Genomic DNA, 288,358 nt, shown 5'->3' on the forward strand with positions numbered 1-288,358 from the left:
AGGGATGACCAGAGACTGCGAACAGCACAGGGATGACCAGAGACTGCGAACAGCACAGGGATGACCAGAGACTGCGAACAGCACAGGGATGACCAGAGACTGCGAACAGCACAGGAGATGACCAGAGACTGCGGACAGTACAGGGATGACCAGAGACTGCGGACAGTACAGGGATGGCCAGAGACTGCGGACAGTACAAGAGATGACTTCTGACCTATGGGGGGGGAGCGGGTACCTGAATTTGACAGGTACCCGCTCTTACTTCCGCGGAGTTGTTCTTTGATCTTACCTGTTCCTCTATCCAGCCGCGCGCTGTCTACCCGGCTTCTGTAGTGTGGGCGCTCGGCGGGCAGCCGGGTCCCAAGTGCGCATGCGCGAGAAGCGCTGCGCTTTGTGATTGGTCCGGCGGCTTCTGGGATCTGTCATGTGTCCCAGGTACCGCCTTACCATTCACAAAGAGCACCGCTTCTTGCGCATGCGCACTTGGGACCTGGCTGTCACGCACACTACAGAAGCCGCGAAGACAGAGCGCCGCTGGATAGAGGAACAGGTAAGGTCCCACTGCAGAGCTGAGCGGCCGGCCCGGTATTCTGACACGGCGGCGGTGGAAATACCGGACCAGCCGCTCCACATTTGCTCCATAAGACGCACTGACATTTTCCCCCCTTTTTTGGGGGAAAAAAGTGTATCTTATGGAGCGAAAAATACGGTATATTTTTAACTTCTTGCTATTAAACATGTCCAGTAAAAAATTTTAAAAATCAAATTTCGTCATAAATTTAGGCCAAAATGTATTCTGCTCCATGTCTTTGCTAAAAAAAATCCCAATACGTGTCAATTAATTGGTTTACATGAAAGTTATTTATTTTTTTCTACTAGTAATGGTACAATCCTCTTCTCTCTGGTGCCAGAATGTGGGCAGGCTGTCCTATGTCATCACATACGATGCAGATCCAGGGGTGGTTGGTGGTCTTACATTGTATGTGATGAATTTGGCAAGTGGTGACAATAACAGTCAGATCAGCAATAAGAGAAGCTTTGGGGGAACGATTGCAGCCAGGAGGAAGTCTGCGGGACCATAGAATAAAGTAAATACTATTCTAGTTTATATCATTCTTCAATAAATTGAGCACTTAAGTCTAGAATTATGCTACTTTAGAAAACTCTGGTTGGGCCACATCTTGAGTATGCCGTCCAATTCTGGTCACCAGTCCCCAGGAAGGATGAACTTGAACTGGAGAAAGTCCAGAGAAGGGCAACAAAGCTAACAAGGGAACTGGAGGATCTACAGTTGTGTCCAAAATTATTCAACCCCCACTGAAATTGAGTGTTTTGGCCAGTTTGACATTGCTTTTGATCATTCAGTCATCTTGCTTACATTTACATTAAAGAGGCACTTGTAGGTCAGACAAATATAACATAACAGTTATAATGAAATAACCACAAATGTCTTTTCTGTGCTCACAGCATTATCAGTTTTATTCAACCCCCAAGTGACATTCAATCTTAGTACTTAGTACAGCATCCTTTTACAGTTATAACAGCTTTTAAACGTGAAGCATAGCTTGACACAAGTGTCTTGCAGCGATCTACGGGTATCTTCGCCCATTCTTCATGGGCAAAGGCCTCCAGTTCAGTCACATTCTTAGGCTTGCGCACTGCAACTGCTTTCTTTAAGTCCCACCAGAGGTTCTCAATCGGATTTAAGTCTGGTGACTGCGATGGCCACTCCAAAATGTTCCAGCCTTTCCTCTGCAACCATGCTCTAGTGGACTTGGAGGTATGCTTGGGATCATTGTCCTGTTGAAAGGTCCAACGTCTCCCAAGCCTCAGGTGTGTGACGGACTGCATCACGTTTCCATCCAATATCTCCTGGTACTGAAGAGAATTCATGGTACCTTGCACACGCTGAAGCTTCCCTGTACCTGCAGAAGCAAAACAGCCCCAAAGCATGATTGACCCTCCACCATGCTTCACAGTAGGCAAGGTGTTCTTTTCATCATAGGCCTTGTTCTTCCTCCTCCAAACATAGCGTTGATCCATGGGCCCAAACAGTTCTAATTTTGTTTCATCAGTCCACAGAACACTATCCCACAACTTTTGTGGTTTGTCCACATGGCTTTTGGCATACTGCAGTCGACTCTTCTTATTCTTTGGAGACAGCAAGGGGGTACGCCTGGGAGTTCTGGCACGGAGGCCTTCATTACGCAGTGTGCGTCTTATTGTCTGGGCTGAAACTTCTGTACCCACATCTGACAAATCTTTTCTCAGTTCCTCAGCAGTCACACGGGGACTTCTCTCCACTCTACGCTTCAGGTAGCGCACAGCAGTCGAAGTCAGCATCTTCTTTCTGCCACGACCAGGTAGCGTTTCAACAGTGCCCTTTGCCTTGAATTTGCGAATGATGCTTCCTAAGGTGTCTCTTGGTATGTTTAACATCTTTGCAATCTTCTTATAGCCATTGCCCTTCCTGTGAAGAGAAATCACCTCTTCTCTTGTCTTCCTGGACCATTCTCTTGCCTTCACCATGTTTGTAACCACACCAGTAAATGTCTAGAAGGAGCTGAGTATCACAGTCATTTTAAAGCTGCCTAATTGGTGCTTATTATGCTTGATTGCTGCTCGGTGACATCCACAGGTGTTTTCAATACCTGATGGAAAGCACCTGTATGAACCTCTGTTCTTCAGAGTGGTAGTCTTTAAGGGGTTGAATAATTGTGGCAATGAAGAAACCACATAAGAACCATTTACTACTGTATTACATAAACAATTGATGTCATTTTAGTTGCATTTGGGTAGTTACAACGTCCTTGTAGGATTTGATTCTGAATACAATTCCAAATGTACACTATAGTCCCTAAACCCCTTTACAGCATTGGGGGTTGAATAATTTTGGACACAACTGTAAGTTATGAGGAACAACTCCATACATTAAAGTTATTCTCCCTGGTTAAGAGACACTTAAGAGAAGATATGATTGCAATATACAAATATCTTAATGGTGATTCTAGCATAGGGGGAAAACTATTCAATCTTAGGTCTCTTAAGAAGACATGCGGCCACTCAATGAAGTTGGACAAGAAGCGGTTTAACACTAAACTGCGTAAGGGGTTTTTCACTGTTAGAGTAGTAAGGATCTGGAACTCCCTTCCACAGTTGGAGGTGTCAACAAGGACTGTCAATAATTTTTTAGATGGGCATCTTAATGAACACAATATACAGGGGTATGGAAAATGGTAGTCACATAAACGCATACAGTACACACAGGTTGAACTGGATGGATTGGTGACTTTATTCAACCTTACCAATTATGTAACTATATAATTATATTCTTCACCTCCTTGAGAGGAGGTCATATTTTATATGTTTTAGCTCTGTCCAGAATCTGGCTGTAAAATCTACTTGATTGGACATTGATATAAACAGCCTTTAAAAGACAAACATCATTTATGAGAAGCCTTTTCTCCATTACACATGGTAAATAAAGGCCAGTGATGACTGGCAGCTGATTAGCATACAATCCTCTTACAGAGGACTAATAACTCCATTTGTTGCTGGTTTGGAGACTGCTCCTTTTACGGCATTTTAATTTTAATTAGAGTGAACAGACCTTGGAGATAATTGCTCCTAATTAGAGAGGTTGTCTGTTCATGGCTTCTACCGTTTAACTTCCTCTAAAAATCTGCAAAGTACACAATCTCCATTATGCCGAGTTAGCACCAGGCAGAGGTCCAAAGTGCCCTAAATTATGAAGTGTTTGGAGCTAAACAACTAAATGGCCAGCCAAATATAAACTTCTCTCTGGTGTAGGGCCCATTCACTCTAATGTGTGATTTTCACACCTTACCACATGTATTTATTTTTTTCAGGTATTTATATAACACTAACAATTTATGCAGAGCTTTACATATGTATTGTATGTTAACATTAGTCCTTGGCCTGAAGAAGCTTACAATCTAAGGTCCCTAACTCACATTCATACATACACATACTAGGGCTGATTTAGACAGGAGCCAATTAACCTACCAGCATGTCTTTGGAGCGTTGGAGGAAACCCAGAGTACACAGAGAAAACCTACACAGGCACAGGGAGAACATGCAAACTCCAAGCAGGTAGTGTCATGGTTGGGAATAAAACCATCAACCCTAGTGCTGCCATGTGGAAGTGCAAACAACTTAGTGCTGCCAAAACACTGAGAAATCCCATTTATATACACTATATTGCCAAAAGTATTGGGACACCCCTCCAAATTATTATTATTATTACATTGAGTTTATATAGCGCCAAAGGGTTTGCTCAGCGCTGTACAATAGGGGGGGGGGGACAATACATGGCACAGTACAACAATAACAAACAACGTACGAGGGGTAAGAGGGCCCTACTCTTTCAAGCTTACAATCTAGGAGGGAGGGGGTAATGGTACAGTAGGAAGTGGCTGTGGGGAATGAGGGGTGGGAGGAAAGAGGGAGAATGGCCGTTAGGTGAGGGTGGGGTAGGCTTCCCTGAAGAGATGGGTTTTGAGGGAGTGCCTGAATGTGAGGAGGGAAGGCGACAGTCTGATGGATTGGGGCAGTGAGTTCCAGAGGATGGGGGAGGACCTGGAGAAGTCTTGCAGTCGTGCATGGGAGGAGGAGACCAGGGAGCAGGATAGAAGGAGGTCCTGTGAGGAGCGAAGGGTACGGGTAGGGCGGTACTTGGGGATCAGGTTGGTGAGGTAGTCAGGGGCAGTGTTGTGAACGGCTTTGTAGGTCAGGGTTAGAAGTTTAAATTTGATGCGTTGGGCAATCGGGAGCCAGTGGAGGGAGAGGCAGAGGGGGGTGGCAGAGGTGGAGCGGGTGGTGAGGTGGATGAGTCTAGCCGCTGAGTTCAGGATGGTCTGGAGCGGGGAGAGCCTGCACTTGGGTAGGCCGGTGAGAAGAGAATTGCAGTAGTCGAGGCGTGAGATGATGAGGGAGTGTACTAGAAGTTTGGTGGTGTCAGGGATGAGGAAGGTACGTATCTTGGCAATGTTGCGGAGGTGGAGCCTGCATGTGTTTGTAAGTGATTTGACATGAGGTTGGAAGGAGAGGTTCGAGTCAAGAATGACGCCAAGGACTTTGGCTTGCGGGGCGGGAATGATAGTGGTGTTGTTGGTGATGATGGATAGGATGGGGGGGGGGTGTGGGCAGGGGGAAAGGCGAAAGGCGAGAAGCTCGGTTTTGGAGAGGTTGAGCTTGAGGAAATGTAGCGACATCCAGTCTGAGATGTCGTTTAGGAGGTGAGTGATGCGGGCGGAGATAGTGGGGGTGAGGAGAGGGGTGGAGAGGTAGATTTGGGTGTCGTCAGCGTAGAGGTGATTGTTGAAGCCGTGGGAGTGTATGAGTTTGCCCAGGGAGGAGGTGTAGATGGAGAAGAGAAGGGGTCCAAGGACAGAGCCTTGGGGGACCCCAACAGAGAGGGGGAGGGAGGGGGAGGTGGCACCATTGTAGGTGACGTTGAAGGAGCGTCGGGATAGGTAGGATGAAAACCAGGAGAGAGCGGTATCTCTGATGCCAAAGGAGAGTAGTTTATTAAGGAGGAGGGGGTGGTCAACTGTGTCGAAGGCCTCGGAGAAGGAGAAGGAGGACAGAGTAGTCGCCCTTGGCTTTGGCGTTTAGTAGGTCGTTAGTGATTTTGAGGAGGGCAGTTTCAGTGGAGTGTAGGGGATGGAAGCTGGACTGTAGTGGGTCAAGGTGGTTATTGTCAGTAAGGTGGGAGCTTAGGCGATCGTAGACTATGCGCTCAAGGAGCTTGGAGGTGAGTGGCAGCAGGGAGATGGGTCTGAGGTTGTTGGGGTCCGCGGGATCCAGGGAGGGCTTTTTGAGGATGGGGGTGATATGCGCGTGCTTTAGGGGGGAGGGGAATGCGCCAGTAGAGAGGGAGAGATTGAAGATGTGGGTGAGGGAGCGGATGAGGCAAGAGGGGGGTGACCGGAGGAGTTGAGAGGGGATAGGGTCCAGGGGGCAGGTAGTGAGGCAGGCTTCTCAGAGGACTTTGGCGACTTCCTCAGTAGTGACAGGGCTGAGGGAGTGCAGTGCAGGGGGGTTACGGTGGGCGGGGCCTTGGGAGAGGTGGTGTAACGGACCGCCTGAAAGCACCTCTATCAGTCCCCCAGTAGAGCCTCCCCAGAGTGCGGAGTCTAAGCACCGGAGCACTTGTTCACCAGGGCCCCTGATGGTGGGGATGGACTTGGAGCGCTCCGGTACCAGGTCGCAACTACCAGGTATCTCCAACAGGGGTAGAGGAGTCTGACAGGGGCTCCAGAGAGCTAGGAGTCTGATGTAAGGGAGCCTAGTGATCCCTGCGGGGTGGGTGGATGGATGAGCTAAATCAGAGTCATGCAGGCCGGGTCGGTAACTAGCGGATCGGTAAGGTACAAAACGGTAGGCAAAGGATAGTCGGGTCACACGCAGGGTCAATACCAGGAGGTCAGATCTAAACGGGAACATCCAGGAGCAGAGTCAGGCAAGCCAAAGGGTCAGGACAGGAGAAGGCAACAAGGTCAAAACAATCCAGATCAGAAGTACTCACACACAGGTAACAGGATACAAAGACCATTCGGCAACAAGTGTCTGCGCAGGGCTAGTTTAAATAGCCTGACCTGCACCTGACAGGCGTAGCCTGGGTCCCAGTGCCTGCCTAGTACTGTCCAGACGACGGGTGCGCCTGGGTCCTAGTGCCCTGCCACCTATACGTCTCGGCAGACACCTACGCATGTACCATGTCAAGAACCATGCGTCGCGATGGTTCCTGACAGGTGGGGGGCAGTGCGGTTGTGAGGGCAGAGGAGGGGGGAGATGAAGGGGTGAGGGGGGTGGGGAGGCAAGGTGGGGAGGTAGATTGCAGGTTGACAATGTCCTTACGGATAGCGTCAATCTTGTTGTGGAAATGGGTGGCAATCTCGTGGGCGGTGAGAGAGGTACTGAGTGGAGGGGGGGGGGGGGGAGAGCAGGGAGTTGAAGGTGGAGAAGAGTCGGTGAAGGCAGGAGGAGAGGGTGTTGATCAGGTTAACAAAGTAGGCCTGCTTGGTGGCGTGGAGGGACGAGGTGTAAGTGAGGAAGACAGATTTGTAAAGGGAGAATGCATGAGGGGACCTGGTTTTGCGCCACAGTCTCTCCAGTGCGCGACTGTGACGTTTGTCATTCTGCCATGGTTGAAGTGGTCTAGGTTTGATGATGCGTGTGGTTAGGGGTGCCAGAGAGTCTAGGGCAGCTGACAGTGAGTCATTGTACAAGGTGGTGGCTATGTCAGGACATGACAGTGAGAGGATGCTGTCGTGTAGGCGGTCGGTGGCCGAGTGGAGGGGGGCCAGGTTCAGGTTGCGGAGGTTGCGGCTGGTGATGGTTTGGCGTTTTTGAGGGGGGGGTTGGGGGAAGGGGAGATGGAGAACGTGATGAGGTGGTGGTCGGAGAGAGGGAAAGGGGTGTTAGAGAACTGCTTGAGGGTACAGAGGTGGGAGAAGACGAGGTCCAGGGTGTTCCCTCCGATGTGGGTGGAGGATTGAGTGTGCTGTGTGAGCGCGAAGGAGGAGGTTAGGTGGAGGAATTGGGAAGTAGCCGGGTTGTTGTCGTTGATAGGGATATTGAAGTCCCCGAGGATGATGGTCGGTAGCTCAGAGGAGAGGAAGAAGGGGAGCCAGGCGGCGAAGTTGTCCAGGAAGTGGGGTATGGACCCAGGAGGTCTGTAGATCACTGTGATCCTTAGGGGGGTGGGTGAGAAGAGTCGGATGCAGTGCGCCTCAAAGGAGGGGAAGGATAGAGAGGGTGGGTTAGGGAGGACCTGGAAGGTGCTCAGCATTGATAGGAGCAAGCCGACACCACCACCTTTGCGATCGCTCAGTCTTGGCAAATGGGTCCAGATGAGATCTCCATGGGTGAGTGCCGCAGGGGAAGTGGAGTCAGTGGCCTGTACCCAGGTTTCGGTGACTGCTAGGAGGTTGAGGGAGCGGGAGATGAAGAGGTCATGGATGGCGGTAAGCTTGTTGCAAACCGAACGGGCATTCAGGAGTGCAACCGAGAGAGGGGGGATAGATATGGGGAGGAGGGGTACATGTATGAGGTTGAGGGGATTGCGTCGGCTGGCGTGAGCAGGGGGGTCTCTAGGGGGGGGGGTGAGGTGGTAAGGGGTCAGGGTTCGGGGAGATGTCCCCAGCTGATATGAGAAGGAGGAGGGTGAGGAAGGTGGCATGGGAACGGGAGGTGTAGGAGCGTGTGGGTCTGAAAGTGGTGGCAAGTGGGTCAGTGGGGAAGTGGAGTAGCAGGAGGAGGTGGTGGGTGCCGTAGTGGGGAGAGGGGAGAAGTGAGGGGGCGATATAGAGCTGCTTAGCGGGGGTGGGTGGGTAGAGGGAGGCGGTTTTAGGGATGGAGGAGAGGAGGACGAGGAGGAGGAGCACGGGCGGCATGTTGGGGTGAGCGGGGTGCTGGAAAGGTCGGGGGAGGTGAAGGGGTGCTAGTCAGGGATGGCGAAGCAGAGTGTCCGAAACGCCGTGAGAGGTGAGGGGGTGCAGGTCAGGTATGGTGAAGCAGAGCATCTGTAGTGCTGTGGAGGAGTCTATTGCGTTCTTCTGTGAGGGGAGAGTGGAGGGCAGCAGGGTCAGCAGCAGGTTGGTAGTAGTCTGCGGGTGTAGTAGGTTGGTGCCCGTGGGTGCGGCGACACGTCATCAGTGGGTGCGGTGGTTCGGTGAGCGGAGGGGTCGTAGGGCGCGACATCTGGGGTGCTGGTAGGCACGGCGTCTGGTGATGCTGGCAGCTCGGAGACCGGAGAAGTTGAGGCCAGGTGTTGAGGGCTCGGCATCGGGAGGCGCTGTGGGTGCTGAAGGGCCCGGCGTCAGGAGAAGTTGAAGGGTCGTCGTCAGGAGGTGGTGTGGATCGACGTCTGGAGGTGGAGTAGGCTAGGCGTAGGCAGCTGTAGTAGGGCTCGGCGTCCGTGGACGAAGTGAGCCGGCGCAGGCGGATGTTGAGGGCCAGGCGCTGAGGACTCGGCGTCGGGAGGCGCTGATGGTGCTGAAGAGCCCGGCGTCAGGAGGTGTTGAAGGGCCTGGCGTCAGGAGGTGTAGAAGGGCCGTTGGCAGGAGGTGGTGAGGACTGACGTCTGGAGGTGGAGTGGGTTAGTCGCAGTCGGGCTCGGCGTCCGTGGGTGAGGTGAGCAGCGCAAGTGGATGTTGTGGGCCAGCGACTGGGGGTGCTAGGGGCCTTGCATCAGTGGGAGCGGTAAGGCCGCGTGGTAGGCTTGGCTCCGCCGAATTGGATAGGGTTTGGGCAGTTCGGTGGTAGGTGCCCGATAGGGGAGGCTTACCTTCTCGATGCAGGTGGCGGAGGTGCAGCGTCGTCCTGGAAAGGTCCCTGGTCTGGGCCGGCTGGTGCAGGGTGCTGGGCGGCCCGCAGGGTGCTGGGAGGCCCGAAGCAGCTCCCAGGCAGGGTCGCCGGGTGCGGGCAGCTGGGTGTTGGTCGCTGGGTGCCCCGTGGTGGCGGCTGGGTGGCGGCTGGGTGCCGGCGGCTGGACGCTGGCGGTCTGAGGTAGTCCCTGAGCCAGTAGGGAGGGCTCCAGGGAGACGTGCTGGGTGGTGAAGCAGTAGTACCGTGAGGCCGTGCCGGTTCCTGGTGGTCCGTGGTAGTCAGCGAGGACCCAGGGCTGATGGGGAGGGCCTTGGGGAGGCAGGCAGGTCGGCGGGAGCCGGTGGGCGGCTCCCGCCGACATTGGATTCATTGGATTCTGGTGTTCCAATCACCTCCATGGCCCCAGGTGTATAACATCAAGCACCTAGGCATGCAGACTGCTTCTACAAACATTTGTGAAAGAATGGGTCGCTCTCAGGAGCTCAGTAAAATCAAGTGTGGTACCGTGATAGGTTGCCACCTGTGCAATAAGTCCATCCGTGACATTTCCTGGCTACTAAATATTCCACACTCAACTGTTAGTGGTATTATAACAAAGTGAAAGAAACTGGGAACAACAGCAACTCAGCCACAAAGTGGTAGGCCATATAAAATGACAGAGCGGGGTCAGCGCATGCTGAAGCACACAGTACAAAGAAATCGGCAACTGTCTGTAGAATCAATACTGAAAGACCTCCAAACTTCATGTGGCCTTCAGATTAGCACAACAACAGTGTGTAGAGAGCTTCATGGAATGGGTTTCCATGGCCGAGCAGCTGAATCCAAGCCTTACATCACCCAGTGCAATGCAAGCCGTTGGATGCAGTGGTGTAAAGCACGCCGCCACTGGACTCTAGAGCAGTGGAGACGTGTTCTCTGGAGTGACGAATCTGGCAATCCGATGGATGCGTCTGGGTTTGGCTGTTGCCAGGAGAACGTTACTTGCCTGACTGCATTGTGCCAAGTTTAAAGTTTGGTGGAGGGGGGATTATGGTGTGGGGTTGTTTTTCAGGGGTGGGCTTGGCCCCTTATTTCCAGTGAAGGGAACTCTTAAGGCATCAGCATACCAAGACATTTTTGACAATTTCATGCTCCCAGCTTTGTGGGAACAGTTTGGGGATGGCCCCTCCCTGTTCCAACATGACTGCACACCAGTGCACAAAGCAAGGTCCATAAAGACATGGATGAGCGAGTTTGGGGTGGAGGAACTTGACTGGCCTGTACAGAGTCCTGACCTCAACCCGATAGAACACCTTTGGGATGAATTAGAGCAGACTGTGAGCCAGGCCTTCTCATCTGACATCAGTGCCTGACCTCACAAATGCGCTTCTGGAAGAATGGTCAAACCTTCCCATAGACACACTCCTAAACCTTGTGGACGGCCTTCCCAGAAGAGATGAAGCTGTTATAGCTGCAAAGGGCGGGGCCAACTCAATATTGAACCCTACGGACTAAGACTGGGATGCCATTAAAGTTAATGTGCGTGTAAAGGTAGGCGGCCCAATACTTTTGGCAATATAGTGTATCTGCACATTTATTTTATTTGGCATCATCATATGTGAACTATCTGTGTATCTGTGCTCTGTGGTTTGCTATAACTCTGCATCACACTGTAACTTTTTCTTTTATTATAACTTTATTAAAATGCAACAAAATTAAACTTTATTCAACTTTATGTAGTACAGTGCATTGCAGTGGGTTGTACTGTTCAGAAATGCATACAGGCTGCAGTTTTACACAGTGCACACCACCACACATATACAGTGTGAACAGGGCACATAGAAAACTATTGCTTTCTATTTGCTCCTGCATTGAGCCTGTGTTAATATATGCACATTGGTGTAGTTTACCGGATGTGGTGTAAATTAACCCTTAAAACTGTGGTTGTCGACTTTACATGGTATAGGGGGTCTCAGATGCACCCCTTATATCTCTAGAGGGCCGCATATAATATTTTTTTTATATGTAATGCTACAAAAAACTGTCCTAGACTGAAAACTTATTAGAAGAGATGGTCAGAGACAGCAGTAGCTGGAGACAGAAGGCATGCTGTAGAAGAGAGCCAGAAACTAGGGGCATGATACATGAGACTGCTAGGGAACACTGCTATTAAAGGGCCCCCTTGCAGTATAAGTCAATAATTCCACAATTGACTGCTGGGACTCAAGGACCACAATTCAAACACCAATTGTGCACCAAGGCCAGCATGTAAAAGGGGCTTGTGAATGGCTAGAATTGAGTGCCAAGAGCACAAGTCCCTGCCCCACTTCCTTTCCTGCTAGAACAGTGACCCTCCTACTTGAGGCTGCACCCTCCTCCATCTTGTGCCCACTCCATGCCAGAGGCCTCCTCCTGACATTCCCGTCCGCTAACATTTACATTCCCAAAGGAAGAAATGTCCACAGAAAGACAGGGATGCTGCACTTTACTGATGAAACCTGGAAGATAGCACAAACAGTCACATCACATCGACATATTATCTGGGGTCACTTGACAGTACATTGTCAATCACATTTAGTGGACAGTCCACAGTAGTCACATGTGAAAGCAGTACTTTTAGTAAGACGCCTTCTAAACAGTCTCTCTCCACCTGAGGTCATTAGTACTCATTGAGAAGGTATTGAGAAGGTATCTCTGCAGTCACCTCCTCCGTGGGTCACAGGACCCTCCAGGGGGGATAGCCTCACTCCATGGAACTCTTGGCCTGTCCTAAAAAGCCTTTTGCAACACGCCTCTGGTCCCTACCTTCATAAGGGTAAGGGCCAGCTCTTGAATGTGCAGGATTACCTCTCCCAGGCCTTTAGCCCTGTACAGGGCCTCCACTTGCTGGTTACATCTGCCGGAGGGTAGCATTTCTGGCTACCATGCTCCAACTGCCCTAGGGCTCCTCCCAACCTAGCTTATGACTGGGCACTGAATCACCAATGAAATCACTACAAGAGGGGAATAAAGAAAAGGGTGCTAGCACCTGATGACTGTGCTTTCTATAACCAGACACTGTTCTGGAACACCAGCTAGTGGCAGACTAGCTAACTGCACCTTCATGGAGAGAGTCCTGCTGGGAAAGCCTGGAAGGGTGACGTCACCCTTAGGCTCCTATGACCCATCTGTTGTCAGCACTCCCTCCTCTCCTCCTACAACCACCACTAGCCAACAGAGAGGAGCTGGTTCATACGCTTAGACCAGGGCAGGCCGAAAACTGGTAAGTATATACATCTTTACTACACAGGTTATATAGCATAGGTGTTGATGAGGAGAGGGGACATTTTTAAGATTACTTAGGTTTAGGCTAGAATTCTACTTTAAAGTGTTACTAAACCCAGGTCCCTGCATTCACTATATCTGGTCTCCCACAGTACACACAACATGGAAATGCAATTATTTTAGTACATATAAACTGCTAAATACCTTTTCTTACCAGCAGTTAGAGCAGTCTTGTGACTTCTATCAGTCTCCAGCAGAACACTGGTTAAAGCTTATAAAAGGAGTTTTCATTCTGCTCTAGGAGGATGCAGAACCCTGACCCTCTGTCTGGACAGTGCTGATTGGTCCTGTGCTGGTCACATTCACTCTCCCAAGAAAATAAAAACCCTCTCTAGCAATACACACCAAACTGAGCATGTGCAGAAAGGCTACGAATCAGTCTGTCTCATCAGGAGATAAGAGGGGGACACTGGAAGAAGGAGAGGATCAGAGAAGAGAGGATCAAACAGCCTTTTTCCTCAATGCAGAGGATTAACCCCTTAGGTTCCACAGTGATTATAACAAGCATGCTTTACTGTATATACAGACTGATTTTACTGTTGTGGGTTTAGTAACACTTTAAAGTAAAAAAACAGTCCTCAGATGTAGTGCAGGCCTGCTGAACATTGCTCGCCGATGTTTATATCCATATGCATGTGTACTGCAGTGGGTAGATGTAACTGCAGGGTGCAGACTATAGAGATGGATGGGAAAGCTGAGCTGGGCTGATAGCGGTTCTAACCCATCACCTCTCTATCCAAAGTACAACAAATTCAGGCTTCAGTTGGGCTTTATATGCATCTCCTAGAATGCATTGTACATGCAGAGCAGCATCTGAAGGGATGGAAGTCACTGGATGCTTTTAGATCACAGCATTGTGCATAGTTTATATAAAGCTTCACTGCCCCCTAGTGGACATAATGTATTATGCCTTCAGAGAATACTGATACTGTATGTGATTACAATTATCCTGGATTCTGGAATGTCTCTTGTCAAGGCAACCAGTACATATACTGCACATAGTAGCAGACTGCATTTCTAGCTTCATTGTGAGCTGCAACAGTACATATTTGCATTTTTTTTGCAATTTATGGGCTACAGTTTAGAAATCAACTAAAGCTAAGGCTCTCTTGCTGTATGGAACTGTAATGTGTGTAATAGGCCTTTGTAGTCAGAGACACAGAAGGAGGGAGTTCCAACAGGCTTCACAATGAATATCATTTTTATTCCAGAAGCATCCAAAAATAGTAGATAAGGTATACAGATCAAATTACATGGTTTTCCTGGAGCTCTGCTTCAAAGCATTATTCAACCCGAAAGCGAACATTTATTATATTGCAGCTTATCAATTCGCAGATGTGACGGTGTGTTTCTTTTATTTTTTTAGGCTATTTTCTATTTTCATCTGGTGATCCCACTGGCAAGTCTGTTGTTTTTCCAAAACAAAACAGAAGTACGTATTGGCGCAGGAGAGGTAGTAGTGGGTATGCGAACTGTAAAGAGTTTTTAGAGGCGTGTGAAAACATTTCAGTTATAGGAGAGCATGGTGGCTTCTCCGTACACCGGGGGGGGGGGGGGGGGGGAGCGGGAGGGTGCTGCGAGAAGTATATATAGTATATGGCAGTATAGGAAGGGTATCACAGCTTGAGTAGTTCAAAAGGTGGAGGAGTCTTGTAGTTCAGGTAGTGATGGGCAGGAAGGGGGGATATGGTGAGGAATAAAAATATGTATGTATATATATATATATATATATCTGCAATATAAACACTGACGTGAGGCCACACTCTCTAGAGTAAACCAGATCTCTGTGTGGAGAAAACAGAGGAGAGAGAGAGAGAGGTGCGCCAGACTAAGTGCAGTAAAAATGGTAACTGTTTATTGCACACAAGGTATTTAAAAACTCACAAGATGTGGGTAAAATTCAGGCATCAGGTTATAGATATAGGACGTCATCTAGAGTGGACATCTGGAGTGGATGACTGAGGTACCAGGGGCCAAAAGCTCCCTCAAAGGCTGGTGCTCTAGAGTGGATCTTAGTGGAGGAGCGAGGAAGGCAGACGATTGTCCTGGGAGTCGCAGTGCAGGGAAGGAACCGTGCTCTGGATGGGTGCTGCTAGCCTCTCACATCAGCGTGGGTAGGGTCATGTAGTAGAGCCAGCTTGAAGCGCATCCAAGATGGCCGCTGACTGGAAGTGAAGCCCCTTGTCTTGGAGAGTCCCGGGGCTGGTGGGAGCAGGGGGAAGCCATGCTTTGAGGGCCTGCTAGGATTGAGAGCCCGTGAGCGAGAAGACCTCCATTGATACAGGCACAGCATTTCCATCGGCCGTGCCTCACAGAGCATCGACTCCTCCAACCTCCCAACTTACGGTTCCAACAACAGGACAGGCTGACCAGATGCCCAGAGGACAAGGACAGGCGGGAGCACAGACATCCAGGGACTGCAGATTAGAGTAACGAGCACATCGCTCCTTTGCTCCAGAATGAGAGAACGGACCCTGCCCGCTGCTGTCATGCCAGGTACCAGGCATTACACACACCTACCCGCAGAAGGGGACTGGGACAGGGCTAGGGGTATCTCTCTCATCCTCCCTCCCTCTCTCTCCTCTCACACCCCACCTCTCTTACCCCCCCCTCTCTCTCTCTCTCACCTCAACCCCTCCACCACTGTCTCTCTCACCCCCCTCTCTCTTTCACCCCTCCCTTTCTCCCCTCTCACTCCCACTTCTCTCTCAACCCTCCCCTCCTCTCAAACTGTTGCAGACACCATTTTTTTGTTTTCTGTTATTTTGAAAGTGTAAATGATGGAAATAAAATCTAACTTTTGTTGACATATTATAAGAATGTCTATTCTGTAATTTGATGCCTTTTGGAGATTTTTCCATCTTTCCTTGGCTTCTTTATGCACATTAATACAAATTTTTAGCTGGGGTGCCCAAACTTTCGATCCCCACTGTATATATTCTCATATGATGTAAGGTATCCCATTATGCATACATAATTCTACAAAGGGCGTTCAAGTCAAACTGGGACTTTTAATTTTACAGGTATAAAAAGGGATGCTAACATGGCAGTACTACCTGCAGTGCTAAATGACAAGTGTGTCCTATAACTGATAGGCAACGCACATGTTGTGCGCCAGACCAGAGACCATTAATCAAGATGGCAGACAACAGTGTTAGTGAGAGCATGAAACAGCGCATGGTGATGAAGTTTCTTGTGAACAAAAGCATAAAACACGCAGATATCTACAGAAGACTTCAAGCACAGTGATGAGACGCTCAGCCACAGTAAGACATTTGAATCGTGTAAATGTTTCAAAGATGGCCCTATGTCCATCAGTGACTATCCCAGCTGAGGTGGTTCCCAGCCCACAGCAGTCATTCCTGTGAACATTCAGCACGTGGAATGCCTGATCCTGGATAACAGACAAATAACCTGTCCTGAAATTGCACAAAAGATGAATCCTCGGAGGTCAGCATTTCAGCACTGATGACGAAGTGAAGGAGGCTGTCTTAGGATAGTTCAGGTGTACTGACAAATCTTTCTGTGCCAAAGCTTTCCAGGCATTAGTTAAATGCTGGGATAAGTGTATAAATGTAGCAGGGGACTATGTAAAAAAATAAATGCAGTTTCCACTCCTTGAAATCTGTTCTTTTATTATATCAACTCAAAAGTTTCGGTTTGACTTGAACGCCCCTTGTACAAATGATAGGCAAGTCATTCTACAGTTGTTCAAACATGAGAGCCAGTTCAAACAAAATGTATCTCCTGGCCATATTTATCTCCAATCCCCCAGTGCACTAGATAGCACATTGCATATATTAACTACTAATACCCTGTTTCCCCTAAAATAAGACCTACCCCGAAAATAAAACCTAGTGCTATTTTTGGGAATTGCTAAAGTATAAGACCTACCCCGAAAATAAGACCTAGTTGTGATCAAGGCTTTTTTTTAGCAGAAACATGGCGGAATGCCATTCCGCCACCTCCAGCACTGGCCTTGCGCACACCCATATCTACTGTCTCTTATAAACACAGAAGCGCAGTTGAAGTGACAGCACCATCCGCTCCCATAGAACCTCCCTACCTCTGTACTCACTGTGGGACAGGGAAGGAATAGATAGCTGCTGGTGCAGTATGCAGTGTGTTTAGGGGTGGGGCATCTCCTCCTGCAGACTAATGCATGGAAGCTGATGCCCCGGGGGTGATCACCAGCCAGTGGGGAAGAGGTGGAGCAGTGAGTAAGTGCACTTGGTGCACTGTGTGGGAAGATAGGACCCGAAACAGGAGTTACTATAGAGAGGGGCTGTTGACAGCTGTGTTTTGCAAAGCTAGCTAACCATATGAGGGCAGTGGAGGGGGAGGGGGGGATGTGCAAAGGTGAGCTGCAGTGAGGTGTTGCAGAGGTAAATTGAGTCAGGTGAGTTGCAGACAGGGTGCATAGGTGAGCTGCGGCTGGGGGGGTGCAGCGGTTAGCTGAGTTGCAACCCACCTTTGCACCCCCCCGCCACAGCTCAGCACCCCCTTGCCACAGCTCACCTCTGCATCCCATGTCTGCAACTCATCCCTGCACCCTGTCTGAAACTCACCTGTCAAGTCACCCCTGCAACACCTGACTGCAGCTCACAACTGTCATCAACTGGCCCTCTCCATAGTAACCCTCATCCACAACTGCCTGCAGCTCACCTCTGCACCCCCTGTCCATACCTAGACATTTAAAAAATAAGACCTACCCCGAAAATAAGACCTAGTGTGATTTTTTGAGCCCAAAAAAATATAAGACAGTGTCTTATTTTCGGGGAAACACGGTAGCTTGTATACATCCTAAATCCTTGCTGGGGGGACTTAAAAAGATTTACTCACATTTATGATAAAGCTTCCACAGAGATCACTGCCACATGCTTCCCCAAACAAGCCCAGGCCATATTGGAGGTGGTTTACTACAAGAATTAGGAGGCCACAGATGACCTCTGTGTTAAATTAGCTAGCAACAGGACAGTTTTAGTCAGGGATAATAGGACTAACTAGTGTGTGCTTAACTTTTATTTTACTTATGGGGATAGAGGGTTGAATGTATGCGATATAAGGTGAGGTGGTTTAGGTGCACACTGTTCTTGCAGTTTTTTTTCCTCAAACAATGCAGCAGTATGCTGTGAATAAAAGGCAGCTTCAAGAAAAGATGGTCAATAAGTGAATGCTTTGCTATGAGCACCTCAAATAACAAAACAAACAAAACCCATCAAAACCCCCAAAACAGAAGCCCACTTTTTAGTAAAAGAAAGCCTTGCAGGGTGGCCTTGAAGCTATGGACAGGGCAATAGCAAAATGTGACTGCTGAATTAAAATTAACCACAAAATAAAATACAAAAAAGCTACCAATTTTAAGAAAAAACTGGCAAAGAGGTTGATTGCCAAGAGAGCTGGCAATCAAAATTAAATTACAGTTTCCTAACTGGCTGTAATCTCTTCCTAGACAGTTTGAAAGCTTCCCCTTGTACTACAGTTGTTATGTGTCCTCTTTTATAGTGAGATTGGAAGTATAACTAAAGGCAGTACATTTTTCAGTTTTGGACAAAGCAGAGGGCTTTGAACGACTTTCAGTTTTTTTTTTATTTCTGTCTGTGCCCCTTTTAGGGAGATTTGCCCTCTCTATTTGACCTGTTTACTTTAGAGTGAAAGTGAAGAAATAGCACCCAAACAATAATAGAGGGGAAATCTTTCAATAGGGACACTAGTTCTGGTGAATCCTGGTGACAATTCTTCACTTTCAAAGAATTTTTTCCCACCTTCTCTTTTGGCTATGAAGGGAAACCACCCCAATGGGACATAGATGGCAAAAATGACTGGGGATATAATCTTCCCTTACACTATCCAAAATAAAAAAAGTCTTGCCTTTAGCTTTACATCTACTTTAACTTAAAGCCCCCTTATTGGCCCTTCTAAACCCGCTGGCTGCAGTTCAACACTGATATAGGAAATAGGAAATTGACATAAATCTCCAGGATGGATTCAAACAGAAAAAACTGTGCTGTAGGAGAAAGCTATAATCACAGTTTTTCATTAACTCACTTCTTGTAAAGGTGACAACAAACACCAATCAGAAAACAAATTATGACCACCCAACATAATCTGCCGAGACAAAAGACTTCATTAGATCTCTGAAGGCATTTGTGATATCTGGTGCCAAGACATCAGTAGCAGATCCTTAAAGTCCTGTAAGGTGTAAGGTAGGGCCTCCATGGATTGGACTTCTTTTTCCAGCACATCCCACAAATTCTTGATTGGATTACGATCTGCAGAATTTGGAGACCAAGCCAATACCTCAAACTTGTTTTTGTGTTCTTCAGATCATTCTTGAATTCATCAGACCAGGCCATTATCTTCCATTGCTCTGTGGTCCAGTTCTGATGCTCACGTGCCCATTGTAGATGCTTTTGGCTGTGGACATTGGTCAGAATGGGCACCCTGGCTGGTCTGCAGCTACACAGCCCCATACACAACACATTGTGATGCACTGTGTGTTTTGACACCTTTTTTATCTGAACTAGCATTAGCTTTTGCAGATATTTGAGCTACAGTAGCTCTTTTAGTGGATCAGACTACACATCCCAGCCTTTCCTCCCTATGTGCATCAATGAGCCTTTTGCCCCCCATGATCCTGTTGCAGGTTCACCAGTTTTCCTTCCTTGGACCACTTTTTGTAAGTCGTGGTCACTGCAAACCAGGAACATCCAAAAAGAGCTGCAGTTTTGCACATGCTCTGACCCAGTCATCTAGCCATTACAATTTGGCCCTTGTCAAAGTCGCCCAATTCCTTCTGTATGTCCATTTTTCTGCTTTCAACACATCAATTTCAGGGATATAATGTTTACATGCTGCCTAATATATCCAATCTACTTTTACATGCCATTTGTAATGAGAAAATCAGTGTTATTCACTTTAACTGTCAGCAGAGAAAGTGATCAGACATTTCCCTAAAAAGGTTTTGCACAGCACTGAAATTCAAGAGAGGTTATTTCTCTATCCTGCTCTATCCAAAACAAAAAAAAAAAAAAAGAGTTTGGGCTGGAGTTACTCGTTAATGATTGACCAAATATAGGAAAAAAAGGACAAAGAAATAATAGGGTTTTCTACGTCTACGTTTCCATTTGTAGGTGTCTTCGGTTACCATGTTATAATTGGGCAAAACTTAACCCTACAAAAACCCATATTATTATCCATCACAGACAATGGCGTACACTTGAACACTGTATTTTACACCTCTGAAAATATATAAAATCCCTGTCTGAAAGTGAAAACCAAGATGGAGAAGGGGCTACAGCAAGGCTGGAGTTGAGCTTTATATTTGGTATATAAAGACATGCTTCCTTCATGTGTCATTGAAGCTGGACAATCTATATGCAGTATAAGCACCCAGCAGTTCTCATTTGGTTCGGTCCCCTGATGCTTGAACAAATCTATCCGTCAGACAGGGAACACTGAGGAATCAGGGAGAGACTGGTACGAATGTTATTATAAGCGGAGCACAATAGGGAGCATTTAGCATTCACTATGTTCATCACACTCTTTCTTCACCCTTACTCTATGATCTGGATTTAGTTATCAATTCTGTATTTGACATTGTCTGCAGTGGCAGAGATGGCAAATGATTTAGACTAGTGTAAAACACTTGATTGTTGTAAAGCTGACTACACACAAACAGCTTAAACTCCATGTAAACAGCTAAATTCACTGATAAAATACATACAGTATATGAGAATTACCTGCCAAAGGAGGTGTATTTCTGCCACCCAGTGCCTTGATTTACACAACTTGGCCCCACAGCACAGTTCTGGCAGAGCAGGAGACTTGATTTACTCTCTGCTGCAAGTATGTAACCCATAAAGGTCATGTCCCTCCCCAATCCTGTGACTGGACAGTGAATGGAGAAGCAGCAGGCAGATGAGCTCATCTCCACTCTGCCAAATCTTACCATCAGAATGCTCCCTTGTTCTACTTCTCTCACTGTAGGGATAGGCAAAACTGTTTTTTTTTAATCCTGTTTGAAATTTGAGAAACTTAAACTTTGTAGCTAATCCCATTGAAGACTAGTGGGAGGAATCTTGTCGCTAATTTTTGGTGATTTTCAAAGCTAATAGGCAGGCTATTGTCAAAAAAGGGTCATGGTGAGCTGGGAGATAATCAACAAAGTGAAAAAACTCCAAAATAATACAAAAATATTGCTCCCCGGGTAGAGGATCCTTTTAATTCAAACCTTGAGAGACATAGAAAGACACTAAATTACATGCTTAGGAAGTGTCTACATAGTGTTTTGATACAGACCAATTTTCACAGACAGTATCAGTGACATTGAATTCTTGCACTAAATATTTTGGATGTGTAATTCATTTTTTAAGCTCCACCCAAAAGGGGAAGTTCCACTTTAAAGTTTCCTCCCACCTCCTCTTCCCCAAGTGGCACTTTTTTTTTTTTTTTTTTTTAGGGGGGGGGGGGGGGGTCGGGTACCTGTTTTTAACAGATACCTGATTCCACTGCCACTCCGACCGCCTAGGCGATTGGAAGTGGAAGTTCTCCTACCCTCCCTCCCCGCAGTCTTCTAGGACACGACAGGTCACAGAAGACTGCAGGAACATACCAAATGTGCAGCGTGGTCCACAAGAGCTGTCATAGCTGGGTGAACACAGTTGAGATGCCAGGGACAGAAGACAGATGGAAGGGACGGCTCGGGTGTGCACATCGCTGAATCCTGGGACAGATGAGTGTCTGTTTATAAGATGTCAGCAGCTATAAATTTTTTTTGAAATGTCAGACAGAACACACAAACATTTCAAATCCACATTCCCCATCTCCCCCAGTTCCCTCATCCACAATTATTACCAATATATTCAAAATATAGACTTTGGGTATGTGTTTGGTAGAAATCCGTTAGCTTATGGACAGTACACAAGCACTGGAATAGGCAGTAAATAGAGCCAATGCAGGTTCTCTCTTGTAATAAAAATTAGAGTGTATTACCAGAGATATTGTTCAGTGGCTGGACAGTGTATAATCACCTTGGTTGGGACACAATATAAAAGGGAAGAGAAAATGCAAGCTTTATCCTGAAATATATATAACAGTGTATTATTTGTGAGAAAATAATCAAATATTGTACAGTGGCTGGACAGTATGTAAACAGATTGGTTACGCAGTAATAAAAGTGAAAGAGGTGAGACATGTTTTATCTTGAAAATTAGATGGAATTATTTGAGAGACAATAGCCACAAATATTGGACAGTAGCTGGACAGCAGTAGAGATCCAGTATGTAGTTCATTCCTTACACACAATCCTACTGCTGGCCACAGAGGATTGTCAAAAGTCTTCTACTACCCAGGCTCACTAAATCGTTTATTTCTTCATTGTGAGTGCAATATTATTGATCTTTTTAAATATAGTGTTTGTTTTAAAGGACAAAGGTAATTGCACCCTGTTTTCTCAGTTCACAGAGCATCCCTGTCTTGCTACAATAGGTTCTACGTGATTAGTGTAAAAAAAGAACCTCACTGGACTACAAATGTTGCCTTTAAACAGTAAAAACCCTTGGGAACCCTGAAGTGCATGTCAAACTGTTTATTTTTTTTTTTTAATTTAAGGCAGAACTTAGCCCTAAATTTAAAAACCTGAAAGCATGCTAACAGGGATTTTTTTTTGTCCAGGCTTTCAGTGGGGCCCAAAGGGCCTACAGGTATGATGATGAAATTTATGAACATTTTACAAAGTTGCACAATCTTTTAATAACTCCTGAGGTCCTTGACCGCATAGGTAACGTCCATGTTCAAAATGCTTTAGATTGTACTTTGAGCTGCACATGTGCAGCTCGGTGTACATTCTTGGCTCACTGCCAGGATGAATGAACTCCTGTGCACATGTGGGAATTAAGTAATCCTGGGCCTGACCAGTCAAGACAGCAGAGGACCCTGAACTCGAAGGAAGTCATAGAGACTTCCTCCTACTCCTCGACCTCTCCACGGCTTTTGTCACAGGTCGACCACCCCCTCCTCCTCAAAAAACTACACTCCCTTGGCCTCAGAGACTCCGTTCTCTCCTGGCTCTCGTCCTACCTTTCACAATGCTCCTTCAGCGTTACCTATAACGCTACCACCTCCCCCTCACTCCCCCTCTCTGTTGGGGTCCCTCAAGACTCTGTCCTCGGGCCCCTTCTCTTCTCCATCTACACCTCCTCCCTTGGCCAACTGATACACGCTCACGGCTTCAACTACCACCTCTATGCCGACGACACGCAAATCTCTCGACCTCTCGCCTCACCCCTTCAGTCTCCGCCCAAATCACTAGCCTACTGAACGACATATCAGATTGGATGTCGCTCCACTTCCTTAAACTGAACCTCTCCAAAACCGAGCTCCTAGTTTTCCCCCCAGCCCGTGCCCCCCCCCGACTTCTCCATCACGACCAACAATGCCACCATCAGTCCCACCCCGCAAGCCAGAGTACTTGGTGTCATTCTAGACTCCATCTGTCCTTCCAGCCCCAAGTCCAATTGCTAACAAACTCATGCAGACTCCACCTCCGCAACATCTCCAAAATACGCCCATTCCTAACCCCGGAAACTACTAAGCAACTCATCCACTCCCTCATCATATCACGACTCTAATACTGGAACTCCCTCCTCACTGGCTTGCCTCACCACTTGCTATCCCCGCTTCAGTCGATTCTGAATACGGCGGCCAGACTCATCCACCTTACCAACCGCTCTGTTTCCGCCACCCCCCTCTGCCAATCCCTCCACTGCCTTCCGATTGCCCAACAGATCAAATTCAAAATGCTAACACTGACGTACAAAGCTGTCCATAACTCTGCCCCAAACTACATCACCGACCTAATATCCAAATACCACCCAAAACGCACTCTCCACTCCTCACAAGACCTCCTTCTCTCTAATTCCCTGGTCTCCTTCTCCCATGCCTGCCTCCAGGACTTCTACAGGGCATCACCCATCCTATGGAACTCCCTACCCCAATCCATCAGACTATCACCTACCCTCCTCACCTTTAGGCGCACCCTGAAAACCCACCTCTTCAGGGAAGCCTACCCTGCCCTCTGCTAATTGCCGATCTCCTCCACTCTTCCTACCACTCCATCCCCCACAGCTATTCCTCCCGTACCACTATCCCCCCCCCCTCCTAGATTGTAAGCTCCAAGGATCAGGGCCCTCAAACCCCTCGTGTATCGCATTGTATTGTTATTGTACTGTCTCATGTATTGTCTCCCATTGTAATGTACAGCGCTGAGCGAACTGTTGGCGCTATGTAAATACTGTATAATAATAATAGAGCTGCTGGTGCCAGTAACGGAGGAAGCAGATGTATGGGCAGCTCAGTGCACATTGTTGGTATACCTCATAGCTGGGATGAATGTATTCCTGTGTACATGTGCTTGAATTCAGTTATCCCAGCCTGGCCAATCAAGATAGCTGAAGACTCTGAACAAACAAAAAGCTAGAGAAAAGATTTTGGCGCTGGTGAGGGAGTTTGCACAAGGGGAGGGGAGTACTGGAGGGTTTGGTTCACTTTAATAAAATAGAGACTGGTTGGCCATCAGGGCTGGCTCCCTCCCATTTACAGGAACTAAGAAAATGACAGGTCTATTAGCAACATTTAAATAGACACATTGTCCATTCAGGGCCATACCCGCCTATCTAAGCTCCAGTGTTCATCTACATCATTAGAATGATGTCCCTCTGGAAGCCCCACCCCAATAACCGTTTCATAAAAATGTATATTTTTAAGACTACAGAACTGGATTGAATGGTGATCTTGTGTCCTCTGTACACACACACATTCACTGGTAATTAACAAGCATATAGTGAAGTGTACAGAAGTGTATTTGCCATGACCAGATTGTTAACTTGGCCATACACTATGCAAATATTGGGTGTTTCCTGTGAACCAGCCAAAGTTTGTTTTGTGGATGGCCCCACTGACACCCTCCCATCTGACATCCTTCGATATTCCTTTTTACTAACTTTTGTCAAACTAAAAAAACAAACAAAAAAAAAAAAGTTTAACATGTTTTTCTTCAACTTAAATTTGAAGTGTTTTACCCATTTGTTGTCCACACATGAACACATGATTCAGCACTGCTAGCATACAGAATATCTTTTCTATAAAGCTGGGAGAATTTTTACATTCTGGAGCTGCCTCGTTCTTCCGTCCATTGTTCTAGACAGGCAGATTCATCTGCTGAGGAACATGGGAACTAAAGCAGATCATCTTAGGAAAAGAATGTTCAAAGAAAGTTAATATTTTTCCAATCATTAATGCTCAAACTGATGTTTGATTTTGACCACAAACTTTGACAGAGCAGGATAGAAATTCTCTCAAACTAGTGAATTTCTAACAGTTTATGTGGTTTTTGTTTGGTAAATCCCATTCATTCCAGGACCAAATGTTAAAACCAAACAAAAACTTTTGAATGACTGAGAATTTTCATATACATTTTCCTAAGAATTTCCATATGAAATTCTATCCATCCGTGGCCAGCTCACCACTCAGTGCTGCCTCCTTTTTTGCACTCAAAAGAGCAGATTTTTCTGAACAAGATCGGATAATCAAAAAAGAGAAAAGAATGGAGCTGCCTCCATTTTGCTGTGAAACCTACAATTGTTTTCTGAACAGTGACTTCATCCAAGCAGTTGCAGTAGCTGTCCTAGTATGTTCAAATTTTAGTAATCGTTGTTACAGCAATGGGTCTTCAAGCCAAACACCAGAAATTGTGAAGGACCCTCTGCACACTGGTATATACCCTTTCAAGCAGACTATGCAATAAATAGGGATATTTAGTTCACGCATATTGCAATACATGCTTAAGCTGGCCAACTGCGTCAAAGTAATCCCTCTATGGCCAGTCCTACTCTGCTCTGCCTACACAGATGCTACTGTGGACACAATGCTAGCATAGGGGAAAAGACACAATGGGGAGAGCTGGTATATACCAGTGTGCAGAGGGTCCTTCAGAATTTCTAGTGTTAATATGTGGTTACACCCCTTTAGCACCTGATGGATAAATGCATGCACTAGCTGTTGGGATTTGAGCAGAGGGATCTCTTGTTTGTTGTATTGTTGGGTCAGTAGCCAGACCTGAACCTTGTAGCTCTCCCCATTGTGTCTTTTCCCCTATGCTAGCATTGTGTCCACAGTAGCATTTGCGTAGGCAGAGCAGAGTAGGACTGGCCATAGAGGGATTACTTTGACGCAGTTGGCCAGCTTAAGCATGTATTGCAATATGTGTGAACTAAATATCCCTATTTATTGCATAGTCTGCTTGAAAGGGTATATACCAATGTGCAGAGGGTCCTTCAGAATTTCTAGTGTTAATATGTGCTTACACCCCTTGTGCTGCCTTGTATTACACAAGGCATTCTTTAGCATTCAGCAGTGTCTGTCCCCTTTAAGGTTAGGGACGTCCTGTCTGCTAACTTTGGAGGAAGTGACCTCATCTCTTCAGACTGAAGAAATTCTACTATGCAAGTAGATGTGGGATGCTGTTCTCTCTTCATATATGGGCTTGATTAGACCCCCAAAGTCTTTTTACTGCGCATTTACATTCATTCACATTTCATGTACTATGATCACGTTATCCGTAAAAGATCATCGGTTATCAATCATCGACTCTTTACTGTGTGGACATCAAAGGTTATACTGCCTGTAACCCTCTGTAACCCTTTCATAACTGCAGAGAAGGCAGGACAGTAAAAAGACTTACACGGTTACTTCAGAGCACATTGTGTGAAAACGCTACAGCAAGCCCCACAACACAGAAAAGACTCTTAACTGTTAATACAGCAGCACGTGTGTGTGAAATCCCCACAGCACAGCCAGTCTAAGGCATAGCAAAGTGAAACTAAGTCAGCTTCATGAAAGATATCACTAAATTAACCCTTCCTAAAATCTCGTGCAAACAGGAAGAAAATATGCACAGTACGCTAGAAACTAGGTCACAATGCAGCACGCCGAGAACTTATAACAAATCGGATCTGTCGTCATCCAAAGCAGAAACCGCCAGATCTAAGCGTTCAAGTTCCAGGCATTCAAACGTCACAGACCTATCGTCAGTCAGTGCTGGGGCAGCCAAGAGTAAGCATACAAGTTCCAGACATTCTAGCGTCACAAACTTGTCTTCAGTCAGCGCTATCGCCGCCAGGGCACAAGCCAAGGCCAAGGCCGCATGCGCCATGGCCTCCTATGCCATACAGGAAGCAGAGCTTATGAAAGAGCAAGGCTACCTAGATGAAGAGCAGCAGAAGAGTCAAGCTGAATTAAAAAAGAGACAAGCCGAAGGGGAAGCTGAAATGAAAAGGAGAGAAGCAGAAACGCTTAGGAGAAAAGCAGAAATGCTTAGGAGAAAGGCAGAAGTGCAAGCCTCTTTACACATACTTCAGCAACAGAAAATAGCTGCAGCAGCCATAGCTGAAGCCGAAGTTCTCGCGAGAGCTGCAGATATTCAGTTTGTAGAGAGCGATGTACTGGAAACCCTGATAACACCTCTCAGTACATTCCAACGCACCCGTGAGTATGTGCAATCACAAGCAACCCTGTACCCTGATAAACAGCCTAGTGATGCACCGAAACCATCAGGGACCCAGTTGGGAGCAGACAGCTTTGATGTTACGCATCACTACAAGACTGAACCTGAACCGCCACGTGATAAGTCAACCAATCACGGGCTCAGATACCAAACCGCCAACACGCTAAGAAACCAAGTAGATGGCGATATAACCTCTCCTCGTGCAAAACCAGATCTAGACTACAATAGAGGAAAGCAACCATCTGACCAAAATAGACTTAGTCAAATACCTCAACGAACCCATCAGTCACTATCAGCCAGTAGTCCCGCGTTTGTTCTGGGTACAAACGCACCTGACACAGCAAGGGTTACTGACGTGTCGAAATACCTGATGCGCCGTGAGATGGTGAGCACTGGTCTCTTGAAGTTTGACGATCGTCCTGAAAACTACTGGGCCTGGAGGTCATCCTTCCTAAGCAGCACCCAAAACTTAGAGCTGACAGACAGAGAGAAGCTCGACCTACTCGCTAAATACCTAGGACCAGAGTCCTCAGAGCAGGCCAAAAGAATCAGGTCAGTGCATGTCCATGATGCAACAGCAGGACTTGCGATGGTCTGGCAGAGAATGGAAGACTGCTATGGGTCACCTGAAGTAATTGAAGAAGCACTTTTAAAGAAAATTGAAACTTGCCCGAAAATGACAAACAAAGACAATCAGAAGCTGAGAGAGCTCGGAGACCTACTCCTAGAGATAGATGCAGCAAAGACTAGTGGAACTCTGCCAGGTCTCTTATACTTAGACACAGCACGTGGAGTAGAGCCCATAATCGAGAAGCTCCCTTTCAACCTGCAAGAAAGGTGGGTCTCTCAAGCATCCAGATACAAGAAAGACTATCGAGTTGCATTTCCACCGTTTGTCTTCCTTGCTGAATTCGTTGTAGACCAAGCTAAGACACGCAATGACCCAAGCTTCGCCTTCCTGAACAAGAGAGTTGCAAGCTCCCCAAGGACAGAGAAGCAGCTGCCAGTACACTACAAAGAACGCAGAGCAACAGTGTCTGTGCGGAAGACAGAAGTCCCGCCTGAGGCTGCAGCCAATCAGGAAGACAACACAAGCAAAGAAGTTGAGGATCCAGACAAACAGTGCCCAATACACAACAAGCCTCATCCACTAAGAAAATGTCGCAGTTTTAGAAGTAAGACATTAGAGGAGCGCAAGGCTTACCTTAAAGACAATCACATTTGTTTCAGATGCTGTGCCTCAATGCAACATCTTGCAAAAGACTGTAAGAGAGGAATACGGTGCACAGAATGCAACAATGACCGACATCTGTCAGCACTGCACCCAGGACCACCACCATGGAGATTAGAAGTTCCAGCAACTCAAGAAGATCATGGTGGGGAGCAAAAAGAAAGTGCAACACCAGCGATAACTTCAAAGTGCACTGAGATCTGTACAGAACCAGGACTCTCTAGATCATGCTCCAAGATATGCTTAGTAAAAGTGTATCCCAACGGTCTCAGAGAAAAGGCAGTGAAGATGTATACAGTCCTAGACGAACAAAGTAACAGGTCTCTAGCAAAGACAGAGTTCTTTGACCTCTTCGGTGACAAAGGAAGTTCAACTCCATACACCTTGAAGACATGTTCTGGAGTTATAGAGACATCAGGGAGAAGAGCAAACAACTACACCATCGAGTCATTAGATGGTAAGACGCAGCTGACTCTTCCTACCCTCATAGAATGTGACATGATACCAGATGACAGGTCAGAGATTCCCACACCTGAAGTGGCACGTCACTACCCTCATCTCGTGCGAATAGCAGACAAGATCCCAACACTCAACCCAGATGCTGCAATCGTCCTTCTACTAGGAAGAGACATACTGAGAGTGCACAAGGTCAAAGAACAATACAATGGGCCGCACAATGCACCATTTGCTCAACGTCTTGATCTTGGATGGGTTATCGTTGGAAATGTATGTCTGGACGGACTTCACAAACCCACAAAGGTGAATGTCTACAGAACAAATCTGCTGCAGAACGGTCACACATCATGTCTTTGCCCATGTAACAACAGCATGCAGATTAAAGAGAAACTATCTAACCCAACACATCCCCAGAACATTCAGAGGTGCCTGGAAGATACAGCCTCGGCTGAAGATTCAGATCAGCTAGGCCACAAAGTGTTTGAGAGAACTCAAGATGATGACAAACTAGCACCATCTGTTGAAGATAACCTCTTCCTTGAGATCATGGACAGAGAAGTCTTCAAAGACAAAGCAGGCAGTTGGGTAGCCCCACTACCATTCCGTACACCACGGCATCGTCTTCCCAACAACAGAGTGCAAGCAGAGAAACGCCTTGCGCTATTGCAGTGCACTCTTGAAAGAAAGCCAGACATGAAAGAACACTTCCAAGAATTCATGCGGAAAATCTTTGACAAAGATCAAGCTGAAAAAGCACCAGCACTGCATGAAACACAAGAACGCTGGTACTTGCCAATATTCGGAGTGTACCATCCTCAAAAACCAGGTCAGATACGTGTAGTATTTGATTCCAGTGCAAAGCATGAAGGTATTTCATTTAATGATGTACTTCTCAGCAGACCAGACCTGAACAACACACTTCTTGGAGTCCTTATCAGATTCCGAAGAGAACTTGTTGCAGTAACAGCAGATGTACAGCAGATGTTCTACTGCTTCCTTGTCCGTGAAGACCACAGAGACTACCTGAGGTTCCTATGGTATGAAGACAACGACCTAAACAAACGTATCAGAGTATAGAAAGAAAGTACATGTGTTTGGGAACAGTCCCTCACCAGCTGTCGCTATCTACAACTTGAGACGAGCAGCGCAGCAAGGTGACAGACACAACCCTGAAGCCAAACAATTTGTTATGAAAAACTTTTATGTAGACGATGGACTTGCTTCCTTCTCCAGTAGTGGAGAAGCCATTAACATTTTGAAAAGCACTAGAGACTTGCTAGCAGAATCTAACATAAGACTGCACAAAGTGGCTTCCAACAACAGCAAAGTCATGGAAGCATTCCCAGCAGAAGACCATGCAAAAGACCTCAAAGACTTAGATCTAGGTACAGATTCACCACCCCTTCAAAGAAGCTTAGGGCTTAGTTGGGACTTGAAGACTGACAGCTTCACCTTCCGAGTATCCAGGGAAGAGAAGCCTTTCGCAAAGCGAGGTGTCTTGTCTACGGTCAACAGTCTTTACGATCCCTTGGGGTTCGTAGCACCCATCACCATGCAAGGCAAAGCTCTTTTGAGAGAGATTACAACTGAGCTAGAACAAAGTGATTGGGACACACCTCTACCTGAAAAGAAAGAAATGCAGTGGAAGTTGTGGAAAGACTCTTTGCTGGAGCTTGAGCGATTTAGCATCCAAAGACCATACGTCTCTGTTTCTTTGTCTGTTACAAAACGAAGAGAGATACACGTGTTTTCAGATGCATCCACCGTGGCTATAGCAGCTGTAGCCTACCTTAGAGTCATAGACACTCAGGGACAAAGCCATGCAGGATTCATCTTGGGAAAGTCCAAACTGGCTCCAAGACCTGCTCACACAGTCCCACGCTTAGAACTTTGTGCTGCTGTCCTAGCTGTGGAGATAGCAGACTTACTCATTGCAGAACTGCACATCGAGATCCATGCAGTGAACTTCTACACAGACAGCAAGATTGTTTTAGGTTATATCCACAACGCTTCAAGAAGATTCTACACATACGTGTCAAACAGAGTAACACGTATCAGAAAGTGTACAAGTCCAGAACAGTGGCATCACATCAGTACAGACAAGAACCCTGCTGACCATGGGACTAGACTGGTACCAGCTGCTGTCCTCAAACAGACTAACTGGTTCACAGGTCCATCCTTCTTGACTGGACCAGAAACTGAAGAGACTGATCAGAAAGGAACTTTTCAGCTTGTAGAACCAGACCAAGACAAAGAGGTAAGACCTCTAGTTGCAGTTTACAAGACTCTAACCACCAGAGAAGGTCTTGGCTCATGTAGGTTCGAAAGGTTTTCCAGCTGGAAGTCACTCATCCGTGCCATAGGGAAACTCATCTGCTTGGCCAGATCCTTCAGCAAAACAGCCAGTGTTGACCAGGGTAACAATGACTATCTTGAGCGAGCCAATGTCACCATTATCAGATGTGTTCAGCAGGAAGCCTTCAAGGAAGAAATTCAAGGTCTTCTCAAGAAAGAAGAACTTTCTAAACACAGCCCGCTCAAAAAGTTGAACCCTGTCCTTGATGAAGATGGAGTGATGAGACTTGAAGGTCGTCTACCCGCAGCTGATATGACTATTCTAGAAAAACATCCCTTTGTCATACCCAAGAATCATCACGTTGCCGTTCTTCTGACAAGACATCACCACGAGCAAGTTGCACATCAAGGTCGCCACCTCACTGAAGGAGAAGTCCGCTCAGCTGGATTGTGGATCCTAGGAGGTAAAAGACTAGTCTCCAGCGTGATTAACAAATGTGTAACTTGCAAGAAAATCAGAGGAAAACTTGAAGTCCAGAAGATGTCAGACTTACCTCCAGACAGGCTGGCTTCAGATCCTCCATTCACAAATGTAGGCCTAGACGTTTTTGGTCCTTGGAACATTTCTTCTCGCAAGACCAGAGGAGGCAGTGCAGAGAGCAAACGCTGGGCTGTTCTTTTCTCGTGTATGAGTACCAGAGCAGTTCACATTGAGGTAATTGAGTCTCTATCTACCTCAAGCTTCATCAATGCCTTGAGAAGATTTTTCTCCATTCGAGGACCAGCAAAACAGATTCGTTCTGACTGTGGCACAAACTTTATTGGAGCCTGCAAGGAATTGAAGATCATTGCAACAGACTCAGAGACAAGTAACTATCTTCAAAACCAAAGATGCACTTGGATCTTCAATCCTCCTCATGCCTCACATATGGGAGGAGCTTGGGAGAGGATGATTGGAGTAGCTCGCCGCATTCTAGATGCAATGCTTCTAAAGATTGGATCTACTCGTCTCACACACGAAGTCCTAACCACGCTGATGGCTGAAGTCATGGCTATCATGAACGCCAGACCTTTGGTCCCAGTGTCTACTGACCCAGAGATGCCAACCGTCTTGACACCAGCAACGTTGCTGACCCAGAAGATGGAGATGGTGACAGCTCCCAACGGGGACTTTGATCTTAAAGACTTGTACACCAAGCAATGGAAACAAGTTCAAAGCCTTGCCGATCTCTTCTGGAAGAGATGGAGGCAGGAGTACCTGACGACCCTCCAACCACGCAACAAATGGCAAGCCGACAAGCCCAACTTACAAGTTGGAGATGTTGTTCTACTAAAAGACTCTCAGGCCCACAGGAACGAGTGGCCAATTGGACTCATTGTGGGGACTGATGCTAGTAGTGATAGCAGAGTCAGGAAAGTAGAGGTCAGAGTAGTAAAACGGGGCACCCCTAAGGTGTACCTTAGACCCATCACGGAAGTCGTTTTACTCCTTCCAAGAGTTTAATAGTGGCATATCATTATTATGCCAGGTGGGGAGTGTGCTGCCTTGTATTACACAAGGCATTCTTTAGCATTCAGCAGTGTCTGTCCCCTTTAAGGCCAGGGACGTCCTGTCTGCTAACTTGGGAGGAAGTGACCTCATCTCTTCAGACTGAAGAAATTCTACTATGCAAGTAGATGTGGGATGCTGTTCTCTCTTCATATATGGGCTTGATTAGACCCCCAAAGTCTTTTTACCGCGCATTTACATTCATTCACATTTCATGTACTATGATCACATGTTATCAGTAAAAGATCATCGGTTATCAATCATCGACTCTTTACTGTGTGGACATCAAAGGTTATACTGACTGTAACCCTCTGTAACCCTTTCATAACTGCAGAGAAGGCAGGACACCCCTTTAGCACCTGATGGATAAATGCATGCACTAGCTGTTGGGATTTGAGCACAGGGATCTCTTGTTTGTTCAAGCCAAACACCAGCGCCTTGTGATCATTATCACTTGACTATGAATAAATTACCAAAACACTGTCCTGTCATAGGAATTCTTCTCCTGCTATCCCCTCAGGGCGCAGAGCAGAGATGGCTGCACTATTGTAGTCAATTGTATAAATGAAATTCCTCTGGTCATGAAAGTACAAATTACCAGAGTCATAAAGGTTAGTGGAGATCCAGTATAAAATTTTACATGGCTGTGCTGGACAATATAACCAGGCATGATAAGGAACAACAGAAAAAAAAACAAACAAAAAAAAAACCCATTAACCACTAGCCTACAGGGCACTTATACCCCCTTCCTGCCCAGGCCAATTTCCAGCTTTCAGCGCTGTCACACTTTGAATGACAATTGCGCGGTCATGCAACACTGTACCCATATGAAATTTTTATCATTTTTTTGAGGCAGAGCTTTCTTTTGGTGGTATTTAATCACCTCTGGGATTTTTATTTTTTCTTAAACCAAAAACCACTGAAAATTTTGAAAAAAAAAAGTTTTTTCTTAGTTTTTGTTGCACTTATTTACAAAATTGTATTTTTTTATATGACGTCCTATCTGAACGAGAGAACCACCTTGCGCCAGTCATTGTACTATATGGCGGGCGGAAGGTGGTTAAATAAACCAAGAGAAAGACCAGTAGAGTCATCGTAATACAGATGGTATGTTTATTCCTCATTTGAGGTTAGTGGAGTCACATCTCATTCCTTTTGCTGCAATCTTTATCATGTAAAATCTAAGACAGCATCTCTTGATATTAAAGGCATATTTGTATTTTTTTTAAAATAACAAACATGTTATACTTACCTTCTCTGTTCAATTGTTCCTCATAGAGCTGCTCAGATCCTCCTCTTCTTGGGTCCCCCCGCCTGCGCTCTTGGATTTTCCCTCCTGCCTAATGCACCCATAGCTAATAGCTTGCTATAAGGTTCCCAAGCCGCTGCTCTGTCTATCCATTCAGACACAGAGCGTGGCTAGGTCCTGCCACCCGCTCTCTCCCCATTGGCTCACCAGCTGTCTCAGACCTCGGAGAGCCACTGCTCTTGTGCACATCACTGGATCGGGATCAGGCTCAGATAAGTATTGAAGGGGCCGCTTCACACAGAAGGTTTTTTACCTTCATGCATAAAATGCATGAAATTAAAGAAAAAAAAACCTTGAGCCTTTACAACCACATTTTTTATTTTTCAGCTTAGATATGCTTTAAATTGCAGCTAACCAGTCCTTAGATGTGGTCACTGTCTTTTTAGGTTTTCTCTTACATACTTCCTGTCCTCCAGTGACTTTAAACACCTTCCTCTCTTCTCATCCCCAATAAATATTGGGGATTTATTTTGTAGTTCAAAGAAGATAGCTGAGAAGGCTGATGATTGTAGTTATTACAAGGACAGTGGTGTACTAAGGAGGGGGTGAACTTACTAGGGGTGCTGCAGCCACCTGACATTAACTCTGTCGCCCAACATGTTGCCCATGGGCCGCTGGCTTTCTTCGTGAGACCTGCAGGCTTTTAGGCACCATGCAGAAAGTAGAGTGGCAGCAGGGTGCTGGGCGTTGGAACGATGTTGGTGTTCCTGCACCCAACACTGAATGAGAGAGTATGTATAGGCGGAGTTATCTCCACCTAGAGTAACAAGCAAAATCCAGGCCATACATGATGGATGTTGCTGTATTTTTGGGAGACTGGCACTGATCCTTCTGATCTCTGCAGTAAAGTCACTGCAGCTGCTGTTCATGCAGTCGTCTGTTCTACTGACCCCTGTCCTCTGGCTTGCTGACCTACCACCCTCTGACCTACTGCTCCCTGTCCTCTGCACTTTTGACCCCCTGTACACCACCCTGCTGACCCTTGTCCTCTGCCCTGCTGACTCTTTTCTTTGCTGACCCCTGTTCTCCCCCCCCCCCACTCAGCCATCCTTTGCTCTGCTGAACCCCTGTATACTACCCTGCTGACCTCTGTACTCTGCCCTGCAAACAACTGACCCCTGTACTCAGCCCTAGAATCTACTGATGCCAGTACATTGCTCTACATACTAATGAACCATGTGCACTGCCCTTACACTAACCAGAACTCAACCCAACCAGTCAGGCCAGAAATCAGAGCAGACAGCCAGCCCAGTATTGAAGCTAGCCAGGCCTGAAACTAGTTGAGCAAGTCAGCCTGCATCACCAGCTGTCCTGCCTTCATGATGGACTCCTGCATCAGACTTGCAACCAATTACCAAAAAATCGTAAATGAAAGTGAATGCCAAGTTTCTCACAGAAGCAAACCATTTAAGGTAGGCTACTTTTTTTTATTTTTACAGTGATATTTGTTTTATTATATTTTCTTTATGCCATCATTTCTTGTTAAAGGGGCCTTGCTAGTTGACTTAAAAGCGGAGCTCCACTAAAAAAGGGGAAGTTCCGCTTTAAGTAGTAGTCCCCCGCTCTCCATGACAAATTGTTACCTTTGGGGAGTGGGCAATTGGATGCAGAAGTTGTCCTCCCTGTAGTCTTCTGGGACAAATTCGTGTGCGGGGATAGCCTAGAAGCACCAATTACATGCAACTAGGGACAGGTGAGCAGTCCTATATGCAGACGGTTTGCAACTAGCACCACTCATTTGTCCCTAACTGCAGGTAATCACTTGCATGAGTAATCACTTCATTGATTTCTACAGGCTGGAGCGGCTGCAGCTGAATATAAACACCTATCCACATCAAAAATAGGCTGATCTGGGCAGGGTGAATAAGCACTGAAGTGTATGTCAAGAAAAAATTATATATATATATATATATATATTTTTTTTTTATTATTATTTTTTTTTTAACCTGTGAAGACATACTTCCTCAGTGTACAGCCCTGGCCAAAGGTTTTGAGAATTACATAAATATTAATTTACCAGCAAAAAAACACATGCAGTCATTTCATCACACAAAAAGGGATTCACAGGCAAGGATATGGCTACTACTAAGATTGCACCTAAATCAACCATTTATCGGATTAACAAGAGAGAGGTTCAATTGTTGTGAAAAAGGCTTCAGGGCGCCCAGGAAAGTCCAGCAGGCACCAGGACCGTCTCCTAAAGTTGATTCAGCTGCGGGATCGGATCACCACCAGTGCAGAGCTTGCACAGAAATGGCAGCAGGAAGGTGTGAGTGTATCGGCACGCACAGTGAGGTGAAGACTTTTGGAGGATGGCCTGGTGTCAAGAAGGGCAGCAAAGAAGCCACTTCTCTCCAGGAAAAACATCAGGGACAGACTGATATTCTACTAAAAAGGTACAGGGATTGGACTGCTGAGGGCTGGGGTAAAGTCCTTTTCTCTGATGAATCCCTTTCCAATTGTTTGGGGCATCCGGTAAAAACCTTGTCTGAAGAAGAAAAGGTGAGTGCTACCACCAGTTCTGTGTTATGCCAATAGTAAAGCATCCTGAAACCATTCATGTGTGGGGTTGCTTCTCAGCCAAGGGAGTGGGCTCTCTTACAATTTTGCCTAAGAACACAGTCATGAATAAAGAATGGTACAAAAGCATCCTCCTAGAGCAACTTCCCCCAACCATCCAAGAACAGTTTGGTGATGAACAATGCCATTTCCAGCATGATGGAGCACCTTGCCATAAGGCAAAAGTGATAGTCTTGAGAACGCCCTGTGGGTGGGGCGAAACGCGTTGACGTATTTCCGGTCGGATCCCCGAACGTTCTAAGTCATTTCCGGTGAGTGGAACGCACACCGAGGGATGTGTTCCAGGCGGTCATTTTTTTGACGAGCAAAGAAAGTTCGTAAGAAAGTTTGTTTGTTATGGAGGCTGTCATCCTGCTGTATACAAGGCTGTGAGTTCCTAGGAGCTGTGAAATTCGTATTTGTTACTCGAAAATTCGTATGATGTCCTTAAATAAATGCTGGTTTTTATCCTTTGAAATGTGAGTGGTTTGGCATGAATTAATTATAAAAGGGGCATAACAGTATCACACTATTAGTTTTTTTTCTCCCTGTTGGAACTTGGTGGTGTGGCGAGGAGACTATTGAAGAATCACCCATAGGTTTGAGGTGGAAAATAGAGGAGTCCTCAAAGGGGGTCCAGGAGCCCTAAATAATCCTGAAAGGTGTTTTACTCACCGATATCTGGTGAGTGCGGTTTATGTTGGTTTTTGGCACTGGTGGATGGTGGAAGAATTATTTGAAGCACTGAAGTTTATTATATTTATTAAGAAAGTTTTTTTAGATCACTGGACTTTTATATATATATTTTTTTAGATTTTTGTGTCACGGTATTGTGGTCACTTATTTTCATCACTGGACTTTGAAAATTATTTTATATTTATTTATTAATTGTGTTTTGCGCTGGTTTATATTGGAATATTTGTTTTGGTTTATATACCTATGCACAGCAGCATTTCACTTATAACTGTTTGTCAATAGATTGGTCCTGGGCGCTGTGGTTTTTTCTGATTTAAAAGTGATAACTAAGTGGCTCGAGGAACAAAACACTGAAATGTTGGATCCATGGCCGGGAAACTTCCCAGACCTTAATTCCATTCAGAATTTGTAGTCAATCCTCAAGAGGCGGGTGAACACAAAACCCCCCCCCACAAATTCTGAGACAAACTCCAAGCATTGATTATGCAAGAATGGGCTGCCATTAGTTAGGATGTTGCCCAGAAGTTGACTAACAAAATGCCAGGGAAAACTGCAGAGGTCTTGAAAAAAGACAACACTGCAAATATTGACTCTTTACATAAACTTAATGTAATTGTCAATAAAAGCCTTTGACACTTATGATATGCTTGTAATTATACTTCAGTATACCACAGTAACATCTGACAAAAAGATCTAAAAACACTAAAGAAGCAGACTTTGTGAAAATGGATATTTGTGTAATTCTCAAAACTTTTGGCGAGGGCTGTACTGAAAGCCAAACTGAAGCCAAAATGTTTTATTTCCTTTTGGATAGAGCAGGCTTGAGGTTTATAAAAAAAAAAAAAAGTCAGTTTTATTGCCATCTGTGCCTGAATTGATCAGAAAATGTCTGGTACCACTGGCAGCAGTCAGCATCCTCATACAAAGTAAACTATGAAAATTCCACTGAACCGGATTTTACAAGCGATTGATTGCTTCACTGTCGAGTACCTTTTTATAAGAAGTTTATAATAAAGTATGACATACTTGACAAGGACAACACGCTCTGTCCTTTTTTTTGTTCTGTTTACACAGCTCCACTGCCCAGAATGGCAAGGCCAGTGACCTGACTTTTTTCTACGGCAAATAAAGCATATGTCAGGGCAAAAAAAAAAAAAAAAAAAAAGAAAAACCCAAAAGCAGTACATCTGTGCAATATATACACATCTCCCCCTTTATCCTTTCAAAGACCTTGCAAGTACACATTAATATCTGTTGATCTGCCAGAAAAGGACACGGCTGCCAAGAGCTGTAGTGAGCTGACAAAACACAACATTTTTGTGGACTGAGTGGTGTCAGCCCTGCCAAGTTTTCTCTTATCAAGCTTCAAAGATCCACCCCCAATATCATCTCCACAATGCTAATCATTATGCAGTCTCATAACAAGGATTGAGAGGGCTATTTACAATGTATTATCTGTGAGACAACACAAGAAGTGAGAACAGGACAGCTCTGAATTTCTGGCAGGATCAATAAATGTCTGCCTAACTGAACAGAAATAAATGCTTTCATTGATATACACTGCTCCAAAAAATTAAAGTAACACTTTTTAATCAGAGTATCAGAGTATAGCATCAAGTCAGTTAACCTCCTGGGATATTGATCTGGTCAGTTAAGTAGCAGGAATGGTTGGGGGGGTAGATCCCTGACTCGCTGTCACTGGAAAAAAAAAAAAAAAGGTGGAACGTGTAACATGTTCCCAAAACTTGAAGTTGTTCTTTAAAAGCCTGCACATACAATGAGAACATATGGCTAAATGTACATCTATGATTAAAATATTTAATATAATTGAATGGGGAAGAACCTCAGGTTTTAATGATCTGTCGCCATTGAGGAGATTCTCCTCACTTCTCGTCACATGATCAGGACAGGAAATCTCTCCAAAGAAACACAAAGAGCTAAATAAATAAAGTATTTAAATATATAGTTTATAAATTAAAAAACAAACATTGTAAAAGCGTTACAGATTCCCTTTATGAATGAACACAAACACAGCTGTCGGCCAAATACAAAAGTGACTGCCAGCAAAACTGGACAGCACCGCCTGACGCAAACCCCTGAGCAAGGCTCAGGAGAATGGAATCTCTTTAAGGCTACTTTTACTAGTCACAATAATTTATTAGATTTTGTGCACGTTAGACGTTAATACAACAATTTGGAAAATAGAGAGCAGATTTATCTGGTCATTTTAAAGTTCCTGTTCTATATAAAAAAAAAAGTCCTATTTATATCTTCTATCGTCCCAGAGAATTCACCTTGTGTTTGGCATTATTTCCTCATACTGTTGCCAGTAGAATAATCCTGACCGTTGGCAGGGTGCGCTCAGTCCTTGTTCAGCCATCATGAAGTCCTAATGATAGCAGGACTGGGAGGAAGGCTCCCACCACCAGTGTCAGGCTCTCTAACAGTCCCAATCCTTGATGTCTGTATTCGGATGCCCCATTGTGTTGATTGTGTCCTCGACCACTGATCTCTGGTAGGACGTGAACAGTAGCAACATAGAGGAAAGTTCCAGCTGAAAAGAGCATGCCATGTCCTGTGGCGCTGAGTCGGTGCTGTGAGCTTCCCCCTGACTGAAGAACAAGAGAGAGAAATCAAACTAAAGTCAACAGTTTTTGATTGGACTATGGGAATTCCTGTAACCCCATCGGTTAATCCTTGTCTGAGACAACGAATCATATTCACAACTCTGATCAGTTTCTTTTTTCTTGCCCCATAAAGTAAGCAGCACTTTTTGTATCTGCTAGAGCTATTTTTTCCCTCATTATTTCATTCACTTAAAAGTGACAGGTCCTCTTGTATGAATCTCCCCACACCCACTTGTATCCACCTGCACAGCACTCCCCCAATGTTGTGTACCCAGTGTCTCTGAGACTGGGGGAGCATGTAATATCCCAGGATGCAGTACAAAGGTCCATTGTCAGTTGCAACACTATGATTTGAGCAGGAGCTTACACAAGGTTAGGCCTCTTGCTCCAATGAACACTGCAGCAGGGAGTGCAGTGAAGATGAGCATCAGCAGGTGTCTGCAATGAAACCAATTACTATTGTCCTGTCTGGGCACATTGATAGGTTTTTGTAAGCATTCAGCTAAGCATAGCATTCATATTTATAGCCCTGCTGGGTGATAGTTGTGCCCGAGGATGGTATGATCATGGATTCTGATAAGTGGGGCTGTGAAAACCAAATACTAAATACATTAATGCTTTTTATTTTCACCTTGAGCATTTCAAAATTTGTTCACTTAATTATCTATGTCAACCTATAGAACCATTAAAAGACATGCCAGAACAAAATCTGTTCCACCAAACGCTTGCCCCTCCACTTCAAGCATTGTAAAATTCAAAATAATATTAGTTGCAGTGGTGGTAAAAAGGTAGTTTTTTTTACCTTAATGCATTCTCTGCATTAGGGTAAAAAAAACAAAACACCTGTGCACATGATGCCTCTTAACCCCCTCTATACTGCCTGATCTTGATCCAGCACTGTGCACATTGCACAGAGCTGGTAAGTATGACATGTTTGTTATTTAAAAAAACATATATACAATTACTTTACATGTATAATAATCTCACCTCAGAATAGATCACACCCACACTCTCACCTTGTTTACATTGAGATATTGTATATAATAATAATAATAAGTGTATGTTTTTGTGTTGTAGTATATTTTATATAAATTATTTTAGAAATATATTATATATTTGTGTTTGTGATCAGCTTACCATTGTCAGAATTATGTACGTTGTAATGGCAAGTAGAGGTGCAGCAACTGAAAATGCCAGTAGGTGCTTCTGAATTTGTTTCTTCTCTAATCCTGCATGCATGAGGAACGAGACCAGACCAAACGCTGCTGGGGCCTAAGAAGAACAAAAAAGTGCTCAATATAAATTCTCACATTTTGGCTTTTTAATATTAGTTTAGAATTTTCCACCTGATAGTTTGAGGTCATGTCCTCGTTTTCTAGATCTTGAACCTGAACCTTATTCACACCCTTAATGTAGTTGAAGGTTTCAGTTATGCCCCCCTTTCCATTCTTTGGAAATGTAGTCCTTCTACCTTGCAGCATTGGGTATCTGGGTTTGAACCCCGGTCAGGACACTATTTGCTTGGGGTTTTTACATGTCTTCCCTGTGCTTGCATGGGCTTCCTTCCACGTTCCAAAGAGAACTTGGAAGGATAATTGACTACTGTCCAAAATTGGTTTTCGTATGTGTGTGTGTATGTGAGATAAAGACCTTAGATTTTAAGCTCCTCGAGCACAGAGACTCTTGTGAACACACAGTATGCAAAGGCGCTAGATTAATGGTGTGATACAAATGCTGTATTAATAATCAGAGAGAGACTGTCAGCTGCCTCAAATAAATCATTTGAAGGTCAGCTTGCACTTTGTTTCATGAGATGATTGAAAGCAAGAGAATTATACAAGAGGAAGAATCTTTAAAAGAATACATGCAAAGTGGTGCCAAGACAAAAAGCAAATAATCTGTTCTTCTCATGACTGGGCACTCGATTAATATTGATTTTAGGAATGCTCATGTGAATGTAGTCCAGTAACTCCCCAGAAAATCGAATTGCTCACAACCCAAAAGTTAAATAAGAAGAAAATCCTGAGAGGCAGGCATCCTTCACTTCTCTTATTGGAAGTGGTAAAGTATCCCTGAAACCTCTTTAGATGTTCTTGCTTTTTGCAGGAGACAGAGGGCTGTGAGCTCAAATATCTAGATGGATACCAGGGATGCTTTGTTGATATTGGAGGAAATCTCCAACAGCTTTGTCAGAGACCAGGAAACAAAAGAGGACTTAAACAAACATTTGTTGATTTCAGACAGCAAGATGAAGGAACAAGCTGAATGGTTATGCTTGCAAAATCCCCCGATTTGCCTTTGTGTGTTAGGAAAAGAAAATACGTAGGTATTCTTTAAACCTCTCTCACCTTATGCAGGATGACCGCAAAGAAAACAATGACTTGTACAGAGACCTGAGAAGATGCAACCGCGGCTCCAAGGGCAACTCCATCAGCTGTAGAGAACAGAGGCAAAACAGTTAGTTTAAAGCTGGTCAGATTTTCCCTGACCACATTTCTGTGTTCTTACAAGACTCTGGCAGTCGATTGGTTGGAGATGCATTTTCACTGACTGTATGTGAAGATCGGATAGAAATTATGTTACATTTGATAACCCGGAAAGATAATTTTAAAATTCATTTTAGGCCTGAACATTAATTAAAACCCCCAAACAGTATATATTTTGTAAAAGCAGAGATCCTGAGAATAAAATGTTGGCAGTTCCAATTTTCATGTCACACAATATTAACACAACAGTTTATAAAGTGAAAATTTTCATAAAAAAATACACTAAGGGTCATGTTAGTGCACATAAACACAATACATAACAATATTGTTTTGGTAAAAGAAGGTAAAATCCCTAATATATAGATATAATCAAAGAATGCAGGCGAGCGCTAAATACAAATATATAGCAGCAGCTAGCACTTAAGGTATAGGTAACAATTCCAACGTAAATATATATATAATCCCTGCTTACACCAAAAAACAAAAAAACAAACAAACAAACAAACAAACACATTATATAGACAATACCTGCTGAACTAACAGAAACCCAATGAGCTGCCAACTTCCTGTACTGAGCTGACAATACAGTTGCATTGATTTACTAAAGGAGTTGAGAATCTTTCAACAATAAATTGTAGGATTGTGTGACTATTCACAATCCTGTCCAAAATTCTCTCTATGTTTGACTACAAAAAACATCCCCTTCTCTATACTATAGGAGGTGTTTGGTAGCCCAGCAGAGGGTAACTGGACAGGGCTAATGCAGCTTGGAAATGTAATGCAGCAATCTGTTGTCAGCTCACTGCAGAGCTCACTGGGTTTCTGGCAGGATCTACAGTATTTTCCTGCACTTGGGTTTTTTTTTTGGAGGGAGCATAATATTGATAGATAGATATATATATATATATATATATATATATATATATATATATATATACACACACACACACATACATATATACACACACATACACACACACACACACACACACACACACACATATATATACACATACACACACACGCACTTCTCGGGAAAGTTAAAGGAACACTTTTTAATCAGAGTACAGCATCAAGTCATTAAACTCCTGGGATAGTGAGTCAGTTAAGTAGCAGAGGGGGTTGTTAATCAGTTTCAGCTGCTTTGGTGTTAATAAAATTAACAGGTGCACTAGATGGGCAACAATGAGACGACCCCCAAAACAGGAATTTTTTTAAACAGGTGGAGGCCACTGACATTTTTTCCCTACTCATGTTTTCTGACTGTTTTTCCTCTAGTTTTGCATTTGGCTAGGGTCAGTGTCACTACTGGTAGCATGAGGGGATACCTGGACCCTACAGAGGTTGCACAGACAGTCCAACTCCTCCAGGATGGCACATCAATATGTACCATTGCCAGAAGGTTTGTTGTGTCTCCCAGCATAGTCTCAAGAGCATGGAGGAGATTCCAGGAGACGGGCAGTTACTCTAGGAGAGCTGTACAGGGCCGTAGAAGGCCCTTAACCTGTCAGCAGGATCGGTATCTACTAAATGTAACCAATAGTTAAACTAATAAAAAAATACTCATACTCAGGAACCTAAACCCAAAGCTTATACATAGAAAACACAAAATAATCTTTTATAACTCAGGATTAAATTTGTTCCAACAGGGTTCCCAAAGGCAACTGGCCACTCCCTTGAACAATATGTTATTTCTAAAAAGTCTTAGTAAGCGTTTACATTTTTTGATTTTAGAAATACAAAATCAGCCCTTTCTTGCAGCAACCTACAGAGCTGGCTGGAACTGGCTACCACGGGAGGACCATTCCACTTCTTACAGCTCTACTGCGAAGAATCCTTTCCACGTGTGGGGGTTAAAGCAGAACTTCACCAAAAAAGGAAAGTTCCGCTCCCCCCCCCCCCCCCAAACACTCCTTGGGAGGAGCATGTACCTGTTATTGACAGGGACCCTCCCCCACTTGGATCACCTAGAAGATCCAAGTGGATGTCCCCCGCCCCCCCCTCCTTTTCCCACAGCCTTCTGTGACACGTCACAGGCCCACAATCCTAAAGGACCAGTCATAAAGCACAGCATGGCTTGCACATGCGTAGTGGGAAGCCGGCTGTGAAGCTGCAAGGAATCACAGCCCGCTTCCCACAGTTAACATGCCAGGGCCCCAAAGACCAGTGAAGAACCGTCCTGGGTGAGGATGGCACTGGATCACTGGACAGATGAGTGTGTGTTTATTAAAAGTCTGCAGCTACAGTTTATTAGCTGACTTTTAATATTTTTTAAATCTGGCTGAAGCTTCTCTAATACACTTTTCCTCTGGGTGCCGGTACTTATACACATTTACATTACATTCAGTAATCCTGTGTGAAACATTGCCTTTGTGCAGGAGCTTCCTGTAATAAAGACCGGTCACTGCTAGTCTCTCTCCTTGTGCAGGGTGACTGGTCTTTTATCCTCCCCTCCTGTAGTTTTATGCAGGTAACCAACAGTGGGTGAAATCTTCTGGGTCCTTCTCACAGCTCTGCTGTCTGGACAGGTTATGTTCTCCACATTTACAAGGTAATATCTGGGTCTGCAAAGGCATTTGGTGCACACTAACAGAATTTAAAACATTTGTGACTACTCAGGAATATATCTAAATCAAAATGATTTTGCCCAGTATTCATCTTTAACGTGCTCTTCATGCAGTACTGTGTTTTCACCGTACCATCCCCAATCATATAATTGTGCTGTAGGCCTGACAGGTGTCAGGTGTTCCTGGATAGTAATTTTTTAATTCCAGAATAATTACTTCTCAAGGGCCCAGCTTAGCTCTAGAAATAAACCTGCAGTCTGCCATTAATACTCTATGGGAGCCAAGCAGCCTACTGTTCTTTTGTCTGTTACTCTGTATATATATAATAAAACATTAGATGATCTCCGTTCTTGGGGAGAAAATTGAATGCTTCAGTGGTGAGGAATACTGGATAAAGAACACTCACACCTGAGGGAAATTTAGTGCCCGAACTTTAATATTTCATTAAGTGGAAATTAAAAATAAAACAAAGCAGTTGGATTCTTGAAACAGTTGCAAACCTTTGCATTGGTCCTACTTTCTTCAAGGATTATGTTAAAGTATATGTTTGGGTAAATAAAAAAAATACAAGCACATTTCCCATGTTTGACCTCTAGAAAAATGTAAGTAGAAAAAACTTTCTACTGATCTGCCAGAAATCTAGTGAGCTCTCCTGTAGCGAGTTGACAATTCTGCCTCTGTTGCACTGGAATCTCACACAAAAAGGAACCACAAACCTTTCCAGAGATAATGAGAAAAAACAGTGCAGCGCTAAAAAGTTGAAACAATAAATAACAACAATCGCCACCTCCACCAAGTGCACTCCACCGTGAGTGGGTGGAGTGCACTCGGTGGAGGTGGCGATTGTTGTTGTTGTGGTGAGGAGTCCCAGGCGCGCCCCCGACACCTCCCGTCTCTATACCACGCAGTACGGCCCCTGTGGCATCGCAGGACACCAGGCGACCTGTCCGGATCTAGGGAAGGAAGCCATTGACCAGAACACTCTGAGTGACAACCTCTATACAGAGAAGGAGATTCTACACCAGGCTGTACCTAAAGGAGACCTCTATATCTGATCAATGCGCATTAAGATTGCGCTTCCGGTGAGTGCGCATTCTTACCATTATTGTTGCTCTTCACTGGATCACCATTTTCTCACACTGGGATAAGATAGATGATACATCTGCTACCATTACTGATTTGGATTTGTTATCACCGGACACTGTCACTTTATCATTGCTTGCGACATTTATACCTTGGACATATGTTTTTATGTATTACTGGTATTTCTAGTTACCACGGGACTTTTTTATATCACTCAAGTTATTTCTTGTTTCAACTTTTTAGCGCTGCACTGTGTTTTTTCTTAGTATTATCAGCTGTGCCCAGTTTTCTTATGCTGGACTACAGAACACTCTCTCTCCTTATTTCCACAACATCAGGGACAGGAGTCCTGTATACCAAGCAGGGCTGACAACATTGACTGGAATTTTGATGCAGCAGTCTTGTCAGTAAAGGATTTAGGAGCTCTCTGGACATCTGGCAGATCAACAAGGATTTTATGTACTGGTAACATTTTTAAATGTTAAAACATGGGAAAACGTGTACTGCAGAGATGCACGGAACATGTTTTATTTTAATCTTGCCTAGACATATATTTTAAATTCTTGGCTCTATCAGAAGGCTCTCATTAGTATTGAACCAACTTTTCTCTTGTCCCCTTATATCATCCAAAAGTGATCTGTCATTCATCCTTGTAACCACCCCTTACCTTCATGTCCAAGACTTCTTTTGTTCTGCACCTTTACTCTGCAGCGCTCTTCCCTCACTCCACCGGGGATGCCTGTTGTTTATAAATGCTTAAAGCACTCCCCGACAACACACCTGTTCAGTAAAGCCTATCGTATGTTATAGCCATTTGTTATCATAGTCACTTTTCTCCTACTCAGCAAACTGCTTCATCCATTCTAACCAACCCATTTTTATCTTTGCCCAACCTGTAGTTAAGATTTAATACACAGTGCACAGGATTTCTGGAAGCCTATTACCTCTATAAAGAGAGAAGACAGCAGAGGCTGTTTATTTTTAGACACCCCATCTACTGCAAACTTAGAAGCAGCTGTATGGATATAGAGTGGGAGGAGTCACTGCTCTGGAGTGGGAGGAGTCACTGCTCCGATTCATTTACTTCTGTGTTTAAATTCCAGCTTGAGCTACTGAGACTTTTTTCAGATAAGGAGGTAAAGTGAAAAGGAGCCAGAACTTATACTAGTAGCTCCAAAAAAAAAAAATACAAAATATAAAAATGCAATATTTTACATCTACCTGACAAACTAAATGTAAAAAACAAAAACAAATAAACAAACACAATTTCCTTTTTTTAGCCTTCAACATGAACATTATTTCTGAACAGCAACACTTCCTGATAGAACAGGGGAGAGCTAAAACTGCTGTTAGGTGGAAAAATTAAAAAAACAAAACAAAAAAAAACCTGTGTCATTATGGGGAATTCCCCTAGCTTCCTGTCCCATAGACTCCACAGGAAGTGAGAGGATATCTTTTCAATTTGAGGAAAATCTCTCTCAGACAGTTGTTACAGGAACAAGTATACCCATGTTACAATTTTCCCTGTTTCTGTTCTAGTGGTGACTCAAAATGTTGGATTTATATTCACTTTCATTCTGGGTCACATATGCACAAGCACATCTGAAGTGGAATTTTAATTAAAAAAATGACATCCCTGATAGATCACTTTAGGCTGGCCCCTTCTGCAGGTATAGCCATGTAAGACACAAAAATGTTAAATTTACAAGGATAGTGTTTATCTCATCTCGCTGATATTCTCTCCTTTCTGCTTGCAGCACTATGAACGTCAGCCTTGTAAAGCTTCTGTCACCCTTCCTCTCTAGCTGAGCAAAGACATACAATCAAGGCTGGAAATGCACACATTTGAATTACAGAAAGTGACTTATAGGGGTTGATTTGCTAAAGGCAAATAGACTGTGCACTTTGCAAGTGCAGTTGCTCCAGAACTTAGTAAATGAAGGTGAGCTCTGCAAGCAAAAATGCTGCTCTTTTTATTTTCCTTACATGTGATTGGGTGTTCTCTTCAAAGGGAAACTTCACCTCATTTACTAAGCTCTACAGCAACAGCACAGTCTATTTGCCTTCAGCAAATCAACCCCTTATTTTTTGAGATCAAGGAGAGGGGGAGATTTTCCAATTAGGAAATGACTGCTCTGGCCTTCAACAAAATGGCAGCCTCCAAGCAAGAAGAAACAGGAGCAATGCTGGAGGTAATTTACAGCACACACTAATTTTGGTAGCATAATTATTAATGTGGAATGTATGTTCTTTTGTCAAAGAACGTTACCCATAACCATTTTGATAACAATTAAAGTACTGCTTTAAAGGGAGTGAATTTCCCTTAGGGCAGAGGTGTCAAACTGGCAGCCCTCCAGCTGTTGCTAAACTACAAGTCCCACCATGACTCTGCCTTTGGGAGTCATGCTTGTAACTGTAAGCCTTGCAATGCCTCATGGGACTTGTAGTTTGGCAACAGCTGGAGGTCCGCTAGTTTAACACCCCTGCCTTAGGGAAACACAGACAATAATAAAAACCTGACAGTGGTTCTATCCCCTCACCATTCCATTCAAATCTATTTTTTTTTTAAAGTTATACTTTATCCCCTTTCTGCTGGCTGTATGTATACATGTGGCATCATTGAAGTGGGTATTATTTCTTCCATATACTGTTTATATGTTGCTTTTTGTGCTGGGGCACCCTCAATCCTTGAAAGCTCTCGGTCACAGAGTGATGTTGAGGAGCCAGTAGGATGGGGTTCCAATCATGTGATCGCTGTGAGAGCCAAAACACAGTGATCACATGATCAGGTAGTCCATGAAATGCCTCCTTTACTTAGAGGGCCGTTGGGAAGGTGGTAGGAAGGGGTTAAGAAAAATAAGATGTACAAAACCCCTATACATTCCCTTGATGTATGTTTTTCAGCTGGAAGCCGCCCAACTGCAAATGACAACCAAAACACAAATGTACAAATGGAGCGTTTAGTTCTAACTGCCCCTATGTGACTTGCTTGGTGCAGAGTATTTATTGTTAGTATTCCAGACAGACAGCAGAACACTGCGCACAATTCTCCCAACACAATTACTCCTCGATTCCTTACTGCCAGCGGGCGGAGATAAGCATTACAAATCTGTGTATCAGGACACGTCTGAGCGTAATAAAACACCAGATCCGGCTCAGGGATAACAGAGACTGCTTTCACTACAGAATTAATCTGTTTTCAAAAAACATTCATTGAGATCAAGCTCAGATACGGCACTATTAGCACAGGCTAAGCTGTCCCCGGGCTGGATGCTGGATGGATGGGCTAGTTATATTTTCCAGGTAAAACCTCTTAACCAGAAAAAGCTATTGATCTGTGCTCAGTCAGTACATTGGTGGAAATGATTGGCTTAATTAGCAGCTGCTCATTAGATTACTAGACCCTGAAGATTATTATCAGGAGCAAGCAGCATGTCCCCTATGACAATAAGTTATTTTAAAAAATCAAATCCAGATAACAAGTAAAATCCAACAAGGGCAATGTGGTTTTAGTAAAGAAGTGTTAACTCCATTTACCTTACAGGGTAACTCCAATAAAAATATTTTCTTAAGGCCGTTTATAGATGGTTCGAATCTCGGCCAATTCAGCAGGAACTGGCCAAGATTCGAACCATGTATGGGCAGGCTGAATGTACCCAAGTTGATTAGTCGATTAACTTGGGTACAACCAGCCTGTCGAATTTTACATGTGATGGTTAGCGGCTAACGTAGCCGCTAGCAGTAATCACTGTGTTCTCCTCGCAGGGACGGCTCCGCACCCCCCGCTAGGAGAACAAAATGGCTCAATGGGAGGCATTTCCCACAGACAGTGTTGATGGAGGAATACATGCAATCCTTGATTGCAGGAATGAAAATCACTCCATCTAATTTATAGGAGCGCATGTTTATATGCGTGTTTGATGGTTGCTTTTAGGTTTATAAATGTTAGGAGTTTTTTCTACAATGTAATTTCAGTGTTTTGCAATGACAAAGTATTTATCTAATCTTATGTTTTGGATGCAGTGGTGATGGGTTACATTCTCTGTTGGGTTTTTATTGCTGTCTGAAGTCTTACTGGGTAGGTTTACTCCCACTTCTTGCCCTGGGCAGGGAATGAAGGAATATCTACAATGGGGGTACAGACAGAAATAAAAGAAAAGGGGGTTCTAGCTTTCCTCTACCAAAAGAAAGTGATATCTGTGGCATTGCCAGAGAGTTCTCTTCACTTCCTGTCCTGGAGTCAGTGTTGTCAGCAGGCAGGAAGTGAGAAAAAATCTGCAACAAGACAGCACGAACAGCAGAATAAATTTGGGCAGGTAGATATTTTTCCCGTAAAATGATGCATCTATATATATAGATATCAAAAATAATCATCTAAAAAGGGAAACAAAAAAAAGTTCAGGGTATCCCCAATATATTAAAATGGAACCTAACTGTATCTGAGCACCACAACCTAAAAATGCAATTTTTGCATTTTTAATATTCAAAGCAAATGCACCCATTCATCCATATCTCCATGCTTTTTTTTTTGCTGAGAAATCACTTTGAAAAACACCCCCCTAGCATGTCTAGTCACAGCCATTTTGAGTACAGGAAGATGAATTATGTAATGTTTCCTTGCTGGAATCCATCTGCCCTTAGCTCAGGAATGCAGGCACGGCGGTGTACTTAGCTGAAAAACCCCTTCCCCACCCCCCCTCCACATGAAAGAAAAAAATGCCCATGAAGAATCCTGGGATATATGACATCATTATGGCCTAGGCCAGGTACCTGGAATCAACTGAAAAAGTGTAAAAAGAAAGTTTTAAACAAGTCAATATAATATACCTCCTATTTACGAAGGCTAGCAGCATAACCAGTTGCCAACTACCTACAGTACATATTCTGTGATGTACCTGTACATTGCTTAGCAAACATAGGCACTGGAGCACCACTTTGATTGGCCGAGGGATCATGTGATCACAATGCAATCACATGATCACAATATCAACAAAGCTGTTATAAATTAATGTAATTTATAACAGCTGTGCTTCCTATAGTGATGCTATGACTGGTCCACAGCTATCACATGGTACCTGGGCTAATCGCAGCACCCCGTACCATGTAATAGCTGTGGACCAATCACAGCACCCAATAGTAATAACAGCTGTTATGAATATAACCCATTCATGACAATGCAAAACATTGCTGGCACAGTGATCATCATCCGTAGTAGCAAATAAAGTGTAAAAAAAAATCCCTGATCACCCAACCACAAAAAAAAAAAAATGTTTAAAAATTTGAATACAAAATTTTTATTTATTTTATGTACTGTCACCAGTTAGTATGCCTGATCGCCATTGTTGTCCCCAGGCCAGTAAGTGAGAGGAAATTTCCCCAACAAGACCTCAGAGGCAAAAGCAAAAACGCAATAGAGGTTCTAACCCATCACTGAATCCAAAAATAGTTTTGATGGTCCCTTTGGTTCCACATTGTGTATTGTTTGTGAGCAGCCTATACCTTGCAACACATGGAGGTCCCTGGTGTGTGCACATAGTCTTTTCTCTCTCCAGTCTACCAATACAAAGTGACATTTACCTGCAGCATGGATGACTAGACCCAGAGTGGCTGTGATGTTTGTTCCTGCAGACATTCCTGTCCTGGGGTCTGAAAGCAAAGCAAAGATTATTGTTATCAATATATAATAAAGTTTCAGGCTAGATCAGTCATATAACAATAGCCATATCAGCCCACATGCCTGCTAATGGGCCCGGAGGTGGAAAGGGACATATTAGGGGGCTGATGAAGCAATATAACCACTCGAGGACCGCCCTATAGCAGATATATGGCTACAGGATGATCCTCCTGTGCAAAATCACATAAATAAATGTGATTCTTCACTTTCGCCTAGGGAGTGTGCACGTGCATCGCTGGCGGGCTGCTTTGGCTCACAGCAGACACCAATCTGTAATCGGCAATGGACGTCCACAGGCACCCACCGATTGTTGGGCAGCGACAATGAATGGAGCGCTGCCTATGTAAACAAGGCAGTGTTCCGTTTAGACAGGGAGGAAGTGATGGATCTTGCATCCCTTCAAAGCAGGGAATAAGATCCACCACTTCCCTTAGTAAAAGCAGCACACAGTTTACACTAAAACACTAGCCAGGCACACAACCCTTTGATTGCCCTAGATGTTTAATCCCTTCCTACCCAGTGCTATTAGTACAGTGCCAGTACATTTTTTTCGCACTGGTCACTGTATTAGTGTCACTGGTTCCTACAAAGTGTCAGTTGGTGTCCGATAGTCCGCTGCAATATTGCAGTCCTGCTGTAAGTCGCTGATCACCGCCATTACTAATATTAAAAAAAAAAAAATTATATATATATATATATATATATATATATATATATATATATATATACACACACACACACACACACGTACATATATACACACACATACATATGTACATACACACACATATGTACATATACACACACATACATATGTACATACACACACATATGTACATATACACACACACACACACCATAGCTTGTAGACGCTATAACTTTTGCGCAAACCAATCAATGTACGCGTATTGGAATTTTTGTAGCCGAATACACATTGGGCTAAATTAATGAAGAAATTTGATTTTTTTTTTATTGGATATGTTTTATAGCAGAAAAGAAAATATTGGGTTTTTTTCAAAATTGTTGGCCATTTTTTGTTTATAGGCACACAAAAATAAAAAAAAGGCAGTGGTGATCAAATACCACCAAAAAAAGCTCTATGTGTAGGAAAAAAAAAAGACAAATTTTCTTTGGGTACAGTGTTGCATGACTGCGCAATTGTCAGTTAAAGAAACGTAATGCTGTATCGGAAAAAATTGCCTGGTCATGAAGGGGGTAAATCTTCCGGAGGACACCAGAGAATATCTGTGTGCATATGAAGAGAACACATATTCTGTACTGTATCTATCATTAAAATGTTTTTCACCTTTACAGAGAAAAAAAATGAAAAAAGTGAACCAACAAATACAGCCTGCCCATCCCTGCTGTACTTACTTTCAGGAATGCTAGACTGTCAGTGCCCATGTAGTCAGTCCAGTGGTCCATGGATTTAAAACCCCAGCTCTTCTTCCCTCCTCTCTCTGCAGTGCTGCTGGGATGGACCAGAGTGATTCACTGCGCAGGCACTGACCAATCAGCATTGCTCTGGCCCAGGGGCGGACTGACAACTAATGGGGCCTCCGGGCAATAGGGGGATCATGGGGCTCCTGTGTCCTTGCCCTAACTCAAAAAAGCCTATGAAAAAGGTACCAGGGGCATCTCATGGGGCTCCCTACTGACTCCGGGCCCTCGGGCAGTGCCCGAGTTTCCAAATGGTCAGTCTGCCCCTCCTCTGGCCCATCCTGGAAGCGCTGCATTTTTTTCTGTAAAGGTGAATTAACACTTAAAGGACAGCAGAGGTTGCTATTGATGCTGTTCCTGTACCACTGTGACATTTCTAATAAGCTGATGTCAGATGTTCAGGAGACTTCAGAATCATAGTCTCTAGTCACAGATCTCTTTTGAAGGCTGTGTAGTAAGGAGAACGTGTTTAACTGTCTTACTAGTGTAGACTTATTGTGCCCAGAGCTTCTGGTCATCCCAGCCATCACTGAAATAACCCTGTAGGACTTCCTTAGGCTGTAAAAATCCCAGAGTATCTCCTCAACTAAAAAAACTGACAAGATAAATGTTTGTGGTTTTTAAAAAAAATTAAAAAACACAACACAAGTTTAAAGACGTTTTAATCAAGGAATAGAATAACTGTGTGCGAGAGTACTAACAATTATGTCGTAACATAAAACAGAATGATGGTCATTATTATTGATACTGCAACTGGGGTTCTTTTTTTTTTTTTTACTGACTACTACTCCACCTCCTTCTGCACTTGCTTACTGTGGCAGTTGGAGGAGTTGGGGGCTTAGAATTTATACAGATGCTTCAAGATCTGAGATGCTGAAAAAGACTGGGGAGCTACTAAGGACAGAGGGGCTAGTCGGAACTTTAATGCTAAAAACGAATGCCCTGCAGTGATGCCCCCTCTTCCCTGATGTCTGTCCACAGTTCTGGTCCCTATTAGCTTACTGACAGCATACCTGCTGCCTGTCCTTTTTCAGACATGCTTTATATTAACCACTAGCCTACAGGGCACTTATACCCCCTTCCTGCCCAGGCCAATTTCCAGCTTTCAGCGCTGTCTCACTTTGAATGACTATTGCGCGGTCATACAACACTGTACCCATATGAAATTTTTATCATTTTTTTGTGACAAATATAGCTTTATTTTGGTGGAATTTAATCACCTCTGGGTTTAATTTTCTTAAACAAACCAAAAACCACTGAAAAAAAATGTTTTTTCTTAGTTTTTGTTATACAATTTTGTAAATAAGGGATTTTTCGCCTTCACTGATGTGCGCTAATGAGGCTGCACTGATGGGCACTGATAGGCTGCACTGATGGACACTGATAGGTGGCACTGATGGACACTGAGGAGGCACTGGTAGGTGGCACTGATGGGCATTGACAGGCATCACTGATGGGCACTGAAAGGCAGCACTGATATATGGCACTGATATATAGCACTGATAGGCGGCACTGACTGGCACTGATAGGCAGCACTGACTGGCACTGATAGGCAGCACTGATAGGTGACACTGAAAGGCAGCTCAGATGGGCACTGATATGTGGCATTGATGTGCACTGGTAGGCACTGATATGTGGCACTGATGAGCACTGACATAAGGCACTGATGGACACTGACAGGTGGCACTGCTGGGGCTACACTGATCATCAGGGCACACTGATCATCAGTGCCCTAATGATCAGTGTACATGTCCCCTCCGTGGAATGCCGATTATCGGCTCTCCTCTCCTCTCGAGCTGTCAGCTTGACAGCTCGAGAGGAGAGAAATGCCGATAACCAGCATTTCCCTGTTTACATGTAATCAGCTGTGATTGGACACAGCTGATCACATGACCGAGCCGACATCTTCGGCTCTTTCCGTGATCGGTGATCCGCTGTGTCCGAGGCACACAGCGCACCGCCGATCGCCGTGCTGCGCGCTCCCTGAGCCGCACATGCGCAGTGAGAATGGGATGACATCATATGACTTTCTCCCAGAACGAGAGAACCACCTTGCACCCGTCATATTACTATATGGTGGGCAGGAGGTGGTTAAAGTGGTTGTAGAGCCTCAAGGTTTTTTACCTGCATACATTCTAAGGTAAAAAAACCCTCTTTGTGCAGCAGTGACCCCAGCCCCCCAATACTTACCTGAGCCCTGTCGCGATCCAGTGATGTGAACGACAGCTTTGGCTGTCCCAGGTCTTTGCCTCCTTATTGGCCGAGACAGCAAGTGGAAGCCATTGGCTCCCGCTGCTGTCAATCACAGCCAGTCAGACAATGAGAGAGGAGGGGGGGCACACGGAGTAGCGGGTGCCCCCATAGAACCCGACAGAAAGGAGGAGCCAGGAGAGCCTGCAGGAGACCCGATAAGAGGAGTATCCAGGCTGCTCTGTGCAAAACTACTACACATAGCAGGCAAGTATGACATGTTTGCTATTTTCCCCCCAAAAAAGTAATCGCTTTAAAATGAATGACCATAGATGAAATAATTTGCCATAACACCCTTACATCATATATCCAAATATTAAGCTGATAAAAAAAATCTGCAACTCCAGCAGCACAGAAAAAAAAAAATTACACAATACACACCAATCTAACAAACATTCTGTAGAAATGATCAACCAGCGTTCGGCTTGTGCACCCCAAACATTGCATTGTGCAAAAAACTACCTTCAAGCAGCGGCGTCAATAGGGTTGGTGTCACCTTGTGCAGTAAAAAATAGTGTCCACCCCCCCCCCCCCCATACATTTTATGCTTGTCCCACAACCCTCTTCCCCCCATATTATAATTACCTCACACATCCTCATCTGTTACATATGATCTCTGTGCAATAACCCCCCCATTATAATTATCCTGCAACCTGTCCTATTAATAATACACTGGACCCCCCCCCCTCCCAAATGATACAGTGGGTATAGAAAAGAATCACTTTACAATAATCATATTTTGCTGAAATGTAAACATGCAGTTTTTGTTTTATCCAGCTGTATTTGTATAAGTGCAATTTATAACACCCAAGTGGAAGATATAACACCAACATGTAAGAATAACAAAAAAAAATAAAAAACAGAATCACTGATTTGGAAAAAGGATCACCCCTACAAATTACTTGTAATCTCAAATCAGGTGTAGTTAATCACCTTCTCAAAGCAATATGACTTTCAACTGTGATCAGCTGTGGTCATTTTGATTAGCTCAGCATGAAAAGAGCTTTCCTGGAGCATTTCAGTCCCTGGTAATGCAACTGAAGCAAACAACTATGGGTGGCAAGGCAAGGTCAAAAGATCTCCAGGATAAATTTGTGGACCGGCACAAGTCAGGAGATGGATACAAAAAAAAAATCTAAAGGTTTTATCAATGCCTAGAAGCACAGTGAAGCACAGTGAAGGTATTTGATAGAATACAGATCCTCCCTGGACATTGCTCCAAACTGGATCAAAGAGCCAGGAGGAAACTGGTCAGAGAGGCTACTCAGAGGCCTACAGCAACTCTGAAGCAGTTGCAGGAATTTATGACAAAGAGTGATCATTGTGTTCATGAGACAACAATATCACAAATTATCCACAAATGTGGCTTGTATGGAAGGGCTGCAAGAAAAAAGCTGCTCCTCAAGAAAGGCCACATGCAGTCACAACAGAGTTTGCCAAAACAAAATTGAAGATTCTGAGGCCACATGGAAAAAGGTGTTATGGTCAGATGAGACTAAAACTGAATTATTTGGCCCAACACTAAATGATATATCTGGCAGAAATCCAATACAGCTCACCATCCAAATAACTCCATTCCTACAGTACAGCATGGAGGTGGTAATATCCTGTTATGGGGGAGTTTCGCTGCAGCAGGGACTGGAGCATTTGTCATGATAGAAGGAAAAGTGAATGGGGCAAAATACCATCAAATTCTTAAACAAGGGTCATTGACCTTAAAAAGGTAGAGATCTACCTGAACAATATGGGAGAAGTCAAACATCACTGAACACAGTGTCTGATTTAAACCTCTAATTGCTGTACCACCGTGTCACAATCGCGTGCATTGCACGGTAATAATGGGTTTTAATTAGGTGGTGAGGAGGCAACCTATCCCTTCCTCACCACCTGTCAAACACACTTGGATCACTTTTCAGTGGAGCAGCAGTTGCCTGCTACACTTGTGATAGAGCCTTTAGTTGCATTTGGCAGGGGCATCCCTAGGGCTCCTTCACACATAAATTTGGGGGGGGGGGGTAAAACCCAGTGACTGAGTCACAGTTTTAATGCCTCCAATCCCAACCCCCTTTAGCTGCTGAGACAGCAGCCAAAAGGTGTACACATGCCGCAGCAGGAAGTAAACCCCCTGTTGCTTCTAGTGGCTGCTACTGCCTGGCAGTCGCAACCAATTCAAGTAAATGGGGAAACTCTGCAAGCTCTCCGCAACTGCATGATTCTGCAGGGTCCAGGGGGTTAAAGCAGGTGGTGAGAAAGCAACACAACGCTGCTTGCTTTAACTCCTTGTTTGCTGTACTGTATAAGGTTGCAGGGCACTTGCAGAGCGGCCTCATTTATTTGAATTGGTCAGTCTTGGCAGCTGCTACATCTACAAACCATGACAGGATGTATAACTCCTGCTACAGCTGCAACATATGTACACCCCTGGCCATTGAAGCTAAAGGGGGTGTGGTTGCGGCAGTGGTGGTATAAACACAACTTAACTATGGGGTTTTACCACCCAAACTGCAAATGTAAATGGACCCTTAGTGTTCTGAGCCCTCTATAAGGCTGCTTGCACACCGATGTGCTGCGGTTTACCTGCACCATGGGTGCAGCGCAGTGCATCTGTGACTTTCCTGGGTTAGCTGTGCTTTGCCATAGATTTCTGTTATATTCTACAGATGTGGAGCACTCTTGAAAGCGCACCAAAACTCCTGCATTCAGGTGTTTTAGTGAGCTTTCAGAAAGTGCACCAAATTTGCAGGGTATAATAGAAGTATATGGGTAATCGCAACAAACCCACAGGAAAGCTGCAGGTACACTGCACTGCACCCGTGGTGTGGGTAACCCACAGCACATCAGTGTGAAAGCAGCCCTATACTATTATACCCAGTGTATTGCTTCACACTGACCTGAAATCTCTTCTTTCCAGGTGCTGGCACCACTCTGGAGACCATTAGCCGGGATAAGAGGTGGAGTGCAGTTGGTATCACTCCTCATGAGACGGGAGCCAACACTACAGAGGAGACATCGGTTTATGTGGCTCTTGCTCCCTACTACAGATCCAACTTTACAAGTAATCTCTCTGCATTGAACTCTGTTTGATGCTCTGGGATGGCGGGTCAGCAAGCCCAGATTGCGATCTACCAGTCACTTGGCCGCAATCTACTAGAGAGATCACAATCTATTGGTTGCTGACTCCCGTTATTGAGGAAAATCTGCTGCCCTCTGCCAGAAAGTTGTCAACGAGAAGAACGTTTACCTTCGAACAAGACAATGACCCAAAGCACACAGTAAAAATGACCACACAGTGGTTGAAGGAGGAAAGATGAATGTCCTTGCATGGCCTAGTCAGAGCCCAGACTTAAACCCCACTGAAAATCTGTGGAATGACTTGAACACTTCAGTCCGCAAACGGTCATCATCAAATTTAACTGACCTGTTCTGCAGAAGAGTGGGCAAATATTGAAAAGTCTAGATGTGCAAAATTAGTAGAGAAATATCCCAAACAACTAAAGGCTGTAATTAAACATAGTTACATAGATAGTCTGGCTGCAAAAAGTCCACCTAGTTCAACTATGAAAAAAGGGGGGGGGGGGGGGGCGGTGATCCTTTTTCCAACTCAGTGACTCTGTGTATTTGAATTTTTTTTCTGACATGTTGGTGTTGTAGGTTTCACTTTGTTATTACAAGTTGCACAGTAAATACAGCTGGATAAACCAAAAACGGTCTGTCTTCATTTCAGGCTGCAAAGCAACAAAATGTGATTTTAAAGGGGGGGGGGGGGTGATTCTTTTCTATGCCCACTGTAACTACCCCACATTACATCTAATTACTTCACCATCATTTCATAGTTCCAAATACCCCACAATTCCCCCCCCCCCCATTAGGAAATACCCCAGAATTTTTCCTCATTACTACACTACATAACCCCCCCTATCATAAATCCCCCACTCAACTACTATAATTACCCCATGACCATGTAATTCCTCCCCACCCCATTATAATTACCCTACATTCCCCCGGCCTGTTATAATTGCCTCACAACACTACCCCTCCCCATTATAACACTCCTATATCCTCCCGTTACATATAATTCCCCTGCAGCCCCCTCCCCTTCAATTATATTTACCCTCCCCCCATACAATTAGAATTGTCCAGCAGCCCCATCAAATTATAATTCTCCCCCTTCTTTAATTATTATTCCCCTGCAGCGCCCCCTTTCAATTACAATTCTCCTGAAGCAATTTCCCCCCCCTTCAATTATATTTACTATTCTCCCACAATTATAATCTACCTACAGCCCCTCTTCAATTATGATTACCCTCCCCTACACAATTATAATTCCCCTGCAGCCCCCCCTTCAATTTTAATTTCCCTGCACCCAACAAATTCACAATGCATACAATTCCCCTGCACCCCCCTCCCCTAGGAGGATCTCTCACATCGCCTTCGACCGCCATCACTTCGCCTAGCTCTGGCTAGTAAACAACCGCCCATTACAGGACAACTCAATGATGACGTCATTAAGTGCAGGAGGAGGAGTGAGCCAGACATGCCCTACAATGGAGGGAGGGGAGGAGAGTCGGACAGAGAATTCCCATTTATGTCCTCCCTGCTCAGAGGTCATCGCCCCTCCTCCGGTGTTGTCACCGCATTCCAGTCATAGCCCAGAATACACCTACTTGATGGTGTTACCCCCCTGGCAAGTATCACCCGGGTGTGGTCCGCACCCCCAGAGCGATGCCACTGCCTTCAAGTGTATGAAACCTCTAAGGTGTCGTTTAGACTTGCATTTGGGGGCATTAAAAACATACCTATGGATTCAGTCAGAAATCTTGTGAAATATCAAATGGATGAAACTAAAATCTCAACACAAATGTTATCAGTTTTCCAGAGTTACGCCCCTCTGTGTAGTGGAGAGGAGGACAGAGAGAAGATGCAACAGCCTAAGATGCCAGTGCTGCTCCTCCATACAGTACAGCAAGTGAGCGCTGTCACTCTTAAGATAGGATGTGTGGCAGGATCATCAGGTGAAAATAAAGAAAATGAAAAAGAAAAAAAAAAAAATCATAAAAAGAAAAAAAATGAATGCAGCCACTACTCCTAAGGACTATAAAACTAATACTTTACATTTTGTTTTTTTTTCTCTTTACAAAAAAATATATACAGTTATCTTTAAAAAGGCAATGCTACTAAATATGTTTTGGATTACCTGCTGTACCACATCCAGTAACACACACACAGGAACAGCAGGAAGAAGGGTATTTCCCCTGACGGGTGTAATATGCCAACACAGCATGAGCTCGCAAGACAATTTGTTGACTTAAATGTTAATTGAAACCGATTTAGTGTTTATTCAGGATGCTGTCCAATCCTCAAGATCCTGGGTGGAGGACAGGTCCCAATCCCCAGCCAATAAGAGTGCTGGTTTAGAATTGCCAGGGAAATGCATAAAGCCCAACTCTGTCCAAAACAATTTTTTGCTTTCAGAGAGGGAAGATTGAACATCTGTCAGGCTTTTACTGCCATCTCTATCCTCATGGGAGAGGATGCATCTTACTTCATGTCCTGCCAATTTTTTGTTTTTATTACTTTAGATATGCTGTGTGATGCAAAAACATGACAAATATAATTTTACTGCAAAAGGTTGAAATTTCAGGTTAACTTGTTATTTTATCCTGCATTGGACGAAATCACAGGTTCTCTTTGTGTCACACTACTCACCATGATAAGAGCAGTAGCTTCCTATCTGGTCCACGATAAACATCAGAATGAATCCAGTGACCAGGAAGACCCCGATGAAGAAGTGCAGTGGGATAGAGGAAGCCACCTCTGTTACTTCCTCCTCTGTCACCGCAGCCTCTGTGACATTGACATTCTGGGCAACATTCAGGCATTTAGCTGGAGACTCTGCCAAACAGAAAGACAGACGAAATCAACGTGATTTACAAAACTGAGCACCCAAGAGTACCCGGCCCTGAGAAAAAGAACAAAATGGAGATGTCTAGTGTTAAAATGTTTAGAAAGACTCCATCAACTATGGCCAAAAGCATGTGGACACCTCTCCAAATAATTGCACTCAGGTGTTTCCGATGAAGGGTATTGTTAAAGTGGTTGTAAACCCAGATAACAAAAAGTAAACTGAACATTTTAGCCAACTCAGCAAAGCAGCACTGTGGCACAATGTGGCAGGGAAACAAGCAGCCTGTCATCGGTAGTCCTCCCCACTTTGCTACAGGAAAAAAAAAAAAAATTGCTGCCACACCCCCTCTTCTTTGATTGACAGACATGCAAAAGAGACTCATGCACGAGCATGGAGTGAAGAGAGCACATCTCCTGCTGCCTCAGCCTGCGTGGATGTCGTTTTAGTTTCAAGTGGTTGTAAACCTCATATACATTTCTCAAACACATGCATCATTTCATAGTTTAATAAAAATCCAAGGTGCTGTATTTTTACCTCTTTATTCATCTCTAAGCCTGTCACAGCTCTCTGAAAATCTCTGGTCCATGACATCACTGGCTCCACCTCCAAGCTGTACATACCACCTCCATGTGCGCACACTTCTAGCACAATACACCCTGCTAAGCCGACACTAGTGTGCGAATGTACAGCGGGGAGGTGGGGCCAGTGATGTCATGACTCCACCTCCTGAGCTCCAGTCCATAGATATGCCCACTGATCGGAGATTTTCAGAGAGCTGTGACAGGCTTAGGGGATGTAAATACAGAGGTAACAATACAGTGCTGTGAACTGGTACTGAACAAAGTATGAAGGTTTACAACCACGTATAGAAAAACATGTTAGACAACTGTACTGTTCCAAACTGGTGTCAAGGATTTGGGGAAGGCCCTTGTCTGTTCCAGAACGACTGCACTTAAAGGGGGAGATTTACTAAAACTGGAGCACTGTGGTGCAGCTGTGCATGGTAATCAATCAACTTCTAACTTCAGCTTCTTCAACTAAGCTATGGCAATAAAACCTGAAAGCTGATTGGTTACTATGCAGAGTTGCACCAGATTTTGCACGCTCCCGTTTTAGTAAATACCCCCAAAGCCAGCTTCATAAAAGACATGGCTTGGTGTGGAGGAACTTGAGTGTCCTGCACAGAGCCCTGACCTCACCCTGCTGTACGCTTATGAGATAAACTACAGTGCTGATTGTGAGCCACCAACATCAATACCTGACCTCAAATATGGGTACAAATTTCCACAGACACTATCCAAAATCTTGTGCAAAACCTTACCAGAAGAGTGGAAGGAGGGGCAGATCCATATTAGTGGACATGATTTGGGAACTGGATGTCCAAAAAGCTCATAAGTGTGAATGTCAGGTGTGCAGAAAACTTTGGGACAGAACTGTAACAGTTAGTTGTAGAAAAGACTCAGGTCACGAGCCTGGCTGTGCAAATCTCAGGATTGGATGCAGAAATATGCAAATTCTTAGCAGGAAAAAAAAAAGTATTACACACGCACATGATATAAAAAGCCTACACACCCCTGTTACAAATGTCAGGTTTCTGTGATGAAGAAAAAAAAAAAGACAAATATAAATCATTTCAGAAAATTTTCCACCTTTAATGTAACCTATAAACTGTACAACTCATTTGAACAACAAACTGAAATCTTTTAGGTGGAGGGAAGTAAGAATAGAAAACTAAAATAACATGGTTGCATAAGTGTGCACACCCTTAAACGAATACTTTGTTGAAGCACTTTTTGATTTTATTACAGCACTTTTTGGGATGGCAAATCTTGACTTGGCAATATTTGGCCACTCTTTCTTGCAAAAATGCTCCAAATCTGTCAGATTGCGAGGGCATCTCCTGTGCACAGCCCTCTTCAGATAACCCCACAGATTTTCGATCAGATTCAGGTCTGGGCTCTGGCTGGGCCATTCCAAAACTTTAATCTTCGTCTGGCGAAGCCATTCCTTTGTTGATTTGGATGTATGCTTTGGGTGGTTGTCATGCTGAAAGATGAAGTTCACCTTCATGTTCAGCTTTCTAGCAGAAGCCAATATTGACTGGTATTTGGAACTGTTCAAAATTCCCTCTACCTTGACTAAGTATCCAGTTCCAGCTGAAGAAAAACAGCCCAAAGCATGATGCTGCCACCACCATGCTTCACTGTGGGTATGGTGTTCTTTTGGTGATGTGCAGTGTTGTTTTTGCGCCAAACATATCTGTTGGAATTATGGCCAACAAATTCAACCTTGGTTTCATCAGACCAGAACACATGTCTCACATGCGTTTAGGAGACTTCAGATGTGTTTTTGCAGATGTGTTCTTGTGTTTTAGCCGGGCTCGGATGTTTTTCATTATAAGAAAAGGCTTCTGTCTTGCCACTCTACCCCATAGTCTACTCTAGACCAGTGTTTCTCAACCTTTTTTCAGTCAAGACACCCTTTAAAATTATGGACAGTCACCCCATTCTAAAATGAGAAAAACTATTCTAATAGTTTTATATTACGCAGCAACATCCACACATGTAGGACGCCCAACATTAGAGGGAATTTATTCTTCCAAAGCAATATACTTTTGCACACTGGTACTGACTAGTATTCCAATGTTTCTCTTCTCCCTCAGTTTTTATCCATCACTCATCACTAATGTGACCCCAACACTGATGGAAAAGGGCAGGGGGGGGTCAAACTAGGATGCTGTGCAGGCAACCAACATCCTCCTTATCAACTGATGATGTCATTGGTTGTCAGGACACACCATGTTTGGAGGTCAAATGGCACTGCACATCACCCCAAAAATTCCATATCAACAGTGATGTTTGGAGGTGAGAACATCATCATGTATTTCAGCATACGGTACTGGCAATCTGTATGTCACTGAAGGAAGGATGAATGGAAAAAATGTACAAAGAAATTATTGATCAAAATCTGCTGCCATCTACCAGGATGATGAAGATGAAACGAGGGTGGACATTTCAGCAAGACAAAGCCAAGGAAACTCTCAACTGCTTTCAAAGAAAGAACGTAAAGCTGTTAGAATGACCCAGCCAATCCCCTGACTTGAATCCAATAGAAAATCTATGGAGAGAACTAAAGATCAGAGTTCGCAGAAGAGGCCAACAGAACCTTGAAGATTTGAAGACTGTTTGTGTGGAACAATGGGTCAAAATCACACCTGAGCAATGCATGTGACTAGTTTCTCCCTACAGGAGGCATCTTGAATTTGTCATTACCAACAAAGAATTTTGTACGAAGTATTAAATAAATTTCAGTTAGCGTGTTCATTACTTTTTCACACACACACACACACACACTGTATTTAGTGATTTCTTGAATTTCAGCTTGAAGCCATTACCGGGGGAACGTGCATTCTGAAGAATGTCTGCTAACTAGCTGCTATGGGTTACTGCACTTTGTAAACTTCTGTTTGTTAAAATAAAGCTCTTTGGCTCTGAACGCACTAGAGAACAGACAAGGCTTGTCCTGGCTGTGACATCAAGAGTGATGGCTGGCTCATTACAGTCAAGTCACTTTGTCCGGGGACAACAAAGAAGTACCAGGGATTCCACTAACCTTTAGAAGATCCATCCAGCAGCTCAATCCCCTCTGGTATAATTATAGCCAGCGCTGTTCCACAGAGCAAACCGGCACCCAGAACACTTATAAACTGCAGCTTTTGCTGAAAGTAAAGAAATAAAGAAAGGAAAGGCAATTAGCTGAGCTGCAAACTTAAGCTGGCAATACACTAGTAGATTTGCAAATTAACATTTCTATGAAAATTCTCATCTGTATGATCGACAACCTCATGTATGATGTTTCAAAAGTACTTTTAAAAGAGATTTGCTTTTAACATTTGGAGTGGAAGGAGCTTTCCCAAACAAAAACTACATTCACTGATCATTAAAAAATAAAAATGTCATCCTGCTTCTTCGAACATTCTCGTCACCGGGGTCAAAAACGAACATCAACTTGGCCCCACTAATAATTAGAAAATCAAAATCTTAGAATGAAATTGTATTAATGTATGGCCAGCTTTAGGCATTGTGAATAAAATACAACATCCATTACTTCCAGGTGTTTTGGAACTAGTCCAGGGGGACTGTTACATTCCAACCTGGTCATAGATAATGATTTTTTTTTTTCAGCCAGCAGGCTGAAGGAAAGAAAAAATGCACAGATTCCTCTATCCAAAGAAGCAAAGTATCCCCCCACCCCCACCTGTCAGAATACACAAATCATTGGCTGCAGATGACAGGCTACACCTACTGACTGATAAAAGTCTTAACAGGAACAGCTACACATAAATTGAAATGTGCCCAGTCCCTGTTGAACCATCTGAATTTCAATCCATCTAGGCTCTGACTGACAAGTCGAGCAGGACCAAGTAAACAATGGAGATTTGTTTTGTGCCCCAAGGCCCCTGGGGAGCAAAGTCTATTCCTAAATTAAAGGGTCAGTTTATCCAAAAGTGATATTTCTGTTATAGGTGGGTCCTGATGGGGCAGGTTCAGACTCTGGCTTCTTAAAGAGGTTTTAAATAGTGCAAGGGAGATCTCCCTGCCAGAATTCTGCACTTAGTTTATGTCGTTCTGGAAGTGTCAGTGTTCCCGCCCACCTTTAGTGTGTTCCACCGCCTCCTGATACTTTCCTCATCACATAAAATAATTCCAGCAGGGATGGAGGTAATGCCTCATAAATGCCCTAGCTGGTATGCAGATTTGGGATCTCACCACTGGAGTCCCTGAGATATAATACTACTACGTATTTTAAAGTGTATTTAAAACAAAGAACAAAAATATTACATATTGCAGCTCACCAGTCCTTAGGTGTGGTGGCTACATTTTTTTCCCCTGGGTATTTCCCCCCTCTTTTTTCACCTGGTGATCTTGCCAGTAACACGTTCCTTGTCCTAGGGTGAAAACACTCACTTGCTGCACTAAGGAGAAGCAAAATTGTTACTCCGTGTCCGGAAGTGGGATAGGACTATAGAACACCTCCCATCCTCTCCATGCCAGAAAACGGGAGTGTTCTGTAGTCCACTGCTTGAGATTTAAAGTGGTGGTGAACTCGTGTGTGCCATTTTTATCTACAGGTAAGCTTATAATAAAGCTTACTAGTAAGCTCAATGAATATCTCCTAGACGTGCACCGTTTTAAAGATACCCGTGCCATTCCTTCAGAGCTGTGTGCCGTGCCACCTGTGCAGGAGTGACATTGCAGCTTAGCCAGTCAGGTGGCCGGAACCCGCAAACCTGGAAAGAAGACCTGGATGGAAGCTATGGTGACACCGCGGGAGGGCTTCATTTTAAGGCAAGTATTTCATAATGTGCTAGTATTATTATTATACAGTGTTTATATGGCGCCAAAAAGTTTGCTCAGCGCTGTACATTGTAGTGGGGGACAGTATATGGGACAATACAGTAACAAAACAATATACGAGAGGTTTGAGGGCCCTGCTCTTTCGAGCTTACAATCTGGAATGTGATGCATATTAGCACATTATATTACCTTTCAGGAGGAAATCTATTTTTTTTTTCATTTGGAGACTTTACTACCACTTTAAAAGTGGTTGTAAACCCAATGTTGGTGTAATGAAGAAGACTGCCATCCCTACATACCTTTGAGTGCTCTGAGTCTGCTCGCCTATTCAAAACATTGTTCTGTCATTCCCTTGTTTGTGATGTAGCCCTCTGAAGTTGTCCCTTTCTGTGGGCGTGGTGGCAGTCCAGAGCTTGGCGGTGTAGCAGTGACATCACCGGACTTCTCTCCCCCTCTTCACGCCCTCATCCCTGGCATAGTGGCGCACACAGCGGGAAAGCTAGTGCGTGCACGCTGACCCAATGTGTGCGCCCGGCTGTTACAATGCTGTAAATTTTTTAAATTCTTATTGTTAATGTTACAATAGGCTGTCAATCAAAGGAGAGGGAGCGTGAGGACACCATTCTATGACCTGTGATGGATTTGTTCAATGAGGGATAAAAAGGAAAACAGCAGAAGAATGCCTGGTCCTTTTCCAGGCAGACTGGGGGGTGGATGCATTGTCCTGCTGTGCAGATTACGGTACTGTGATTATCTAAATTTATATTTTCCGGGTTTACAACCACTTTAACTGCAGGAAAGCAGAGTGGTCCGCTCACTGCAGGAAGTTAGGAGCTCACTAGATTTGCAGGATCAACATATATTGTTGAAATTTAAAAAATATGTATAAGCAAAAACATAATACCTTAGAGGGAAAAAGGAGATAATTCATGCTGCATAGGGTTACTCAAGTATTAATATGAAGTTAAATAAGTATTAATATGAAGTTAAAGTATTAATCTGAAGTTAAATACATTTTGGCTAAAAAATAAATAAATATTTGTAAGGTTAAAGCGGAGTTCCACTCAAAAGCGGAAGCTCTGCTTATTTGCCCCCCCCCTCCACTGCTATATTTGGCACCTTTTGGGGGGAGGGGGGTGTGGGTACCTAGTTTTGACAGGTATCCACTCTCACGTCTGGCTCAGTTTGCTGCGGCAAAGTGAGCCGGAAGTTTGGCCCCCTCCTCCCTCCTGCAGTCTCCTGGGAACTTTCAAAGGTCCCAGAAGACTGCCGGACCAATTAGGAGGCGCAGCACAACTAGCGCATGCGCAGTGGGCACCAGGCTTTGCAGCTGCAAGCAGTCACAGCCTGGTGCCCACAGTTGATATGCCAGTGCCGTGGAGGAGAGAAGGGGAGAAGACACGGCGCAGGTGAGAACATCACTGGACTCCGTGACAGGTAAGTGTGTGTTTATTAAAAGTCAGCAGCTACAGTTTTTGTAGCTGCTGATGTTTAATAAACACAAAAACGTCTGGAACTCCACTTTAAGGGATGTCATCTGCAGATCACACCTTCATATCAATAAAAAAACAGTAAATACAATGTAACATAGTAAATACAATGTAACATGTTACACTGTGTTACTCAATGACACTTGCAGATTATCCACATTTTACACAGGACCGGCTGCTTCTGCTATGTAATATATGGCTATTCTCAGCTGTCATTTTGATTGCAGGAGAGTGACCACAGTGGGAGAAGAACTTAACATAGATGATACCCCCTAGAATCTTTCATCATGTTTTTTTAATGGCATATCTCCTATGTTTAAAATTCTCAGTAAATTAAAATAATCCTGTGCTATAAAGCCAAGATTTCCTTTGTACAGCAGGCAACAGTGCTTCTCCTACAATGACACCACATTTTACCTTCCACTTCCACTGTTAGAACCCTAGTAAAGTGTTTAACAGCAAGACCCATGTGAAATTAAAAAATGTGTGGTCACCGTTTTTGGTCAGCATATGATCACTGAAAAATGCATCTCCCACGAAGTAATAGCAATTCCCCCATTCTTTTCCTTCTTAAATATACAAAAGAGAACAAGTGTGGAATGAAGGTGACACAGAGGGGCACACAACTTTCAAAGTCTCCCATTGCAAATGCCAGTCAAGTCTCAGACCTCATAAAGGCAGAGAACATCGCTGCATATTTATGAATCGGTCCGATCTTTGTTCTACAAGAGCTTCTTTTATATTCTACACACTTTGATCATTCTCATTTGCAGCCATCACAATGACCATTTACAGCTCATCAGAAAGCAGACTTTGATGAATTTCAAAGATATTCAATTCTGGGCAATTGTATCATGTCCTTTCAAGCCTATGTGCAAAAGCTGGCCTTAGCGTCACATCCAATAATTAAAATGAGCTTTTAAAGACGTCATTGTTGCAGCAGAAATTCAGAATTGGCAGGCTGCCCAATATCCTGCTTTAGGTTTAGCCAAATCTTTTTCCAGGGGCTGGAATGTAGGGTTAGAATCACTTTGTTGCTTTTATTATACATTAAAAGGTGTATGTGAGCTCTAACCATGAGAGTATTCTATTTGTTCCCTTTTGGATCTGTTAAATATACCACTGACAGTGTTTTTATATCTGATTGACAGGTGCAAAAAAATACCCATCAGAAATCATGTCAGAAATTGAGCTGTCCTGTGTCTTGTGCACACTACCCATGTTATCTCAAGGAGCCTAAACAGCCCTCTTGGTTGTTATCTTTGGACTACAGAACAATTAGTCTCTTAGGGAGATGAGGATAGTGGAAGGAATTCTGCAGTTTAGGCAGTTGGGCAAGGTTGACACAATTTCTTGCGATTTCAGTTAAAAAAAAAAAAAAAAAACACGTTGCCAGCACACAGCAGGTAATTCGGTGCAGTGTAAATCTCTGGCAGGGTCTTTTCAGGGATAACACACAAAGAAATGTGCATGTATTGAGGAGATGTTTCCTTGAAGTTGTATGAATGATCTGCATTCATGGCAGCCCACAGCCATATAGCAAAGTGCAGATCATCCACAGGAACTGGGGCTCTGGTGCACATGCACACTAAACAGAGGACCATGCTGGAATGTTTTTCCTGCGAAGGCCATGTGGCACAGGGGAGGCTACACACTAAAGGACTTGAGAGCTGACATAAATATGAATAGATTAGTGTGATGGCTACCCTGAGGGTGGGGGAAGGGTAGGAATATATTTAAAGGACAACTTCAGTTGTGTTTTAAGGATGATCTCCAAGTAGAAAAGAAAAGAGATAAAGATTAAAAAGAGAGAGAATTTAGTTATATAAAACTTTCAGGACCCATTCAGACTACTGCCCTGTGGTAATGCACAAAGCGAAGTGTGTTGCGCTGCCATTATTGTGAATGGCACACCAACACACCTAGCCAGTGCACCACAATTATCCTGCGTATTAGTGCACAGCAGCACACAAATGTAAACCATCTGTGTGTTATGGCCTACTGCAGAGGCATAACTAGAACCTTCAGGGCCCCAGTGCAAGAAACCATAAAGAGCCCCCTGATCCCTGGCTGGGGCCCTTCCCACCAAACCCGGGGTGCTTTATTACAGTCCTGAAGTGGGACCCTTTAACAGTGGGACAATTCTACAGTGGGTCCCCTTCTTGGAGTCTTGGGGACCCACCCATGGTGGTGGATAGCCAGGGCCCAATCACAAGTGCAACCATTGTGACCCTGGTAGTTCCCCCACTGGTGTCTTTTTTTTTTTTTTTTTTACACAAATTTTATTTTTTATTTTTATTTACAAATACCTTACCTTTGAGAGAGAAAGGAGATTGACACAACCCTCAATCTCTATTTCTGCAGTCTCCGCTGCACAGAATGAACAGGAATAGCTCTGTCAGGAGCCAAATATCAGTACCAAGTGGCAGATAGGAGAGGGAAGATTGCAGAGCTGTAGGGACGGAGGGGGGCCAGGGGAGTACACAATGGCCCCGGGGTGCAGGGGTGGCAGCATATAGAGGAACCGATCCACCCCATTTTCCTCCTGCAGCCACTGAATGCCTATGGGAGGGAGAGGAAAAGAAGCCAGCTTTCAGCGTGCAGTTGCAGGAGGAAAATGGATGGGACCAATTCCTGTATATGCTGCTCCTCCTATGCATGTGTACAGGGTAGCCACACAGGCCTCCTAGAGCAAGGGGCTGTGTCACAATTGCGACCCTTGCAACCTCTGTAGTTATGTCACTGGTATGTTGCATTGTAAAAAGTGGGTTGCATTGGCAGCCCATTCATTTTGAATGGGCTGCCTTAACACAACATGTCAACTTGCATTCAGTAATGCACTGCAAAGCATCTTAATAAACTCATCAGAATCATCTGTCCTACAGATATTTGGGGCATCAGAGTGAGATTTTACAGGAGTGTTTTACTTTAACCTCTTGTGTCTATTCCTGATCTATGTGGGGGGAAAGACTATCTTGTTCTTGAATAATCTTCTGGCTTTGCTACTCCAATCTTTCTACTGATTGATAGTTTCACTGTAGTCTTTTAAAACGATTAAAAAGTTCTAAAAATGATTTAGATGGAGTGAAAAAGGTCTGATCTAGTAACCAATATCTAACCTAATTTAAACACATCTGAAAGAAAGATCACTTTGGCGATGCTATTCTATTCTTATTCCAGACACTTCAATAAATAAGGTGACGGGAGCTCACATCCACCAGTGCTGAACTCAACTCCCTGTAAAACTGAACACAAAGGTCACTCAAACTTACAGAAGTAGAATATGACGATGACACAGTACATTACTAACCCAATGAGTCAGCACTACACGTCTAGCACATGTCATTTACTACATGGGATCTCCATCTGTTTCCGCCTCTGAAAGTCTTTACATAGAACAAAAAGGAACTTGCATGGTGAGAAAGAAACTATTCTCTGCAAATCTGTGTTCTACTGCAGTCCCTTTCCTTAATCCCCCCCCCCCCCATTCCTAGCGGAGATGGATGAAGCATGCACAGCTCCCATAGAGCCTGGAATGCACGTGCGGGAGAAATTATGTCCCTAGATTACCACCTTTTGGTTCATGAAAAACCAAATTAATGGGGGAGGTATTGCGATGTGGTTAAACCAATGCAATTCTGTCATAGTCAGCATACAGAAACACAGCCAGGATTTCATTAACATTTTGATGGCCAAATTTTGTTGCTGTATCACGGAACTAGGTAGGCTGTAATAAGATGCTCATTTTATTTTGCAATAAATCCTTTTTATAAGGGACAAAGCACTAAGATTATGCTTCTAGTATACATTTTAGTAAGGTAAAGAAAAAAGAAAAAAGAAAAGAAGATTTTACAAAACACACACATGACAAATCATGAGTAGAACGGAGATGTCATCACTGCAGATTATAGGAGTTCATTCACACCAGCAGCACAAACCGCCACAATACAGTGGTGTGATTTGACTGCATAGCAATCAAGGCAAATTGCCTTGTCTTTGCTTTGGGACTGTGCTGGGCAAGGCGTCTGCAAATTGAGTGAACAAAGCCATAAAGCAACAGAAAAACTTAAATTCAGTGCTCAGCTGGCTTACAATTAAAACATAGCCACTTGCAATATGACATGTATATAGGCATCCAAAACATGCATCTTCTATAGTTTAGCAGTGCTCATGTCAATAAACCTAACCTTGTGCATCCACCACCATCAAGCCTCTAACCTAGGACAAGTATGCAGGCGAGGACAGGCAGAACTTCTTGCCGCAAGTGACTCAGAAAATACTTGAAAGTGGGCAAAAACAAAAACAACATATATAATGCAGTCTGTCAAAAGCATTAACACAGCAGTCTTTGTTTTTCTGAGGTCCTGTTCACATCTGTGCATTGTAAAACAAGAGAGCACAGATGTGAATAGTTACATAGGAGTTAAAGGGGTTTACATGTGCTTTTGCCATTCTGGGAAGGTGAGTTTTAGCATGGAGAAAGTGCACCGATGTGAAGAGGACCTGCATCCCCAGTTTTATTACACATTGATCCCATCAGTAAGTTTGTTAATTTTAAACTTCTTTCAAACAGACCAAGCTGTCCAGCTTAAAAGTGGCAGTTAGAGGGTTGAGACAAACAATTTACCATTGAAGGGGTGTTTACAATGGTCAGCTTTTACTCATACAGTGAAACCCTTCATGCCAAAAGGAAAAAAAAAAACAATTGCTGTAATTGCTTAAACAGGTTTTATCTGAAGTTTGGCTTTTTTTTGTCAAGTCCATCTTAATCTACTGGTCCATCTAACAAGACCCTCTCCACAGGTGGACAATGTTGCTTTTCAAGGATTGCTACAATGCTCCTCCTAAAACAGTGTTACCGGCAGGATTACCAGGTGAAAATAAAAAGAAAGGAGAAAAAATAAATAAAAAAATTAAAACTAATCCAGCCACCACATTTAAATGATGAATTCCAGGTATGGCAATTTTTACATGGCTATCAGCTTGGACCAATGTAAGTATGTACAGTTGTGTTCAAAATAATAGCAGTGTGTTGAAAAAAGTGAATAAAGCTCAAGATCCTTCTAATAAATTTTATTTCCATACACACAAATGCATTGGGAACACTACACATTCTATTCCAAATCAAAGCATGAAGAAAAATATATCAAATTTGTGTTGTTCCTCTAAAAAAATTGAAGAAAAGTGAATATTAGACTGTTCAAAAAAATAGCAGTGTTTGTATTCTTCTTTACAAACTCAAACATTCACTATATAAACTGAAAAATGTTTGAAGATTTTGCTTTCCTTAGAATCACTTAATGAATATTTGGTTGTATAAGCACTGTTTCTGAGAACTGCTGTACATCTGTGTTGCATGGAGTCAACCAACTTCTGGCACCTGTGATCAGGTATTCCAGCCCAGGATGATTGGACTACATTCCACAGTTCTTCTCTATTTCTTGCTTTTGCCTCAGAAACGGCATTTTTGATGTCACCCCACAAGTTTTCTATTGGATTAAGATCTGGGGATTGGGCTGGCCACTCCATAACGTCAATCTTGTTGGTCTGGAACCAAGATGTTGCAGGTTTACTGGTGTGTTTGGGGTCGTTGTCTTGTTGGAACACCCATTTCAAGGGCATTTCCTCTTCAGCATAAGGCAGCATGACCTCAAGTATTCTGATGTATTCAAACCGATCCATGATCCCTGGTATGCGATAAATAGGCCCAACACCATAGTATGAGAAACATCCCCATATCATGATGCTTGCACCACCATGCTTCACTGTCTTCACAGTGTACTGTGGCTTGAATTCAGTGTTTGGGGGTCGTCTGACAAACTGTCTCCGGCCACTAGACCCAAAAAGAACAATCTTACTTTCATCAGTCCACAAAATGTTGCGCCATTTCTCTTTAGGCCAGTCAATGTGCTCTTTGGCAGATTGTAACCTCTTCAGCACGTCTTTTTTTCAACAGTGGGATTTTGCGGGGGCTTCTTGCAGATAGCTTGGCTTCACATAGGCGTCTTCTAATTGTAACAGTACTCACAGGGAACTTTACATCTTCTTTGATCTTCCTGGAGCTGATTGTTGGCTGAGTCCTTGCCATTTTGGCTATTCTTCTATCCATTCGAATGGTAGTTTTTCGCTTTCTTCCACATCTTTCAGGTTTTGGTTGCCATTTTAAAGGATTTGCGATCATTTTAGCTAAGCAGCCTATCATTTTCTGCACTTCTTTATGTTTTCCTCTCTCCAATCAACTTTTTAATCAAGGTACGCTGTTCTTCTGAACAATGTCTGGAATGACCCATTTTCCTCAGAATTTCAGAGAGAAATGCACTGTAACTAGCATGTACAATATTTGCTGCCTTCCTTCCTTAAATAAGGGCAATAATTGCCACCTGTTTTTCAAAGAATGAATGACCTCACTAATAGAACTCCACACTGCTATTATTTTGAACATGCCCCTTTCAATTAGTGATTCAATTACACAGAATCAGCAGCATGCATGTCATGACTGTTGGGTCTGTTGGATTTCTATTACTCTACTACACCTGCTAGTAAATTATTTGCCATGTAGAAATATCATTTCTGCCAAAAACAGTGATTGATCACTGAAGTAAAACTCCAAATCCCAGGCTCAGTGGCTGTCCTGCTGCATTGTGAATACAGGTCACTCGTTCAGCAGAGGCACCATTCAGGGAACACTTTGCATTCTCAATGAGGCAAAGCATTCTCTAAATGGACAAGAAAAAGAGGGAGGGAGGTGACAGCACAATGTCCACCACATCCAATCACAGAACATTTTGCATTCATCGAGAAAACATTACCTGAATGGCACCCATGCTGAATGTGTAGCCTCCTGTGTTAACAGTGCTACTGCTCAGCAGGGGACCCGAAAACTAGTGGAGATTATTACAGTAGCAGTGCCTACTACTTTGATTTCAGCTTCCAGGGGAATCTCCCAGGTATGGCACACACATACCTACATTGGTCCAAGCTGGGCCAATATAGCGATGTAAAAATTGCCATACCTGGAATTCAGATTTAAAAAGACTGGCAAGCTGCAATATATTTAATTTTTGTTTTGGGTTGTAGATCTGCTTTAAGCAAGAGAATCAATATGACAGCCAAGCAACTAGCATTTTCCTAAGTAATCAACAGTTGCAGCCTTCGGGTTTCTCGCAAGACAAGTTTCCTTCAACTTGTAACACAGCTTTTTACAGGGCCAGGACTCCAGCATAGTGGTTAGACCAGTTTATCAGTAAAGAGTAATTGTTATTAAGGGATTTACGAAACAGCAGAGTGGAGGATTCGGGACCTGTGGTTGGGTGGAGATCATTTAGGAATACATGTGACCTGGACTGTTGAGGCGGCTCATACATATGCAGCTCATCTCAGCACCATACTTCTATGTACCTTCTGTTTTCTTTAGGGCTTATTCACACCAGGCGAGTGGAGCTGTATTTATCTACATAGGTCACTGCATGCTTAATGCAAGGCACAAAGACAACAAATTGTATTCTCACTTTACATGTGCGATTGTGTGCATTGCGTACAAACATAGCACAACTTTTCTGCAGTGCATGTCATTGCAAGTCACTGCAACACACTGCAATGCATAGAGCTGAATGAAGTGACAATTCAATTAGGTTAAAATGTAATATGGAGCATAACGCATGTAGGCTGGTGTGAATGAGCCAAGAGAGTCTTTCTGGAGAGCTTTGTGCCATCATATCTTTAGAAAATAGAACTTGCTGGGCAATATTAAAAAACAAATCTGTATTTCCCTTGTACCGACCCAGCGAGGATGCCCTTCCTCCCACCATGTGTTTTTTATTTTAGATTTATCTTTTCTTGATGTCTTCTGTCCAGTCACTTGACATTCTGGGTTTTCTTCCTCTTCTCCTGGTGGTGGGTACTCCTGAATAATGCACAGAGCTGCAATGTACTACTGAGAATACAGGGCAACACCTGGGGTAACAAGGGGGACAGAGAAATGAAACTCTACAATCTTCAGCTTGTCCTCAGTCTTCCATGTTGAATAATGTTGGGCTTCATTCACCCTGGAAGACTAAAGACAGCTAGTGGCAGAACACAGGTATTGCAGGGGCAGCCTTGACTAGGAGGCATGTACTGCAGCCTTTTTACTGCATATTTTTTTCTGGCAAAACGTCTATGAGAGCTTTTATAAAAATAAGCCTGTAATTAGGTTTTAAAGTGATTGTAAACCCTTACAGTGAAGTGACTGCCCTCAGGTGACACACAGAGATTAAAACAAATCCTCCTACATAAGTTGTACCTGTTTGTCTGCAGTCTTTTCTTCTCTATATCCAAAGTACAGAATTTATAAAGCTTGTCTGAGTTGTCAGAAAAAAGGGAGCTGAGATTACACACTGCAGAGATTAGTGAGGAGAGCTCTGTGTCAGGAATCCCCGCCGCGATGGGCTCGGCGCAGGCGCAGTGCACCGCCCTGTGTCAGAATGCGGGCACTGAGACCTGGCCGTCCGCAGCGAGGGAGTTCGCGCATGCGCAGTAGGGACCGCGCGCGCGGCACCAATGGCAGCGCAGGGCGGGATATTTAAATGGCCCTGAGCTGTCATTCAGTGCCTTCTGGTCTTTCCTTGTATCCTGTATCTGCGAACCTGTTCTAAGTAAGTTACTGACCCGGATTGTACCTGACCTTGTTGCCTTCTCCTGCCCAGACCCTTGCTTTGCCTGACCTCTCTCCTGTATGCCCCCGTTTGGATCTGACCTTCCGTTGCTGACCTGGCGTGTGACCCGACTACTCTCTGCCCGCTGCCTTGTACTGCTCCGTCCCCACTGTTACCGACCCGGCCCATTTGACCCTGCACTTGCTCAGCCATCCATCCCGACGGGATCACCCGACCTCCTCACATCAGGCTCTTCCCTGCGGGAGCCCCTGGCGAATACCGCTACCACTGACAGGCGCACTCAGTAGCCACGACCTGGTCTCGGGGTACTTCAAGTCCATCCCCACCATCAGGGGCTCTGGTGAACACGTACCCTGGGGCTTAGATACCGTGCGCTGGGACATCTGGCCAGTGGAGTGAAAGTGGTACCGCCTGGTGGTCCCTTACACTCTGAGAGTTGATTGAAGGGAAGGGACACACCCCCTTCAAAAAAGCATACAGTAACAGAGCTGAAGCTGTCAATTTGCTGGAGGCCCCTCCCCTGTCACCATTTTTCTCTTGATGTCAGGAAAACTTGTTAGGAGTTATACATGAAAAAATACAATTTTTGCAACCTGCAATACCTCGCCTGCAATAAAATAAAATACAGTACACTTACTTGCCTATTTGCAATCCTCTGTAAGCATGCACAGCTCAGTTTACATTCCAGCATGCTGCCTGCATTCCTGTGCAATCAAGATGCCTGAAGACCAGCACCCAGAAGAAGCCAGAGAGAAGATGCTGGCACCGGCAAGGGACTTTGGAACTAAGGTAAGTTTATTTTGCCTTTAGTTCCACTTTAGTCTCCTCCTGCCCACCATATTGGGAAATGACGGATGAGCAGGAGCTGTCTTGTTCGGGGAGGACGGCAGTCCTTTTCTCACGCTGAGGGTGCATGAGGACAGGAGAGCCAATAAGCAGCAAGCCTCAGAGGGGACATCTACACTGATAATCAGGGCACTGATCATCAGCGCTGTCTTTCAGTGCCCATCATTGCCGCCTATCAGCACCACCTTTCAGTGCCCATCAGTGATGCCTGTCAATGCCTATCAGTGCAGTCTATCAGTACCCATCAGTGCACATCAGTGAAGGAGAAAAATTACTTATTTACAAAATTTTATAAACAGAAACTAAGATAAATTTGCAGTCTTTTTTCATTTGTTTAGCAAAAAAAACCCTAGTGGTGATGAAATACCACTAAAAGAAAGCTCTGTCTTAAAATATGATAAAAATTTTGGTTTGGGTACAGTGTTGCATGACTGCGCAATAGTCAAAGTACGACAGCACTGAAAGCTGAAAATTGGCCTGGGCAGGAAGTGGGTGAAGGTGCCTGGTAGGCAAGTGGTTAATGACTAAATACAGTTTTACTTGTAGCATAGAGTTGCTCATTAACCCTTTCACTGCCATGGACATGAGTACTGCATCCATGGCAGCACGGCCCTGGAAACGGACTCCTTGTTGCTATAGTTGTTTGGAGTCTGTTTACATCTTATCAGCCAACTGTTGGCTAGTTCAAGTGGAAGTGATTCAGGCGGCTGTAAAGCTTTACAGCTACCCAAGGCAAAGGGAAGACATGACTAAAACCTTTAAATACCGGTGCATTAAAGGTGTGAATAAAGTTCAGGAGGGCAGTATTTTCAATATGAAGCTAGTGTATGCAATATATAAAATTGGGGCAGACGCAATGGACCACTTTGTTTTCCTGTCTGTGGTCACTCTTCTATGTTTCTATAAATCTAAGACACTTTCCAAGCCTATGTGACAGCACTGGTGCTTGTGACTGGCCAAGGACTAGCGCAGTCATACGGTAGGAATTGTAGTGGATCAAATGTTCCTCCACACAGACTATAAACCTGCTATTAATGAACCTTGAAAAGATTACTTCGACCAGGACAAAGCACCAGGCTCATTTTATTTGCTGTCCAACCACCTGCACATACTCAGCTTTCCTTTGCTACTCTACCACTCACACAGCCGGGAGCCAAGAAAATACCTGCTAACCTGTTGAGGTGGGCCATAAATCTGAACTCTACCAACATGGGCAAAGTTAGAGGTTCACTTTACAATAGAGACCCTAAACAGATTGTGCTTACTTTTCCTACCCTTAGCCCAGGTTCACACTGCTGCAAAATTGTCACGCAATGTGTTCAAAAAGCATGATAAATCGCATCCAATGATCAGCAAGGGAACCGTTCTAACTGATGGGATTCAAAAAGTAGCTCCTGCACTACTTTTATTGATTTCAGGTGAGACTTGCATAGACATCTGTGAATGAAGTCGCACCGCCATCAGACTTTGAAATCCTGCTACCTCAAATGAAGCTACATGATTTCAAAGTCAGATCCAGTGTGAATCGGGGCTAAAGATGCTCTATCATTCATAAGCACAGTGCTTATCATTATCAAACGATTTAACATGCAGATTTACCGCTCAGACCGTCTGCATTGTGGAGTTGCAGGGGGAGTGTCATGTGTTCCCTAATTTTTTGGGGGAAGAAGGTATATCTCAGGCGGTCTGCTGGCAGAGTGGCATAGCAGAGGAGATGCAGATAATACAAGTACAGGCTGCTTAACCGCTTCTCGTCCTCTATATTAATACTCCTCAGCACTACTCCCCCCAGCTAAGAATAGGTTAATAAGCATCCTAAGACGAAATGCCGGCTGCTTGTGTTGCGACAGCCCTTTATCCATTGGCTGTCCCATCAGATACAGCAAGTATTACTAGAACATCAATCATAAGGATAGCATGGCTGTGTTTAGAATTGAGATCAGAGCAGGGTTTCTAAAATTGTGTACCAAATAAAATCCCACCGTGTCCTTAAATAACAGTGCATACATTATTTCATTAGGTAAAGAGTAACTGTCAGGTTCACCAACACATACTGATCAGTGGCCTTTGGTCAGGAAAGGGTTAAAGTCTCTCCTGTAATATAAACCAGTGATTTTGCCCAGTATGAGCAAAGTACATAATTGCATCAACACAGCAGGCTGGAGATCTTTTCAACTCAACTTCAGTTTACTACATCAAATGTACTTATAGATGCACATGAACGGCCTCACCAGCGGGGACAAGGACAGCAATAAACAGCTGGCAGGGGCTCTATTCCTTCCCAACTCTAAGACTGAAATAAAAACTGTTTTGGATATACACTCTCTATAGGTCACCAAAACGTATTCTTCCACCTAGGAACTGAGACAGTGTATACCTCGGCACACATGCAAGGCTTATTCTGATTTGACCCTTTTTATTAAAATAAAGTAAGGGCCGGTTCACACCTGAATCGCACAGAAATGCAGTTCTGAGAACCTGCGCAATACTTAGGTGTCTCAGTGCAGTTCAATTTGATAGTTTATTTGAATAGGCTGAAATCACACTGGATCACACTTCAAGTAGTACATGTACTACTTTTCAAAAACACTGCATCAGATCACACGGTACTATGGTAACGTGCGATCCAGTACAGGCAAGTGCACTGCATTTGTGATCTGCGTTTGAAGTGCCATTATCAGTATATTGAAACTCGCAAGAGATCGCATACCCAGTGCATTTTGAACGTGGTGCAGGACTCAAAACGTGGGTTTCCCGCTCTGTGTTCTGACTGAACGAGCCTTAAAGTTGTGCTTCTTGTTAAAAAACAAAAGCAACTTGTCAACTTTTCTTGAGAAAAAAAAAAAACAAACACATTCCCCTCTGGGTGACCCATGCACACTTCAAGGATTTTAAACTTTGCTGTAGATTCCTACCTTCTGTTATGAAGAAATAACAGTTTGTGTCCAAAGTCTGTGCAAAGTAAATGTGATTGGGAGTGACTTTTTCCATTAGTGATCAGCTGCTGCGCTTGCAGGGTTCTAATGAGGAAAGTGGCAGGGCATGAATCTCTTACCTGATTAATCCTTTGAGAGTGACATTTTTGTTGCAGAGGATGCCCAAGATGTGATTTGTATCTTAGTGCAGACGTCTGGGGAAATAGTGAACCAAAGCGAACTGTCTGTCTGTATGGAGATATGGGTAGACAGCTCTCAGCAGTGTCTGCAGGAGCCTGACATTGCACCTGCAGACCACTGATCACTGGTGCAATACTCTGCAAGCTAAAGTGTGAAAGGTATTACAGGCTACAGCTATCAAGACTGCCGCAGAACTCCTGATACACAGCGCCACTTATTACACTAGCTTGACTGTCCATCTGACACCCTGGTGCTGTACAATGCTGGATACAAAAAAAAAAAAAAAAAAAAACCACACACACAACATAGCAGTGTTGTTCTACCAGCACTGCAAGGTTTAAAAAAGAATTCCAGGAAAAAAAAATTCCCATGTACTTGGGCTGTGCCTCGTTTTTGTCTAGGGTACTAGGGTAGAGGAGAAAGGAGATATACGTACCTAAACCGCCAATCTTCCCAGCTCAACACCAGTCCATGCCGTTCCTGCCCCCTCTCCATGGTTTAAACGGTCTTGTGCAATGGACTGTTATTGACGTCATCACACCCATAGATTGGCTCCGGACATGAGGACAGCAGGGACAGTCCACTGTTGGATGTGGGGGAGCAGAGTTTCCTGGGGGGTCACGTGAGTATAGCCTTTCTGTGCACCCCTGGACAACAACAAGCATTAAAACAGTTAACATTTTCTTCCCCTGTAATTCTGCTTTAAATGCTCATTATTTCTAGGGCTATCGGAAGAGGCTGTATTATTTACCGTATTTATTATTTACCGTATTCCCCGCTCAGGCTGACTCCAGCGATGTCCTCTTCTCTCTAGTGCTCTGGACTGTGAAGTTCCTTATCTATGAGCCATGCCTTGTACAGGGAGGGAGTTGAGAGCACCTTAGGGAGGCAGCAGAGCTGGAACAGTTGCATGGATGAAGGAAGCCTTCTGAAGATAGGAATAAGGCATTATTCCTTATCCCTGTACCCCAGCCTAGACCAACAAGCATTTAACCCTTGCAGTGGGGGGGGGGGGGGGTTGGAGCACTGCAAGAGCTTGTTTTTGTTTTTTTATTCAGTATGGTCACAAGCCATCGTTTCCTTTTTAAGCCCTTCAGCTGGAGTCTCTCTATTCGTGAAAACTCAAAACACACACAGCCAATAGATTAAGCATTGCTGTCTGTACAGTTCCCAGGCATGTCCCAATTTAGCAGTTTTGACTCTAGAAATAGGCTAAATATTTCCTCCTGTTGAACATGGGAGAGCAAAGAATTTCTCAAGGCATAATGTTGCAATGTTTCTAATAACTTCCAAGTCCCTTTTCCCTCAGACATTACCCTCTGGAAAAGGGTGAGAACGCGGCTTGTCTGAGACACGGGTAGACTGCAATGTCTCTGGACTAAACGGCGGCCTAGCTGAGCACTGTACAACGAGCCATACAAATCTAGATAGAGGAGCAGTGCCAGTAATCACACACGTGTGTCCCATGCCAGCACAGCACCAAATCCATGATAAACAACACAGGATTAGGGGATTGTGTAAGGCTCACCTATATAAACTGCTGCCTCTGTGTCTGCCATGAATGAATTTCCCTTGTTTATTGTTAATATGATATTTATACTTAAGGGAAGTACGGTATAAAGTATATTCAGATGGAACATAATGCAAGTTGAAAATGTACGTTTCAGACAATTTAGGATTTTAGTTGAGCTTTATTTTTACTATTAACACACAAAATGTGTGTGTGTTATAACTGATATGGAGGAAAAAAAAAAAGAAAAAAGGAGGACTGTTGGGTCCTGGAAACCAGGTGCTTTGTAAAGCTATGGGCAGGAAAAGCCCCCATTCCATTCCTTCCTCTTACTTGGTAGACAGACCTCATTATTAGGTCTCAGCTGTCCATTATATACTGTATGGGAGCTGACTGAGGCTCAGGCCTCTCTCTCTCTCTACTACTGGGTGAGTGCTGACAGAACACAGAAAAAAAAAAAAAGGCACAGGAGTTGTCAATTGGTTTTGGAAAACCCATTAGGTGGAAGCTTGTTAGTCAAAAACTGACATGAGTTGGTGGCTCAGACGAGCAAATATTTTGTTTGTTTTATGCTATGGACTTCGGCAATTTTCTTTCATTCCAGCACAGTTCTCATCAGCACAGTCAGTGCTATTGGGGGGGGGGCTTTACTGTACAAAGCTGAATAAAAGTGAAGGGCAATCCTGATTGGACTGTTCCTGGGTATCCCTGTTCTGTGCAGGGTTTCCCGCTGCCAATACCTGTTCCCCCTACTATAACACACATACATACATATATACCGTATATATTTTTATCTCCTAACAAATGCTCATTTTTTTACATGGTTTCCTTTTTATTTAAATTATTTTTATTAGTGTAAAAAAAAAATGTTAAATAGTATATGTTTAAATCTGTTCTCCAACTTTTATTGAACTTTAATTTGTGTGCACCAAGGTAGTCCAAATGAACCATTTATATTACTAACAGATGCAGCACTCACAGCTGCTGCATAACAACTGTATGTACCGACAGCTACAGTGCCTTGTAAAAGTATTCATACACCTTGAAGTTTTCCACATTTTGTCATGTTACAACCAAAAATGTAAATGTATTTTATTGGGATTTTATGTGATAGACCAACACAAAGTGGCATATAATTGTGAAGTGGAAGGAAAATGAAAAATATCTGAAAAGTGTGGTGTGCATTTGTATTCAGCCCCTCGGAGTCAATACTATGTAGAACCACCTTTCACTGCAATTACAGCTGAAAGTCATTTTGGGGATGTCTCTACCAGCTTTGCACATCTAGAGAGTGAACTTTTGCCTATTCTTTGCAAAATAGCTCAAGTTCTGTCAGATTGGATGGGAAGCGTCTGTGAACAGCAATTTTCAAAGTATTGCCACAGATTCTCAATTGGATTTAGGTCTGGACTGTGACTGGACCATTCTAACACATGAATATGTTTTGATCTAATCCATTCCACTGTAGCTCTGGCTGTATGTTTCGGGTCGTTTTCCTGCTGGAAGGTGAACCTCCTCCCCAGTCTCAAGTCTTTTGCAGACTCTAACAGGTTTTCTTCTACGATTGCCCTGTATTTGGCTCCATCCATCTTCCCATTAACTCTGACCAGCCTCGCTGTCCCTGCTGAAGAAAAGCATCCCCATAACATGATGCTGCCACCATGTTTCATGGTGGGCATGGTGTGTTCAGGGTGATGTGCAGTGTTAGTTTTTTGCCACACATAACGTTTTGCTTTTACACCATAAAGTTCAATGTTGGTCTCATCTGACCAGAGCACCTTCTTCCACATTTGCTGTGTCCCCCACATGGCTTATTGCAAACTGCAAACATGACTTATTATGGCTATTTTTCAACAATGGCTTTCTTCTTGCCACTCTTCCATAAAGGCCAGATTTGTGGAGTGCACGACCAATAGTTCTCCTGTGGACAGATTCTCCCACCTGAGCTGTGGATCTCTGCAGCTCCTCCAGAGTTACCATGGGCCTCTTGGCTGCTTCTCTGATGAATGCTCTCCTTGCCCGGCCTGTCAGTTTAGGTGGACGGCCATGTCTTGGTAGGTTTGCAGTTGTGCCATACTCTTTCAATTTTCAGATGATGGATTGAACAGTGCTCTGTGAGATCCCAAGGCTTGGGATGTTTTTTTTTATAACCTAACCCTACTTTAAACTTCTCCACAACTTTATCCCTGACCTGTCGTCTTCCTTGGCCTTCTTGATGCTGTTTGTTCCCTAATGTTCTCTAACAAACCTCTGAGGGCTTCACAGAACAGCTGTATTTATACGGAGATTAAATTGCGCACAGGTGAATTACTAATTAGGTGACTTTTGAAGGCAATTGGTTCCACTAGAATTTAGTTAGGAGCGTCAGAGTAAAGGGGGCTAAATACAAATGCACATCACACTTTTCAGATATTTTTGTAAAAAAATGTGGAAAACATTTATCATTTCCTTCCACTTCACGATTATGTGCCACCTTGTGTTGGTCTATCTGATATACTGTAAAATCCCAATAAAATACATTTACGTTTTTGGTTGTAACATGACAAAATGTGGAAAATTTCAAGGGGTATTACTTTTGCAAGGCACTGTACATACAGTATACAGAGCTGTGTTCCAGCAGTGGGATGGAACTTCCTTTCCCTCTCTCAGAACAAAAGTCAGGTCAGGCTGAGCCCTGCTCAGCCATTCATAGGAAGCTTTGTATTCTATGAATGAATACAAAGCTTCCTCTGATTGGCTGAGGTGAAGATTGTGACATCATCCGTCCGCCTCAGCCAATCAGAGGAAGCTTTGTATTGATTCTGTGGAATACAGCATTGTATACTGTATGTATGTATGTAGTTTATACAGGCTGAAGGCTAAATATCCGTTAGTAAATAGTTTCTTTGGATGCGTTTGGACCAAACTAACTAATTAAACTTCACTAAAGCAAAAAGATCAGCTTTAGATTTAATTTACATTTTTTGCTTCCAATTACCATGTTGGCCATATACATTACACATTCATTTAGAATAACCAAATCCATGTAATGCGAGAACCTAAACAATTCATTCAGTTTCCATCCTGCAATTAGAGAACACAGAAACGTTTGTTCATGTGAAAGGTCCTTCCATTAAAAAGTACCTGTTTTACAGTCTTGTATGATGGTGCATTTTACACTCATTATACGAGATGATGTCATTGAAACTTTTTTTTCTCTACACTGTACAATCACATTCTGTTTTATTTTATATAGTCCTCACATATTGGTGAATATGCAGCACATGCACACAAGTGTGAATTTGCCTGTTTAGGCCTCATGCACACTATATGCTCTTGATGTTTTCTTCTCTACAGGAGTTTAGCAGCAGCAAAAACACAGTAAAAAAACGTATTTTGAGCGCGATCTGGGAGTGGCTGTGGATCCGGAGGACTGGAATAAGGCCTGGTCACTCATAGCTAAATGCTCATTTAATATGACCACACTGGAGGCAGCCTATAAGGTATTGTTTCGTTGGTACTGGGTTTCGGCTCGGTTGGCCTGGGCTAACCCTGCCTGTAGTGATCAATGTTTTCGGGGTTGTGGCCATCGTGGTGATGTATTGCATATCTGGTGGTCATGCCCGAGACTGTTTTGTTTTTGGTCTTGTGTGTTTGGCCTCCTTTTCACCTTGTTCCATCTCTCCATACGCCGGGATACTCGGTATGCTTTGCTTCATTGCCCCATACCGGGCCTCTTGGCTCACCAGCAGAAGTTGGCTTCCTATCTGTTTTTATCGGCCACTAGAACAATTGCTCAGGCCTGGAAGAGTCTGTTTGTCCCTCTTCAGGGGGTGCGGGATCGTATGACCACTATGATGCTCAACGAACAGATGTCGAGTATCCACACCGACTCCCAACATAAATTTTTGAAACTATGGGAGCCGTGGTTGCAATATGCCTTTCCCTCACTCCCCTCGGCTAGTCTTGGGATGTAATGGCGTTCGGTATTGGCGCTCTTGGACCCCTGCTCTTTGCCCCCTTTTTTTTGCTTTTTCCTCCTCTTTCTTCCTTTTTCTCTCTCTGTTTTTGGTGTGACTGGACAGCTGCATTTAGTTGTTATAGTCAGTTACATTAATGTTTTGTAACTTATGTGCCATTGATAGCCCCTGCGTGGGTGTACCTTTCGCCCTGTTGGCGTTAGAGCACGTTTTTCCTTTTTTTTATTTTGCTTTTTTTTTTTTTATCTGTGCAATTGATAGCCCCTGTGTGGGCGTGTTTTATTGCCTCTGTTTTATACTGTTTAAAAAATTAATAAAAACTATTGAAATAGAAAAAACGTATTTTGTACTGGCGTTAATGTGTGCTAAGCACATTAGCGTGTGTCCCTGCGTCTAGTGATAATACATTCTATTGGCCATAGAATTCATTAACCAGCTCCCGTCCGGCCATTGTATATAAAGGGCTGGGCGGTGGCAGTGCAGGGGCAGGTGGCCGTTTGTAATGGCCTCCTGCTTGTGCATGCTCCCTGGGAGCGCGCAGCACCGCAATCCGGTGCCCGCTGTGCCCTCCAGACACAGTGGAACACCGATCGTCATGTGGGACCTCTATGCGAGGTCCCGATCATGTGATCACTAATTGGCCAATCAGTGATCACATGCAGAGTAGTAAGCAAGATGTCACTTCTGACATCATTGCTTACTACTTGTTATATCTGTGAATGATCACAGAGGTCACATGGTACAAGGCTATTCACAACAGCCTTGTACCATGTGACAAGCTGTGACCAATCACAGCTCATGCAGTAGTTCTCAATGGCTGCAAGAATGCAGCCAGAGAGAAGGAGAAATGAATGCTTTTACAGCCTTTATGGGTGTAAAAGCAATCAGTGTAAAAAAAAAAAAAATCTTGATCACCCCCCACAAGTAGTACAGTGTGACCATGGTGACACTGTACTGCTAGGGTGACAGTATGTTAAAAAAAATACTATAAAATAAAAATGTAAAAAATAAAGTTTAAAAATTATAGTTTTTGGTTATAAACTAATTTGGGTTATTTTTTTTTATATACTAAAAAGATAACGTAATAAATTTTGGCCAAGATTGAATTTGATTAAATATTATTTATTTACAAAATTTTATAAGAAAAACACTTTTTTTTTTCAACATTTTTGGACTTTTTCATTTACATAGCAAAAAAAATTAAAATCCCAGAAGTGAATAAATGCCACCAAAATAAAGCTTTTATGCTCAAAAGCTCCTCTCCAACACACACAAGTAATGGGTTTTTTCCTGCAAGTAAACTCCCCTGCCACTTAACTGCTGAAAACACCTACAGTGTGCATGGACATAGACTAAAATGGAGGGGAGTTAAAGCCGTATTAAAGTTAGTGAGCAAAGTAAAGAAATTGGCCCTCCTGCAAGTTTTAGCCATAATGTATTAGTATGCACTGCATACTAGTACATTATGACAGACTTACTGACAAACAGAGCTCTCAAGCACTCCTCAGTGGTTCCATGTTTGCCCAATTTTCCATCTGTGTTTTGTATTTTCAGCCACTTAAATGGCCGGGATAACGTCACTCCTGTGCATGCGAGTCACATCGCTGCAGCACCGAGAGCGGTCTGTAAATGTGGTCTGAGGCCGGGGGGACCTCTACAATCTCTTCTGTCTTAAAAACCCTGCCTGTCAGTGGTTTTTCTAATTCATTACTTCACTACCATTTTAACAGGCAGAGAAATAAAAAAAAGCTCAAACGCTGAAAGAAGCAGTTTCTTTGAGCTGCAGTGTGTATGAGGCCTTAAAGTGACAAGGTAGTGTTGAGAAGAAGACAGTTGTCTGTATTTGCTACAGTTACTGTATTTGCAAACAATGATCTTGCATACAAACACACACTATAGGTTCAATTGACAAAGACAACATGTTAGGATAAAGATCCTATGTTCAAAAAAAAATAAAACATACAATTGTTTTTAGCGGATTCCAATGAGATTTGAAAATAACAGTCACATGACACAGAATAAAGATCCTTATCCTCCTGTTACAGTTTTGTGAATTAGAATATGAAGGTTCACAATCTCTAGACATTTATTAATTTTCAACATAGAAAGACTGTTTAATGTAGAAACGGCCATTCCAGACTCCAAGTACAAGTGATGAGTGAGCTGCTGAGTCTTGTTTGCAGTCTGCAGCCAGCGTTCACAGCCAGCCTTATATGTGGGTTGGGTGGGCCTGTTTCCTCCACCATCTACACCAGTCACCTTTCCAACTGTCAAGGCAAATCTGAATGTCACTGGCGCCTTTGAAAAACTTTAAAAAAAAAAAAAAAAAAAAAAATCTGAACTCCAGGTATGGATTTTATTGCATAGTTACATTTGTCCAGCTTGAACTAATGTAAGTATACATATTCCATATGTATGGGACTGTGTGGAATGATTGCCGCTGTATTCCGGGTCCCATGCGGCTGACCTGCTGCATAGTAACCACAGGGGGTTTCTCACTTAGTAAGGGTACCATTCACAGAATGCCTTGTATTTTTCTCAACAAATATAAGTTGTTCTCTGATTGGACAAGGTGGAGAGGTGGGTGGTGATGTCATTCTCTATCTCAACCTTTCAGAGAACATTGATTGAATTGATTACAGTCATTGAAAAAAAAAAAATACATGGCGCTGTGAATGGCAGCTACTATGTAGGGTAGATGCTCAGCACAGGCCATGGAAGACAGCTGTGATCACTACAGCGATTCTCTGCTTCCACAGCAAGTAGGGCACATATATACTTGCATTCATTCCAGCTGAAGCAACTTTACCAGGAGTTCAGCTTTTGAAAGAAATCTGAAATGAAGGCTAGATGCTGCCACTGCTGATCTCTCCTTCTGAAAATAGTACTTTCCTGGCTGACATGCAGCATCAACAACCGTGATACCCTCTGGATCACTAACCTATATGCATGCATATCAGAAGTTGTAGATTTATATAGAGATGAAAAACTTCTCTACTGCTCATGTATTCTTAGTGTATGTATATTAGATCTAATATATATATATATATATATATATATATATATATTTTTTTTTTTTTTTTTTTATTTATTTTTTTTTTTTTTAACACTGGTGAAAAAAAATTAAAAGGAACACTTTGAAAACACATCAGATCTCAATGGGGAAAAATATCATGCTGGACATCTATATACTGATATGGACTGGGAATGTAAGGATGTCCCATCATTTGATGGAAATGAAAATCTCCTAGATTGTAAGCTCGAAAGAGCAGGGCCCTGTCACATGTTCTGTCCCCCTTTGTAATGTACAGCGCTGAGCGAACCATTGGCGCTTTATAAATACTGTATAATATAATAATGATCAACCTACAGAGGACTGAATTCAAAGACAAATATTGTGAATCGAAAGGAGCTACATATAAAATGTGCATATGCTTATAAGAGGCTTGTTTTACAACATGTTCCGTAGCCAAACCATAAAATTGTATGACACCTAAAGTAGGTGCTACATTCCCACTGCCTTTACAAAAATCATAAAAAAACAAAAAAACAAAACAAACAAAAACACAGAATCAATATAAGTCCGCAAGCGAATTTGGATTTAAAAAAAAATGTGACAGTCCTTTCAATTTTTCCAGGCTGTGACCCAAACAAGGAAAGTGACTTGTATCTTCACCACGTGCCAGCAAGCAATATGTAAATTGCTCACTCACCAGACCTTTTGACCCCAATAAAGGTGGTCAGATGTACTTTTTGGTCATATAAGGGACCATCCTCTCAGGAAACTACTCCACTCGAGCAGCTCTTCGTTTGTATGACCGTAAACTAGAGTATAGGGATTCCCAGCATGCCTCTGATACTTCTATGTTGTTCAATATGGGCTAATCCTTATGGAGATTAGGTGCCAGACCCCTGAATCTGACTTGGTATCATCTCCTGCAGTTTTTGTACACCAGGGCTCAGAGCGGGACTGGATGAAGAAGCACATATATATTTATTTATTATTTACTTATTTTTAACAAGGCTCAAAAAAAAACTTCAAGGAACACTTTGAAAACACATCAAATCTCAATGGGGAAAAAGTTAATGCTGGATATCTATACTGATATGGACTGGGTAATGTGATAGGAAGGTAAGGATGCCCCATCATTTAATGGAAATGAAAATGATCAACCTACAGAGGACTGAATTCAAAGACACCCCGAAAATCAAAGTGAAAAAATGATGCAGCAGGCTAGTCCATTTTGCTGAAATTTCATTGCAGAAACTCAAAATGGTACTCAGTAGTTTGGCCCCCACGTGCTTGTATGTATGCCTGACTACGTCAGGGCATGCTCCTAATGAGACGACGGATGGTGTCCTGGGGTATTTCCTCCCAGATCTGGACCAGGGCATCACTGAGCTCCTGGACAGTCTGAGGTACAACCTGAGTTTTGCACTCCTGAGATTCAGATTCAGCCAACTGCAGGCTAAAACCCTCTGTCGGTTGATGTCAGAGAATTGGTCCCGGCTCTGCAGGAAACCTGACAATGTCAGGATCCACTCAGATGCTGGCTCAGCCTCTCAGCGACCCACTGAGAGGCTGAGCCAGTGGCTCCTGCCTCTTCCCAGCCCAGTGCTCCATTGAGCACTGGAGGGGTAAAGCAGACAGCCAGAAACTGACAGTCATCACACTCTGCTCAGAGCAGACCCGAGAACTGAGCGTTCAGCAGTCTTTGGTCAATCCGTTCTCAGGGAATAGCCGGTGCAGGACAGATGCGGCAGTGAACTGATGTATCTCGCACTCATCTTTTAAGTTTATTTCCACTTTAAAATACTGCCGCACTGCTTTTACAGCAGAAATCTGGGCAAACATATTGATCATTACTGCTGTGAATAAAAAGTCAATGCCAACAATATGTATCACATGTTCAGAATCACCGCCCATTCTTCTCAAATCCGCCCTTTGATTCAGCCAGATATACATCTCACACTATACTTTCAGCCTGCTGTCACTCTCATACATGGACCCAATTGTGTTGTTTACCCCCTCCTCCTCTCCCCTCGCCCATTCAAAGAACGCCTTCTATTCTGTGAATGGATCATGGCCCATTTATTTAGAGGACCTGTTCACACCATGTTGTTGTGGTAAAGTACGCTTTAGGCCCCATGTATACATGGGACACTTCTGAACGATGGAAACTGATGGAAAATGTAGGTTAAAAAACATTGGTTTAGCTGCATTTGCATACCGCGTTTATGCACGTTTATGAGCGTTTGCGTTTAGAAGTGTTTTTTAAAGATGACCTCAGGAGACCTTCCCAAATGCCCGGAATGCACTGAAAAACAGTAAAAATTAACTATTTCAGATATTTTGAGAGAAATAGAAAGAGCAGAAGCAGAGAGAGCAGAATGTGTTGAGATTAGCTGTCTTTTTTTCTTTTTTGTGGTGTTAGGATGTGTTCCAGCTCATTTCTGTGCAGAAATTATTCCAGCAGTGTAACATTTTCTTTCATGAGAAACCTCAAAATATGGTGTACCAGGTCCATTTGAGTACTGGGAAAATGCTTTGCATGCATTTTTCATGATGAAAAAAGGCTCTGGACAGCATCTGGAAATGGAAGAGTTAAAATAATTTTCCAAACACAAATGCTTAACAACGTGGTTAGCGCCGTTTACACGCGTCTGGCATTTGAAACGCTGATAAAATCTACTCCTGAACGCAAGTTTGGTGCTTTCAAAAAAACGACTGTAAACTCAACTGCCTGTAAACAACTGTGTACATGGACACATAGGAAAACATTATGGCGAGTTTAGGGGCTGCTAAAAAAAAATGCAGAAAAGCTCCAAAACGTGAGTTTATCAGCTGCAGTCTACATGGAACCTTCCTGCAACATGCAGATGTGGAATCCCAACGCACCCTGCCGATGGATGCGTGCTGCCAGAAATGACTCGTGCACCTGCCACATTTTGTGCTGTGCTGCGCTGAATGGCCATTGGAAGCGCCCTTCACAATGAATGGCACATCACATTAATGCACATAAAGCAGACCTCCACCATAAAAGACATCTTGTGCTGCCCTGCCTCCTCCCCCCTCCTGCTCTAACCACATTTTTTTTTTGCAATTTTCTTTGTTAATTCTGCAGAGCAGTCCTTCTCACCTAGGCAAGATGTTCTTCCATCCCCCTGAATGGGCACAGATCTGTAACACATCTGTTCCTGAGAGAGCCCTGTGGCACATCTGCTGGTTTCCCATGCATACGCAAAGACTGGCAACAGGAATGTCGTGTGTGTGTGTGTGGCCAGGACCAGCCCTGTGGGGGCACCTACACATGCACAATAAAAGTGGCATTGGGGGGATGGCCAGAGCGGGACTGAAGTTCGACTTTAACACTGGTGCATGTTACCAGCATGGCATGGTGTGAACAGGTTCTGATTGGGCTGTTTCACGGTTCACCCACGCGCCACGCCCACAGCGACTGGCTAACCGAGGTGCGCACATGCGGCCGTGACTTGGGGTAAAAGGGAATAAGGAGGACTTAACGTTGAATATATTTACGTATATAAGACCGGCCGTGATACACTTTCACAGCCCGCACTACCTCTTGGCCACCACTAGAGGGAGACTCCACTCCAATCCAGCTGGCCGACCACACACAGGGGTAGACACAAATCTTACATACAATCTGGTGCACTAATTAGGGTTGAGGAGCAGTCTAGCAATTGGCCGACTTTTCTAGGACTCCTCCAGCTATCCTACAGCTAGAACCCGGTGTTAATCACTCTTCCACTGTCCACACACCCATACACACCACAAACGGTAGCTGTTACCTTTACAATCTGCACGCAATCTGCCAACACGCAGTGCAATTGCATACAGATTGGCAATGAGCTTGACCGAGCATATAAAGGCACTAAACTACAATCTAATCTCTCCGGAGATATGAGCCCGAGCTTAAGTACCCAGAAGTCACTTATTAATTTTAAAATTTAATATCCCGAAAGTGGGCAGTGCATAAATATGTTCAAAGTATAAAAAGTTACAGAAAATACAAAAAATACAAGAAGACACACAATTGGCTATTGACTATAAAAGAGAATAAAAAACAGAAATAAAACTTTTACCAAGATTTATCCTGCGACTGGAGCAAGTCAGAGAGAGTCCGCGATCCGTCAGTCAATAAGGACGGGCTCCATACGAATCACACCGTCCATATCTCAGGGTCCTCAAATTATGGGAATATGGACGTGGGCTGGACATGAGTTCTTGGCCAATTGACCCTGGGGGGTGTTCCTGTACCCGTCCACAGGATGTTCTGGGTGCTGAAATGCCCAAAGCCAATTGGACCAGGAACGGTTTGAATCACCAAGTCAGGGATTGAATTTCCAACTCCAGCGCATCAGTCCAATCATGACAGTACCAATCACTGTTCAGCTGTTGCGGTCCGGCACCACATAATCATTTGCTGCATTTTTCTGGCATTCTACCTAGGCCACAAATACGGTTTTTACATGCAGATGTAGCCTACAGAGTGTCCAATCATAAGGAAGTATTTTCATCTCTCTGCAACTAATATTTTAGCTTTTATGAGAGGTGAAATCTACTCCTTTGATCTTTGTATATTTGTCAGGGCTCCCCAGACACATCGGAGCCCCCCTGGTGTCATGAAGCCAAAACGCCTGCGTTCCTCTTTTAAACTTCAGGAAGGTGGCAAAGTCTGATTATAGACAAATCCTATTGGCACCCAGGTGTCACTTCCAGAGGAAGCTCTGTCCCTTCAGATGCTAATTGGTGGCCATCTGTCTCTGAATACCTATGACTGAATATTTCTTTAATGACAAGGAATGAACTAAATTTATGATTACATATTGCTACAGGTCACATCTCAGCTTCTCAAATCTGTACATTTATGTCACACGCTGGCTTAATGCAACACACAACATAACCCACTGCAAAGATATAAATGGGCCCTAAAGCCGCCCAACCAATAAAGGGCCCCTCCAAGGTACAAACCTTCCAGTTATATTCCCTATGGAGGCCATAGGATCCGGGAACCTCACCAACCCCCCCCTTCTCCTGGCACACAGAGGGTTAACCCTGACTGATATCATGTAACAAGTATGACCCTGTAACCCCCCCTCAGCACACAGAGTAGGATTGCCACCTCATCCCTTTAAAACAGAACACATAGTAATGACACAGGTTCTGGGGAGGATTAAGGTGGTAATAAAACTCACTTATCTGCATTAAATCAGCCTCAGGACCCGTGTACTTAATATGTGTTCGGGATTAGAGGGGTGAGGTGGCAACCCTAACACAGAGGGTTAACTCTGACACAATGTAACCAGTATGACTCTACAACCCCCCCTCCCCCCAGCACACAGAGGGTTAACCCTGACTGACACAATGTAACAAGTATAACCCAGCAACCCCCCTCCCCCAGCACACAGAGGGTTAACTCTGACTGACAATGTAACAAGTATAACCCTGTAACCCCCCTCCCCCAGCACACAGAGGGTTAACTCTGACTGATACAATGTAACAAGTATAACCCTGCAACCCCCCTCCCCCAGCACACAGAGGGTTAACTCTGACTGACAATGTAACAAGTATAACCCTGCAACCCCCCTCCCCCAGCACACAGAGGGTTAACCCTGACTGACAATGTAACAAGTATAACCCTGCAACCCCCCTCCCCCAGCACACAGAGGGTTAACTCTGACTGACAATGTAACAAGTATAACCCTGCAACCCCCCTCCCCCCCACACAGAGGGTTAACCCTGACTGATACAATGTAACATGCATACCTTGTCCCCCTGACTAATACAATATGACCCTATACCCCCCAGCCTACAGTTATCCCTGACTGATACAATGTAACCAGTGTGACCCTGCTACCCCCCCCCCCCCCCAGCACACAGAGTTATCCCTGACTGACACAATGTAACAAGCATACCTTGTCCCCCTGACTGATACAATATGACTCTGCACACCCCCCCCCCCCAGCACACAGAGGGTTAACCCTGACTGATACAATGTAACCAGTATGACTCTGCACCCCCCCCCCCTCAGCACGCAGAGGGTGACCCCTGACTGATACAATGTAACAAGTGTGACCCTGTTACCCCACCAGCACAAGGAGGGTGACCCCTGACTGACACAATGTAACCAGTGTGACCCTGTTACCCCCCGCACACAGTGTTATCCCTGACTGACACAATGTAACAATCACACCTTGTCCCCCTGACTGATACAATGTAACCAGTGTGACCCTGTTACCCCCCCCCCCCGCACACAGTGTTATCCCTGACTGACACAATGTAACAATCACACCTTGTCCCCCTGACTGATACAATGTGACTCTGCACCCCCCCAGCACACAGAGGGTTAACCCTGACTGATACAATGTAACCAGTGTGACCCTGTCACAGCCCCCCCCCAGCACACAGAGGGTGACCCCTGATTGACACAATGTATCCAGTATGCCCCCCTTCCCTCCTCACCTCGGACAGTCGCACGGCCAGGGGGATGAGCCCCAGGAGGAAGCAGCCCAGGAACATTCCCAGGGAGATGAGGAAGACGACGAGCAGGCCGTCCATGTCTGGTGGTGTGGTGGGGGTAGGAGGCGCAGAGTGCGGGCTCATGTCCCGGGGTGGGGGGGAGGCCGGGCAGCGCTCCGCTCCCTCATTCCTCCTCACACGTCTCTGGGCTCCCCGACCTCTCACTCAGGAGAACTTCTTCTATCGGCTGGGATCCTGGGACCGGCGCCACCTGCTGGACGCTTGTGGGAAGTGCAGGCAGCGCTGGACTGAACTGTCATGAAATGTCATCTGCAGACAGAGAGAGAGAGACGTGAGGAGTGAGCAGAACTAACCGCCAACATACTACGTACATGGGGGGGGGCACACCGACCAGTAACTCCAGTGTGTGGGGGGAATCCCGGGCCCTGTCATATATATACAGCAACAGAAGGAAGGTAACATTTAGTGACATGTATTCTCTCTTTGTATTGAAGTAGAACTTCCCACTGGGGAGATTTCCCTTAACTTCCTGTCTCTTAGCCAAAACAGGAAGTGAGAGGAAATCTCTGCAAATTAAGGAATTCCTGGGGGACCCCCACCCCGCCACCAGAACTAGTGTCCCCATTGGAAGACTGCCCCTCTATTACGTTTCTGGGGACAACCAAATTCTTTAGGCCCTGTTCATAACTATGCAGTTTACTTTTGATCCACTTCTGCGTTATGCACATGTGTTTTCTATGCTTTTTTCATACTTTTTAAAATTCTTTTTGCATTTTTTTATACTTTTTTGACAATTTGTTGTTGGGCAGATTAAAAATAACACCAAATGCATTAAAAAAAAACCCTCAACAATGCATCCAAGACACACTGCATGATTTTTCTGGAGCATCTCTGTTGAAGTCTGTTGAACCAAAAACGGAAAGTAGATTGTCAAAGGTGCGTAGCAAGAGGCATAGTGAGTTTTTTAAAGTTTTTTTTTATCACAAAGTTGTCATTTTAACAAGTTATTTCTCACACACAGTATAGGCATACTTAGAAATACACCCCAAAAACACATTCTAGTATGCCTTTCGAGTATGAAGATGCCACATGGGTGAAACTTTTTCACAACCTTGATGCATAGAGGGACCCAAAATCCAAGAAGCACTTTTGGGCTTTCGAGGAGCATAAATTATCCGTCTAATTTCATGACTACATATCACATTTGCAGAGGCCCTGGAGCACCAGAACAGTGGAAACACCCACAAAATGACCCCATTTTGGAAAGCCAACACTCCAAGGTATTTTCTAAATGGAATAGTGAGTCTTTTGAAAATGTAATTTTTTGCTACAAATTTTTGGAAAATGCAGGAAAAAATTAAAATGTATTTTTTATGCAAAGCTGCAAATTAATAAGATATTTCTAACACACATTTAAGGCATACTTAGAAGTACACCCCAAACACATTTCGCTGCTACTCCAGAGTATGGGGATACCACGTGTGTGAGACTTTTTCACAGCCTATCCATATAGAGGGGTCCATAATCCAAGGAGCACCTTCAGGCGTTCTAGGGGCATAAATTACACATCTAATTTTCTGACTAACTATCATCAGGGCTTTTTTTCAGTGGGAATGCAGGGGAACATAGTTCCGGCACCTCCAGCACTAAATGTATTAATGGCAAGGAGTGGTGGGGTGTACTGCAGGGTCCATTGATGCTGGCTGCTGGGGGGATCTTTTGTCACTGGAGGGAATATATATTTGTGGGGGGGTCTACTAGTTCTGGAGAGGTCTACTGTTGATAATGGGGGATCTATTGTTGGTGGTGGGTCTTATGTTGCTGTGTGGTCAGTTGTTGCTGGGAGGGATCTACCGTTGAAGGAGGGGTCTATTTTTGCTAGTTGCTGAAGGGGCTGGCTGATGCTGGCTGTGGGCAGATCTGTTGTTGTTGCCAGGGGTCTATTATTGCTGGGGATGTTATTTTGTTGCAGGTGGTTCATTGTTTTTGGGGGGGGGGTCTATTGTTTCTGGCTGCAGGGGATCAAAACACATTCTGCTACTCCTCCCGCGTATGGGGATACCACATGTGTGAGATGCTCAACTATTCACAGGCAGCTTTGTATTTACTGACTGAATACAGAGCTTTCTCTGATTGGCTCAGGTGGAGATTGTGACCTCATCCACCCATCTCTCTGTCAGGACCCAGGTCTGAACCTGCAACCTCTGCTTTGTCTTGCAGTGTCTATTCTTGCTGAGCCACCTGGAATGCTGGACAGCAGCTTGGACAATTTCCTGAACAACCTTGCCTTGAACCTTGTTTCTTCATTTGCTTTTCCTATGAACTTCCTGTTTTATGTCTTTGCACTTTCTGTTTTCCAGATTATTGTGCTCTCTCCAGACAACATCTCGCTCTTGTCACTCCTGCTGCTGTCTGTATCTCTTCTACCACTTGTTACCGACCTTTGGCTTTTTCCTTGAATACACTTCCGCTTGATCCCAACCGGCAGCCACTTGTTACTGACTACTCTATTGTTTGATCCCTACCTGCTTATATGCTATTGGCTTTCCTTCTGGTAGGGTGATCCTGAGGACCATGACCTGATACTAACATGCAGCAGAACCCATCTTTACCATCAGAATCTCTAGTGAAAACCAGTTAGTGCTTAGACCTCACACCTCAGGTGAGCCCAAGTCATCCGCCAGGGTGGCCTGCTTTTGTGCTGATCCAGCTGATTGGTGGGAGCCTCTCTACTGCCATAGGCTCTCTGAGCCTGACCCCTGTCCTTGACACTCTCCAAATCAGAAGAAGCTTTGTAAGCTATGCATTGTTTGAAAGGAAAAAAAAGTGTAAGAACAAAATGCACCCAAACCACCTCATTTTATATCACTCACATTCACAGCACCCCCATCTTTATGTATATAATAAAAGTTAGGCATAAATAAGTGTGGCCTATTAGGCCTTATTGAGACTGTCCTGTTGATTTCCAATTTTACACAGCTGTATACTCTGCAGTGCCTTGATTCTTGTAGTAAAGCCCCAGTCTGCTGTTTGTCTCTAGTAAATTTGGGCCTAGTCTCACCATTTAAAACTGACATGGACAATTTTATACTACTGTGTCACCTGTGTTGTAGTAAAACACTTGTACAAAAAATGGCCACTGCGACACATGTCGAACAACAAAAGAGAAAAATTCCCAGCTCAGTTTGCCAGCCAGCTTGCAAACAAACCAAATTAACCTAACAGTAAAACACTTGTCTGTAACCATTTTTTCTAGTACATTACAGTTATTATTAACGTCCTGCTGCTGGACAATTTTACATTGCTGTATCATCTGCAGTCTCTTAATTCTGAATGAGAACTTGATAGGAATAGGACAGCCGCAGGACAGTTTTGCATCAGAGAGAAGGACAGCCACACTAAAGTACTTGCCGATTTCTATCTGCCAGTGATGGTAGGCTGTTTGACAAAAATAAAGCATATGTAGCTAATAAAGCTAAATGAAAAAAATACTTTTTTTTTCACACTGAAATGAATCATATTGGGGTTCTGCTGCTGTATATAATTCAAGCTAACTGTAAAGTAAATCAATTCCGCAGCCAAATAAAAATTCATGGGGCCATGTAAACCTTACCTGACAAGGTCTCCCCAAAAGGGATGTGAAAGTTTGAAGACACCCTTGTGGGTGTGGCACCAAAATTGTGGGTGAGTGAGGCTTAACATTTGCGCCTGTGTACAATTTACAGGAGTTAGATGTATGTGTAATGTACATTGTGCAGGGTCAGATGTATGTGTAATGTACATTGTGCAGGGTCAGATGTATGTGTAATGTACATAGCACAGGGGTCAGATGTATGTGAATTGTACAAAGTGCAGGGGTCAGGTGTGTGTGATGTAATTAGTACAGGGGTCAGGTGTGTGTGATGTACATAGTACAGGGATCAGGTGTGTGTGATGTACATAGCACAGGGGTCAGGTGTGTGTGATGTACATAGCACAGGGATCAGGTGTGTGTGATGTACATAGCACAGGGATCAGGTGTGTGTGATGTACATAGTACAGGGGTCAGGTGTGTGTGTTGTACAAAGTGCAGGGGTCAGGTGTGTGTGATGTACATAGCACAGGGGTCAGGTGTGTGTGATGTACATAGCACAGGGGTCAGGTGTGTGTGTTGTACAAAGTGCAGGGGTCAGGTGTGTGTGATGTACATAGTACAGGGATCAGGTGTGTGTGATGTACATAGCACAGGGGTCAGGTGTGTGTGATGTACATAGCACAGGCATCAGGTGTGTGTGATGTACATAGTACAGGGGTCAGGTGTGTGTGTTGTACAAAGTGCAGGGGTCAGGTGTGTGTGATGTACATAGTACAGGGGTCAGGTGTGTGTGTTGTACAAAGTGCAGGGGTCAGGTGTGTGTGATGTACATAGTACAGGGGTCAAGTGTGTGTGTTGTACAAAGTGCAGGGGTCAGGTGTGTGTGATGTACAAAGTGCAGGGGTCAGGTGTGTGTGATGTACATAGCACAGGGGTCAGGTGTGTGTGATGTACATAGCACAGGGGTCAGGTGTGTGTGTTGTACAAAGTGCAGGGGTCAGGTGTGTGTGATGTACATAGCACAGGGGTCAGGTGTGTGTGATGTACATAGTACAGGGGTCAGGTGTGTGTGTTGTACAAAGTGCAAAGGTCAGGTGTGTGTGATGTACATAGCATATGGGTCAGGTGTGTGTGTTGTACAAAGTGCAAAGGTCAGGTGTGTGTGATGTAATTAGTACAGGGGTCAGGTGTGTGTGATGTACATAGTACAGGGATCAGGTGTGTGTGATGTACATAGCACAGGGGTCAGGTGTGTGTGATGTACATAGCACAGGGATCAGGTGTGTGTGATGTACATAGCACAGGGATCAGGTGTGTGTGATGTACATAGTACAGGGGTCAGGTGTGTGTGTTGTACAAAGTGCAGGGGTCAGGTGTGTGTGATGTACATAGCACAGGGGTCAGGTGTGTGTGATGTACATAGCACAGGGGTCAGGTGTGTGTGTTGTACAAAGTGCAGGGGTCAGGTGTGTGTGATGTACATAGTACAGGGATCAGGTGTGTGTGATGTACATAGCACAGGGGTCAGGTGTGTGTGATGTACATAGCACAGGCATCAGGTGTGTGTGATGTACATAGTACAGGGGTCAGGTGTGTGTGTTGTACAAAGTGCAGGGGTCAGGTGTGTGTGATGTACATAGTACAGGGGTCAGGTGTGTGTGTTGTACAAAGTGCAGGGGTCAGGTGTGTGTGATGTACATAGTACAGGGGTCAAGTGTGTGTGTTGTACAAAGTGCAGGGGTCAGGTGTGTGTGATGTACAAAGTGCAGGGGTCAGGTGTGTGTGATGTACATAGCACAGGGGTCAGGTGTGTGTGATGTACATAGCACAGGGGTCAGGTGTGTGTGTTGTACAAAGTGCAGGGGTCAGGTGTGTGTGATGTACATAGCACAGGGGTCAGGTGTGTGTGATGTACATAGTACAGGGGTCAGGTGTGTGTGTTGTACAAAGTGCAAAGGTCAGGTGTGTGTGATGTACATAGCATATGGGTCAGGTGTGTGTGTTGTACAAAGTGCAAAGGTCAGGTGTGTGTGATGTACATAGCACATGGGTCAGGTGTGTGTGTTGTACAAAGTGCAGGGGTCAGGTGTGTGTGATGTACATAGCACAGGGGTCAGGTGTGTGTGTTGTACAAAGTGCAGGGGTCAGGTGTGTGTGATGTACATAGCACATGGGTCAGGTGTGTGTGATGTACATAGCACAGGGGTCAGCTCAGCAGGGGGCCCAGGGAACTTTAAGTGCTGGCAGCCGTGGGCTACAGGAATACTTTGCCTGCAGGAATAAAGTCCTTTCTGACTTTCTCCCTGTACAAGAGGGTCTGCTCTATACCCCATCAGTGGCTCTTGAGCCACAGGAAAAGACTTTCTCCCCACTGCATTTTTTTTGTAATTTACATTGGTTTGCCAACCTTCAAAAAACATACCTTGCCTCTTTTTTGTTGTTTCATTATCTAGAGATCAAGTATTATGTGACATCATCTGCATATTTAAAAAAAGAGGACAGTTTAACTCTTACACCATTTGAATCCAGTTGTAAAGATAACTCACGCTACGTGGGACTGATCTGCCAATTATATAGCACTTTGACCACCAAGCAACCCCCAGAACCTTTATACAACATTAGTATATGGGAACAAGATTTATAACTGACCATGGGCCATGAACATTGGGATCAAATTTGGACTACCACTAAGTTCTGCTCCTGCAATGGGACTGCCTTTAAAGCTTACTGGAAAGTACTACTTTGGTGGTACATGTTACCCATTAGACTAGTAGTATTATCCCTGATGCTTCCTCGTTCTGCATTCATGGTTGTTTAGACATGGGCTCATTCATTCATACTTGGTGGACTTTCCCAGTGGCCCAGCATCTATTTTGGACTTGGCCAGTGGCCCAGTGAGTATACTACATCCTGAATACCATTCTTTGGACAACACTTCCAATGAAACCACTTGAAGCCCTCCTTAATCAGAAGCCTGAAGGAATATCTAAATTTCATTTTTTTCTCAAGACCCATGTTCTCACTGCCACAAAAGAGACAATAGCAAAACTTGGCTATCTAAGCATATATCAGCATCTGAGGTAAATTCTGAGTCCACCGGACTATACTTAATGAGAAATTGACAGCAAGGCGTCAGGGCAACATGGCCAAATCTCATTGAGTTTAAGAACCATGGTTTTCTCATTATCTCCCAGGAGACTTTGACCACCCCCCCCTTGCACACACTCCTCTCCCCCCCATCTCTCACACTTTCTCAGCCACCTCTTCTCTCATGTTTCCGTTTCTAATAATGTCTTGTCTGACTCATTCAGGTCAGTCATTACTGTTGTTGACAATCATAATGTAATTGATAACAGTTGTCCTTCCTTATTGGAGCATATTGTGATTCTATTGATAACACTGTATCCTCCATGCTATCCCTTTGTCATATCCGGCTCTGTAAGTAAGACTCACAACCATATAAAGCCACCAGTGTGCAGCACGTTTTTAAAACCCCAAAAAGTTTATTTAATATTACACTCACATTTGACAGTAGTAAATCTTACAGAAATGTGTAGCTGCAAACTTCAGCTAATATTGGACAGCATCTCCGGCATACTAGCGATGTTCCAGCTCTGACATTACCTGGCTCCTCCCCACGCGTATCGTCACAAGTCACGTGACTTCCCCCCTGAGGATACAGTGGCCATAAAGAGAGGCGGATTATCATCAGAGAGGATATACCTTACCCCTAGTAAGAGGGGAGATACCTGTGTGACCTGTCTATCCATATGGGTCAATACACGAAGGTGAGAGTCCATCTAAAAATCACGGATATTGCGATGGTGCACATTGTTTGAAAGATTTACAGAACCAGGATAGTGGGCTCACTCACCAGTAGGAAAACGCTTTTCACCAGTATTTCCTGATGAGACTTTATTGGACTATTACCTCTGCACTATATTGTCAAGTCACTGTTTCATTTTTTGCACATGTATATGTTTTATACAAACAATTTGGTTTTCACTAGACAGGATCAGGATGTAGCTTAAGCAGCGCAACACTATACACTGGTTTTGTACTAATAACAAGACTTGACCCCATAAACTTCAAGAGAATTCAAGAGAACTCAAAGTTCAGGTTCACTGAATTTCCAGTGAGACTTCCCGAACCCTTGAAGAATGTAACCTGGGCAGATGCACCAATCTTTACCCCTCACCTCTATGTAATGTTGAAAGGAAGAGGGGAGGGTGTTTTGTAGCCCTGTTCTGCTTCTGTTTTCCTAAAACAGTAGATTGAGTAATCGAGCGAGGACTATCCTCCTAAGACAGTACGTGTGTAACTGATAGAATTACCAGGTGAAAAAAAAAGAAATGAAAGCTTGAAAAAAAAAATGAAAGAAAATGAATGCGGCCAGCACACCAAAAAATGGTAAGCTAAAATATGTTAGTGTGTAGTTTTTTTGTTTGTTTGCTTTTGTATTCTGATTTACATTAGGAGAAGAAGAGAACATTCAGGTCACTTTGCCCTTCCAAACATGCATGTTGTTTGGTAGAACTGTATAGCTCTCAGGACTGGATGGACAAACATACAAATCCTTTGGCATGTAAAATATCTGCCATTTACTGCATGTATCTAATCTGTGTATTTAGTTATTTTCTTTATCTGAAATCATGGGAAGTATGACCAGAGTGACACCCAGGACTGCTGTTAGAAACCATGGGGCCCCATACAGCCAACTTGACAGGGCCCCCCTAAAAAAAAAAAACAGTTTACTATGCTTCAGTTATGAATGAACACAGTGATTGGTACCAATCACTCATTGTGTTCATTTAGGAAAGGAAGGACTGGTAAATGTGACATATTTACGGGACCCTTTCCCCACTTTCCATCCTGAATGAACCTATTGTGATGGTGGGAAAGAGAGGAGGAAAGCTGGCAGCACTCAGGGGGTGGGGGCACACAGGGGGCCCAGGCAGCATGGAGAAACGTATGGTGCACAAGAAGGGTGATGGGTGCAGTGGGGGGTTAATTACTGGAACAGATCCCCCATATGGCTCTTTCTGCAGCAGCTGAAATCCAGTTGGAGGGAGAGGAGAAGATGCCAGCTTTCAGCTGCTGCAGAGAGAACCATACAGGGGATCGGTTCCAGTAATTGCACCCCCGCCGTGCCGATCACCCTCCCTGCCCAATTTCAAATCACCCAGCTGCCTGGGGCCCCTCTCCTGGCCTGGACCCTGTACAGGAGGACTGGTGGTACTCCCTTATCCATGGCTCTGGTGACACCTTAGATGTTAGCAGCAGAAGGCTGACATTGGTAGTTTTTGTATCAGCGCTTCCGTGTCTTTGCCCTCTTAGTTCTCTATACACCCCTATAGAGAATCCACCAGAAGGCGCTTGCTAAGGTATCTCTGTACATTGTGTCCTTAGATGGGATCTCTAGAGGGAGATATGGGATCTAACACAGACTTAACATTAGTCAAGCTCAGTGTGTTACACAAGTGTCGGAGTTGGGGGGAATGGATAGACCAATAATTGTCACACTCCAGCCAAAAAAAAGGACAGGTCAGTTTTGTGTGAATCAATGAGCATCCATTATACCTTCCCTTCCAATACCTAAAGCCAGGTTTTCATATTAAAGTAATAATCCATTGTAATCAGATATATCACCACCAGTGGAGATGTTCTTCTAGCTGTGGATGCCCACAAGTCCGTGGTTGAAGGGAATTGGTTTATGTATTACAGCTGCAAATATTTACACAGACAAACCAACCATAACATATTCATTTTTTTACTGACTTTTATTAGGTATTTTTTTTATATACAGAAGAAATATTTTACATAAAGCAATACATTGGTCATTTTTTATATTTCTGATAAGGATTATAATTATTTATAATGAAGATAGTTCTTCTTCCAAAGACAATGCACAGTCACCGGTTCTGTGTATGTGTGTGGAGTTCTATTCATACCAGTGTAGCACAGAGCCACTGTAAGAGGGAAAACAAACAGTTATGTAAAATGAATGCATGGAGGTTTTGTATATATATTTTCTTTCTTATGGTCAGGACAAAGAAAGAGAAAAGAAAAACATTTTTTTCTTATATCTGCATGCATCCAGCAGGTAGTGCTTTAAAGTTTATCCAAAGTCAGAATTTTTCCATAGCTTTGGATATTACGTTCCCTGCTGATTGGGGAGCTCTCAGTAGGTGGTGTGTTGCACCTCTGCAGAGAGACCACTGCTTCCACACAGAGAACAAAGGTCCTTCTCTGCAGCATGCTGGCAGGGGACAGGGAATTCTATTCAATCTGTGACTTCTTTCTAAAGAAGAGCAACTGTAGGGCTATGCTTAAAGCGGAGCTAAAAAATAAAAGTCAGCAGCTACAGAAACTGTAGTTGCTGACTTTTTAAAACAGCCACTTACCTGTCCTTCGATCCAGCGGTGTACTCACCACAGCTGATTTCACCAGCCGTCCTCGCTCCCAGGCGCTGTCATCTTAAGTCTGGGCACCCGGCTGTGACAACTAGTTGCTTCACAGCCGGGTGTCCATTGCGCATGCGTGAGTAACTCTGCGCATTGTGAATGATCCCGTAGTCTTCTGGGACCTGTCACATCTCCCAGAAGACTACAGGAAGGGAGGGGGTAGGACAACTTCTGCTTCTGATTGTCTAGGTGATCGCAGCGGAAGTGGGTACCTGTCAAAATCTGGTACCCACCCCCCCCCCCACGCTCCCCAAAGGTGCAAAACTTCCCCCTTTGGGTGGAGAACTGCTCCATTACAACAAATGTCCAGTTGAGCTTTAAATGTTAATCTGTAAAACAGTCATATTTAAATAGTACATAAAAAGCATCACAACCTATTACATCCCTTCTAGATTGCAGATTTTATTATGGAGCCCCATATTCTAAATTGGAGAAAATTACCTCAGATAAGGACAAATTGATGCTTCCACTCTTGTCTGCATCCAGTATATCAAACATTTCTATAGAGAAAAAAAATATTTTTACTGCTATACTGTATTTCTACAATTACTATTCAGACAAAAGATTGGAATATGTAAGCTGACACTTGATTGGTTGCTATAGAGGCTAAGCTGATATCTTTTAATGGGGGCACATATTTAAGAGGGAATGTCCCCCTGACTTTGGAGTCACCATGACAGGAAGTGTAGGGAAATCTAATGGGACATATGACAGGGTTTTGATTTCTTCTGTACTATATCCAAAAGTGAAAAAAATATTTAGAGGTACACTTTACAGTGTGTATTTATAAAGCCATTTGCACAGCTCTTTTGCACATGTACATGAACATTTGTTCTGTACAAAAACAAATGTTATTAGGCTATTATCTCTCCAGATTGAATGTTTTTCATTCATACGAAATAGAGTGAATCAGGAAAATACTGTGTTATGGCCACTAGATGGAGCCAACAGTCATATTAAAGTAATATTAAACTCAAAACTAAAAATCTTAGATGTGATGGCTGCATTCGTTTTCTTTTTTAGGCTTCTTTTCCCCTCTGTTGTCATTTGGTAATCTGGCCAGTAACACACCTCCTGTATTAGAATGCACCCACCCTGGATGAAGGAGCACAGGGGGCACCTTTGGACATTATGGGGTTTATTTACTAAAGCTGGAGAGTCCAAAATCAGACTCCCTTCTGCATAGAAACCAATCAGCTTCTAACCTCAGCTTGTTCAATGAAGCTTTGGCAATGAAACCTGGAAGCTGATTGGTTTCTATGCAGAAGGGAGTCTGATTTTGGACTCTCCAGCTTTAGTAAATAAACCCCTATCAGTCTGGGGGGGAGGAACATGTTAGATGTACTAGCAAATTTAGATACACTAACAAATTGAAGCCAAATTACAGCTCACACTTTATAATCAGTTACAACAAACAGTTTTGTTCCTTTTGGGGTAAAAGATTTACATAATAAATAAAAGTTGATCATTGTAAGCACCCATCTCAGTGGTAAATTGCTTGCCTCAACCCTCTAACTGCAACATTTGCAGGATTGCTTGTCCTTTTGAAAAACAGACATACTGGCCAGATTACCACTTGAAAATATAGGAAAGTCTAAAAAGAAAAACTAATACAGCCATCACATCTAAGAATTGGTAATCCGCAATAAATAATATAATGTTTGCTTTTTTGTTTAATACCGCGTTAAATAAGTATTTACTGACTATGATCATCAACACCATCTGATGGCCATAATGCAGTTCGATGTGATTTGATATCCCCCAGTCACACAGAATGAATGTACATGCTTTTTCACAGGACAAACAGCTCTGAAATTTTTTATGAATATGCTGCTAAGAATTTTTTTAAGGATATGTAAGTGAATTAAATGGTGATCTAAATACCACAAAAGAATGGTACCTTTTAACGTGCCAAATTACTTTACAAACACATAAATCCTATCATAAAAGCCTTCAAATCACATAAAAGAGAATTTTAATGTCATACAAATACAAATGTATCATGAAGCCTTGTGGGTTCTGGTGGCCCAGAACCCTCTTTTATACCCCTATGATCTCTCTTTGGATGGATGTGAGTTTTTTTGGTTTATTGTATGTTTGGTTTATATTTAAATATTATTATTTTAAATATAATGTATTATTTATACACTGTATATCAAAGTATAATGTTTCAACAGTTGAAGCGTGTAATTGCAATACTCCTTTATATGTTGTCATGATGTGACCTTAAAAGTTCCTTTTATATATAAAAAATTATTTTGAGATCTTTAATATCTGCCAGGAATTCAGTTTAAAATATATTTTCACCTACATGACTATGTTTTATATTCATACATGCATGCATGTACCGGTCAAAAGATTAGTGTTTTATTTGTACTTGTATATACACAACAAAGAAGATAGGGGGCAGTATGAAGCAGTCTTTGAATCAGGTTGCAATACTCACTGAGCAAAGTTTCCAAGCGAATCAAACATGCTATAAAATCTTCAAAATTGATGGACAGCTCCTTGGAGACATATCGCTGTACAATGATCTCCTGCATCCTGATATTGAGGTTAAAACCTGCAAGTAAAAAAAAAAAATGTAACTGATGAAAATAAATTTGAAGTCCATCTTGTAGGGGTCATCAACACACAACATACAATAACATTCTCAGGTTCACATCACTACAGATGACTTCCGCTATGTACTCTACTGAGAAATGTTGAGATCATCCTACGTTGGGCCTCACATGTTGCAGCCAAGCAAAATACTTCCAATATTCAAATCTCACTTCTAAACAAGTGGCGTAGGTCTGTGACCAAACCCCCCAATGGGCGGAGCGAAACGCTTCAGCGGGCATGGCTGGAGTGACGGCTGAGGCCAGCTAGAACACATCGTTTTTGTCTGACTCCTGGGACTGGTATGAGCGGTGTCCACCCTTCCTCTCTTTATATCTGACATAGGCAAGATGCTATAGTGATTTAATATACAAAATTCCACGCAAGTTAAACCTGTGCTCCAGGAAAACAGTTAAACACATTTAAAGGCAGACATTTTAGCAGCCAAAGGATTTGTATTTCTGTCCATCCAGTCCTGAGATTTACACAGCTCTGTCACACATCATAGCCTTGCAGGTAGGCAAGAAGGCCTGATTTTCTGCTGCGATTCAATAACACTTAGGGCCACCATACTTGTTACAATCTGACTATTCACCTTTGTACAATCAACATTAGATTTAACAAAATTATATAATATGAGCAACTGCCTATTCTAACCAATCATTTTGTATCCAATCCTTTGCACTACATAGTTTTTGTTAGATCTAAAGGAGATTGTACAATCCGACAGGCTTTACATGTCACCTCCCAACCATCGGCCTGTGACTGGACAGTGAAAGGAGGAGTAGCAGAATGATGAAGTCATCTCTCTGTCACTCTGCTCTCTCCTCCTATCAGCATGACCCTTGTCAGTACATGAACTCTAAAGCACAATTTCCTGGCTCTTTGTGCTGCTTCTCCCTCTTTCATCATGAGTTCTGCTGTATGAAGACTGCAAGGGGGGAAAAGATACCAATAAAATGTAGGTGCTTGCATTCAGAAATACAATTGATGATGTATTAACCCCTTCCCACCCAACCTTGTCAATCCTCCAACTGGGCTATAATACCTGGGGGAGGGAAGGGCTGCCTAATCACGTGACCACTGTGATTGGCTGTCACAGTGATTACATGATTGAGTGCTGGTCCCATTGGCTCCTGATCATTGACAGTCTTTGACAGTTTGATCTCTATGTTGGGAGCGTACAATGATCAGGCTCTCAGCCCAGAAACCTGAGCCACCCATGGACCCATATGTGTGGCATGTGAGTGTTAAAGCCGCACCTCTTACCTGCAACACATACAGTATGTGTTATAAATAAAAGGCTGCAATAATGTGTAATATAAATATAAATCTGCCTGAAGTTCACTTTTGTCAGTTTTGGGTTCAGCAGAATTGAACAGAATAAGGCTTCTGTACAGCAATAGGCTCCCTCCTCGTCTGACCATACAGAATATTAGGAGTTCGGTCACCTGCAGTCTGCAAGGCATTTCTCATTTCATGGGCATCGATGGATCCTGAGTGATTGGTGTCCACTTCCAGGAAGATTTTCTATAGCAGGAATCATAAAGAAGAACACATAGTAATTACTGCTAGTAATATGGGCATTCCTGAATGTGAAAGCGGTATTAGACCCAAAACCAAAAATGTAATACATAGCAGCTTACCAATAATTAGATGTGGTGCCTGCCCTAGTTTTCTTTTTTAGGCTTTCCCTCCATTTTCACCTGGTCGAGTAGCATACCTCCTGTATTACAGTGCCCCCACTCTGGATGAAGGAGCACAGGGGGTTCCTTTGAACAGCAGAACTGTCAGTCTGGTGGGATGGGAGTGTTAGATGCACTAGCAGATCTTAGATACACTAACAAACTGAAGCCAAACTCCAGCTCACACTTTACAATTTGTTAGGCTTGGTTCACACATATGCAGTTTGCTTACTCCCTCCTTCATCAACATGCTAATGAGACTTTTAAATAAAACTTGTTTTCATGACATACCTTATATTAGACCCAGTGATGCCATCACTGGGTCTCTGTGCTTTTTATGCAATGCAGGCTGATCATGACTGGTTGGAGGGGTCAGAAAAGTACTGTATATACTGTAGCTTCCTGAAAACATTACAGCACCCTGCCCCAGTACTCCTCTCAAGCAGTGGGCTTGTGACAAAGGACTGGCCAATCTCATACCATACTGTCACTTACGTAACAATGCTGCTCTCAGCTGCACCCTGCACCAAGATTTTCCAGCTTGCGGGACCACAACTTAGGTACTAGCAGCCTGAGAACGATTGTCACTGGGTTAAGTTAATTAAGCAATCTTAAAGCTACCACCACCACTTTTGACTGACAAGGGGGAAACTCACAATCTTAGCAAGAACAAATATGAAAAATAAACGTCTGTACACACACTGTCACCCCAGACAGGTATAGTCAGAGACTTGTCATATACAGTAGCGCTCTTCAAGAGACAAGGTTCTTAGTTTGTATTTAAAGCCTTAGGGACAGTTTTGACACTTTTCAAAATAGAATTTAATGATAAAAAGGTCAAAATGGTGCAAATTAATTATTTACAGGAAAAAGATGTTCCAAGGAAACAAAGAGACAACAAAGCAACAGAATTATAAAGGAGTTGAAAATGAAGAATACTTGCAATGTCCTTGGTTTTAGCAGAATTCAGCCAATAAGCAAGGTGTCCTTGGCTCTCATAACTTGGCAGATGTTCCTTGGTTGATGGTACACAAGAGCCAACCAAAAGGTCTTGACATACCCTTTTTCTGTGGTATCAAAGGGGTGTTGACAGAGACCATCTGACCAATTTAAGGGGTGGGTGCTAGGAAGCCGCCAAGTTTATGATCAAGTCTCAAATACAGTATTCATGTTTATGAATACCTACTGTTTACAGGCTGCTACCATGCAGATTATTGTCCAGCATGAAATTAGCTTCAAATGGATTTATATAGGACAAGCCTTGGATATCTATTTCTCATAGGAGGGGTATAGAGGCCTCATCCACTCTGATACCTTCTAGCATAGGGGTGTTTGGATTCAAAATGCTACCCAATACTGATGAAGGTGACTTAGGGCTCGTTCACACTTGACTGTTTTACCAACTCTTGCCAAACGCCCCTATAGCGTTTGGAAAGCGTTGGTCTGGCGTTTGCGGAGCGGTTTTTAATGCTTGGCAAATGCTCCGGTTGCTAGACATTTGCCGAGCGTTAAAAACACCCCACAAACGCCTATAATTGAATGGTGTTACCGCTCCGCAAATGCCCCGCAAACGCACCGCAAACCCCGGCCGGGCGTTTGCGGAGCGGTACCATAGACTAGAATAGGAGGCTTCAACGCCCCCTGACTCGACCAGAGGCGTCCGTTTTGCCGCAACACTAACGCTCCCGTTTGGACAGCACTATGTGCTGCAATGTGCAGAATTGTCCTAGGCGTTTGGGAAGCGGTAAAAACGCTTCCCAAACACCTTTCTGCCGTCTGCACACAACGCTAGTGTGAACATAGCCTAAGTCTATATTCTGGCTGTGCTGTCATTTGTTCATGAGTTATGAAACATGCTGAAGTTTTGTCTTGGATGATATCAGAAATGTGTATTCCACAGACTTCAAACTAAGGTATTTATGACCCAAGGTCTGTTAGTTCTCTGGACTGCTCAAGCTTGTGAGGGTGACAGTTTATTAGGGTTTCCAGACTGACATTGTGGATTGGTCTGTCTGTGCTATCAATGGATTTATAAGAAAGTCCTGGCATCAGTTAATAGTTGTGTATTGTGCCAGATGACTTCCTGGGGGGATTTAAAGGAGACCACTGCTGCCATTCGGCCTCCATGTGTTACAAATTGTCATGGGTGAACTCCGAACAATATAGCGGACACACACAGCTATCCGTGTGCCTGGTACGTACAACCATTACCCTGTAACTTCCTGTGGGCTGAACTAAAAGATCAAACAATCTAAGCAGCTTTATCAGCTGTCTTCTGTGAACTAGAACACAACACCCCTCTATGCAGTGGCGATGAGGAGAGGGGGAGATTTCAGGAGAGCAGTCAAATGTGACAACACTGCTCATCAATACAGTGATACAGTACACTGGGTGAGTGTTGTCACCCTAGGACCAGGTGAAAATAAAGGGAAAAAAGCCTGCAAAAAGAAAATTAATGTAGCCATCACATCCAAGAATTGCTAAGCTTCAACATATAACATTTTTGATTTTGGGTATAGATACATGTTAAGCAGAAACACATTAACCAATCAGATTGTTTGATTGAGATCAGTAAAACGTCATTACTGATTGTCTGGCCTGGATTACAGCACTGCACTGTTTTCTTTTATTTAACTATATTTTTGCATCTATCTTCTGAAAAATTATTAAAATGTTTGCATATTGAAAAATAAAAAGGTTCCATTTCTGACAAATAATACCATATAAAATAACAGATCTTTACCATGTATTGATCCAGCTTCATGCAGAGGGTTTTATATTCTTCTGCACTCAAAGTCCCTGTATTGTCTACCTGTACAGTGTGTGGTTAAGGACTCTTCCAGACAGTGATAAAACAGCACAGGACATAGCCCCCATGCAGGATATAGGGCTGCCCTCCTTAGCTGGCTCAGCACAACATACAGCCTCAGTGCAGGGTATTGAGATGTGCTCCTACAGCTGGCCCAGCACAGCACAGAGCCCCAGTGCATGATATAGAGCTGTCCCCCTGCAGCTGTCCCAGCACAGCACAGAGCCCCAGTGCAGGATATAGAGCTGTCCCCATACAGCTGGCCCAGCACAGCACAGAGCCCCAGTGCAGGATATAGAGCTGTCCCCATACAGCTGGCCCAGCACAGCACAGAGCCCCAGTGCAGGATATAGAGCTGTCCCCATACAGCTGGCCCAGCACAGCACAGAGCCCCAGTGCAGGATATAGAGCTGTCCCCCTGCAGCTGTCCCAGCACAGCACAGAGCCCCAGTGCAGGATATAGAGCTGTCCCCATACAGCTGGCCCAGCACAGCACAGAGCCCCAGTGCAGGATATAGAGCTGTCCCCCTAAAGCTGGCCTAGCACAGCACAGAGCCCCAGTGCAGGATATAGAGCTGCGCTCCAACAGCTGGCCCAGCCCAGCACAGAGCCCCAGTGCAGTATATAGAGCAGTCCCCCTACAGCTGGCCCAGCACAGCACAGAGCCCCAGTGCAGGATATAGAGCTGTCACCCTAAAGCTGGCCTAGCACAGCACAGAGCCCCAGTGCAGGATATAGAGCTGCGCTCCAACAGCTGGCCCAGCACAGTACAGAGCCCAAGTGCAGGATATAGAGCAGTCCCCCTACAGCTGACCCAGCACAGCACAGAGCCCAAGTGCAGGATATAGAGCTGTCCCCCTAAAGCTGGCCTAGCACAGCACAGAGCCCCAGTGCAGGATATAGAGCTGCGCTCCAACAGCTGGCCCAGCACAGCACAGAGCCCCAGTGCAGGATATAGAGCAGTCCCCCTACAGCTGGCCCAGCACAGCACAGAGCCCCAGTGCAGGATATAGAGCTGTCACCCTAAAGCTGGCCTAGCACAGCACAGAGCCCCAGTGCAGGATATAGAGCTGCGCTCCAACAGCTGGCCCAGCACAGTACAGAGCCCAAGTGCAGGATATAGAGCAGTCCCCCTACAGCTGACCCAGCACAGCACAGAGCCCCAGTGCAGGATATAGAGCTGTCCCCCTAAAGCTGGCCCAGCAGAGCACTGAGCCCCAGTGCAGGATATAGAGCTGTCCCCCTTCAGCTGTCCCAGCACAGCACAGAGCCCCAGTGCAGGATATAGAGCTGTCCCCCTACAGCTGGCCCAGCACAGCACAGAGCCCCAGTGCAGGATATAGAGCTGTCCCCCTACAGCTGGCCCAGCACAGCACAGAGCCCCAGTGCAGGATATAGAGCTGTCCCCCTAAAGCTGGCCCAGCACATCACAGAGCCACAGTGCAGGATATAGAGCTGTCCCCCTAAAGCTGGCCTAGCACAGCACAGAGCCCAAGTGCAGGATATAGAGCTGCGCTCCAACAGCTGGCCCAGCACAGTACAGAGCCCCAGTGCAGGATATAGAGCAGTGCCCCAACAGCTAGCCCAGCACAGTAAGTTTCTATTAATTTTTGAAAGGATACATCCATTAGATTAATCATTTCTCTGCATGTCCTGAGGCCAAATCCATCAGATTTAATATCCGTATCTGTAAAGAGAAAAGTGACAAATTACATACTTTAAAATATAACTAAAATTTTATATTAAACAGCCCAATATCCCCTCTTGACCATTAGGGCTCGTTCACACTGGACTTTTTTTTCTAACTCTTGCCAAACGCCCCTATAGTGTTTGACAGGCATTAGACAGGCATTTGGGAAGCGTTTTTAACGCTCCTCAAACGCTCCCCAAATGCTCCCCAAACGCCCTATGCGCAGTTTTGTGGCATTCAATAGGCCTTTGCCAAGCATTAAAACCACACCATAAACTCCTATAATGAAGTTAAATGGTATTAATGCTCTGCAAACGCCTCGCAAGCGGCTTGCAACCGTGTCGCAACTGCACCGCAAACGCCTGCCAGGCGTTTGAGGAGCAGCACCATAGACTTGAATGGGAGGCTTCAACTCCTCCTGACTCGACATGAGGCGTCAGTTTTGCCTGCTTCAGTGTGAACAGCACTGTGTGCTGCCATGTGCAGAATTTTTGCATTAAAAATGCTTCCCAAATGCCTGTCTGACGCCTGCTGACAAACCTAGTATGAACGTAGCCTAAGTTGTGTACAGGTAATTGCAGACTTTGGATCAGATGTGGATCAGACGCAGGCTGTCTAATACTCACACCTTTGCAACCAGCAGCCTGTGCATTATACCCTTAATATGATCTATTATGATGGCTTCAATGAAAGGGTCACATCTTTCAGAAAAGAGACGGTTAAAACATATCTCACTCCAAGAACAGAAATGCAATATATTGCAGATTACCAGTCCTTAAATGTGATGGCTGAATTTGTTTCCTTTTTTTTTTTTCCTTTATTTTCATCTGGTTTGGAGAATAGAACACAGTCTGTCTTAGGCCCCATGTACACGGGACACTCCTGAATGATGGAAACTGACTGCTGGAAAACGTAGGTTAAAAAACGTCTGTTTAGCCGCGTTTGCAAAACACGTTTCTTGCGTTTAGAACCGTTTTGTAAAGATAAGCACATGAGAACCTCCCAAATGCCCAGAATGCACTGAAAAGTGGTATGTTATTAACTATTTCAGACTGTTTTAGAGAAATACAGAGAGTAGAAGCAGAGACAGCAGTATGTGTTGAGATTAGCCTAGGTGTGAGTTGCTCATTAACATTTCTTTTGTTTCCAAGGGTGGAAAAGGTGTCTGGTGGAGGGAGTCATTAAGGCCACCTGGCAGGGAATTTGAGCTGTGAATGGTCATTAACATATCTTTTGTTTCCAAGGGTGAGAGAGGTCTGAGGTGTGAATTGGTCATAACAATGTGTGACAAGCTTGGTAGGAACATCAGGTGTTCAGTGTTTTTTTGAGTACCTTGAACATGCTTTGCATGCATTTTTCATGATGAAAAAAAGCTCTGGACAGCATCGGGAACTGGAAGAGTTAAAAAAATTTCAAACACAAACGCTTATAAACACAATTTGCCGCATTTACAAGCATTTTGCATTTGAAATGCTGATAAAATCGACTGCTGATTGCAAGTTTTCTGCGTTCAAAAAAACGACTGTAAACTCAACTGCCTGTAAACGACTGTAAATGAAGATGTGTACATGGACACATAGGAAAACATTAGGGTGAGTTCAGGGCCTGCTGAAAAAAATGCTGAACAGCTCCTAAACGTGAGTTTATCAGCTGCAGTGTACATGAGCCCTGAGAGTGACAACGCTCACTTACTGCACTGTATCTATGAAGGAGTAGTGTTATCACCCTAGGACAAGACATGTGTTATGAATACAGAAGATTGAGCTCTAGCACACATAGGGTGAGTATGAGGTCTGTATTTGTAATGGAGTGTACCCTCTACTCTCTGAACGTATCGTGGCTAAGCAGTGGCATGACTACAATAATAATGACATTTTCTCTAATGTTTTTGGGTCTACCAGTAATTTTACATGCAGATCAGATCCAGGAACAAAAGTACATGAATTATGTAGTGATATCATTAAAGTGAACCTCTGGGCACAATTAAAAAATGTTATATATGATTCAGTCTTTCACTAACATCACAGCAGCAGTTTTTGTTTTATCTGTCTCCCATCCCATCCTGTAAGATAGTTTTATTACCTCTTGATCCTGCCAGTAGCCCCCTTATTTTTTATTTTTTTTCTTCCTGTGATAGGGTGACAACACTGTTAGCTCTGCAGTAAAATGGCACAACAGTATTGTCACCCTTTGGACAAGGTAGTAATATACCTGAAATGTAGCATGGAGATGGATATTTGTTCTTACTGACACTGTTATAGTGTACATTTGTTTGTGATAATTTGAGGATGCAATAAAAGAGATGGAAATAATTCAACTTTCAAAAAATTCCAATTCAGCAATTGTGACAGATTGTTCGCCAGAGGAATTTTCAACTTACATTTTGACAGCTTCTTGTTCAAAGCCCGACTCAGGTCTTCTATATTAAACTCCTCTCTCTGCTGCTGCAAACATGAGGAGAAACAATGTAACAAGCAGAAAAAAGTAATTATTTTCTTAATAACTATAATGCAGGCCATAGACAGGTCGAAAATCGGCCGATTTTTCGGCCGAAAAAGAAATCGGCTGATTTTCGCACCGTTAATGGGTTAATTGGTCGGCCGTTTTTTGGTCTTTGGCACATTTTTTTATCGGTGAAGGAAAAAAACTGGCCGATTTTGCCGATCGGCCGATTTTCCCATCAATGATGGGCAAATCGGCCGATCTTTTTACTGATAAAAAATCTGCGCATGAGCCGTGGCCTGCAAGAAGAAGAAAAAGAAGAATAAGAATTCCAGTCCGCTATTATATTTGACATGAAAAAGTATTGCGGTTGCAACAATGTATCTATTTGTATCTGAATAAAAACATCTGTATCTGAAATGGATACAAATAGATACATTGTTGCAACCGCAATACTTTTTCATGTCAAATATAATAGCGGAGCTCTCTGCAGGGACAGAAGTCATTAAATGCTGGCCGTAGACGGGACCAAAATCGGCCGATTTTTTTACCGTTGGTGGTAACGTCGGCCTATTGAACGACCAATTTTTCATTTTTTTTTTTTAAATTGCCGGTTTTCGACCCGTCTATGGCCTCCATTAGTCTCGATTCACACTACTGTGACCCGAAAGTTGCGTGATTTACAGTGCGACTTTGCCAGGTGCTTGAGTACTACTTTGATGCGACTTGATGTGACTTTGATTCAACTTTGAAGCGACTTTCAGGGAATGCCTGGGTAATCTTCCAGTAATGTCGGATCCAAATCACATCAATATAGATCAGGATCTGACTACGAGGCGACTTCCATTAAAGTTTATTGGCACAAGTCAAATAGAAGTCGCCTTGAAGTAGTACAGGAACCTTTTCTAAAGTCAGAAGACAGCTCTCATTGACTAACATGGGATTTCACATGTCATGCGATCTGGGGTCCGATCCTGAGCAGTGTGAACCGAGCCTAAAACCTGTAATGTGTCTAAAGTCAGAATGTTAGTTACCTCTTCATCTGATTCCTCTCTCCCGTTCTGAGGCTCCACTTCTGGGGCAGAATTTGATAAAGGCTTCACAAAATAAAGTATATTATTATTTGATTTTTATTTAAAGCAATTAGTTACTCTTTAGGATTGATAGATTTATACTTCTAGCATTAAAAATGTAACAGATAGATACTTCTAAAAACAAAGGCTTCATACACACTTGCGTTTTTTTTAGCTTCTAGAAGCTATTCTCAGCATTAATCTTTCTACTCCTTGACTAACATGGGATTTCACATGTCATGTGACTTGGGGTCCGATCCTGAGTAGCGGCAGTGTGAACCGAGCCTAAAACTTGTAATGTGTCTAAAGTCAGAATGTTAGTTACCTCTTCATGTGATTCCTCTCTCCCGTTCTTAGGCTCCACTTCTGGGGCAGAATTTGATAAAGGCTTCACAAAATAAAGTATATTATTATTTGATTTTTATTTAAAGTAATTAGTCACTCTTTAGAATTGATAGATTTATACTTCTAGCATTAAAAATGTAACAGATAGATACATCTAACAACAAAGGCTCCATGCACACTAGCGTTTTTTTAGCTCCTAGAAGTTATTCTCAGCATTAATCTTTCTGCTCCTAGAAGCTAAATAGTGTTATCCTATGTGTCCATGCACACTACTTAAGGCTGTTAGCATCTTTTGAGCTTCAGCATCTAGGAGCAGAAAAAATTGTTTTTGAGCTTTTTGGAGCATTTTTCCAGCAGAAAAAAAACGTTAAACGCTCCTAAATGCTACTAAAATGCTCCTAACAGCTTTTTTCTAGCTTTTTGTTCCTCAACATGTAATGTAAAAAAACCAGAAATATAAATGTAGCACCTCCCTGTGATCATGTATTCTGTGCACCAAAACTCATCATCAAATAAATAATATCCTAATTTTTAACAATTCAACAAGTTTTTCCTTAAGACAAAAACCACATATCATATAGTGTCCACAGTCCATAAATTGTGTGTATCTTCCTTCATAAAATTTCTGCTTTATTCTCTTCCCGTGATAAATGATCAACACCTCCTAAATAGTTGTGAACAAACACTCTGTGTATCCACCACCGTTCCAATACTGCACTCCCCTCCACTTTTTTGACCTGTCCTCTTACAGGTCAAAATCACTTGTGTCCCATTAATGGGAGTCCTTTAATCACCTTCTCTCCTCCTTCTAGACTTTCCTCAGTTGTAGTTCTCTATCCAGAGGTCACTTACTGGCAAACCTTTTTCGGATGACTGGCCCTTTAAAAGATGCGCTCCCCGTCATACTGTATGCTCAAGCATAAAGAAATTGTATCCCCATAGTGCAGTATGTAAATTAAAATGGATTTATTAAAGTAAAAAATGCACTCACATATGACAAATATTCCACAGTCATTAACATGTACATGTATAATTACTTCCGGTTCCGGCTCTCCCAGCGCCCTGACTCAGAGAAATTGATTTTCTAGAACAGTGAAATAAAGCGCTTGTTCTAGGAAATCATTTGTACTGTAAAAACGCTAATAAAACGCTAACGCTCCTAAATTCTTCTGAACACTGCTAAAAGGCTACCAAAATGCTACTAAAAAATTATATTACCAGCGTTTTTATCCAGCGTTTTTTTTAGCTTAGCAAAAAAAAATGCTACTGTGCATGGAGCCTTAAAGTGTATCTAAACCCAAAAATAAAACTGTAAGAGATAGATAGATAGATAGATAGATAGATAGATAGATAGATAGATAGATAGATAGATAGATAGTGTGGGAACTCGCTTCAAATGGTAGAGCTTTTTCAAAGCACACAGCAACTTGCTTTCTTTTTTAAGGCCTTTTTAGCCCACTTTTATTTAAAGAAAAAGTCCCATAAAGCTTCCCACGCAGGGGTATCCACCAACAAACAAATATTCAGCCTCCTGGCTTGTACACACAATTTTCCTCTGGCCTTCCACTTCAGGCTTACGTCCTTTTCCTGCAGACTCTTTCTAAATGGCTTTTTTGCACACAGCGAGCCTCTAGCACACAGCTACTCTGGCTTCCACCCAGGGGCGGACTGACAACTCATGGGGCCCCGGGCAATAGGGGATCATGGGTCCCCTGTGTCCTTGCCCAAACTCAAAAAAGCCTATGAAAAAGGTACCAGGGGCATCTCATGGGGCCCCCTACTGACCCTGGGCCCTTGGGCAGTGCCCGAGTTTCCAAATGGTCAGTCCGCCCCTGCTTCCTCCTCTCCTAGGTGAAGCCCTCCTGACTCCAAGGCAGAGACCTGCTGTCTGCCAGGGTGGAGACCTCCTGACTCCTGTCTTCCGGGGTGGAGCCCAGAATCATGGCCTGGCCTCCATGAAATAGCCTGCACACACCTGTGCAATCAGCGCGTTGGCTGCTCTCAAAACATGGACCCAGGATTGGAGATTTCATCCCTCCCAAATCTTTTAGAAATCTCCAGGCTACAGGTCCCAAAACAGGCTTTACAAACCAAAGAGGAAACTGATAAACCAGTTTCCTCTGCATTATGAGAACTGCCTGGAGCCCCTCAACTTGTATGGTTGAGAATCCTGGGTCACCACCATGATTTCCACCGTGGCAGGATACCACTGCCACAATAGATAGATAGATAGATAGATAGATAGATAGATAGATTGATAGATAGATAGATTAGATAGATAGATAGATAGATAGATAGATAGATAGATAGATAGATAGAGTAGATAGATAAGATTCTTCTAACAAACTTCCTATCCTAGGATGCTCCTCCATAAATACAGTGAGTGAGTGTGGTCACCCCATGACAGGAAGTTTGTTACTGGCAGGATTACCATAAAGAGTAATAAAGAGAAAAAGGGAAACTAATGCAGCTACCATATCTAAGGACTGGTAAACTGCTATAGGTTTTTGTGGTTTGAATATATTGTAAATGATAATGTGACAGATACACAGAGAAAAATACTAATGACTCAGAAAAGTGAGGAAGGGCATACAGGTAAATAGTTGGAGACTCATATATACAGTGGAGAATGAGTGAACAGCTTTGAATTTACCTCATAGATATTTGCTTCCACATTGCCAATTTCACTAAAACAAGTAAAATAAAATAAATTAAAAAAATTGTCACTGAATAAGGAAAGGACAGATTGCCTTTAAGATATACCTAGCTATCAAATGGAATTTCTAATTTCATACAGATTTGATGCAATGTGAAGTGAAAAGGCTAACATTTTGTAATTCATACAGTATGTTTGTGTCATGAGATACAACATGAATTGTACACAAGGGGACCCGTTAATTACTGTTATCTCCCCCAACTCCATCACTTATACTAAAGCTGGCTGGAGTGATATTCAGCTGGTCCAACAGGGACTGGCTGAATTTCCATCAGTAGGTGGCCTCCCCCATTTAACAGAAATTGATAAGTTAACCAAATTAACAAAGCACAGGCTCATCTTCATGCACTCTTTCTACTTACATCGCATTGGCTTTCTTTTCTGAGAAGACGCGAAGAAAGAAGTCAGCCTCTTCACTAGGACAGTAGGTGGTTGGGATGATCACATAGTTTCCAACAGGAAGCAGGAACCGATTGGACACTTCACGGTGATTTTTGTAAAAATCCAAACGGGCCACGTCTTTATTTTTTTTGAAGAAATCTTTTCCCAGCTGCAGATCTTTGAGACTCTGAAGACAATATGGAAGGATCAGATAAATGAGAAAGTGTCTCCTACGCCACTAAATATACTGATACTACTCAGCAGCCAGCACTAAAGGTGCCACAATCTCAACACCAACAGTATTCAGAAAAGTAAAGTGTAAAGCAGTGCGGCGCTTAAACCAAAAGAAAAATATTGCATCAAATTACATATTCTTATATTTTTCCCTTTCACCACCGTATATTATATAGCCCAGACAGCCATACCACATATAGAAAATAATAAATTATGGGCTGGTGGTATTATATACTTAAAGAACTTCTCATGCACTATGGTGACTTAAAACACAATAAAGTGAATAGTGTCCATGTGCATAAATTATCATGCAGGTGTGAACTGCAAGTGCTAATCCTCAGATTGAGGGTGCCCCCTCACCTTCCTGCCCAGGCCCCTAAGGACCAATGAGCCTTTTAGTATATAATGGATCTTTCCCCTGGAGTTGGATGGGTCCTTCAGATGGTTGGTCCTTCAGGAAATAGTGGTGGGACTCACCTCCTCTTGTCTCTTATCTCGGATCGTTGGTAGTACCGATAAATATCCCTCCCAAGTGGTCACCAGTAAGGCAAAAGAACTTACATTCTAATTAGATAAATAGTGCTCCACCCAGGATAGGCGTATATTCTGATGAAGTCACGTGTTCAAAGTGACATAACACGTAGATACGCCAGTGGGAGGAGCTTATACGACCGAACGTTCTGACGTCATATCCGGCGCGGGCGCCATCTTGGTGCTCCCTTGCCTGAATGCAGTACACCCTTTGAGTGGTGTGAAGGCCTGTTAGTAATGAATGAGCATGTGAGTCGATCTCTGTTTTTATTATTGATCTAATAAAGCGGTTTTACACTATGTAAGTTCTTTTGCCTTACTGGTGACCACTTGGGAGGGATATTTATCGGTACTACCAACGATCCGAGATAAGAGACAAGAGGAGGGGAGTCCCACCACTATTTCCTGAAGGACCAACCATCTGAAGGACCCATCCAACTCCAGGGGAAAGATCCATAATATACTAAAAGGCTCATTAGGGGCCTGGGCAGGAAGGTGAGGGGGCACTCCACCTACCTGAGGATTGGCACTTGCAGTTCACACCTGCATGATATTTTATGCACATGGGCACTATTCACTTTATTGTGTTTTAAGTCACCATAGTGCATGAGAAGTTCTTTAAGTATATAATACCACCAGCCTATAATTTATTATTTTCTATATGTGGTATGGCTGTCTGGGCTATATAATATACGGTGGTGAAAGGGAAAAATATAAGAATATGTAATTTGATGCAATATTTTTCTTTTGGTTTAAGCGCCGCACTGCTTTACACTTTACTTTTCTGAATATGGAAGGATCCCAATGAACTAAACTTAAAGAGCACCTGTCATATTAGCCAGAGTGATCTCATCTCAGGTGCCTCATAAACAAGCACTTTAGAGTCTGTCGAGTTATTTTTCTGTCTATGTTCTATCAGAGAGTTTTTCCTTCCTTCACTTCCTGTCCTAGAGATGCAGATATGATCTCTCCAAAGTGGGGCATATTCCCTCTTAGACAACTGTCATGACAACAGGGGTCTCCATTGGAAGATTTCTAATCACCGCCTGTTCTTTCGACAACTCAAAAAGTTCAGTTCTAGAGACAATGGTCATTCAGACCAGTTGAGAGAGTGGACCTTCCTAGCAGCGTGTCAGCAATAAAAACAAGCCAGGTGTTATAACCTTTCGCACCATCTAATACTAAAATGAAGCAAGTTTGGACTTTACATGCACGTTGCTTTGAACAAGTAGGTAAAGCCCTGTAAAATTAGTCCTCATTCACCTCGAGAGCTGTATGCATTGTGCAGTAATTGATCTTCAAAATAGTGACAATGAAATTTTAGCTCCTCTTCTTTTACTTTCTGTTGCACCAGAATCTTGGCAGACTTCCAGCCCTCTAATGTAAGCACACAGCAGGTGTTTCTAAACCAATATAAACTGACTGAAACCTGATTTTTGAGCATTGGGACAGTTTAAGACCTTGTTCACATGGGTGTATTTAAAGTGGTTGTAAAGCTAGAAGGTTTCTTTACCTAATACATTCTGTGCATTAATGTAAAAAACCTTTTGTGTGTTTGCTCTCACCCGAGCACCCCCCTCCCTCCCTCCATACTTACCTGAGCATGAGCTCAATCCAGCAATGTGCACAAGAGCAGTGGCTCTCTCTCCTCATTGGCTCAGATACAGCAGCAGGAGCCATTGGCTCCCTTCTTTGGTCCACTTTGGAGACCACTCACAGTGGTGGTCAATTGAAAGAAAGCCCTGTTTTACATTTAGATGGTCAGTGCCTTATGCTAAGTGTTGTTAATACTGAAATTTTGCAAGTACCATCACGCAGTATATGATCAATTCATCCTTTAAGGAACCCCAGGCATTCTGTGGAGGAACCCCAGGGTTTTACAGAACCCTGATTGAGAAAGGTGCTCTTACATTACATACAATCCACTGACTAGGCTTGCGGAGAGGGAAGTGTGGAACATAGACCAAAGGAGGGCAATTCCTTATACTCTTCATCCTCTTTTTTTTCTTACTCTATCTTGTTATTTCTCTTATTTTTTTTTTCTTTATTTTCTCTACTTTTCCATTGCTCTCTTAGCATTTACTTGCTGATTGATTATATTTGCTTGTGCATTTCTTGTTTGGAAGTTGGACTAATATAGTGGTACCCATTAACTGGACACCATGTGGGTGTCAAGAATTGGGGGGGTTTGTGTTTGCTCATTCTTTAATTGAATGTGTAGGCAGGAGCAGCCTGTTTTCTCCGATGTAGGTGGCACTCGATCCGAGTGGTACCACTACCCGGAGAGGAAATCCAAGGGAAAAACTGTTTCTCTATGGTTTCCTAGGTCAATGGAGCAGAGTTCCAGTTGGCTATGCTGCGGCCAGGTCACCCTTGGTGGCCATCTTGGGTCAACAGGGTCTATTTAAGTCCATGCACCCGAGATTTGGCACGCACTTTGCATGTGGCTAGTGCGCATGCAGAGAGATGCCACTTGTTAGGGAAAGTAATTAGCGGTAGGAAAGGTTCCTGATGAGGAAGGCTAGGCTAAAGACTTGATATCTTGGAAAGGAGCTTCCCCTCTTGGGATCGAACACCACTTCACCCTCTGAAGTATACGTTGTCGGCACCTCTCCTCAGCAACAACTGACTGTGCTGAGCTGTGAGTTATTTCCCTAGCTTTGCTCTCCTGCCTGGGTGTTTGTAATGTCGGTATTCTGTTCAATACAAATTCCAAGTTTTACTGCAACTGCACCTCCCCATAAATGAACTGTATATAGAGTATGGGCTTCAAGACTTTCAATTTATAATCGCCCTTCCTTTCTCAACCTCTGTACTGAGAGCCTACTTACATGAATGCCTGTGTCTTTATGTTATTTAAAACAATAAAACATATTGAAACAGAGAAAGGCTGCTCTTTACCATTTTACCATACCAAGTTGGACGGCATGTGCAAGGAGAGGTAAAAATGAATTTCATACCTGTTTAGGGACCTGAAAAAGATATAATAATAGAATTGTGTAACTATAATACAAATTACTATAATCAATAGCAACAATGATATCTACACATGATCAACTATCCAAGTGATATAATACATTACAAAGACATTAAAACATCCACTATACAAAATTATTATTAAAGCTGAATTTCAGGGACCACCTAAGTAAACAATACATTTTCTAAGATATTCCCAGTGATGTTGCAGATATCATTCTACATATCTAAAATTAATGAATAAAATTGCTCTCCCATGCTGGTTTACATTGGTTCTCCTAGCAAAAAAACTCCCACTGCAACACTATAATGGCAGCACTACATTACAGAACAGGCAAATATCCAACAGACAGGGATCACATTTCATGGCATTTTAGTGGTAGAGAATGCATAAGGGCTGTATAAAGAGAATTCTGGGCAGTTAAAGGGGTGTCCCTTTAACTGTATTAAGTTGCCCCTGACTCAGAGCTTCATGGCCACCCCAGTCCTCAGTTTGCTTCTCCAGTATGGTAACATCAGGCCTTCTCCTCTTGGCCTACAGGGGGCTGAACTCTGACTAGTATGTCAGCTGAAAGAAGACACAAGTGCAAGAGTGGTTAGCAAGACTGGAAATCTATAGAACTAATGTTCTTGTAGGGAAAAAAATTGAGTACAGTGTGGTATACCTTTTATATATACGCCACTCAAAGTCTGCAGAGACTGGGGATTGTATTGACTAGTAATAAGGTACCAGAGGCGTAGCGGGGGGGCAGGGTGGTTCATATGTACCCAGGCGCCAGGGTACAGGGGCGCCAAAATGAGGCTTACAACGTTACATTATAATAAATGAACAAGGGTAATAAATCGATCACAAGATCACTGCAGCGGCTGCAGCAGACGTGTCCTCTGATACGTCTGCCATCCACAGTGATGATGCTGCCTGCCAGCCACTGCAGCCAGCCGAGATACGGTTCTGTCTGCACATATTGAGCGTTGATAAAAAAAGTGGGCATATGTGACGAGTCTACGACAGTGACTGAGTGAGTCATGTAATATAGTTTCTATAAATTTGCTTCTTTAAATACAATGTTTCCTTAAAATTTAAATTGTTTTTCCTTATCCAATGTAATAGAAAAAATGTGATTAAACGGGGAGGGGAGCTGGGGTGCCAATTTTATAGTTCATCTACTGTAGTGCCTGAATTTTAGCTTTGCAATTATATCCAGTCTGATGTGGTGTTTTAAGCTGGGTATACATTATACAATTTTCTTGTACAATTTCCTTTAGATTTACCTTCAACGATGTAGTGCAAGGGCCTGCCTGATTGCATAGAAATTGAAATTGTTTAGGTTTGACCTTATATTATATGGTTTTGGTTAGTGGTGCACCGAAATGAAAATTCTTGGACCGAAACCGAAAATTCAGGATGCATTTGGCCGAAAACTGAAACCAAAATGGACATTTTTAAAAAATACATATTTTTTATTATATAATTGTATTATATTAAACTTTTTAAATTCATATCATGAATTTATTTTCAGCATCTTTCGGTCAATAGGTTGCAGTTTTTGCAACGCTTTTGTGTTAAAAAAAGGCAAAAGAAAAGCTCAAGAAAAATGCATCTCTTTAAGTTTAATGTATGTCTTCGCACTGGTCCATTGCGCTTCCCTTGAAGTATTAAAAATCCTGCTTGCTGCATTTTTGGTGCATATTTGGAGAGTTAAAAAAACACACCAAAAACGTGCCTCCCCATTGAGGTCTGGTTCACAACAATGTTTTTTTAGGGCTTTATGCAGAAGTGCACTACAATCCATTTAACATGGTTTCCTATGGGACACATTCACATCTTTTTTTGAGCTTCTGAATTTTTGGAAAAGGTCAGGCACTTTTTTAAGAGCAAAATGTTGAGTTTTTGGTTCAACAGGACAATGGAGACCCTGCAGAAAACGTGTGTAGTGCATTTTCACACATTTGCTGCATTTTTATGCATTTTGCGTTTTTAAATCTGGCCAGCAATAAGTTGGCCTTGAAAAAAACATTAAAAAAATGCATCAAAAAATGCTAAACACACTGCAAAATGGACAAAACACAAATTACATTGGTATGAACCAGGCCTGAAGTGCATTGAAAACGCAGCAAGGAGGTGTGTTGGTGCAAAATGGATGATCCCTTGGGGTAGAAGGGGTATATGGGGATATGGGGACATCTGACAGATCTCACTTCAAGGCAAGCCTCCTGTCGTCACGAAGAAGCAATCTCCAAAGCACATGCAAGGAAAAAATGGAGAGAGGCGCCACTGAGTGTAGCCTGTAAACATTTATTAAAAAGGCAACATAAATTGCACTCACATAGGAAGATAAAATACAGGCCTATCCGAAGTACAGTAATTGTGAATCCAGGACCAGTATATTCCTCGATATTAGGGGGAATCCTCTCCTTTCCTAAGTCCGGGGCCGGCTGAAGGATGTCAAAGGACCAGAACAGGAGCTGAGGCAGCGATGGCATGCAGATGGACCGCCTGTTTTGCCCTTTTAATCTGCCCAGCAACAAATTTGCCAAAAAAAATATTCAAAAAACGCTTCAAAAACGTGCATGCAAAAACACAAAATGCACTGCAAAACATGACCTATGAAAAACGCACGCTAAACATGGTAAAATCACTGCAAAATTGCTGTAAAATTCCAGGTAAAATTGTGTCAAAGTAGCAGGTAAAATCACGGTTAAATCGCACATTTTCAGCAGCCATTATCACCACCTTTTTTCCTGTCTACAAAACGCTGATTACAATATTTCCAGCCAATACATGTCGGCCACTGATATATCGGTGAATCACTAGTTTTAGTAAATCTAAAAGAAAATTGCACAAGAAGATTGAATAATGCATGGCCAGCTCTACTGTGCGTTACCGCACGTATTACCAAGCATTGCATTAAGGCAGCCTACTCATCTGAATGACTATACACCACAATGGACAACAGAACTAAAATCACAATGCAGATCCCCATATGCAGATGTGTTGGTTTAGTGAGTTGGGTGCCATCCAAAATGAATGGTACAAGAGTTGGCATGTGTTGTGGTAACTACTTTTACTGCGTGCTACTGCAAAGCGTAGATCTGAATGGGTACCAGATCATATATGCAATGATAAACCTCAGTAGATCCTGTCTTTTAAAAATGACACGTGCTTAAAACTGTATTTGTACAACATTAAGCTTCTCATTTTATATATAGTCAGCCAAAGCTTGTTGTTTACAGATTTCAATAGTTCAAGCTGAATTTAACACACTCAACTGAAGGAGTCAGGCCAATGACTCTTCCCCCTCTCTCCTCCCACTGTACAGCTTCATCTGAGGTTTCAATGAGAGATAGCCTGTCTGAAAGGAGATATAGTAACTGCTTCTTCCCCTTCCCTTTAGATAACCTAAAGTGCTTTGGGAATTCATTTCCATGATTTAAACGTTCATTCATAAAAGAAAGACTGTGTGTATAGTAAGCGTAAAACATCTGTTTAGGAATTTACCAACTTTAAACTGGTCCTAGACCGTTACAATTTCCTTGTAAAGCTGCTCTATGTGAGTTGAAAGCTGACAGCCCAGAATTACATGTAGAACTAACCTTGTATATGTAGTAGCCAATTCTTAACATGTTCCCTCCCTGTGGTTTCTTTCTCCGTTGCTCCTTCTGCATCAGACTGACCAGCACTGTACAGCGTGGCTCCCCACTCTCTGCTTTGCAATCCTCATCAGGGTCCTCCAGAGTGACCCGAAACTGTGGATTGGTCCAAAACGTCACTGTCAGAGAAAAATAAGAGAATAATTAGAAGAATGCTATAAAATATAGAATGGCTTAAAAGAAATTAATCAAAATTTCTTCAAAACTCAATCTTTTAATTCAACTATAGTAACAACTTGAAATCTTGCTTTATTCGAGTAGCCATGCACCAACTGCAGGCTGAAGTCAGGCTGTCACGGGAATGCTTGCTTGATAAGCTGAAGGTTGAGGAGTACTTATGTGAGCTTACAGGAGGAAAAGAAAGAACTAGGATCATCAATGGACAAATGGGCATTTGGTCACTTTTCTTGTACATTTTGCTTTTTGAAATTTTGAGCTAGATTTATTGGGCTTTGCAAACAATATTGTGGTGAGTAGGAAAAGGTTGTGAGAGGAATTTGTGATTCTTACAGTTGTCTCTGCATCCTCCAGCGGTCACTCCTGATGTCCACTTTCCATTAAATCTACTTAGACACCACTTATGTTTTTCATTACAACATACATTGTCCAGATTAAGGTGGCAGATTTCTACCCGATAGAATTCATCCAAGAAGGAAGAAAAAGGCATCCTGCAAAACACAAAAAATACTGACAGACTATATACAGAATATTTATTTAATTTTATGTTTCCTTCCAACTTTGTAGTGCAGTACAATGATAATGCTTTTCTTGCCTCTATAAAAGTCCATGGGTCATCTCAGGCTGCTAATGATTCATTAAAGTAGATGTAAATTGTATACCACAAAACATTATCACAGACTGTTTACATTTTTTTATCCTTTGTTGCATCTCAGAGATGCCGATCTCCTCCAGCCTCTTTCAGCTACATTGTGTATATGTTAACTTTACATCCTTGCTCTGGACTGTCCCCCTGATAGTGGTAACATTGGGCCATACCTAAGCAATATGTGTTGGCATGGCCGCATGCAGTCTCACCCAAAGATACATGTGACAGGGTGTCAATGTGCAGGGAAAATTTGTGGAGATCAATTTAAAAAAAGATTTTAAAAAGTTTAAATTTACAGGGGACCAAGTGCATGTAGCCCTTGATCCCATTGTGATCTATAGCCCCATTGTGCATTAAACATACTTTTTGATTCCGTTTGTGCTATAGCTACACCCCAGGCTGAAGCCCAATTTATGGGTTAGCCAAAGTTGAAGCTACAGCACAGCACTAGGCACTGCCTCCTCTCTAAGATTCTCATTGTAGACACAGGGAATTGTTTACTACTAATGGCATTTACTATTTGCAATTCCTGTACTCTGTGTCAATCATTACTGGTGGGGCTGGGTTATCTATCTGCTCATGCAGTGGATGTTTACTGACAACCAGGGGCGGACTGACCATTTGGAAACTCGTGCACTGCCCGAGGGCCCGGGGTCATTAGTGGGCCCCATGAGATGCCCCTGGTACCTTTTTCAAAGACTTTTTTGAGTTTGGGCAAGGACACAGGGGCCCCATGATCCCCCATTGCCCGGGGGCCCCATGAGTTGTCAGTCCACCCCTGCTGACAACTCACAGATAGATCACGCAGCCTCTCTAGTGCTAATTGGTCTTTTTCAAATGGCTTGTGTTATGAATGGAGATCACCCCTTTCCCCTGCTGTGCTGGATGACGGCACTTGACTCCAACATGTTCCAACTGCCAGAGACAAGTGCTGTCAATCAATTCTCATTAAGTATTCTTCACATTGTGACCATATGGAAGGACAGTACTGGGGGCATTTTATTTACCAAACTAGCCCATGAACGAAAGCACATATCAGAATGGGACCACGTGCCACGTGCTTTTCATGCTCCATGCACTTGGTCCCCTGGGGTAATTGGTAGTGATAATGATTTTTAAGAGAAGGTGATACTTTAAAACTTCTACGAGATTTTATTGATTGGGTTTAGATCTATTTTAGGCTTGCACAGAGAATGTATTAGTGTGCATAAAACAAGCATTTTATACACATTTTAGAGTCTGTAAATTAAATTTGATCATGAAACAGCAGGTGAACTTTTTGACGGTGCACTATATATTTTTCCTCAACTCACCAGGTCTCTCCATCATCACACTGTAGATTCAGCTGAGCTTTAACTTCTGGTTCAACGTCATTCCATTCTGGAGCACTGTAGGAGGTACAAATAATGAAAATTTCATTTGCTAAACTTGTTTAAACACAGAATACAGTATTAATCCATTTTACTTAAAGCAGAATTCCAATCAAAAAAAGGATCTATCGAGAGATTAAAAAAAAAAATTAAACTGAAATACTCGCCTTTAAAAAATAAATTTTTAAAGATTCAGGGAGCTGTGAAGTTCTGGCCTTTAAACATACAGGCCACCAGAAAATTTAGTATATTGGCCTTTTATTTACAAACTTTTTTTTTTAAAAGTGACATTGTGATGACAGCGTCACTTTAAAGGATAAGATCACCTTTTGTAACATGTTATATGCTACAACCATATTCAGGGTGTAACATGGTACAGATGCACTCCCCTCCCCCCTGTGTCCCCGTTTTGACTATGAGCAGGGATCTTCTACCCAAGCTCACTGTCAAAATCTAAAAAAACTGCCTGGTCTGCTCTTCCTGGTTGCATCATTTATTCACAGTGTTCTGTGAATCTAAAAACTACAAGTACCAACAGCCTTTGCAGCTGTTGGCTTGTAGTTCTCAATTCACTACAAGGGCGCTGTTGCGTACTCTAGGTAGTTCATTGAGCTTCTTGTTACAGTGAAACTGCCTGCCTATATTGGAGGTATGGGCAGACAGCTACACAGACAGTCTGCAGGACCGTGGCATTATACACACGATCTGCTGATTGTAGGTGCAATGCTTCACAAGCTCCAAACAAGAAAAATAATAAATGCATATTTTTTACCTGCAAAAAATGTGCATTTATTATTTTTTTCTTTTTAGAGATGAACCTATCTTTTAAAGCCAAACTCCATTAAAGGAATTGAGGGGATATTTCTCAAATATCTCAGGTCACAGACATAAAGAAAGGCCAAGAAAATGGATCATAATTACATCCAACCAAATTCAAGCTGGCTGTTCATGCTGTGACAAGGACATGCTTTTCAGCCCAATTCGACCCTAAATCAGGCTATTTACCACATTCTTTTGATCCATCCTCTTAGACCCTTATGAAGGCTGTGAAGTTTGATTCTTGAAACATGTTGGCTTTCTTGAACAATCTTCTACTTGATTTTTCATTGGAATAAACATGTATTGTCACTAGATGTGTATGCCGGAAATTTTCATTGCACATGCACTAGTTCATTGAAGAATTTATTTTCGTCATATTCGTTTTGTTGACCAGATTCGTTTTCGGAATTAGTTTTGTATCTTCTGTATTCATTTCTTATATTGGTTGGTCCGGGTGGATTCTAAAAATTTTCAGGAAGATTGCTATATTTTCAATATATTAACAAATCGGACTGATTCGAATCAGAAGGATTCTATATTTTTGGATGCTAGTCCAACCCATCAAGAGAAATGCCATGAGCTGATTGGACAATATCGACTGGCATCATGTACATCCAAATTAACAAAATTTGGATCCATTCATTATCTGAATTATAGAACGAATTAGAAAATTGAATTAATTTCCCCATGTGACATCATACAAATGAAACGGATGAAATTAATGCATTCGTTAATTTCGTTATTACTTTTTTCAGATTTGTTGACATTCATTACTATGTCTATTTGGAGATTTGCATACATCTGAATCTTTGAAAATGAAATTTTCATCTGAAAAACAGATCGTAACAAACCGAAATACACGTCTGCTTGGCACTTTTTTCATTGGGATTTTGATGCCCTCTGTGTCCCATTGGGGAAGCTTTCCCTCACTTTCTTTCCAGGGGGTGAATTTGGAGGCTGTGAAGCTTGACGCTCGAAGTGTGCTGAACATTTTGAACAAACTTCTACAACATTTTACATTAGAATGAATGTGTATCTTGACTTGGCACTTCGATCTCATGTCTTCCTTTTTGCATTGGGATTTTATTACCCTCTGTGTCCCATTGGGGGAGATCTCCCTCACTTTCTTTCCAGATGGTAGGTTTTAAAATAGACTTGAACTTGGCTGGCATCCATGGAAGTCTTTTATATTAAGAAACTTCAAAAAAGTATTAAAAAGTAAACTCAGACTGAGGAGCTGTGAATCTGGTTGGGGCTTGTGGATATTTTAAATATGTTTTATTCACTTTTTACATGTGGTTATTCAGCCTGATCCATCAAAATGTCACCACCAAGAGCTGCCTTTCTTTCCCGAAAGTCCGAAGTCAAACCTCCTCAGGAAAATATCAGCTAAAGTTTGAGAGTTTAAATCTGATTGCTGAAAAAAGTCTTTGTACTGAAATGGATTTGACTTATAAAGTCCACTCAAAAGTTCATGAAATGTAAATGAAAATATGGATGGGTGGTCCTGTATGTGAGATCCTTGTTTGATCATGTCAACTTACTATATCAAGTGGTGGACAGAGCACATGAACTAGGTGCGCTGCCCACATCAAGTGGATAGCGTGACAACATTAACTGAATAGACTGACCACATCATCTGGGTAGACAGACCACATCAACTCAATAGAACGTACTTATCACTCCATGCGCCATTCCACTCTTTAAAACCCCAGGGATTCCTCACTCGGACAAGCTGCACTTTGTTTCCACGATAGCTGACCTGAAGCACAAACCACAGCACATAAACTGGGACATTATATCTCTGAACCACATCTCACAAATCAGTGAACATGGCAGCTGCTGATTCTTTACCTCTTCAGCACCGGTCAGAGAATACGCGTGATTCTTCACAACATTGGTGCTCACAACTATTTCACCTGAACCAGCGTTCGATTTCTATTACAAAGAAAAAGTAGGATCATTATTAGATTTAAGGGGAACATGCAAAATTTTAATTTTTTTTAGGCTGAACTCCAACCTTGTATTCAGTCTCAGTACAGTTGCACAGGCTACTTTTCTTTAATGTAATTGCTTACTCTAATTTCACTGCAAGCTCTGAACTTCTTACAGTGTGCATTAGAAGTTGCAGCATGTCATTAACTGGCTAGAGGATACCCAGTATCCTCTAAGCTTTTTCACCAGCCCTACTGTAGCTATTCACAGGATTTTGGTTCTTTAAAGCATGGAGGACCAACATCACATTTGGGTGTTACCTAGGGCAGTTTGCATGCAAATACAGTTTGCCCACTCCTCTAGACTGACATCCACTTGTTAAGACTTTATATTGGCATAACTCCTCCCAAGAGCCAGCTCACTTCTTGCATCAGGACTGATGACTCTTGAGAGGAATACTGAGGCAGGGTGCTGTACAGTGCCCTGCTGCCTCTCCCACCAGCCATGATCTGACTGCAGAGCATAGAGAAGCATAGACACACAGGGATGACCAGGGGCGGACTTACAATTCATGGGGCCTCTGGGTAATAGGGGATCATGGGGCCCCTGTGTCCCCACCCACACCCACACCCAAAAAAAATTTGAAAAAGCCAATGAAAGGTACCAGGGGCATCTCATGGGACCCCCTACTGACCCCGGGCCCTCGGGCAGTGCCCGAGTGCTCGAATGGTCAGTCCGCCCCTGGGGATGACATCGCTGGGTCTAAAATCATATAAGTAATGAAAATGCAAAGGTTTTACAGGCGTACCTTGGTTTACGAATTTAATGCGTTCTCCGGGACGTTTCGTATTGTGAAAAATTTGTAAACCGAAACGCGTTTTCCTATAGGAATGCATTGAAAACCAATTAATCCATTCCAGAAGTCAGAAAAAAGTTTAAAAAAAGTCTTTTATCTGTTCAAAACTCTATAAAATGCACTTTAAAGGCATAAATACTCTACAGGGACATGTTTAAAAAGTTCCAGAAAATGATGCAAAAACCACTCCAACACCTCCACGCTCGACGCCACATGCTACCCACAGACTCCAGCATGCACGGGGCTGGCACTATAAACCTCCCAGGCGCAATTCATCCTGGGGAAACTTGCTTCTTATTGTGAAAAAAATTTGTAAATGCATTGAAAACCAATTAATCCATTCCGGAGGTCAAAAAAAAGTAAAAAAAATTCTTATCTGTTCAAGACTCTTTATAAAGTACACTTTAATGGCACAGGGCCTGCGCTATAAACCTTCCAGGTGCACTGCATCCTGGGGAAACTTGCTTCCTATTGTGAAAAAAATTAGTAAAACAAGGCATTATTTTCAATGGATTTTCATTCGTAAACCGAAAATTACGTTAACCGAGGCGTTCGTAAACCGAGGTACGCCTGTATTTAAAATTTGAATTGACATGTTATAGGAGGAGAAAGAAGGAACCGCAAAGGTAAAGCAAAATATAAATGGATTAAACTTCAGCTCCAACATTTTCAATGTACAGATTAAAGCTGGCTATACATGGATCCAGATTTGGCCAGTTCAGCAGGGAATGGCCACATTTTGCTCCATGTATGGGCAGGCTGGTTGTACACATATCCATCTATTAATTGACTTGTGTAACACCAGCCCGTCGGGTTTTTCCCTAATGATCAGTGCCACCAGCTATAGCTGGCAACACTGATCATTGTATTTTGATGGTGGGGAAGGCTCCCAGCCAACAGAATGCAGTATCACAGTGGGAAAGAGCCCCCTCATCCACATTGAATGTGTGGATGGGGGAATCGGATCATTTTTGCTTTGTACAACCCAATGGTTGAATGACAGTTATTTGTGTAAAATCTTTACAAATAAAAATTGAGAGCAGCAATTTTTGTATTTACTAAAACTGGAGAGTGCAAAATCTGGTGTAGTTCTGCATAGAAACCAATCAAATTCCAGGTGTTATTGTCAAAGCATAACTGAACATGTTGAAGTTAGAAGCTGATTGGCTGTCATGCACATCTGCACCAGATTTTGCACTAGTTTTAGTAAATCAGCCCCAGAGGACTTACATGATGCTAAGGGCTTAGCACTGTCTACAGCATCTGTACGGTATACTATGCTTTATAGACTTGTCTCTGCTAGGAGATTTTTTTTATCAACTATAGAATTATTTTTAAAGAAAAAAAGATGGGACTCACAGTGCTGCAGGTGACCAGGGACTTTGCTTTCAAGACATTACGAATGATCTGGAACAAATTGCTCGGTGCATTTTCAAAGTAATATAATTCACCAACACCTCCAGTGAAGTCTTCAAGAGCTTCCAAAGGTAAGCCGCCTTTTAGAGCTTCATAGGAGCCATTCAGCCTGTGTGATAAAACAAGAGGTAAATGGTGTCTATAACTATTCCATTACTGAAACAATATAACAGCAAAGAGCAGACTTTTGTGCAATTTCTTTCCTAGTGAAAATTGGTATATCAATTATGTTTCTGCTTAGAAACTGTTTAAATACATATATGTTAACCTGCCAACAAATGTAAAATTCTGTTCAGAAAGACTTGTGATTGACACACACTCTTATCCACTGCATAGCTAGAAAGGTGACACAGCAATTCACTGTCAAAGGTCTGAAGCTTTCTACGTCATCTGTTGGCCATAAACTAACACACTCCTCTGCTCCTCCATGTTTTCTGGCTGTTCTACACTTTTTGGGATGAATGGAATGAGTATACGGTGGATATAAAAAGTCTACACACCCGTTAAAATGTCAGGTTTTTGTGATGTAAAAAAATGGGACAAAGATAAATAATTTCAGAAGTTTTTCCACCTTTAATGTAACCTATAAACTATACAACTCAATTGAAAAACAAACTGAAATCTTTTAGGGGGGGAGGGGGTAAACATAAAAAACTAAAATAATGTGGTTGCATAAGTGTGTACACCCTCTTATAACTGATGATGTAGCTGTGTTTAGAATTAAGCATCACATTCAAAATCATGTGAAATAGGAGTTAGTACCAGGGGCGGACTGACCTTTTGGAAACTCGGGAACTGCCCGAGGGCCCGGGGTCTGTAGGGGGCCCCATGAGATGCCCTTGGTACCTTTTTCATAGGCTTTTTTGAGTTTGGGCAAGGACACAGGGGCCCCTTGATCCCCTATTGCCCGGGGGCCTCTTGAGTTGTCAGTCCGCCCCTGGTCAGTACACACCTGCCATCATTTAAAGTGCCTCGGATTAACCCCAAATAAAGTTCAGCTGTTCTAGTAGGTCTTTCCTGACATTTTCTTAGTCGCATCCTACAGCAAAAGCCATGGTCCGCAGAGAGCTTCCAAAGCATAAGAGTGATCTCAATCTGAAAAACAGTGTAGCGCTAGCTCATAAACGCAATATTCATGTACATATAAACATATCAAAAATATACAATAAAAATCCTTATAATTGTGACAGTGCAATCAATTATTGTGCTTGATTAAATGTGTTTGATATAGAATGTGCTCCAAAAAACCTTCAGCGCTCCACCATGAATAAGGATGGCTACTCACCATCTATGGAGGTGCCTGTATGAACTCTTTGCTGCCATCTGGATCCTTTTTGATGGAATTATTTTGCTTGGTTGACCTATATTAGTTTAGAGGTCCATGCTATGAGGTGAGCGGCCATCCTTATCCATAGGTGGAGGTGCACAGATTTCACGGTGGAGCGCTGAAGGTTTTTTGGAGCACATTCTATATCAAACACATTTAATCAAGCACATTTTATTGTGTATTTTTGATATGTTTACCAGACCTGAATCTGATCGAAAATCTGTGGGGTTATCTGAAGAGGGCTGTGCACAGGAGATGCCCTCGCAATCTGACAGATTTGGAGAATGTTTGCAAGAGAGAGTGGCCAAATATTGCCAAGTCAAGATGTGCCGTCCCAAAAAGTGCTGTAATAAAATCAAAAGGTGTTTCAACAAAGTATTTGTTTAATGGTGTGCACACTTATCCAACCATGTTATTTTATTTTGTTATTTTTACTTCCCTCCACCTAAAAGATTTCAGTTTGTTGTTCAACTGAGTTGTACAGTTTATAGGTACAGTATATATATCTACTACATGTTGAAATACATTTTTATTACAAAATATATGAAAAATATTTTTAAAAATACATTTCAAATATACTGTATGTCTTTAAAAATACAAATCTATTTTTTTTTAAATATATTCTTCGGATATTTTTTAACAAATAAATAAGTCATTTTAACATATATTTTTACATATATTTGTAAATGCCTTCCAAAAATGTAAATTTGTATTTTTAAAGACATACAGTATATTTGAAATGTATTTTTAAAAATATTTTTCATATATTTTGTAATAAAAACGCATTTTCAACATGCAGTGTATGTATGTATGTACAGTGGGGATCGAAAGTTTGGGCACCCCAGCTAAAAATTTGTATTAATGTGCATAAAGAAGCCAAGGAAAGATGGAAAAATCTCCAAAAGGCATCAAATTACAGATTAGACATTCTTATAATATGTCAACAAAAGTTAGATTTTATTTCCATCATTTACACTTTCAAAATAACAGAAAACAAAAAAATGGCGTCTGCAAAAGTTTGGGCACCCTGCAGAATTTATAGCATGCACTGCCTCCTTTGCAAAGCTGAGACCTGCCAGTGTCATGGATTGTTCTCAATCATCATCTGGGAAGACCAGGTGATGTCAAGCTCAAAGGTTTTAAATGCCCAGACTCATCTGACCTTGCCCCAACAATCAGCACCATGTGTTCTTCTAAGCAGTTGTCTAGAAAACTGAAACTGAAAATAGTTGATGCTCACAAAGCTGGAGAAGGCTATAAAAAGATAGCAAAGCGTTTTCAGATGTCAATATCCTCTGTTCGGAATGTAATTAAGAAATGGCAGTCATCAGGAACAGTGGAAGTTAAAGCAAGATCTGGAAGACCAAGAACAATATCAGACAGAACAGCTCGCAGGATTGTGAGAAAAACTAATCAAAACCCATGTTTGACTGCACGATCCCTCCAGAAAGATCTGGCAGACACTGCAGTTGTGGTACACTATTCCACTATAAAGAGATACTTGTACAAATATGGTCTTCATGGAAGAGTCATCAGAAGAAAACCTCTTCTACGTCCTCACCGCAAAAATCATCATTTGAACTTTGCAAATGAACATATAGACAAGCCTAATACATTTTGGAAACAAGTTCTGTGGACCGATGAGGTTAAAATTGAACTTTTTGGCCGGAATGAGCAAAGGCACGTTTGGAGAAGAAGGGGCACAGAATTTAATGAAAAGAACCTCTGTCCAACTGTTAAGCATGGGGTTGGATCAATCATGCTTTGGGGTTGTGTTGCAGCCAGTGGCACAGGGAACATCTCACGAGTAGAAGGAAAAATGGATTCAATAAAATTTCTGCAAATTTTGGATGGTAACTTGATGCCATCTGTGGAAAAGCTTAAGTTAAAGAGAGGATGGCTTCTACAAATGGATAATGATCCTAAACACACCTAAAAATCCACGGGGGATTACATCAAGAGGCGTAAACTGAAGGTTTTGCCATGGCCTTCACAATCTCCTGACCTCAACATAATTGAAAATCTATGGATAGACCTTAAAAGAGCAGTGCGTGACAGACAGCCCAGAAATCTCAAAGAACTGGAAGACTTTTGTAAGGAAGAATGGGCAAAGATACCTCAAACAAGAATTGAAAGACTCTTGGCTGGCTACAAAAAGCGTTTACAAGCTGTGATACTTGCCAAAGGGGGCAGTACAAGATATTAACTCTGCAGGGTGCCCAAACTTTTGCAGACGCCATTTTTTTGTTTTCTGTTATTTTGAAAGTGTAAATGATGGAAATAAAATCTAACTTTTGTTGACATATTATAAGAATGTCTAATCTGTAATTTGATGCCTTTTGGAGATTTTTCCATCTTTCCTTGGCTTCTTTATGCACATTAATACAAATTTGTAGCTGGGGTGCCCAAACTTTCGATCCCCACTGTATGTATATATGTGTGTATGTATATATATATATACATATATATATATATATATATATATATATATATATATATATATAAATATGTTGAATATGGCCAAAAGTATTTCAAATATATGGCAATATATTTGGGAAGAATATTTTTAAAGTATATTTCAAATATATTTTTCTTCCATGTGGGTAACCTAAGGAATAAAGGGTTTTTTTTTCTCATTGTCTCATTGGGGCCGGCACCTCATTTACTCGCTCAGCAGATGTGGTTTAAGAAAGCCCGACTCTCCCATTTCCTGACGAGCGCCCAATCAGTGCCCGTCACACTACAAGGTCTCTCCTCTCCCTGCTAGTCCCCGGGTGCGGTGCTAGAGAGAGGCAGGGAGGTGAGTTTGAGATAAACAGAGCAAAGTAAAACCTTATTTAATTATTGTTTTGGTTAAAATTATCTTTTTTTATCAGGACAAGTAGATTGTCACAAGGAAGAAGTAAATTGGGACCCTGATTTAGTCCCTTGGACAAGTAGTTATTTTAAAAAAAATTTCGACGCCCCTGATGTATACGTGCAAATATGCACAAACATGTAATATGCCAAACTTCCTTCATTAAAATAAAGCTAGAGGAATTTTTAAGCTTGTGTGCAAGTATTCTCAAAAGGGATATACAGCCCATCGTTGCGTTTTTTTTCTGCCAGGAATGCCTGATGTTTATACATCAGTGAGTGTTGTGAACATAGAACTGCAGCTCAAAAATGCCTGTTTTACAGGCATTTGATGTCTTTTTTCCTGCCTTTAAACACCCCTCCATGTTAGCCTATGTTTCCATACACGCATTTACAGGAGGTTAAAAAAATATCACTTGCACATTCAAGAGAGAAGTGTTTTGGCAAAAAAAACGCAAAAAAATGTGTAAACGCATGTAAATGCATCTAAACACATCAAGTTAATATTCTGGCCAATTAAATTAATAAACACCCGAGTGTTTGATGCACCTAAATGCATTTGCAAAAGCATGGTTTGGACGCATTTTTAAGCTGTTTTTCTCTTCCCCGCGGTGCATGGGGCCTTCATCAATCTCATTTTTGGCCAAGGTAGAAGTTACAGCTCAGGGGAGAATTTTATATGGTAATTTCCCTTATTGTGGGGCATCATATCACACTTACTTGGCGTAGGCTTTCTCCAGGAGGGCGCTCCAGAACTCACAGGCCACGGTTGACCTTACAAAGAGCAATTTCCCTTTCTTTGATGGCAGCCGGTCGTCCACCACAACATCCACCCACTGCCCGTACTGCCAGAACTGTGGGAAACAGATTATAAATTAGTATAGAGTTCAGTGAGTCATGGTTGTAGCTGAATTATGAAACTAATGCTGGGTTTAGTGATGCTCGCGAGGTGATTGGGTAGTTTCATTTAGTTTGTTTTTGTACCTGTTGATATAATTCCTTGTAAATATATGACCCTCTCCGATCCAAGTCTATTTCCATGCTATACTTATAATCTGGAATTATCCTTTGTGCTATCTGCCTGTTTTATTTTTATTTTATTACAGGTACTTATATAGCACCGCCAATTTACACAGCACTTTACATATATATTATACATTCACATCAGTCCCTAACCCTCAAGGGGCATACAATCTAAAGTCCCTAAGTTACATTCATACATACACATACAGTGAAGGAACTAAGTATTTGATCCCCTGCTGATTTTGAATGTTTGCCCACTCACAAAGAAATGATCAGTCTAAAAATCGAATGGTAGGTGTATTGTAACACTGAGAGACAGAATAGCAACAAAAAATTCAAAAGAAATGCATGTCTAACAAATTATGCACTGATTTACATGTTCATGAGGGAAATAAGTATTTGATCCCCTATCATTCAGCAGGATTTCTGGCTACCAGGTGTCTTTCATACAGGTAACAAACTGAGATTAGAAGCAGTCTCTTAAAGGGAGTCAATCAAACCATCAGATTCCAAACTCTCTACTATAGCAAAGACCAAAGAGCTGTCCAAGGATGTCAGGGACAAGATTGTAGACCTACACAAGACTGGACTGGGCTTCAAAACTAACGCCAAGCAGCTTGGTGAGAAGGTTACAACAGTTGGTGCAATGATTCGCAAATGGAAGAAACACAAAACAACTGTCAGTCTCCCCAGGACTGGTGCACCATGCAAGATCTCACCTCATGGAGTGTCAATGATCATGAGAACAGTGAGGAATCATCCAAGAACTACACATGAGGATCTTGTCAATGATCTCCAGGCAGCTGGGACTACAGTCACCAAGAAAACAATTGGTAACACATTACGCCGACAAGGATTGAAATCCTGCAGTACCAGTAAGGTCCCTCTGCTCAAGAAAGCACATGTCCAGGCCCATCTGAAGTTTGCCACTGAACATCTGAATGATGCAGAGGAGAACTGGTTGAAAGTGTTGTGGTCAGATTTGACCAAAATCGAGCTCTTTGGCATCAATTCAACTCATCGTGTTTGGAGGAGGAGGAATGCTGCCTTTGACCCCAAGAACACCATCCCAATGTCAAACATGGTGGTGGAAACATTCTGCTTTGGGGGTGTTTTTCTGCTAAGGGGACAGGGCAACTGCACCGCATCAAAGGGAAAATGGACGGGGCAATGTACCATCAAATCTTGGGTGAGAACCTTCTTCCCTCAGCCAGGGCATTGCAAATGGGTTGTGGATGGGTGTTCCAGCATGACAATGACACAAAACACACGGCCAAGGCAACAAAGGAGTGGCTCAAGTAAAAGCACATTAAGATCATGGAGTGGCCTAGCCAGTCTCCAGACCTTAATCCGATTGAAAATCTGTGGAGGGAGCTGAAAGTTCGAGTTGCAAAATGTCAGCCACCAAACCTTAATGACTTGGAGAGGATCTGCCAAGAGGAGTGGGCCAAAATCCCTCCTGAGATGTGTGCAAACCTGGTGACCAACTACAGCAAACGTGTGACCTCTGTAATTGCCAACAAGGGATTTGCCACCAACTACTAAGTCATGTTTTGTGATAGGGGATCTAATACTTATTTCCCTCATGAACATGCAAATTGGTGCATAATTTGTTAGACATGCATTTCTTTTGAATTTTTTGTTGCTATTCTGTCTCTCAGTGTTACAATACACCTACCATTCGATTTCTAGACTGATCATTTCTTTGTGAGTGGGCAAACATTCAAAATTAGCAGGGGATCAAATATTTAGTTCCTTCGCTGTTCTAGGGCCAATTTAGACAGGATCCAATTAACCTACCAGCATATCTTTTGGAGTGTGGGAGGAAACCCATGCAAGCAGAGGGAGAACATGCAAACTCCAGGCAGGTGGTGCAATGGTTGGGATTCGAACCAACGACCCCAGTACTGCCAGGAGGAAGTGGTAACCATTTAGCCACTGTGCTGCCCAGTTTTGATTAGATACCTTGAAATGTATGTCTATATGTTTTTAAAAATGTTGCAAGCATAGAAAAAAAAACAGAAATCCAGCGAGCACCCAACTTCCTGTTTGAGCTGACAACTCTGCATTTTCTGCACTGAAATATCAATAGTGTTGTCAGATGTGCAAAATCGTAATACACTACGAAAGCAGTTTATCACGATCTGCATAATCAAAGTAAATTAACCCACCCAGTCTGGAGCTATTTTGATATCCTCCCTTATAAATAAATAACACTAGCTCCTATTTCAACGTGCTGCAGATTTATCAAAGAAGAACTCTGAGATAGGCAAAAAAATCACCCGTTAGTACACCCTCCTACATTAAACAGTTAATAACATTTTGAAAATCCTTACCATTTAGGAGAAAAGTCTAATTGACTTTTCATGACCTCATCTCTGTAATTCAAAAGATAACAGCATCTGCTCTGCCAAAGAGGAGGCGTAACAGCCGGGATTACATCATATCCTCTCCTCTCTCTCTGCAGTAAAAGGAAACTACAGCTCCCATCAACCGCAGGCAATTGTAGTGAATGTGGGCGGGTACACTAGGCCTGTACATGCTGAATGTGTTAGGAGGTTGGGCTGAATTACATCACTGCTATCTGGAGAAAGAACTACAGAAGGGATGTGCCAAGACCAGTGGCTGGGAGAATAGGAGGCATAACAGCCACTGGTCTTACAAATAGGAAACCAAAGAGAATTAATGGTTTGATTTGAAAATGAATAGGCTATTTCAGAGCAACTACTGAGTGAACCAGAAGATGGAGGACATATTCAGTGAAGGTAGGAAATCCGCAACACAGACATATAAGGCAGTTTTTGCCTGGAGTTCTGCTATAAGGAACTCTCCTTTGTGTAATCAGATTGCCTGCTAAATTTATGAATGATAATAAAATGGTGGGTGTGGGTTTTTTTTTATTCCCCTACTTCACGAGGATGGGGGCAGATTTATGCTTTTTGGTATTTTTACATTTTTGTTATGATTTTATGAGTATTTATATACACTGAGTATTTATAGATGTAATTTATTTGTCAGAGTCGAGCATTATTCACTTGTATCTGGGTGTGGATTCTGAGAAAGGTGAGTAGATTGCAAAAGGCATGGATCAAAGATGCCATCAAAGGCCCTGATAACCATGTTGTGTGGCATGATGTAAGAGATGATGATTTTCAGTGAACCCTGATTTGATGGTTACACTTTATACATGTGGATTGCACTTTTTAACTTTTGTAATAAATTTTCATTATTTTTATGTGGTTATTGTCTCTATGAGTTACAAGCAAAGTCCTACATTTTTCTTCCGCTCTCTCCACTCCACTTATGTTTGGTGGACTGAGGGGTATATAGTATTACCTTAAGGGGTAACTCCAAGTCAAATTTTACACATCCTCTTCAACAAAAAATTCATTTGGTGAGATACTTACAAAGGGTTAATAACGTCTAAAAGAATGCATTGCAAAGTGCAGCAGCTGAATAATAATGAAATAGTCACTCCTGTTCAGATTTACTCTGCACGTTGTCATGAAAAAAAGAACAGCCTTTTCTTCAGAGCAGAAAGAAGTAGGAATTTGCAAAAAAAATTAGTTAAAATCCTTGCAGAGGGGATTTTTTTTCCCCAGCTAAAGTTGAGTTACTGTTTAACTGTTTCTTGACCGAAAGTACAACTCTCCAGTTCTCCCACATGCACTCCTCCCGCCCACCTTCACCAGGCGCGTTCTGTGACCACGGTGTCCTTTGGACACAGCTGATCACAGATCATGGTAAAGGGCCAATCAGAGCAGCCCTTTACCATGTGATCAGCTATGTCCAATCCAGGGGCGGACTGACAACTCTTGGGGCCCCCGGGCAATAGGGGATCATGGGGCCCCTGTGTCTTTGCCCAAACTCAAAAAATCCTATGAAAAAGGTACCAGGGGCATCTCATGGGGCCCCTATTGACCCTGGGCCCTCGGGCAGTGCCCAAGTTTCCAAATGGTCAGTCTGCCCCTGGTCCAATCACAGCTGGTCACATGTACACAGACATGCTGGTTATCAGCATTTCTTTCCTAACGCACTCTCTGTGTGAGGAAAGGAGAGCCGATAACTGGCCAGTCTGACACAGTGAGTACATTGTTTACCTTGATAATCAGGGCACTGATTATCAGTGACCTAATTATCAGTGCAGCACCATCAGTGTCCATTAGTGCAGGTTATCAGTAGCCATCAGTACAGGTTAACAGTGGCTATCAGAGCCACCCATCAGTGCAAATCAGTGCTGCCTCATCAGTGCAGCATCATAAGTGCCCATCAGTGTAGCTTATCAGTGCACATCAATGCTGCCTCATCAGTGCCCATCAGTGCAGCCTCATCAGTGCGCATCAGTGTATCCTCATCAGTGTAGCCTCATCAGTGCAGCCTCATCAGTGCCCATCAGTTCAGCCTCATCAGTGCCCATCAGTGTAGCCTCATCAGTGCAGCCTCATCAGTGCCCATCAGTGCAGCCTCATCAGTGCTCATCAGTGCCCATCAGTGCAGCCTCATCAGTGCCCATCAGTGCAGCCTCATCAGCACATATCAGTGAAGAAGAAAAACTAAGTATTTGCAAAATCATATAACAGAAACCTTTTTTTTTAATATTTTTTTTTCGTTTTGCAAAAAAAAAAAAACAGTGGTGGTTAAATATAACCAAAAGAAAGCAATGTCTCAAAAAAATTAAAAAATTTCATTTGGGTATAGTGCTGCATGACCACGCAATTGTCATTCAAAATGTGACAGCGCTGAAAGATGAAAGCTGGCCTGGGCAGGATGGGGGTGAAAGTGCCCGCTATTGAAGTGTATGTCTGGGCACAGTAAAAAAAAACAAAAAAACATTTATTACATCTCTGCAAAATATGCACATTTCCCCCATGTTTTGTACCTTTAAGAGCTTTGTAAGTACAGAAAATCTTCCAGTGAATACACAACTTCCTAACTGATCTGACAACACCGACTTTGCTGCACATAAATCTCAACCAGTGTTGTCAGCCCTGACCAGTTCTCTCCTGCTGGACTACAGAAACCCCACCCCCTACATTGATAAAATGAAGACGGAGATGGAGTGACCCTTTATACAGCCCAAACCGCACAGGGAAGGTCCTGCATAATGACAATATCTGTATATCTCTCTAGCCGCCTGCACAGCCTCACTGTTTTCACCACATAAACTCTTCCCAGCATTCTTGTAACGTGTCATAGCTGATATTTTCTGACATTTACTTTGCATTCCTAACATGTTACGCTCTTGTCTCCTACGTTAAACTAAACAATTCCACCTGCTTGTCTCAGCCCATCCCTTTATATTGCCCCTGCCTGACAGCCATGACACAAGAGACATCACTGCCATTAGTTACAATGAGCATGATAAAAATCCTACAATTACATAGGACACTCTGGGGAAATAAGGCTGCAATCACGCCTGAGCAATTTTTTTTGCTTGAAGCTTGTACCTCTAAAATGCTCAACAAGCCGAATCCCATTAATTATTTCAGTGGCCCCTGTTCACATAAGAGCGTTTTGTCACCTGAAGCAAAACGCCTGTCACTCCACAAAGTACATGAGATTCTATTTGGCAGAATACAAGTATTTTTGGCCCCATAGACTTCATTAGAAATGCCTGAAAATGCGTGACTTTTACCAGCATTTTGTTGTGCATTTTCGGCTCAAACAGCAGCTCTCCACCCCTAATTTCCTCCCCCTATTGCTTTCTGTTGGCTAAACAAAAATGCCTGAAGCTGTAAAATGCTTGTAATAGACTTCTAAAAACGCTCAAAAACTATAGAATAAAAACGCCAGTAAATCTCTATGCTCAGGTGTGAATGCAGCTGGTGTAAGGCTACAAGCACATAGGCATGTGCATTTTTGCTCCAAATATGCTGATAGAAATTGGCAGAAAAAATTCCTCTACTTGGGGTCAAAGGCAGCATTCCTCCTCCTCCAAACACTGTCAGTTGAGTTGATACCAAAGAGCTTTATTTTGGTCTCATCTGACCTCAACACTTTCAACCAGATGAGATTAGCAGCACTCCCTTTAAGAGACTGCTTCTAATCTCAGCTTGTTACCTGTATGAAAGACACCTGGTAGCCAGAAATCCTGCTGAATGATAGGGGATTAAATACTTAGTTCCCTCATGAACATGCAAATCAGAGCATCATTTGTTAGACATGCATTTCTTTTAAATTTTTTGTTCCTATTCTGTCTCTCAGTGTTACAATACACCTACCATTCGATTTTTAGACTGATCATTTCTTTGTGAGTGGGCAAACTTTCAAAATCAGCAGGTGATCAAATACTGTATATGTATGCATATTTACGTGGGTATGGCATTTAGAAGTGTTTGAGCATAAATTAAATTTGTTGGCTAGAATATTCATTTATTCTACCCGGTGGAATAAATTTAGGTGTATATGGGGGCTTAGGCCCTTACTCATTTTTGAACGCTGGTTAGGAGCTTTTGCTTTTTACGCCCCTGATCACTGCTTCATAATATGTCTGTTAATGACAAAATGTGCCTATGCACATCAGATAAACTAGAGCTGCTTTCAGAGGTGTAAAAAAAAAGCAGACACATTTAAAGATGGCATTTTTTCTACCCATGCGCATGAAGCCTTTAGGCTGGGTTCACACTGATACGGTGTGGAATTTGCAGCATTTCCTGTGCAAATTACGCACCGCATCAGAATCGCACCCTGTTCTTGCAAACCGCTGCAGGTGTGTATGTTAAGTTAATACCCCAAAATCGGCCTGCAAAACGCGGTGCGATGTGCAGAATCGGATCGCATAGGTGAGAATACCCATGCAATCCGATTCTAGTGCTGACACAAAAAAGGGTCCTGCACCTTTTTTGGTTTGGGTGCTGTGTGATTTGAGCCACACATAATGTATGGCTCCAATCACACTGCACACAAATCGCATGTGATTTACACAGGAATGCAGTGTGGTTTCTGTGTGAATCACATACAAAGTACTGCACCGCATTAGTGTGAACCTAGCCTTAAGTAGAACTGTAGGCAAAACTTTTATTTTCATTTTGAATATTAACTACCAACTTACTACATACATAGAGAGGAGAAAGCACACCGACTAGTAACTCCAGCCTGTAGGGATGAATTCCTGTCATATACCGTATTTTTCGCCGTATAAGACGCACTTTTTCTTCCCCAAAACTGGGGGGGGAAAGTTGGTGCGTCTTATACGACGAATAGAGAGAGAATCCGTGAGGCGCGGCCATGGCCGTAGGAAAGGCCGCGGCTTTGGCCTATCTCTGGAGCGGTCGGCCATCTTAGTACACCCAGCGGTGCGCGCTGACGTCATCACCCCCTCTGCTCGTGGATCAGCCCTGAAGACCGGAACGGCGCGGGAACACGGCGAGAGGAACACGCGGAGCAAAGGTAAGTGAATTGACACAATATGGGGAATGAATTACTATAGGGGGGATGAATTACTATAGGGGGGATGAATTACTATATGGGGGATGAATTACTATATGGGGGATGAATTACTATGGGGGATGAATTACTATATGGGGGATGAATTACTATATGGGGGATGAATTACTATGGGTGATGAATTACTATATGGGGGATGAATTACTATGGGGGATGAATTACTATGGGTGATGAATTACTATATGGGGGATGAATTACTATGGGGGATGAATTACTATATGGGGGATGAATTACTATGGGGGGTGAATTACTATATGGGGGATGAATTACTATGGGGGATGAATTACTATAGGGGGGATGAATTACTATATGGGGGATGAATTATTATATGGGGGATGAATTACTATATGTATTGGGTTCAGAATCTTTTTTTTCTAGATTTTCCTCCTTTAAAATTGGGTGCGTCTTATATTCCGGAGCGTCTTATATGGCGAAAAATACGGTATATACAGCAACAGAAGGAATGTAACATTATGAAATATACTCTCTCTGTATTAAAGTAGAACTATAGACACATTTTTTTTTATGTTGGATAGGCAGGGTTATAACCTCTGCAAGGTTTATCTTTTCCCTCTTTGTCCCACTGGGGAGATTTCCCTTCACTTCCTCCCCCATAGCCAAAACAGGACATGAGGAGAGATCCCTGCAAATTATAGGAATTTTCTCTGGGACCCCCCCTTCCCCCCCAGGTCACCAGAACTAGTGTCCCCATTGGAAGATTTCCCCTCTATTACTTTTCTGGGGACAACCCAACATTTTGGATTTTCTTTTACTTTCACTTTCTATGATAATGGTAAACAGGCCAAATAGAGGAGGGGGAATCTTCCTAACGAGGACAAAGTCCTAAGCCTTCTTCTCTCTGTCCAAAACAAAACAAAAAGTTTTGCCTTTAGTTATACTTTAAGCTGTCGGCAACTGAAATCCACTAATTAGTAATAATACTCACTCCAGACATATATCATGAAAAGAACAGAGGAGGAGACATGCCCCTCCGGAGGGAGTGACATCTTCCACATCTTACCACCTCTTCATTTCCTCTCACTGAGAATATCTAAGTAAGGTTGGCCATACATTATGCATTTTTCTTTCCTTGAACCATGGGTTGAAGGCAGGGGTGGACTGACAACTCATGGGGCCCCCGGGCAATAGGGGATAATGGGGCCCCAGTGTCCTTGCCCAAACTCAAAAAGGCCTATGAAAAAGGTACCAAGGGCACCTCATGGGGCCCCTTACTGACCCCGGGCCCTTGGACAGTGCCCGAGTTTCCAAATGGTCAGTCCTCCCCTGGTTGAAGGAAAGAAAATTGCTGGATTCCCCCCCCCCATCAACATTGTCAGTGTTAATGGGGGAATCCCTCCTGCTTCCTTATTATATTCTGACAGTGGTAGGTTTCCCTGCCGCCAGAATACAATAATCAGTATTGCTGGCTATAGCCAGTGGCAATGATTGTACGAAAGAGCTCAACAGGCTGGCTGTACTGAAGTCGATTGATAGACCGACTTGCATACAATCAGCCTGCCCATAGATGGATAGAAATTTGCTTGGTTCCTGCTGAATTTCCATCTGTATATGGCCAGCTTAAAGTGTTACTAAATCCACAACAGTAAAATCAGTCTGTATATGCAGTAAAGCGTGCTTGTTATACTCACTGTGGAACCTAAGGGGTTAATTCTCCACATTGTGCAAAATGCTGCTTGATCCTGACTTCTCTGATCCTCCCCTTCTTCCAGTGTCCCCCTCTTATCTCCTGATAGGAGATATCATGTGGAGACTCTCTGCACATGCTCAGTTTCCTGTGTGTTGCTAGAGAGGTGTTTTTTTTCTTGGGAGAGTGCATGTGATCTGCACAGGACCAATCAACACTATCCAGACAGAGGTCAGGAGTTCTGCATCCTCGTACAACAGAAAACTCCTCCTACAAGCTTTAACATGTGCTCAGCTGGACACTGATAGAAGTCACAAGACTGCTATATACTGCTGATGAGAAAAGGTATTTAGCAGTTCATATTTACTAAAATAATTGCACTTCCATGTTCTGTGTACTGTGGGAGACCAGATATAGTGAATGCAGGGTCCTGGGTTTAGTAATATTTTAAGAGTCACTCGTGAATTGCTACAGGTTAGGACTACTCCAAGATGTGAATAAGCCCCTCGCAGATCTAAAATTCTTCCCATAAAAAGACACATCCAGATTGATAGAAACCACTTAAAGGAAATATGGTGTCCCTTTCTAATCTGCTTTTATAAGGTGTAACAGTGTTACTGGAAATAATTGTTTATTTTAGATTCCTTAATTCCTCCTTTCACCTGGCCTGGAATTTTTTAATATAAATTGGCTGTTTTAAAGTGGGTGTAAACCCTCACATATACCCAGTGAAGTGACTGGCCTCAGGTGATACACAAGAGATGAAACCAGGGGCGGACTGACCATTTGGAAACTTGGGCACTGCCCGGGGGCCCGGGGTCAGTAGGGGGCCCCATGAGATGCCCCTGGTACCTTTTTCATAGGCTTTTTTGAGTTTGGGCAAGGACACAGGGGCCCCATGATCCCCTATTGCCTGGGGGCCCCATGAGTTGTCAGTCCACTCCTAGATGAAACACATCCTCCTGGATAAGTTGTACCTTTGTGTCTGTAGTAGTCTCTTCTCTACATCCATTCAAAGTCCTACATTTTTAGAGCTAGTCTAAGAGTTCAGAAAAAGGGGAGAGCTGAAGTTACACTCTCCAGAGCTCAGTGAGGGGAGCTCTGAGAGCTGATTGGAGGGAAGAGACCCCCCCCCTCCACACAGCACACAGGAACAGAGCTGAGGCTGTCAATCTGCTGGAGCTCCCTCCCCTGTCACCATTTTTCTCTTGGTGCCAGGAAAACTTGCCAGAAGTGATTAGTGCTGATAGCAGAGGAACAAGGCAGCAGACAGAAATGACACTTAGTGCTCTTCATTGAGACAAGTACACACTATATAGGGATACACTTTGTTCATATTTCATGTCTGAGGTTTACAACCACTTTAAGTCAATATGGGACTTCCAAAGCAGATAAAAATGGGACTTGGGAGTTACCTTGAAATGGAAGATTCCTGCATAGTTGTTGTCAAAGTTTTGATCTCCTGGAACCACGAGGTTCAAGCACTCTTCATTCAGAGTGAGAGATGCGATGGAGCAAAGAAACCAACAGTCACCTGTGAAAAACAACAAAACATTCTAAGCGTATAGATTGATAGACAAAGGCATTGTTGGGAGAAGAATATTGACTTGATTTTCTAATTCTTAGTGGGAACATATTGATGTTCAGACACTTGAAGGAGCAGGATCGAAATTTTTTCTCAAACAAATTAATTTCTAACAGTGTATGTAGTTTTTATTCAGAAAGTTCATTCATTCCAAAACCGTATGTTAAAACCAAACAAACCTTTTGAAGCACTTTCTAATGACGTTCCCCAAGTCATCGAATGTACTAAGAATTTTGAATATACGAACGTTGTAGCATGTTCCAGCTCCTGCTCCCTCTCTCCCCAATCCCCTCTCCCCGCACCCGGATCCTCTACCGGCACCTGCTGTCACTGTGAATAAACAGTGCGGCTGTTTAAATACAACACAGATTTCTGTGAATGATTACACTCCAAGTACTGTCTTGCATCGTTGCAGGCAGACTTGCAGTAGTGCGGGAGCACTGATGAGCTCTCTCATAGTCACCTGACATGCCCACATTCAAACAGAGAGTCCATACAGAAGTATGGGCTGAAAGCCAGAGGACATGCATTGTCTACAGGTGCCCACATTGCACCCATGATCTACTGATGATGGGTACAATGCTTTCCAGCTCCTGCAGGAAAAATTAATAAACGCACATTTCTTTTCTTCTGCTAAAATATGTGCATTTGTTATTTTTTTTTATAAAGGTGAACTTATTCTTTAACATGGAAAATATATCTGATCCTATGACTGTTTTAAATTCTATCTGAATCCAATAACAAAACTGTGATAATATGCAGTTTACCATTGCTTACATGTGGTGACTGCATTTGTTTTTTTTCAGACTAAGAGCATTTTCAGCAAGTACAGAAAATATCTATTGATTTTGCCAGAAATGCAGTGACCTTGTGAGCTCGACTGAATTTGCAGTTCAGATTTAGAATACTTTACTAATTCTGAAGGGAAATTATTATTAAACAAATTTATCTTGTAAATTACTAATCCCACCCATGTGACAACCATGGCTCCCTCCATCGATACAGTAGAGAAAAGAGTGTAGCCACCTTAGGACAGGAAGTGTGGTATTTGCAGGGTCACCAGGTGAAAAAAAAAAGGAAAAAGTCTGATAAAAGTTATGTAATGCAGCTGTCACAAATAAGGACAGGTAAGACACAGTGGGGGAGATTTACTAAGGCTAGGTTCACACCTATGAAGTTTGCATTTGATCCATTTCTGCAGTGCGTTTTGCGTTGCGGTTTGCATTTTTGCACATGAATTTTTTCCACGTTTTTGATGTGTTTTGCGGGTTTATTTTTAATTTGTTGTTGGGCAGATTAAAAACTCAAAACTAATCAAAAATGTGTAAAAAATGCATACAAAATGCACTACATGCTTTTCTGCAGTGTCTCCATTAAAGTCTATAGAACCAAAACCGCAACGTTTTGCATTTAAAAAAGTTCCTGACCCTTTCCAAAAACTGCACCAGGTGAAAACGTGGAGATGTGAATCTGTCCCATAGGAAATCATGTTAAATGGACTGGTGTGCATTTCCACAAAATGCAGCAGAAAACGCATAGGTGTGAACCTACACTAAACCTGGTTCACTCAGAATCTGATGCAGATGTACTGTACATGGTACCCAATCGGCTTCTAACCTCAGCTTGTCCAATTAAACTTTAGCAATAAAACCTGGAAGCTGATTAGAAGCACATGAGATTCTGAGTGAACCAGCTTTAGTAAATAAACTTCACTAGGGTTGATTTACTAAAGGCATATAGAATATGCACTCTGCAAAGTGCAGTTGTTCCAGAGCTTAGTAAATGAGGTGAAACTTCACTTTGCAAAGAATACCCAATCACATACAGGAAAAAAAAAAACAGCATTTTTGCTTGCACATGGCAGTGGTCTCCACACAGCAGCCCTTTGCTTGCTTTTATCTGGCCCTTGGGGCACTATTCCATCCACTGATACCAACAATGAGGCATAATTCCCCCCACTAACACCAACTAAGGATACGTTCACACTAGCCTTGTGTGCAGGCGGCAGAGAGGCGTTTGGGAAGCGTTTTTACCGCTTCCCAAACGCCTCTGCCAATTCTGCACATTACAGCACATGGTGCTGTTCTAACGGGAGCGTTTGCGTCGCGTCGCATTGCGTCGCGGCAAAACGGACGCCTCTGGACGAGTCAGGAGGCTTTGAAGCCTCCTATTCTCGTCTATGGTGCCGCTCCGCAAACGCCCGGCCGGCGTTTGCGGTGCGGTTGCGACGCGGTTGCGGGGCGTTTGCGGAGCGGTAACACCACTCAAACTGCATTATAGGCGTTTGTGGGGCGTTATTAACGCTCGGCAAACGCCTAGCAACCGCCGCTAAACCGTGCATGCGGCGTTTGCGGAGCGTTTGCCGAGCGTTAAAAAACGCTCCGCAAACGCCGGACCAACGCTTGCCAAACGCTATAGGGGCGTTTGGCAAGCGTTGGCAAAACAGCCTAGTGTGAACGAGCCCTTAGGAACACAAAACCTTCCAATGACACCAATGATGGGGCACAATTCCTCCCAATGGCACCAACGATGGGGCACGATTCCTCTAAATGGCACCAACGATGGGACACAATTCCTCCCAATGACACCAACGACAGGGCACAGTTCCTCTAACTGACACAAACAATGGGTTGCAATTCTTCCCACTGACACCAAAAATGGGGCACTATCCCTCCCACTGACACCAAAAATGGGGCACTATCCCTCCCACTGACACCAAAGATGGAGCATTGTCTATTCTCACTGACCTCGGGACATTTTCTACTCCCAATGGTCACAGTTCAGCCCCCCTAAAGTCTGAAGGACAGTAAAGTGGCCCTTTGTTTAGAAAGCTTAGAGACCCCTGCTCTAAGGAACACCAAATACCATTTGCTCAAACTGTTGCTACTCACCTAAAGATCCTTGTCGTACATCAGCTCGATTTGCACCCTCGTTAATAAATTGAGGGTTTTCCTTTATTTCCTAAGAGAGAACATAAAAATGTAGGTGTTACAGGATGCAACTCAAACATGATGCAACTAAAAGATTGGCTTTGCCCAACACCGAATGTTCTGTTTAGTTCTGGGTGGGTGCTATTGATTTAAAGAAGACCTTTCCTGAGAGGACCATGGAAGCTGGCACTGCAGGCTGCATATTCTGCAAATGCTTGTTCCCTGGCTGTCATAGTGATCCTTTGGGATCAGTCCTTTGAGTCTAATGACCCACAACAACTATATAAATGACTTTACTCAAACTTTCTTACCTGCCTATATGTTCCATGCCAGTAACTCATTAGGCCCCATTCACACTTTGGTGATTAGGAACCACAGGCAGCCCAAACACTATTCAATTCTTCCATGATTGATGAGTGACAAATCGCTTGGGAAGAACGGCAAATCACAGTGGTAAAATTGCACCTGGCTCAGGTCCAAAATTTGGTCCCTGAGCTACTTTACTGTGACAAATGTGCAAAGCGTGGCCGATTCAAATAAATGGGCTGTCCTATGCATGACACAAGGAATTGCGTGAGAATCCCCCGTGTAAAATCGCAAGCAGAAATGCAAATTCCCGCTATGTGCAGTGTGAATGGGGTCTTAAGGATGAACAGGACAGCCTGGCAGCTAGTGTTTTAGCCCCTTGGCACCGGCGCCTCTCAGGCCTTTAAGGGGTTTCAGATGCTGGGAGGTGGGGCGGGGTTTCTGATCTTGTGTCTGCCGTGATTGGCTGTCACAACGGTCACATTATTGGAAAGCTCTTGATCGCAAGTAGAGATCGGGAGCTTTCCGTTTGCCGCAGGTAACTGTGTCGGGAGCGCACACGGTGCACACTCTCGGCACAGTTCTGTTTATCATTAGGTACACATATACACCCGGCGGGAAGGAGATAAGAAAAGGATCAACATTGGCTTTTTCCTTATAACTTTTAGGAAATGTTTGCTTTTAATTGTATGTCAATCACAGCAAAATAAAAAAAATGAATTACATCACTGCAGTACCTGTGCATTTCCCCACATTTTATATATTTATTTGTTTGTTTATTTATTTATTCTCTTTAACTGACAATTGCGCAGTCATGCAACGCTGCACTCAAATGAAATTTATGTCCTTTTTTTCCCACAATTAGAGCTTTCTTTCGGTGGTATTTGATCACCTCTGCGGGTTTTTTTTTGCTCTATGAAAAAAAAGACTGCCAATTTTGAGAAAAAAAACTATATTTTTGACTTTTTGCTATTAAACATGTCCAGTAAAAAAATTTCAAAAATCAAATTTCATCATAAATTTAGACCAAAATGTATTCTGCTCCATGTCTTTGCTAAAACAAATCCCAATACGTGTAAATTAATTGGTTTACATTAAAGTTATATTGTCTACAATTGCCAGTATATATACTGGAATTTTTTTTCGTTATACTAGTAATGGCGACGATCAGCGACTTATAGCGGGACTGCGGCAGGCATTCTGACACTGGAGAGGAACTGACTTACTGTCACTGACATCCCCCAGTGACACCAATACAGCGATCAGTGCTAATAAAATAACTGACACTGTACTAATGACACTGGGCAGGAAGGAGTTAACATCTGGGGCGATCAAAGGGTTAACTGTGTGCTGTTTCACTGTGTGCTGTGTGTGTGTGCTTTACACTGTAAGCACACTGCTTTGCATGGCTCTGCTATGAAGAGCCATACAAAGCCGTGTGCAGGAGCTGGCAGGGGAGAGATTTGTATTGTTTACATACAGGTTTCTCCCCCATCCGTGATACACTGTGATCACTGGGTGATGCGAGTAGGGCGTGCGCCCCCTACCCAGAAATTAAAAATCACGTATATATACACATGACGTTGCACACCCCTGCCTCCCTGTAGCAGTATTTCTGCTATACGGCGGCAGGAATGTAGTTAAACACTCTGCTAGTAGAGGAAAATACTGTTTTTTGGCCCGAAATGCAGTATGCTCCCAAATTCCTGTTGTGGTCTAGTAGGTTGCTTTTTTTCTTTCAATTATTATTATTTATTTATTACAGGTACTTATATAGCACTGTCAGCGTATGCAGCACTTTACATATATATTGTACATTCATATCAATCCCTGAGGCTGGCCATACACTATACAATTTTCTGTCCAATTTCCTTTAGATTTACCTTCAACTATGTAGTACAAGGGCCTGCTTAATTGGATACAATTGAAAGTGTTGTTTAAGTTTGACCTCATATTATATGGTTTTTGGTAAATCTAAAGCAAAGTTCCCAAGAAAATTGTATAATGTATGACCAGCTTTACCCTCAAGGGGCATGCAATCTAAGGTCCCTAATTCACATTCATACATACACATACTAGGGCCAATTTAGACAGGATCCAAATAATCCACCAGCATGTCTTTGAACATGTCTGATTGCATTCCTGAAAGTTGAAAGTAGATGAAATTGCCTGAAAAGTGCTATGTCTAAGGGCAGTATAAGGCTTACCATACACGTAGCAATTTTCAGTTGATTTGACCCATTTTTAAGCCATCTGGATTGCAAATAAGTAATCGTTAGACACTAAGAAATCGATCACTCACAAGTTTAGTCCATCACTAGATTCCGGGTGATTGTGAAGTTGAAACTGAGCATCAAATTGATGGCTTTATTACAGTTTATTGGAAAATCCAATTGAAATGGAAATGAAATTAGCAATCAGAATTTTTCAAAACATTCTTTCAGGGCAATTCCAAAAATGTCAGCAAAAGGTGAATACAAAAATCTTCTTTATTGCATAGAGGAGTAAAAATATTCCATGGCAAACTTCATAGCTATGAACAGGGGCGGACTGACCATTTGGAAACTCGGGCACTGCCCGAAGGTCCGGAGTCAGTAGGGGGCCCCATGAGATGTCCCTGGTACCTTTTTCATAGGCTTTTTTGAGTTTGGGCAAGGACACAGGGGCCCCATGATCCCCTATTGCCCGGGGGCCCCATGAGTTGTCAGTCCACCCCTGGCTATGAATACGGTCTGTTTTTAGACTGAAACGCCTTAGTGTAAGTTTTCCATGGAATATTTTTACTCCTTTATGCAATAAAGAAGATTTTTGTATTCACCTGTTGCCGACATTTTTGGAATTGGACTTGTACTTATAAGCAGATGAATACTGCTAGTCGGGTTTGGTGAGCTTATATGTTTTAAGTCTAATATTATTATTATACAGGATTTATATAGCGCCGTCAGTTTGCGCAGCACTTTATAAAATGAAGGTAGACATTACAGTTACAATACAATTTGGTAGAAGAGGAAACCGAGGGCCCTGCTCGTTACATTTGACAGATAGTACCAACCCACTTCTGTTTCTTTCGGGGCAACTGCAATCCAATGAGTTTGCATTTGAAACCACTGTTTTATCATTACAATTGCCTTTCAATTTCAACAAAAAATGGGATTGAAGTTCTGTCATTCTATCAAATTGCCACATGCACGTCCCTTCAAAGCGGGACTAAACTCACAATTACTCATCTCTATTCCAGCAGTCCGATGCCCCTGAGATCCCACACCTGCCTGTTTATTTTTCAGGCTTTAGTTCCACAAAGAACAATGAAACCACAGGTAAGATATTAAAGTCTCACTTACCACAGGTCTTTTCCAGACTAGTCCTTGTACCTTTTCTGACTTTGGTCCCAGATCGTTGACACCCACAGAAGATTGATCAGCTGGAAAAGTTGGATCTTCAAATAGCTTTCCAGATGCCAGGCACTGTGCCCGCAGCTCCTCATAGTCCTGGTTCAAGTATTTCCCCGGGTTCTTATTGGTGCCAATGCCTAGGGCTGAAGACCTATCCCTGGCCAGCTGAGCAGCAATACTTGCCATGGTGTAGTTTCTCAGTACACTAATCTAAAGGCAAGAGAAGCTGCAGATTCAGTTTATATATAGAAAGAGAAAACTGAGTGTTAAAACCCTCAGGGCAACAGGAAGAAAAAAAGGCCGGACTCAGAGGGGAGGGCAATGCTCGGTGAGGTAGAGGAGGGTGTGTATTGGAGGATCTGAAAAACATTATCTCCCTAAAGAAAGTTACAAGTGTGTTTAGACCTCTGATAACACCAGAAAACACATTCAAAGTCATCATTATAATCCTTAGTCAGGGTAAAAAAATGGAAAATTATACTATTTATTAAAAAACGTAGAAAATAATAAATGCACAAAGAAATGTCATTAATAATGAACATAGATTTATTTGATAAGGAGCATTTCTGTCCCCAGCAGGTAAAAACAAATGTGAGGTTTTGTGTTTCTAAGGATTTGGCTGGCAGGGTAATAGATTGTGCAGTTAAAGATTCTGGTACTAGAAATCTAACAGTAGACAGCAGTGTATATCACGTTGTGTGCATTAACCACTTAAGCTCCGGAAGATTTTAACCCCTTCATGACCAGACCATTTTTTACTATTGAGCACTGTGCTACTTTAACTGGCAGTTGTGCGGTCATGCAACACTGTACCCAAATGAAATTTATATAATTTTTTTTCACACACAGAGCTTTCTTTTGGTGGTATTTGGTCACCAATGGGTTTTTTACATTTTTTATTATATAAATGAAAAAAGACCAAACATGTTGAAAAAAGAAAACCATATTCTTTACTTTCTGCTATAAAACATATCCAATAAAATGAAGAAAAAAAAATAAAATTTCTTCATAAATGTAGGCTAAATGTATTCTGTTACATGTCTTTGCAGGGGTGGGGAAATTTTTTAAAAAACTACTTGTCCAGGGACTAAGTCGGTGCCCCAATCTACTTCTCCCTCATGACAATCTACTTGTCCATATTGTAAAACGTTGAGCAAACTGTTGACACTATATAAATCCTGTATAATAATAATAATAGCAATAATAATAATAATTGTCCAGATAAAAAATTTTTTTTAACCAAACCGTATTTAAATTGGAGGTGATTTTAGGAATGTCTGGGGCTTTTAAAAACAAAAGGGGCTTTATGGCGACTCAAATGTGTAATAAATTTAACGTTGCGCTGTTTATCTCCTCTCCCCCCCCCCGCCTGTCTCCAGTACTGCACCCAGGGACTGGCAGGGAGGGGAGAGACCTTGCAGTGTAATGAGCACCGATTGGCTGCTCCTCAGGAAAGGGGAGTGTCCGGGTTATCCTTTATCCCTTTCGCTGACAGAGCCCTTTTTGTGTTTTTTACACAAGTTTAAAAAATCATTTTAGGCCTGAAGATTACATAAAACCCCCAAACATATATTTTCTGAAAGCAGAGATGCTAGAGAATAAAATAGTGGTAGTTCCAATTTTTTATGTTGCATGATATTACTGCAAATTTTCAGTAAAATATACAAGTAAGTTAATTTTAGGGCACAAAAAAAGCAATACATTTCCCTATTTTTTTGTCAAATATAAAAGATGAGGTTGCAGCAAGTAAATAGATATCCAACATGCCAAACATTAAATTTGTGTGTGCTCGTGAAATGGCGACAAACTTCAGTACCCTATATTTTCTATAGGCGGCACTTTTAAAGCCCCTTAAAGGTATAGTGTACGGAGGAGGTTTCATGCTAGAATTATTGCTCTTATTCTGGCGTGCACAGTGATATGTAATATGTGTATCTCAATTGTAGGTTAGGTGCCCCAGTGTGTGGTTTTGCGTTTCAATGTGCATATATGTGGGGGAGCCTCAGTTTTTTTTTTGGGGGGGGTGTAATGTTTTTGGGCGTAACTTTGATTTTTTTACAATTAAAAATCAATTAAATTTTTAATTGTAATGTGTTTGAGTGTAACTTTGATTTTTTTACAATTAAAAATCAATTACAATAATTTTTTTTACTTTTTGTTTTCATCACATAGGGGACAAAGTCCCCTATGGGATGATTTTTGGTAACAGGTTCTCTTTATTGAGACATCCAGGGTTCTAAAAGACCTCTCCTGTACTCCCCTGAATCGCACTGCATTACATTCTTTCCCGGCCTTGAGGGCGGAGAGGCTGGTACTGTCGCCCGAATCCTTCCACCTGACAGGTTAAAAAAAACTACCTGCTCGGTGCCCAGAACTTCATGTCCTGGGTGTCGGGCGATATAAATTCAACATCCCTGCTTTAGTAAAAAAAATCCCAATAATTGGTTTGTGTGAAAGCGTCTTCAAACAATGGTATATATATTGGAATTTTTGTTTATTTTTTTTATACTAATAATGGTGGTGATCAGTGACTTATAGTTGGACTGTGATAGTGTGGCAGGCAATCTGACATTAACTAACACTAGGTGGGAATTGACTGATACTGACATCTCCAATGACACTAATAATACTATATACTGTCACTGTACTAATGACATTGGCAGGAACGGTTTAACATTTAGGGGCATCTCTGCTTTACAAGGAGAAAAAAACAGCCACATCTCTGCTCTGTGTACAGAGCCCTGTGTTGTTAGTAAACACAGGCCTCTGTACTGTAATTTGCTAAGTCGATCAGCAGGTCACGGACATAAATCATTGGCCAAGACCCGCTGGTTGATTTGTGCTGTACCGAATAACAGCACCTGAAAGTGCTGGATCAAGTATATGTACGTGATCCAGCGCAGAGCGGCCGCCCTGCCACAGTATATTTACCTGGGCTGGGTCCACTAGGTGGTTAATGCTCCTAAATTAGGTAGCAAGCTTTTTGAGCTATCAGCTCTTATGTACAAAGCACTGTTAATTTAATTGACGAAAATATTTTCATCATAATTTTCATCAGTGCATGTTTTCAGTGACGAAAACTAAACGAAAATCAATTCGAATTTTCGTCAGTTGACAAAAACTATGAGGAAAATTAACTGAAATTTTCATCAACAAACGAAAATGGAACAAAAATATGAGGGAGGGACTTTTCTTGTAACGAAAGCAAAGAGAAATAAAAACGGAACAATGTTTGAAATTCTCAGACCAGACCGTCTGGCACCAACAACCATGCCACGTTCAAAGTTACTTAAATCCCCTTTCTTCCCCATTCCCAGTTTGAACTCCAGTAACTCATCCTCACCACATCTACATGCCTAAATTCATTGAGTTACTGCCATGTGATTGGCTGATTAGCAATTTGTGTTACCAAGCAATTGAACAGGTATACCTAATAAAGTGGACGGTGAGCATATAGTGAGTTTAGAAATTCTAGAGAAATGCTTAAATAATGCATTACAATGTAATTCAACACAGTGGTTAAATGGTTAGCACTTCCGCCTGGCAGTGCTAGGGTCATTGGCTTGAATCCCAACCATGGCACCACCTGCCTGGAGTTTGTATGTTCTCCCTGTGCCTGTGTGGGTTTCCTCCAGTTTCCTCTCACACTCCAAAAGACATGCTGGTAGGTTAACTGGATCCTGTCTAAATTGGCCCTAGTATGTGTATTTATGAATGTAGGTTAGGAACCTTAGATTGTACACCTGTTGAGGGTTAGGGACTGATGTGAATGTACAATATATATGTAAAGCACCATCTAAATTGATGGTGCTATAGAAGTACCTGTAATAACTAAACTCATTAAATGATTTTAAACTAAAACAATTCAGATGACTAAAATACAACTAAAACTAAAATGGCACTTTAAGTCCAAAGACTATGGCTAAAATTAAATGTGACGTCAAAATGAACACTGGTACATAGCTAACTCAGACTTTGTTGCCATTACAGAGACATGGTTTGCGGATTTAAATGACTTGGAACTAACTACACCAGGGTACACACTATGCAGGGAGGAAGAGTAAGAAAGACTGGAAGTGGAGTTGCCATATATGTCATAAATTATATAAAACTGACTGGAAGTGGAGTTGCCATATATGTCATAAATTATATAAAACTGACTGGAAGTGGAGTTGCCATATATGTCATAAATTGTATAAAACTAACAATTATTCAGAAAACAGATGGACTACTTGAAACCCTCTGGGTTCTCCTTCAAACCAGAGAGGATCTCCCCTTAGAATTGGTGTAGTATTTAGGCCCCCGGGATAGTTGAAGGATTATGATAACCTGTTGATTGACAAGATAACTCAAATGACAATGAAGGGAGAGGCTTCAATTATGGGTGACTTCAACGTGCCAGACATTATTATTATTATTATACAGGATTTATATAGCGCCAACAGTTTATGCAGTGCTCCACAATTTAAAAAAAGACAGTACAATTACAATACAAATGAAGACACATGGTTTAGGAGGGCCCTGGTTGTGTACGCTTACACTCTAAAAAGGAAGGGCAAGTATTACAAAGGTAATAACTGGGGATGAGTTGATGGGGAAAATAAAAGTTCAGTTATTAGTAGAAGTGTGATTCGTTTAGGTATGAATCAAAGTTCAGACAACAGTTTTGTTAGATGTATCCAAATTTCTGAATCACAATAGTATCGAATTTCATTGAATCCAAAATAAATTATAATGAAACAAATTATCCAAATTTCAAAAAAATTAATTGGAATTTGAATTCAAAATGGAAACATATTGCAATAAATACAGTAAGGCATAAATGTGAAATGAGATGATGATTCCTACTCAGGCTGCTTTATAGAATAGAAAAAAAATAGAGTAGAAAAGAATAGGATAAAACAGAATAGAATAAAACAGAACGGAATAGACTATATTAGAACACAATAGAAAATATAGGAATAGAATAGACTACAATATAATTTAATAGACTAGAATAAAAAATTATAGAATACAATAGAAAAGAATAGAGTAGAATAGAAAAAATTAAATAGAATAGAATAAAATAGAGAGAATATAGCCATCTTCTGAAATTTGAATTTCAAATCGTTTTGAAAATAACGAATATTCAAAACAAATCCGAATATACAAAATGAATTTTGAAAACAAATCATTCTGATATTGAATATGATGAAACAAAATTATTAACTTACCAAACAAATCTAAAATGAAACAAAACAAAATTTTCCATTGTGTGCATCTCTAATTATTAGGTTAAGGTGGGATAGGCTTCCCTTCCAATCACCTTCTGTACAACTGCACTGTTGGATTTTCCCTGCTTGATTAGTGCTGCAGGCTATAGACTGCAGCACTGATCGGTGTATTCTGTTGGCGTGGAAGTCTCTCTGCTGTCCAAATACAATAGCTTAGCAGGGAAGATTCCTACATTCAAGGTGGATGGAAGATTCCTACATTCGAGGTGGATGGAGGAAAGATTCCTACATTTGAGGTGGATGGAGGAAAGATATCTACATTTGAGGTGGATGGAGGGAAGATTCCTACATTCGAGATGAATGGAGCGAAGATTCCTACATTCGAGGTGGATGGAGGGAAGATTCCTATGTTTGAGGTGGATGGAGGAAAGATTCCTACTGTACATTTGAGGTGGATGGAGGAATCTTCCCTGCTAAGCTTTGCTCAGCCTGCTGGTTGAATGAAAAACCTAACTAATGTATGGGCTGCCTTAGTCCAGGGGTAATTGTTTTGCTTTTGAAAACCACAGGTTCATATACAAAGCCCCATTTTCTAAACTAGGTTGGTCCTTAGATGTGGTGGACACTTTTCAACTACTTTTATTACAACAGGAAAAACTTTTTTCCAAAACAAAGAGGAACAAGAAGCCTTTCATCCTCCTTAAGTGGCCGTTTTATCATTGACTACTGCAGGCTAGGCCGGAGCCTGTCTGTCATGTTTATTGGTGTTGTCATGTGGGATCTGTCTGGTGGCAGATGACAGGACGTGTTATTTTCTGTATTGTTAGTGTGTAGAATATGTGAAGGGCATGGGAGTATCATGTGACCGGCAGCAAAACATTTTATAGGGCCGGGGGTCACTTCAAAGAAAGTTACATGGTAGTAAAGATAAAAGAGTAGAGGAGGGGGTGACGGTCCTTGTAATGGCATGTACAGAATGCATGTGAAGGATATACAGGATATATGGTTGGAATCAGCTGTAGGCGATCTCTAATCCGTTATGCAATTCTCTTTACTGGAACAGCTTCCATCTCTACTTTCTGTGAAGGATTAGCCCATGTTTTGGACCCAAATTCTTCCTCCTACCTTTTTTCACCTCTGCTGACTCTATTCACTCCATTGCAGTGTGTCTGCATGTAGCGCAGGGGGTAGGCGGGTAATGGCGAACCTTTCCTCCATGTTGCCACATTTAACTATTTGGGCGCCAAGCCTGGGTCACATAAGAGGACTACCCCCAAGGTGGGTTCTTCTGGGCTACGCTAGGCACCTGTAATAGGGTAACTCTACTTCACACACATGGGGTACCTTTACTCTCGTGCTGTTTCATCAATGCCCTGAGACAAGGCTGATGTTGCTGTCAGGGAATACTCGACCTTAACCTCTTCGCGCCGTCCGCACGCAAATGTGTGGTCTCCCGGCATCTGGGCCTTGACACTGAGCGGCCGCACATTTGTGTGAAATTAAGAAAAACATATGTGCTGAGAGTGCGCGCCCTGCGTGCTCTCAGCACATATGTCCATTACTCATGGAAAGGTCCCAATTTCCTCTTTGGATTGGGACCTTTCCAGATCATGTGACCGCCATGACAGCGATTCACGGCGGTCACATGTCCCTAAAACCCCGCCCCACCTCCCGTCTTCTGAAACCTTTAAAGGGCCGGGAGGTACCGGCGCCAAGGGGTTAAGGCAGGCCTCTACTCTAAGAGATGAACGTACACTATGTACACTTGCACAACTGCTCTCCAGTTACTTTTGGGTCAACGTATAAATGTACATCTTTTCACTGTAGTTTTCAATTAGGCGGGCCGTGCCAAACACTTACCACAGCCTCCTGTCTAACGTTTCCCACTACCAGTTCCGGTGGCAACATGGAACCCCCGCCGTGCACATGACACGGAATCCAACCTGCACTTGACTTTAACTCTTGAACTTCTGTATCTCTGTACAGGATAGGGACCTCTGTAGTGCAATTCCTCTCCAGTTGCTATGGGAGACAGAATGTGGCGTACGGAATGCCAACAACATCTCCCTCGTGGCTAAAGGCAAGTCCACCTATAATAGGTACAAGTTTCCGACAGGCTGCTTGCTGACTGCACCTTCATTGCCCATGGCAACCATATGTATAACTTGCAGTAAGATGACTGTTTACATGCTGACCCTTCTTACCCCATGTGCTGGTGATCCAAACCTAAGACCATAGATGCCGGTTACTTGCATTACACTCCTCTAACCACTTCCCGCCCGGCCTATAGTAAAATGACGGCCAGGCGGGCCTCACATCGGTCCGGGAGGGCGTCATACGACATCCTCCGCGTCTGTTGACTTTTGCAAGTCAACAAACTAAGGCCCTCCTCACAATGGCATTTAAACAGAAGTTTTAGGTGCATTTTTATCTGTCCTCAAATTCCTAGCAAAGCAGTTTTCTGCTTTAAATCAGCACTGTGTGCTGTCAATATTATCAATTGCAGACTGCTTTACTAGGTATTGAGGAGAGTTAAAAACGCACCTAAAACTTCTGCTTTAAATGCCAGCGTGAACAGGGCCTTACTCCTTCCATTCAAGTCTGTGGTAACAGACCATAAATGTGATTGCACATGTTTGCAGCCCATTTGTGATGCGTTTGCTGCATATTAGGCCTTGTTCACAGCCAAAAGCCTTGTAACAGCCAAAAAAATCTAGTCATCTGGGGTGCATTTATAACTCACGTGTCTTAAACGCACAGCAAACTCAACTAACAACACACATTAACACTATAGGCACATTTGTTAAGCATCGGTATTTCGAGCAAGTGTGAACAAGGCCTTACTGGCCAGCTCACCAGGTTAAAAGAAAAGAAAGAAAGCCTAAAAAAGAAAAGTAATGCAGCCACCACATCTAAGAAATGGTAAGCTGCAATATAATAAATGTTTACTTTTGGGTTTGATACTGGTTTAATTGCTCTGTATGGCCAGCTGTAGGTCTCTTGTAGATACAGAATCTGTATATATGAATGTCATGTTGTTCTAGAAGTTAGGACCGTATTCTGTTCTTTGAAGATATTCTTTTGCTAGTATAAGCTCAAAATAGTCATGAGAAAAAGCATAAGTGTGTTCAGGAAGGAGGATTGGGAATGTTTGGCTGGGGGGCACACAACACCTGGTCCTATCATAGTAGGAATATGGGTCAAAGTGCACCACGCAAAGTGGACCGGGGGACCGCAATTATCAGACTGGGATCAAATGTATTCGATAAACATAAATCATTTTCTTCTTTGTAGATTAATCATACATAGAATAACCCTGATCCCCCTTTTCACACCTCAATCAGAAGGGGACCTCTAATCAGTGACTGCAGTTTGGATTGGGGTCAGTTAGTTATATAATGCCAAGCATCTGTAACTGATTTCAGGCCCCACTGTGTTAGAGGTCTAAATGGGGGAGTATCTCCACTCAGGGCAGCACCCCAATAAATCTTATTTGGACTGACACCGGGGGGGGGGGTGGCAATAAGAGTGGAGAAGAGGAAGAGGGGTGTTCTGTATATCTAACACACTTCTTGTTATAGGGTGACAATGTTGCTCTCTCCTACACAGTATGGTAAGAGAGCGTTGTCACCCTAGGACAGGAAGTGTGTCACTGGAAAAATCTTGGAAAATGCAGCTACCACATCTAAGGGCTGGCAAGCTGCAATACTATATATTATAATATTAGTTTTGTTCCACTTTGATTTACAATTTTGAGTAAAATGTAGTTTTGAATATTTTTTGTGCTCAAAATTAATTTTCTTCAATATCGCCAAGATTTGGGATGTAATAGTTTTACCTAGTGCAGCAACACCCACACATGTAGGACACGCAATGTTAGAGGGGATTTATTCTTCCAAAGCAAATACACTTTTGCACACTGGTATTGAATAATATTCCAATGTTTCTCTTCTCCCTCAATTTTTCTCTATCACTCAGCTAATTTGCACCCATTACTGACAGGGATGCCGTGCAGGCGACAAACATCCTCCATATCAACTGATGGCATCATTGGTTGTTAGGATGCTGGCGCTAGAAGGTTGTAATGGTGCACAATGAAAACCCGTGGCTTTGTGTAACTATAAGGTAGGCTTGATCCATCCGCTAGCTTCTATACAGTTCTTGGGCAATGTTTAGGCAGTTTGCCGAGGCATCCCTGAAGATACATCAAGGCACCCCAAGGTACCAGGGCACAGTGGTTTAGAAAGGCTGTTAGACCACCTATAATTTGGGGTCTAACAATTTGGTAAGAGGCAGGGTGTTTTGCGGGGGTGGGTGCACATCACCTGGTTATAAATCCTGGGGGATATCATGGACATAGTTACACATATAAGCACGATTTTAATATTTTGAACACTAAGACACTTTTTACAGACATTTGGGTCACATTAATCTGGTGATTTATGTACAGACACTGATTATTGATTTTTTGGTTTCTCTGTGACTTATTGATATCACATTTTGTGAACAGCAAGTTACTTAAGTGATTTATTTACAGACACTTACAGATTTATGGTTTTGCTGTGTTTTTATTGACACAATATTTGATAACTTAGTGTAACAATATTAGATATCCTTAGTATTGTCATCCCTGTCCAATTCTGCTCCTTTGGACTAGAAGTCCACCTAGTCTCACCCCTTTCAGAGCCTGTTCACTTGCATGCATTGATTTCAGCAAAACAACATGGCAGCCTTGACTCACAAGAGACTGCCCACAGACTGGGGTTGATTTACTAAAACTGGAGAGAGCAAAATCTGGTGCAACTCTGCATAGAAACCAATCAGCTTACTGTTTTTTTTTTTTGGCAATACTTAATTAAATAAGTTGAAGTTAGAAGCTGACTGGCTACCATGTGCAGCTGCACCAGATTTTGCACTCTCCACTTTTAGAAAATCAACCCCACTGTTTGTAGGGAAAAGGATTTTGGGAGATGTAGTTCTGGGAGCATACTTATATCATTAGGAACTGACCCCTCAGCAGCTGCTTATGAAAGAATTTGATGTGTCTGGTGAGTAACTAAAGCTCTTTCTTACTAAAGAAACAGTGTGAAAAGAGAAAAAGAAGGCTAGAATATGTTCTAGCGTGGAAGAGGTTGGTTTGGTGGTATATTTGGGTCATACTGTAATTATACAAATTAAGTACTTCCATTGTGTTATCTTCCATGCTCCTCGCCAGCAAATCTCAGTTGTATACTACCCAACCCTAGAGTTTGGTTAAAGCCATAGTTCACCGTTACCAAAAACCTGCCTATGCAGGTAAGGAGCTTCTGTAGACTTTCATGGGCCATATACATACAGTACCTGTGATAGTGGGGATGAGCAGTAACAACTGGTATTATTTTAGCAACATTCTACCAACAAGGCAGGATGATGCCATCAGTTATTTGGCCAGGCTTCAGGAGGTACATAAAGGTCCTACACCCATAGCACTTGAATTTTTTTATTTTAGTCAAAGAAGCTGCACAGTTTGTTTTTACCTACAGGCAGGGGCGGCCTGACAACTCATGGGGCCCCCGGGCAATAGGGGATCATGGGGCCCCTGTGTCCTTGCCCAAACTCAAAAAAGCCTATGAAAAAGGTACCAGGGGCATCTCATGGGGCCCCCTACTGACCCCAGGCCCTCGGGCAGTGCCCAAATTTCCAAATGGTCAGTCTGCCCTTGCCTACAGGGGCCCCTTACCCACAAAGGCAGATTTTTGGTAAAGGTGAACTAACCCTTTTAAAGACAAAAAAATAAGACAAATATTTTATTATCACATTTAGGTATTTCTTTTAATTGCAATTTATTTCAATAATTAGCACATACATCAAACACAAAAACTTTAAACATACAAAAATGCACAGCTCATTCACATCCAAAATTGTTTCTCAACCTGGAAGTCAATAGACCTATATACCCTGAGATGCAGTACTTCTGCTTCAATTGCTCTTTACTTCATAATATCACGGGCAATTTATTTGTTGCAAAGCCCAAAAACTGTCCCACAGTGCAGATACAAATTATTAATAACAATGTGTAGACTCTCAAATTTTTATTTTTTTTTTAAAGTATTCGCTCTCAAGGCTTTAAAGTGTTACTAAACCCACAACAGTAAAATCAGTCTGTGTATGCAGTAAAGCTAGCTTGTTGTACTCACTGTGGAACCTAAGGGGTTAATCCTCTGCACTGTGTAAAAATTCTGTTTGATCCTGACTTCTCTGATCCTCCCCTTCTTCCAGTGTCCCCCTCTTATCTCCTCATAAGACATATCTGAGGAGTCACTCCACACATGTTCAGTTTGGTGTGTATTGCTAGAGAGGTTTTTTTTTTTCTTGGGAGAGTTCATGTCATCAGCACAGGGCCAATCAGCACTGTCCAGACAGACAGGTTAGGGGTTATGCAGTCTCTTAGGATAATCAGGGGAGAATGAAAACTCCTCCTCCAAGTTTTAACGAGTGCTCTGCTGAACACTGATAGAAGTCACAAAACTTCTCTAACTGCTGATGAGGGAAGGTATAATAGGTAATATTTAGTAAAATAAATGCATTTCCATGTTGTGCGTACTGTGGGAGACCAGATATAGTGAATGCAGGGTCCTGGGTTTGGTAACACTTTAAGGCTTCATTTTAGATTTTAAGCTATCAAGAGCAGGGCCCTCCTAACTCTGTGTGTTGAGTTTTATTGTAACGGTCTCTATTTGCATTGTGCAAAATATTGGTGCTGTATAAATCCTGTATAAGGCTAGGTTCACACCTATGCAGTTTGTGTTTGATACGTTTCTGCAGTGCTTCTTGCACATGCATTTTAGCCACGTTTTTGATGTGTTTTGCGGGTTTTCTTTTTCATCTTGTTGCTGGGCAGAACAAATTGCAAAACGCATCAAAAATGCACTACATGCTTTTCTGCAGCGTCTCCAATAAAGTCTATAGAACCAAAAACGCAACGTTTTGCATTTAAAAAAGTCCCTAATCCTTTAAAAAAAACCAACCAGGTGAAAACGCGGAGATGTGAACCTGTCCCATAGGAAATCATGTTAAATGGACTGCTGTACGTTTCTGCCAAATGCAGTGGAAAGCGCACAGGTGTGAACCTAGACTACAATAATAAGAATTGTGTCTTTTTATGATGGCTAAAAGTGCCTGGACACATCTGAAGCAGTGACAGTTAGGGCCCATTCACATTATTAAATGGTGTTATTGCATGTTAAATGAGTTGGCGCACTGCGGTTCCAATTATTTTAAATAGCACCTTAATGCACCACCACAAGGTACCTTATCGCAGTGTATGGCAATGGATGGTAAAACACTGCCTTGTATTGTGGTGGGCTGGGATACAAAAAATTGCAGCAGGTACAATTTCAGCTCAGTTGTGGTGTGTTAGGCAGCCAATCTAAATGAATGGGCTGCCCTAATGCATCCGATATGACCAGTGTGAATGAACCCTGAAGGGCAGAAAGGGAGACACAATTTATGACAGAGCACCAGGGGCGGACTGACAACTCATGGGGCCCCCGGGCAATAGGGGATCATGGGGCCCCTGTGTCCTTGCCAAACTCAAAAAAGCCTATGAAAAAGGTACCAGGGGCATCTCATGGGGCCCCCTACTGACCCCGGGCCCTCGGGCAGTGCCCGAATTTCCAAATGGTCAGTCTGCCCCTGCAGAGCACTGTTTTGCAGCATTGATTTGTCAACTAATTACGGTCCAATGAGCTGGGAAATGCTGTGTTCACCTGCACAGCCATGCGCTGTGACTGTGGATGTGTGTAACAGGTTGGTCTCAGAAGGTGAATGTATGCACATGTGAGTACACAGTCCACTACAGGGCATAATCCCTCCCAGGCAGGGGCGGACAGACATCTCAGGGGGCCCCGGGCAATAGAGGATCATGGGGCCCCTGTGTCCTCACCCACACCCAAAAAAGCCTATGAAAAAGCCAATGAAAGGTACCAGGGGCATCTCATGGGGCCCCCTACTGACCCTGGGCCCTTGGGCAGTGCCCGAGTGCTCGAATGGTCAGTCCGCCCCTGCTCCCAGGTGACAGACACAGATCTGTGCTCATACATGTAAAAACAGTTAAAAATGGACTTGATATAAAAAATAGATGTAGGGTAGGGCCCATGACAGGTACAGGTATAGGAACACACCAAGCCAAGTGGTCATCGAATCACAGCATGGGGCAATCGTACAAAGCTATCTCAACCTGAACCAACAGGACTCCGCCGAAAAGTAAACTTCTAGTTCAAGGCGGAACCCTTTCAGTTTTGATAACTGACACAAATGGCGTGTCTATTGACATATGATCACTAAAAAAAAAAGTTGCAGAAATATGTAAATCATAAAAAAGGCACATCTGTTCCATCCACGTTGTCTTCTAAACTATGGTAGAGCAGAGCCACTGTAGAAACAAGAGAAGTGATAATTAGCAGAAATTAGGGTCAGAAGTGTTACAAAGAGACTGACAACATTTTAGTTTTATTCTTTTCTAGAAAATAATATGCTGCAAAAGATGGTGGTAAGAAAAGCAATGCATGGGATTTACAATGTTTTAGGAGGGTGTTAAAGTACAGGCATACCTCGGTTTACGAATTTGATGCGTTCTGTGGGATGTTTTGTATTGCGAAAAATTAGTAAACCGAAACGAGGATTCCCATAGGAATGCATTGAAAACCAGTTAATCCGTTCCGGGGTTCAGAAAAAACTCCGGGCCGGCACATAAACGCTTCGTATTGCGAAAAAAATTTGTGAACCAAGGCATTATTTTCAATGGATTTTCATTCATAAACCAAAATTACGTTAACAGAGGCGTTTGTAAACTGATGTACGCCTGTAGTTGTGAAGGCTGAAGGCAAAAACCTTCAGTGTGCACCCCCATAATACTTACCTGAGCCTGATCCCGATCCAGTGATGTGCACAGGAGCCGAGACTCTTCCGGGTCTCTCTCTCCTTATTGGCTGAGACACAGCAGCAGGAGCTGTTGGCTCTTGCTGCTGACAGTCACACCTAGTGAGGAGGGGGGTGGGGCTGATCCACGCTCTGTGTGTCGCATAAACACAAAGAGGTGGCTTAGGAGCGAGCACTCACTTGTCTGGCTCTTACCCTCCTGCTGAGCACCCACAGAGCAAGCTGTGGTTCAAAATGTTCAAATTTGCCGCCGATTCCAGTGCCCGTACGTCCCGACGTCACAGGGACCAAAACACGGAAGCTGGATGCCGGCATTGACCAGAGGAGATGGCCGGGGACACTGCAGGGGACGCATCGCGGGAGCGAAGGACAAGGTAAGTGCTGCAGGGACTCCCTGAGCAACGCTGCATGGTAAGCCCGAGTGTAGCTCGGGGTTACCGCTTTTGGTACTGAAACTTTACCCCGAGCTACACTCGGGAATACCGCTAGGGAGGTTAAAGTGTATTTTTTCCAAAAAATTTGCATTTGAAAAACCACTGCGCATAAATTGTGAGACATAAAAATATGCAACACCCAACATTTTATTCCCTAGGGCCTCTGTTTAAAAATATTTAATGTTTGGGGGCTCTATGTATTTTTCTAGCAAAAAAATGTTTTTTACATATAGGAGAGAAATGTCAGAATATGGCTGGACTAGAAGTGATTAAAGGGATAAAACAAGGGGAAGTGTGTATGTTAGGGCTCGTTCACATTTGACTACTTTCTAACTCTTGCCAAACGCCCTTATTGCATTTGACAGGCGTTTGGGAAGCATTTTAAACGCTCTTCAAATATTCCCCAAACGCCCTATGCGTGTTTTTAAGGTGTTTGATAGGCATTTGCCAAATGTTAAAACCGCTCCATAAACACCTAAAATGAAGTTTAATGGTATTAACGCTCCGCAAACGCCTCACAAATCCCTGCCAGACATTTGAGTATCCTCACTATAGACTTGAATGGGAGGCTTCAACTCCTCCTGACTCCACATGAGGCATCAATTGTGCCGCGATGCTAATGCTTCAGTTTGAACAGCACTGTGTTCTGCCATGCGTTAAAAACGCTTCTCAAATGCCTGTCTAAAGTCTGCTAACAAAGCAAGTGAGTAACAGAGAGATGTGCCTATTTTTTTTCCCCACACACACAGATAGATGTCTGCTGGACCTCCAGCCAATTTATGAAGAATATAGAAAAAAGAATGCTTTCAATAAGATTTACCATACCTCGGGTAAGGACAGATCAATGCTTCCACTTTTATCCTTGTCCAAAAGATTAAACATTTCTGGAAGAGAACAAATAAATGCATTTTATTTAGAACAAGATCATTTCATAGAGCCACTGACCATAGAGGTGTGCTGTCAGTGTCATGTATGGCATTTAACTAGACCCTGAGACTCAGCAACCAGTTCTGTAGCGGCTGATACTTCTTGGCTACTGGCTGAACTTTAAGCCACCTACATCCCTCTGTTCATATAACTGTCTTGCTGCTTTTCACAAACGTCAAATCAAAGCAATCTCTAGTAACATTGTACACTAGGAGTTTTTTTCTACCTTACTGCTAAGATACTAGTGAACTGTGATGCACATTTAGTCCTCATGCACACGGGGTGTTTTGATAGCACTGGTAACGTTAGCTGTGTAAAGTCAGAGCGTTTTTACAGCTAAAAACTCCTAGAAACCCACTAGTCCTGGGTTTTTTCCAGCCAAATAAATGTTGATTGCAGTCTATGTGTGCATGGACACATAGGATAACATGCTGGGGGGTTTACTGGCTGTAGAAAAAACGTCAAAAGCCAAAAACAGCCACTGTAAAAACGTCCAGTGTGCATGACTTAAAGGAATGCCATAAAAGAGGACACCCTGGCTTTCCTGAGGCCAATTATATGTCAGATGTTTCACTTTCAGCATGCTTATTGACCTGACCTATATCCATAAGTACAGGACAGAAGCAGGCAAGGATCTTTGGGCAGCACAGTGGCTAAATGGTTAGCACTTCCGCCTGGCTGTACTAGGGTCGTTGGTTCAAATCCCAGCCATGGCACCTCCTGCCTGGAGTTTGCATGTTCTCTCTGTGCCTGTGTGGGTTTCCTCTGGGTACTCCGGTTTCCTTCCACACTGCAAAAGACATGCTGGTAGGTTAATTGGATCCTGTCTAAATTGGCCCTTGCATATGAATGTGAGTTAGGGACGTTAGATTGTACGCCCCTTGAGGGTTAGGGACTGCTGTGAATGTACAATATATATGTAAAGCGCTGCGTAAATTGACGGCGCTATATAAGTACCTGAATTAAATAATAAATCTTTAAAGCTTAACTACAATTATCCTTCCTGCGAAGCTATCCCTAAATAAAAGGAGCCTGTTTCCCAAGCACCACCTTTATCAGCAGATATTCCCATAGAATGGAGATCAAACCATTAACCCTAAATGTAGTGTAAGAGAGTGTTATACCCCTTATCAGTTTTTGTTTTTTTTATTTTTGTGTGTCCCGTAAGGAATATTTACCTTCACTTCCTGTTCATAGCCAAAACAGGCAGTGAGAGGAAATCCCTGCAAATTAAAGGAATCTATTGAGGCCTCCCAGGTCATCAAAACTAGTGTCCCCATTGGAAGACGTAACTACTACTGTTCTGGGGACAACTCAAAATTTGGGATTTTCTTTTACTTTCACTTTTGATAACGGTAAGGTTCCATTCACATTAGGTGATTTGAAATCGTGGGCAGAAGCATGGTGATTCTGCCCGCGATTCCAAAACGTGGAAAAACGCATGAAGTGCATTTTGGTGCCATTATTCCTAATGGCATCCCTGACATGCTGCATTTCTGCCATGGTTATACTGCAACAAAATTGTACGGCAATCGCATCATAACACTTTTAAAAATAATGCGAAGCTTGCTGCCCAAAAAGGAACAGGAGCTTCTTTTGTTTCACAAACACGCATAGGGCAGCTCATTGAAGTGTAAGAGCTGCCCAATGTGCAACACATGGAAACACTTGTAAATTGCAAGCGGGAGTGCTTGTTCCCACAACGTGATATCTGCACGGGGCCTTAACAGGACAAATAGAGAGGGTGAATCTCCCTAACAGGGGTGGAGGTAACAATAAAAATCCATCCACTCTGTCCAAAACTAAAAAAAAAGTTTTTGCCTTTCGTTATACTTTAAGCTGGTCATAGATGGATGGTCATAGCAGGGACTGGCCGAATTTCAGTCCATGACGCTTAACGCTGATGATAATAAAGAAAAATATTCCAACATTCCCATTTAATAGACGTTGTTAGATCGACTTCTGGCCATAGCCAGAAGTCGATCTAACAACGTCTGTTAAATGGGAAAGTTGGAATATTTTTCTTTATCAACATCTGCTGCCAATCAGCTGCAACCACCAATCAATGTATTCTGACATCAGAGGAGTCCCGCTATCAGAAATGGCACAGAAGGGAGGATTGCTCCAATCACCTTGCTTGTGTGGATGAGGTAATCCATTTTTTTTTTCAATCAACCCTCTGGCTGATTGAAAAAAAAAAAAAATCATCTACAGGATGTTCAACCTAACCTTAAAGCAGTATTAAACCCCAAAGCAACCATTTATTATTTTGCAGCTTACCAGTTCATAGATGAGGTGGATGCATTAGTTTTCTTTCTTAGTCATTCTTTTTTTTTTTCCCTTGGTGATCCTGCCAGTAAGTCTATTGTTTAACAGAACAAGCTGTCCTGCAGATGTAGCAGTTAGAAGATTGGGACAAACCATTTACCACTGACAGGGTAAATGGCTTACAATGATCAGCTTTTATTTATTTATGTAAAACCTAAAACTGTTGCTGTAACTACTTAAATAGTGTTTGTTGGAGTTTGGCTTCAATTTGTCGGTTCGAATCCCAACCACAGCACCACCTGTCTGGAGTTTGCATGTTCTCCCTGTGCCTGCGTGGGTTTCCTCCGGGTGCTCCGGTTTCCTCCAACACTCCAAAGATATGCTAGTAGGTTAATTGGATCCTGTCTAAATTGGCCCTAGTATGTGTATGTATGAATGTGAGTTAGGGACCTTAGATTGTATATCTCTTGAGGGTTAGGGACTGATGTGAATCTACAATATATATGTAAAGTGCTGTGTAAATTGATGGTGCTATATAAGTACCTGAAATAAATAAATACATTTGTTTAGTGTATCTAAATCTGCTAGTGCATCTACCTTCCCCTAAACTGGGAATGCTGCTATCCACAGGTGTCACTGTTGCTCCACCATCCAGATGGGAGGCACTTTAATGTAGGAGGTGTATTACATTTTTGGTTTTTGGTTTTAACACCCTAATCCTTGACCCCCACACTAACCAGACCCCTAACCTCATATGCCACCTAGAGCCTTAGCCCTGAACCAAAATATAAAAGTGCCTAAATATCATCACTAGAATAGACTGATTGGTGTAACATCTGTGGGTACATGAGAGTTTTTGGTTTGCTGATCTTTCACTTACTAAACAAAGTCTCCAGACGTATCATGCAGGCAACAAATGCATCGAAGTTTATAGTCAGGTCATGGGAAGCGTAGCGCAGAGTGATGCTCTGCTGGATCGTGTTGTTAAGATTGAATCCTAGAAGAAAACGATGTCAGTGATTATTCTCAGCCATCATTGCTACATCTTCTGTTAATGGGACAACATAAACTTCACATCCATGCTAAAAAATGTCAGTTTAAGACAGGGGTAGGTAACCTTAAAGAGCTGGAGATCTACCTGAACGATACGGCAGAAATCAAAGATCACCGACACCGTGTCACCTCCTCACACCTGATTTAAACCTTTAAATGCTGTACTACCGTGTTGCAATCATGTAAATTGCATGGCAATTGTTCTGTCTCTCCAATCTAAGCATTGATAGTGTGATCTCTGTAACTTACAGTTGTGATGAGATAGCGAAAACTTCAACCTCAGTTGGATACCACAGTCAGTGACTCAATAGAATGATATCTTGTAGGTCTTGTGAAGTTTATTCCATAAACTGAGAGAATCTTACAACAATGAAATTCCATAGGTCAAAATATCATACTGTTTCTGCTCCATGCCATGAAGCTTGCTGCAATGCATCTCTGGGAAAGGGGGGGCTATCTATACAAAAGAAACTAAACCAAAGGAAAGGGAGGAGCAGAGACAAAATATAGAAAACATTTAAAGGCATATGACAGTCATGTGAAACATGACAGCAATCATGGGTTTAAATCAAATGGTGAGGAGGAGGCAACACATGGACAACACACTCCTCACCACCTGTCAAACACACTCGGATCATGAGTGAGCACTTAATTGCATTCGGCAATGTCACCTTTATGGCTTGTTTACACATAAAGTTGGTCGGGGTGGTAAAATCCTGCGGTGGGGTTTTGGTTTTACTGCCTCTAATCTGAGACAGCAGCCAAAGGTGTACACATGCTGCTTTTGGTGGGTGCTACCTCCTGCCAGTCATGACCCATTCAAGAAAATGGGGCCACTCTGCAACCCCCCCGCTACTGCATGCTTCTGTGGGGTCCAAGGGGTTAAAGCAAGTGGTAAGGAAACAATACAATGCTGCCTGCTTCAACCCCTTGTTTGCTGTAGTGCACATGGTTGCAGAGCACTTGCATTGTGTCATGCTTGGCAAATCCTACACCCACCAACCATGACAGGGCGTATACCTCCTGCTGCGGCTACGACGTGTTCACCCCTGGCCACTGCAGCTAAAGGCGGTGCAATTGGGGCGGGGTGGTAATAACTATGGGGTTTTACCAGTCCAGAACTGCAAATGTAAATGAACCTTTACTGTTCTGAGCCCCCTATAAGACTTTCACACTGATGTGCTGCAGTTTTCCTGCACCGTGGGTGCAGCGCAGTGCATCTGCAACTTTCCTGGGTTAGCTGCACTTTGCCATAGACTTCTATTATATCTTGCAGGTGTGGTGCACTTTCTGAAAATGCATCAAAACTCCTGCATTCAGAAAGTGTACCAACCTGCATAATATAATAGATGTTGATGGCAAAGTGCAGCAAACCCATTGACAAGCCGCAGGTACACTGCACTGCACCCATGGTGTGGGTAAACCGCAGCACATCAGTGTGAAAGCAGCCCTATACTATTATTCCCAGTGTATTGCTTCACACTGACCTGACAATCTCTTCTTTCCTGCTGCTGGCACCACTCTGCAGACCGATAGTCGGGATAAAAGGTGGAATGCAGTTGGTGTCACTCCGCATGCTTATGCAGCTCTTGCTCCCTACTACAGCTCTAACTTTACAAGTAGTCCCTCTGCATTGCACCCTGTTTGATGCTCTGGGATGGCGGGTAAGCAAGCCCAGATCATGATCTACCAGTCACCTGGCCAAGATCTACTGGTAGATCATGATCTATGGGTTGCTGACCCCCAGTTTAACACTTCCAGGTATTAATTGCCTCCCGTAGAGATCCAGAGAGTATAGATATCTATAACCAAAGTCACCATTTGTTTTCTTGGGCTGAGATACCAGCTAAAAGATGATACATTCATTTAAATCCAGGTGCATGTCCAGTTCTTAGCTGTGTTCACAAATTTCTGACACAGATCAGCCCCTACTGTACTTGCTCTTCCCTTGTGACTTGCTGTAAAGTTACAGTGTCTCAGTCTGATCACTTTGCAAGAGGAAAAAACAAATGGAAAGAGCGCCAGACCAAAAGATAAAGGAGTCCAAATTAATTTATTAGTTTATTCTAAATAAAAACACTAATGCATTTTGGGGGTCAGAAAAACTCCCCCTCTATCAGGGCTTCAGTAAAAATAAGAGCCTTGAAATGACTCAAATTAGAGCTTTCCTGTGTGAATCTGTGCACGGAAGCTAATAGTTGGATCAGGAGAGTTATTGCCCAGTCGTATCTAGAGTCTTTCAGACACTTGAAATGCGTAGGCTGTTATATCAGTACAAACTAATAAATACATTTGGACTTTTTTATCCTTTGGTCTGGCGTTCCTTCCATTAGTGCATGCTGTTTTCTGGAAACCTGCTAAAGGATAGCCTGGGCTATTGTCAGCAAGTGAGAAGAAATGAGGGGGGGTGATCAGCGCAAGCACTGCTAAAAGTCCTGGGTAATCCTGGTATGGGGTAATGGTGGTAGTTATGGCTGTATGAGGAAGATGAGCATGGGGTAAGGGGGTCCATGTAGCACTGAGGGCAAGGCTTCAAAATAAACTGTAGCAGACTGTAGGATGAGAGAAGGAGAGAAGACGTCAGATGCCCTGCTTGACAAAGGAGCGCACTTCCGCCTTTCCCGGCCAGCGCATGCGCCGAAACGCGTCGCAGTGCACCTTGGGTATCTGATGTCATCACGGCCACGCCGCCGCTGCATTCCAGCGTTTGTTCCACCCGGCTCTGAGGGAGGACGTGCACACCAGCCGGCCTCACAGCTGTTCCCCTCCAGCCACCATACTGCTCCAGTGGCATGCTGACTTCTCCATACCCCACACAGATGACAGCTCTTCACCCTGGATACCCACCTTACTAATGGTTAAACCAACCACGGTTTTTATGCTAATACTTACCTTATTTATATGAGTGTTCCTACCTTTACACCTGAATAAAGTGATATACTGCACTTAGAGGCTCTTCTCTCCTTCTCTCATCCTACTTGGTCTATTGTCAGCAGCCTAACCTGAGCCAGAAAGCTCTTCAAATATTTTTGCCCTCACACTACTTTGTATGAACTCACATTAAAATCCTAGCACTTCTTGGATGTTTCTCTTCCCATAGGCAAAGTCACTGGCGTGTAGCACAAGAACAGATTTTTTAAATGATAAAAGGTAGAGCAATTCTGAATAATTATATAGGTTCTCTTTAGTGATTCATTTTGCCATCTAATAACTTTTCTCCAGGAGCTTTCCACTTCATATACTACAAATACACTACGCCTCTTTCAGATCCTTTAGACCACATGGTATTTATCCTCATCTTCACATGAGGTGGGTCTTTCTTTTCAGCTTCTGACCATAATCTTGCAGGAACAGACACCCTTTTATCTGATTAGGACAAAAAAAACCCTCCAATCAGGACACAGGATCTCTGCGGGAGTCTAAAACCAGATCTAAAGTGGGAGAAGAAAAGCCAAACTGTGTAAGGAACTCTTACATACATTTTCTATTAACCACAGCAATAAGTTACCTGCATTGTGTAACGCCACCCTCATTTCATGGGCATCCATGGTGCCTGATCTGTCAGTGTCTGCTTTACTAAAGATATCCTGTATGCAGATGACATTTAAAGGGAATGTATAAGTGTGTTTGCATATAAATACTTTATTATGGACAAGACTAAAATTTCAACAATTTTTTAAACATTATGCAGGTTATTTACAAAAACTGCATGGTGCAACTCTGCATAGAAACCAATCAGCTTCCAGGTTTTATTGTCAAAGCTTAACTGAACAAAGTGAGCATAGAAGCTGGCTACCATACACAACTGCATCGGATTCTGAGTGCACCAGTTTTAGTAAATCTGCGCCATGTTTTTTTATTCAAGTAAATATGAAATATTATATGACTATTCCACAATATATATAATAACAGTATATGGATATTTCATATTTACCATTTGCAACCAACGGAAAGTGCAATTTAGTAATTTTACTACTATGCTGTGAGTAGGCTGTTAGCTAATCAGCTGTTTAGAACAGTAGCCCAGACTGTTTAAAAATATAAATTGATTCTCAGATGGTGTTTGACAGGCGGTGAGCAGACATTATGTCACCTCTTCAACGCCTGTTTTAATTCCTATGAAGAGGGTGGAGGAGATTAGCACCACTGAGATGGAAAAAAGAATGAAAACAGTATTTTATGAAATAATAATAATAATGATAATAATGCACGGAGCTTTAGCAAACTAAATGTCATCCAGTTGAGCATTTAAATATATTGTAATTTGTGATCTAATTTTTTTTATTAGGAAATGTTTAGTAGGAAGAGTAAGTTACCACATATTTCTGTATCTTCATCCAGAGGGTTCTAAATTCTACCAGACTCAGCGTTCCAGTGCCATCCATCTTAACAGATTTAATTCAAGGAATATTTTTTTAAACGTATGTGTCATAATGGAAGTTTACGAACTGATTATTTCCCAAGAAAGCCACCTGAACTGGATATTGCACCAAAACCAGTTGATCGGCAGAGAGTAGATGTTCGGTGTGGAAAGCTGGTCCACCCAGAAAAATCAAAGTGCTCCTCTGGTTACTGATAAAGGACCCTGCAGACTTTCAGTATGCCATTAATAGGAACTATTCTAGAGCCAAACTGACTGAACTGTGAAATTACCTATTCCACAGTTCCAGAACAATTGTGTGCAAACTCCCAACTTCACTCAGTAAGCTGCTTAGTGAAGTTTGGCTGAGAAAATCTACTTTTTATTTAAAGGGTATTGGGAGGGGTGGTATTTAGGGTAGTTTAGTTTATTTAATTTAATTTAGTGTTTTTAGTATTTGATTTTTTGCATTTTTGTGTGTGTTTTAATTGTCATTTGCTGAATGCTGCTTTGCATTTTTTATTTTAGGCTTTGTGCTTTTTGTCCTTTTCTACAATAAAAAATAAGGGCTCGTTCACAACATAGTGCATAGACGTCAGTTTTTCTGCACATGTTCTGCAAAGGCACAACTAAATCAATTGTTCTCTATGTGCCCTGTTCACACCACAACACTAGTATCATGTGCAAATTTTTTCTGCGCAGGAATGTGCAACATGTATAAAACTCATTGAAGTGTGCATGAAAACTGATCTAAACTGATGTCTCTGCAAGTGAAATCTGTGCATCAGTTTTTCTGCACATATGATGTGAACAAGGCCTAAAATGGAGAGGTTAATGCCCCCGAACATTAATTTGATGGTTGATGAGAGACCGTTCAATGCATTTCACCAAAATGTGGAATTTTGCCAAAATCTACTACTTTTCAGTGAATATTTGAGAAATGAAAACTCTTGAATTCACTTATCCCTACAGACCAGGGAATATCCTCCTTTTACTGACTAATAAGGGGCACAAGTTTAAGAGGGTTAGATTCTTGAAAGAATCCCCTCATCTTTTGTTCCTACCCTACTTTGTTGCTCTATCAGGTCCCTCAGGAAACACCCAGTAATTCCAAGTGTGAGGAAGCATATCTCCTACTCCTGCTCTTCCATGGTAGCAGTACTCAGGCCTGAGTGACCAATCACTAGGACCAAACACTGTCACATGAGGGATGATGCCATCAGCCTTGTGTAATTCCAATACCATCCAGCACTGAGCTTATACAAGGTATGGATTCCCAGGTGAAACGAAGGAAGAGAGTGGCATGGGAAACTAAGCAAGGGTGGGGGGTTCATGAGAACCTCTCACTTAGCACTTAATGAGTCCCCAAAAATTGCAAAGTGAGGTGAGTTAAAATGAACCTGTGTTTTTATCAAACATCAAATTGTGTTCAGTGGCATTTAAAAAAAGAATGGGTCTTCTTCAGTCAAGTGAACAAATGGTTCACTTTATTAACGGCATATTACATCAGATCCTGGACAGTATGTGTGATATGGAAGACTGCTCTGTGCAACTGAACTCCAGTGTGACCATAATTATTTCCTAACACAATGATGAAAACCTCTGTTCAAAATGGGTTCCAAAAATTGTTATCATTTCAAGAATTTGTTCCTGGGCTTTGATCAACTGAACGCTCATGGCCATACAAATGACTTCACTAAAGCAGGCCATAGATTATGCAATTTTCTTTCCTTCCACCACAGGTGGTATAAAAAAAATTACTTGATTCCCATATCCACACAGTCGGTGTTCATAGGGGAATCCTTCCCGCAGTGCTCTTGTGTTCTGCCAGCGGGGATCTTTCCCTGCTGGCAGAACACAATGATTACTGTTGCCGGCAATTGCCAGTGGCACTAATTGTTTGTTAAAAACCCAGCAGGCTGGTTGCACACAAGTTGATTGATAGATTGACTTGTGTACAATCAGGATGCCCATACATACGAGGGGCCTTCAAGTCAAACCAGGGCTTTTACAGGTATAAAAAGGGATGCTAGCGTGGCAGTACTACACACAGTTGTATGTCCTATCACTGATAGGCGGCGCACATGTCGCAGACAACAGTGTTAGTGCGTGCATGGAACAGCGTGTGGTGTTGAAGTTTCTTGTGAACAAAGGCGTAAAACTTGCGGATATCTACAGAAGACTTCAAGCACAGTACGGTGATGAGGCGCTCAGCCGCAGTATGACATCTGAATGGTTTAAAAGTTTCAAAGCTGGCCATACGTCTATCAGTGACAATCCGGTCATGGTGGTTCCCAGCCCAATGTACTCATTCCTGTGAACATTCAGTGTGTGGAACACCTGCTCCTGGACAATCAATGTATAACCTGCCGTGAAATTGCACAATAGACAAATTTTTCTGTGGTCAGCATTTCAGCACTGATGACGATGTGAAGCAGGCTGGCCTAGGATGGTTTAGGCATACTGACAAATATTCCTATGCCGAAGCTTTCCAGGCATTAGTTAAATGCTGGGATAAGTGTATAAATCTAGCAGAAGAGTATGTAGAAAAATAAATGCAGTTTTCACACCTTGAAATTTGTTATTTTATTATATAAACTCAAAAGTCCCAGTTTGACTTGAACGCCCCTTGTAGATTGAAATTTGGTGAGTTCAGCAGGGACTGGCCAAATTTCAATTCATGTATGGCTGGCTTAATGGTCAAAAGACTACTAAAAAGTTTATCTGACATCATAGTTTACTGCAACAACAAAGCGTTACATTGTTGATGTTGGTTGATTGTTGCTTTAGAAACTGTACAGAAATTGAATTATTTGGCCAAGCTTGTAAGCCTGCTGCAGCTTTTCCAAAATTACAGCCTATGTCTATCATATATCTTGAACAGGTTGTCACAGAAAAGGATACATCCATTAGAGAGATCATCTCTTTGCACGTGGCCATTGTAAATCCATTGGATTTTAAGTCTGTTCCTAAAAAAACAAAACAAAAAAATCACAAATTGCCAGCTGGCTTTTTAAGGTGCTATAAAAAGGACTAAGGTGTATCTAAATCCAAGAACAAAATTGGAATATATTTCAGCTTAATAGTCCTTCTGCTGGTGGCAGCATTCATTTACATTTTTTAGGTTAAGAACATTTTCAGCAGGTAAAAAAAAGAAGGAAAAACGAATGCAGCCACCATTTGTTAGGACTGGTAATCTGCAATATCTATCCATGTAGTTGATCCACACAGCCATTGTTGCATATAAAATCTTGAGATTTATTCAGAAAACCACAGTATATAGTAAGCAAAAGTACAGTTTAGTTTAACTAACATCAGAGTGAGGCAGAGGAAGAGGACCCATCTGGTACATGACCAGCCTGAAGACAGAAAGGTCTGAAAAAGAAAGGTAAGTTCTAAATAATTATAAACATAAAATATATGTGGGGCAAGGGGGCAAATATGGGGTAGCCAAAGTTGGACTTTAATGGGAAACTACAGTGGAGGACATTTATCAAGCAAATTAATGTCACGGTTGAAAAACATACTGTGTCTCTTTCAGCAAAGAAAATGCAACAAATTTACAGATCTGTGTGTCTGTATTCCTGAGCAGCTATGAGTAATTTGCAAAGAAGGAATTTATAATTCTGGCTGTAACCTTGTAATACATCTACTTCACAATGAGCCTCACTGCTCCTGTTTAGTTTGGATGAGCTCAAGGTTTATTCTACACACATGTTCAGGTCATTTTTGGCTGACTGCGTGTCCATTCAAATGCTAGGCTTTTTGCTTGTTTGACAGGAGCCAAACCTCATACAGTTGCAAGAAAAAGTATGTGAACCCCTTGGGATTACGTGGAGTTTTGCATGAATTGGGCATAAAATGTGCTCTGAACATCATCTAAGTCACAACAATAGAAGAACACAGTCTGCTGAACATAATACTACAGGAAAAAGTATGTGAACCTTTGGACTTAATTACTGCTTGACCCTCCTTTTGGCAGCAATAACCTCAACCAAACGTTTCCTGTAGTTGCAGATCAGACCTGCACAACGATCTGGAGTAATTTTGGACCACTCCTCTTCACAAAACTGTTTCAGTGTAGCAATATTCTTGGGATGTCTGGTCTTCTGAGAGCTCTTTTCTGCGAGGCATGGTTCACATCAGACAGTGCTTCTTGAAACCAGTAAACCCAAAATAAAACAGGTGTGTGTTTTTTAAGGCAGGACAGCTGTCAGCAACACATCCAACATCATCACACTGATTGGAGTCAAGGTTGGCTCACTCCTGGCTCCAATTAGCTCTGGGAGAAGTCATTAAGCTAAGGCCTCACATACTTTTTCCTCCCTGCACTGTGAATGTTTATATGTTATGTGCAATTAAACCATGGCAACATCTAATGTTTGTGTAGTATTATGTTCAGCAGACTATGTTCTTCTATTGTTGTGACTTAGATGACGTTCAGAGCACATTTTATGCCCAATTCATGCAAAACTCCACGTAATCCCAAGGGATTCACATACTTTTTCTTGCAACTGTATATATAGTAGTGGTAATTCTACTGCTACTATATATGACAGCTTCTGTCCTGTCAATAGTTAATAAGGAAGCTGCTGGCATCTGCTGCATCCTTAGCAACCAGTAACATCACCCAGCTACTTTCATTCACTGGCTGGAATTTAAAATTATTTTTTTTATGCTTTGGTACATGTTCCCCAGGTCAATGCCCAGCCCTCCATGCCTTGTGTTTGACAATCCTCTGACTATTAGTTTACAAATGTGTCATTACTTATTTTTAACATTTGGCCTCAAGGGGGCTTGGATTCAGCACCCAAGCTTCAGTAAAGTTTGCCGAACCAAACCCTGGTACAGTCTACTCATCCCTACTGTTTTAACATTGATTGACCTTGCAAAAGGATTGATAAATGTCCCCCAGTGTATTTTCAGTGAGCACATATTTTGGGTTATCGCAATGTTTACCTTAGACCAGTGATCTCCAAACTGCAGCCTGGGAGCCAGATGTGACACACCGCTTGCTTTTATCCTGCCCTTGGGGCATTATTCCCCCCACATAGTTCCTGCCATTGACACTGACAATGGGGCACTATTCCTCCCACTGACACCAATGATGGAGCAGTATTCCTCCCCCAAATACCAAAGATGGGGCATTGTTTACTGACACTGATACACCAGTAATTTTTTACCTCCGCTGACTACAGTCCGGCCCCCCTAAAGTTTGAAGGACAGCAAACTTTCTAAACAAAGGGCCAGTTTAGAGACCCCTTAGACCATAATTTACATACAATTGCACGAGCTCACTCCATATTTCCAAGTTATCGTTTTAAATATATAGATTTGTGGAGGGGCCACTAGAAGGATCTTTCAGTGGCTCAGTGCAGTTTTCCCTTGTTGTAAACAACTATTGATCTAAAATTTCAGCCACCCAGGATTTCCCACAGAACATATTCCTGGGATGGTCAACTCTTATGTATTAAAGCTATGTAAGTAATATCTAATGGCAATTAAAATGGCAGTAAACCGCACAAAAAAAAGTAGACCTGCAGGATAATGTCATAATGTGGTAGTATGCTTACATACTAGCATATTATGACAGACTTACCTTAAAACAAAGACTTCAAGCGGTGTGCTGCCCCCGCTGACAGGGCTTCCATCTTCATCCGGTTTTCCTTCCAGATTTATGGGTTCCGGCCGTTTGAATGGCTGAACCACAACAACATCACTCCTTTACATGTGTGCATGCACCGGTAGCATCAATGGCTGCTACTAAAGTAAGTATCTCATAAAACGGTGCACATTTAGGAGATATTTACCGTACCTACAGTTAGGTCTTATTATAGGTGCACCTGTACATATAAATAAAAAAGTGGTGTTTACTACCACTTTAATACGGAAATATGAAAAAAAAATGGAAAATGGAACAAAATATGGAACAGCAAGTAAGTACACATATGAAGGTCATGCAAAAAAATTCTTTAAGCCCCCGGTCACATCAAAGCCCATTTTGAAACCGTGCGACTTACAGTGAAGTCATACGATTTCAAAATCAGGTGACCTGCCGATTTCAGTTGTGGTTTGCAAGACGTCTGACACAGATGTCTATGCAAATCGCAACAAAAGTAGTGCATGAACTACTTAGAAATCAGTGACTTGTTCCCCATTGGAAAAAGTGAATTAATGTGGATATTTTGAAAACTCTCCAATGGGACACAAATGGCAATAAATACCTGGCAGGTGGTCTAATCTTTCCTTACATCATTTAAATCAAAAGAACGGGCCTTTAAACTAAAACCTTAAATAATAACGTGAAATTACAGGCTCACTAATAAACCTTCTGTGTTTTCCCTTTAAAATTATTAGTTTGGTACAAAAGATTAACTTACTCCTTGCCAGAAGTTTGTTGAGAATTGCCTGAATATCCTTGACATTGACTTCTCCCTTCTATATAATAGATAAAAACCATTATCCAATGATATAAAAGAGGCAGTGTAAAGAACATTGATGATGTTTCAAAGTGCAATAATATGAACATAATAGTTATTATTATTATTACTACATATATAGCGCCAAAGGGTTTACTCAGCGCTGTACATTAGAGGGGGGGACAATACAAGAAACAGAACAGCAACAACAACAGTACACGAGGGGTTAGAGGGCCCTACTCTTTCGAGCTTACAATCTATAATCTTTTCTTCTGGATAGTACAGTGAGATTGTTGATTGGATGTTATGAGTTATTACGCTTTGCATATCACAGTTTGCCAAGTTGGAGAGGAATAGTAACACCAAAGTGCCAGAACCTCCAAATGATAATATATGCATTGCTAATATAAAGCAGAACTCTGGGTATAAACATCAAATGTCAGATCCCCATCCCCTCAGCTGATGCAGAATATAATGTTCCTTTTACTAGGGGTTGATATGATACAGATGCATACTTGCCTTTCTTCATTCTCCTGTTATTCTCCCAGTGCCAGAATGTGGATGAGCACTCCTATGTCAGCCTACACAATCCAGGACACATGGGGGTATACCCATGTATTTACTAAAACTAGAACGTGCAGCTCTGCAATGCAGCCAATCAGCTTCCATGGTTTTTTGTCAAAGCTTAATTGAACAAGCTGAAGTTAGAAGCTAATTGGCTACCATGTACAGATGCACCAGATTTTGCACTCTCCAGTTTTAGTAAATCAACCTGGTGACTACTGGTCCTACATTGCTGATGTTGGTAAGAGGAGCAGCAACAAGACCATCAATAAATCAGGCTTTGGGGGACTGGTTGTCACCACTAGGATTGGTTGTCGCCACCAGAACCAGTGGGAAGACTACAAGACCATGGATAGAGATAAGTATTCTTCAGTATTAGATTGTCCCCTGCGTAAAACAAGCATTATTTTCTGCAGCATCTGGGGGAAAAGGGGCAATGTTACTTATTTTGTTTTCTTGCAGAGTTAGGCTTCAATGAAGCTGCAACTGGAACAGAAGCCAAATTAACAAATAAAAAAAACCATGTGCATGGAGCCCAACACTGTGTTTTAAAGCTCCTAGAAGCTGATATCAGCATTGTTTTCCTGCTCCTAGAAGCTAATTATTGTTATCCTACGTCTCCTTGCACACTATTTTAGGCTAGTAATGTTTTTCAAGCTTCAGTGTTTTGGAGCAGAAAAAAAAATAGTTTTTGTAGTTTTTGGGAACGTTTTTCCAGCAGAAAAAACCGCTGAACACTCCTAAACGTTTCTAAGTACTACAAAAGCGCTTCTAGCAACTATTTCCTAGCTTTTTTTTCCTGCATGTACTGTAAAAACGCTAATGCTCCTAAACATTCCTAAACGCTTCTAAATGCTACTAATAATGATACTACAAGGTGGCACAAAATGCTATTATCAGCATTTTTCATCCAGTTTTTTATTTTCTAGCGTTTTTTGAGCTTTTAAAAATGCTAGTGTGCATGAAGCTTTAATATGACCTGTAGATTTGCAGCCATACCTAGGTATACTGTTCAGGTCTATCCCACATCACTTCTTTATGAGTTCTGCAATAGATCTTTTCAGTTTAGGCTCAAGCGGAATTCCACTCACCTGTCAAAAAATAAAAGTCAGCAGCTACAAAAACTGTAGCTGCTGACTTTTAAAAAACAGCCACTTACCTGTCCCTCGGCCCCGTGGTGTGTCCCCCGCAGCTCGTTTCACCAGCCGTCCTGGATTCCAGGAGGCCGGCATGTTCAGTGTGGGCACCCGGCTGTGATAGCTTGCGGCTTCACAGCCGGGTACCCACTGCGCATGCGCGAGTAGCGCTGCACTTTATGAATGGTCCTGTAGTCTTCTGGGACCTGTCACGTGTTACACAAGACTACGGGGAGGGAGGACACCTTCCGCCTAGGCGATCGGACCAGAAGTGGGAGCGGGTACCTGTCAAATTCGGGTACCCGTTCCCCTCCGCCCCCCAAAGGTGCCAATCCGTAATGGGGAGCGGGAGAGCAGTCCTTAAAGCGGAACTTCCCCTTTTGGGTGGAGCTCCGCTTTAAGTTCTCACCATTAAAACATCTCTGGTCTGTGGGAGTTCATAGACCTAAACTAAAAGATTTATGTATTTTCTGATAGATGCTGTATTTGTTCTTTGGAAGTAGATTCCTTTGTATACATAATATATACTATGATAGACTGAAGCATCTCACCCAGTTGGAGTAAAGCAAACTCAAATTCTGCAGCAAATCTTTAAACACATCTTTAAAATGGACCTACACTCAAAGTTCGGGTCCACTTTAAACAATCGGGGAGGCATTGGGGAGGTTTGGTAGGAGTATAGGAGATAATATAAACATATCTGACTGTTTCCTTCCATTGCAGATCATGTATTCTAAATTAGTCAATCATTTTTGTGGCTTCCAGCAGTATTGCACAGCGGGTGCAGATGTCAGCAGACTCTTTATTCACTCTAACCATGGCGCCTCTGCGTGCCACTGACGTAACGCAGAACTGGAGCATTACAAGATCTCTTTGTTACTATGGACAGGTGAGTTAAATCTAGTTTTAATTCCAAGGCCTACCTTTCTTAACTCCTCCTTAATTTTTGAAAGTGGACTTAATGTCTGCTTTTGGTTATACTTTAGGTAAGGCGGCATATTTGTATATGATTCAGTAAGTTTCCTGGATCTGTAGCACTAGCCTCATCTACAAAATACTACATATCCTTTACTGTCTATCACTGATGAATTTATCTCTATTCCAATAAAAGTACTGAAATTCTCTTACATCCCCTGCCAATTTCTGGAAAATATTCTTGAAGTCGACAGGCACATCTTTGTCAGATACTTGAGGCTGAGGAAAAAAATAAACAGTTAATCCATGATGTTACCTGGATGTTGGGGGAGCAAATTTAGCTCTAAACAATCAGTCTCCTTTATTATACCATTACCACATTCTTGTGAGATCATCGCAGCTTGAATATACACTAAATGAAATCCCTATTTGTTAAAGTGTTACTAAACCCACAACAGTAAAATCAGTCTGTATATGCAGTAAAGCATGCTTGTTATACTCACTGTGGAATGTAAGGGGTTAATCCTCTGCATTGTGTAAAAAGGCTGTTTGATCCTGTCTTCTCTGATCCTCCCCTTCTTCCACAGTCCCCAATACATCTGCTGATAGAACAGAGCCTTGAGGGCAAGCTGCACATGCTCAGTTTACTGTATATATGGCTAGAGTTTTTTTTTCTTTCGGAGGGTGCATGTGATCAACACAGGGCCAATCAGCATTGTACAGACAGAGGGTCAGAGGTCCTGCAGCCTCATAGGACAATCAGGGGAGAATGAAAACTCCTCCTACAAGCTTTAACCAGTGCTCAGCTGGACACTGATAGAAGTCACAAGACTGTGTAAAAAGGCCGTTTGTTCCTTTCTTCTCTGCCCCTCCTCTTGCTCAAATGTCCACATCTTATCTCCTGATAAGACAGACTGAACCGGTATCCACATGCACACGCTCAGTTTAGTGTGTATTGCTAGAGAGGTGTGTGATCAGCACAGGGCCAATCAGCACTGTCCAGACAGAGATCAGGGGTCCTGCATCCTCCTAGAGCAGAAAGAAAACTCCTCCTACAAGCTTTAACCAGTGCTCTGCTGAAGTCCCAAGACTGCTCTAACTGCTGATGAGAAAAGGTATTTAGCAGTTTATATTTACTAAAATAATTGCATTTCCATGTTGTGTACTGTGGGAGACCAGAATACAGAGTCCTGGGTTTAGTAACACTTTAATGTTTCAGCCCTCTTCAGTAACATGAAATCCTCTTATACTTAACTTTTTTATACATTTATGTAATGCAGATTTTTTTATTTCTAAACGGTGTTTATTCCGGAAACGTTTTGCGTTATTCTTAAGAATATGTTGAACCATTATATAATGGCTTTAGGCCTCCAATTTGTCATGAAAATATGATAAAATTCAGCCATCTGGAGTTCCATTGTTCTTGTGGCTTCCTTTGTAAGGGTTATGAACAAGGCAAAGTTTGGCTGTTATGAGCAACAATCTGTCTAGCATCTCCAACACCTCCCTACAAACCAACCTCCATGGCCGCAAACCTTTGTGCAGAACGATGCAGCTCATGATCCTCCCCCCAGTATCACCTGTTGTGTCCATTCCTCGAGGAGGTGGTGGAGAAACAGTAAATCAGCAGGAGGAACCAATGAGAACTGCAGTAGAGCCAGGAGATTGACACTTCAAGAAGTGTCAGTTTTCTAGCAAACTTAGGGAGATGATTTCTCAGGACCCAAGCTGTGTTTGGTGACATGGGAAGCAGGACAGGTCAGTATTTAAACTCTTCTTTTTCAGGGATAGATTGCCTGGGTTACTTATGTATAGCAACACAGCTTTAATATACAATAATGTACAGTACATATAAAGTGCAGCGCTTAACAAAGTCACAAACAATTAGTGAAAAATTTCAAACAATTAATGAAAAAAAAACATCGTTTTTCATTATTGCTTAAAATGTTTCACTAATTGTGACTTTGCACTTTATATGTACATTATTTTTGATTGCCTGGTATCGAGGTGTAGTGTTCAGCTGCTATTTATTTGCATTTTATGCTTTTAGCGCAGATTTATATTTTAAATTCCTCTTTTAATAAATAATAACTGTTACTGTAAATGGGAGTTTAATTTTAGGTTGAAAGGGGACCTCTCTGTGGAAACGTAGGAAAGCTGGGGCAACCCACCCCTTATTTAGTACCTCCTCATCCCTCAGCTAGTTTTAGACAGACAAATTTCTACTGTTGCATAACCAAAGCTGAAATAAAAGATCAAAGCTCAGAAAGCTATAGAATGACACTGTATCATTTAAGACAAAATATTTTGGGCTAAATAAGCACCCACCTCATAAGGACTTCCTATCGCTACATCTCCAACTTCCCTGGGAGAAAGAAAACACACAAAAAAATAACATTAGTTGCAAACTATAATGGTTTTGGGTTACATTTATTTTATTTTTAAGCCTATAGGGTTTAAAACTAATATGTAGAGCTTTTTTCAAAAGGAATGTGGGGAGGAATGCAGTTTTGGCACCTCCAGCACTAAATGTATGTTATGACAAGAGGTGCTGGGATGACACTGGAGGGTCTATTGATGCTGGCTGCTACTATTTTTAAAAAGGGAGGGTTATGTTGCTGGGGGGGGGGGGGGGGGGTCATTTGCTGCTGGGAGGGATCTACTGTTATAGATATTGTAGTTTTTTGTAATTCTTTAACTAGGATATATTGTTATTTTTTTACTCTTTCACAAGGATATGTTGTAGTTTTTTTTATTCTTTAACTAGGTTATGTGTTGTTTTTTGTATTATTTAATTAGGATGTAGTGTGGTTTTATTATTATTTAACTTGGATATATTGTAGTTTTTAGATTCTTTAAAGCGGAGCTCCACCCAAAAGGGGAAGTTCTGCTTTAAGGACTGCTCCCCCGCTCCCCATTAAGGATTGGCACCTTTGGGGAGCAGGGGGGCCTAGGCCTAAGCGATCAGAAGTGGAAGGTGTCCTCCTTCTCTCCCTCCATGTAGTCTTTTGGGACATGTGACAGGTCCCAGAAGACTACAGGACCATTCACAAAGTGCAGCGCTATTTGCGCATGCGCAATGGGTACCCGGCTGTGAAGCCACAATCTATCACAGCCGGGTGCCCACACTGAAGATGCTGGCCTCCTGAAATACAGGACGGCCAGTGAAATGAACTGCGGGGGACACACTGTGAGACCGAGGGACAGGTAAGTGGCTGTTTTTTAAAAGTCAGCAGCTACAGTTTTTGTAGCTGCTTACTTTTATTTTTTGATAGGTCGAGTGGAACTCCGCTTTAACTAGGATATATTGTTGTAGAGGCGTCCCTAGGGTTGGTGACACCCAGTGCGATAAAACTTGGTGACATTCCCTCCGACGATCCCCACAGAATGCATCGGATCTGCGGATTGAGCATAATGGATCGGACTCCGATCCATTATGCTCAATCCGCAGATCCGATCCATCCTGCGGGGATTGTCGGCTTTCTTTACAACTTACCTTTTCTTGGAGCAGGTCCGGGTGTAGCGGCAAGATGTGTCTCCCATGTAGATATGTCCCCCCTGAAGCAACTGTGCATGTCCCGGTTTCAGACACGATCAATCGATGATAGCAGTAGTTCTATCACAATTGATCGTACCTGAAACCGGGACATGCGCAGTTGCTTCAGGGGGACATCTACATGGGAGACACATCTTGCCGCTACACCGGTGTCACCTCGTATAGGTTGCACGCCGACAATTCCTGCAGAATCGTCCACATGCAACCTATACGGGATGACACCGGACCTGCTCCAAGAAAAGGTAAGTTGTAAAGAAAGCCGATGATCCCCGCAGGATGGATTGGATCCGTGTGGTCGGTGTCGCCCGGTACGGACCGCACCCCCCGCACCTGCCTCAGGACGCCACTGTATTGTAGTTTTGTTATTATTTAACTGGGATATATATTGTAGGGTTTTTTTGTCATTCTTAAACTAGCATATACTGTTCTCTAACTAGTATATAGTGATTTTTTTTCATTAGCTATGATATATATAGATATATTTTTTTCTTGAACTAGTATAAATTGTAGGGTTTCTTTTATTCTTTACCTAGGTTATATTTTACTAACAATACATACATTGTTTCACACACTGTCAATGTACAGAGATCTTGTACACTTGACCACCGTCATAGGGATTGGAAGCAGGGGGATATCTCCTCTGATGACAAATAAAGCTAAAAAAAAGTCAACAGATACTCTAATCTTTTGCAAAAACTAAAACATTTTGACAGTTTAAGAAACACTATTCACAACTATATTTCTAGCTAGAAATGTTCAATGACCCTTACTAACTGTACCGGCACCATCAAAAGATCATGTCAAACATTTATCTTATTGGATTGATGGGTAGGAACTCTCGCCACAGTAAGTCCTATGACCTGCCATATAGACTCACAGGGATTTGGCAGCTTTTTCAGAGAAGACACGCAGGCAGAAATCTCCATTTTTAAAAGGTTCAAAAGTGGATGGCACAATGAGATAATCCCCCACGGGTAACTTCATGCGCTTGGAGACTTCCCGCATGTTGATGTAGGTGTCAGATCGAGCAGCGGAGAGATTCCTCTGGAAAAAATCCCTGCCAAAGGTGACTTCTGTTTGGTCCTGAAACTAAAAGATAGACAAGATTAAAGTGTATCTAAAACCAAAACATAAATTTTGGATAGGGAAACAAATGCCTAAAACCCTGTCACTTTTTTTCTGTCTCTTTGGGCAGATTTCCTTTTACATCCTGCCATAGAGACACAATAGGAAGTGAAGGAAATTTCTCAGTAGTGAGAGAAGCAGTTGGTCCCATTGAGAAATGTAATTTTTACTACAATCTGGTGCTAAGTGTAATAATTTGCATTTCTATACCCGGTTTGTGCCAATGGCAATGGTGACCAGGAAAAATAGAATAGCTGAGTCACCCCAATAGGGACAAAGACAGCAATAAAACCTAAGAAACAGTCTGCCTCTCCCAAACCTGGTAAGCTGGATCACCTCCTTGGCTGTCGGGTGCTAAAACCAGAGCAGGGGCTCGTCCTTGCCCTAAACTATCCATGGATCCAAGAAAGAAACTAGCAGCACACTGTGAACAGGTGAATCATAACCTGATTAAGGCCTAACAGCTGAAATGTGTTGGCTGTTCTTTGCGGCTGTACTTTACCAGCTTATATTAAAGGACGTCTGTCTATGCTGATATACTAGAGCGCTGGCTTTTTCTTGCATATATTCAGCTTTGGAGATGGAGGGAAACCTTTTTATACTTAGCACTCAGCCCGGAGCTTTTGAATTCAGTGGGGGTCCAGTGGAATCCCTTGTAAGTAAAACTTTATTGGTCTGGACAAGCAACAGTAAGCCCCCTATCAAGTGGGACCTTCTCCTATAAAAAGAAGGTCCTCAGCTGGGCTTCAAGTTGCCTGTTTGGAACAACAAAGTTTTACTTACAAGGGACTCTACATTGTGCCACCATCTTCTTTTCTTAGATCCAGCAATAAAAATATGGCAGGGAAACTAATCCTTGAGAAAAAGGAAAAGAGATCGAATGAGTAACAGAATAATGACTAAAGCAATTGAAATTAAAAGAGAAAGAGAACGGCCAAACAGATCAAGGCAACCCACCAATCAGAGTGGTACTTGGATATCCTGCTGCCCTAGGCAAAACTTAAAGATTACCCCCATTTCTTTTGTAGAGTAGGGGAAAAATGGCAGTTTTTTTGTTGCAGTCTGTGTCCCTGTTGTGGGTTTTCCCTCCCTTCATAATTGGCACAAAGTGAGAGGATATCCTTCTAACGGAGCCACAGAAAGCAGTAAGAATCTGAAAGAGGTTCTAATCCCTCCCCACTCTATCAAACCCCCAAAAAATTTGCGTTTCAACATAAACTCAAGAAACCCAGATCAATACTTTAAAGGTTATATGTGTATTTAAAGCGGAGTTCCACCTGAAAAAAAATAAATAAAAGTCAGCAGCTACAAAAACTGTAGACTTTTATAATACAGACACTTACCTGTCCCTCGGTCCAGCGCTGTCCTCACCACGACTGGTTTCAATGGCCGTCTTCTCTCCCAGGCACCAGCATCTTCTGTGTGGACACCCGGCTGTGACAGTTTGTGGCTTCACAGGCAGGTGCCCACTGCACATGTGAATGGCCCCATAGTCTTCTGGGACCTGTCACGTGTCCCAGAAGACTACGGGGAGGGAGGGGGGGAGGACAACTTCCGCTTCCGATCGCCTAAGCGAAGTGGGGGTGGGTACCTGTCAAATATGGATCCCTGCTCCCCAAAGGTGCCGATCCTTAATGGGGAGTGGGGGACAAAGGCTTAAAGTGGAACTTCCCCTTTTGGGTGGAGCTCTGCTTTAACTTATTTTATGCTATGTTATGTATCTTAATAAGCCTCCCTTGTGTAGACATCCAAAAGGCCTGAAACTGATGCTGGGTGCTACCATCTTGGATGTGATGTCAGCAGCCATAAAAGACTCAGAACTGTCAACCAAGTGACACTCTATAGTATTCTCTTCACTTCTTCCCCAGAAGATTCCTGTAGGTTATGTAAGGAGGTGTAAGGAGGGGTGGAGAGGACTATGACGTGCAAGGAGAGTGGGCTGTGCTGGGCAAATGACTCTTCTGATGAAGTCAAATTTTCTAACAAGTTCAAGACTTGATTTTTCTGCACTTTAACCAGAAATTTTGAGGATCAGGTTGTTGACAGTATGTCCATTAAAAATGTATGTATTATTAAGGATTTTCTATGTCAATAATATGAAATGTTGCTTTTTCAAATGTATTTTAAATTTCCCCAGTATAGAACAGTAAATAGAATAAACAGAAACCAAACATTTCACGGTCACACCATCGCATTTTATGTGCGCTATAATGCAAGATCATAGCATGCTAAAATATATACTAGTAACCAATATAATCTATAAAACGGTTCACATCAGTGTGTTGCATTAGAGGGCAGTGTGTTGTGTCTTTGACAAATCTGGCTTACTCCATCTTTTGTGAATTTTGGTAAAAATGCATAGATAATGCATTGAAAATACAATGTTCATTTAAATTACTTTCTTAAATCACATGTCTAGTTTCCCAGGAAGAAAATTCATATAGAACGTTCGCAGAACATGCGTAAAATTCATCTTGTGCTGCGATACATTTAAACACATTATGTTCTTTGAAGAACACACACGTTCTATTGCAATGGTGTGACCGGGGGCCCAAAAATGTTATTTTTGTTTCTAAAAAGGTCCCTCCAGTCAATGCTGACATTGCTGATATCACCTTGTAATATACTGACATCCACAAAACTTAACCCTTCAACAGAAAATGTAAACTACCATCTCAGCTGCACATGGTACAGATTACAAAATAATAAAACAACTTATTCTGATGAGAACTGGAAGAATTCCATCATAAGCACCAGCAACACAAATTTTTTTCATCATTATTTAAATGCAATGTGTGGTGTTGGTAGTTGGAATGGCATCAAACCCAATGTACCTCTTTTGGAACCTGCAAGGAAAAAAAAAGTATTTGGTCATATAAATTAGGTATGGATAATGTTACTATAGACAAAGTCAGTGTTAAATACAATTGTAAAGGCGGGATGGACCCCTGATTCTACAAATTTCTACAAACAATTAACTCGCCCAGTACAGGCGTACCTCAGTTTACGAACGCCTCGGTTAACGTAATATTCGGTTTACGAATGAAAATCCATTGAAAATAATGCCTCGGTTTATGAATTTTTTACGCAATACGAACGGATTAATTGGTTTTCAGTGCATTTACAATTTTTTTTTTAGTCATGTCCCTGTATAGCACTATGCCTTTAAAGTGCACTTTATAAAGAGTTTTGAACAGATAAGACTTTTTTTTACTTTTTTCTGACCTCCGGAAAGGATTAATTGGTTTTCGATGCATTTACAATTTTTTTTTAATTATGTCCCTGTGCAGTACTTATGCCTTTAAAGTACACTTTATAAATAGTTTTGAAAAGATAAAAGACTTTTTTTTTACTTTTTTCTGACCTCCAGAATGGATTAATTGGTTTTCAATGACAGAGACTGGTCTTTATTTCTAAGAAATTCCCACACAGAGGCAGATTTTCACACTGTATTATCACCAAGATTTAACTAAGAATACACATGCCTCTTGTTTAGACTGTATCTGCTCAGCTTTAAAGCTTTGGATACAGTGGGGAAGAGCAATGCTGTAGGATATTATTTCCACCAGTGAACCCATTGCGAAAAATATTCCCCACTTCATTTGCTTGTGACGCCTGTGCAGGAAATGGTTTTGTGGGTTTGTACCAGGACAGGAAGGCAAAGACAGAAATAAAAACATTGTCAGAAGTTCTAACCCTTACCCCACTCTGACAGAAATGTGTTTTGTCTGTGTCCCCATTGGCATATGTTTCCCATCACTTTCTGTCCGGATAGGAAGTTAGGGGAATTCCTTTCCAATAGGGACATGGCTGGTAATAAAAACCTGAGAGACAATTCGACTCTACCCTACTTTTTTCAAAAACTAAAAAGATTTTTGGCTTTAAGTTGGCCAGGAAAACAGGATTATGGTAAAATGTACATGTAATGTCTCTTAGGCCAGGTTTAGGCTCCATGCACACAGGGCATTTTAATAATGCCGGTAATGCTAGCTGTGTAAAGTCACATTAAAAAAGTGAGTTTTTTTAGCATTTTTGTATTAGCGTTTAGCAGCGATTTTAGCATTTTTTAGAGTTTTTTTTACAAAAAAATGTATTTTTTTTGGTCAAAAAAGTCCACGAAAATGCTGGTTTGACACGATTTACCACATTTTGCCATGTTTTTCAACATTAGAGCGTTTTTACAGCTAAAAAAACTCCTCTAGAGACCCACTAGTTCGGGTTTTTTTTTCCCAACCAAAAAACGCCCCTGCCAAAAAATGTTGATTACAGACATGCTGGTAGGCTAATTGGCTCCTGTCTGAATTGTCCCTAGTATACGTATGTATGAATGTGAGTTGGGGACCTTAGATTGTATGCCCCTTGAGGGTTAGGGACTGATGTGAATGTACAATATACTGTATATGTAAAGCGCGGTGTAAATTGACAGCGCTATTGAAGTACCTGAAATAAATAAATTCCAGTCTATGTGTGCATGGACACATAGGATAACATGCTGGGGAGTTTACTGGCTGTAGAACAAAAACTTCAAAAGCCAAAAACAGCCGCTGTAAAAACGTCCAGTGTGCATGAGGACTTAGACTCAAAGCTCTATCATTATATTTTGTATTTTACAATTCCATCCCCTATGGGACAAAGTACGATCGGTACTTAGTCCCACATTTTTAAGTGCTTTCTAACCTTAGTTATGAGTGCCAAGCCGACCTCATAGCTGAAGTTTGTTTCAGCTTTGAAGACTTTCCACAGGCAACAAACTGCAAGAGGTGATTTGGGTGGGGGGTGCTATAGTCATGCCAGCCTCTGCATTCCTGTTGCCATTGCTTGCCTGTGGAAAGTGCTCATGGTGAAGACAAGCTGCAGCTATGAATCAACCGTCTCCTTCAAAGCTGTTGTCAGATCAGCTGCGGCAGGCGGGTAGGGGGCAAGTCAAACTTCATCGTGTTAGAAACAAAGGACTACTACATGTACTTTTCCAATAGGGGACAAAACTGTAAAATACAAATTATGATAGATCACCTTTAAACAAAAGCTTTCTTTTCACACAGGAAGGTAAAGACAGCAATCTCAACCCTTCCTCCTAGATTGTAAGCTCTAACGAGCAGGGCCCTCTGTTTCCTCTTGTACCAAATTGTATTGTAACTGTAATGTCTGCCTTCATTTTGTAAAGCGCTGCGCAAACTGTTGGTGCTATATAAATCCTGTATAATAAGAGAAGCCTATCCTGCTTCTACCCAGTAAACTGCCATTTATTTCCTCCATCAGCGCATCCCCCCACAGCTATTAACTTTTGTATCACTCAACCCTTCCGGGCCCTCTGTTTCCTCTTGAACCAAAATGTATTGTAACTCTAATGTCTGCCTTCATTTTGTAAAGTGCTGTGCAAACTGTTGGTGCTATATAAATCCTGTATAATAATAATAATAAAAGCACTGTCAGAAGTTTAAACCTTTCCCCATTCTCCATTGTCCTAAACTGGAAACCTATAATAGAAGAGAGCAGAAAAGCCTGCAGGAAAAATCCCTACCTTCGAGGAAAATAATTTCTAGTCTTTTAATATTTCTTTTTAATTTGTTCCTCGTAAATACCATCTCAGGGGGAAGCCATGCACTGCGGAAACAGGATTATTGACCATTTGGGCTAAATATATCGGCGTATGTAGTTCTATATCCAATCATTTCTTTGTCAAAGGACATTTCAAGTTTTTAAACTTCAAAGGCAAAATGCAATGATTTGCACATATTTTGTTTTCTTACACTCAAGAGTAAGGAAATACAACCCTTCCTGTTTTGCAGTTAAAGAAATGTAAAGAATTCCATATTAATATTGTATATTCTGCTAACTAGCCAGTAGATGGAGTTCTAGTCTCCTTTTCACATATTCGGCTATTTTGGGTTACAGGTAAGCTGAAAGAAGCCCCCAGTTTGCAAAACTGAAATGAGCCATTATAGCATAGTTGTCAACATTTCAAAACAGTTTAAAGGGACATTTAAAATGGGCATAGGTCTACAAAAATCATTTTGTTAACCTAATGTACAATAAAGGAAGCACACAGGTGGCGCAAACACCTAGCGCAGTGGTTCTCAACCTGTGGGTCGCGACCCCTTTGGGGGTCGAACGACCCTTTCACAGGGGTCCCCTAAGACCATCAGAAAACACATATTTCCGATGTGAAAAGAGCAGCTACTGTGTAGAAAGCAGCTGCTGTGTTGAAAGCAGCTACTCGGTTAAAAGCAGCTACTGTGTTGAAAGCAGCAGTATTGGAGGTAAAACGACACTCATGAATTATAATTACTGGGTAAATAATTTTATGGTTGGGGGTCACCACAACATGAGGAACTGTATTAAAGGGTCACGGCATTAGGAAGGTTGAGAACCACTGACCTAGCGCATTATCCGAGGTTTATTGTACAAGAAAAAAAAAGACAAAAACATGCTCACAATATAAAGTACATGCAAAATTTTTAAATTTTATTGTACATTAAAAGCTCTATCTCTCCAGCGCCTCAGAAAAAAGATTAAAAAAAACAATGATGGCAGAGTGTCCGAATGGTGGAACAGTTGGCCTGCTGATGTGTTTCGGAGACATGTCCCCTTCCTTGAGCTCTGAGGAAGGGGACATGACCCCAAAATGCGTCAGAGGGCCGACCTCACCACCAGTCGGACACTAAGCCATCATTGTGAGCCAGCTATGTGGCGTTAAGGCTTTTGCATGTACTTCATATTGTGAGTATGTTTTTTGTCTTTTTTCTTGTACAATAAACCTTGGATAATGCGCTAGGTGTTTGCGCCATCTGAGTGCTTCCTTTACAGTTTTGATGATTTCCCAGTCTGAGGAGGGCTGCACCACCAAGAATTTATCCATAGGCTATCATCTATTTGAACTCTGGTCTCTTCTTGGCATCCACCCCCCTTTTTTCTAAGGTGCTGGAGAGATAGATAGTGCTTTTAATGTACAAGAAAATTTTAACATACTGTATATACAGTGAAATGTATAAGGATAGAAACACAGTCAAGAAGGCATTGTTTATTAGTAAAAATATTTATGAATGTATTATCTAGTTACAACTTGTAGGGCTTGTTTAAACTTTCGGCAGCCTTTGCCACTGCTCTGAAAAGCGTTCCATGGTGGATTTCTTTTCAGGGGCCAGTTGACAAGTGGATGCAGGTGATATGTTGCCTCTGAAGCATGTTTTACCACTGAAAAGCCTACACCACTGCACAAAGCGGGGTGAAAGGTGGGGATGGACTCACAACACAGGTCACTGGAGCCAGCACACAGGTCAATGGACGCAGGATAAACAGGACTGGATGCAGGACACTAGATGCAGGACAATGGACGCTGGACACATGACATGGTATAGTAGAGGTTATTTAGCACAGAATGCCTATAAAGTACCTTACATATACAATAAGGTAAGCCAGGCAGCCCAGGAGGGGTTCCCTCCTATTGCTCTTCAAGCCAAAGTAAAGACATCAAGCAGCCTGTGTTCAGAGAGGTGGATGGCATATCCCTCCGAAGATGAATGAACAGGGAGTACTCTGCCAGAACTGTACAAGAAGTGTCAGCTTATGTGACACTGTATTACTTCGCATACAAAAAAGTCCTTTGAGCTGCAGCTGTGTGGAGCTCAGTCAGGAGTCAGAACAGTAATTTTATTTGATTCTCATCATGGACACTTGCCAAAAGAGAGATGCCCTTTCATTCCTGGGACGCAGATCGGGACATAGACAGTGTGGGACAATTACACAAAAAGCACTCCTGTCCTGGCAAATATGGGAAAGTTGGCAACTATGTTATAGCAATGACTCATCTCTTATCAGGTGGCTCAGTAGGAGATTTCATTCTGTCACTGGAGGATGCAAAGCAAATGCTGTCTTTTCGGCTAAACCATAGTGCTTCGGGATTACTATGTCATGCATTTAATGTGTATTTCTAAAACAAAAGATTGCAAATACTGATGGTATAATATGGAAGGCTAGAACTAAAGTAGAGGCAAAAACCCTGACCTCTCCTCCAACTGTATTACCAAAAGTAACCACATTCCAAAATGAAGAGACTTTTAGAGAAGTGACCAACTTTTCGAAGGACAAAGTGGTCACTAACCTTGTACAATGCAAAGCCAATACTCAACAAATCCTCGCCCATTTTTCTCTGTCGCCTCCTGTTCTTCTGCATGAGGCCCACAATAAAGGTACAGCAAGGGTCTTTGGAGGATCCATCATGATCATGATCTGGTTCTTCCAGTTTCATCCGAAACTGGGGGTTCGTCCAGAATGTCGCTGTGTACAATAGAAATAACATATATAAGTAGAAAATATTCACTGTACACTTTCAACATTTCCAACTCACCCTTTAAAATCAGGACAACCTTACAGTATAGGGCAAAACTTTTTTTCTAAGATTCCTATAGACTGGTGAAGGCTTAGAACCACCAGGGCTGCTGTTAGAAATCATGGGACCCCATACAGCCTACCTAACAGGGCCCTCTTCTCCCTCCCCCATAAAACATCAAAATTATTTTTTTGCTAAAAATACACTAAAATCATTATTAGCAGACACAACCCCAACATAACGTACAAAATTCCAGCTAAATCTAATAGATAACACTGTATTGAGGTAATAAATAAAGCTCTGTGTGTGAATAGGGTCTGGGGACTCGTTCACATTGGAGCTGTGGCCTGTGCAGTGTGAATTAGCGTTTTTTTTAATGTGGCTGGAGCTGTGTACAGGCAGCTTTGATTGTGCTGTGGGGACACGGCAGCTGTATGAACACAGCCACAGCTCATAATTTGGCAGGCATTATTTTTAAAATTACCCCCACCAACACAACACTGTTGGTGGGGGGGGGGACTTTGTTAAAGTATTAGAGTTTTCAACCGGCCCCTGATGTCTCACTTTTGCAACTGGGAAAGGAATTGAGGACACAGATCCCCAATCCTTTCTCTGCAGCTTCAGCTTCACTGAAGATGAATGAAGAGGGAGTACTCTGCACAGAAGCTTCTTGTTCATTCGCAAAATGAAGCATTGTAAACATGTAGGGCGGGGGAAAGGGAGGCCCAGGCAGCAGAGGGAACAGGAGGACAGGAGGGGGTGATCAGTGCTGCACGGGGGCATTTACTGGAACCAATCCTCTGTGGCTCTCCTGCAGCAGCTGAAAGCAGGTAGGAGGGAGTGAATGAGAAGCTGGATTTCAGCTGCTGCAGAGCCACAGATGATCAGTTCTAATGAATGTCCCCTAAACACAGCACTGATCACCCCCTCTTGTCCAGGATCTGATTCTCCCTACTTGTCATCTGCCATGTCCCCCTGGTGAACTGATAGGGCCTAAGATCTGTACAGGAGGGTCGGCAGTACTAAAATTTTGAGTTGCCACCACAATAGTTGTAGATGTAAAATTTCCAATGGGACACTTGTTTACTTGTTTCCTCACATTGGAAGGATGTACCTCCCAACTTTTTGAGATGAGAACAAGGGACACTTATTAGCAAATTAATGTAAGCATAAGACACCCCCCTGCCATGCCCCCTTAAAGGAAAATTATATAAAAAGATTAGCTAAAGTCACAAGTCGTTTTTGAAATTTACAAATGCAGCAATTTAGAAATTGGATGAAAGATTTAGCACTGTAAAACACTTTTTGAAAGATAAATAGTGCATTTTACATACAACTATACAGATCAGACCAAAATGAGGGAAAAATGAGGAGGAAAGAGGTAAGGAGGGAATTTGTTCAAAAGTAGGACAGTCCCTCGAAATCAGGGACAGTTGGGAGTTATGGAAAGATATGACCTCACTTTTTTTTTTAATCTACAGGATAGGAAGCAAAAAGAAATCTCCCTAATTAGACACGGATGGCAAATCATAATAATATTATTAATAATAACTGTTTTACCCACACCTCTACAGTTTTCAAAATTATTAAAAAAATTTTGACTGAAGATATACTTTAAAGGCTCATTCATACAAATACAAAGGCCTGTACGGTATAAAGAGTCCTTTTCAGTAAAGAAAGATTAGTCTGTCATATGAGGAAGGACTGGGCTTTACCTGGCTGCTGTAATTATTCAATGTGTGGGCCTGGCAACAGGCGGCCAAGTGCTGAGAGACCCTTCACCAGACTCATGCACTGAAACCAATGGGTGGTTTTACAGAGGACTTTAATGGCAAACTGGTGAGGCAAGCACTGCTATGTAAGTAACAGGCAAACACTTTAAAGTGAATCTGTGGTCTGGCCCGTATTCATATAACAAGTAGTGGATTTATCACATGCTCTCAATAACCTCTGAAACTGCAGATACTGTGGAGTATTTTTCATAAAATTTCACTGTAGAAGCACTAAATCTCTTCATAGCGTTTGCCCAGCAGGTCAGCTCTCCCTGCTCCTCCATTCCAGTAGTGACATAGTAGCCCAGCTCACCCTCTACCCCTCTCCCAACAGCATAGACCACCCCCAACTTCACAATAGTGACTTTGCAGTTTAGCTCACCCTGCTGCCCCTCACAGCAGTGACTCTGCAGCTCAGCTTCCACACTCAGCAGTGACCCGGCAACTCTGATCATTCTGTTTCCCCCCAACAGTAACTCAGCAGTTCAGTTCCCTCCTTATGCCCTTCCAGCTTTGACTCAGCAGCCTTCTAATCCTAATTAGAATACAGAGCAAGTGCTCTGGGAGGAGGATCAAGGGGAGCAGAGATACAGTGAGAGAATAACTTGAATGACTTCATTGCCTCTATTGTGAACTTTGGGGATTGATTTCTCCACAGTGTCAGCAGCTACAGAGGTCAGAGTTGGCTTGTGTTAAAGACAATTCACTACTTGTTAGAAATGTGTTAAATGTCCATATCCTGGCCAAAACTTTACTTTTGTGTTATTTGGTTTACACTGTAGGTTTAGTTTAAGCTCCACCAATGGTGCCATAATTGTGTAAAAGCAAAAAGTACAATTGAAAGATAGCACCAGTGTATGTTTTTTTAAAGATAGCATTTTTTCCATCATGCCATTTAATTATTTACCGGAATAGACACAATGAATTGCATATTGTATTAATGGTCAAAATATAAGATCATATATTAATTTCTACGTTGTATTTCAATTATTTCTAGCCTACTCCTATTAATCTAAATGATCTTGAAAATGTACTTTGTGAGGATCCCCACACATTCACTTCCTTGAACTCTATGGCACGTATTCACTATGCCACACATTTCACAGAGCCTGCCTTCTGAACTACATGCCTACAGGAATTACTACTTGTACGCAGCAAGGTACCATGGGATATGTAGTCCTTAGAAATAGAAAGTAAGCAGCAGAGGAGAAGCTGAAAAGTATGCAGGGAATCCAGGGAGTTGTGGAAAGAGAAGTAAGCTTATACTGGATTGTCAAAAATAACTATTGTTTGCATTGTTATTACAATGATCATAGATCTCCTTTAACAGTATGTAGACATTGTATAGAGAATTGGAAGGATGGAAATGCTGCCCCACCCATGAAGAGCCTGCAGCTCCAATGTCCCAAGGAATCCAAGTGCGTCTCTTACCTGGGTAATTCTGGCACCCGCCTGCTGTGGACCCTCGAGCCCAAGTCCCATTAAACAGAGTGGTATTCCACTTGTGCTGGTCATTACCGGTCAGAGTGTCAGGACTCAGGTTACAGATCTCCAGACGGGAATATTCTTTAATAAAATCTGAAAATGCCATCCTGCACAGACACCAAAATATAACTGGAAGGTCAAAAAATTGAAAGAGACAATAATTTTCCTTCCTGTCTTGTGACTCTATTTATAGTTTTTATGGGCCCTCCATTGTGATTCCTTGAGAAAAATCATCAACATGTTACTAAAAAAAACCAAAATAGACTTTCTCAGGACTGTGCGGCTTTCACATTTTACTTGCTCACTCTCCCACACTTTCATTACCTTTTTATGAGCAGATCTGTTAAAGCATATCTAAAATCAACATTTTGTATGTCAAACACTGGCAGTTCAGCCAACATTCGATCCATCTTTGGCCAGGCTGGTTTTACTGAAGTCGATCCATTGACTGACTTCAGGACAACCAGCCTGTCTGATTTTTTGCATGCGATTCCTGTTGGCCCCTGGATGCAGGAAAGAAAACTGCATGTTCTATGGCTTGCTTTTGTTTCCCTGCTTAGGCTGCTGACATAAGCTTTCCTTACTGAGCTTCTAAAAATTATAATATTCATAGTCAGAGGTGACTGTGAAAAATTAAGTTCACATCGTATTCCACAGATTCATGGTAAAAAGGACACTGGGGTTGATTTACTAAATGCAAAAAAACTGTGCACTTTGCAAAGTGCAGTTGCACTCTGCAAATGCAGTGACTTCCATCATCCACTCATGTGCAAGCAAAAATGCATTTTTTTTCTATTTTTCTGGCACGTGATTGGGTATTCTTTGCAAAGTGAATCTTTCACTCATTCACTAAACTCTGTATCAACTGCATTTGCAGAGTGCAACTGCACTTTGCAAGGTGCACAGTCTATTTGCTTTTAGCAAATCAACCCCATAGTTCTGCTTGATCTGCATGCCCAGCAACATGCAGGAGGAGTAAGCACACTAGAGGAGGTTAAGTTACTGTGGAAATATACCGTGGATTCTTCAGAATAGCTTTATCTTTTCATTGTCAAGAAATTCAAGAAGCAATTTGCTAAATCTACAAATAGGATGTGTAGCACTACCCCCTTAGGAGTCGCTACAGTTTTGAGTCCCCCTATAGTCCTGCACAGCCAGACAACATGCATTTTCCCAATAACTTGCATCCAGGAGACACTTAACAGTCCTTGAGCTCGTTTTGTGGATTTCATAAGGGGGATTTGAACTGGGATAGGGTTAGGGGTGTATGGGATGCCAAGTGGAACTGTGAACAACTTCCTGGAACTATATAGAAGTTTTTTACAGCAAGTTCCTCTTCTTGGAGAGCTAGCCAGCATCTCTGGTTGTACCACCCCAGACCCTAGAATCTCCTAATCCAGCCAATCTGGGTGAATCCCTGTGTAGGGGATCCAGTGCCTGCCACTTTAAAGTAAGACAGTTCTGGGTAGTTGCTAATCTGATTTCCCACCAGAGTGCTCCATACCCTATCTGGCCCAGGAGGTGCAGGTTTACTCGCTTAGTCCTTATCCTATGTTGCTGGTGGGTCAGTGGCTGCTACCAGGCCTTCTAGCTGGGCTGCTTCTTCCCTGCCACACAAGTGGTCCTCTCTCAGGGGTTGATTAAGTCCCAAGCTTTCCTCCATCCAAGATTCCTGCCTGGAGGTGAATCCCTCTCCATCAGAGCCCCTTCCCAGGCTCCTGCTCTTCAGGCTCACTTTCTCTTCATCTTCCACCCGAACTCTCCTGCTCAGCAGGCTCAGTTATTCTTTAAGACTGTCCTGGCCTCTTGCCAAGCCTCCTGTTGGGAATTGGCCAGGATCCTCTATGCGTACAGACCAGCCAAACCTCACCTCCACCCACTGCTTTTAGATCTTTCTCTAAAGTTCTAAAACAGGGGGAAATCCCACACAGCTGGTCTGCAGAGCCTCTCAACTCTGTCCTAAATTTGACTCACTTGGCTATCACACCCAGGCTGCTACTCAGCCTCTAACTAACAATCAAAGCTAGAGATCCCCCCAGCTACCTAGGAGGGTGCTACAGATGTATGAGATTTGTTTCATTTCAATCAGTGTACTCACCAGAATTCCCCATCATCTGACTGCTTGTCCAGAGCTGCCTTCACTTTGGGATCAATGTAATTCCACTCTGGGGCTCTATAGTTAAACAGATACAAAAACAGAATACAACGTAAATTTACAGTAGATACTGTGTTATACTGTAACTGCAGAACTGGATTTCAATAACATCCCACCGCACCCAAAGCCAAGTGGTCTCTTCTGTCATGAATGGATCCCCTTGCTTGTCAGTAGTAATGTGATCTAAGCTGCGTATGCACAGCTCAGACCATATTTATGGCACCCAATCTGTGCCGTGGTGATGTGACTCCTGTGCGCACATGCAGAAGTAATGTAATCGCAGTCTGGCCATTCATGAGGCAGATCCCGGAAGGAAGATCATGCAAGAATGGAAGTGTACGGGATCTGCAAGATCAGTGACAGCACAGCACTGAAGGGCATATTATGACAGATAAGTCTCCACAATGTACTAGTATGTGATGCAAACTAACACATTATGGCATAACCCCCCCGGGGGCCCATTTTTTAGCAAAAACGTTCCTAAGTTTAATACCACTTTAAGTCAGATAAATATAAAACATTGGCCTGGCAATTGACTGCATTGACACCAATCTCTCAATTATAGAAAATAAAGTGAAGTACCACGTGGTTCTTTCTTGTTAGAAGTTTTTTTTTACTGTGGCTCCAATTTTTTTACTGGGGTGAAAACTGGTATATCTGGGAAGTGATTGTGTCTTGTTGGGGAGATTTATTTCCTGAAGACAGGAAGTAAGAGGAAATGATGAGGTAAATCCCACCCTTATGACATCTCAAAATTTTGTCTCGGTGACAATGGTCACCAGGACAAATAGAGGGGTGAACCCCCCCATGGAGACACAGACACAATAAACATCTGACAGACGTTTTCCCATTCTACATTCTATAAAAAAAATAAAGAAACTAAACCCTTTTAACCCATTTAATGTTATCCCAAAACAGTTACATTCAAGGCAGCCATGAATGATAACTGCCACAGTTGCTTGTGCTCTCAACCAAATTGTCAACCATTAAATGGCAGAAGTTATAGCTGATCACATGTACAGCACCATGGCAAATGCAGATCAATCCGAGGCCAAGATGTCAGCGTCCATGGCTGTAAGGGATAGGAAGGTTTATTTCCACTTTAAGCAAACCTTGTACTCAATAAATGTTTACTCAAAGAATAAAAGGAAATTCAATGCTCACTCATCACTCCAGGGGCCATTCCATTCCACCTCGCCCCAAGGATTCCTCACTCGAATCAGTTGGACCTTCTGACCCTTATAGACAACCTGCAAACCACACAAGATTGTTGTCTGTGTACATTCCATCAACTACTGATACAATTGTGTGTTAAAGAAAGTGTAAACCCAACATTTCATATTCCTGATATGTGTCTGCTGTACCATGGACTTGTACATAAAAAGTATCCTCTTCTCGTGTATTGCTTCCTTTGTGTGAAATCCCTGGTGTTCCTGCCAGTCCCTCTGCTTTCCTGATAAAAACTGATTAGGCAACAGGCTAGGCATGGGAGCAAACGGTGGTAAGTTTTCTGGCTGTGCTGAGAACTCTGTTTGCTGTCTTCCAATCAACCACAAATTATGATGCGCTACTCAAAAAAAAATCAAATACATATATAGTGAAACATTAACAGTTCTTTTGAAACAAACTAAAAAATCTGAATTTATATACAATGAATACACAAACAAAAGTTCATATTATGAAAGTGATTGGAAGTAAGTCCACATAAGTGCTGTGATGAAAATCACTCCATAGATAATGGTGTCAGTGTATTATCCTCCACCACATATAGATGGCCTCTTACCAAATGATTAGATCTCGATTGCATAGATCAGTATACGCTTGTGTATGTGTGCCCTTGCACAAGATCCACTGCGATCCACCATGCAGTTCCTTGTACCATGAACAGACATCAATTGCATAGATCAGTATACGCTTTTGTACAGTTGATATAAAAAGTCTACACACCGCTGTTAAAATGTCAGGTTTCTGTGATGTAAAAAAATGAGGCAAAGATAAATAATTTCAGAATGTTTTCCACCTTTAATTTGACCTATAAACTGTACAACTCAGTTGAACAACAAACTGAAATCTTTTAGGTGGAAGAAGTAAAAATAAAAAACTAAAATAATATGGTTGCATAAGTGTGCACACCCTTAAACTAATACTTTGTTGAAGCACCTTTTGATTTTATTACAGCACTTTTTGGGATTTGCCCACTCTTCCTTGCAAAAACTCCAAATCTGTCAGATTGCGAGGGCATCTCCTGTGCACAGCCCTCTTCAGATCACCCCACAGAGATTTTCCATTGGATTCAGGTCTGGGCTCTGGCTGGGCCATTCCAAAACTTTAATCTTCTTCTAGAGAAGCCATTCCTTTGTTGATTTGGATGTATGCTTTGGGTCGTTGTCATGCTGAAAGATGAAGTTCCTTTTCATGTTCAGCTTTCTAGCAGAAGCCTGAAGGTTTTGTGCCAACATTGACTGGTATTTGGAACTGTTCATAATTCCCTCCACCTTGACTAAGGATCCAGTTCCAGCTGAAGAAAAACAGCCCCAAAGCATGATGCTGCCACCACCGTTCTTCACTGTAGGTATGGTGTTCTTTTGGTGATGTGCAGTGTTGTTTTTGCACCAAAAATATCTTTTGAAATTATGGCCAAAAAGTCGAACCTTGGTTTCATTAGACTATAAACCATTTTCCCGCATGCTTTTGGGAGACTTCATTTGTGTTTTTGCAAAATTTAGCCGGGCTTGGATGTTTTTCTTCATAAGAAAAGATTTTCGTCTTGCCACTCTACCCCATAGCCCAGACGTATGAAGAATACAGGAGATTGTTGTCACATGTACCACACAGCCAGTATGTGCCAGATATACCTGCAGCTCCTTTAATGTTGCTGTAGGCCTCTTGGCAGCCTCCCAGACCAGTTTTCTTCTTGTCTTTTCATCAATTTTGGAGAGACGTCCAGTTCTTGGTGATGTCACTGTTGCGCCATATTTTCTCCACTTGATGATGACTGTCTTCACTGTGTTCCATGGTGTATCTAATGCCTTGGAAATTCTTTTGTACCCTTCTCCTGACTGAAACCTTTTAACAATGAGATCCCTTTGATGCTTTGAAAGCTCTCTGCGGACAATGGCTTTTGCTGTAGGATGCGACTAAGAAAATGTCAGGAAAGACCTACTAGAACAACTGAACTTTATTTGGGGTCAATCAGAGGCACTTTAAATGATGCCAGGTGTGTACTGACTCCTATTTAACATGATTTTGAATGTGATTGTTTAATTCTGAACACAGCTACATCCCCAGTTATAACAGGGTGTTCACACTTATGCAACCACATTATTTTAGTTTTTTATGTTTACTTCCCCCCTAAAAGATTTCAGTTTGTTTTTAAAAGTTGTACAGTTTATAGGTCACATTAAAGGTGGAAAAAGTTCTGAAATTATTTATCTTTGTCTCGTTTTTTTACATCACAAAAACCTGACATTTTAACGGGTGTGTAGACTTTTTATATCCACTGTATGTGTGCCCTTGCACAAGATCTGCTGCGATCCTTCACCATGCGGTTCCTTGTACCATGAACAGACACTGGTCGTCTCATCGGCACCCTCCAAAGAGAATCATGGCAGCCACAATAGTGTCATACCATTTAAAATAGCTTTATTATAAAAAAAAGACAGGTACTTACAAGATCCAAGAAAACTCAAGCATAAAACAAGCCGAGGATGTGTTCACAGTATACAATATACATCACCAGCTAAGCCCCTCCCAACATGTTTTGCCAACCAATGAGCTTCGCCAGCGGTGTGGAGCTTGTGTATGTGTGCAAGGGCACACATACACAAGTGTATACTGATCTATGCAATCGAGATCTAATCATCTATATGTGATGGAGGACATTACACTGACACCGTTGTCTATGGAGCACTTATGTGGACTTACTTCCAATCACTTTCATAATATGGACTTTTGTTTGTTTATCCGTAGTATATAAATGCAGAGTTTTTAGCTTGTTTCAAATGAACTGTTTTTGTGATTGATTCTCTCTTATTACTATTTATGTATTTGATTTTTTTTGGTAGCGCACCATAATTTGTGGTTGATTGTTATGGCACTGTTTGGGCTATTTTTGGTTGCAGAACTGCTGGGTTTGGGGGACCTCTTCCCCTTCTATCCATGATGCAGCGCTGGATGCCTGTACAGTCAATCACCAGATATGAACACTGTTACTTGGATGTGGGGGAAAGTCCTTAACCATATGTAAGCTCCACAAAGACCAATACTGAGCTTACACAGGGTTCTGGCAGGAAGGTTGGGGGAGTGCAGGGAAGGTGTCAGTGGAAGATCAGTATTAGCTATCAAAATATCCTGTTAGTTTGCCCTGAACTGGCAAAACAGGTTCACTTTACAGAAAACATGATTGTCTACCTATACTGTCTGCAACGTTTTTTTTTTCCCCAAGGCTAAAGATGTACTATAGAATATATATCAATGTGACTCTTCCATACCTCCTCCGCTCCAGTCACAGAGTATGCGTGTCCCTTCACCAGCTTCCGGCTTGTGATGGCTTCTGTATCATAGGCATTTGTAATCTGGTTGGACAAAGAAGTGAAAAAAAAACACATAGTTTCAAGAAACCCTTTAGTTAAAAGCACAGAAAAATACAATATTTTCACTGGTTACTTTTGATTTTTTTCTGGCCAGAAAAAACTTTATTCACCTACAATGTGCCTTAAAACATGCTAGAGTCCATTCCCCAGCAGAGCCCCCTCCCTCCTTCCACTTTAGATACCGCAGATGTGCTACAAACGAGGGTCAGATACTGCAGACATGTAATATGAGAAGGATCGGATACTGCAGACATGTAATATGAGAAGGATCGGATACTGCAGACATGTAATATGAGAAGGATCGGATACTGCAGACATGTAATATGAGAAGGATCGGATACTGCAGACATGTAATATGAGAAGGATTGGATACTGCAGACATGCAACAAGAGAGTATCGGATACTGCAGACGTGATGAGAGAAGGATTGTATACTGCAGACATGCAACAAGAGAGGATTGGATACTGCAGACATGTAATAAGAGAAGGTCGGATACTGCAGACATGTAATAAGAGAAGGTCGGATACTGCAGACATGCAACAAGAGAAGGTCGGATACTGCAGACATGTAAAAAGAGAAGGTTGGATACTGCAGACATGCAACAAGAGAAGGTCGGATACTGCAGACATGTAAAAAGAGAAGGTTGGATACTGCAGACATGTAACAAGAGAAGGTCGGATACTGCAGACATGTATCCAGAGAGTGTCAGATACTGCAGACATGTAATAAAAGAAGGATCAGATACTGCAGACATGTAACAAGAGAAGGTTGGATACTGCAGACATGTAACAAGAGAAGGTCGGATACTGCAGACATGTAACAAGAGAAGGTCGGATACTGCAGACATGTATCCAGAGAGTGTCAGATACTGCAGACATGTAATAAAAGAAGGATCAGATACTGCAGACATGTAACAAGAGAGGGTCGGATAGTGCTTTCATGTAACAAGAGAAGGATGGATACTGCAGACATGTAACCAGAGAGTGTCAGATACTGCAGACATGTAATAAGAGAGGGTGAAATACTGCAGACATGTAATAAGAGAAGGTTAGATATTGCAGACATGTAACAAGAGAGGGTCGGATACTGCAGACATGTAACAAGAGAAGGTCGGATACTGCAGACATGTAATATGAGAGGGTGAGATACTGCAGACACGTAACAAGAGAGGATCGGATACTGCAGACATGTAATAAGAGAAGGTTAGATACTGCAGACACGTAACAAGAGAGGATCGGATACTGCAGACATGTAATAAGAGAAGGTTAGATACTGCATACATGCAACAAGAGTGGATCGAATACTGCAGACACATAATATGAGAAGGATCGGATACTGCAGACATACAACAAGAGAGGATCGGATACTGCAGACATACAACAAGAGAGGATCAGATACTGCAGACATACAACAAGAGAGGATCAGATACTGCAGACATGCAACAAGAGAGGATCGGATACTGCAGACATGTAATCAGAGAAGGATCGGATACTGCAGACATGCAACAAGAGAAGGTTGGATACTGCAGACATGTAACAAGAGAGGGTGAGATACTGCAGACATGTAATAAGTGAAGGTCAGATACTGCAGACATGTAATAAGTGAAGGTCAGATACTGCAGACATGTAATAAGTGAAGGTCAGATACTGCAGACATGTAACAGGACATGGTCACTCAGAGACATGCTATAGGAGTTAGTGAAAACTGGGGACAAGCTTTAGGGAAGATTCATAGACTGGAGACGTACTATGAGATTACTAGAGATTACTGCTAATGCAGTCCCTTTACACATCCATGCTTCCATATTTGTGCTCCCTACACAGCCCACTTATAAATGACGTGCCACAGCAAGATCCATTATAAAAGATCAGAGGAAAAAAAAACATAAAAAGAGATGGGATGGACATCAAGTAAGGGACTCAATAAGTACCTAGGTAAGGAAAGCACAGACTACAGTCTGCATGGACTCTGAGGGCAGCACAATAAGTGCCACATGCGGCCCCAGGCAACATATTGGGCACCAGGGTTATACACTCTAAATGGAAAATAACCCTTTTTTATTGTTTACAATTTACTGCTGAAGAAAAGTAAGAAACCTAAATTATAAGCAGCCTGTATAGGATTCTCTACAGTTAGGAGTTTTTATTTTCATAATTTGGGAGTCAATGTGATTTTGTTGAGAAAATCGGCTAACTCTGGTAATAAAGGGTCAGAATACTGAGAAAGTGATATTTTAGTTATAGGTGGGGCATGGTTTGCTGAGTCAGTTGCTTGCCTCTTTAATTTTTGCAAGGAGATCTCTCTGCCATAATTCCTGACTGTATTCCTGTCTATGTGGGAATTTTTGGGTGTTTCCGCCAACCTGTGTATGTTCCAGCTTCTCTGGTAACATTCTTCATAAAAAATGAGGAAATCCAGCAGGAATGGTGTGAGCTCCAGGTGCCTGGAGTCTGAAACTCAGCACAGAGATCTCACTAACACCCAGTCACACCGATCCCAACAGTGAAGTTGCACGATTTCAAAAGTCGGGTGAGATGCCGATTTAAGGTGCGATTTGCAAAACATCTGACACAGACGTCTATGCAGATTGCCTCAGAAGTAGTGCATGCACTACTTTAGAAATCGGTGCGACTCCGGCCAAGTCAGAACCGCCGTAATTGCGGACAAAAGGGTGCAACTGGCCATGCGATTTGCGAGTCGTAAAGCATGCAAATCACACACAGTGTGACTGGGGTCTTATAGAGACCTTGAGAGACAGAGGGAACCTCCAAGTGATTTAACCCTCCAGCATCTTCTAAAAACTGGTGTGTTAATGGAATTTTTGCAATAACATGTAAAGCCTGGCAGTACTAGGGTCGCTGGTTCAAATCCCAACCACAGCACCACCTGCCTGGAGTTTGCATGTTCTCCCTGTGCCTGCGTGGGTTTCCTCCGGGTACTCCGGTTTCCTCCCACACTCCAAAGACATGCTGGTAGGTGAATTGGCTCCTGTCTAAATTGGCCCTAGTATGTGTATGTATGAATGTGATTTAGGGACCTTAGATTGTACACCCCTTGAGGGTTAGGGACTGATGTGACTGTACAATATATGTGTAAAGCGCTGCGTAAATAGATGGCGCTATATAAGTACCTGAAATAAATAAATAAACCCCAGAAATGGGGAAGCAACTGCCCAGAGGTTGTAAATAGGATTTAGCTGCACTTAATAATTTCAGCCATATGAGGGAACCAAAGATCCACACTTCCCACATATGTCAATATTTTAGGTGAAGGCCATGTTCAGAATGGCCCCAGTACGTTACAGTGCCATTTATCAACATAATGGAGTTGATTTACTAAAACTGGGGTGTGCAAAATCTGGTGAAGCTCTGCACAGAAACCAATCAGCTTCTAACTTCAGCATGTTCAATTAAGCTTTGACAAAAAAAACAAAAACTGGAAGCTGATTGGTTTGTTTCTATGCAGAACTGCACCAGATTTTGTATGCTCCAGCTTTAGTAAATCAACTCAATTGTTAGATGTAGTTGCCATACCTGTAGGTGTGTTCTAACCACCTTTGAGGTGTGGCTGAAATACTCCCATGCTGTTTTTATTCCCTTGTCCTAATTTTCCTGGATATGGCAGACGTTGGGTTCACACCCCCAGCATTACAGAAGTGAGCATGCCTCCTTGTTGAAAATCCCCCCACTGAGCTCAGATATGGCAATTACCTTAACCACTTCTCTATCTGAGGAATTTTCTAAATTTTTTGCACACATGTTAAAATCAGCATTTTTTTGCTAGAAATTACTGTAAACACCCAAAAAGAATATATTTTCTAAAAGAACAAACACTATATTATACCTAATTTTTGGGTAAATTATAAAAGATTTAGTTGTGTCAAGTAAATAGATACCAAACAAGCCTTAAAACGGCACACGCCTATGAAATTGCAAAAAATTATAGTACCCAAAATTCTCCAACGGCAATGCTTTAAAAGCCTTTACAGGTCATAATTTTAAGGATAATTGTGCATTATGGCCCTAGAATTATTGTTCTCACTCTGACATTCACGGTGATACACATGTGTGGTGCAGTTGATGTTTACATACATGTGCTCACCCTATGCTGTGCTTTGTATATGAGGTGTGTACAGGAGTGCTTTAAATTTAAAGAAAAAAAAAATTATTTTAAATAATTCTTTTTTTTACACGTTATTTATTTTTTGCTACTTTTTTTACGCTTTATTTATTTTTTGCTGCTTTATTGCTATCACAATTTGTTTTTTTTAGCAAAGACATGTAGCAGAATACACTGTTGCGTAATTTTATGACAAAATTAGATTTTTTTACTGGACATGTTTAATAGCCAAAAGCCAAAAATATTGTTTTTTCCTCAAAATTGTCGGTCTTTTTTTTATTATAGCGCAAAAAATAAAAAACACACAGGCAATCAAATACCACTGAAAGAAACTCAATTCATGGGAAAAAAAGGACATAAATTTAATTTGGGTGCAGCGTTGCATGACTGCGAAATTGTCAGTTAAAGTAATGCATCGCTGCAGCTCAAAAAATGGTCTGGTCAGGAAGGGGGGTAAATCCTCTAGATGGAAAGTGGTTAATGTGCCCCAACGCCTCTCCCAACTATACCTACTTCTAAAGCTTTTTCGTATGGGCATAAGAACAGGCCCTCTCTCTGCACTCGTAGTAGGGATCACGGTGACCTGATACACCTTCTGTGGAGGTGCCCGAAACTACACCTTTGATGAAGGGAGGTTATTGCCACTATTGGTAGGGTTTTCCAGGTACAGATCCCAGAAGACCTTAAATATTCTATTTTGGGTATCCTGGGTGATCTCTAGGATATCCCTAAACAGGCCATAGCTAGAGCCCTCTTTCAGGTACGAAAGTTGATTCTGAGATACTGGATATCAGCTGACCCTCCCACACTGAAAGACTGGGTAGCCCAAATTGGGGATACCATTAGGCTTGAAAAATACAGAGACTGCACTAATAAATTTGACATATTGAAAAGCTTGATAAAGGTGATATTATATTGTTAATTCTTCATATAACATAATGTGCACTGGCTTGGTCTTTGTGCTTTTCTCCTATTCCTTTATTGGCTTTGAATACACTGGCTCTCTTATAACTGTAGGGGATTCCTTGCAGCAAGTTATGTATTCTTGTTGTGCTCTAGTTTTTGTATGACTTTATTCTTTGTTTAATTCTTTTTCTTAAGAAAAAAAAAACTGTTATGAGCAGGGCCCTCTGAACTCTCTTTTTCATGAATTGTTTTCTAACTGTTCTGTCAACTTTTTATTTTAAAAGTCCTGAATACTAATAATAAGAATTTATAATCCGAACAGACTAAAAATTCAGTGTTTGGGGTATGCACCACTCTGGGATTATATCCTATTTGGTTCGGTGTAGAACTCAATTAATTACACTGTGTGCACATTAAGCAAGTGAATGTTTGACCAAATCATCATTTTTTATGCATATTGTCCAACTCTAAGCTGTATAAACTTGAATGTGTATTGGATTTAAGCAGATCAGATGATGTGTATTTGTGTTTAATGGGGGAGGATGTGGCCTAAGGAGATCAACAACCTATATCAAGGTGTGCATGGGTCTAAAAAAGAGATTTACCTCTGAACTCTGAACTTTTAACTCTGAAAAGTCAAAAATTGTAAAAAGTCTTTCAGAGGGATGCAGCACTCTTGAAATTGCTAAGATATTGGAGAGTGATCACAGAACCATTACATTTTTTGTTACAAATATTCAACAGGGTCGCAAGAAATTTGCTGAGAAAAAGAAATGCAAATTAATTGCCAAAGATTTGAGAAGAATCAAACTTGAAGATATCAGGAACCCCTTTATCCTCCAATGCTGTCATATTCCAGAACTGCCACCTACCTGGACTGCCCAGGACTACAAGGTAATCAGTGCTCAGAGACATTGCTAAGGTAAGAAAGGCAGAAACCCGACCACCAAGAACAAGTCACATAAGTTGAAATGTTAAGACTGGGCCTAGAAATATCTGAAGACAGATTTTTCAAAGGTTTTATGGACTGATGAGATGACTCTTGACGGACCAGATGGATGGGCGAATGGGTGGATCAGTAACAGGCAGAGAGCTCCATTGTGACTCAGACGCCAGCAAGGTAGAGGTGGGGTTCTGGTATGGGCTGGTATTATTACAGTAATATATTTCTTGGCCCAGTCTTGCATGTATGCGGTGGAAGCAGGAGTGTGACCACCCCTGGGAGAAGCTTACAGAGGAGACTGCGGTAGACAGGTTGCACAGATTGAGGGTCCCTGCTGGAGGAGGGGTCAGGCAAGTAATACAGCCTCTTCTGCAACCCCCTAGCCTTAGCAAGCATTTAACCCTTGCAGTGTGGGGGTCCACCCTGCAAGGATATTTTTTTGCTGTACCAGGAATTACATAGTTACAGAGTTAGTCTGGCTGAAAAAAAAACAAAAGTCCATCCAGTTCAACCATTAAAAAAAAAAAAAAAAAAAGTTATAATCCTACACCCACAGTTGATCCAGAGGAAGGCAAAAAAAAACCCAGCAAAGCATGATATAATTTGCTCCTGCAGGGTAAAAATTCCTTCCTTGGACTTTAAACTATTGAAGTTCATATTAAATAAGAAATCATAGTAACTCTCTTATAAATTCTTCAATTGGTGTTTTTCGTAGAAACCAATCAGAACCTCACTTTCACTCCCCAAGACCAAAAGGATGGGATTAGGGAGGGACTCTGACTGGTAACACTGACCCAAGAATGTTTCTTTTATTTATGCACTTTGACACATAAAAGCATTTTAATACATTTATGATAGGAAATTAACTTTTCCAAAGTTTGATTTATAAGATATCAGAACTCACATCGATGGAGCACCCGAGCAGTGACTCTGCTTTTAGAGCCTTCTGAATTATTTCATAGAGATCAGCCGGTGCTTTCTTCAGGTCATACACTTCCGATATCCCCCCTGTGAAATCCTCAAAGCCTTCAATGGTGCTCCCACCTGTCAGAGCCTCATATGATCCATTCAGCCTGTCAGAGAAAGGAAGGAATATTCCATTATTGAAACACGGTAGCTTCTATGGCCTTGATAAACAAGGACCACATAGGGCTCACTGGTACTTGTTGTGAGGCCCTTGAACCCCAGATGTCAGAAATGAGAGCAATTTGTAAAGGTAGATAGCAGTGATTTCTAGCAACCTCTTGCAACATGTTCTCACTCTCTTTCTGTGTCCTGTACAGGGGCCAACTGACAACTCATGGGGCCCCCGGGCAATAGGGGATCATGGGGCCCCTGTGTCCTTGCCCAAACTCAAAAAAACCTATGGAAAAGGTACCAGGGGCATCTCATGGGGCCCCCTACTGACCCCGGGCCCTCGGGAAGTGCCAGAGTTTCTAAATGGTCAGTCTGCCCCTGGTCCTGTACCATGTCTCTAAACACATGTAGCATGTCTGCAGTCTCAGACAATCTCCTGCGGAATGTCCACAGCCAGTCTTCGGTAGTCTTACATATCTGTATGGCCCTTTGGTGATGGCAGGAGCCACAGATGAGCCTCCCTTGTAATTTGACAACCACTGCCCCACAGCAATCAATACCTGAAGCAATGATATCTCCAGGCCATCAAATATAACTGAAAAATGCATTATTATTAAATTAAGGGAACCTCCCATATGGGGTCAAACACTGTTGACCTTGTCTTCTGAAAATGCTAGCTGCCTGGCTGTCAAGTGAATTTCCCAGTCTGCATACTTGTTCCAGGTAACATAGAAGAAGCCAATGGACAGCCAGTCAGCTTGCATTTTCAGATGGAAGTCAGGAATGGCACATTCACTTTAGGGGAGAAAGTATAACGTTTTACATAAGGCATGAAAATGTGTTGGCCGTTGGGACTTACTTGGCATAGGCCTTTTCCAGCAGTGATCCCCAGAATTCATTCCCCTCTGCCGAGTGCACAAATACCAACTGTCCATCCTTTGTCGGCAGGCGGTCATCAACCACCACTTCCACCCAATCACCATATTGCCAGAACTGAAAAAAAGAGGAAATATGTTAGATTAAAGGCTTATTTACTAAACTAAGTAGAAAAAGGGCAGAGACTCATTGTTATGATATGCTACAAGGCACTGCTGAAAAAGAAGGGTCAGGTGCAGTTTCTGCTCCAATGACGGGTGTTGACAACCCATTCAACATGAATGTGTTGCATTGATGCAACTAGGGCTTTTTTCCCCAGAGAATAGGTACTGAAACTCTGTCTTTCCAAATCACCCCTTGTCTCCGCCCCTACCGACCTCCGAGCAATGTCCCTTGGTCCCACCCCCTACTCACCTCCCAGTACAGCCCTTTTAAAGAATACAGAAGCAAGTATCATTTTCTGGTGCCAAGTAATTTGTATGGAATTCAGTAATGATAACAAGAAAAGCAGTAAAATAGATCCCCTGCAGCCAGTAAAAATATACCCCCCCGCAACAATAGATCTCCATAGCAACAATAAATCTCCACAGCAACAGTGGACCACCTACAACAAAATACTCCTCCAGCAGCAATAGACCACTGGCAGCAACAACAGATCTTCCCACAGTCAGCATCAATAGACCCTCCAGCAGTCACCAACAATAGACCCCTCCCTCTACAGTAGATTCCTCCTATCAACAATTGACCACCCATCAACATAATAACCACCCCTAGCAACAATAGTCCTTCCCAGCAACAACAGACCCCCCCACAAAAACAGTTCCCCTCAAACAACAAAAGATCCTCCAGCAGCCAGCATCAATAGACCATCCAGCGCACCCCCGCACCCCTTGCCATTACATACATTAAGTGCTGGAGGTGCCAGAACTGCATTCCCCTATGTTCCCACTGAAAGAAAGCCCTGGATGCAACACATGGTAGGTTGCGATGTAACGTGAGTTAACATGTGCATTAGCACGCGGCAAAAGTGTTAACCTGGCCTAAGACTTTAATGTTCAAAATAAAGATGCTAACTGTAGGAAGACATCGGTCACCATTGTTAGGTACCAATAAGGGTTTATAAGGCTTCGTTCACGCCATCCGTGTAAAAAGACTAATGGAAACTGATGAGCAGATTTCACTTGCAAAGACATCAGTTAACATCAGTTTTCATGCGCACTTCAATGAGTTTTTTACATGTTGCAGATCCCTGTGTCGAAAAAAATATTAGTGTTGTGGTGTGAACAGGGTGCATAGAGAACAATTGATTTCATTGTGCCCTTGCAGAAAAACTGACGTCTCTGCACCTTAGTGTGAACGAGCCCTTAAAGTGCACCTGTGTCCAGACTATGAACAAAAAATTGCAGACTCCTGATTAGTAAAAGAGTCATCATTGTCCTCTGTAGATGCTTGTAATGTGAAGCAATTCATCTTCAAAGTTAATAGAAAAGACAAACTAGCTTTCAGTCCATTTCTAGTGGCTTAGAAATACCTGCGGTGTGTTTATATTAGAGGGCTGCCAGGCTGACAAGATCTGCTCTCCTAGAAAATAGCTGTGATTTCAGTGCCTCTGTTATGAATTTTGAAGATTAATTTCCCTACAATTCCTATAGCTACAAAAGTGAATAAGGGCTTGTTTTTAAGCCCAATTGAACCCTTAGTTAAAATGAATAATAAATAAATTCCAGATACATCAAAACAAAAGCTGTCTGATGTCTTACAGTTCGTTTTGCATCTAAAGCAGCCACAGCCTGAGTAGAAAAGCCTGTCTCCTACCCGCTTGCTGCAGAGAAGGACCCTCGCTCTCTCTATCAAAGGAGTCGTCCTATTGCAGAGGTCTGACATGCCACCTGCTGAATTAGACCCATGAGCTCATGCTCCCTTCTGATTAGACAGCGCTAGCTCTGACTCAGTAAAGGTCATATTAAATCCCTTGTCTGCAGCATGTTTTCAGGGGACAGGTTTTTCTACTCAGGCTGATTAACCACTTGAGCTCCAGAGGATTTACCCCCCTTGATGACCAGGCCTCTTTTTGCTACTCGGCACTGCACTAATTCAACTGATAATTGCGCAGTCATGCAATGCTGCACCCAAACAAAATTTACGTCCTTTTTTTCACACAAATAGAGCTTTATTTTGGTGGTATTTGATCATCTGTGCGCTTTTTATTTTTCACGCTATAAACAAAAAAAGGCCAAAAATTTTGAAGAAAAACAATATTTTTTAATTTCAGCTATAAAAAATATATAGTAAACTCAAAGTTGGTTATAAATTTAGGCCAAAATGTATTCTACTACATGTTTTTGGTAAAAAAAATCCCAATAAGTGTATATTGATTGCTTTGTGTGGAAGTTATAGCGTCTACAAACTATGGTATAAATACTGCAATTTACGCCATTTTTCTGCTATACAGCGCTGCGCTAGTTTATCGGACAATTGCGCAGTCATGCAATATGGTACATAAATGAAATTTACATCTTTTTTTTTCCCCACAAATTGAGCTTTCTTTTGGTGGTATTTGATTGCCTGTGCGGTTTTTATTTTTTGCGCTATAAAAAAAAAGGCTGACAATTTTGAGGAAAAAAAAACAATATTTTGGACTTTTTGCTATAAAACATGTCCAGTAAAAAAAAGATGCAAAAATCAAATTTAGTCATAAATTTCTGCCAAAATGCATTCTGCGACATGTCTTTGCTAAAAAAAAAAAACAATACGTGTAAATTAATTGGTTTACGTGAAAGTTATAGCGTTTACAAATGGCGGGAAAGATACTGGGATTTTTATTTTTTTTTTATACTAATAATGGCGGCGATCAGCGAATTATGGCGGCGATCAGTGACTTATGTCAGCGACCAGAGACTTATGGCGGGACTGCGGCGGACATTCTGACATTGGGGGGTACTGACTTGGGGTCACTGACATCCCCAAAAACACTAATACAGTGATCAGTGCAAAAAAAAAAAACCACTGACACTGTACTAATGGCACTGGGGAGGAAGGGGTTAACTTTATTTTGCAGGGAAGGGTTATAAGAGTGAGGGGGAGTGTTTTACTAGGGGGCGGGGGTGTGTGCTGCACGGGATACCACTGATCGAGAGAGAGAAACTCTCCTTTCTCGATCAGCTCGTCCTCGAGCTGTCAGGGAAGTGACAGACAGCACAGCTACTGCAGCTGTGCTGTCTGTCACTGTTTGCCACCGATCGCCGGGAAACAGCCGGTAAGGACCGGCTGTGACCCGGCGACTGACATCCGCGGCGGTGATCGGTGGGACAGATAGGGCAGTGGCGCGCCTCGCACGCACCCCCTATCTGTTTACAAAACACACGTTTTAAAACGTGGTTTTGCCTGCCCATGCAGCCCTGCCGCCGTATTTCTACAGTGGCAGAGCGGCAAGTGGTTAAAAAAAGCAAACTGTAATGCAGGCCAAACATGGGTCGAATTCCGAGTGAACTTTCTTTTGAAAATCGTAATTAAGAATTTTCTTTCAGGTTTCGTACCATTAGTGGGCCACAGCATCAGCTGATTTATTGAATTTGAGTGATCAGGCATGTTGGAAATTTTTTCCAAAATAATCTTTTCCTAATCAATGATGGGAGAATTGTGCGAGAAAAATAATAAACAAAAAGAAAATGAGCATGAGCTGTGACCTGGAAAGAAAAGAAGATTCCCAGTCATGAAAATTCTTTTCTGCAGCAACACGAGGTGAAATTGAAGGCTTGGTTGGTCAAATTTCAAAATCAATGGTAACACCGTCAGATTACAAAACGCACAAAATGTCTGATTTTCTAAAGAAAATTCAGAGTTCTCCCGATGTATGGCCTGCATTTGTTTACCCTAACTTTGATGCACCTGGAATGTATTTTGCAGATTCAAAATTAAATTCATTTACTGTTCTGAATATAGAAATAATTTAGCGGACATAGTCTGGGCACCGGTTCATTTTAAATGCATCTGAAAATGTAATGGATGTCTTTATCCATGCCAGAACAGTGACTGGTGCAGTAATTTCTATAAAGCGGGAAGTGATTGCTCCGGGGAATTATTCTCTTTAATGGGATTGGGTCAGGAAGGAATTGGATATTTGGTTACGTTGGTAGCTGCACTACTCTACAGTCTCTTTTGCCTATCTCAACATGGTGAAAATATATGCCACAATTTACTCTTAGAGTAAACCCATCATGTAAATCAGGGGTGTCAAACTCCATTTCATCGCGGGCCATATCAGCATTATGGTTGCCCTAAAAGGGCCACTTGTTTCTGTAACACTAGATGTCCAGAGCACCACACCCCCCATTACAACAGATGTCAAGAGTCCCACACCCTCCCTAACATCACCATGCACCCCCTTTGGGGGCAGAGCTGGAAAGCAGAAAGTGCAGGGTCTGGAGGAGGACCACAGGAGGAGTGGAGTCAGTTACCAGAGTCTGCTGAATGCTGAGACCAGGGGAGGCAGAGATGAGGGGGTGCTGCAGCTGCACTGAGAGGTGCAGGATTTGGCAGAGGAGTTCAATTCTCCTCTTTGCTGCCGACTGCTGAGTCAAGGCAGGGGCGGAGACAAGGGGGTACCTGCACAGCCATTCACTGGGAAGATCAGTGTGCTGCTGTTTTTCCTCCCTGAGCTGTGGCTGAGAACAGAGGTGATCCCTTATAAAAAAAAGGGGAAAAAATGTATTTAAATGTTATTATTATTACAATTATTATTTATATCTATACACAAATGTTTGCCATTAATTTCTATTTTAAACGGAATGGGTTGTTTTACAAAGTGAGGGATTACATATACTTTATTGTTGATTGAAAGAGTTTAGTTCCACTTTAAACGGAAATGTAGGCAAGGATTAAAAGATAAAGAAGCTGCATTCTCAGGAAGAATTAAATCAGCTGGTGAAAGTGTTTTCAAAATCTGAGGGTTTATTATCACTTTAGGTCATAATTTATATACTTGGGTCAGCGACTCAGAGATCATTGGAGTCAGAAGGCCAGCATGACAACTTGGGAACTGCCATTATCAGAAGGATGTCAAGCAACTGCAGCATATATATATCTTTTATGGCCGGCTTTCTTAGCTTTGCTATTGGTGTAATGTTACTAGTGAAGCATTTGTACCTTACCCTGATGTATTAGTGCTAGAATACCATCTGCTCACCTGGAAGCGGAAGATTCCGGCATAGTTCTTCTGAAAACTCTGATTCTCTGGAACAACTCGGGCTAAAATGTCCTGATCCAAGGTAAGGGAGGCGATGGCAGCCAGGAGCCAGCAGTCACCTGTGTCAGAGAATGGAGCTTTCAAATATGTGGAATGAGATTTCAAATGACAGCAGTTATAATACACTTCTAAGCATTGCGATTTTTTTTTTTTAACTACTTGCCCTCCAGAGGATTTACCCCCCTTCCTGACCAGGCCATTTTTCGCGATATGGCGCTGCGTTATTTTAACAGAAAATTGCGCGGTCATGCAACATTTCAGCCAAATTAAATTTATATCCTTTTTTTCCCACATATGGAGCTTTGTTTTGGTGGTATTTGACTGCCTCTGCATTTTTTAATTTTTTGCGCTATAAACAAAAAATTAGCAACAATTTTGAGAAAAAAACCTATATTTTTGACTTTTTGCTATTAAACATGTCCAGTAAAAATTAAAAAAAAAAAAAATTTCATCATAAATTTAGGCCAAAATGTATTCTGCTACATGTCTTTGCTAAAAAAAAATTTCAATACGTGTCAATTAATTAGTTTACGTGAAAGTTATAGCATCTACAAATGGTGGTATAGATACTGGGATTTTATTTTTATACTAGTAATGGCAGCAATCATCGACTTATAATGGGACTGCGGTGGGCATACTGACACTGGGGGGAACTGACTAACTGTCACTAGCATCCCCAGTGACACCAAAACAGTGATCAGTGCTAATAAAAAGCACTGACACTGTACAGGGACCCAATGATCAACAGCTGAGGTCGCCATTGGCGACGCGGGTAGAGCACACATGCCCCCTAACCGGAAATGCAAAATCACGTGTATATATACATGTGATTTTGCGCACCCCTGCCACCCTGTAGCAGTATTTCTGCTATAGGGTGGTGTGAAGGCATTAAAGAGATCACTGCAGTCCCCCTTTCAATACCTATGTTTTTGTTCTCCAGAAGGACAGCACTATCTTTGTTCAGGCATCATCCAGGGTCATCACCCTTTAAAGCCAACATACTGAACTTATAAACCTATGAGATACCCAACACACTGAACACATTTGATTGCCAGGTGTAAACAGGAATCCACCAAATGGAGCCTGACAGCTGTCACCAATACTATGTAGATTTGAATTGTCAGTATGTTCATCCTGACTACATCCACAAACAGATAACTGTGACAATGACTAGGAAACACGTGTCAGAATTAGGCAAATGAGTCAGCAGACATACTGTACACATAATGTCTAAAACCGCAAAGCAAACAGGAGCTGACAGGTGATGGGAGATTTTCCTTGCAAAATATCTGTTCAATTTTCTCGAATACAACACAGTGGGTACCTTTACATGGGAAATATTCATCCTACTGACTCTGTGAAAGAACTTACCCATTATAATCACAGTAAAAATAATAAGCCCAGTATATTCATTCTTTAAAACAAAAATGTAAACATTTAAAACATTTTTTACAAAGTGGCTCTATTACTGGAATAATTCAAAACTAATTGCCTCCAGTTGGTAGTAAATGAAATTGGAGGTAATTAAGACCAACTCTAATGTGGCGTACAGAGAGAGACCAAAGTGCCTGTCTCTTTACGCTGTGTAGCAGAGTGGCATGTTTGTCACCACTAACTCCATCCCTCCCCACCTGTCAGTGGTTGGAAAGGCAGCAGGCAGTGGGCAGATTCTATAGCCAATAGCAGGCTGTATATTGATTAGGGATCACAAGGGGAGACACCTGATGGGAAACCAGTGCCTCTGACTCCCACCGAACTTCAAACAGAGAGCTCAGCTGCACTGAGGGTGCAGTGTCCATGTGGATCAGGGGCGGACTGACCATTCGAGCACTCAGGCACTGCACGAGGGCCCAGGGTCAGTTGGGGGCCCTATGAAATGCACCTGGTACCTTTTATAGGCTTTTTTGGGTGTGCTTTGAGTGTGGGCAAGGACACAGGGGCCCCATGATCCCCTATTGCCCAGGGGCCCCATGTATTGTCAGTCTGCCCCTGATGTGGATACTCCATTCTCAGTGCACCTCCACACGCAGTGCTTGTCCCAAATTCTTGTACCCATTTACTGCAGGTACATGAATCTGTTTCCCTCACCAACATTTTTTGTGCGGAGGTGTGCAGAAATTCTAAAGAGCGGCTGTGCACAACAAACTCCATCATTGGTCTCAAGCATTAATCCTTAACCACTTGAACTCCAGAAAGGTTTTACCCCCATCATGACCAGGGCATTTTCTGCTATTCAGCCCTGTGCTACTTTAACTGGCAATTGTGTGGTCATGCAACTCTGCACCCAAATGAAATTTGTATCTTTTTTTACACAGATAGAGCTTTCTTTTGGTGGTATTTGGTCACCACTAGGTTTTTTTTATTATATAAACAAAAAAATGAAGATTTTTGAAAAAAAAAATATTTTCTACTTTCTGTTATAAAATATATCCAATAAAAAAATCAAAAAAATCTAATTTCTTCATAAATTTAGTCCAAAATGTATTCTGCTACATGTCTTTGGTATATAAAAATCCCAATACGTGTATATTAATTGGTTTGTGCAAAAGTTATAGCGGCTACAAACTATGGTATATACTGGCATTTACACAGCTATGACGCTATACTGGTAATGGCTGTGATCAGTGACCTATAATGGGACTGTGATAGTGTGGTGGGCAATCTGGATCTAGCTGGCTGGGAGGGACACTAACTGACACCGACATTAAGTGACACTAATCCAGTGATCAGTGCTAATACTGTACACTGTCGCTTTACTAATGACACTTGCTGGGAATGGGTTAACATCAAGGGGCAATCAAGGGTTAACCATATGCCTAACAATTTGTAATGTGTGTAATATGTGCTGCTTTTATTAAGAGATTTGGCTGTTCTATTCTCCCTGATGTGCAAGGAGAAGAAAGAGCCTGATCACAGCTCTGTGTACACAGCCCTGTGTTGTTTATAAACACAAGGCTCTGTGCTGTGATTGGACACAGCCAATCAGGAGGTCTCAGACATAATTCATTGGTCGGGACTTGCAGACAAAATCCCGCTGTGTTCAACCATAGCGTGGGTCAGCAGGGGGCACGCGTGCAGTCTGATCACAGGAAATCTACCGTGACCGGGCGTCAAGTGCTAAAGCTAGCCATACAATAGTAGAATCTTGTTCAAACTTTTTGTTTTAAGAAAGTTTGTTAGATTTTCTAATCATTAGTGGATCAATTGAACATTCACAGTGATGAGAAAATTTGGAGAAGCAGGATGGAAAATATTCTCAAGCAAATTTATTGTAGTGTATGTGGTTTTTGTTCGGGAAATTACTTTCACTTCAAAATGGAGTTTTAAAAGCATTCTGTACTACGCTAATTCTGTAGTACTTTCAAACAAGTTTTGCCAAATTATCAAATGCACTGAGAATTTTCATACAAATGTTCACAAATCTACTAGTGTATGGCCAGCTTTAGTCATCACATCACACTACGTACATCGAGATTAATTTCTGCAAATAACTTCTGTACTTCCAACCATTATAAATGGTCCACTGCAATGGGAAAATAACTGTTTTATAAGTATGTTAAAGTGATACAAAAGGCTATATTTTTTGGTTTAACCACTTCAAGTCCGGACACTTTCACCCCCTTCCTGTCCAGGCCAATTTTCAGCTTCCAGTGCTATCACACTTTGAATGACAATTGCGCGGTCATGCAACACTGTACCCATATTAATTTTTTAGCATTTTGTTGAGACAGATAACACTTTATTTTGGTGGTATGTATTCACTAGAGATGAGCGAAGAAATGAAAAATTCGATTCGACTGATTCGGCGAATTCGTGGACAATATTCGATTCGAGTCGAATAAATTCGCTGTGAATTTAACTTAAAAAAGGGTGTTTCTAGGCTTCAGAGAGACTTAATATTAGTGCAGAACACTGTACCTTTAATTTAAATGCCCTTGGAGTCTGCTGGGGAAGAGAAATAATACTGTCACTCAGTATGACATGCAGATGAGTGCCGTCGATCTTAGAATCACCGCACACTTCATTCATTTGGCCAGTCACGGGGCCAAAACCAGTGTTTGGAGCCACAGTGTGGCGGTGGAGGCAGCAGCAATGGGAGGCCATACAGCAACCTATGACAAAATGGAAACCAGCAGGAGTGTGAGGAGACCTGAAAGTGGCACATGGCAGAGTGGGAGCAATGGGAGGCGGTACAGGGACCCAGGTCACACTGTGGGCCCAGCAGCAGCGTGACCAGGCGGTACGGGGGTCCATGGCAGATTTGGGGCCTGGCAGCACCTATGGGAGGCCTGTAATCTGCCAGCACCCTATGACAAAATGGAACCCTGGGCTGGGGCAGGCAGAACCGCCGTATCTTTATCACGGTTTTCCCAGGCCACCGAATGGCGACGCTGCATATGCTGACGCAACGCTGTAGTCCCAACATGGGCCCCCTGGCCACGCTTGACTTTCTGGCCACATAGTCGACATACGGCTACGTTTACTTCCTCGGGCGGCTTGACGAAAAATTGCCACACCGCAGAGTAGGAAACTTTGCCTCCTCTACTCCTCACTGGCTGACTGCTACTTCCTCCATGCACACCGGCACCACTACTGGCCGTGGTGGTAGGCTGCAGTGGAGCTGGTGCTCTACTCCGTGGCCGTTTGCCTCCACTGACACTGCTGCGACCCTGCTGCCTCCTGGCAGCAGCAATGGGAGGCCGTACAGGGACCCATGAGAGACTCTGGACTTGGCAGCAGCATGAGGAGGCGGTATATAGGGGCCCATGGCAGATTAGGGGCCTGGCAGCAGCTATGGGAGGCCCGTAATCTGCCAGCACCCTATGTCAAAAAATTCAACACACCAGCAGTGTGAAGAGACCTGAATGTGGCACATGGCAGAGTGTGGCGATGGAAACAGCAGCAATGGGAGGCCGTACAGGGACCCATGAGAGACTCTGGACTTGGCAGCAGCATGAGGAGGCGGTATATAGGGGCCCATGGCAGATTAGGGGCCTGGCAGTAGCTATGGGAGGCCCGTAATCTGCCAGCACCCTATGTCAAAAAATTCAACACAACAGCAGTGTGTGAGGAGACCTGAAAGTGGCACATGGCAGAGTGTGGCGATGGAGACAGCAGCAATGGGAGGCCGTACAGGGACCTATGAGAGACTCTGGACTTGGCAGCAGCATGAGGAGGCGGTATATAGGGGCCAATGGCAGATTAGGGGCCTGGCAGCAGCTATGGGAGGCCCGTAATCTGCCAGCACCCTATGTCAAAAAATTCAACACACCAGCAGTGTGAAGAGACCTGAATGTGGCACATGGCAGAGTGTGGCGATGGAAACAGCAGCAATGGGAGGCCGTACAGGGATCCATGAGAGACTCTGGACTTGGCAGCAGCATGAGGAGGCGGTATATAGGGGCCCATGGCAGATTAGGGGCCTGGCAGCAGCTATGGGAGGCCCGTAATCTGCCAGCACCCTATGTCAAAAAATTCAACACAACAGCAGTGTGTGAGGAGACCTGAAAGTGGCACATGGCAGAGTGTGGCGATGGAGACAGCAGCAATGGGAGGCCGTACAGGGACCCATGAGAGACTCTGGACTTGGCAGCAGCATGAGGAGGCGGTATATAGGGGCCCATGGCAGATTAGGGGCCTGGCAGCAGCTATGGGAAGCCCGTAATCTGCCAGCACCCTATGTCAAAAAATTGAAAACACAAGCAGTGTGAAGAGACCTGAATGTGGCACATGGCAGAGTGTGGCGATGGAGACAGCAGCAATGGGAGGCCGTACAGGGACCCATGAGAGACTCTGGACTTGGCAGCAGCATGAGGAGGCGGTATATAGGGGCCCATGGCAGATTAGGGGCCTGGCAGCAGCTATGGGAGGCCCGTAATCTGCCAGCACCCTATGTCAAAAAATTCAACACAACAGCAGTGTGTGAGGAGACCTGAAAGTGGCACATGGCAGAGTGTGGCGATGGAGACAGCAGCAATGGGAGGCCGTACAGGGACCCATGAGAGACTCTGGACTTGGCAGCAGCATGAGGAGGCGGTATATAGGGGCCCATGGCAGATTAGGGGCCTGGCAGCAGCTATGGGAGGCCCGTAATCTGCCAGCACCCTATGTCAAAAAATTGAAAACACAAGCAGTGTGAAGAGACCTGAATGTGGCACATGGCAGAGTGTGGCGATGGAGACAGCAGCAATGGGAGGCCGTACAGGGACCCATGAGAGACTCTGGACTTGGCAGCAGCATGAGGAGGCGGTATATAGGGGCCCATGGCAGATTAGGGGCCTGGCAGCAGCTATGGGAGGCCCGTAATCTGCCAGCACCCTATGTCAAAAAATTCAACACAACAGCAGTGTGTGAGGAGACCTGAAAGTGGCACATGGCAGAGTGTGGCGATGGAGACAGCAGCAATGGGAGGCCGTACAGGGACCCATGAGAGACTCTGGACTTGGCAGCAGCATGAGGAGGCGGTATATAGGGGCCCATGGCAGATTAGGGGCCTGGCAGCAGCTATGGGAAGCCCGTAATCTGCCAGCACCCTATGTCAAAAAATTGAAAACACAAGCAGTGTGAAGAGACCTGAATGTGGCACATGGCAGAGTGTGGCGATGGAGACAGCAGCAATGGGAGGCCGTACAGGGACCCATGAGAGACTCTGGACTTGGCAGCAGCATGAGGAGGCGGTATATAGGGGCCCATGGCAGATTAGGGGCCTGGCAGCAGCTATGGGAGGCCCGTAATCTGCCAGCACCCTATGTCAAAAAATTCAACACAACAGCAGTGTGTGAGGAGACCTGAAAGTGGCACATGGCAGAGTGTGGCGATGGAGACAGCAGCAATGGGAGGCCGTACAGGGACCCATGAGAGACTCTGGACTTGGCAGCAGCATGAGGAGGCGGTATATAGGGGCCCATGGCAGATTAGGGGCCTGGCAGCAGCTATGGGAGGCCCGTAATCTGCCAGCACCCTATGTCAAAAAATTGAAAACACAAGCAGTGTGAAGAGACCTGAATGTGGCACATGGCAGAGTGTGGCGATGGAGACAGCAGCAATGGGAGGCCGTACAGGGACCCATGAGAGACTCTGGACTTGGCAGCAGCATGAGGAGGTGGTATATAGGGGCCCATGGCAGATTAGGGGCCTGGCAGCAGCTATGGGAGGCCCGTAATCTGCCAGCACCCTATGTCAAAAAATTGAAAACACAAGCAGTGTGAAGAGACCTGAATGTGGCACATGGCAGAGTGTGGCGATGGAGACAGCAGCAATGGGAGGCCGTACAGGGACCCATGAGAGACTCTGGACTTGGCAGCAGCATGAGGAGGCGGTATATAGGGGCCCATGGCAGATTAGGGGCCTGGCAGCAGCTATGGGAGGCCCGTAATCTGCCAGCACCCTATGTCAAAAAATTGAAAACACAAGCAGTGTGAAGAGACCTGAATGTGGCACATGGCAGAGTGTGGCGATGGAGACAGCAGCAATGGGAGGCCGTACAGGGACCCATGAGAGACTCTGGACTTGGCAGCAGCATGAGGAGGCGGTATATAGGGGCCCATGGCAGATTAGGGGCCTGGCAGCAGCTATGGGAGGCCCGTAATCTGCCAGCACCCTATGTCAAAAAATTCAACACAACAGCAGTGTGTGAGGAGACCTGAAAGTGGCACATGGCAGAGTGTGGCGATGGGGACAGCAGCAATGGGAGGCCGTACAGGGACCCATGAGAGACTCTGGACTTGGCAGCAGCATGAGGAGGCGGTATATAGGGGCCCATGGCAGATTAGGGGCCTGGCAGCAGCTATGGGAGGCCCGTAATCTGCCAGCACCCTATGTCAAAAAATTGAAAACACAAGCAGTGTGAAGAGACCTGAATGTGGCACATGGCAGAGTGTGGCGATGGAGACAGCAGCAATGGGAGGCCGTACAGGGACCCATGAGAGACTCTGGACTTGGCAGCAGCATGAGGAGGCGGTATATAGGGGCCTATGGCAGATTAGGGGCCTGGCAGCAGCTATAGGAGGCCCGTAATCTGCCAGCACCCTATGTCAAAAAATTCAACACACCAGCAGTGTGTGAGGAGACCTGAAAGTGGCACATGTTTGAGGCATGATTCATGGCGGATTTAGTCAGTTGTGTCAGGAACTGGTGGTTTGAAATCCAGACTAATCCACGCCTGATTCATTTTCACAAACGTGAGTCTCTCCACACTTTGGGTGGACAGTCGTGTCCTCCGCGGAGTTACAATACCTCCTGCCGCACTAAACACGCGCTCCGATGCCACGCTACTGGCCGGGCATGACAGCCTTTCAAGGGAAAATTCAGCTAGTTGGGGCCAAAGGTCAAGTTTCGTTGCCCAGTAGTCAAGAGGATTGTCTACCTCGGTTGGCAGGGTGCTGTCCAAGTAGGCCCAAGCCTGTTGTTTGAGCTCCTGCTCCAGGTCCACCTGATGCTGCTGCTGCTGCGGCTGGTTAGTAGTTTCCTCACTGCGCTGGTGAAGAAAGCTACTCATCATCGACTGCAGACTGAGGCAGCCGCTGCTGGTGGAGCTGCCACTGCTCCTACCACCCCACCCCTCCCCTGCTGCCATGCCAGCGGAACGCGAGCGCACAGGGCCCACAGTGTCTGAGGATGGACGTTGGCGCACAAAGGCAGAGACCAACTGACTACATAGGTGGTTTTTATAGTACGTAATTTTGGCCTCCCTCTCAGCAGGTGTGAAAAAGGCCACCATTTTGGACCGGTAGCGAGGGTCCAACAAGGTGGACAGCCAAAAGTCATCCCTCTGTCTGATGGTTATTATTCGGCTGTCGCTACGCAAGCAAGCGAGCATGCTATGGGCCATTTGTGCCAAGGAATGCGAGGGACTCCCTGCCTCCATCTCCACAGCATACTGCCACGGTGCGTCTGGGTCCTCTGTCTCCTCCTCCTCCTCCTCTACCAGATGCTCCTGCTCCTCCACTTCTGTCCGCTGAGTGGAAAAACCACCCATTTCACTCAATAATTCCTGAGCACAAATGTCCTCCTCTACCTCCTCCTCTTCTTCCTGTCCTGCCCCCACAGGGGTCATGTGGCGTTGAGATCTGTGCGCCACGTCTACCGCACCCTGACCAGCCATTGTTAACAGCATTTGTTCCAGGACGTGCAACAGAGGAATGACGTCGTTCATCCCATAGTCCTGCCGACTCACGAATAGCGTGGCCTCCTCAAAGGGCCTGAGCAAGCGGCAGGTGTCACGCATGAGCTGCCAATGGCTGACATCTAAGTTACACAGGGGAGTACCTTTATCCGCTTGTAACATAAGGAAATCGGTGATGGCCTTTCGCTGCTCGTAAAGGCGGTCTAACATGTGTAGGGTTGAATTCCACCTTGTTGCAACGTCGCAGATCAGGCGATGCTGTGGAATTCCGTTCTGCCGCTGCAGCTCAATGAGGGTGTTCTTTGCGGTGTAGGAATGGCTGAAATGCATGCACAGTTTACGTGACATTTTAAGGATGTCTTGCAGTGGGATGGTGGATTTTAGGAACCGCTTGACAACCAGATTGAACACGTGAGCCATGCATGGCGCATGGCACAACCTTCCTTGACGCAGAGCAGACACCATGTTCTTTCCGTTGTCGGTCAACATGGTTCCGATTTTAAGTTTGCGCGGAGACAGCCATCTGTCGATTTCTCTGTTCATTACACTCAGCAGTTCCTCCCCTGTGTGACTACGTTCGCCAAGGCATACCAGGTGCAGCACAGCGTGACACCGTTGCGCCCTGCACATGTGATATGCCGGTCGGGTAATGGGACTTGGCACGGGGGTGGCGGCTGAGGACACGGCGGAAAAAGAGGTGGTAGAGGCGGACATGTTTGCTGGACCAAGGACGTGCAAACGTGGAGGCAAAAGCGTCGTGACCTGTCCAAGTTGCTGGTGCGGCTGTGCCGGCACCACGTTCACCCAGTGGGCCGTAAATGACATGTACTGTCCCTGACCGTAGTTACAGCTCCACACGTCGGCGCTGCCGTGCACTTTGGCAGAGACCGACATGCTCAAAGACTGGCCCACCATCTCTTCTACATGTGAATGCAGGGCTGGCACTGCCTTTTGGGCAAAGAAATGACGGCTTGGCACTCTCCACCGCGGCGCGGCACAAGCCATCATTTCTCGGAAAGGTGCTGAGTCCACCAGTTGGAAAGGGAGGGACTGCAGCACCAGCAACTTGGACAGGAGGACGTTCAGCTTTTGCACCGTCGGGTGCGTGCTCGCAAACTGTTGTCTCTTGGAAACGGATTCCAAGAAAGACTGTTGACGGAATCCGAGAAGAGGAGTAGCAGGAGAAGGAGCATCTGAACGAGCGGAAGATGCCAACGAGCGACAACTCCCCTCAGCAGAGGTGTTGGAGCCTTGACTGGCTGATAGAGGGTGATTGACGACGTCGGGTGACGGAGCAAGTAACGGAGCGGGTGATGGAGCGGGGGCTGGGGCAGGCAGAACCGCCGTATCTTTATCACGGTTTTCCCAGGCCAACGAATGGTGACGCTGCATATGCTGACGCAACGCTGTAGTCCCAACATGGGCCCCCTGGCCACGCTTGACTTTCTGGCCACATAGTCGACATACGGCTACGTTTACTTCCTCGGGCGGCTTGACGAAAAATTGCCACACCACCGAGTAGGAAACTTTGCCCCCGCTACTCCTCACTGGCTGACTGCTACTTCCTCCGTGCGCACCGGCACCACTACTGGCCGTGGTGGTAGGCTGCAGTGGAGCTGGTGCTCTACTCCGTGGCCGTTTGGCTCCACTGACACTGATGCGACCCTGCTGCCTCCTGGGCAACCCACCGACTGTTTCGCTCGCTGCCAAGCTGGCACCCTCTTCTCCTGATGATGCGGAAGAAATTGCCTGATGACGACGAGGCAGCCAAGTGCGATCAACCTCCTCATCATCAGGTACGGTCTCCGCCTCACTACTAGCCCCCTCGGCTGCGTCTGGGTCAGGAGACAGACCTGTCTCTAGACCGGCTACAGAGCCACTCTCCTCGCCAGTACTTCTTCGCCTGGCTGCTGAAAAGGCCGATGTCTCCCCCCGTTCCTGACCGCCCTCTGTTAGCTCTTCCTCACTGTACAGTGGGGCTGAGCCCACAGCATGCGATACTTCGCTTGGTGAGGGAACAGCAAAGGACAGGGGCAGGTAGAGGACATGTGATTTCAGTGGGCTTGCTCCCGGGCCATGCCAACTAACGGTTGTGTCTGACGTACCCACCAACCGTTGGCTGTAGGTGTCAGAGGTGACCTGGGAAGAGGAAGACGACCGAGCCAACCAATCAATGACGGCAGGGTTGTCGGTGGAGACACGACCGCTGGATGACACCGGGAGCACTGGCCTCTGGCTGCGAATAGTGCTGCCTCGACCCCTTCCTCTGCTGCCACGTCTGCTCGCTCCTAAAAAATTGCCTCCTCTGCCACTCCTCTGCATGTTGTCTGACATACTCTTTAATTCAACGATTATGTGTCCCTGAGTAACAATTCTCTGGCACTCAGTAACAATTCTGTCTGTCCCTGAGTAAAAATTCTGTGGCCCTAAGTAAAGTTTCTGTGGCCCTGAGTAACAATTCTCTGGCACTCAGTAACAATTCTGTCTGTCCCTGAGTAAAAATTCTGTGGCCCTAAGTAAAGTTTCTGTGGCCCTGAGTAACAATTCTCTGGCACTCCGTAACAATTCTGTCTGTCCCTGAGTAACAATTCTCTGGCACTCAGTAACAATTCTGTCTGTCCCTGAGTAACAATTCTCTGGCACTCAGTAACAATTCTGTCTGTCCCTGAGTAAAAATTCTGTGGCCCTAAGTAAAGTTTCTGTGGCCCTGAGTAACAATTCTCTGGCACTCAGTAACAATTCTGTCTGTCCCTGAGTAACAATTCTCTGGCACTCAGTAACAATTCTGTCTGTCCCTGAGTAAAAATTCTGTGGCCCTAAGTAAAGTTTCTGTGGCCCTGAGTAACAATTCTCTGGCACTCAGTAACAATTCTGTCTGTCCCTGAGTAACAATTCTCTGGCACTCAGTAACAATTCTGTCTGTCCCTGAGTAAAAATTCTCTGGCACTCCGTAACAATTCTGTCTGTCCCTGAGTAAAAATTCTGTGGCCCTAAGTAAAGTTTCTGTGGCCCTGAGTAACAATTCTCTGGCACTCAGTAACAATTCTGTCTGTCCCTGAGTAACAATTCTCTGGCACTCAGTAACAATTCTGTCTGTCCCTGAGTAAAAATTCTGTGGCCCTAATTAAAGTTTCTGTGGCCCTGAGTAACAATTCTCTGGCACTCCGTAACAATTCTGTCTGTCCCCGAGTAAAAATTCTGTGGCCCTAAGTAAAGTTTCTGTGGCCCTGAGTAACAATTCTCTGGCACTCAGTAACAATTTTGTCTGTCCCTGAGTAACAATTCTCTGGCACTCAGTAACAATTCTGTCTGTCCCTGAGTAAAAATTCTGTGGCCCTAAGTAAAGTTTCTGTGGCCCTGAGTAACAATTCTCTGGCACTCCGTAACAATTCTGTCTGTCCCTGAGTATGAATTCTGTGGCCCTAACTAGCGTTTCTTTGTCCCTAAGTAACAGTTCTGTGGCCCTGAGTAACAATTCTGTGTCTGTGCGAGTAACAATTCTGTGGCCCTAAGTAACAGTTCTGTGGCCCTCAGTAACAGTTCTGTGTCTGTGCGAGTAACAATTCTGTGTCTGTGCGAGTAACAATTCTGTGGCCCTAAGTAAAGTTTCTGTGGCCCTCAGTAACAGTTCTGTGTCTGTGCGAGTAACAATTCTGTGTCTGTGCGAGTAACAATTCTGTGGCCCTAAGTAAAGTTTCTGTGGCCCTAAGTAACAATTCTCTGGCACTCAGTAACAATTCTGTCTGTCCCTGAGTAACAATTCTCTGGCACTCAGTAACAATTCTGTCTGTCCCTGAGTAAAAATTCTGTGGCCCTAAGTAAAGTTTCTGTGGCCCTGAGTAACAATTCTCTGGCACTCCGTAACAATTCTGTCTGTCCCTGAGTAACAATTCTCTGGCACTCAGTAACAATTCTGTCTGTCCCTGAGTAAAAATTCTGTGGCCCTAAGTAAAGTTTCTGTGGCCCTGAGTAACAATTCTCTGGCACTCCGTAACAATTCTGTCTGTCCCTGAGTATGAATTCTGTGGCCCTAACTAGCGTTTCTTTGTCCCTAAGTAACAGTTCTGTGGCCCTGAGTAACAATTCTGTGTCTGTGCGAGTAACAATTCTGTGGCCCTAAGTAACAGTTCTGTGGCCCTCAGTAACAGTTCTGTGTCTGTGCGAGTAACAATTCTGTGTCTGTGCGAGTAACAATTCTGTGGCCCTAAGTAACAGTTCTGTGGCCTTCAGTAACAATTCTGTGTCTGTGCGAGTAACAATTCTGTGTCTGTGCGAGTAACAATTCTGTGGCCCTAAGTAAAGTTTCTGTGGCCCTAAGTAACAATTCTCTGGCACTCAGTAACAATTCTGTCTGTCCCTGAGTAACAATTCTCTGGCACTCAGTAACAATTCTGTCTGTCCCTGAGTAAAAATTCTGTGGCCCTAAGTAAAGTTTCTGGGGCCCTGAGTAACAATTCTCTGGCACTCCGTAACAATTCTGTCTGTCCCTGAGTAACAATTCTCTGGCACTCAGTAACAATTCTGTCTGTCCCTGAGTAAAAATTCTGTGGCCCTAAGTAAAGTTTCTGTGGCCCTAAGTAACAATTCTCTGGCACTCAGTAACAATTCTGTCTGTCCCTGAGTAACAATTCTCTGGCACTCAGTAACAATTCTGTCTGTCCCTGAGTAAAAATTCTGTGGCCCTAATAACGTTTCTGTGGCCCTAAGTAACAATTCTCTGGCACTGAGTAACAATTCTGTCTGTCCCTGAGTATGAATTCTGTGGCCCTAACTAGCGTTTCTTTGTCCCTAAATAACGATTCTGTGGCCCTCATTAACAAGTCTGTGTCCCTGAGTAATGGTTCTCTGTCCCTAAGTAACTTTTCTCTGTCCCCAATTATCGTTTCTGTGGCCCTAACTCTGTCCCTGTCCCTAGTACAGAGCGGTCTGCCTCTGTTCAATAACTGCAGGCAAATGAAGAATTCCAAAATGGCCGCTATTTATAGCTCGACCATTACACAGTGCTGGCTGGCTGGCTGCTGATTGGCTGATGCGATCACATGTAGTTGAGGAATGCATTATGGGTCAGCGCGCCTTGTCTGCGCGCCTTCCCAGACATCCCCGCTCCGTCGCCGCACATGTCAGCCGCCATTTTCTGAAAAATTTCGATTCGCGCGTCCGAATTAGGCTATTTTTCGGATTCGGCACGAATCGAAATTTTTCCGATATTCGACTTGAATTCCACTTCGGATACTTCGATTCGCTCATCTCTAGTATTCACCACTGGGATTTTTATTTTTTTGCTATATAAATGAAAAAGTGTTTTTCTTATAAAACTTTGCAAATAAATAATCTTTACTCATAAATCTTGGACAAAATGTATTCCTCTATCTTTTTAGTAAATAAAATAATAACCCAAATTTAGTTTATAACCAAAAATTATAATTTTTAAAAAATGTTTTTACATTTTTATTTAATTTTTTAATGTTATTATTTATGTTTGTTTTAGTTTTTTTTTTTACATACTATCACCCTAGCAGTACAGTGTCACCATAGTGACACTACTACTTGTGGGAAGGGGGGGTGATGAAGATTTTTTTTTTTTCTTTTTTTACACTGATTGCTTTTGCACCCATAAAGGCTGTAAAAGCAAATCATTTCTCCTTCTCTTTGGCTGCATTCCTGCAGCCATTGAGAAATACTGTGAGAGCTGTGATTGGTCACAGCTTGTCACATGGTACAAGGCTGTTGTGAATAGCCTTGCACCATGTGACCTCTGTGATCATTCACAGATTTCCCTAGTAGTAAGCAATGATGTAAGGAAGTGACATCTTGTTTACTACTGTTCATGTGATCACTGATTGGCCAATCAGTGATCACATGAATTGGGACCTCACACAGCCGTTTATCAACATGGTTAAAGTGATTCTAAAGGCATACATTAAAAAAAATTCAATAAATAACAAACATGTCTATATTTACCTGCTGTGTGCAGTGGTTTTGCACAGAGAAGCCTGGATCCTCCTCTTCTTGGGTCCCCCGCTGGCGCTCCAGGCTCCTCCCTGCTGTCGAGTGCCCCGACAGCAAGCAGATTGCTATTGGGGCCACCTGCTGCTCCATGTCCATTCACAAACAGAGCTGCTGCTCAGCCCCACCCCCTCTCTCTTCTCATTGGCTCACTGGCTGTGAATGACAGCAGTGGGAGCCAATGGCTCCTGCTGATGTCTCAGCTAATGACGAGAGGGAGTCCGAGACTCCAGTGCACATTGCTGGATCGAATGCATGAAGGTAAAAAACCTTGAGCCTTTACAACCACTTTAATGTAAAAAATATGTTATACTTGCCTGGTCTGTACAATGGTATTGCACAGAGAGGCCTACCTCCTCTGTTGGCAATCCCATGCCAGTTTCTCCCTACTCCATGTGCCTCTCTAGCAAGCTGGGTGCCGGCTGACCGAATGCTGGTTTTCCAGCAGGACCATTCGGCAGAATCCAGACGACTTTCAGTATGTGTATTCCCTGCTTTAGCTTAGCCTGCGGTTGCCATGGTGCTATACATGTGATCAGTTATGACACCAACCATTTAATGACAGCTTGATTAAACGCACAAGCAACTGAGACAGTTATCATTCATGGCATGCTTTAAATGTAACTGTTTTGAGAAACTTACGTTGATGGGTTTAGTCCCACTTGAACCCTAAAGCAGAACTAAAGCAAAAAAAAATGGCTAAGAGGAGATGGGGCTTTACATATCTTCTCTGGCAAAAATTTCTTCCACTTTCTCCAACAGTGGGGATTTCATTAATCTCACTGACACTAATGATGGGCAATAGTTACTACCACTGTCACTAATGAGGGGTATTTATAACTTTCACTGACACCAATGATGGGGCAATAGTTACTCCCACTTACACCAACGATGGGGCTTTTATTAATCTCACTGACACCAATTATGGGCATTTATTACTCCAACTGACACCAATGATGGGCAATAGTTACTCCCACTTAAACCAATGAAGGGGCTTTTATTAATCCAACTGACACCAATGATGGGCAAAAGTTTCTCCCACTGACACCAATGATGGAGCAATAGTTATTCTCTGGTCTAGATGATAACAGCTACAAATATATGTAAAACGTTGAATGCCTCCCAAGCAATGCTGCCCTGTACAACTGCCTAGTTGGCTGTTTTTTTTATATACAGTCTCTTTGTGTATCCATTCTAGCACAACATGAGCTGACTGTATCGCTGATCTGCAAGAATGCTGATAATCTGAACTATATTCTAAATATACACCTTTATTAAACAAGAGGAGAATCTCCACCTCGCTCTGCTGTGTTTGATTTGTGACTAACCTAGATGATGTGTTCCTGAACATTCCACTTCTCTGCAACAAGACTCAGACAGCAAAGTATGTGCTATGATTTTTATTATTATTATTACTACTTTATAGTGAACCCATGGTTTGCCTATGCAGGAACATTTAACATTCGTTATATGAACAAAAAACAATCTAACTATGGAATTATTACAATCTGTAAATCATCTAAAATGTATGCAAGTATTCCTTTTCAATTATACCTACAGTGAAAGAAATAAGTATTTGATCCCCTGCTGATTTCGAATGTTTGCCCACCCACAAAGAAATGATCAGTCTAAAAATCGAATTGTAGGTGTATTGTAACACTGAGAGACAGAATAGCAACAAACAAATTCAAAAGAAATGTAGGTCTAACAAATTATGCACTGATTTGCATGTTCATGTGGGAAGTAAGTATTTGATCCCTTATCATTCAGCAGGGTTTCTGACTACCAGGTGTCTTTCATACAGGTAACAAGCTGAGATTAGAAGCAGTCTCTTAAAGGGAGTGCTGCTAATCTCATTTTGTTACCTGTATAAAAGACACCTGTCCACAGGAGCAACCAAACAATCAGATTCCAAACTCCCCACCATGGCAAAGACCAAAGAGCTGTCCAAGGATTGTAGACCTACACAAGGCTGTACTGGGCTACCAAACTATCACCAAGCAGCTTGGTGAGAAGGTGACAACAGTTGGTGCAATCATTTGCAAATGGAAGAAACACAAAACAACTGTCAGTCTCCCTAGGTCTGGTGCACCATGCAAGATCTCACCTCGTGGAGTGTCAATTATCATGAGAACAGTGAGGAATCATCCCAGAACTACACAAGAGGATCTTGTCAATGATCTCCAGGCAGCTGGGACCACAGTCACCAAGAAAACAATTGGTAACACACTATGCCAACAAGGATTGAAATCCTGCAGTGCCCGTAAGGTCCCTCTGTTTAAGAAAGCACATGTCCAGGCCCATCTGAAGTTTGCCACTGAACATCTGAATGATGCAGAGGAGGACTGGTTGAAAGTGTTGTGGTCAGATGAGACCAAAATCGAGCTCTTTGGCATCAACTCAACTCGTCGTGTTTGGAGGAGAAAGAATGCTGCCTATGTCCCCAAGAACACCATCCCAACTGTCAAACATGGTGGTGGAAACATTCTGCTTTGGGGGTATTTTTCTAGTAAAGGGGGCAGGACAACTGCACCGCATCAAAGGGACGATGGATGGGGCAATGTACCATCAAATCTTGGGTGAGAACCTTCTTCCCTCATCCAGGGCATTGAAAATGGGTCGTGGATGGGTGTTCCAGCATGACTATGACCCAAAACTCACGGCCAAGGCAACAAAGGAGTGGCTCAAGAAGAAGCACATTAAGGCGTAGCCAGTCTCCAGACCTTAATCCGATTGAAAATCTGTAGATTAAGGTCTGGGAGCTGAAAGTTCGAGTTGCCAAACGTCAGCCACCAAACCTTAATGACTTGGAGAGGATCTGCCAAGAGGAGTGGGCCAAAATCCCTCCTGAGATGTGTGCAAACCTGGTGGCCAACTACAGGAAACGTCTGACCTCTGTGATTGCCAACAAGGGATTTGCCAACAACTACTAAGTCATGTTTTGTGAAGGGGATCAAATACTTATTTCCCTCATGAACATGCAAATCAGTTCAGAATTTATTAGACATGCATTTCTTTTGAAGTTTTTGTTGCTATTCTGTCTCTAAGTGTTACAATATACCTACCATTTGATTTTTAGACTAATCATTTCTTTGTGAGTGGGCAAACATTCAAAATCAGCAGGGGATCAAATACTTATTTTCTTCACTCTAGTCAGTTAGACCCTTAAAGAATTTTGATGCACACAAACACAATACAATACCCACATTTTTGGTAAAATAGAAAATTTGGTGTTGCACCGAGTAAATAGATACCAAACATGTCACGCTTTAAAATTGCACACGCTTATGGAATGGTGCCAAACTACAGTATAAATCAATACAGTAAAAATCTCCATAGGCGACGCTTTAAAAGCCATTTTTAAGCCTTTACAGGTTACCAGGTTTAGAGTTACAGAGGAGGTCTGGTGCTAGAATTATTGCTTTTCCTCTGACGTTCACGGTGATACCTCACATGTGTACTGCGATTGCTATTTTCGTATGGTTATGAGACCACTGTGTGCGTTCGTTTTTGCACGTGAGCAGGGGGGGTCGAGGGTACTTTACATTTTTTTATTACTATTTATTTGTTTTGTGCACTGGTACACTGTGACAGATGTTTTTGTGTACTGGTGCACTGTGACAGATGATGACATGTTTGTGGGACACTGACAGATGTTGACATGTGGACAGGGACAAATGGTGCTTGGTGCACTGGTGTGAGATGGCTGCAGATCTGTGTAACTGATGAATAAATTCATCAGCTACACAGATCAACTGTCACAGTTTGCAGCATCCTCCCCCCTCACAGAGCTCAGTGTGGGGAAACAACTGCAGAGACACCTGTCTCAGTTGACATTCTGAGATGGCTGTGACTGGACAAAGTCATCATGTGATCGCGAGGGCCAATCAGAGAGCTCATATCCCGATCCAAGATGGACTGAGTCCGAGAGACACAGCCATCACAGAATTGTGCTGTTGCGGGGTCTCGGGGCGTGCAGGCACGTGTTCTGAGGGGTGTACAGGAACATCCACTCAGAATGGAGAAGTTCCCACCTGGCCGTTTACATTGGCCAGGTGGGAGGTGGTTAACATACATCGTTGTTGGTGGATGCAAAGGAGATTGTACAATGCAATCATAATATGTAGAGTCAGATTTAAAGTGAAAATAAACAGTTTTTTTTAGTTTTGGATAGAGTGGAGATGGATTAGAACAGCTGTCATTAAGGAGATTCACCCTCTCTATTTGTCCTATTTGCCATTATCATTGAAAGTAAAAGATCCCCTAAATTTTGGGCTGTCGCCAGAAAAGTAATATAGGAGAAATTTTCCAATGGGCACATGTGTTCTGGTGACTTGGGGGTTCCCAAAGGATTCCCTTAATTTGCAAGGATTTCCTCTCACTTCATGGTTGGCTATGGGACAGGAAGTGAAGGGAAATCTCCAAAATGGGACACGGTTGGCAAACAAAAATCTGACAGGGGTTATAACGCTCCCTTGCTCTATTCAAAATGACTAAAAGTGTTGCCTATAGTTCTACTTTAACTCAAAAAAGAACCTTCTATTGCTCTCGGCCTTCAAATTTCCAAATATTTTTTTTTGCTGCTGTGATCCAACTTCCTGGATGTTTATGGATGATTTTTTTTTGAAAATAAGGATATTGTTCAGTTTAACTTTAGCTGGTATTACAGGGTTTAGTTGTAAGCCATGTACCGGGGTGGGCTCCCCAGGATACAGTGAAGTCACGAACGAGGAAAGCAACCCCAACACCAGCTTTTGCTACGACAGAATTTTACTTAGATGTGGCAAATAAACACAACCACAAATGCTGGGAACATACAATACATTTACATACACCCAGCCCAAAGGCTGAGACCCTTGTGCTGCACAGCACGGCGCCCTCTGATAGATGAAGGTAGAAAGTGAAGTAATTTACCTACTGGCGGGCACAACTAAGCTGCCACACCTTACTTGTTATTACCCTAAAAGAGCAGGAATCAGTGTATGGGTGTATGGTATGGGCTAGCCTGCGGTGCAGCACAACAGCTGACAATCTTACACAAATCTACAGTATTCCCTCTCCCATAACTGGTCCTAAAGCATGTGCCTGAGTATTCCTTCTGAACAAAATGCCAGACTGGCTTGAGTTTGTAGGATTTTATCAGCTCTCCAATGTGAAATGTCACTTTAAGTTGTGGAGTCCTTCCAATAATCAGTAACAACACTTGTGGCCTGACACAAACAGAGACCCTAACTAACTAACTATAGGCCTCAACTCAGTCTCAAGGCGCCAACACTGAAATGAGGTGCGTGCACGATCTTACCGACCCGGGTCTGCTTTGCATCCGCTGGTGACTCTGAACAGAACAAATGTCTCTCCAACAAGCATGCGGTCTTGCCGTATATGTTGCTTAGTTCCTCTGGTCACATCAGCTTCCTGGCAGCAAACTCATCAGCTTCACTCAGCTGCAGGTCTGGTTACTGAGGGACGCATTCACACCTGGATGTCATCGGATTCTCGGCTCACACGGCCCCTTCATTCAGCATTGTCCAAAACATGGCTGCAGTCTCCTCTTCCTGTTCACTAAACTCCAAACTCTGAGTGCAAAACCCCACCTCTTCATGAATATACAAATATATATGCAGTCTGAGGCTGTGTTAGAAAAACAGTGACATCTTGTGGCTAAACTGCAGAATGTCAGAGAAAACATTAATTTACTTCCACACAGTGTTCAAACAATGAGAGCTGTTTCCCCATCTCACATATACATAGTTACATAGTTAGTCTGGCTGAAAAAAGACAAAAGTCCATCCAGTTCAACCATAGAAAAAAAAAGTTATAATCCTATACCCACAGTTGGTCCAGAGGAAGGCAAAAAAAACCCAGCAAGCATGATCCAATTTGCTCCTGCTGGGAAAAAAATCTTTCCTGATCCCCAGAGAGGCAATCGGATATTCCTTGGATCAACTTTACCTATAAATGTTAGTATCCAGTTATATTCTGTGTATCTAAGAAAGAATCCAGGCCTTTTTTGAAGCAATCCACTGAGCTTGCCAGAACCAACTCTTGAGGGAGTCTGTTCCACATTTTCACAGCTCTTACTGTGAAGAAACCTTTCCATCTCGCTATAGCTCTTTGCCCTACTTTGGCAAATGTGTAGTAATTTATAGACAGCCCCATTCAGGACCAATTAGTAATAATGACATTGCCTCTTAATTGGCTGCTAATGCCCGGTTCCCATATGTTACATGACATTCCACTGGTGTACTTACCTAGGGCGCCTTGACAGATGTCTCCCCGTGTGGCTCCATCCACAATGAATTGTGGATTGGCACAAATCTCCTGTTAATAGAAAGAAAAAATGGGGCATCAGTTGTACAACATGACATAGAACAAACCTTGTAAAGGTAAACGGCCAGTTAACTGATGATGGGTGGTTTTTACCATCTTTGTTAGTTTGTCCCACAATACTTTTCTCATCATATGTAGTTCACAAACATGAAAATCCCATAAGTATGGAATAGATTTAACATGACCACACACTGTTAGGAAGATAACAGATTCCTCCAACCACACAAAAAAGGTGGATGGAGGAATTCCCCCGCAAGACGTTCTCATAGCTTTCCAAAATGGCGCTTTGCCATGAATTGTTATTTTATCTCCCCCAGGTGTGGATCCACTTTCTGCTCTTCTCAGACAATTCACAGAACATGACAATCTAAGCAGACCTCAAGTCTAAATAAAAAATATTGTTGTTCCTCCCTTCCTGATATCCTAGGGCAGTGTTTCTCAAACTTTTGAAAATTTTTTAAATTGTGGATAATCTCAAGACTCCCCATTACAAAATGTAAAAGACTATTCTACAAACATCAACACACGGTACACCCAACGTTAGAAGTGATTTATTCTTCCAAAGCAAATATACCTTTGCACACTGGTACTGACTAGTATTCCAGTGTGTATCTCTGTTTCTTTCTCTCACTCTGCTAACGTAATCCCAGTGCTGACAGAGAGGGGAAGGGCAAACAAGGATGATGTGCATGCACCGGATGTCCTCCTTATCAACTGATGATGTCATTGGTTGTCAGGACGTCAGCAGCTGGAAGGTCATAAAAGTGCACAATGAAAACCTGTGGCTTTGGGCAACTGAAAAGCAGGATTGATTCACCTGCTGGCTTGTATACAATTTTTTGGGCAATTTTTAGGCATTTTGCCAAGGCACCCCTGAGGAAGTCTGAAGGCAACCCAGGTTTCCTGGGCAGCGTGGTTGAAAAAGGCTGTCCTAGGGTCTTCTTCCTTTTCTCCCTGCGGGTAGCCTCTGAATCTACAGGGAGTAGTGCTGACATGATGTCAGTGCAGCTCTCTTCAGTACTGTACTGTAATGTGCCCCTCGGGGGGGGGGTGTCTATGACAGCCTTGGAATACAGGAAATTAGTTCAATGACGCTGGCTGCCATTCATCCCAGAGAGGAGAATACATCGGGGAATTGTTTTTATGGCTCCCAATGTGCTGGGAGATTAATTTATTTTTTCAGATTTGTGAACCTGAAGTTCTGCTTTTTAAATGTATAGTGTGTTTTCAGAAGCATATGTTTTTGTTGTAGCTTTTACCTTACCTATCTGACTTTTGCATAGCTACGAGCTTGATTTTTTGTGTTTTTAAGTTTTGTTTTTTATTTGAAATTTATAGATCAGATACTGCAGTCATTATAATTCTCCGTTTGACAACTGTTGAGATAATATATCAGCCATAAATAGAGTACATTGTTTTCAAAGAGTTGGCCAACTTAAGCCTGGAACCAGGGCCGTTGGTACCACTAGGCAAACTAGGCAGCTGCCTATGGCCCATTGAAGCCTAGGGTGCATCCACGTCCAGGGTCACCAATAGGGCAGTACAACCGTCCCTGCTGTAACATGAATGATATTTTCCCTGGGCCCCATCTATTCATCGGAGGGGCCCAGGAGACGAGGAGCAGAGAGGAGTCTTTTTTTTTTTAATTTGGGGTGCAGGCAGCTAAATCCGCATTGTGTTTTGAAATGCTGATCAGTGGTGACTGGCCGCTGTTGCTCACAGCCTTTCTCTGGCGGAGTGATTCTTTCACTGGATGAGTTATTATCCCCTGCTCTGCTGTGGAGGGCAGAAGGCAAGGCTGTAGCCGGGAGGCAGGAGGCGATTCAACAGAGAGGTGGAGGAAGGCACAGGCAGCGATGGGAACCCAGTGCACAGACAAGCTCACAATTTCTGTTTTCTAAGGCACAAAAATACAGCTATAATCTGTATACAGACTGACATACAGCACCTTCTGTACTGTGTGATCATGATAATGAGATGCTTCCTGTTAGTTCTTATTTACACTTATTTGAGGGACATTAAAAATGAGTGGCTGAGCCACACTTTTACTGTCCCCCAACCACTCCCCATTATACTGCAAAGGCACTGCTGCTGTGGTATGGCAATAGTGGCGGGGTGTTGTGTGAACCCCCCCCCCCGCCATACTACAGTGGCAGTGACTGTGAAGTGGAAATCCAATAGCTATCTAGCCTCCAGATCGCTTCCACACACCCCATGTGCCCTACCATGTTTCCCAGGCTTCGCGCTCCCATCAGTAGACCTGGGACTTGCATGGTGGGTGCCACCGGTAGAAGGGAGAGAGATCAGCGAACACCTGTTCACTGATTTCCCCTTCCTGTTAATGACCAGGAAGCAACATGTAAAACATCACTGGTGTCACTATCCCCATACAGGATTGGATGATACTAGCTGGAGACGAAGCCATCTCCTGCAAACTTCAGACTATCCGTGAAGAAGAGGTATCTAGCCAATGAGGTGCCGCGCTGCTCGCAACATCACTTCCTCCCAGCTCCCCAGTCAGTCTCCACGCGGTGTTAACGTTGGCAAGGATTAGCACAGTGTGGAATTTTATTTTGAAGTTTTAGTTTTTGGGGGGAACAGGAGTAGCTGGTCTTGCCTAGGGCGCAAAATAGTCTAGCATCGGCCCTATCTGGTACATACAATGAGATTATCGGAAAAATGATCATCCATTTTTTTTTCGCATGCTAGTCTCCATATCGAAAATGAAGAGGTTACTAAAGTTATGAAAAATCTCGTACAACAAAATAGAAATTCGGAAGTGATGTAATGTATTGTGTCATATTTTCAGGCGAAAACTGTACTAATTAAGTAAAAATCATACTAACTGGGATCATACAATAAAAATGTTCGTGCTTGTCCCATTAGATAATTTCACACAACCTGTCCTGATCGGCTCTCTAAAGCTGTGTACTGACAATCAGATTATCGTACGATCATTTTGAAAGCCGTATATTTCCTATGATTTTCTGATCATGTGTACGGGCCTTTAAAGTAGAAATTTTGTCAGAAAATGAAGGCCTGCTAAATGACTTCAGGCAGGTCCCTTTTGCAGGTATAGCTGTAAAACATTAAGATAAATAAAAAGGAAAAACGTGACACTCTTATACTCCGAAATGGATAGAGGCATTCATAGCGTAGGCCAATGGTCAATAAAGTGTCCAAAGATAATGCGCTAGGTGTGGACGTCCGTTCTGTTTGTGTTTTTTATGTAAAACATTAAAAATAAGTGCCTATACTGTTTAAAATCCAGTAATGCACTCACCCTGCTCTGCACATGCTCAGTTGTTCTCAATTTTTCAGCACCGTGCCGAATTTGTAGAGGCCGATCTGCTGACAGCCTAACAATTTAATGCTCCCAAGGGACTCTGGGCTTCAGCAAAATGGCAGTCTCCAGTGAGAAGAAACAAGATCAATGTTGGAGGCAATTTATAGCACACACTCATATTGGTAGCATAATTATTAATGTGGAATGTATGTTACTTGCTAAAGAACATTATTTTTTTGTCAAGTTGTTATGGATAAAGTTCCGCTTTACGCTAGCCATAAACTGTTGGAATTTCAGCCTATGTGGAGGAATTGGCTGAAATACTAAGAGTGGCCATAAATGGATTGAAATTTGTCTGGTTCAGCAGGGACCAGACGAATTTCAATTCATGTATGAGCAGGCTGGTTGTACAGAAGTTGATCTACCGACCAACCAACCTGTTGGGTTTTTTTACCCCCAATGATCAGTACCGCCACTATAACCAGCAGCATTGATCAGTGTAATCTGACGGCAAGGAAGTCTCCCCGCTGTCAGAACACAATAGCACAGTGGGAGGATTTCCCCATCCATCTCAAATGTGTGGATGGGGGATTTGAGCCATTTCCAACCCACTGGTTGAACAAAAAAAAAATATTATTACTCTATGACCAAGTTAATAGTGGGTAGGGATGCTAGCTCAAAAAATACTCAATCCTCTTTTGTCAAAGTAACTGGGCTGAAAAGTGTCATCCAAACAGTCCAGGTATTCTGACATTTGGCACCAGCAGTTTTAAGCTGGTCATATCTGAGTGAAATTTTGTTAGAAAAAGATTGTTTTTTGAAATTGTGTTCAATTTCTAAAGTTAGAGTTTAAAGTTAAATTGAGAATAGTTTTTGACTGCAGTGATTAGAAAAATTTAAGGAATAGGATGGAAACATTCTCTGGAACAAAATAAATCCCAACTGGTTTTCATTTGGGAAAAATCACACTTAATCTAATATGCAAGTGCATCCCAAACAGGAACGTAGATTCTGAAACAATGGCATGGCAATCAAACATAATATTTTCAGGGCTTCATACAAACTTTGTCCAAGTCCATAATGGTATTAACGAATGCTCTGACAAACGATTTTTCAAAATTCTGCATGAATTACATTCTAGTGGTATATGGACAGCTTCATAGACTTGCATTGAAAAATGGATTGGTAAAGCGCAGTCATTGTATAGCACCCCAAAACAGGAAGCACAACGGAGAATGTAATAATTAAATTTGGCCCACATGTAATATAATGTAACTGAGCAATATAAAAAACATATGCAGCACGTCTCTGCAATACATGCCATTTCCCCACTTTTTCAGTTTCTTTTAAATCTACAAGTACAGAAAAATATCTGTTCATCTACTAGATTTTCTATAATGAGCTGTCAACACTGCCTCTGCTGCAATGAAGTCTCAAGCAGTGTTGTCAGCCCTGACCAGTTCTCACCTCATAAACTTTAGAACTATAGAGTAGGGAGGTGATCTGTAGTCCAGCAGGGGAGAACTGGGCAGGGCTGAAAAATTGGAAAAAAGTGGAAATGTGTTGCAGAGATGTACTGAATATATTTTTGTTTGGTCCATTATAAACCTTGACTAAATAACTGACCAGGGCCGTGGATAAGGGGGTACCACCAGTCCTGTATGAGGCTCAGGCCTGCAAGGAAGCCCGGGCATCTGGGCGAATCAGATGTGGGCAGGGAGGGTTATCAGCACGGCAGTAGGGGGCAATAACTGGAACCGATCCCCTGTATGGCCCTCTCTATAGCAGCTGAAAGCTGGCTTCTTCTCCTCTCCCTCCTGCTGGCATTCAGCTGCTGCAGAGAGAGCCATATAGGGGATCAGTGTGCCCCTACCCCCGCAGTCCTGCCGGCTTCCCTCCTCTCCTTCTCAACAGCAGCCGCCAGCACACAATAGGATCCTTCAGGATGGATAGTGGTGGAAGGGTTCTGTAAATATGTCACATTTACCAGCCCCTACCTTTCCTGAACAAACACAATGAGTGATCAGTACTGATCACTCACTGTGTTCATTCATAACTGAAGCATAATAAACTGTGTTTATTTGGTGAGGGGCCCTGTCAGGTTGGCTGTATGTGGCCCCGTGGTTTCTAACAGCAGACCTGTGATTGACTGTATAAAAACATCTAGCAAAATGCACTTGTTAGATAAAACAGGAAACTATTTGAATGCAGCCTCATTTAAAGTGGATTAAGTCAACACAACTATAAACCAGGATCTGGAGGATTCAAAGAAATGACACCTAAAACTTTAATGGGAATGAAAGTATATAATTACCAGCTTTACATAATAAGGTAAAGGTCGTTGTACAAAAGAAGCAATTTTAGGATCATAGATATTTTTGGTTTGTAGTAGTATGTCATATCCTGTAGACTGATAACTGATTTTACATGAAGAATAGGGGGGAGCAAAGAAGACACTAAAGCTCAGAATGCAATGGGTGTATTTATTGTCAGCTCCAGGGTGAGCATACTACAGATGCCATGAAAGATGGGCAGGCATATTGATATCAGAGTCTTATTTGTATGGCCTACAGCAGGGGTGTCAAACTCCATTTCATTGCGGGCCGTATCAGCATTATGGTTGCCCTCAAAGGGTCGGTTGTATCTGTAAGACTAGATGTCCAGAGTACCCCATCCCCCTTTACATCAGAAGTCAAGAATCCCACACCCTCCCTAACATCACCATGCACCCACTTTGGGGGAAGAGCTGGAAAACAGAAAGTGCAGGGTCTGGAGGAGGACCAGAGGAGAAGTGCAGGGGGTACTTGCAGGAGAGGTGCAAGGGCCACATGAAATGGCCTGGAAGGCCGGATTCGGCCTGTGAGCCTTGTGTTTGACACCTGTGGCCTACAGCATACATGTCAGGGGCAGCACCTAAAGAGGATCTTCAGTCCCCCCAAGAAAATTAAAAGTAAGCAGCTACCAATCTTGCAGCTGCTGACTTTCAATTGCCTGTCCAGGGATACAGTAGTGTCCTCACCCGGGCTGGTTCTTTGCTGGTCTTCTGGTCCTAGGGTTGCCACCTCATCCCTTTAAAATTGAACACATTAATTACACAGGTTCTGAGGTGGATTAAGGTGGTAATTAAACTCGTTCAGTGCCTTATCTGCATTAAATTAGTCTCAAAACCTGTGTCATTAATATGTGTTCGGTTTTAGGGCTCATGCACACAGGACGTTAAAAAAAACTCTCCTAGAAGCTGTCCTCTGGCAGCAGCGTTTTTGCAAAAAAAAATCCTGATGCCTGTAAAAGTATCTAATGTTTAGGCGCGTTTACAAGCGTCAAGCGCTTGGGCATTAATTCATTTCATTTCATTGGCCAGAATGACAATTAATTCTAGCTATTGAAATGAATTAACACTCAAGAGCTAAAATTGACTAGCGTTTAGACACGTTTAGGCGCTTTTAGATGCGTTTGACCGCATCAAGCGTTTTTTCTGCCAAAACGCTGCTGCTCTTGGACGCACTGGCCCTGGGCTTTTTTTCCTGCTGGCAAACACTATGCTACTAAAAGCTTCTAGAAGACATAGGATAACATAGAGGATCGTTTTGGAGCAGTAAAAAAAATGCCTAACACCCCTAAAAGTGGCTGCTATAAACGCTGTGTGCATGATGAAGGGGGAGAACTCCCCAAAACACGTCAGTTGGCTCTTCCATTGTTCTTCCATTTGGATGTAGAGAGCGGACCTTACTGTGTGCTTCATATGTTACATGCTTTCAAGCTAGGGTTGTCACCTCATCCCTTTAAACCCGAACCCATATTAATGACACAGGTTCTGAGGCTGATTTATTGCAGATAAGACACTAAGTGAGTTTAATTACCACCTTAATCAGCCCCAGAACCTGTGTCATTACTATGTGTTCGGGTTTAAAGGGATCAGGTGGCAATCCTATCTGGTCCCTGGCCTCACCATGTTTACTTTGGGACGTCAGCTGAGACTCTTGTGGCTTCCTAACTGGCTTCCCACTACTCATGCACTTTGTGAAGGATCCCGCAGACTCCTGGGACCTGTGATGTGTCTCAGAGTGCTGCAGGCAAAGAGCCCTGCAGATGCAGCAGCTAGATGAGAATTATGAAATCACTCCCATAGAGATTCTCTCTGCACAAACAGACAAACAGCTCAATCTTCAGAATAACAAAAGGTAGGAATCTGCAACAAAGTTTGTTAAAATCTTTGCTGTGTACTTAGATCACCCAGAGGGGAATGTTTTTTTCTCAAGAAATGCGGAGTTACTCTTTAAGCTGGCTATAGGGGGATCAAAATTCACTGGAATACAGTGAAAATACACTGATTTCAGAATACACTGAGCCAATGGCTTGCAGGCACTGATCAAGGACAAATTTCCAACAAGCCACGTTCATAGAATTTAAATGTTAGGTTGACTTCTGCCGAGCGGAAGCAGCCACATACAGAGCTAAATGCAGTCATTCCCTACTGAACTGACCAAATTCTGATCCATTTGTGGGCACTTCTGCTTGACAGAGGTAGATCTAATGACTGACTTCTGTTGAATGGGCTTGTTATAACAATGTTTCTTGATCAGGGGCTGCAGCCAATGGACTGCAGAAGCCAATCAGTGTATTCTGAAAGTGGGGAGTTCTTACTGTCAAAATCCAATGGCTCAGTGGTAAGGATTCCGCCATCCACCTCAATTGTGCGCATGGAGGAATCCATTAGTTTTTTGTTTCAGCCCCTACAGTTGGTAATCAAGTTACCTCTTTATATTAATAGACTGAAAGCAAAACCAGTCAAGATGGCTTTCAAAATATGAGCAGATCAAGCAGAGAGGCAAAATTTCATACTGAATGACTGCACAAATCTGGAAGAAATACAATACAGAAAATATACCAAGGTTCAGGGAAGAATACATGTGGCTTTTGCATTTAGACAATGGGGTTGATTTACTACAACTGGAGCACTCAAACTCTGGTGCAGCAATGCATGGTAGCCAATCAGCTTCTAACTTCAGCTTGTTTAATTGACCTTCGGCAATAAAACCTGGAAGCTGATTGGTTTCTGTGCAGAGCTGCACCAGATTTTGCACTCTCCTATTTCAGTAAATAACTCCCCATAATTCGTTTATCCTGCATTTCTGCTTTAAATGTAAAACAATGTGTGTTATCTTATGTCTTTTTGAATAAAGAAATATTTGTATACATAAGCGGTTCATGATTTTACACATACAGTGTATATATATAGATTCTGTATATTTAAAGTGTTACTAAACCCAGGACCCTGCATTCACTATATCTGTTCTCCCACAGTACACAGAAATGCAAATATTTTAGTACATATAAACTGCTAAATATCTTTACTCATCAGCAGTATATAGCAGTCTTGTGACTTCTATCAGTGTCCAGCTGAGCACTGGCTAAAGCTTGTAAGAGGAGTTTTCATTCTCCCCTGATTGTCCTATGAGGCTGCAGGACCCCTGACCCTCTGGACAATGTTGATTGGCCCTGTGTTGATCACATTCACCCTCCAAAAGAAAAAGAAACTCTCTAGCCATACACAGTAAACTGAGCATGTGCAGCTTGCCCCCAAGGCTCTGTTCTATCAGCAGATGTATTGGGGACTGTGGAAGAAGGGAAGGATCAGAGAAGACAGGATCAAACAGCCTTTTTACACAATGCGGAGGATTAACCCCTTAGGTTCCACGGTGAGTATAACAAGCATGCTTTACTGCATATACAGACTGATTTTACTGTTGTGGATTTAGTAACACGTTAAGTCATATGAGTCCTCTAAGGTCTTCTAAAATTGGCATTTTCCCCTCTATTTTACACCACAAGGACTCTGCCTTAGATTCACACTGGTGCTGCAGCATAATCATTTGTTTTTCAGTGTGTTTTTGTAGCACACTTTTGTGTATTTTTACATGCATTTTTGATGTATTTTCATGCTTCATGCGTTTTTTGTAGTAGGAGACACAAAGCTCTGCCAAAAACACACTACAGATGCATGTACATGCACTTTTTCTGCATTCCCCTTGGGTCTATGGGGCCAAAAACACACTGTACTGTACCAAAAGAAGCACCTGCACCTTTTCAAAAATCGCACTGCATCATTGTGAACTGGCACCATAGAAAATATTGTGATTTCCATTGTTGTGCATGCCAGCAAACGCAGGAGAAAATGCGAACAGTGTGAACGAGACCTAAAGATGAAGTTGTTTTGATTTGTAAGCCAAGTTTGGAGTCAGTATTGCTTTGGTTTAATTAAAAGGGATAATAACAGATGACTTTTAATTTGACATATTTCACATACTATCTTTGAGACTTAGGAAGTGAGAGGAAATCTCTCCAAAGTGAGGGGAAATCCTTAGCTGTCACCAGAACAAGTGTCCCCGTTTAGATCCATTTTTAAAATCCGTAAAATTATCCGTCCTTTTTTTTTTCAATACTAGAATGTATTTTTGGCATCTTTATGCATAAGTGCTTCTCCTCAAACTCAGATTTGGAAGATTTTTGTTTTTGGATCTGAACGCAGCTCAAGTTTATGCACCTTTGCGCATGTCTCTATCAGGGGTGGACTGACAACTCATGGGGCCCCCGGGCAATAGGGGATCATGGGGCCCCCCGGGCAATAGCGGATCATGGGGCCCCTGTGTCCTCTCCTACACTCAAACCACACCCAAAAAAGCCTATGAAAGGTACCAGGGGCATCTCATGGGGCCCCTTACTGACCCAGGGCTTTCAGGCAGTGCCTGAGTTTCCAAATGGTCAGTCCGCCCCTGGTCTCTATTGAAAACAATGTACCTACTTTTTTTATGGCCTTTTTGTAGCCTAAATTGCAGCAATGGCAGCTTGAAGAGGATGAAGAATATTGTTATGTGTGTATATGCATACCCATGTTTATGCGCCTGTATGCGTGAGATCTTTATACACGATAGGTAGTGTTTTTTACGCAGGATCTTTCTGCCAGCAAGAACCACACAGAATTCCAGTGCAATTCACATGCAATTCAGTGCAGTGCGATTTCAGCCCATTATTTTTGAATGAGCTCAAGTCACACCACATCGCACCAAAGATGTGCACGCACCTTTTTGGAAGCCGCACTGCAACCGGATTGCATGGTCATTTTGTACCATGCAATCCACACTACATTTGCAAATGCAAACGCACATTTTGCAAAGTGGCAAACGCACTAGATTTGTGACCTACATTTGGGGTGTTGTTAACTTTGTATTGACACCCATAACGGATCAGAAGGGCAGTGTGATTGCAATGCGGTGGGGGAAATGCACATGGATCACAGAGTTTCCCACATCACATAAGTATGAACCTAGAATAAAGGTTTTTAGTACTGATATTTTTTTTTTAATCTTTTATTAGGTTTTCTGTGGTGGATTAGACGTTAGTAATGTCTGAATGAGAAACTAAAGCCCTGAGTGAGTAGGCTCCCTCTCTTGATTTTCAGTTCTCGCTGGAGTGTACCTTTAAGGGCCTTTTAAACATGCATGTGTTTTCATTGCTGCACTGGATCTATTTATACGAAGTGTAACAAGCTTCGTCTAAAATGGGCATCCACTGTATAGCCGTTTCTATGTATAGTTGTTTTATGACAGTGATTTACATGGCGTTGAATTTTATTGGTATGGTATGGGCCCGAGAGGGACACCTGTGCTCCCTTCCCCCTTACACAATGGTATACTACTGTACACAATGATACCAGACCACCAGATCAAAGAAATTGCAGACCGGGGCAATAAACATACTGGTGACATCCTCTGTAAAAACTGGATATCAGTCAGTCAGTGCAGACAGCTCAGTACCAGGGGCGGACTGACAACTCATGGGGCCCCCGGCAATAGGGGATCATGGGGCCCCTGTGTCCTTGCCCAAACTCAAAAAAGCCTATGAAAAAGGTACCAGGGGCATCTCATGGGGCCCCTTACTTACCCCGGGCCCTCGGGCAGTGGCCGAGTTTCCAAATGGTCAGTCCGCCTCTGCTCAGTACTATCATTATCGCTCTCTGCCCTTCTGTCTGTTATCTGTCTGTCTCATCCTATATCCATCCATGGACAGACATCTCAATATAAAAATTACAAATGCCCATGACTAGTCTGTATGTGAAACAAACATGAACACTAATGCTCAGGGGATACAAGCATGCATATTTATGTAGGAGAGGGCTTGGGATTTCTATGTAAACTTTGGGAAGAGATTTAGTAAAACTAGTGCACACAAAATCCGGTGCAGCTGTGCATAGTAACCAATCAGCCCCCGGGGTTTATTGTCAAAGCTTACTTGAACAAGATGAAGTTAGACGCAGATTGGTTATCATGCACAGCGGCACCAGATTCTGTGTGCACATGTTTTAGTAAATCCCCCCCTGTGTGTCTAGATAAACTATATTGGCAAAAGTATTGGGATGCCAGCTTTTACACGCCCATGAACTTTAATGGCATCCCAGTCTTAGTCCATAGGGTTCTATATTGAGTTGGCCCGCCCTTTGCTGCTATAACAGCTTCAACTCTTCTGGGAAGGCTGTCCACAAGGTTTAGCAGGGTGTCTATGGGAAGGTTTGATCATTCTTCCAAAAGCACATTTGTGAGGTCAGGCACTGATGTCGGTTGAGATGGCTTGGCTCACAGTCTCCGCTCTAATTCATCCCAAAGGTGTTCTATGGGGTTGAGGTCAGGACAGTCAAGTTCCTCCACCCCAAACTCACTCATTCATGTCTTTATGGTCCTTGCTTTGTGCACTGGTGTGCAGTCATGTTGGAATAGAAAGGGGCCATCCCCAAACTGTTTCCACAAATTTGGGAGCATGAAATTGTCCAAAATGTCTTGGTATCTTGATGCCTTAAGAGTTCCCTTCACTGGAACTAAGGGGCCAAGCCCAACGACCTGAAAAACAACCCCACACTATAATCCCCCCTCCACCAAACTTTACGCTTGGCACAATGCAGTCCGGCAAGTACCGTTCTCCTGGCAACCTCCAAACCCAGATAGATCCATTGGATTGCCAGACAGAGAAGCATGATTCGTCACTCCAGAGAACATATCTCCACTTCTCTAGAGTCCAGTTGCAGCGTGCTTTACACCACTGCATTCGACACTTTGCATTTCACTTGGTGATGTAAGGCTTGGATGCTTGGCCATGGAAACCCATTCCATATAGCTCTCTACGCACGGTTGTTGTGCTAAGCTGAAGGCCTTATGAAGTTTGTGTGACAAAGTCTTTAGCTATTGACTCTGCAGACAGTTGGCGACTTCTGCGCACTGTGCACTTTAGCATGTGCTGACCCTGTTCTGTCATTTTATGTGGCCTACCACTTTGTGGCTGAGTTGTTGATGTTCCCAGTTGCTTCCACTTTGTTATAATACCACTAATAGTTGACCGTGGAATATTTAGTAGCCAGGAAATGTCACAAATGGACTTATTGCACAGGTGGCAACCTATCACGGTACCACGCTTGAATTTACTGAGCTCCTGAGATAGACCCATTCTTTCACAAATGTTTGTAGAAGCAGTCTGCATGTCTAGGTGCTTGATTTTATACACCTGTGGCCATGGAGGTGATTGGAACACCTGAATCCAATGATTTGGAGGGCTGGCACAATACTTTTGGAAATATAGTGTATATGGCAAGGTTGGGTTATCATTGCTTACGTATGGAACAGAGTTGTAGAAAATCCCCAAGTAGACATATTCTTTAAGATATAAAATTCCTTTCATGGCCCTTCAAAACTGTTGTGACCTGTTGTTTTTTTTCTACAATGATTCTACAAGGATCACCAGTCACTACACAGATTAGGTCTTATGTATTAATATTTTCTCACTAAAGTTGGCCAAACGTAGAACAAATTTCATCTGGTTCATATTAACTTGCTGAAATTCATTCCATAGTCCTCTCAGCACCAAAATTCTTCAACTGAAAAGTCAAAGTATCTGGGCCAGAAAATTGGCAGCCAAACAGCTCCTGCATTCAATCAGATGTAGGCCTGCATGGCTATACAATAGCTGCAGTGGGAGATTTGTCCATCTGTGCTGCTTAGCACGGTTGGAAGAACCTGTTCATTTTCTATGTATGCATGTGTGTATGGCCAGCCTGATACCCAACAGCCACTATTTGGATGCAGACTTGTAGTGCTAGTCTGATGCTAATTGGTGGCTGAAAAGTAACTGGTCTTTAAAAAGAATACATTAATGTAAAAGGTTCTATATGATTTTTGGATGGAATACTTCTAAGTAAAACCCAGATGTCCAAGATGCCTCTTTACACGGGAACCTTTCTGTAATAACAGGGGTGCAGCTGTTTTCTGGTGCACCCCTGGCTTTCTGTACTAAACCAACTTGATAGCAGTCATCAAGTATCAAATAACTGTGATTATAGTATCTTAGTAAAGACTCCCAGAGATATACAAGTACCTTCACCTGATCCAGCCTTTTATAATCAGAAATGGGAACTATTTTATTTATAAGTCATTCAGACATGCGCTAAGACCCATAATCCATTCTGAACTGCTTTTTGTTGGATGTGCATTCAATGTAGGCAGCCCATACTAATGGATCCAGATGCAGTGGCTGCTCAGACACAGTCGCATGTCAAAATCTGACAAGTGGGAAGGAGCAGGTACACAGATCCTAATGCACACTGTCTGCATTTGGATCTGTACACCCGCTCCTTTAGCATGTCAAAATTGACATGCAACTGTGTCAATGCAGCTGCTGTGTCTGCATCCAGTCCTAAGGGATGCCTGCATGCAGATCAGAGGTGGATGCGCACGCAGCAAAAAACAGCTCAGCATGCAGGACAGGTCTCAGCAACCATCTGAATGAGCCCTTAGACAAACTAGTGAATGAATGGCCACCCAGGAACCACTAGCACTTCTCAATGTCCTCCCCAAAACTGTCTGGTGGGGTGTCTGCTGAAGCCGTAAGCATAGATAAATATATAGACTTCAACCTATATAGACTTCAACCCATTTTCCCTACTCTAGGATTTCTACAGAGGTCAATAGGGGTTCCTTAGATTAAAAAGGAAAGGCAACACAATAGCTTAACTGTTAAATTATGCATCTCCTTTACTCCGATTCTCTCTGCTTTAATTTTACAATAAATTACCATATGAATGTTTGTTTTTTAAGGTTTTATTTTTTTTTTAGCAGTCACAAAGCTCCGGTGCTCCAATTAACCTCCCTCTCTTTCTGCAGCTGGTGTGCAGAACTCTTCTCCTGACCAAAAACTCCTCAACATTGTTGTGAGCTATGGACACTGGTGGGAAATGTCACCACTATAGGTATATAAGCACATTTGCCAGGCTTTAACAGTGCTTCGATCATCCAGAGCCTTGCTGTATTTTTTCCTCTTTGAAAAACTAAAAAAGCGATCTATTGAAGACTGTAAGCAGAGAGTTTTGGAGGAAAGGAGAAGCATCATTTAACAGTTGTTGTGATGTGTTTCCTTCTGCTTTAAGCAATATGCAGTTGGGAATTGATCTGCACCCTAACGGTTCCTGCATTGTCCTGGGACCAGTGACACTATGCAGAGCCAGTAGCATGGGACCAGTGACACTTAGCAGAGCCAGTGAAACCTCTCCTCTTCTCATACGTAACAACTGACACCAGTGATCTATTTAGCTGTCTCTGAGGATTCATTCTTCCCACTGACCACCAATGTAAGCAGCCTGCTTCCCACTTACCACCAATGTAAGGGGACATGACTCAAGTGACTAGAAACCTAAGGGGCATTCTTTCAACTGACCACCAATATAAGGGGGGCACTTCACTGACAACTACCATTGTAAAGGGACACTTCTTCACTGACAACCAAAGTAAGAGAACATTTCTCCAGTGACCACCAATTAAAGATGACACTTCTAAGCTGGCAACCAAAGTAATGGAACACTTCTACATTGAACAACAATGTAAGGGGGCATTCCTCTACTGACCACCAATGTAAGGGGGGCATTCATCCCATTAGCCATGAATATAAAGAGGCACTTCATCACTGACCACCAATATTAGTGAAGTCTTCATCACTGACCAATGTAAGAGAGGCATTCTTCCCATTGACCACAAATGTAAGGCCTCTTCTTCCCACTGACCACCCATGTAAGGGAGTTTTCTTATCGCTGACCATTAATATAAGGTGTCCTTCTCTCACTGGCAACAATTGAAAGAGGGGCATTCTTCCCATTGACTACCAGTGTAAGGGGGAATTCTTTCCATTGACCATTAATGTAAGGGGGCCTTTTCCCACTAACAATCATAGTAAGAGGACATTTTTCCCAATGACCACAAGTGAAAAGAAACCCTTTACAAATGATCACCAAAGGGTCCACTAAAATGTTCTGCATTCCTTTTCTGGTTGTTATGTCTGTCATTTTGGTTTTATTTAGAAAATAATTTTGTCATATCCAGCAGATGAGTGTTAAAACATGATACATTAGATATGCCACATTCAAACGCCTTTATTTATAATTATATATAGTATTATCTACATCTAAATGATCAAATTAATGTCCTGTGAGTTGTAGATATACCAATTTTATCAAGGGTTCCCTGAAATCTGAAAATTATTTCAAGGGTTACTCCCAGGTAAAATTTCTCAAAAATACTGTGGTAAGGTCTTGAGGCCTCAGGGTCAGATCTGTATTTCTTATCAAATCCTTGTCAGTAGAAATGTAGTATTAGCAGACACACCTTCTATACACTCAACAGGCAGGCGGTCAGATTATCCTCCCATTCACTGACTCTCAGTGAAAAGTAATATAACAAATTATTTTAGTATGATTTTTCATGATTTAAGATTAATATTTGTTTTTGACATTAATGTGTATGTAAACCTTAACAAATAACTTCTCCCATTGCTGCCTTCTAATACCTTTTAAAGAGAACTGAACTGTGAAAGCTGTGTCCCCAAAAAACAGTAAGATAGAGGGCAAAGGACTAGTCACCAGTATTGCCTGTGGTCTCCCTGCAGGCGATCTTTTTCCTTTTACTGACCTACCATGCATTGTTCTGTGCAGCCTCTCTGTGGAGGCTACCTTCTTGGTAGAGGAGGGCTTTGCTTCCTCATGTCAGCACCTCCAGCAAGGAGAGCAGTGATCAGCGCTGCAGCAGCATGACCAAATCTCACTTCAGATCTTCCAAGATTATCAGTTAGAAGCAGCAGTGCCTTAGATCTCCCGCTGCGGATAAATAGCTAAAGGCACAGGCACCATCACATACCAGGACGTGCACTGCTGTTTTTCAGGAAGGATTTAAGACAAATTCTTTATGATTCCTATAACCTAGAAAATCTTCACTTTTTGAGTTCAGTTCCACTGAAATCATTGAAATGTATTGTAGTGAACTTACAATGCTTGACTGAAATCTCAAACGTTGTCAGACCTTCACAATTGATGTTTGTGGACAGAACACTTCAGTAATCACATGTAGAAAAATGCTACAGGCTGGTAGTACCCAAGTTGATCGATGGATTGACTTGGATACTATCAGCCTGCCTATACATGGATTGAATCTCAGCTGGTGCTTGCTGATCTGGCCAAATTTTGTTCTATGTACAGTATGGCCAGCTTAACAGCTTTAATTGCATTAAGAGAGAACTATGTGAGTAAAAGATTAAGATATACATCACAATCAGACAGGATGCATGTGATATTTCAACCAGCTAGACGAAGGTTTAAATACCATGCTCACCCATGTCTTAAAGTAGCCGGATGAGCCTGGCAAAGTGGTCAAGGTTGATCAATTACTTAAAGTGGTTCTAAAGACTACATTTTTTTTTAACCTTAATGCATTATCTGCATTAATGTAAAAAATACCCAACTATGTGTCCTACCCACCCTTATCCCTAAATACCTACCTGGCTCCTGTCATTGCTCCAACGATGTCTTGGCTCCAGCACCCTTCCCCTCACTTCCTGTTTTTGCATTTTACCTTACCTGATCCTCCGCTCCCCAAGCAGATGGAAATGCCCCATGCTTTAACAGTGGACTGTCCCTGGGCATCACCATGTCGAGAGCAGGGCTATGGACCCTGCAATGGTCTTGATGATGACTGGTGGAGCATGGGGGAGAATATGCTTCAGCAACTGGTCTAGAAACATGGAGGAGTGGAGGAACGGATCTCCTAGTCCTAAACAAGTAATCGATTGCGCAACGGATCAAATTCAAAATCCTAATACTGACGTACAAAGCTGTCCACCATACTGCCCTGAACTACATCACTGACCTAATATCCAAGTACCACCCAGCACGCACACTCTGCTCCTCACAAGACCTCCTTCTCTCTAGTTCCCTGGTCTCCTCCTCCCATGCCCGCCTCCAGGACTTCTCCAGGGTGTCACCCATCCTCTGGAACTCCCTGCCCCAACCCATCAGATTATCACCTACTCTCCTCTCCTTTAGGTGCACCCTGAAAACCCACCTCTTCAGGGAAGCCTACCCCACCCCCTGCTAACTTGCCGACCTCCTCCACTCTTCCTACTACTCCATCCCCCACAGCTATCTCCTCCTGTGCCACCATCCCCTCCCTCCTAGATTGTAAGCTCGAAAGAGCAGGGCCCTCGATCCCCTCATGTTTTGCATTGTATTGGTATTGTTCTGTCACATGTTCTGTCCCCCTTTGTAATGTACAGCGCTGAGCAAACTATTGGCGCTTTATAAATACTGTATAATAATAATAATTAACCCTTGCAATGCTGGTGCAACCCCACTGCAAGGGAAAATTTAAAATTTTGCCTGAAATGGGCTTTAACAGAAATGCATGAAATATGTCTGACCTCAAATCCTTACGTGATTACATCCTCCATATCTATTGAATAGAACAGGTCAGTGACCAGACCTGAGTCTGTAGCTCACTTCCACTCATGCCTGTGTCCCCATATTGGCAATATACAGTATGTCCAATAAAGTATGCTGTAATGCAATAAGTATTTGATATTTTGCAGAGTTTAGTAGTGACTGGCCAAAGAGGGATCACTTTGACGCAGTTGGTGAGCTTGAACATGTATTGCAATATAGACAAACATAGAATCCCTGTTTTTATGTAAAGGTTTGCCAGAAATATGAAAGGTGCACATCACAGGGTTACTTTATCAGACCAATCTTCCACTGTACATATACAATCACTTATGTCGCATCTTGATAACCCAATGGGAAAGTATGAATTATACTACGTTGGCTCTATTGTTTCCCTCCATGAAGCGTTTTGTTTTTCTGCTGATGAAAAGAAACACATTTTTGTTACACTGGCATTTTGATGTTTTTAACTTGACCTGGGTAAACTTTGCATATGATCACAGCTGATACATTGTATAAGAGATGATGTTTGGATATTGTATTGCTCTGAGACCCAAGCCGGCCATACATGGATCGAAATTTGGCCAGTTCATCAGAGACCGGCTGAATTTTGATCTATGTATGGGGACAGTGGTGGCATAGGCTATAGCTGGCAGCACTGAACAGCCACACAGCTGTCAGAATACAATTTGGGAGGATTCCCCTATTCACTTTGAATGTGTGGAAAGGGGAGGCGAGTCAGTTTTTCTCATTTACTCCGCTGGTTGAACACAAATAGTGCTTTAGGATGCATGAATAGCCCCATATTCATTTTGCATAAAAATGCTGATTCCTTTCCTTGGTTAACAACACTGTCTTAAAGTACTGTATTTTTGGAGAGGCAGCATTGTCACCTTAGAACTGGACTACAGGACTCCCCCCCCCCCCCCCCCTCTCCTCACCTCCATAACATAGTGGGGAGGGTATCTGTATTCCTAAGGGGAAACATACACGTGTAGATTTTTCTCATTCAACCACAAAGGAACAGCGTGGATGTAAGAACCTGCACTATTGGCAGCACCAAGCACCTGAACAGTGGATGCATCCTGTTAGGATTTACATACACTTTAGCTTTTATATGATTAATTAATTTACAGTTACCTATCTCATTAAACATAATGGGTGTCTTGATCCACACATTTGGGCTCATTTACTAAAACCACATGGTGCAAAATGTGGTGCAGCTCTGCAGAGAAACCAATCAACTTCCATGTTTTATTGTCAAAGCTTAGTTGAACAAGGTGAAGTTAGAAGCTGATTGGCTACCATGCACAGCTGCACCAGATTCTGAGTGCACAAGTTTTAGTAAATTCCCTCTAGTATGTAACAGACCCCAAAATTTGGTAATGTGTTACACTTGGATTTCCAGTCTCTAATTAAAGAAGAGCTATCATTATATTTTTTTTTTTACTATTCTGACCTCTATGACAGTACTACATGTAGTACTTTGCTCCATGCTGTGTCAGCCTCTGCATTCTTCTTGCCACCACTGCTTGTCTCTGGAAAATGCTCAGAGCCAAGACAACCTTCTAATATGAAGCATCAGTCCCCTTCTGAGCTACTGTCAGATCAGCTATGGCAGGAGAGGAGGGGGTGCAGGGTAAACCTAAAAGATAGGGTTCAGAAGCACCTAGCAACATGGGAGAAATCACTACATGTACTTTGTCCCATAAGAGACAGAACAAAGAAAAAAAAAAAAAATAATAGTTCTTCTTTATCCCTGGTTCACAATGGTGCGACTTGTCATGTGACTTGACAGATCAAAGTCGCATGACAAGCCGCACCCTATTTGTGGCTATGGAACCATTCAAATCAGAGCGACTTTGAAAAAGGTCCCTGCACTATTTTTTGTGATGTAATTGCGACTTGCATTGGTATCTGTGCATGAAGTCGCACAGCTGTCAGCAAGTCGCATATGAAGTCGCACTCATCGTCGGCTTTAAAACTGTGGTGAAACGCGCAATTTCAAAGCTGAATTTGCTGTGAAGTCGGGATAAAGGTGATTGTAGCCGTATTAGGACACTTACAACAAAAAACAACTATCTGGGGCACTTTTTGCTTTGCCCTAACAGTTACATTTTCAGGACAAGGTTTTGGGGAATACTCCAAAGGCCAGCCTCTACTTACACGTTTTTGTTAAAGTGACAACTAATTAAGAAAATGAAATCAACTTAAAAATTGACATACCGTCGGCCTTTTCCACACAATCCCTTGTGTTTTCGCGGAAAATGGTCCTAGATCTTTATACCCCAGGGTGGAGGGGCATGCAGGAAACTGATCATCTTTGAAAAGCGTGTTGGATGCCAGGCACTGCGCTTGTAGCTGCTCATAGTTCTGGTTTAGGTATTTCACCGGGTTCTTGGGTGTACCGATTCCGTCGGCTGTAGCCCTGTCTTTGGCTAGTTTGGCTGCAACTCCTGACATGATGCCTGCTCTGAGTGTGACAGTGCGGGGCTGGTGGCTGTCCTCAGGCACTGAGAAGTATATATATATAAAGGGACGACAAAGTACTGCTGGTGCTGTGCTGGGCGGAGACACAATCTGGGAGCTAATCTCACTAGTGTAAATATGTGCACAAGCAGCTGGGCTGGAAAAGGAAAGACACCTATGTGTGAATGGATGGGAGCCACACAAACACTGGGTTTTCAGGATATCCATTTGTCTTGTTCCTTTTTTGATTGCTATGTGTGTAACAAAGTCATACAAAGTACTATATGTTTAAAAAGGCTTTAAAATGTATAATAAACATATTAAATCAGAGCTTCACCCAAAGCAATAGTTCCGCTTTAAGGCCTCCTCCCCCTCCTCTTTAGAAAATGGCACTTTTTTTGGGGGGGAGGGGGGAGTGGGTGCCTGGTATTGACAGGTACCTGCTCCCACTTCTGCAAGCTATCACAACCGGGTGCCCGCAGTTGTGATGCCAGTGCCTGGGACAGAAGACCGACAGAAAAAAAGACTCGGGTGAGTACACTGCAGGATCCTGGGACAGGTGAGTGGCTGTTTTTTTAGCAGCTACGGTTTTGTAGGTGTTGACTTTTAATAAACACAGATATGACTGGAGCTCCTCTTTTAAGTACCCTCCATACATGAAAAATAAACCTGAAATCTGTTTAAACAGACTCAACAAACCATGGTTTTCTATACCTGCTTATTTGTTGTGTTATTACCTACAAACAGGGGCGGACTGACAACGCATGGGGCTCCTGGGCAATAGGGGATCATGGGGCCCCTGTGTCCTTGGCAGTGCCCGAGTTTCCAAATGGTCAGTCCACCCCTGCCTACAAAGCTAGCATATGTAAAAGCCATGGTCATTAATCCCATAAAAAACAGCTGTCACCCTAGGACAGGACTACAGAACTATGATCCCTCCCCTCATCTACATAACATAGTGGGGAGGTGTCTGGTAATCCTAAGGCTAGCCATAAACATGTAGCCTCCTTAACTATTGCATTCATTGTAAACTGACCCAAGTATAGCAGCCTTTCTCCATGGAACCCTACAGTTCCTCTAGAGCAGCGGTTCTCAACCTGGGGGTCGCGAGCCCTTTGGGGGTCGAACGACCATTTCCCAGGGGTCGCCTAAGACCATCGGAAAACACATATTTCCGATGGTCTTAGGAACCGAGACACCGCTCCTCTGTCTCAGTCGATGTGTGGGCGGGATGACACGCTGCCCTGTCACCTGGCCACACCTCCGGGATCCCTCAACAACTCCGCCTCCTCGCCGCTGATTGGCCACCGGAACTGTAGCTCAGGAGAGGCACACAGGCGGCCAATCACCGGCGAGGAGGTGGAGCTTGGAGAGGAGGAGCCGAGCGGCAGCGCGCGTAGATCTAAGAAGATCGAGGGAACTGCCGGAGTAAGTGAAGAGGAGAGCAGCCAGAGAAGGAAGACAGCTGACAGGTAAGTGAGAGAGCGAGCCCAGGCTGGAGCAGGGGTCAGCAAGGTAAGTATCATTGGTGTCAGTGGGAGGAATAGTGCCCCATCATTTGTGTGACTAATACCAACAATGGGGCACTATTTCTCCCACTGACACCAATGATGTGGCACTATTCCTCCCCCCCACTGACACCAACGATGTGGCACTATTCCTCCCCCCCACTGACACCAACGATGGGGCACTATTCCTCCCCCCCACTGACACCAACGATGGGGCACTATTCCTCCCCCCCACTGACACCAACGATGGGGCACTATTCCTCCCCCCACTGACACCAAGAATGGGGCACTATTCCTCCCCCCACCGACACCAACGATGGGGCACTATTCCCCCCCTGACCCCAAAGATGGAGCACTATTTCCCCCTCCACCACACTGACATCAATGATGGGGCACTATTCCTCCCACTGACACCAATGATGGGGCACTATTCCTCCCACTGACACCAATGATGGGGCACTATTCCTCCCACTGACACCAAAGATGGAGCACTATTTCCCCCTCCACCACACTGACATCAATGATGGGGCACTATTCCTCCCACTGACACCAATGATGGGGCACTATTCCTCCCACCGACACCAATGATGGGGCACTATTCCCCCCACCGACACCAATGATGGGGCACTATTCCCCCCACCGACACCAACGATGGGGCACTATTCCTCCCCCCACCGACACCAACGATGGGGCACTATTCCCCCCACCACACTGACATCAACGATGGGGCACTATTCCCCACACCACACTGACATCAACGATGGGGCACTATTCCCCCCACCACACTGACATCAATGATGGGGCACTATTCCCCCCACCACACTGACATCAATGATGGGGCACTATTCCCCCCACTGACACCAATGATGGGGCACTATTCCCCCCACTGACACCAATGATGGGGCACTATTCCCCCCACTGACACCAATGATGGGGCACTATTCCCCCCACTGACACCAATGATGGGGCACTATTCCCCCCACTGACACCAATGATGGGGCACTATTCCCCCCACTGACACCAATGATGGGGCACTATTCCCCCCACTGACACCAATGATGGGGCACTATTCCCCCCACTGACACCAATGATGGGGCACTATTCCCCCCACTGACACCAATGATGGGGCACTATTCCCCCCACTGACACCAATGATGGGGCACTATTCCCCCCACTGACACCAATGATGGGGCACTATTCCCCCCACTGACACCAATGATGGGGCACTATTCCCCCCACTGACACCAATGATGGGGCACTATTCCCCCCACTGACACCAATGATGGGGCACTATTCCCCCCACTGACACCAATGATGGGGCACTATTCCCCCCACTGACACCAATGATGGGGCACTATTCCCCCCACTGACACCAATGATGGGGCACTATTCCCCCCACTGACACCAATGATGGGGCACTATTCCCCCCACTGACACCAATGATGGGGCACTATTCCCCCCACTGACACCAATGATGGGGCACTATTCCCCCCACTGACACCAATGATGGGGCACTATTCCCCCCACTGACACCAATGATGGGGCACTATTCCCCCCACTGACACCAATGATGGGGCACTATTCCCCCCACTGACACCAATGATGGGGCACTATTCCCCCCACTGACACCAATGATGGGGCACTATTCCCCCCACTGACACCAATGATGGGGCACTATTCCCCCCACTGACACCAATGATGGGGCACTATTCCCCCCACTGACACCAATGATGGGGCACTATTCCCCCCACTGACACCAATGATGGGGCACTATTCCCCCCACTGACACCAATGATGGGGCTCTATTCCCCCCACTGACACCAATGATGGGGCACTATTCCCCCCACTGACACCAATGATGGGGCACTATTCCCCCCACTGACACCAATGATGGGGCACTATTCCCCCCACTGACACCAATGATGGGGCACTATTCCCCCCACTGACACCAATGATGGGGCACTATTCCCCCCACTGACACCAATGATGGGGCACTATTCCCCCCCACTGACACCAATGATGGGGCACTATTCCTCCCACTGACACCAATGATGGGGCACTATTCCTCCCACTGACACCAATGATGGGGCACTATTCCTCCCACTGACACCAATGATGGGACACTATTCCTCCCACTGACACCAATGATGGGACACTATTCCCCCCACTGACACCAACGATGGGGCACTATTCCCCCACTGACCCCAAAGATGGGGCACTATTTCCCCCTCCACCACACTGACCCCAAAGATGGGGCACTATTTCCCCCTCCACCACACTGACACCAATGATGGGGCACTATTCCCCCCACTGACACCAATGATGGGGCACTATTCCCCCCACTGACACCAATGATGGGGCACTATTCCCCCCACTGACACCAATGATGGGGCACTATTCCCCCCACTGACACCAACGATGGGGCACTATTCCCCCCAATGACACCAACGATGGGGCACTATTCCTCCCAATGACACCAACGATGGGGCACTATTCCCCCCACTGACACCAACGATGGGGCACTATTCCTCCCAATGACACCAACGATGGGGCACTATTCCTCCCAATGACACCAACGATGGGGCACTATTCCTCCCAATGACACCAACGATGGGGCACTATTCCTCCCAATGACACCAACGATGGGGCACTATTCCCCCCACTGACACCAACGATGGGGCACTATTCCCCCCACTGACACCAACGATGGGGCACTATTCCCCCCACTGACACCAACGATGGGGCACTATTCCCCCCACTGACACCAACGATGGGGCACTATTCCCCCCACTGACACCAACGATGGGGCACTATTCCCCCCACTGACACCAGTGATGGGGCACTACTCCTTCCACTGACACCAATGATGTGGCACTAGTCCTCCCACTGCAAAATTACAGTTATGAAGTAGCAACGAAAATAATTTTATGGTTGGGGGTCACCACAACATGAGGAACTGTATTAAGGGGTCGCGGCATTAGAAAGGTTGAGAACCACTGCTCTAGAGGTTACTAGGGTTCCTTGAGCAATGATCAAAGTCTACCGGTCAGATAAGTAACAACTGAGAACATGATCTTTTTAGCTATCTACAGTATAAGGGGGGATTCTTCTCACTGACCACCAATGTAAGGAAGAACATTCTTCCCAATTTTTCTTTATTAAAAGTCTCGCAATCAATAAACATAAATTATACAGAATATAAAAAAATTATATATATTTACAGCAAAACGAAAATAAACATAGCAAAATCTGCTGTCAGACAAAAGCAAAAGTCTCAGAAATGAAATTGACATAATTGGGGAAATAAATCGTACTACCACTCACATCACTACACCAGACATCAAACCTGTGAGGTCAAGAAACCACCCCACCCCCCTTATGCATGCAGCCCTTCTTCAAAAAAGATCTTAATCAACAAAAACTACGGGAGTGAAAAGAACAGTATAAGGAAAGAGCCCCTCACCCAGAGATGGACAGTTCACCAAAGGCAGGTCTGATATTCCTCCACGCCCTTATCCAGATCGCCCGAGGCTCTCTGACCCTCTCAAGACCCCGAAACTTCCCAACCTCACCCAGAATATCGTGCACCACCACCTCTACAGGGAGGACTTTCTTCCGGATGGTAATCTGACACCGTGCGTTCCATGTGAAGTAACGGCCAACTATACTAACTAGAAAAAGTGTATCCAAATCAAAGTCCCAGCGAGCTGGGAATGCCCCGTACACCCACTCTGCATAACTCATACGATAGAGAAAGGGGATGCCCAGAACCCTCCCCACCCTTTTATACACCTCTATGTTAAAGGGACACAGGAGCAGAAAGTGGTCCATAGACTCCACTTTACCAACACACTCTGCTCTAGGACAATCCCGATCATCCACAGGGCGGTGCTTCAGGTTCCCTCTCACATAGAGCCTTCCATGAAAAGCGAGCCAGGCTTGATCCCTAAACTTCAAAGGGATTCTCTCCAAGTTAATTAAACGCAATCCCTCCCTCATTACGGAGCCTGGGCAATCCTTTAAGGCCAGTGACACACTGAAAGCAGAAGCCAAAATCCTCTCCCCCAGAAGCTTCCTGGGAAGGGACCTGATATCCTCCACTGTCACCTGCCACTGCCGAAGTATTTTCAGACACGGGGCAACATAAGCCGGGAGCTTGCCATGTCGGACTCTAAGACTTTTCACTGGGCCGCCATCTTCCCAGCAATGCAGAAAAGGCCTAAACCAAGACTGAAAAATACCCACCCATCCCGGCGGGGTCTCTGCTAACATATTACCAAGATTGTACTTTAAAAAGAGCAAAGAAAAGAAAACTATCAGGTTGACCATTCCTAGGCCACCCTCCCGCCTGGACAGGTAAGTTACATTGCGTTTGATCAAGTTCAGCCTATTTCCCCATAACAGTTGGAAAAAACAGCTGTAGACCCGTGCATAGAGAGATACTGGCAAGATACAGACGAAGCTGACATATAAAAAGATCGGGATCAGGTAAGTTTTGATCAAGTCAACCCTCTCTCTTAAGGAAAGCCTCCATCTCTTCCAGCTCGCTACTTTGGCATTGGCAACTACCAACCTGCTTTCCCAGTTTCGATGACCATAGTCACCAGGACCAAATTTGATGCCCAAAATTTTAATTTCCTGCTGGGGCTCTGGGAAGGCATCTGGAAGTTTGAAGCTTTCACCCTCCTCACCCATCCAGAAAACTTCACTCTTTTCATGGTTGACTTTAGAGCCAGAAGCCTCCGTGTACTGCTCTATCACAGAGACCACCTCCTGCGCCTCCTCAGTCCCAGAGATAATAACAGACACATCATCAGCATAGGCAACGACCTTCAAAGGCGGCACACCAGCAATGCCCAGAGGCACCCCGCACAATGATGCGCCCTCTAGCCTTCTTACAAAGGGGTCGATTGCGAAAGCATATAGCAGGGGGCTCAAAGGACATCCCTGGCGCACACCAGAGCCAACCTCAAAAGGCCGCCCAACCCAACCATTAACAAGTGGGAAGCTCTCAGCCCCTTTATATAATGTCTTCAGCCAATCTATAAACCTCCCCTGCAGGCCGTATCTACCAAGCAGCAACCACAGATATTCATGATTCACTCGATCAAAAGCTTTTGCCTGATCCAATGCCAGCAAGTACTTTCTCCATCCAGCAGCCCTGCATCGTTCCAAAGCCTCCCGGATAGCCAAAACTGCTGAAAAGGTACTTCTACCTTGAACCGAACAGTGCTGATGGCTGGACAACAAATCGCCTGCTACTGACGACAAGCGCCAAAAAAGAATCTTTGCCAAGATCTTTCTATCAACATTGAGAAGACTGATGGGGCGCCAGTTCTCAATCATTGAGGGGTCTTTACCTTTTGACAGAAGAATCACAGCGGATTGCCTCATGGAGGGAGGGAGCGAACCCTCTTCTAGACAGCTGTTAAAAACCTCCGCTAAAAAGGGAGCCAGAATGGACTTAAAACACTTGTAAAATTCAGCTGTCAATCCATCTGGCCCAGGCGATTTTTTGGTAGCCAGCTTGTCTATAGCATGAACTACCTCATCCGCTGAAATTGGTTCTGTCAAATTCATCAAAAGCAATGCACCATTTCCCAATCCTGGAGTAGAATCCAGAAAGCTTTCCATCCTGTCCCGGCTAAGGTCCTTTCTTCCCAGGAGGTCTGCATAATACGACCCAAAGATCTCCAAGATCCCTGATCTGGACTTTATCAGGGAACCTGTACTGTCTTTCAGGCCAATGACCGTCTTAATTGCTATGCCTTGCTTACAGTTCTGGTAAGGATCAGGTGAGTGATATTTCCCATAATCCCTCTCCAGAACCAAGGAGGCATGCCGGTCGTATTGACACTTCCTAAGAAGAAGCTTTACTTCAGAGATCTCCCCTGGATCTCCTCCATACGAGACAAGACGATCAAGCTTCCTCCGCAAATGCTGGTAGGCAATATACATACCAAGCTGCTTCTTCTTACTTATGGCCTTGAAAAGTCCAATCGCCCTTTGTTTCACAAGCTCCCACCACTCTGACTTAGTGCTGCAAAAGTCCAGAATAGAAACCTGTGCCTGAAAAAAATCCTCAAAGGATTGTCTTACCTCTACATCTTCCAGGAGAGCCGAATTCAGTTTCCAGACACCCCTTCCCCTGGGTGGAATGTCCGAGGCATTCAGAGTCACAGACAGCATACAGTGGTCAGAGAACTCCACCGCCTTCAACTCAGGAGCTGAGAAAGCAGAGTTCTCCTTTAAAAAAAACCTGTCTATCCTGCTCTGACTATTCCCTCTCTGAAATGTGAAGCCCGTGCTGCCAGGGCAGTGCTTAATGTGCACATCTACCAGGCCTGCCTGTCTAACCAAATCTCTGAGAAAAACGCTATCATAACCCAGCCTGTCTATGGAGCCTCTCCTGTCTTCAGGCCTAATTATGGTGTTAAAGTCACCTCCAAAGACAACCTGCTGGGACGTAAAAAGGAAGGGCTTGATCTTTGTGAGGAGGCATTTCCTGCCCCATTTTGACTGTGGTCCATAGATATTGATCAGGCGCAGGTCCTGCCCCCTAACAGAGACGTCTAAGACCATGCATCTCCCCATTTCTACCTCAATTACCCGCCGGCACGTTACCATATCGGTTTTAAAAAGGACCGCAACTCCGCTGCAAGGTTCAGCCGCAAGAGACCAAAAGGAGGGACCACATCTCCACTCCCTTTTTGCTAGATAGACATCGGCTAATGTATTGAGCCAGGTCTCTTGCAAAAATAAAATCTCAGCATCAAACTCGCTGAGCAAAAATAAGGCCGTATCACGAGCTCTTGCAGATTTAATGCTGGCGACATTAATGGTCGCCACCTTTAACAGAGTGGGAACTGCCATCAGGATGATTGGGGTAGTCGTTTCTTAACCTCTACCACACTCTCATCACCCGAAACAGCTCTCTTCAGAGTATGTGACTCCCCCTCATCCATAGATGATAGAGAAATGGATATATCCGATACCATCTCATCACCTGACAAAACTGAAAAAGTATTGCCAAGAGGGACCCCTCCTGGATCTGATTCTGAGAAAGAGAGGACAGCTCTTCTCATCCTCCTCTTCTTCTTCTTCTTCTTCCTCTTCTCCTTCACCCTCTCCCACCCCTCATCAGCCGAATCCCCCCCAGCAGGAGGTGAGACATGGGACATGGATACCCCTCCCTGAGCCCCATCGGCTCCACCCCCATCCGGCACCCCTACAACCTCCTGACCACGTTTGCGCTGACGGGGGACAGGTACTGGAGGTGGAGTAGGCCGAGAGGGAAGATCCACTAAACCAGCCCCCCCCAGCAGCTTCCGCCAGTCTGGAGGATCTACGTACCATAGGAACAGGAGGGACAGACTCAGGGGTGACATTACTGGGGGAAACACAATCTGACACAACAGACGGAACAGACACAGGAGGGGCAACAACAGTTTCCTCCCTAGCATCAGCTGCCTCATCCTCTTTATCCAGCCTCTGCAGCTCAGCCTCCAGTCCTGGCAGGTTGTGTAGTGCCTCTGGGCACAGACTGTATGGATGACCCAGCTGCTGGCACAAATTACACCGAATCTCGGTGCATTCTTTGGCCAAATGGCCAAAATCCTGGCACAGTGAGCACTTCTTGATGGTGCAGGACGATGCAAAATGACCTTTCTCTCCACATTTGTTACAAACTTTAGGCTGACCTTGATAGAAAATGGTCAGCCTATCCCTCCCCAGAAGGGCTGAGCAGGGAAGATGTTGAACCACATTGCCCAGCACCCTCAATTGCACTGACACCGTCCAGGCCCCTGTCCATATCCTATGCTCATCCAGGACCTTCCGCAGTGGGGTGAGGACCTCACCATGTCGGCGTAGCCAAACTACTAAATCAGCCTCTGGTATAGATTCATTCCGGACCAGGATTGTCACCGATTTTATCAAAGGCTGTCTGGAAACAACCTTTGCCACCAAACCTTTCCACTGCTGAAGGCTCCTGCACCTCCAATATCTCTCCCAAAACAGGTCCAGGCCTTCAGGTTTTGCAAATGACAAATCGTATTCATAGCTGCCTACTGGGCAGATCAACGCAAACACATCACAGGCTTTAAACCCCATCTCTAGAATCAACTCCGCCACCCTCCCCCTTACTGGTGGGTTCCCTTCCCCCCTCCCACTTCAACTGTACCACATTCCTTCTCCTGACCCCACCAACCATCCCACCACCAAACCTCCCCAAATTGTGACCATTAGCATTCCCAACACTACCACCACCCCCCTTGGTGCGACTCCCCAAAACAGAGGCATAGCTCCCCCCAATCCTCCCAGCAGCAGAAATATTTGTGTGTCTGGGAGCGTCTGGTGCAACTCCAGCAGATACCGATTGCACAGATCCGGGATTGGATGGTGTATCCTCTCTCTGCTCAGCAGGGGGAGAAATGTCATTTTTAGTCTTAGCAGCAATGTTAACCCCTTCACCTCCACCCACCACTAACACATCCATTGCTTTACCAGTCTCAACAGTCATAGACTTCACAGCAATGTCCGCACTCACTGCTGCAACCCTAGAAGCTCCATCAGTCATCTCTTGCTCCAAGAAAGGACACTCAGCCCAGGACTGGATTCGATGTTCAGACACAGCAACAAGTGAGACATCCATGTGTGCTGTTTGCTCTCCATGTTGTGCAGTGTGCTGCTCCCCTCCCCCACCAGCATCAATCAGCTCTGGAGCACCTGGGAGCTCAGGTGAAACAGTCTCTCTGCAGGTGGCAGCCATCTTGCCTTTGGACGGCCTACTGGTCTCAGCAGGAACAGCAGCAACAATTTCCATCTGTGGGGTGCTTGGTGCAGGTTCATCCACATTCCCCTGATGGTCTGGAGACCTCTCTGCCAGGGATTTTTCCTCCAGGTTGGCTGAGGATTCCTCCACAGCAGGTTGCTTGCAGAGCTCCTCATCCGCAGTACTCACCGCAGCAGGTGGGGCAGACATGCTGGAAGCAGCCATGTTGGTGTACTGGGATCTCTCCACCAGTCTTGGCTTTGCTGCTCTGAACCTCCTCTGTCCATCCTCAGGGACTTCTGCAGGGTCATCAGTGAAGGCAAACTTGTCTGCTCTCAGGGGTGACTCCATGTGCTGGATGAACCTCAAGGTTCCATACTCACCCTCAACCCCCTGGCTGGTTGCCACTGGTGATTCCACAGCCTGACATGGGGGGAGAGACGCTGATGTAGATGGAGCCGGGTCATCCATTACCTGAGGCTGCTGATCCACAGAGCTCACTGATGTCTGGCTGGCAAATCTCCTCTCATTATAAAACTTTTCTTTAAATGCTCCACTTCTAGCTTTCAGCTTTTCTAATAATAAAGATTGTCTCTTTACTTTATCCTCCATGTGTTGGAGCGCTGGCTTCATGCCCAATCTGTTCTTGCTCCAGGCCTGGCAGTATTTGGCTCTGAAGGATTTGTGTTCAGATTTTAACACAATAAGTTTCTCCTCAGCTCTTCCAATAGTCACCAGTCTATCAGTAATCTTCTGCCTGAAGACATTGACATCCTCACCAGGGCTGGGACCCACAGTCAGGTCCTCCACCTCCTCCTCCTCACTAGGCCCGGTCTCATCAGGGGAATCCCTCCCAGGGCCTCCCCCTGGATCAGGCATGGTTCCTGGGCCAAGCTAGCAGGCAAGGCCCAGGCTTGAAAACGCTGGTTCTCAGGGAGAGCTCCTTCAGTGTGTCCTCCTCCTTCTCCCACTGACCACCAATGTAAGGAAGAACATTCTTCCCACTGACTACCAATGCGAGGAGCATTTTTCCTGCTGACCACCAATGTGGTGAATGCGCCTTACATTGCTGGTCAGTGAGCAAAATGCCCCTCACATTGGTGTTCAGTGGGAAGAATGTTCTTTCCGTTGGTGGTAATTAGGAAGAATGTCCCTTACATTGTTGGTTATTAGAAAGAATGACTGACCACCAATGTAAGAGACATTCTTCCCACTGGCCACCAATGTAAGTGGTATTCTTCCCACTGATGACCAATGTAAAGAACATTCTTCCACTAGCCACCAATTTAAGTGTAGCACACCCTTGGGTGATGCTTGGCTAGATATATAGGTTCAGCTCCCACCTGAATCTGGTGACACCTCCGATTATACCCAGAACACTTCGACACTCTGAGAATATTTTTTATGGGTTTTATTGAAGAAGACAAACCCTGAAAAAGAACTAGCTGATTTAACACAGATAATGTACATAAAACACAGATACCACTTTGCATAACACAGTTAGTAAGAAATCACTCTTCACTCGCCAAAGGCTCCATAAACTGACTAGTATCACATGAGAGTGACATTGACACATGAAACAATAACTGTTAATGAGGTTTAGCAGCTTATTGACATTTGTTATAGCAGTATTATCTAGAGCAGAAATATCCTACCTAACCACTGGCCAGTGGGATGAAACTTAGTCTCTCAACGTTGGGGCCCTTTAATCAATGGAAGAGCGCTCACTCTCTGCGTGGGAGAGTATTTGTAATCCAGGGGTAGCAGGATAGCACACTCTCCTTTAAGCAGAATCTTCCAGTGAACATTGCAATAGAAAGAAACAACACTTCAACAAAATCTTTACCATACAGGTGAAATCCTGATATACTGACACTTGCTCAGTATATTCAAAGCAGCAAGCTTCTGTGGGGACTTAAAACTAAACACACTCTTCAGCCACAGCACAAGTCTTGAGGAGACAATCACCAGTAATATACAGAGACAGAGTTCTCTCATCAATCAGCAACAGGAATAGCTAATTCTGAGCAGCTTGGGCTTTCCAAGATCTGTGTCACTCTGAGAATTAGAGAGCAGGCTTTCTCATGACCATTCTCCAGAGATGAACAGCAAATGCAGCAGTATCAAAATCCCCTTTCATCACAGAGTACTCACTGTTTCTGGATTGTCCTCTAGATAGCATTAAACAGTAGTAGAAATCCTCTCTCTTTCAGCAGCTCCAGACTTTGAGAGACACATGCACTTGGGTGGCTGTAATCCTGAGTATCAAGCAGGACAATCCTTGATTTGCACACTGTCCTCCTGCAACAATTCCTCTGCTACACACTTTCAGCCCAGTCCATGGGTTCTAGCAGCACAGAGAGTGAGACTCTGTGACTTTACACCAGGAGCCCTTGCTCCATGCGGTCCCCTGATAATGTCCCCTTCCCCACATGTGCTTCTTCTTCCTTTTTCCTCTCTCCTTTCCTCCACAGCCAATCATAAGTTCAGCTGCAACAGTGCTGCTAAGGGTGGATTCTTCTCAGCTGTAGCAACAACCAATCAGAGCACAGTCCTGCTTTTCCTTTCTGTCACTCACAAAGAGAGAAAAGAAAAAAAATGCTTTACAACTGCTGTTTAAGATTTAAAGCAACCAGCACATCTCTACATAAGAAGCATTCTTTACACTGACCACCAATGTAGAAGATATTCCTACTACTAACCACCAATGTAAGAGGTGGATCCTTTCTACTGACCACCAATGTAAGGCGTATTCTTCACACTGACCACCAATTTAAGGAGCATTCTTTCCACTGACCACCAGTGTAAGGAGTACTTTTCCCACTGACCACCAATGTAAGAGGCATTCTTAACACGCACCACCACCAAAATCTGGGGTGCTTCTCACCTGGCCAGGAACAAAAGAGCAGGATCCAGAAGGTCCCTAAACTTTCCCTATACGCTATTGGCCTTTCCCTGTACAAGACCTAACTGTCCCTGACAAGACAGGTTCCTCTTCCTACCTACATTCACACAGCGGACACACCCAATGAATGGCCTCAGCAGAGGATATACAGTACATTGATCACTCATAGCACTATGATCACTGAGAGGTAAAGTGATCACATTGATTATCTCATTACAATGGGTGTTGTGTTGAAAGCAGAAAAAATTGGCAAGCATAAAGATTTCAGTGACTTTTACAAGGGCCAAATTGTAATGGCTAGATTACTGGGTCATCTCTTGTGGGATGTTCCTGGTCTGTATTGGTCAGGACCAGGGGCAGACTGACCATTTGGGAACTCGAGCACTGCCCGAGGGCCCGGGGTCAGTAGGGGGCCCCATGAGATGTCCCTGGTACCTTTCATAGGCTTTTTTGGGTGTGATTTGACTGTGGGCGAGGACACAGGGGCCCCATGATCCCCTATTGCCTGGGGGCCTCATGAGTTGTCAGTCCGCCCCTGGTCAGGACCTACCAAAAGTAGTCCAAGAAAGGAAAACTGGCCAACCGGCCACAGAGTCATGAATGGCCAAGGCAAACTGATGCACGTGGATAATGAAGGCTGGCCTGTGTAGTCTGATGCAAAAGAAAAGCTATTGTAGCTCAGATTCCTGAAAATGTTAATGCTGGTTCTAATGGAAAGGTGTTAGAACACACAGTGCTTTTCAGTTTCTTGTGTATGGGGCTGTGTAACTGTAGACAAGTCAGAGTTCCCATGCTGACCCATGTGCACAGCCAAAAGTGTCTACAACAAGCATGTGAGCATCAGAACTGGACCACGGAGAAATGGAAGAAGGTGGCATGGTTTGATGAATCACGTTTTCATGTAGATGGATGGGTGCGTGTGCTTCACTTACTTGGGGAAGCAATGGCACCAGGATGCACAAGGGGAAGAAGGCAAGCCAGTAGAGGCAGTTTGATACTTTCTCTAGTGGAATCCATGCCTCTACGGGTCAGGACTGTTTGGTGGCAAAAGGGGGACCTACTCAATATTACGCAGGTGGTCATAATGTTATGACTGGGTTGACTGGGTTGAAGATGGGCACCAAAATCTTGGAATAACTTCAGGACACAAAGCTTCCTCAAGATGGGTGTCGGGAAGTCTTGTAGAGAGGACATACCAGTCCCCTGACAGACTTCCCTAGCAGCAGAAGTAAGCAACAGCAGTTGCCTGCTTTGTTTACTTCCCAAATATGGAAGTGAGTGAGCAATTTTACAATCGTAGTCTCACTCCTCCACCCTACTAACCTGACACAGCGACAGTGCCACCCTTCAGCTTTGCAGTGGCAGCTAAACAAACAGCATCTGCATACATGTGCAACATGCATTTCTTGTATTGTACTTTGTACAGAAGTGTGGCAAGTGCGGGAATATCCCTGCACATGCGCAGATAAGCAAATCTCTGCTGCCTGGCATGGACATCCCAGTAGGCATCTGGGTCCAACATCATTGTAGCCTAGGGGAGGAAGGAAAAAGTGCTACTGTGCAGCACAAAAAAGGTAAGAAAGGCTTCTAATAATGGGGGTCATTATCCAAGAAGAGGGAAATGGGGAACCAGGAAAAGAAAAGAAGTGATGGTCCACCTTATGTAGTGCTGTTGTAATATAGCTCTCAATCATTGCATCACAAAATATAATCTGTAGATATTACTGTGACAATACTGCAGTATTTTGTTATAGTAGCTTTCCAGAATCAAGCCTTGTATCACCATTCGAGTACCTTTCAATTCACAGTATCTGCAAACTCTGAATTCAAACTGATAATAAATGTCCAAATAGGACTGCGAGCACGGTTGCTGTATTGGAAAAATGCCTGCCAGTTAAAGCGGTATTAAACTCGCATTTATCGCATTTATCATTTGTACCTGCAGGTACGCTTAAAGTAAGTCTTACCTGTAGGTAGAGTTAATATCTCCTAAATTTGTGCTGTTTAGGAGACATTCACATCGGCTCTAGCCGATGATGTCACTGTGCATGCGCAAGGACCCCTTGCATTCAGGGCCATGCGCAGGAGTGACATCATTGTGGCTCAGCCCTTCAAAAGGCAAATAGGCTGTGCACTTTGCAAGGCAGTTGCACTCATTTTCTTCAGAGCTTAGTGAATGTGATGAAGCTCTGCTGATTTCCATCATCCAATCACGTGCAAGGAAAAATGCTGTTTTTTTGTTTTTTTTTGCTTTACTCCTGATTGGGTATTCTTTACAGCGTGCTTTACCATATTCACTAAGCTCTGGAGAAAATGAGTGCAACTGCACTTGCAAAGTACACAGTCTATTTGCCTTTAGTAAATCAACCCCAATGTCTCTTCTGTACTGAAATCCCAACCAGCATTTTCAGCCATGTCTACTGGACTAAAGATCTTCACCACTTCCACACATTGGAGTTGATTTACTAAAGCTGGAGAGTGCAAATCTGGTGCATATCTACATAGTAACCAATCAGCTTCCAGGTTTTATTGTCAAAACGTAAAATGTTACTAAACCTACAACAGTAAAATCAGTCTGTATATGCAGTAAAGCATGCTTGTTATACTCACTGTGGAACCTAAGGGGTTAATCCTCTGCACTGTTTAAAAACGCTTTTTGATCCTGACTTCTCTCATCCTCCCCTTCTTCCAATATCTCCTTCTTATCACCTGATAAGACATATCCTGTGGAGTCACTCTGCACATGCTCAGTTTGGTGTGTATTGCTAGAGAGTTTTTTTTTTTACCTTGGTAGAGTGCATGTGATCAGCACAGGGGCAACCAGCACTGTCCAGACAGAGGTCAGAGATTTTGCATCCTCCTAGTGAAGAAAGAAAACTCCTCCTACAAACTTTAACATGTGCTCTGCTGAACACTGACCAAAGTCACAAGACTGCACTAACTGCTGATGAGAAAAGGTATTTAGCAGTTTATAGTTACTAAAATAATTGCATTTCCAAGTAGTGTGTACTGTGGGAGACCAGATATAGTGAAAGCAAGGTCTTGGGTTTAGTACACCTTTTAATTGAACAATCTCACTTTAGAAGCTGATTGGCTACCAGTGGGAGAGTGAGGTTTGGGGAAACATGTAACATGTTCCCAAAGGTAAATTTATCCTTTAATGTTGCAGCATATTCCAGTTGCAGGGGCCCCTGAGGATGAGCATGAGGTGGCATTCTTCTTGGTGTTGGAGACCTAAAGACAAGATCTGCAGTGATCAGAAGACCCTCCAGCCATTGTCCAACCAGCCTAGAACACAGCTTTTCTAAGCAGAAACCATGATGTAGCACTGGAACTCAAAGTCAGCCTATTTACTCTGCACTCAGTCCCTAGTAGCTTCTAATCTGTCCTGCAACTGAACCTCTAACTACCGGAAGTGTCTGTCGGATGCCAAACCTGGCTCTAACCTATGCTGGTTACTGAGCTTTGAGCTTAACCACTTGAGCTCCTGAGGATTTACCCTCCTTAATGACCAGGCCTTTTTTTGCTGTTTGGCGCTGCACTAATTCAAATGATAATTGCGCGGTCATGCAATGCTGTACCCAAACAAAATTTACGTCCTTTTTTTCACACAAATAGAGCTTTCTTTTGATGGTATTTTATCATCTGTGCACTTTTTATTTTTTGTGCTATAAACAAAAAAACACCAAAATTTAAAAAAAAAACAATATTTTCTACTTTCAGCTATAAAAAATATATCATAAACTCAAAGTTAGTCATAAATTTAAGCCAAAATGTATTCTGCTACATGTTTTTGGTAAAAAAAAATCCTGTGCATTAGCAGGCAAACTGGCGCTATATGGGAGGGGTGCTAACACTATCGGAAGTCACCAGTGACACTAATACAGTGATCAGTAAAAATCTGTTCACTGTAATCAATGACACTGGTGACAGGGCAGTGAAGGGGTTAACTGGGGGGGTGGGGGGCGATCAAGGGGTTAAATGGGATTACTGGTGTACTGGCGTGCAAACTGGCGCTATCTGGGAGGGGCGCTAACACTATTGGAAGTCGCCAGTGACACTGATACAGTGATCAGTAAAAATCTGTTCACTGATCAATGACACTGATGACAGGGCAGTGAAGGGGTTAACTCGGGGGGGGGGGTGATCAAGGGGTTAGACGGGATTACTGGTGTATTAGCGGGAAATATGGCGCTGTCTGGGAGGGGCGCTAACACTATCGGAAGTTGCCAGCGACACTGATACAGTGATCAGTAAAAATCGATTCACTGATCAGTGACTGGTGACAGGGCAGTGAAGGGGTTAACTGGGGGGGGGGGGCGATCAAGGGGTTAAACGGGATTACTGGTGTACTGGCGGGCAATCTGGCGCTATCTGGGAGGGGCGCTAACACTATCGGAAGTCGCCAGCGACACTGATACAGTGATCAGTAAAAATCGGTTCACTGATCAGTGACACTGGTGACAGGGCAGTGAAGGTGTTAACTGGTGGGGGGGATTAAGGGGTTAAACGGGATTACTAGTGTACTGGCAGGCAAACTGGCGCTATCTGGGAGGGGCGCTAACACTATCAGAAGTCGCCAGCGACACTGATACAGTGATCAGTAAAAATCGGTTCACTGATCAGTGACTGGTGACAGGGCAGTGAAGGGGTTAACTGGTGGGGGGGCGATCAAGGGGTTAAACGGGATTACTGGTGTACTGGCGGGCAAACTGGCGCTATCTGGGAGGGGAGCTAACACTATCGGAAGTCGCCAGCGACACTGATACAGTGATCAGTAAAAATCGATTCACTGATCAGTGACTGGTGACAGGGCAGTGAAGGGGTTAACTGGGGGGGGCGATCAAGGGGTTAAACGGGATTACTGGTGTACTGGCGGCCAATTTGGCGCTATCTGGGAGGGGCGCTAACACTATCGGAAGTCGCCAGCGACACTGATACAGTGATCAGTAAAAATCAGTTCACTGATCAGTGACACTGGTGACAGGGCAATGAAGGGGTTAAACGGGATTACTGGTTTACTGGCGGGCAAACTGGCGCTATCTGGGAGGGGCGCTAACACTATCGGAAGTCGCCAGCGACACTGATACAGTGATCAGTAAAAATCGATTCACTGATCAGTGACACTGGTGACAGGGCAGTGAAGGGGTTAACGGGGGGGGGGCCATCAGGGGGTTAAATGTGACCTAGGTGTGTTCTAACTATAAATGTGTAGTGTTTTACTCACTTTTACTGTTTCTTCTTCTCTGTCTGGAACGGAATGTGCCCAGGCAGAGAAGACTGACATCATATCCTGTCCTGTGTAAACTTCAACACAGGACAGGATAGGACAGGGACCGATTATCTGATTTCAGCCAGACATCACTGGCTGAAATCTAATGATTGATCCCTCTGGGATCGAATGGTGTCACCCACGGGTTGGCGGGAGCGCGCGCGCCCCCTGCCGGCGAAAACGTCGGGAGCGCGGAACCCGTTTTAAAACGTGGTTTTGCGCCTGAGTGCCGCCCTGCACACGTATATACACAGTGGCAGGGCGGCAAGCAGTTAAACTAGCTATAAAATCTCAGACCAGAACGGACAAAGTTAACTAAAATAATAGGAGCTGGATATAAACTCTATTGCAATAAACAGATTCACCTACAGTATATAGAGCAAGATGACCACTACACACACACACACTGTATCACAGACTTAAATATCTGATATAGCGCATGTGAGATAACAACAAGGTGATAGATAAACTTCTGTCACTAGTCTTCAAATACTGTATATACATATAAACAACCATAAGCTATGAGCAACAATAGAAAACTATTAAACATGGGAACACTTGCCTAATAATCCCTGGTTCTGGCCTGGATTAGTAGCTGCTCCTCCATAGCAGGACATGTGGCATTAGACTCTCCCTATTTACTTGCTCTCTCTGGGGTTTTCAACCCAGACACCCAGTGACAGGAAATTATGTATATAAACAATTCTGTGAACATCAAGCAGCACAACCATTTACAGACAATAGGGGCAGCAGATCCTACATATGCATGCTGGGTGATGCAAGAATATACATCACACATACTGTAATCCATCTGCCAT

At 43.2% G+C, this 288,358-nt stretch overlaps 3 protein-coding genes across 4 annotated transcripts; all 3 read right to left on the reverse strand.

Annotated features, from left to right (window-relative positions):
- Positions 1 to 39,261: 39,261 nt before the first annotated feature.
- Positions 39,262 to 95,983, reverse strand: LOC149456384 (zinc transporter ZIP9-like). Its single transcript, XM_089685058.1, has 7 exons — positions 95,764 to 95,983; positions 64,960 to 65,065; positions 61,149 to 61,334; positions 51,656 to 51,724; positions 42,291 to 42,376; positions 41,080 to 41,214; positions 39,262 to 39,927 (listed from the first exon to the last, which is right to left on the reverse strand). The coding sequence occupies exons 1-7, from the start codon at positions 95,902 to 95,904 to the stop codon at positions 39,688 to 39,690; spliced, it is 963 nt and encodes a 320-aa protein (XP_089541184.1). The 5' UTR covers positions 95,905 to 95,983; the 3' UTR covers positions 39,262 to 39,687.
- A 9,133-nt stretch (positions 95,984 to 105,116) lies between these two features.
- On the reverse strand, positions 105,117 to 158,938 carry LOC149456385 (calpain-8-like). Of its 2 annotated transcripts, none has more exons than XM_089685060.1 (22): positions 158,635 to 158,938; positions 154,949 to 155,018; positions 151,888 to 152,006; positions 141,079 to 141,212; positions 136,119 to 136,284; positions 133,823 to 133,906; positions 133,645 to 133,730; positions 131,093 to 131,167; positions 129,464 to 129,621; positions 128,897 to 129,072; positions 125,287 to 125,298; positions 121,543 to 121,748; positions 121,118 to 121,151; positions 118,445 to 118,507; positions 118,081 to 118,143; positions 116,985 to 117,045; positions 114,537 to 114,601; positions 112,849 to 112,917; positions 109,872 to 109,950; positions 108,266 to 108,382; positions 106,261 to 106,319; positions 105,117 to 105,324 (listed from the first exon to the last, which is right to left on the reverse strand). In XM_089685060.1, the coding sequence occupies exons 1-22, from the start codon at positions 158,869 to 158,871 to the stop codon at positions 105,301 to 105,303; spliced, it is 2,157 nt and encodes a 718-aa protein (XP_089541186.1). In that variant the 5' UTR covers positions 158,872 to 158,938; the 3' UTR covers positions 105,117 to 105,300. The 2 variants fall into 2 exon arrangements, with proteins under 2 accessions (XP_089541186.1, XP_089541185.1); XM_089685059.1 differs by having other exon boundaries at positions 116,985 to 117,048; positions 158,635 to 158,937.
- A 10,744-nt stretch (positions 158,939 to 169,682) lies between these two features.
- Positions 169,683 to 269,115, reverse strand: CAPN8 (calpain 8). Its single transcript, XM_089685061.1, has 20 exons — positions 268,840 to 269,115; positions 248,455 to 248,524; positions 227,014 to 227,132; positions 221,812 to 221,945; positions 220,780 to 220,948; positions 213,806 to 213,889; positions 210,480 to 210,565; positions 209,259 to 209,333; positions 207,107 to 207,267; positions 203,661 to 203,851; positions 195,327 to 195,538; positions 193,222 to 193,258; positions 191,107 to 191,172; positions 188,240 to 188,297; positions 184,764 to 184,828; positions 181,816 to 181,884; positions 181,008 to 181,086; positions 177,327 to 177,443; positions 174,077 to 174,135; positions 169,683 to 172,311 (listed from the first exon to the last, which is right to left on the reverse strand). Exons 1-20 carry the CDS (start codon positions 269,074 to 269,076, stop codon positions 172,288 to 172,290), a joined length of 2,112 nt encoding a protein of 703 aa, XP_089541187.1. The 5' UTR covers positions 269,077 to 269,115; the 3' UTR covers positions 169,683 to 172,287.
- Between the last annotated feature and the right edge of the window lie 19,243 nt (positions 269,116 to 288,358).

The sequence above is a fragment of the Staurois parvus genome, unplaced genomic scaffold (genome assembly GCF_062004578.1).
Source record: "Staurois parvus isolate SC_StPar_1 unplaced genomic scaffold, SC_StPar_1.0 ptg000362l, whole genome shotgun sequence".
Taxonomy (NCBI): Eukaryota; Metazoa; Chordata; class Amphibia; order Anura; family Ranidae; genus Staurois; species Staurois parvus.

Coding starts and splice junctions, on each gene's coding strand:
- LOC149456385 (XM_089685059.1), bottom strand. CDS start 158,871: ATGGCAAGTATTGCTGCTCAGCTGGCCAGGGATAGGTCTTCAGCCCTA. Junction 133,907..136,118: donor CCCTGGTCACCTGCAGCACT/GTGAGTCCCATC, acceptor TCTTTGTAATAG/AAATCGAACGCTGGTTCAGG. Junction 121,152..121,542: donor GAAAAGAAAGCCAATGCGAT/GTAAGTAGAAAG, acceptor TACTTGTTTTAG/TGAAATTGGCAATGTGGAAG.
- CAPN8 (XM_089685061.1), bottom strand. CDS start 269,076: ATGTCAGGAGTTGCAGCCAAACTAGCCAAAGACAGGGCTACAGCCGAC. Junction 220,949..221,811: donor CTGGAAAAGGCCTATGCCAA/GTAAGTCCCAAC, acceptor TTTCTCTGACAG/GCTGAATGGATCATATGAGG. Junction 181,885..184,763: donor AGATGATCTCTCTAATGGAT/GTATCCTTTTCT, acceptor AAATCTGTTAAG/ATGGATGGCACTGGAACGCT.
- LOC149456384 (XM_089685058.1), bottom strand. CDS start 95,904: ATGAGCCCGCACTCTGCGCCTCCTACCCCCACCACACCACCAGACATG. Junction 65,066..95,763: donor TGGCCGTGCGACTGTCCGAG/GTGAGGAGGGAA, acceptor CTTTACTTTCAG/CAAAAGCTGCAGTTTATAAG. Junction 42,377..51,655: donor TCTAGTCATCCATGCTGCAG/GTAAATGTCACT, acceptor TGTTCTCTACAG/CTGATGGAGTTGCCCTTGGA.